Genomic DNA, 288,358 nt, shown 5'->3' with positions numbered 1-288,358 from the left:
GAAACTAAAACCTACATGAGCTGCGACTAAAAAGTAGTAAACAACACAATCTAATAAAAAATAAGAAAGTCGCGCTGAAAAATGTGAAAATGGCAACAAACAGGTGCCTTAAAACCTCATAGTGGGATATGAATATAAGTGGTAATCACTGTGCAATTTAGTTCAGTGATAATCAGTGCATTGCAATAGGCTCATAAAACACAGATATTAATTCTATGTCTGTAAAAAGTGAACAGTAATGTTACATAGTTACATAGTTACATAGTAGGTGAGGTTGAAAAAAGACACAAGTCCATCAAGTCCAACCTATGTGTGTGATTATGTGTCAGTATTACATTGTATATCCCTGTATGTTGCGGTCATTCAGTTGATTAACTAATAGTTTCTTGAAGCTATCAATGCTCCCCGCTGAGACCACCGCCTGTGGAAGGGAATTCCACATCCTTGCCGCTCTTACAGTAAAGAACCCTCTACGTAGTTTAAGGTTAAACCTCTTTTCTTCTAATTGTAATGAGTGGCCACGAGTCTCATTAAACTCTCTTCTGCGAAAAAGTTTTATCCCTATTGTGGGGTCACCAGTACGGTATTTGTAAATTGAAATCATATCCCCTCTCAAGCGTCTCTTCTCCAGAGAGAATAAGTTCAGTGCTTGCAACCTTTCCTCATAACTAAGATCCTCCAGACCCTTTATTAGCTTTGTTGCCCTTCTTTGTACTCGCTCCATTTCTAGTACATCCTTCCTGAGGACTGGTGCCCAGAACTGGACAGCATACTCCAGGTGCGGCCAGACCAGAGCCTTGTAGAGTGGGAAAATTATTGTTTTATCTCTTGCGTTGATCCCCCTTTTAATGCATGCCCGTATTCTGTTTGCTTTGCCATTGCTGAGCCTATCATCTACTAGGACCCACAGGTCCTTTTCCATCCTAGATTCCCCCAGAGGTTCTCCCCCCAGTGTATAGATTGCATTCATATTTTTGCCACCCAAATGCATTATTTTACATTTTTCTACATTGAACCTCATTTGCCATGTGGCCGCCCACCCCATTAATTTGTTCAGGTCTTTTTGCAAGGTTTCCACATCCTGCGGAGAAGTTATTGCCCTGCTTAGCTTAGTATCATCTGCAAATACAGAGATTGAACTGTTTATCCAATCCTCCAGGTCATTTATAAACAAATTAAATAGGATTGGTCCCAGCACAGAACCCTGGGGAACCCCACCCCTGACCATTCTGAGTACTCCCCATTTATCACCACCCTCTGAACTCGCCCTTGTAGCCAGTTTTCAATCCATGTACGAACCCTATGGTCCATGCCAACGGACCTTATTTTGTACAGTAAACGTTTATGGGGAACTGTGTCAAATGCTTTTGCAAAATCCAGATACACCACGTCTACGGCCTTCCTTTATCTAGATGGCAACTCAGCTCCTCATAGAAGGTTAATAGATTGGTTTGGCAAGAACGATTCTTCATGAATCCATGCTGATTACTGCTAATGATATCGTTCTTATTACTAAAATCTTGTATATAGTCCCTTATCATCCCCTCCAAGAGTTTACATACTATTGATGTTAGGCTAACTGGTCTGTAATTCCCAGTGATGTATTTTGGGCCCTTTTTAAATATTGGTGCTACATTGGCTTTTCTCCAATCAGCTGGTACCATTCCAGTCAATAGACTGTCTGTAAAAATTAGGAACAACGGTCTGGCAATCACTTGACTGAGTTCCCTAAGTACCCTCGGATGCAAGCCATCTGGTCCCGGTGATTTATTAATGTTAAGTTTCTCAAGTCTAATTTTAATTCTGTCCTCTGTTAACCATGGAGGTGCTTCCTGTGTTGTGTCATGAGGATAAACACTGCAGTTTTAGTTACTGAAGCCCCCTGATTCACTCGTGAAGACTGAGGAGAAGAATAAATTCAATACCTTCACCATCTCCCCATCCTTTGTAACCAGATGTCCTTCCTCATTCTTTATGGGGCCAATATGGTCTGTCCTCCCTTTTTTACTGTTTACATACTTAAAGAATTTCTTGGGATTTTTTTTGCTCTCCTCCGCTATGTGTCTTTCATGTTCTATCTTAGCCGTCCTAATTGCACCCTTACATTTCTTGTTGCATTCTTTATAAAGTCTGAATGCTGAGGATGATCCCTCAACCTTGTATTTTTTGAAGGCCTTCTCCTTTGCTTTTATATGCATTTTTACATTGGAGTTAAGCCATCCAGGATTTTTGTTCGCTCTTTTAAATTTATTCCCCAATGGGATACATTGGCTAATGCCATTATTTAATATGCTCTTAAAGCAAACCCATCTCTCCTCCGTATTCTTTGTTCCTAATATTTTATCCCAATTTATGCCTTTTAGCAAGGTTTGTAGTTTAGGGAAGTTGGCTCTTTTGAAATTCAGTGTCTTTGTGTTCCCTTTATGTTTCCTATTTGTGTAATTTATACTGAAACTAATTGACCTGTGATCGCTGTTACCTAAATTGCCCCGTATTTCCACATCCGTGATAAGGTCTGTATTGTTGGTAATCAGTAGATCCAGTAATGTTTTATTTCTAGTTGGTGCGTCTACCATCTGACCCATAAAATTGTCCTGCAAGACATTAAGGAACTGGCGAGCCTTAAATGAATGCGTGGTTCCCTCCGCCCAGTCTATGTCTGGATAATTAAAATCCCCCATTATGATAACACTTCCCATCCTTGCTGCTAATCCAATTTGTGATAGGAGATCCGTCTCCACTTCCTCCCTCAGGTTAGGGGGCCTATAGCATACTCCCAGTATTATTTTCCCCTTAGCTTCATCCCTTTGGAGCTCTACCCATAAGGATTCCACCTACTCTCTAGCTCCCTCAGTGATGTCATCTCTCACATTCGCTTGTACATTATTCTTGATATATAGGCATACCCCTCCCCCTTTTTTACCCTCTCTATCCTTGCGGTATAGGGTATACCCTTGAATGTTTGTCAGCCAATCATGAGAGCTGTTGAACCAGGTCTCTGAAATTCCCACAAAATCCAAATCCTCCTTGTACAACAGTATCTCTAGTTCACCCATCTTGTCCGCCATGCTCCTGGCATTGGTGAACATGCCACATAGTTTAGACCGGTCGCATATTGTCCTCGTATTGGGTGTTTCGAGATTGGAGCTAGGACTTGCTACTATACTCACCTTGTGTTTTTGTGCTTTGGTTAACATACCACTAATGCCCCCAATACTACCCTCTGCAATATCTTCAGCGCTGGCTATCTCTGTCTCTGGACCCTCCCCCCCATCACCTAGTTTAAAAACCCCTCTAACTTTTTGGCCATCTTCCTTCCCAGCAGATCTGCACCCTCCTCATTTAGGTGCAGTCCGTCCCTTCTATAGTACTGGTTACCGACTGAGAAGTCGGCCCAGTCCTCCAGGAACCCAAACCCCTCCTTACTACACCAGCTCTTCAGCCACTTGTTTACTTCCCTAATCTCCCTCTGCCTTTCTGGTGTGGCTCGATGTACCGGTAGTATTCCTGAGAATACTACCTTGGAGGTCCTTTTCCTCAATTTAGCTCCTAAGTCCCTAAAATCGTTCTTTAGGACACTCCATCTGCCTCTGACTTTGTCATTGGTGCCAACGTGCACCATGATAGCCGGGTCTTCCCCAGCCCCTCCCAGTAATCTGTCCACAAGATCCGTGATGTGCTGAACCCAAGCGCCCGGTAGACAACATACTGTTCGGTGCTTCAGGTCTTGGTTACAGATTGCCCTCTCTGTCCTTCTAAGAATTGAGTCCCCTACCACCAGAATCTGTCTTTCCTTTCCCTTTGCTGCCCCCCCACTCTCACTGGAGGAGTTCTTCCCCTGGCAGCTAGGAGAGTCCCTCAGCTCTAGCAGTGCTGGTCCCTGACTGGTTTCACCAATGTCACTCAATGGAGCGTACTTGTTGGGATGCTCCATTCCTGGATCAGCCTCCCTGGCACTTCCCCCTCTACCCCTCCTGACTGTCACCCATCTACTCTTTGCTAGTGCCTGCACCTCTTTGTCTCCACCCGCCTCTGTGCTGGCCCCTGCCGGCACCTGCCATGTACGTTCCTGGCTCTCCTTTAGTATGGGGGGACTTCTCAGTGCTGACAGTTGCTTCTCCAGATTCAGAACCTGGGCTTCCAGGGAAACAATGTGCTTACATTTTGCACAGCAGTATTCACCCTCGATCGGATGATCAAGGAACTCATACATGCGGCAAGATGTACAAAGAGTCGCCTCTCCACACCCGCCGGGCATCGTACCTATTAAATTTAGTGAGGATTGGGGATTTTACCCTGTCCATATTACCTAACAGCTAGCTTCCTGGCACTAATACTCAAGACAATACACAGGTACTCAACAAGACAATACCCAGGTACTCACAGACCTACGTGCAATCGCAGAACAGTCGCAGACCTACGTGCACTCGCAATACTCAAGTATACAGTACACAATACACAAGTACTAACGATCCACACACACTACTCAGAAAACACTCAGGTACTCACACTACACAGGTACTATGACCCCTGTTATAACCTCCTGTTTTAAACTCTGGTTTTTAACTCACCACTTATACCAGTTCCACTTACACAGAGTTCCACAGCCTCAGACTGAGCACGCTCAGAATAAGTTCTACACACAGTTATATAGGCACCTGTGAGCAATTAACCACCCCCCTTAATTGATAGCCTGAAGGAACCAGAGAAAAAAAAAAAAGCTATTTAAAAAGTGACAGAAAAAGGTGATTGAAAAACTAAAAGGAAAAGCCCCAAAAATCCAAACCAACAATCAAAAAGCAAGACTTGTTCACTCTCCCTCTGGTTTTTAACTCACCACTTATACCAGTTCCACTTCCACTTAATGTGACGTAATAAAGGCAACAAATGAATGCCTCAAAACACCATGACAAAATATATCAATGTAACAAGTGAATGCCTAAAAAAACCATGACAAAACATAAATCAAGAAATAATATATAATATAAACAGATCTTATGAGGCGCAGATATTGTCCTTGGTCTGTACGCACAGAACAATAGTGGTTATAGTCCATACACCATGTATAGCACAAATAAAAAAATTGAATGAAGAATATCCCCAAGTGCTGAGTGAATATTGATAATCTTGCTGCAGTGAATAGGGTGTGTAGATAAACCTCCACCTTAAAAAACTGCTGCCTCTTACCAAAAAATGTTGGTCTCTTAATTATAGGAGACCTTACTGGGCGGATGGCTGCAACCCCAGCCCGGGATCCAGAACAACCCGTAACTTTCGGGTACTCGGATAGCGATGTCGTTGGGACGTAGCTCCTCCTCCCTATGTCGTTTCGTCACAACAGGACGGGGTCCCGTGACCACGTCCTGTTGTGACGAAATGATGTAGGGAGGAGGAGCTACGTCCCGACGACATCGCTATCCGAGTACCCGGAAATTAAGGGTTGTTCTGGAGCCGGCCGGCTTTCTTTGTACGCCTTTATACAACTGATGTTTGTAAGTGCATTTTCTGGCTTTTTTATTCAATAAATGTTAGATTTTATGCTATCTGGAGCTGTTTATTTCTTTTATGGTGACACATCCAATCCATCTTGGTGTGACCGGCGGAGAGGGTTCCTGCGGACTGGATGACATCTAGTGCCTGTCTCACAGATCCCGGGCTGGGGTTGCAGCCATCCGCCCAGTAAGGTCTCCTGTAATTAAGAGACCAACATTTTTTGGTAAGAGGCAGCAGTTTTTTAAGGTGGAGGTTTATCTACGCACCCTATTCACTGCAGCAAGATTATCAATATTCACTCAGCACTTGGGGATATTCTTCATTCAATTTTTTTATTTGTGCTATACATGGTGTATGGACTATAACCACTATTGTCCTGTGCGTACAGACCAAGGACAATATCTGCGCCTCATAAGATCTGTTTATATTATATATTGATTATTTTTTGATTTATGTTTTGTCATGGTTTTTTGAGGCATTCACTTGTTACATTGATATATTTTGTCATGGTGTTTTGAGGCATTCATTTGTTGCCTTTATTACGTCACATTACTGTTCACTTTTTACAGACATAGAATTAATATCTGTGTTTTATGAACCTATTGTAATACACTGATTATCACTGAACTAAATTGCACAGTGATTACCACTTATATTCATATCCCTCTATGAGGTTTTAAGGCACCTGTTTGTTGCCATTCTCACATTTTTCAGCGCGACTTTCTTATTTTTTTTTACATGGCAGGCTGTGCAGCAGGCATGGGCACTTCAAGCTGGGCAGCAGGCACGGGCACTTCAAGCTGGGCAGCAGGCACATCAGCCTGGGCAGCAGGCATAGGCACTTCAAGTTGGGCAGCAGGCACATCAAGTGGGGTAGCAGGCCCATCAAGCCGGACAGCAGGAACATGCACATCAATCTGGGCAGCAGGCACATCAAGCTGGGCAACAGGCACATCAAGCGGAGCAGCAGGCACAGGCACTTCAAGCTGGGCAGCAGGCACTTCAAGCTGGGCAGCAGGCACAGGCACTTCAAGCTGGGCAGCAGGCACATCAGACTGGGCAGCAGGCACAGGCACTTCAAGCTGGGCAGCGGGCATGGGCACAGGCTGGGCAGCAAGCTCCGGGTCATCAAGCTGGGCAGCAAGCTTCGGGTCATCAGGCTGGGCAGCAAGCTTCGGGTCATCAGGCTGGGCAGCAGACAGTGGCACATCAGGCTGGAAAGCGGGCACATCAGGCTGGAAAGTAGGCACTGGGCCCTCCAGCTGGAACACTGTCCCCTCAGGCTGGAACACTGGCCCCTCAGGCTGGAACACTGGCCCCTCAGGCAGGAACACTGGCACCTCAGGCTGGAACACTGACACCTCAGGCTGGAACACTGGCCCCTCAGGCTGGAGCACTGGCACCTCAGGCTGGAACACTGGCCCCTTCGGCTGGAACACTGGCCCCTCCGGCTGGAACATTGGCACCTCAGGCTGGAACACTGGCACCTCAGGCTGGAAGGCGGGTACCAGGCCATCGAACTGGATAACAGGCACTGGGACGTCAGACTGGATTGGATTAGCTAGTGCGGAGGCAGGTTGGGTTACTGACAGGATCATCTTGGTTGGAAAAAACTTTCGTTTTTTCTTTGGCTTAGCCACTGAAGCTCTGTAGGTGAGGGGTACAGCAGACTGGAAAGGAAGATTGGGATATAGCAGAGAAGAGGCAACAGTAGCTGGGGGAAGTTCCTGTGGGTTAGTAGGCAGCTGAGAAGAGGCAGGTGGGTTGAATGCAGGATAGGTACAGGGAGCAGAGACCGGATATGAGTATTTGGTTGGGAGCAGTGTATACTGAGCTGCAACTGAGGTTGACATGGGTGAAGGGGAAACATACATTTGGGTAGGCTGGTGTTTGGTGGCACAGGTGGTTTGTTTGGCTGGAGCTGATTGCATCATGTCAGACCATGCTGAAGTATAGGTTGTACAAACTGTGCTTTTAAATCTCCCTGTCTAACAAAAGACTAAGCAGACACAATGCACTCAGTAGTGCTCACAAAAATCAGCAGGATCATCTTCAAAAAGCCACACTAGGGATACAACCTGATTCATATTAAAAGGAGGAGTGAAATCATCACGGCCCTCTGGATTACAGGGCAGGGCCAGCTCAGTACATATCTTGATCAAAGGCTGCACCTCCCCAAACAATATATAACCCTGATCAACCAGGGAGTGAGCCAAACGTATACTTGCAAACAACTGGTCACTAGACCATCCTTTCAAAGCCTGGCGGCAATAATCACCACTTTCAGATGCCAGCAGAGAAAAATAAATAACCTCATCGGCATTCATGTTTGCAACCAAAATGAGTCAAAAATGGTTCCCATGTGCAGCCACTTCCGGTCAGGGATGGCCCTGGTATTCTGTCATAAACCAGATGTGACCAGAACTGTGTGACTGTGACAGAGTGAACCAGACATAAATAGGTGAAAGTAAGTTTATTAAGGATAATGCATATGTGAACACACCACCAATACAGAGTGAACAACCAAACAAACAGTGATATTAAACCAACCAGCATATGTAGCAAGAGGGAGTACCAGAATCGTAGTCAAGCCAGGCCGGGGTCATAAACAGGGAATCAGTAGCTTGGAAGGGAGATAAACAGGACAAGAGAGGATGGATGGATCACAGGAGGGACGGGTCAGGTACAATGCTCAGGGTCCAGGGTTCAGGTAACAGACAGGAAATAGGATCAACAGGTTCCAGGAATCAGGCTTCAGATTCAGGCTTCAGGTTCAGGAATCAGGAATCAGGAATCAGAGTAACAGGATGCAGGTCAGGGCTCAAGGACAATACCAGGGCCACATAAGTGTGCAATTGCCGGGTATTTATACTGCAGCTCTGCTAATTAAGGTCAGGTGACACCTGTCTGCAGAGGGGAATACCTGCTCCATACTGCCAGGATTCCTCCGCTGGTGGACGCCAGTACTGCGGCCCAAAGGTGACAGAATACTTGCAGGAAAGAGCTCTTCTGACAGCTCAGAACTGCCAGGAGACACCTGCTGGTGGACCTCAGTACTGCACGCCAAATGATCAATATTACCAGCGGAGGAGACCTTTCCTGACACCGTCGCAGAGGGAGCAGAGGATGAAACATCTTCGGGAGGCCTTGCAGAAAGGTCTGTGCAATGCGTTCCCAGAGACTGGGAGGTTACAAACTCCTGTTACTGGACAACGTGTTGCTGAGGCGTTGGTCAGTCAAAGAAGGAGCGGTGGAGAAGGTGGCTGTCTGACCGATGCGTTCAGACAATTTTTTAATCCGCAGCCCCAAGGTATGATTGATTCCAGCAACCATCGCCAGCGTCTGTTTTACATGGTGCAGGAATACCTAGGGGCAAGATCTGACTTGGACACCTTTCCCAACAAAAATCCTCTGGGTTACTGGGTCTTGAGGATGGATCACTGGCCAGAGCTTGCACAGTATGCAATTGAGCTACTGGCCTGTCCTGCATCCAGCGTTCTTTCGGAATGCACATTCAGTGCTGCTGGAGGCTTTGTAACCGATCACAGGGTGCGCCTGTCCACCGACTCGGTCAATCAACTGACCTTCATAAAAATGAATCAGTCTTGGATCACCACCAGCTACCAAGCACCTGATGCTGATGTAACTAAATCATTTTTTTTGAAATGTCAGATCCCTTCAAGACTGCCTATGCTGATGCTGAGTGACTTTCCTGTTATGCTAAGTGCTAATGCTAATCCTTTTCCTCCTCAATGATCATGCTGATAGCTTGTAAGAATATTTTTGGTTCTGGGCGCCGCCACCAGTGACTAAGGCCTAATTTTTCAGCCCCTGTTTAACAGGGGCGTGTAATTACAATTTTTGATGCAATATTTTGCAAAGAGGGTTCGTTGCTGCGCTCAACTAGAGTATTTGTGAGGGGTTGCAGTGTTGTGGCACCAGCACCAGTGCCTAAGGCCCAATTTTTCAGTCCCTGTTTAACGGAGCGTGTAATTACAATTTTTGATGCAATACTTTGCAGCAGGGCTCGTTCCTGCGCTCCAAATAGAGTATCTGTGAGTGGTTGCAGTGTTGTGCCACCAGCACCCATGCCTAAGGCCCAATTTTTCTGCCCCTGTTCAACAGGTGCATGTAATTACAATTCTTGATTTAATATTTCACAGCAGGGCCCGTTCCAGCTCCCACCAAGAGTTACTGTGAGGACTTACAGTGTTGTGGCACCACCACCACCACCACCAAAGGCCCAATTTTTCTGCCCCTGTTCAACAGGTGCATGTAATTACAATTCTTGATCTAATATTTCACAGCAGGGACAGTTTCTGCACCCACCAAGAGTAACTGTGAGGACTTACAATGTTGTGGCACCAGCACCACCACCAAAGGCCCAATTTTTCTGCCCCTGTTCAACAGGTGCATGTAATCACAATTCTTGATCTAATATTTCACAGCAGGTCCCGTTTCTGCACCCACCAAGAGTAACTGTGAGGACTTACAGTGTTGTGGCAACACCACCACCACCACCACCACCAAAGGCCCAATTTTTCTGCCCCTGTTCAACAGGGGCATTTAATTACAATTCTTGATCTAATATTTCACAGCAGAGCCCGTTCCTGCGCCCACTAAGAGTAACTGTGAGGGCTTACATTGCTGTGGCAACACCAACACCTAAGGCCGCAATTTCTGCAGAGTATATAGGGCAGGCCCCTACTTTCAAACATCCAACTTACAAACGATTCCTACTTGCAAACGGAAGGAGACAACAGGAAGTGAGATGAAATCTACTTCTCTCCTGCAATGCCCCGTACACACGGTCTGATTTTCCGACGGAAAATGTGCGATCGGAGCGTGTTGTTGGAAATTTCGACCGTGTGTGGGCTCCATCGGACTTTTGAGAAAGTTTGAGAGCAGGCTATAAAATTTTCCGACAACAAAATCCGATCGCATCAATTCCGACCGTGTGTGGGCTCCATCGGACTTTTGAGAAAGTTTGAGAGCAGGCTATAAAATTTTCCGACAACAAAATCCGATTGCGTCAATTCCGACCGTGTGTGGCCAATTCCGACGCACAAAGTGCCACGCATGCTCAGAAGAAATTCTAAGACGGAACAGCTCGGTCTAGTAAAATTAGCATTCAAAATGGATATAGCACTTTCGTCAGGCTGCAATGTTTAAAATTGTTTAATACAGCGCACTCTCTTCTTCTTTATAATGCGAGAAGAAAGAAGTATTTTTGCTGCTCATATTCACGCAGACTCCTCACAAACTTCTTTCTTTATTATTTATCGTGATTTCATCAATATATTTAGATTTGTCACGTCGGAAAAAATATATATTATTGTTTTTTTTTGGTTTGTATTGTTTTCAAGCCTGATCTTGTTGTTAATTTTTTTTTTTTTTTAATTTTAGATCCTGAATATTTTTGTGTGTGTTTTGTGTGTCAAGTTACCACAACACCATTATTATCTGGTATTATTTAATCTTTAATCTCAAGGAGGTTGCTTGGTGTTGGTGTCTCTTGTTAATTTCACATTGTATTTTTGAAATGTACCTGCCTCCTCACAAACAAACTGTCCTTTTTGAAGTAAACACACATAGGCGAGTATAATTGAAACAAAAAATCCTTTATTAAGGGCTCATAACCAAACAAAGAGGGAGGCAACACTGGAGAAACAGCAGAAATTGGTGAAGCCTTTGGCCCCCAGGGCACACATCAATTATTTAATGGCAAAATTGGTGGCTTGAGGAGTCCATATCTAAGGGAGTGCAGTCTGGTCCAGAAGTCCCAGAGATCATGAAAGCAGCAGATGACATGTATGTCCCCAGGTTGTGGTCATACAAGAGCCTGCATCTTTTGTCAGACCAGACTGAACCCAGGTCATCACTCTCTGGTCTTCCTTCCACGCTTCCTTCCACGCTGTGGCTCTGATGGTGGAGTTGTGGCAGGAGGAGGAGGAGGAGGATGGTCCAACTCACTCAGGTGGGTTTTGTGTGTGATTTCCCCTCACCCCCTTCATTAAGACTTTATAAATAAGGTCCTCACACAGGAGGCGTTGGCCCTCCTGCATGCCCTGCAGTTTGGTGGCAGCCATGCAGGCAAAGCCCTCTTCAGGAGTGGGGATGGCTCTGAGGGATGCAGAAGCCTCCTGAATCAGCCTGAGCGCTGAATCCTGCACGTGGCTCCCCTTCCTGGGTCTTTTGTTTGGAAGGGGGAGGGGAGGAACCTGTGATTCAGTCAGGCTCCTACTGGGCCAAGGCTTCTCCTGGCTGCCACTTAGCCCTGCCTCCTCCTGGCTACCACTTACCCCTGCCTCCTCCTGGCTGCCACATTCCACAGCCTCCTCCTGTGTGGCACATTCCACAGCCTCGTCCTGGCTGAGGTCTTCCTGTGTGTGAAAAAGGGACATAGTTTTAGTTTTTTATTCATCAATCACACACAATTTTCACCTCATGATTGTTGCAAATTGAATGTTAACAAATATAACAGATGATCATTCTGAGCCCAGCATTTTTCATTCTTGTCCCAATTATTTTTGCCCACTACTGTCTATTGATATGTAAAACACTTTATTAAATCATCAATTAGTGATCAATAATAACATCTAGTAAACATCATTTATTTATTGACCAGAAATCTGTAGAAGAATGCTATACCTGGCTCCAGCTGGGCTCCTTCACTTCTTCCTGGCTGGAAGTCCCAGGTTGGACATCGGAAGCCTCAGCTGGGGTGGAAGGAAGAGTGGAAGGAAGAGTGGAGAGGGATTCCCTGACTCCAGTCTGGTCTGACAGAAATCGCAGTCTCCCATAGTACCACAGCCTGGGGACATAAATGTCATCTGCTGCAGCGCCGGATCTCTGGAAATCCGTGACCTTCTTGCGCTCCCTAAGATAAGTGCTCCTCAGGCCACCAATTTTGGCTTTTAAATAGGGGATGGTTGCCGTGGGGACCACCGGCTTCACCAACTCCAGCAGTTTCTCCAGCGCTGTCTGCCTCTTTTGTTTATGATTATAATGTGGATGTTTCACTTGCCACAGACAGGGCAGCTCCCTGTGTTTATCTATGAAAAAAAAGACAAACCCTAATGTCAGACGAAACTCTCCTAATCTTGTTACAATATAGGCCTCAATCTAGAAGCAGTATAGGCCCAAGTTTAGATCTTACCATCGTTATCACAATGGGCGCCTCCAATACTACTTCCTCCGCTCACAGATCGTACGTACTATGCACGCATGTTACGCTTTATGTACACTGCGCATGCGTGAAACTCCGCCCGCCCCTGACGTTCTTTCTAGTCTATTCCCTGCCCCTTCTCGTTCGGCACAGTGGGGGAAGAGCACATGGCGGAGACACAGCAGGTGCGTGCTAATTACAGCAACGAGGAGGAGGAGGAAAGCCTGGAGCCTGAAACGTCCCGATCCAGAAGGAGACGATTTAAGGCCTCAAATATGTCCTTTGGGGAGTGTTGGAGATGGTCGACATACTGAAGAGGGCCTATGACAGGAAGTATGGACCTTACCCCAACCCCAGTGTCCGAAAGGCCAAGATAATGACGAAAGTAGTCAAGAGTCTGCACCGGAATTTTGGGGTACGACGATCAAAAGATCAACAAAGGAAGCGGTGGTCAGACCTCAAATTAAGGGAGCACGAGCAGTACAGAAGGATCAGGAGAGTGCTGCAAAAAAGTAAGTAGTTGTGCTGTGTTCCTATTCTTTATGTTTATTACATTCGTGCTGCTCCACGTGCTTTTCTTTATTGTTGTACAGTTTAAAATGGCAACTTTCATGTTCATGGGCACATTATTCGTTCGTATGAAACATTGTTCGTTCGGCCTAGAAAACACAATTTTTTTGGCCATATGCATTTGAATAGATTTTTTATGGCCTACTTCTCTTAAAATACTTTGGTTGTGTAGATGTTTGTAACTAGAATAAAATGCAAACTAGATTCTGGGTAAGGAGAGGACACTCAGCAGCTGTTTACACATCTGGACGCTGGAGCACTAGTGTGGGACACAAGAACACCCTTTTTATTAGGGGGTCCCACACAGGTGCTCCAGTGTATACTACAGGGGTGACTCCATCTGTGAAGCTTGTACAAAACAGGTAAGTATTCAAGCTTGACAAAGGACAAAAAAATTTCTTAATCTTGGAACTCTGCCAAAATAGACAATTGTACCCCACTTCCAAGCAATGTTTCATATTCCTATTTCTGCCATCAAATATCTGTGTGCTAAGTATACCTATTTTTTTTTTTACATAGGGGATAAAAGACTCGGAGGACACCCCTCATCCGAGGAGACAACAGACCCCCCACCTCAGGAAGATGTGGAGATCCACCAAACACAACAGGAGGAGGAGGAGGAAGGAGATGTGGTGGAAATAGTCACCACAACAGGTGAGTGTCTGCGACCACATGCTCAGGTAAGAGATGGATGCCGGCATATTTATAATACATGGTGTGTTTCTGTTTCTATCTTTTTAGGTGATCGTGATATTGTGGATCCAGAACATTTCACCTCTGAAAGTGCACAGATCCTGATCGGGGAGATCATGGGGTGTAATAGGGACTTGGAAAACATCCAGAAAAACATCAATGATGTTCAAAAAAAAAAATGAAGAACATCATTGATGTTTTAGGGAGAGTTTAAAACCCCTCCAAATCCCTTCCCTTTTTTGTGCTTTTTGGGCTCTAAAAATTTCAAACATTTTTTGACATATTCTCAAAAAGCCAAATTTTGAAGATGCACACAGTGTGTCAACATGTGCTATCTGCCATCACGGGAGATCAATGGACGCGTTTTGGGGGTGCAACCCCTTGCTCAATAACAAAGTAGATGGGAGGAAGGGTTGCACCCCCAAAACACGTCCCTTGATCGCCCATGATGGCAGCTAGCACATGTTGACTTTCGTCAATTTGTGTGCATCTTCAAAATTTGGCTTTTCCAGGGGTGACTTCACCCCATCTGAACACAATATCAAACACAGTTTAGAAATACTCATGTCTGATATTGCCTTCAATTTCTTGAAAAGTTGAACTTTGTAAGTTCCAGATTTGTGTCTTTCTTGTTGTTTTTAAACATGCCTGTTTTATCTTAAATGGACATTTCTACTTTTAGTAATTGACCCAAAAAATTGTTATACAACAAACATGTTGGTTTGTTTTAAAAACCTTTTAGAAATGCACATGTGATTGTGCTGGTATTAAAAAGTTTGATACTCAAGAATGTGTGGATTATTGTTTGAACGCTCCAAAATTTTTGTTGTGCTCAAACTGGTGTTTTCTGTGACAATGGGGGTTATTTCCTAAGGGCAAATCCACTTTGCACTACAAGTGCAGTTTCAACTGTACTTGTAGTGCAAAGTGTCTTTGCCTTTAGTAAATAACACCCAACAGTGCTTTGTAATGTTACACAATCACGCCATTTTCAGGACTCACCACATTTCTGTCAGGGTCAGCTAAAAGAAACACAAGCAGTAAATGTCACCAAAGATTTTAGTAGTTCAAATGATTATTTTTTTTAATTTTTCAGACATTGTCTGGCATATTGATGGCCCCCCTACCCGCAACGTAATCAAGGTATTTTAGACGGACCTCACAGGCACTCGGGGGGGTAAGCCAGGACGGGCACTTTCAAGCGCTGTCAGGGTTGGTTCATTATGAATTCTGGCCTCGGGCCCAACTGAGCCAGCATAGTTGGCAGGATTTTGCCGTAAATAGTTGTGTAGAACACAGCATGCCAGGATAATATGATTCAGTTTGTACTCCGCCATGTGTATGGGTGTAAGAAATAGGCGGAACCTTCTGGCCATGATTCCAAATGTGTTCTCCACCACTCTTCTGGCTCTGGCCAGCCGGTATTTAAAAACCCTCTGGTCCGGGGTGAGGGTCCTCATCGGGAATGGCCGCATAAGATGGTCCCCCAGCGCAAACGCATCATCAGCAACGAAGACGAATGGGAGTCCTTCCACATTGTCTTCTGGAGGTGGCAAGTCCAAGCTGCCATTCTGGAGACGCTTGTAGAACTCCGTCTGGGCGATGACTCCACCATCGGACATCCGGCCATTCTTCCCCACATCCGCATACAGGAACTCGTAAGTAGCTGACACCACCGCCAACATCACAATACTATTGAACCCCTTATAATTATAATAGTATGACCCCGAGTTGGGTGGTGGGATGATGTGGATGTGTTTCCCATCAATTGCCCCTTCACAGTAAGGAAAGTCCCACCGCTGGGCAAAGTGGGAGGCCACAGTCTGCCATTCCTGTGGGTTGGAAGGAAACTGTGGAGTCAAACAAGAAAAAAAAAATCATTTTGCACCTAAACAGGAAAAGCAGATTAGACACAAACATTCTTGGCCAACATCAGTATAACATTTATTTTAGGGAGTTGGGAAAGACCAAGGTATAAGGTCCACTTATCAGATTCCCCCTCCCCCCAACCCTCTCATCGGCCATTTCTGACATTTTAGGGGGGAGCTCTTGGACAGGTAACCCTCTCCACTTCATTGAGAGATGAATGCCTAAATAATGTGTATTACTTTGGCCAGCCCCACCTTACTTACACTATTGACAGCCCACTGGACAGGTAAGAAGTGTCATAATACAAAGATATAAATACACACTGTACACATTTTAGCACATTTGGACATTCTGCTATTACCTTTCAAGATAATAATAGTATACAAAAACTTGAAACAGTACCATTTGAAAGTATACAGGCAGGCCCTTGCACTACATGCTTTGGGGAATTCATCCATACATCTGACCACAAAAGAGATGGGTATAGTGTGTATGGGTTTGGCAAAGTCAGCAGATAGATGATTGAGGATAGATAGAGAATTGGTATCAGCTGACTTAGCAGTTGGGGGGAGGGAGGGTTCCAAATGATTTTGGGAACCCATACAAAAAGCCTCTGGCACTCTGCCTGAATTTAAAGCACAAGTCACATTTTTAAACATTTTAGAGGGTATTTAGGGTAAAGCACTACTATGGAGCTGATAAAATACATTGTTAAGTGACTACATGAGGTGAATATAGGGCCAGGAGACCATGCTGGAGAGGTTAGTGAAGGCAAATATGTATGAAGGACAAAAAAAATAATTACATAAAAATCCAGCATGCATGAGGACAAAGGAGACATTCACAGCATATTACAATCATGGTAATTAGGGAATGAGGAAAGAAATACAATATATTATCAAACATTAAATACAATAAAATGTGATATTAAAGGATAAAAATCTTAATATACTCCTTCTGCAGGACCTGAATGATGGCAGAACAGGTCTCTGGGATAATGATCCCCAGAGCCTGGGGGGAGATGCCTGTCGAGAACTTCAAGTCCTGCAGGCTTCACCCCGTCGCCAAGTACCACAGGTGGCGACGAGCCTCTGCTCCGGAGTGATGGCTTGCCTCATGCAGGTATCCTGCCTGCTAATATAAGGGGTCAGCAAAGCCAACAAACGGTGAAATACGGGGTCCGTCATCCGGAGAAAGTTCCTGAAATCATCAGGATTATTCTCACGGATCTCACAGAGCAAAGGCACAGAACTGGTCACGCTGAAGCAACAAATTCTTGGCCCATGAACTCCTCCCCACCCTGTTCATGGACTGGGCTTGTGTCAAGGTAAGGACCCCAACACCAAGCCCCCGCACAGCACGAACTCTACGAGGAGTACGTATACGCAACATGGCAAGAAAACGGTTGGCTGCTCAGAACGAAGTAACAGAATGCACTGAAGAACAGCAAGGCCTGTGAAGAGCAACCTGAAAAACAGTAATGAACGAACAAGAACACAATGACAGAGTCACCCGTAACTCGCTGCACGCACTGAAGACCAGATACAAACCCACAAGCACAAACTGAACAGCAGAAAACAATCTGAAGGCCACGAGTCTGAAAAAGCACGAATCATCTCTCACCAAACTTTTATTAACACGAGATTAGCAAAAGGATCCCAAAGGGTGCCGCGCTTGGTTCGGACCTGCCCTTTTATAGTCTCGTCGGAAGTGGTGTACGTGACCGCGTTCTTGGCGATCGGAAATTCCGACAACTTTGTGCGACTGTGTGTGTGCAAAACAACTTTGAGCCAACATCCGTCGGAAAAAATCCATGGATTTTGTTGTCGTAATGTCCGATCAATGTCCGATCGTGTGTACGGGGCATTAGAGTTAATATGGGAAAAATGTGTCTCTTCTCCACTGATGCTTTATCACCAATCCTTGTTTCACTAAAAAAAAACAAATTGTCAAAATAATTTGTCATTGGGACAGAAAGTGAGGTGAAATCTTCTGAAGAGGTGCACAGACAGCAAAACAAATGTCACAAGGGTGATAACCCTTCCCTATGCTTTCCAAAAAGCTTAAAAATAGATTTTTTGGCTGGAGCTACACTTTAAAAATGTACCAGTTCAAAATTACAAACAGATTCTACTTAACAACAAACCTACAGTCCCTGTCTTGTTCACACCGCCTGTATACTGCTGTTCAGATATACTGCCCCACACCTTTCCTTTTTTTTAATTTGGGTGTGGGATTCCCCTTAATATCCATATAAGACCCAAAGGGCCTGGTAATGGACTGGGGGGGTACCCATGCCGTTTGTCTCACTGATTTTCATCCATATTGCCGGGACCCGACATTACATTAAAGCTGCAAGCAGTTTTAAATGACTTTTATTCCTTTAAAAATGTAATTTTGTGCAGGGACTGTTCTAAGCATGAGAAACACGCGCCACATTACAGGCACACTATATACACCCCCCAGGTATGATATTTAAAGGAATATTTCACTTTTTTCTTTCACTTTAAGCATCATTAAAATCACTGCTCCTGAAAAAACATCCGTTTTTAAAACTTTTTTTTGCATTGATACATGTCCCCTGGAGCAGAACCCGGGTCCCCAAACCCTTTTTAGGACAATATCATGCAAATTAGCCTTTAAATTTAGCATAGACTTCAATGGGGTTCTAAAGTTTGCGCAAATTTTCGGTCCGTTCGCAGGTTCTGGTGCGAGCCGAAACGGGGGGTGTTCGGCTCATCCCTAGTCATGGGGTATAGATGTATATAATGAGGCAACATCTAAAGATGCCCACAAATAACCCTCTTGCCAAGAGTACTCTTTTAAAACTTCGATGACATGACTAGAATCCCTGATGTAAGATGAAAGTTGACGCACCAAGGGCTGTAGCAAAAAATCTAAATATACCGATAGGCCGCTGGTGAAGCTATTCGTACAGGCTACAATTGGTCTACCCGGAGGATCCACTAGGGCTTTTGCACCTTGGGAAGGTGATAAAAATAGGGGGTGCTACATACTGCAAGTAACAAATAAAGTTTCTCTTTCTTATTTAGTATCCCCTCTTTCCAGGCCGCTTCAACTAACGTGACAAGTTCCGACTGATAATAAGGACGAGGATCAGAGGGACGTTTCAAATAGGTATTGTTGTCGGCCTAGAGCCGATGGGCCTCCCTGAGGATGTCTGATATATTTTGCACCACTAAACTACCAACCTTTGTCAGCCTGTTTTACAATAATGTCTTTGTTTCGGGTGAGATCTTTAAGGGCTAGATGTTCAGGTGCACTTAGGTTTGGAGAACTCTGTCTAACAGAGGTATCACACAAATGCACAAAGTCCCTATACACTGCCTGATAAAAAGTCTCTATATGTGGACCTTTGGATTGTGTGGGATTAAATGTAGATGGAGGTTTGAACGTAGTGTGTCTAATCTCAAGATCCAAAAAAGGTTCCTGCATTTGACTATGTTACCCTCCACTCACAGATCTTCCAGAATGTACAGAATATCATCCTGGGGTTGGATAGGGGTTAGGTAATTAATACCCTCTGATGGTAAATTACAACTGAACTGACTCGAGTTGTCATTCCTAGCATAATGTTATTTCAATGTAAGGGAACGGATACATTTATTAAGATCTTTGAACAGACCAAATTTATTAGGCCTTGTGGAGGGAGAAAAACTGAGACCCTTTTTCAATAAAAAAAGTTCAGCCGGTGTAAGGATATGTGATGACAGATTATATATCTTAATAGTACTGTCTTCTAGTTGGAGTCCATCCTCTCTTTTTTGTTTAATCGTGGATTGTCTTCCTCCTCGTCTACCTTGTCTAATTTTCTTTTTTCTTTTAATTGTGAGACTCCCTTTGGGGACTGGAATAAAAAATTCCCATCGGCCAATGATATATCGCTGGTCTCATTAGTTACTGTAGATAGAAAAATAGCCACCCCATTGTTCCTAGGTCGAGCTCCCTGTTTGATGTAAACATCCAGATACCTGGATAAAGGGATGTGACTACAGCAAAAGAGGATGATGTAAGAATGCCACTACAACATGGCTCCAGTGGTGCTGTTGGATCCAAGAGTAGAAGATCAGTGCTCAAAGATGAAACAATAGGAGATGTAATCTGAACAGATATGGGTTGTTGTGATTTGTCCAGAACTGAGACAGGACCAGATTCCTGTTCTACTGTCTGTGTCGGACTGGAATTATAATCCTGTGTATGTTTTGGTTTATGTTTATTGTTTTTATGTTTATTTTTGTTATGTTTATTTTTATTCTTATTTGTAGTACTGTTGGTCGTGTTAATCAAAGATTGAACTTGGTGGGTATTGGCATCATGTCTATTGTGTTACCAGGAGGAACTTGTGTGGAGCGTTTACGCTCAAAAACCTGCCCAGTTTTGTAATCTGTAATATCTCTGTCTAGTTTTTTTTTGTTTTTTTGAAGATTAGTTTGTCCTCATCTTTTTTGACATTATTGTCCTGAACTTGCGCCCATTTTGAAAAGAGGCAGAAAGAACTAAAGGCCTGAGCCACCTCGATCGTCTCGAGCACCTGTAACTCCGTGGCCTTTGAATTCCTCTCTCTTTGTTGAACCAATATCTTGATCCATTTCATAGTACAAAACTCAGAAGTCATGTGCCACTCTTTATTGAGGTCCTCGTCCAAAAAGCTACATTGCTTCTTGATACGAAGACTTCTGGGGGTAATACCCAAATTAAGATATTTATGTAAAAATGGGATTAATTCCAGGGACAAAGTGATAAGTCTCCCGCTCTACAAGACTCTGGTCTGGCCTCACCTGGAGTATGCTGTCCAGTTTTGAGCACCAGTCCTCAGGAAGGATATACTGGAAATGGAGGTTTAACCTTAAACTGCATAGGGGGTTCTTTACTATAAGAGCAGCAAGGATGTGGAATTCCCTTAAACAGGCGGTGGTTTCAGCTGTGGGGCATCGATAGTTTCAAAAAACTATTAGATAAGCACCTGAGTAATAGGGATGGGCCAAACACCCCCCCCCCCCCCCGTTCGCACCAGAACATACGAACATGCAAAGAATTTGTTCGAACACGCAAACACCATTAAAGTCTATGTAACACGAACATGAACAATCAAAAGTGCTCATTTTTAAAGCTTATATGCATGGTATTGTCTTAAAAAGTGTTTGGGAACCTGGGCCCTGCCCCAGGGGACATGTATCAATGCAAAAAAAAGTTTTAAAAACTGCCTTTTTTTGGGAGCAGTGATTTTAATAATGCTTAAAGTGAAACAATAAAAATGTAATATTCCTTTAAATTTCATACCTGGGGGTGACTATAGTACGCCTGTAAGGTTGCACATGTTTCCCATGTTTAGAACAGTCTGACAGCAAAACGACATTTCTAAAGGGAAAAAAGTAATTTAAAACTACTTGCGGCTATAATGAATTGTCGGTCCGACAATACACATAAAAGTCCCACAGGGGGAATCCCTAACCAAAATTTAAAAAAAAATGCAAGGGGGTCCCCCCAAATTCCATACCAGGCCCTTCAGGTCTGGTATGGGTATTAAGGGGAACCCCGTGCCAAAATAAAAAAAATGGTGTAGGGTCCCCCTCAAAATTCATACCAGACCCTTCAGGTCTGGTATGAATTTTAAGGGGAACCCCGCGCCAAAATTTAAAAAAAAATGGTGTGGAGTCCCCCCAAAAATCCATACCAGACACTTATCCGAGCACGCAACCTGGCAGGCCGCAGTAGCCCCCCCAAAGCACCTTGTCCCCATGTTAATGGGGAGAAGGGCCTCATCCCCACAACCTTTGCCCGGTGGTTGTGGGGGTCTGCGGGCGGGGGGCTTATCGGATTCTGGAAGCCCCCTTTAACAAGGGGACCCTCAGATCCTGGCCCCCCCTGTTTGAAATTGTAACGGTTACATTGTAAAAAAAAAGGTGTGAAAATGGTAAAAAAAAAACAACACACACCGTGGGAGAAGTCCGTTTTAAAAAAAAATAAAAAATAAAACTGTCCCACGTAGTCCATTCACCTCCACCGACGTGTCCTCGCAGGTGACAGCTCTTTTAAAACTGTGGGCAGGGCCACACGGTGTTGTTGCCGAGTGACCCCGCCCCTTCTGATGCATGGGGACATTCCTATCGCTTCCCCATAGCGTCAGAGGGGGTGGGGCCACCAGGTCTGCCCCCTCTGATGCTACAGGAAAGCCATAGGGATGTCCCCATGCATCAGAGGGGGCAGACCGGGTGGCCCTGCCCCCTCTGACGCTACGGGGGAAGCCATAGGGATGTCCCCGTGCATCAGAGGGGAGCATTGTCAAAACTTTTTTTTGCATTGATACATGTCCCCTGGGGCAGGACCCAGGTCCCTAAACACTTTTTATGACAATAACTTGCATATTACCCTTTAAAATTAGCACTTTTGATTTCTCCCATAGACTTTTAAAGGGTGTTCCGCGGCTTTTGAATTTGCCACGAACACCCCAAATTGTTCGCTATTCAGTGAATGGGCGAACAGTCAATGTTCAAGTCGAACTTGTATTCGACCCGAACATAAAGCCCATCCCTACTGAGCAACATACAGGTATATACAATGTAATACTGACATATAATCACACACATAGGTTGGACTTGATGGTCTTTTTTCAACCTCACCTATTATGTAACTATGAAAACTTCAATGCAGACACAGGCATATTAAATGGTATACAATATAGGATATTTTAATCATCATACCATGTATTTGCATCATCTATCTTACACAAAATAATTTACAAAGCCTCATTTCATAATAATTTATTGTATGATTTATCTTAAAGTGTCTGTAAACCTCTGACATAAAATATGAACAAAGTACGTCTCTCTATAGCATTTACTGTACTTGTCTCAGTTATGAGTACTAAGTGTTATTTCTGTCTACTGCTTCATTCCTCTGCTATCAACATGCATCTCTTCTGAAAAGTTTTCCTGACACCAAGAGAAAAATTTTCACAGGGGAGGGTTCTCCAGCACATCAACAGCCTCAGTCAAGTCTCAGAACTTTCCTCACTGATAAATTCAGCACTTTGAAGGGACGTAGAGAAGAGAATACTGCAGATAAAAAGGAAGGTTTAATCTCTGTGTATCACCAGAGGCCAGTCGCTTCAATAGGTATATGTGAGTGTTTACAACCACTTTAACTATTTATAATATGTATAGTATTAATACTATTAGACCCCTTTCACACTGAGGCACTTTACAGGTATTGCGCTAAAAATAGAGCCTGTAAACTGCCTCTTCTGCAGCCCTAGTGTGAAAGCCTGCATGCTTTCAAACTAGGGTGGTGCGTTTGCAGGACAGGAAAAAAAGTCCTGCAAGCAGCACTTTTTGGGGAGGTGAGGGAGCGGTGTATACACCACCAGGCCCGGATTTACTCCCTTTGCCGCCCCAAGGCGGGGCCCTTCAATGCCGCCCCCCCCCCACCCACACACACACACACACACACACACCACCAGAAAGAGCCCCCAGACATAATACGGTCAAAGACTGCAGACATGATACAAGAGATGGTCAGAGACTGCAATCATAGTACAGGAGATGGTCAGAGACTGCAGACATAGTACAGGAGATGGTCAGAGACGGCAGACATGATACAGGAGATGGTCAGAGACTGCAGTTCCTATGGACATTAGTAGATAATGGCCGATCGGCCCTCTCACCTGACCCAGCGATACAGCAATGGTTCCCCTGATCAGGAGTCAGCTCACTCTGAATTGCCCATGGTGACTCCGCTGGGTAGCACCCAGATCTGTATTTCTGCAATGACTCCATTCCTTTCTCCGCCAGGGATGGCGCCAGGCTGTGTGGCTTTCCCTCTGGTGGTGCAGGGCAGCGGGGTTCTCTCTCTGATGGTGTTCCCTCAGCACTGCCCTCTCCCTCTGGAGCCCTGGGTGTACTTTCCTGGGTGTAGACCCCCCCAGGACAAACCACCCCCTTCCATTAGTACAGACCCTCCCCCCCAGGACAAACCCCCCACCATTAGTACAGACCCCCCCAGGACAACCCCCCCTCCCTTCATTAGTACAGACCCCCCCGGACAAACCCACCCACCTCCCTTAGTACAGCCCCTCCCAGGACAAACCCCCCTCCCTTAGTACAGACCCCCCCAGGACAAACTCACCCCCCTCCCTTAGTACAGACCCCCCCAGGACAAACCCACCTCCCTTCATTAGTACAGACCCCCCAGGACAAACGCCCCTCTATTAGTACAACCCCCCCAGGACAACCCTCCACCATTAGTACAAACCCCCCCAGGACAACCCCCCTCCATTAGTACAAACCCCCCCAGGACAAACCACCCCTCCCTTCATTAGTACAGACCCCCCCAGGACAAACCCCCCTCCATTAGTACAAACCCCCCCAGGACAAACCACCCCCCCAGGACAAACCACCCCTCCCTTCATTAGTACAGACCCCCCCAGGACAAACCCCCCTCCATTAGTACAAACCCCCCCAGGAAAACCCCCTCTCCATTAGTACAAACCCCCCCCAGGTCAACCCCCACCCCCTCCATTAGCACAGACCCCCCAAGGAAAAACTGCCCCTCCCTTCATTAGTACAGACCCCCCCAGGACAAACCACCCCTCCCTTCATTAGTACAGACCCCCCAGGACAAACCCCCCTCCATTAGTACAAACCCCCCCAGAAAAACCCCCTCTCCATTAGTACAAACCCCCCCAGGTCAACCCCCACCCCCTCCATTAGCACAGACCCCCCAAGGACAGACCGCCCCTCCCTTCATTAGTACAAACCCCCCAGGACAACCCCCCTCCATTAGTACAAACCCCCCAGGACAAACCCCCTCCATTAGTACAAATCCCCCCGGACAACCCCCCCTTCACTAGTACAGACATCCCAGGACAACCCCCCCTCCATTAGTACAGACCCCCACCAGGACAACCCCCCCTTCACTAGTACAGACATCCCAGGACAACCCCCCTCCATTAGTACAAACCCCCCAGGACAACCCCCCCATTAGTACAAACCCCCCCGGACAACCCCCCCTTCACTAGTACAGACATCCCAGGACAACCCCCCCTCCATTAGTACAGACCCCCACCAGGACAAACCCCCCCTTCACTAGTACAGACATCCCAGGACAACCCCCCTCAATTAGTACAACCCCCCCAGGACAAACCCCCCCTTCACTAGTACAGACCCCCCAGGACAACCCCCCCTTCACTAGTACAGACCCCCAGGACAACCCCCCCTTCACTAGTACAGACATCCCAGGACAACCCCCCCTCCATTAGTACAACCCCCCTAGGACAAACCCCCCTTCACTAGTACAGACCCCCCAGGACAACCCCCCCTTCACTAGTACAGACCCCCCAGTACAACCCCCCTTCACTAGTACAGACCCCCCAGGACAACCCCCCCTTCACTAGTACAGACCCCCCAGGACAACCCCCCCTTCACTAGTACGGACATCCCAGGACAACCCCCCTCCATTAGTACAACCCCCCAGGACAAACCCCCCTTCACTAGTACAGACCCCCCAGGACAACCCCCCCTTCACTAGTACAGACCCCCCAGGACAACCCCCCCTCCATTAGTACAACCCCCCAGGACAAACCCCCCCCTTCACTAGTACAGACCCCCCAGGACAACCTCCCCTCCAAGTGTGTACAACAGAACAGCGGGAGTGAGAGACAGAGGAGAACACGCCCTCCCCGCCACCGCACAGAGACCAGCCGCTCCAATCTTCGGCGGCTGCTCTCCTTCTCTGACAGGAGGAGGGAGGGGGGACGGGCTTGAGCAGCGAAAAACACAGCGGTGGTGGCAGTGACCTGTGGAGGGAGCCGCCTCAGTCTGGACACAGAGAGGAGGAGGAGGGAGAGGAGCACTCAGCGCCCCCACCTCTCTGGCGCCCGGGTGCACTGCATGCTGATGTTAGTGTGGGGGGGGCGGCGGCGCCGCCCCTGTACCACTGCCGCCCCGAGGCCTGGCCTCGGTGGCCTTGTCGGAAATCCGGCCCTGTACACCACTCCTCCACCACCCCTGCCCATTGAAATGAATGGGCGCCGCTTTCAAAGCACATTAAAAGCGGTTTGAAAGCAGCGCTAAGCGGATACTTTTAACCCCTTTTTAGCCCCTTTTGGGGGTTAAAAGCACCTCGATAACAGTGGTAAGGTGCTGCTAAAACTAGTGGCGCTTTATCGCTAATGCCCGCACCGCCCCAGTGTGAAAGAGGTCTTAAAATTTAGCTGTTGAGTTATGTCAGATGGTCATATCTTATACCATCTGTTCATGCAATAAGTTTATTTTTATTTTTATTTTATTTTTGGGTTTGAACAAAGGTATAGAATGTACCCGGGTTTGGTTTAGCAAATGTTAGATAACAGTAATGGCCATTTTCTAGGTTAATAGGCAAGGGGCTATAAAACAAAGGGCCTGGGGAACTGAGCAGTGGTCTGGGGGACATGTACCAAAATAAAAAAAGTTTATACAATTATTTTTCAGTGGGGAGAGGTTATTTTCAGGTGGCTTTACATTAACTACACAAAAAATCCTTCAAAGTACATGCTTGGGGGATTAAAGCTGTATGTGGTTTTACACAATATTACAATTCTCATGGACAGCACCAGTGGCATCATATTAAGACATCACATAAATTAAATGTGTAATAAGTTGTTTTCTTTAACATTGCTCTTTGATTTACAAACATTATATATTAATAATATATTTAAGGTAGTTTTTGCAAAGACATTAATAGGCCATAATTAAGCGGTGAGAGTAGCAGAGACCACATGCCTAAAATCTTCCTTTTTGTAAAAAAAAGCTAAAGCTATTAATTTCATCCAAATTGGCACACAGTGGCAAAACTTAGCATAGCTTGTGATCTTCTTCCTTAAGTTTCCCGATGTATTGTGTGCAAAAAGTTTAACAAACTGTCAACTAGGGATGAGCTGAACATCGCCCGGTTAGGTTCGCGGCAGAACATGCAAACAGACCAAAAGTTTGTGTTAACATTCGAACACCGTTAAAGATTATGGGACCCGAACTTGAAAATCAAAAGTGCAAATTTTAAAGGCTAATATGTAAGTTATTGTCCTAAAAAGTGTTTGGGGACCCGGGTCCTGCCCCAGGGGACATGTATCAATGCATAAAAAAGTTTTAAAAAAGGCCATTTTTTTGGGAGCAGTGATTTTAATAATGCTTAAAGTGAAAAAAAAGGGAATATTCCTTTAACTATTGTACCTGGGGGGTGTCTATGGTATGCCTGTAAAGTGAAAATGACATTTCTAAAGGAAAAAAAGTCATTTAAAACTGTTTGTGGATGTAATGTAATGTTGGGTCCCGGCAATATGGATGAAAATTATTGAGAAAAACGGCATGGGTACCCCCCCAGCCCATTACCAGGCCCTTTGGGTCTTGTATGGCTATTAAGGGGAACCCCGAACCCAAATTAAAGAAAGAAAAATTGTGGGGCCCCTAGGCCCTATATACTCCGAACAGCATTATACAGGCGGTCAAAACAAGACATGGACTGTAGGTTTGTTCTTAAGTTTAATATGTTTGTAATTTGGAACAGGTACATTTTGTAAGTGTAGCTCCAGCCAAAAAATCAATTTTTAAGCTTTTTGGATAATGTAGGGAAGGGTTATCACCGCTGTAACATTTGTTTTCTTGTCTGTGCCCCTGTTCAGAAGATATCACCTCAGTTTCTGTCCTAATGACATTTAGATTTTGAAAATTTGGGGTTATTAGGGAAACAAGGATTGGTGATAAAGCATCAGTGGAGACACCTTTTTCCCATATTAACTCTTACAGGAGAGAATTTCCCTTCCTAGGGGTAGATTTCCTCTCACTTCCTGTCTCCCTCCATTTGTAAGTAGGAGTCATTTGTAAGTCAGATGTTTGAAATTAGGGGACCGCTTGTATATACTATACAGCCTGCCCTATATACTCTGCAGAAAATTGCGCCTTAGGTGTTGGTGGTACCAGAACACTATAAGCCCTCACAGTTACGCGTGGTGATCGCTGGAACGGGCCCTGCTGTGAAATATTATATCAAGAATTGTAATTACACTCCCCTTTTAAACAGGGGAAGAAAATTGGGTCTTAGGCAGTGATGGTGGTGCTGCAACACTGTAACCCCTCACAGATTCTGTTGTTGAGCGCAGGAACAAGCCCTGCTGTGAAATATTAGCCCAAATATTGCAATTACATGCCCCTGTTAAACAGGGGCAGACAAATTGGGGCTTAGGCGGTGGTGGCACAACATTGTAAAGCCTCACAGATACTCTAGTTGAGCGCAAGAATGAGCCCTGCTGCAAAATATTACATCAAAAATGATAATTGTACACCCCTGTTAAACAGGGGTAGAAAAATTGGGCCTTAGGCAGTGGTGGTGGTGCCACAACACTGCAACCCCTCAAAGATACTCTAGTTGAGCGCAAGAACGAGTCCTGCTGCGAAATATTACAGTAAAAATAGTAATTACACGCCCCTGTTAAACAGGGGCAGAAAAATTGGGCCTTAGGCACTGGTGGTGGTACCACAACACCGCAACCCCTCACAGATACTCTAGTTGAGCTCAGAAACGAGCCCTGCTGCAAAATATTACAGCAAAAATTATAATTATACATCCCTGTTACACAGACATTAGGCACTGGTGGTGGTGCCCTGAAACAAAAATGTTCTTAGAAGCTATTAAAATGAACATTGAGGAGTAATAGGATAGTCACTCAGCATTAGGGATGAGCTTCGAGTTCGAGTCGAACTCATGTTCGACTCCAACATTGGCTGTTCGCAAGTTCGCCGAACAGCGAACAATTTGGGGTGTTCGTGCAAATTCGAATGCCGCGAAACACCCTTTAAAAGTCTATGGGAGAAATCAAAAGTGCTAATTTTAAAGACTTATATGCAAGTTATTGTCATAAAAATTGTTTGGGGACCTGGGTCCTGCCCCAAGGGACATGGATCAATGCAAAAAAAAGTTTTAAAAACGGCCGTTTTTTCAGGAGCAGTGATTTTAATAATGCTTAAAGTCAAACAATAAAAGTGTAATATCCCTTTAAATTTCGTAGCTGGGGGGTATCTATAGTATGCCTGTAAAGGGGTGCATGTTTCCTGTGTTTAGAACAGTCTGACAGCAAAATGACATTTCGAAGGAAAAAAGCCATTTAAAACTACTCGCGGCTATTGCATTGCCGGTCCGACAATACACATAGAAGTTCATTGATAAAAACGGCATGGGAATTCCTAACAGGGGAACCCTGAACCAAAATTTAAAAAAAAATGATGTGGGGGTCCCCCTAAATTCCATACCAGGCCCTTATCCGAGCACGCAACCTGGCCTGGCCTGGTATGGTTCAGGAGGGGGGGGCGCTCTCTCGTCCCCCCCTCTTTTCCTGCGGCCTGCCAGGTTGCTTGCTCGGATAAGGGTCTGGTATGGATTTTTGGGGGGACCCCACACCTTTTTTTTTGGCACGGGGTTCCCCTTAAAATCCGTACCAGACCTGAAGGGTCTGGTATGGAATTTAGGGGGACCCCACATCATTTTTTTTTTAATTTTGGCCGGGGTTCCCCTTAATATCCATACCAGACCTGAAGGGCCTGGTATGGAATTTAGGGGGACCCCCACGTCATTTTTTTTTTTTAATTTTGGTTCGGGGTTTCCCTGTGGGGAATTCTCATGCCGTTTTTATCAATGAACTTCTATGTGTATTGTCGGACCGGCAATGCAATAGCCGCGAGTAGTTTTAAATGGCTTTTTTTCTTCGAAATGTCATTTTGCTGTCAGACTGTTCTAAACACAGTAAACATGCGCCCCTTTACAGGCATGCTATAGACACCCCCCAGCTACGAAATTTAAAGGGATATTACACTTTTATTGTTTGACTTTAAGCATTATTAAAATCACTGCTCCTGAAAAAACGGCCGTTTTTAAAACTTTTTTTGCATTGATCCATGTCCCCTGGGGTAGGACCCAGGTCCCCAAACACTTTTTATGACAATAACTTGCATATAAGCCTTTAAAATTAGCACTTTTGATTATTCATGTTCGTGTCCCATAGACTTTAACGGTGTTCGCGTGTTCGAACGAACTTTTTTCCTGTTCGCATGTTCTGGTGTGAACCGAACAGGGGGGTGTTTGGCTCATTCCTACTCAGCATAACAGGATAGTCACTCAGCATAGGCAGTCTACAAGGGATCTCACATTCATAGAAAAATTAATCGGTTACATCAGCATCAGGTGCTTTAATGAAATAGTTGCCAAGTAATTAATAATAAATAAATATTATTTGGGTACCTTCATCCTTTATAAATATTTGTATAGAGAAAGATGGGGGGAGGAGGAAGAGGGATCCATAGGGACTACTCCAATTAAGTCCCACCCCGCCCCCCATAAACTAATTGGACTATTCCGGTACCACATACAAAGATACAGTTATGGGTAAAATTTTGATTTATTCAAAAAACATCAATTTAAAACATCTATATAGTCAGAATATAGATCTCACACCTAGCTGTTGTTTACAGTACATCAATTACAATAACATTTAAAAATGCCCACAAAGATGGTTGAAGGCTGTTATTTAGAGTACTTGGGAATATGTCCTCAACAGTTTCGCAGATTGACTGCTTCTTTAGGAGGCGTCCAAGTGAATTCTCTAAGGATCAAATAACCACAATTACATGAACAATAACTAATAAAAAATTATTATAAACAATAACATAGCATTGGAGTGGTAATTCATTTCAGATAAGTAAATATACACTCACCAACCACTGCCCAACCTGGGCTGAGACGGTACTGTGAGACGCCTGAAAAACAGGCATTCCCCCGGCGGCAAGCACAGGGGTTTTTTTACGGCAGGGTGCACTAATGTATGAAGAAAATGGGGAACATATTAGATGGTAGAAATGTAGATCAATTGTAGGTGAATTGGGCCACCCAGGTGAACTGAAAATGGAACTGGAGTGAAGGAGGGGAGGAAAGGGACTGAGGGGAAAGGGGGGGGGGGGAGGGGGAAGGGGGATAGGGGGGAAGAAGGGAAGGGGAGAAGCAAGGAAAAGGGGAGGGAGGGCAGAGATAGGGAAGGGAGAAGGGAAGGGAAATGGGAGGGGGGGAAGGGGGGAAAAAAGGGGAAGGAGAAAGATGTGGGGAGGGGGGGGAGGGGAGGGAAAGGAAGTGGAGGGGGGGAGGGGAAGGGAAAGGAAGGGGAGGGGGGGAGGGGAAAGGGGAGAGGGGGGAAGGAAAGGCTGGAGGGGGGAAAAAGAGGGGGGAGGGGAAAGGGGAAGGAACAAGGAGTAAGGAAGAAAGGAGGATTGTGGGAAGAGGGGGGGTTAAAAAGGGGGCAACCCTCCACCTCTGATGCATCTAGTAATTCTAAAAGAGCACCCACCATTGCTGGGGTACCTATAAGGGTCCAATAATTTACTCGTTGGGCAGGATTTATGCTTAGGGATCATATACTGTAATCATTATTATAAGTTGGAGCATTACAGCTTTTCAAGATTTGGGATGTCACAGATGAATGCTGCAGGTATCAATAATATGGTCACAGCTGACTTGTGTGTTCAAGCTGAGAACAGAGAAAGGAAAGAGACAATGCAATCATTTTCATTGAAGTAAAAATGAGTGCTGGTAAAGCAGCAAATACAGATAAGAGGGAAAGAGGTATAATAAAAGCTCCTGAGTAAACTCACTAGATGGTTGATCCATGTGTGAATAGCCTGCCGGGTGTTTCCCTCTGCCATGGATACAAGGCCGCCATACCGGCGGCCTTATATGCCCCCAACCCGGAAGGTGTGCGGCGATAAAGCGTCCGCAACATTGCTTCCGGGTCAGACTTTCTCCTAGGGCGCAGGTGCGTACCTGAATCCGCGCCTGCGCCTAGCCCATTGGATTGGCGGTGAATAACACCGCCAAAGGAGGCAGAGGAGGATGGCCCGATCCAAAGGAAAGCCACTCCTCTGCCTGGAAAGTCACATGCCCGCCACTGGGGGAGAATTAACTCCTCACATCGCACATTGGTGGTGAGCCTATTAAATAGCTGGAACCAGAAATACAAATTGATACAGTAAAAAAGTCAGTGCAATGAATTCGATCGACCAATCCGAACTCATGAACACAGTCAGCTTAAACAATTCATATAATATTGTAATAATTACAGAATATTATTACACAAATTTACAGAAACAAAAACAAAAAATGGAGAAAAATAGCCAGTCACTAGAATATTTTCTTGGCATTGAATAGGACTGCCTATTATGTTCGTATATTGGAAATGAGACAAAGGGGACTTCCAATGATTAAGACAAGAATTTGGGCCACTTAATATTATTGGTAGAAAGAGGGGGGGTGTACCATCAGGGAGGAGTAAGAGCGCTCAATCGTTCTATCCAATAGGATTCCCGTTTTAAAATTTCCCGATCCCAGTCACCCCCTCTGGGGTCCTCAGGGATGACTTCTAATACAGTGAATTTCAAATAATCCGGGGTAAATTTATGGTGAATGCCAATATGGCGCCCCACCGTGGTGAGCTTACCATTTGTTGATGCATACAAGTGATCTCCCAGTCATTGCCTCAGCTCCCTAATGGTCTTCCCTATGTAGAACACTCTGCAGTCACAGGTCATTAAATAAATGATGCCTCTCGTACCTCAATTGGCCGAATGTCTTGGAGATAATAGCTCTCCATTGGGGAGCATCAATTGGTGTCCCTCAAGGATCCAGAGACAATGTGGGCAGTAGCCGCATTTGTACGTGCCACGGGGCTCTTGAGATGTATTCCTAGGGGTTCTATAGTGGCTATGGATAAGTCTATCTCTTAGTGAAGTAGCCCTTCTGAATACTAGTTCAGGGGAAGATTTAATATATTTCTTGACAATGTGATGATCTGTCAATAAATGCCAATGTTTAGAGAGTATATTGCGCAGCTAGTGATGGTGGGTGGAGTATCTGGTAATGATTGCTGCATTAAAGGGTCGTTTAATGCGGGGAGGACTATACAACAATGTCTGGCGGTCTAAAGCAAAGGCTTCGTTAAAGGCTTTTCTCAAATTCGTACGGCTATACCCACGTGCTAATAAACGTATACGTAGTGTGTCAGCCTGTCGGAGGAAGTCCCCGTCCTCAGTGCAGTTCCTCCTCAGTCTCAAATATTGAGCATAAGGGATACTGTGGATAAGAGGACAGGGATGTGAACTAGACGCATGTAGTAGCGTGTTACCCGCCGTGGGTTTACGGAATAAATCCGTAATCAGTTTTCCTGAAGAATTCTTGGTGATCTGTACATCAAGAAACGACACGCTCTGAAGATCATACGTGTATGTAAAGTATAAGTTGCATTGATTGTTATTTAGCCTTTCTATAAAGGTATTAAGAAGTTCTACCGTACCTGTCCAGATGATCAGTAGATCGTCAATGTACCTATACCAACATAACGTATGGTCTAGGAAGGGTTCTAATTGTTCATCCCCAAAGATGGTACGCTCCCAGCCACCAAGATATAAATTTGCATAAGACGGGGCACATGATGTGCCCATTGTGACGCCTTGGGTCTGAAGGTAAAGCTGATCCATAAAGGTGAAATAATTCTTTGTAAGAATAAATTCCAGCAACTTTAAGATGAAATTATTAACCGGCCATGTATTATGATCTTGCTCCATCAGGAAAGATCCAGCCATCTGGACGCCCTGCCTGTGGGGGATGCTCGAGTAAAGAGCCTCGACATCAACAGCCACAAGCAGGGTGTCCGGAGGGACTTGAATCCCCTCAATGTTTTTTAATAAGTCCGTGGTATTACGAATATACGAAGGTAAGCTTTGGCACGTACGTGTGGCATTAAGAATGTATCTACTAGCTTACTCGCATTTTCTGTAAGTGATGCTTTACCCGACACAATCGGGTGGCCTGGTGGTGACGTCAGATTTTTATGCGTCTTAGGAAGCGCATAAAATGTTGGTGTCCGTGGCGTTTGGGTATTGACGAATTTCAAGGTATCCTCGTCGATGAGGCCCTCCCAGAAGGCCCCTACCACGAGGTGCCTGAATTTGTCAATGGTTGATTGAATGAACGAAGTGTCTATGGGGGAATACCAACTGGAATTTGATAGGATCTTTAAACACATAGTCTGGTACTGTTTAGGCATGTGCAATTCGTTTCGTTCCGAATTCGTTTTTTAACGAATTTCGACAAATTCGTTAATTCGGGAATATCCGAATTAACGAAAACCCGTTTAACAAATTTTTTCTGAATATTCGTAAATTCGATAAAGTTGGACATTCGTAAATTCGGGCATTCATACATTCGCAATTTACGAATGTACATTCGTACATTCGTAAATTAGTGAATTCGTAAATTTGTAAATTCGAAAATTCGGAAATCTGAAACAATAGTTAACTAATAATAACTTAACTATTAGTAATTACTAGTAACTTTTAAATTATAGGTATTGTAATTTCCTTTCAAATTTGGCTGTTAGTGAACGTAACACATACAAATTTATCCAAAGTTATGAATGATCCGGAAAAACGGAATGGAACATAATGAATTAATAATAATAAATAACAATAATAATTATAACAACGTTTTATTATTATTATTTATTATTAATTTGTTCCGTTCCATTTATTTAGATGCAGCATTTGTTTTGGATTATTCGCAACTTCGGATAAATTCGTATTTGTTACGTTCACTGACAGTCAAATTTGAAAGGAAATTACAATACTTATAATTTAATAGTTAGTTACTATTTCAGATTTTTGAATTTTCGGGTTTTTGGATTTTCAAACTTAGAATTTACAAATTTCCGAATTTTCAAATTTACAAATGTACGATTTTACAAATTTACGAATGTACAAATGTAAAATGTACAAATGTACGAATGAATGAATGTACGAATGAACGAATGTTTGAATTTACGAATGTACGAACGTACGAATGAACGCATTTATGAATTTACGAATGAACGAATTTACGAATCGTGATCATAACGAATGACCCGAAAAACGAAAAAAATCAATTAAATCAGGATTTTTTTGAAGTTTAGTAATGGCTCTATTTTGTTCAGAGGTTAAATTTGATGGTAGTATTGCCCATTGTTCTTTTTTCAGAGATAGAATACTCTCATGTAGAAAGGCCCAAATGGAAGGGCATGTCATTAAGTCGGGGAAGGCCCGGGATTTGGGTTTAAAACTTTTGGGGGGACCTTTATGGATGAGGTTAGAATTGGTATTACTTAAATTTTTTTCAGAAAGATCATTGTCAGTATCTGCAGCCTGTGAGCCCACTGCTCCCTCGTCATACAGGAGCATTAGGTCTCGTAATGCTCCGAATTCGGCCATGGAAAAGTTTTTTGTTCTTTCAGCCAGTTCTTTCTCCAACCTAAGCTGTTTCCAATCATGGTCGAAAATGTAGCTAAAAGTTAGATTCCTGGCGAACAGATAAAGATCTTTTATGGTCTCATAAATATTAATAGATTACGTAGGACAAAAGCCCATCCCTAGTTGTAGGACTTGTTCAAGCAAGCAAGCAAGGGAATCTGGACGTGCATGCACAAAAGACCCCATACCCAGGCACTTCTCACAATTAGACACAGTCGAGTCAAATGGTAGTGTTCATACATTGAACATGATCAATTTGACTTCTTATTCACTCTCTCCCGAGGAGCCTCGGCTGGTCTCCTTCACTTTGTACATCGGTTCTCGTGCACTGGTGCATGGCTAGTACTAACATCTCTAACATTGTTACTTTATGCCTCTGTAGGTGACGCAGGGGATCCTGTGTTTGACTGCTTCACCATGTCACCCTCTCACTCATCTCACCTTTCTTTTTCACTTCTCTGCTTTCACCTTTCATATTCAGTCTTTCCTCCCCATTTCCTCCCCCTCCCCATTCTTTTTCCCCCCACCTCTCTTTTTTCTTATTTCCCCCTTCCCCTCCCTTTTGTTTCTCTGTCTACCTTTGCTATACCTCTGCTCCCCTACATGCCTTTGCATCCACATTTTAATACCATCAAATTGTTCTGAACTAAGGAAACCATCACCTATTTAGGAAAACTATTTATTTCCTGCTTTTAATCTAATTTTAGCATCACCGTCACTCCATCCTGGGTGCAGTGTATGCCTCCCGCCATTCGCCCTCCTACTCCTCCTCCCCCGCGTGTGTGTGGGGGGTAATATATGTGTGACCCCTCGTAAGGCATGGTTGGTCTACCATCTGCTTCTTGAGGAGCTGACCGCTTACTGGGGAGACAGAAGACACAGGAGTGATTATACCCGTTTTCATCATGAACACTCTGAACTATCGGAAACCTTGTGATTGGTAATTATACAATTTTGATAGATATGCTGTGTTACTTATGTAAGCCGGTCATTGCTGAGTTTTATATTTGGTTTGATACATGCTTATATTCCCACAGTTAACAATCATCTCTGAAGAAGACCCAAACAGGGTCGAAATGCGTCAGGATTTCAAATATCTATGATCTTGTGGTCAATAATACATTGTATTGCACATTGTTCCCAACAACGGGCATTGTACGCTGTGTGTTTTATTCTATTTTCGCTTCTTCAATATTGTAATCCAGTTCATGTCCTGACTCTATAGGTCAGAATCTATTTACTCGTTTTACATAACCTTTTTTATACTAATAAAATTACGTTTTGACCATTTATTTTGTTTTTTTTTGGCTGCTTTAAAGCCCTGTTAGGGGGTCCTCTTTACATATAAGCATTTCTTATAGTAATAAGGATGATACTTGTGATATGCCCAGCCTTGTCGGCTCCTCCCTGATGGTACACCCCCCCCCCTCTTTCTACCAATAATATTAAGTGGCCCAAATTCTTGTCTTAATCATTGGAAGTCCCCTTTGTCTCATTTCCAATATACAAACATAGCAGGCAGTCCTATTCAATGCCAAGAAAATATTCTATCTAGTGACTGGCTATTTTTCTCCATTTTTTGTTTTTGTTTCTGTAAATTTGTGTAATAATATTCTGTAATTATTACAATATTATATGAATTGTTTAAGCTGACTGTGTTCATGAGTTCGGATTGGTCAATCAAATTCATTGCACTGACTTTTTTACTGTATCAATTTGTATTTCTGGTTCCAACTATTTAATAGACTCACCACCAATGTGCGGTGTGAGGAGTTAATTCTCCCCCAGTGGTGGGCATGTGACTTTCCAGGCAGAGGAGTGGCTTTCCTTTGGATCAGGCCATCCTCCTCTGCCTCCTTCAGTGGTGTTATTCACCGCCAATCCAATGGGCTAGGCGCGGATTCAGGTACGCACCTGCGCCCTAGGAGAAAGTCTGACCCGGAAGCAATGTTGCGGACGCTTTATCGCCGCACCCCTTCCGGTTGAGGGCATATAAGGCCGCCGTTATGGTGGCCTTGTATCCACGGCAGAGGGAAACACCCGGCAGGCTATTCACACATGGATCAACAATCTAGTAAGTTTACTCAGGAGCTTTTATTATACCTCTTTCCCTCTTATCTGTATTTTCTGCTTTACCAGCACTCATTTTTACTTCAGTGAGTATGACGGCATTGTCTCTTTCCTTTCTCTGTTCTCAGCTTGAACACACAAGTCAGCTGTGACCATATTATTGATACCTGCAGCATTCATCGGTGACATCCCAAATCCTAAAAAAGCTGTAATGCTCCAACTTAAAATAATGATTATAGTATATGATCCTTAAGCATAAATCCTGCCCAACAAGTAAATTATTGGACCCTTATAGGTACCCCAGCAAAGGTGGGTGCTCTTTTAGAATTACTAGATGCATCAGAGGTGGAGGGTTGCCCCCTTTTTAAACCCCCCTCTTCCCACACTCCTCCTTTCTTCCTTACTCCTTGTTCCTTCCCCTTTCCCCTCCCCCTTTCCCTCCCTTCCCCTCCCCTCCCTCCCCCCTCCCCACATCTTTCTCCTTCCCCTTTTTCCCCCCTTCCCCTTTTCCCTTCCCTTCTCCCTTCCCTAGCCCTGCCCTCCCTCCCCTTTTCCTTGCTTCTCCCCTTCCCTTCTTCCCCCCTATCCCCCCTTTCCCCCCCCAGTCCCTTTCCTTCCCTCCCCTCCTTCACTCCAGTTCCATTTTCAGTTCACCTGGGTGGCCCAATTCACCTACAATTGATCTACATTTCTACCATCTAATATGTTTCCCATTGTCTTCATACATTAGTGCACCCTGCCGTAAAAAATCCCCCGTGCTCGCCCCCGGGGGAACGTCCGTTTTTCGGGCGTCTCACAGTACCGTCTCAGCCCAGGTTGGGCAGTAGTTGGTAAGTGTATATTTACTTATCTGAAATGAATTACCACTCCAATGCTATGTTATTGTTTATAATAATTTTTTATTAGTTATTGTTCATGTAATTGTGGTTATTTGATCCTTAGAGAATTCACTTGGACGCCTCCTGAAGAAGCGGTCAATCCGCGAAACTGTTGAGAACACGTTCCCAAGTACTCTAAATAACAGCCTTCAACCATCTTTGTGGGCATTTTTAAATGTTATTGTAATTTATGTACTGTAAACAACAGCTAGGTGTGAGATCTATATTCTGACTATATAGATGTTTTCAATTGATGTTTTTTGAATAAATCGAAATTTTACCCATAACTGTATCTTTGTATGTGGTACCGGAATAGTCCAATTAGTTTATGGGGGGGCGGGGTGGGACTTAATTGGAGTAGTCCCTATGGATCCCTCTTCCTCCTCCCCCAATCTTTCTCTATACAAGCATCAGGTGCTTGGTAACTGGTAATCCAAGACTGATTCATTTTTATGAAGGTGAGCTGATCAGCTGAGTCTGTGGACAGGTGCACTCTGTGATCAGTTACAAAGCCTCCAGCAGCACTGAATGTACGTTCAGCAAAAAACACTGGATGCAGGACAGGTCAGTAGCTCAATTGCATATTGTGCAAGCTCTGGCCAGTGATCCATCCTCAAGACCCAGTAACCCAGTGGATTTTTGGTTAGAAAGGTCTCCAAGTCTGATCTTGCCCCTAGGTATTCCTTCACCCTGTAAATCAGATGCTGGCGATGGTTGCTGGAACCGATCAAAACCTTGGGGCTGTGGACTAAAGAATTGTCTGAACGCTCCTTCTGTGACTGACCGAAGCCTCAAAAACACGTTGTCCAGGAGGACCAGGAAATGGCCAGGTCCTATATACTCTGAACAGCAGTATATAGGCAGTCCAAACAAGACAGGGACTGTAGGTTTGTTCTTAAGTTTAATCTGTTTGTAATTTGGAACAGGTACATTTTGTAAGTGTAGCTCTAGCCAAAATAATTTTTTAAGCTTTTTGGATAACATAGGGAAGGGTTATCACCCCTGTAACCTTTGTTTTGCTGTCTGTGCCCCTGTTCAGAAGATTTCACCTCACATTCTGTCCCAATGACAATTGGATTTTGAAAATTTGGGGTTATTAGGGAAACAAGGATTGGTGATAAAGCATCAGTGGAGACACCTTTTTCCCATATTAACTCTTACAGGAGAGAATTTCCCTTCCTAGGGTAGATTTCCTCTCACTTCCTGTTGTCTCCCTCCACTTGTAAGTAGGAGTCGTTTGTAAGTTGGATGTTTGAAAGTAGGGGACCGCCTGTATATACTATACGGCCTGCACTATATACTCTGCAGAAAATTGGGCCTTAGGTGTTGGTGGTAAGAGAACACTGAAACCCCTCACAGTTACTCTTGGTGGGCAATGGAACAGGCCCTGCTATGAAATATTAGATCACAAATTGTAATTACACGCCCCTGTTAAACAGGGGCAGAAAAATTGGGTCTTAGGCAGTGGTGGTGGTGCCCCAACACTGTAACCCCTCACAGATTCTGTTGTTGAGCGCAGAAATGAGCCCTGCTGTTACATATTTGTTCAAAAATTGTAATTACACGCCCCTGTTAAACAGGGGCAGAAAAATTGGGCTTTAGGCAGTGGTGTTTGTGCCACAACACTGCAGCCCCTCACAGATACTCTAGTTGAGCACAGTAACAAGTCCTGCTGTGAAATATTACAGCAAAAATTATAATTATACATCCCTGTTAAACAGGGGCAGAAAAATTGGGTCTTAGGTACTTGTGGTGGTGCCCTGAAACAAAAATGTTCTTAGAAGCTATCAACATGAACACTGAGGAGGAATAGGATAGTCACTCAGCATAAAAGGATAGTCACTCAGCATAGGCAGTCTTCAAGGGATCTCACATTCATAGAAAAATTAATCGGTTACATCAGCATCAGGTGCTTGGTAGCTGGTGATCCAAGACTGATTCATTTTCATGAAGGTGAGCCGATCATCTGAGTCTGTGGACAGGTGCAGTCTGTGATCGGTTACAAAGCCTCCAGCAGCATTGAATGTGCGATCAGAAAGAACGCTGGATGCAGGACAGGTCAGTAGCTCAATTGCATGTTGTGCAAGCTCCATCCTCAAGACCCAGTAACCCAATGGATTTTCGGTTGGAAAGGTCTCCAAGTCTGATCTTGCCCCTAGGTATTCCTGCACCATGTAAAACAGATCCTGGCGATGGTTGCTGGAACCAATCAGACCTTGGGGCTGCGGACTAAAGAATTGTCTGAACGCATCAGTCAGATGGCCAACTTCTCCACTGCACCTTCTGTGACTGACCGAAGCCTCAGTAACACATTGTCCAGAAGGACCAGGAAATTGTAACCTCCCAGGCTCTGGAAACACATTGCACATACCTTTCTGCAAGGCCTCCCGAAGATTTTATCCCCTGCTCCCTCTGCGAAGGATGGATAATTTCCGCAACCATACCCTTGTAAAGTGGATCCAATAGGTTTGCCAGCCAGTAATGATCCCTCTCCTTGATACCACGAATCCGAGGGTCCTTTTGCAGGCTTTGCAGGATCAGGGAGGCCATGCATCGAAGGTTTGCTGAGGCATTCACATGATCCACAGCCACCTCCTTCCAGCCATGTACAAGTCCATGGGTTTCTGGGGACTGACAACGATCCCTTGAAGACTGCTGCTGATGCTGATTGCTAGGCTCCCCCTCCATGCTGACACAATCCTCATCCTCCTCCTTTTCCTCCTCCTCCTCTTCTTCCTGTGTGATTGGTGGGCCCGCAGGAATACTGTCTGGATAAAGGGGGCCTTAAGAGGTAAGGAAGTCCTCCTCTTCCTCCCTCTGTTCTGCCTCAAGTGCCCTGTCCATTATTCCGTGTGCTCCAACAGGAAGACAAGAGGGACAGTATCACTGATGCTTGCACTGTCACTGCTCACCATCTTTGTGGCCTCTTCAAATGGTGACAGGAAAGTGCATGCATCCTTGATCAGTAGCCACTGGTGTGGTGAAATATAGCCAAGCTCCCCTGACCCTGTCCTGGTGCCATACTCACACAGGCACTCATTGATGGCCCTCTGCTGTGTGTGCAGCCACTGCAGCATTGCCAACATTGAGTTCCACCTGGTGGACATGTCACAAATGAGGCGGTTCTTGGGCAGGTTGCATTCCTTTTGAAGATCAGCCAGCTGAGCACTGGCCTTATATGACCGGCAGAAATGCCCAAGACTTTTCTAGCCTGCCTCAGGAGATCCTGTAAGCCCGGGTACCTGCACAAGAACCGCTGCACCACCAAATTAAGGATGTGAGCCAAACAGGGAACATGGGTCAAGTGTCCCTGTCAGAGGGCGGTAAGGAGGTTGGTGCCATTGTCGCAAACCACCATTCCTGGCTGGAGCTGGCGTGGCGTCAACCACCTCTGAGCCTGCCCCTGCAGAGCTGACAGAATCTCTGCCCCAGTGTAGCTCCTGTCCCCTAAGCAGACCAACTCAAGGACCGCATGGCATCTTTTTGCCTGAGTGCTTCCATAGCCCCTTGAATGCATACGGAGCACCACTGGTTCTGAGGACAAATCTGCAGAGGAAGAGGCCATAGAGGAAGCAGAAGAGGAGGGGGTGGAGGAGAGAGGTGTGGCAGAATTACCACTACTAGTATTTTGGAGACATGGTGGCAGGACAAGCTCCAACAATACTGCACCCTGTCCTGCATCCTTCCCAGCTGCCAGCAGAGTTATCCGGTGCACAGTGAAAGAAAGGTAATGTCCCTGTCCATGCCTGCTGGACCATGAATCAGCGATAATATGCACCTTACCGCTGACTGCCCTGTCCAACGAGGCCAAGACAATGCCTTCCACATGCCGGTAGAGAGCCAGAATTGCCTTCCATGAAAAGAAATGGCGTTTGGGAACCTTCCACTGAGGTACTGCATATTCCACAAATTCACAAAAGGGGCTGAGTCTACCAGCTGAAAAGGCAGCAGTTGGAGTGCTAGCAATTTAGCCAAGCTAGCATTCAGCCGCTGAGCATGTGAATGGCTGGGACCGAATTTCTTTTAACGGTTTAGCAACCGGGGTAGGGAAAGTTGCCTGCTATAATCGGATGTTGGTGTAGTGATAGCAGATTGCCTGCAAGTACTTGGCACACCTAATTCTACACCTTCATTCCTCTCAGTGCAGGTTTCTGAGAGGATTGAAGGTATAGCGGGGTTGGAGATCCCAGCTGATGAGGAGCAAGGAGAGGTCCACCTTGTTCTTTGGTGTGGGTCTTTTTTAGTACTGTTGCCAACGGACTGCATGGGAGGTCGACATATGTCTGGTCAAGCATGTGATGCCCAAGTGGCTGCTGTTTTGGCCATGCTTGATACGCTTCAGGCATATGTTGCAAACAGCAATGGTGTGATCTGCTGCACACATATCAAAAAAGGCCCACAAAAAAGAACTTTTCAAAATATGCAGGGAGTCAGCAGTGCCCTGCACATGCAGAGCTCGTGATGTGGTGTGATGCACTTAAGCTAGCCCCTGGAAGGCATTCTGCCTCGTTGGAGATGTGCCTCCTCCTCCTCTCTTTAATCAGGCACCCATGTAGAGTCTGTGACCTCATCATCCCCTCCCTCCCCATCACTGGAGCAAACCTGGAAGTATGCTGCAGCTGGGGGAACATGACTGCCGGTTTCTTGTCCTTCCTGGGCACCCCCTCTCTCTGGGCTCACGTTACTGCCTTCCTCAACCTGGGTACCATCATCGGAGCCTTCAAAACACTGTGCATCCTCCTGCAGCATGTACCCGACACTGTGGTCAAATAGTTTGGGGGACTCCTCCGTGCATGATGGTGGGGCTAGGGAAGGAGTGACTGATGACATTGAGCAGATGGAATAGGCCACTTTGGCAGCTGCATTGGCAGGCAAACTACTCTGAGCCGGGGTGACAGAGGATGAGGAGGATGAGGATGGCTTAGTTATCCACTCTACTAACTCTTCTGCATGTTGTGGATCAACACAGCCAGCTGCCGAAAAAAAGGACAAGCGTGCCCCACGGCCACATACTGAGGATGCATCGTGTCCATTCGCACCAGAACATGCGAACAGGAAAAAAGTTCGCTCGAACACGCGAACACCGTTGAAGTCTATGGGACACGAACATGAATAATCAAAATGCTAATTTTAAAGGCTTATATGTGAGTTATTGTCATAAAAAGTGTTTGGGGACCCAGCCCCAGAAAACCAGGGGACATGGATCAATGCAAAAAAAGTTTTAAAAACGGCCGTTTTTTCAAGAGCAGTGATTTTAATAATGCTTAAAGTCAAACAATAAAAGTGTAATATCCCTTTAGATTTCGTAGCTGGGGGGTGTCTATAGTATGCCTGTAAAGGGGCGCATGTTTCCCGTGTTTAGAACAGTCTGACAGCAAAATGACATTTGGAAGGGAAAAACCCATTTAAAACTACCCGCGGCTATTGCATTGCCAACAATACACATAGAAGTTCATTGATAAAAACGGCATGGGAATTCCCCACAGGGAAACCCCGAACCAAAATTATAAAAAAAAAATGACGTGGGAGTCCCCCTAAATTCCATACCAGGCCCTTCAGGTCTGGTATGGATATTAAGGGGAACCCCGGCCAAAATTAAAAAAAAAAATTAAATGGGGTTCCCCCTAAATTCCATACCAGACCCTTCAGGTCTGGTATGGATTTTAAGGGGAACCCCGCGCCAAAAGAAAAAAAAAAAAAAAAACGGCGTGGGGTCCCCCCAAAAATCCATACCAGACCCTTATCCGAGCACGCAACCTGGCAGGCCGCAGGAAAAGAGGGGGGACGAGAGTGCGTCCCCCCTCCTGAACCGTACCAGGCCACATGCCCTCAACATTGGGAGGGTGCTTTGGGGTAGCCCCCCATAACACCTTGTCCCCATGTTGATGAGGACAAGGGCCTCATCGGTGGTTGTGGGGGTCTGTGGGCGGGGGGCTTATCGGAATCTGGAAGCCCCCTTTAACAAGGGGACCCCCAGATCCTGCCCCCCCCTGTGTGAAATGGTAAGGGGGTACTTACCCCTACCATTTCACTAAAAAACTGTCAAAAATGTTAAAAATGACAAGAGACAGTTTTTGACAATTCCTTTATTTAAATGCTTCTTCATTCTTCTATCTTCCTTCATCTTCTCTTCTTCTGGTTCTTCTGGCTCTTCTGGTTCTTCCTCCGGCGTTCTCGTCCAGCATCTCCTCCGCGGCGTCTTCTATCTTCTTCTCCTCGGGCCGCTCCGCACCCATGGCATGGGGGGAGGCTCCCGCTCTTCTCTTCATCTTCTTCTTCATCCTCTTCTCTTCTTCCTTCTTCTCTTCTTCTCTTCTTCATTTTCTTCTAAGGGCCGCACCGCACCCATGCTGGCATGGAGGGAGGCTCCCGCTGTGTGACGGAGTCTCCTTGTCTGACGGTTCTTAAATAACGGGGGGCAGGGCCACCTGGTGACCCCGCCCCCCTCTGACGCACGGTGACTTGACGGGACTTCCCTGTGACATCACAGGGAATGCCACAGGGAAGTCCCGTCATGTCCCGTGCGGCAGAGGGGGGCGGGGTCACCGGGTGGCCCCGCCCCCGTTATTTAAGAACCGTCAGACAAGGAGACTCCGTCACACAGCGGGAGCCTCCCTCCATGCCAGCATGGATGCGGAGCGGCCCGGAGAAGAAAATGAAGAAGAGAAGAAGAGAAGAAGAGAAGAAGGAAGAAGAGGATGAAGAAGAAGATGAAGAGAAGAGCGGGAGCCTCCCCCCATGCCATGGGTGCGGAGCGGCCCGAGGAGAAGAAGATAGAAGACGCCGCGGAGGAGATGCTGGATGAGAACGCCGGAGGAAGAACCAGAAGAGCCAGAAGAACCAGAAGAAGATGAAGGAAGATAGAAGAAAGAAGAAGCATTTAAATTAAATTAAAGGAATTGTCAAAAACTGTCTCTTGTCATTTTTAACATTTTTGACAGTTTTTTAGTGAAATGGTAGGGGTAAGTACCCCCTTACCATTTCACACAGGGGGGGCGGGATCTGGGGGTCCCCTTGTTAAAGGGGGCTTCCAGACTCCGATAAGCCCCTCGCCCGCAGACCCCCACAACCACCGGCCAGGGTTGTGGGGATGAGGCCCTTGTCCTCATCAACATGGGGACAAGGTGTTTTGGGGGGCTACCCCAAAGCACCCTCCCAATGTTGAGGGCATGTGGCCTGGTACGGTTCAGGAGGGGGGGGCCACACTCTCGTCCCCCCCTCTTTTCCTGCGGCCTGCCAGGTTGCGTGCTCGGATAAGGGTCTAGTATGGATTTTTGGGGGGACCCCACGCCGTTTTTTTTTTTTTCTTTTGGCGCGGGGTTCCCCTTAAAATCCATACCAGACCTGAAGGGTCTGGTATGGAATTTAGGGGGAACCCCACGTCATTTTTTTTTTAAATTTTGGCCGGGGTTCCCCTTAAAATCCATACCAGACCTGAAGGGCCTGGTATGGAATTTAGGGGGACTCCCACGTCATTTTTTTTTATAATTTTGGTTCGGGGTTTCCCTGTGGGGAATTCCCATGCCGTTTTTATCAATGAACTTCTATGTGTATTGTCGGCAATGCAATAGCCGCGGGTAGTTTTAAATGGGTTTTTTCCTTCCAAATGTCATTTTGCTGTCAGACTGTTCTAAACACGGGAAACATGCGCCCCTTTACAGGCATACTATAGACACCCCCCAGCTACAAAACTTAAAGGGATATTACACTTTTATTGTTTGACTTTAAGCATTATTAAAATCACTGCTCCTGAAAAAACGGCCGTTTTTAAAACTTTTTTTTGCATTGATCCATGTCCCCTGGGGCAGGACCCGGGTCCCCAAACACTTTTTATGACAATAACTTGCATATAAGCCTTTAAAATTAGCACTTTTGATTTCTCCCATAGACTTTTAAAGGGTGTTCTGCGGCATTCGAATTTGCCGCGAACACCCCAAATTGTTCGCTGTTCGGCGAACTTGCGAACAGCCAATGTTCGAGTCGAACATGAGTTCGACTCGAACTCGAAGCTCATCCCTACTGTAGACACAGAGCCTGCTTGCCCTCTTTCAGTGGCCTTTGAGCGTCTGCCTCTCCTTGGTGGCCTTCCAGACATGCTGTAAAATTTTATTAGCAAAACGCCGCCTGAAGTTTACTAGAAAAAGTACACCAGGAATGGCCTGCAGTCAGATATAGACTTGGCTAGACCGGAATGCAGTGGATATAAATATATATATATATATATATATATATATATATATATATATATATATATATATATGAGACTGTATATAAGTGGGGATGGAAAGTATTCAGACCCCCTTAAATTTTTCACTCTTTGTTATATTGCAGCCATTTGCTAAAATCATTTAAGTTCATTTTTTACCTCATTAATGTACACACAGCATCCCATATTGACAGAAAAACACAGAATTGTTGACATTTTTGCAGATTTCTTAACCACTTAACAACTGGCCCATAGCCGAATGACGGCTGCAGGGCGGTTGCTTAACTCTGGGAGGACGTCATATGACGTCCTCCCGGAATTCCCCTGGGGCGCGCCCCCTGGGGCGCGCACCCGAGCACATCCGTGACCGCTGGGTCCAGAGGACCCGGCGCATCATGGATCCCGGTAAATGGCCGCTGATCGCGGCCGTTTACCATGTGATCGCGCCGTCAAATGACGGCACGATCACATGTAAACAGACCGGCGTCATCTGATGACGCCGGTTCCTCTCCTCCCCTCCTGTGTACCGATCGGTACACTGTGGAGGAGAGGGGGATGTATGGATGGCTACAGCGCTGTGGGCTGGATGTGTAGTGCCCACAGCGCTGCACAGAGACATCCATCCATCCATCCATGCTCAGCCATCCCTTCTGCTGTGCAATACTCTGCAAAGCCCCTATAATACTCTGCAAAGCCCCACATTACTCTGCAATACCCCCCATAATACTCTGCAAAGCCCCACATTACTCTGCAATACCCCCATAATACTCTGCAAAGCCCCACATTACTCTGCAATACCCCCATAATACTCTGCAAAGCCCCACATTACTCTGCAATACCCCCATAATACTCTGCAAAGCCCCACATTACTCTGCAATACCCGCACAATACTCTGCAAAGCCCCGCATTACCCTGCCATACCCCGCATTACCCTGCCATACCCCGCCATTCCCCGCCATACTCCACCATACCCCGCCATACTCCGCCATACCCCGCCATACCCCGCCATACTCCGCCATACCCCGCCATACTCCACCATACTCCACCATACCCTGCCATACCCCGCAATACCCCGCCATACTCCGCCATACCCCGCCATACTCCGCCATACCCCGCCATACTCCGCCATACCCCGCCATACTCCGCCATACCCCGCCATACCCCGCCATACCCCGCCATACCCCGCCATACTCCGCCATACTCCACCATACCCCGCCATACCCCGCCATACTCCGCAATACCCCGCCATACTCCGCAATACCCCGCCATACTCCGCAATACCCCGCCATACCCCGCAATACCCCGCCATACCCCGCAATACCCCGCCATACTCCGCAATACCCCGCCATACTCCACAATACCCCGCCATACTCCGCAATACCCCGCCATACCCAGCCATACCCTGCCATGCTGAGCCATACTCGGCTGTACTCGGCCTCTGTATGTGGCCAAGCTGTGGAAGTCTCACACATGTGGTATCGCCGTACTCAGGAGGAGTAGGAGAATCTATTTCGGGGTGTCATTTTTGGTATGTACATGTAATGTGGTAGAAATATTGTATAAATGGACAACTTTGTGTTAAAAAAAAATGTGTTTTAACCACTTCCCGCCCGCCGGCCGTCATACAACCACCTTGAATTTGTGCGGGCATATCTAAATGATGCCTGCAGCTACAGGCATCATTCAGATATCAGCTTTTTCAGCCGGCGATTCCCTACACCATAAGAATGATCATAGCGGCTGTTCCACTGCTTGATCGTTCTTACGGGAGGCAAGAAGGGATGTCCCCCCCTCCCACGCTTCTACCGACTCACAGCTACGATCGAAGCCAGGATCGTTTTTTTTTTTTTTATTTCAGGCTTCCCAGCCTAGAGGTGAGATGTGGGGTCTTATTGACCCCATATCTCACTGTAAAGAGGACCTGTCATGCCATATTCCTATTACAAGGATGTTTACATTCCTTGTAATAGGAATAAAAGTGGTCAAAATTTTTTTTTTTTGGAAAAAAGCATCAAACTAAAATAAATAAAGTAAAATGAACAATAAAAAAAAATAAAAATCTTAAAGCGCCCCTGTCCCTGTGTGCTCGCATGCAGAAGCGAACGCATACGTAAGTCCCGCCCACATATGAAAACGGTATTCAAACCACACACGTGAGGTATCGCTGCGATTGGTAGAGCGAGAGAAATAATTTTGGCCCTAGACCTCCTCTGTAACTCAAAACATGTAACCAGTAAAAAATTTTAAAGCGTCGCCTATGGGGATTTTTGAGTAGCAAAGTTTGGCGCCATTCCACAAGCGCGTGCAATTTTGAAGGGTGACATGTTGGGTATCTATTTACTCGGCGTAACTTCATCTTTCACATTATGCAAAAACATTGGGCTAACTTTACTGTTTTGGTTTTTGTAAAGCACAAAACAGTTTTTTTTCCAAAAAAAAGCGTTAAAAAAATTGCTGCGCAAATACCGTGCGAGATAAAAAGTTGCAACGACCGCCATTGTATTCTCTAGGGTCTTTGCTAAAAAACATATATAATGTTTTGGGGTTCTAAGTAATTTTCTAGCTAATAAATGATGATTTTTACATGTAGGAGAGAAATGTCAGAATTGGCCTGGGTGCTCCAGAACGCCTGAAGGTGCTCCCCTGCATGTTGGGCATCTGTATGTGGCCACGCTGTGTAAAAGTCTCACACATGTGGTATCGCCAAACTCGGGAGTAATAGCAGAATGTGTTTTGGGGTGTAATTTGTGGTATGCATATGCGGTCTGTGAGAAATACCCTGCTAATATGACAATTTTGTGGAAAAAAAAAAAGTAAAAAAAAAACCTTGATTTTGCAAAGAATTGTGGGAAAAAATGACAACTTCAAAAAACCCACCATGCATCTTTCTAAATACCTTGGAATGTCTTCTTTCCAAAAAGGGGTAATTTGGGGGGTATTTGTACTTTTCTGGCATGTTAGGGTCTCAAGAAATTAGATAGGCCGTCAGTACTTCAGGTGTGATCAATTTTCAGATATTCGCACCATAGCTTTTGGACTCTATAACTTTCAAAAAGACCAAATAATATCCACCGATTTGGGTTATTTTTACCAAAGATATGTAGCGGTATAAATTTTGGCCAAAATATATGAAGAAAAATTACTAATTAGCAAAATATTATAACAGAAATGAAGAAAAATGTATTTTTTTACAGATTTTTCGGTCTTTTTTCTTTTACGGCGCAAAAAATAAAGAACCCAGCGGTGATTAAATACCACCAAAAGAAAGCTCTATTTGTGTGAAAAAAAGGACAAAAAATTCATAAAGATACAGTGTTGCATGACTGAGTAATTGTCATTCAAAATGTGAGAGCACCAAAAGCTGAAAATTGGTCTGGTTAGGAAGGGGGTTTAAGTGCCCAGTTGTCAAAAGAAAAACTGAAATATCACATGGTCCTAAATATTCAGACCCTTTGCTGTGACACTCATATATCAAACTCAGGTACTGTCCATTTCTTCTGATCGTCCTTGAGATGGTTCTACACCTTCATTTGAGTCCAGCTGTGTTTGATTATACTGATTGGACTTGATTAGGAAAGCCACACACCTGTCTTTATAAGACCTTACAGCTCACAGTGCATGTCAGAGCAAATGATAATCATGAGGTCAAAGGAACTGCCTGAAGAGCTCAGAGACAGAATTGTGGCAAGGCACAGATCTGGCCAAGGTTGCAAAAAATTTCTGCTGCACTTAAGGTTCCTAAGAGCACAGTGGCCTCCATAATCCTTAAATGGAAGATGTTTGGGACAGCCAGAACCCTTCCTAGAGCTGGCCGTCCGGCCAAACTGAGCTATCGGGGGGAAAAGAGCCTTGGTGGGAGAGGTAAAGAAGAACCCAAAGATCACTTTGGCTGAGCTCCAGAGATGCAGTCGGGAGATGGCAGAAAGTTGTAGAGAGTCAACCATCACTGCAGCCCTCCACCAGTTGGGGCTTTATGGCAGAGTGGCCCGACGGAAGCTTCTCCTTAGTGCAAGACACATTAAAGCCCACATGGAGTTTGCTAAAAAAAACACCTGAAGGACTCCAAGATGGTGAGAAATAAGAGTCTCTGGTCTGATGAGATCAAGTTAGAACTTTTTGGCCTTAATTCTAAGCGGCATGTGTGGAGAAAACCAGACACTGCTCATCACCTGTCCAATACAGTCCCAGTAGTGAAACATGGTGGTGGTAGCATCATGCTGTGGGGGTGTTTTTCAGCTGCAGGGACGGGATGACTGGTTGCAATCGAGAGAATGATGAATGCGGCCAAGTGCAGGGATATCCTGGACGAAAACCTTCTCCAGAGTGCTCAGGACCTCAGACGGGGCCGAAGGTTTACCTTTCAACAAGACAATGACCCTAAGCACACAGCTAAAATAATGAAGGAGTGGCTTCACAACAACTCCGTGACTGTTTTTGAATGGCCCAGCCAGAGCCCTGACTTAAACCCAATTGAGCATCTCTGGAGACACCTAAAAATGGCTGTCCACCAACGTTTACCATCTAACCTGACAGGACTGGAGAGGATCTGCAAGGAGGATTAGCAGAGGATCCCCAAATCCAGGTGTGAAAAACTTGTTGCATCTTTCCCAAAAAGACTCATGGCTGTATTAGAGCAAAAGGGTGCTTCTACTAAATACTGAGCAAAGGGTCTGAATACTTAGGACCATGTGATATTTCAGTTTTTCTTTAATAAATCTGCAAAAATGTCAACAATTCTGTTTTTTTCTGGTAATATGGGGTGCAATGTGTACATTAATGAGGAAAAAAAATGAACTTAAATGATTTTAGCAAATATATATTTTATGCAATGCAGATCACTGAATCGCCTGCCTGAAAGTATATTTGAAACATACACTAGGAATGGCCTGCAGTCAGATATAGGCTTGGCTAGACTTGAATGCAGTGGATATATATATATGTAGGAGACTGTATATATATTTAATGCACTGCAGATCACTGAATCACCTTCCTGCCTGCCTGAAAGTGTTTTTGAAAACATACACCTAATAAAATGAAAGATTCGCCCTGGGACTTTGAATGAAGTGGGTACCGTTTCCGCCAGTAAACCTAACAGTAGTAAATACAGTATATGATTTATTCAAGTAAAATTGTTTACATGCATAGATAACACCAACAGTTGCCAATCAAAAAAAAATATATAAACAAGAAATATTGGTACATGGATGTAATAGCAGTCATAGTACATGGGCATCATACTACCCGACTAGTTTTGCGAGATCCAGCTCACTCTTCAGGGATGGATGTGTGTAACAATGTACCTAGGATGAAAAAAGTATATATTTGGCAAAATGGCACAGTATTAGTTATAAGGGCAAAAACGTACACCAGGAATGGCCTGCAGTCAGATATAGGCTTTGCTAGACTAGAATGCAGTGGATATATATATGTAGGAGACTGTATATATATTTTATGCACTGCAGCTCACTGAATCACCTGCCTGTCTGACAGTATAATAGAAAAAGTACACCAGGAACAGACTGCAGTCAGATCTAGCTAAACAGGATACAGTGGAGATACATATATATATATATATATATATATATATATATATATATATATATATATATATATATATATATATATATTAAATACACTGCAGCTAACTGCCTGTTCAATCTAAATGAAATGAAATTCTCTCTCGGTCAACGCCAGCAACACACTACACAGGGCCGACATGCAGGCGGCCTTATATAGTGTGGGGCGTGGACTTAACCCCCTGAGCCATAATTGGCCAAAGGCACCCTGCCTTTGCCCAATTATGGCTCTCTTTGCTGACGGCTCTGTAATTGGCCAAAGCTTGGCTAATCATCAGACAGCAATGCACTGCAATGTCACAGTGCATTATGGGGCGTGACGCGCCTCTGGAATTTGGCGCAAACACCCCATAATGTTTGTATTTTGAAGAACGCTCGAACAGCCAATGTTCGGGTTGAACTCATGTTCGACCCAAATATAAAGCACATCCCTACTGTCAACCCAGTGTGCACCATTCATCAAATCCATGTTTCACATATTAGGCAGTTGTCACACCTAACTAAAAAATATCAGTACTCTCCAATGTTTCAAACACAACAACCAAACATATGGTGCAGTGGCTGGAGAGCATGGAAGCAGATTGATTTGGGCTTGGGGCAACAATTAAAGAGACATTTTTGTTCCTGAAATAACAACTAGAGGTTTTTTTCAGACAGCAGCCATAAATATTGCATAAACTCACTGATAGAGAAACAGTGGGGTAGATTTATAAATAGACTGTGTACTTTGCAAGTGCAATTGCTCCAGAGCTTGGTAAATTAGGTAAAGTTTCACTTTACAAGGAACACCCAATCACATGCAAGGACAAAAAAAGAAAAAAAAAACAGCATTTTTGTTTGCACACGATTGGATGATGGAAGTCAGCAGAGCTTCCTCTCATTTACAAAGTACAGGAGAAACTGCACTTGCAAAGTGCACAGTCTATTTGTCTTTAGTAAATCAACCTCTTAGTACATTTGACTACATGTAGTTGTCAGGGATACAATAGAAAACATTCAATTTAGCAAAATGAAAAAAAAAGTCAAATACTAACATGAACTGGAGCATGTAATTTAACCACTTGACCTCCAGAAGGTTTTACCCTCTTAATGATTAGGGCATCTTTTGCTAATCTGCACTGTGCTACTTTAACTGGCAATTTCTTGTTCATGCAACTAATTTTTAATTTTAGTGTTTTTATTGAATTTATCATAATACAGAAAACATACAGTATAAGGAAAAAGATATATAATTATGGTTGTTTCACATCGACATTGCAAGAAAATGTTATACATTAGGAACATAAACATCAGACATGTGTTTGCAGAATATAATGAACCCATGAGCCATAAAATATAAAAAATTGATGCGCTCTAAAAATTGATCAACCAATGTGCAAAAACTGTATCAAATCGCAAATAAATAAAATATCAGAAAAATGCTCAAATGAATAAATAATCAGATACTTATATAGATGAATAAGTACCTATTAAATAGAGGTAAATAAAATACTGGTGCTAATACATATACACATACCCCCCAAACAATGATATGTGACGGTGTGTATAAATAAATAAATAAATAAATAAATAAATAAATAATGCCGATCTGATAAAGAAGCAATCATAAGGTGAAAAGATTCCAGCGGAGATAAGTTAGTCCAAAAAATAAATGAAATTGGAACAGTAGTTCATTCCTTAATCAAATTAATTGATTCACTGTGTTTGATAGTTATTCATGATTTTTGGCTTTTCTTACATCCCACTTCAGCCATGATACTGTTGGTAGTTTGGTTCTCAAGAGAATGATTTTATGAAAAGCAAGCAAAAAGATATATCATTGCGCAGTGAACTAGAAGAAAGTACACAAGCAAACAACTTAAGAGATACACTCACATGCGCCTGGTTAAATAAAGGCATTCAGGTATGCAGATTGCAGTCAGCCCCTGTGGACGAGGCTTCCCATAGAGAAACCGCTGCTGTTCAGCTCGAAGTGTCATGCAGCAGTGAATGTCCTAGGCTCCTCCCACGCGTTGCGTCACTGACACGTGACTTTTTTGGACTAACTTATCTCCGCTGGAATCTTTTCACCTTATGATTGCTTCTTTATCAGATCGGCATTATTTATTTATTTATACACACCATCACATATCATTGTTTGGGGGATATGTGTATATGTATTAGCACCAGGATTTTATTTACCTCTATTTAATAGGTACTTATTCATCTATATGCGTATCTGATTATTTATTCATTTGAGCATTTTTCTAATATTTTATTTATTTGCGATTTGATACAGTTTTTGCACATTGGTTGATCAATTTTTAGAGCGCATCAATTTTTTATATTTTATGTTTTATACTTTATGGGATTCTGATCACCTTGCATTGATAGCAGCTTAATTTTATTAAAAAAAATGAATAAAAACCAAGCGCTGATGTGGATAGATATGTGTGATATAAATAAATTGTGCTTAAAAATATATATATACCAATATAGTTAGTGCTATGATAAAATCAGTAAATTAAAGCTGCTATCAATATAGGGTGATCAGATAACCAAACAAATAGTACTAAGTATAAAATTGATGAGCTTTAAATAAATAGTGCACAATATGCTGCTGCGACTAAGCTTAAATCCAGGAATTTTATTCACATGTATGCATTTTTTATTCCTGGATTTAAGCTTTGTCGCAGCAGCATATTGTGCACTATTTATTTAAAGCGCATCAATTTTATACTTAGAGCTTAATTTTATTGATCAATTCACGGTACTCATTTTATTTTTATTCACGTATATTTATTTGCATTTATTCAGATTTATTTATATCCATCTCAGTGCTTGGTTTTTACTCACGAAATGAACCTATGAGGGATTCATAATACAACAAGGCCAGAAAGGAGAAGAAATGTTACATGCCAACATGAAAAGACTATTGGAACCAAGCCAAGGTGACCAGTTATTGTTTGCAGAAGGCAAACGACCTTTGGACATTGTGAACATTCGTGCATGGGAGCCATGAATGTGCACCGTGTTCACCACTTCATCTTTGGTGATATAATCAGTAGTTTTCCAATGCGAAACAATAGTTAAAGTGATTGTAAAAATATTTTTCTCTTTAAATAACAAGCATGTCTATACTCCTCTTTTTGGGTCCCCCGTCGGCGCTCATGGCCCCTCCCCCTCTGCCCAGTGCCTCCATGGGAAACCACTTTCCATGGAGTCACTCGTACATGCTCCCACCGAGTCCCGCTGCTGTGTATATTGACACATACAGTGGAACTTGGACCAACCCCCTGCTCCCTCATCACTGGCTTTGATTGGCAGTACTGGGAGCCAATGGCTTCCAGTGCCCCAGCAAAGCCAGCGAGACCCAGAAGTGAGGGGAGAGAAGAGCTGCAGACGTGCAGGTGCTGGATTAAATAGAGACTCCGGTAAGTTAAAGGGTAAGGCTGGATGCTGACACCTAAACATTGTTTACCTTAATGCAAATAATGCATTAAGGTAAAAAATGTTTAGGCTTTACAACCAGTTTAATTTTGCCGCTTGGAGATTGTGAATGGGTATGCAGCGAAGATGATGAGGAAAATTGGTAATGCCAATGCTAAGCAAGGCAAATTTTGGAGATGGAGATGTGGGAATTCCAGTGACCTCGGACACTAAATTAAACACTTCCTTCCAAAAGTTGGTGAGTCTGGTGCATTCCCAGAGTTCCTGGAAATCCACAGTTCCTCCAACATGAGGGCTTTATGTATGGGTCATATGTGTGAATCTGGGATGGGGTAATGTACCATCTGAGGTTAAATTTGTAAGTGAGTTCCCATAAATTGGAGGAACATGTTGGTAGATCATTAGCTTAATAATAGCATGCAATGCCAAGCTGCGATTTACAAAGCGAGCAAAGTCCTTTCTTGTATTAAGAGAGGTATGGACTCCAGAGAGAGATATCATTTTGCCCCTGTACAAATCATTAGTAAGACCTCATCTGGAATATGCTGTTCAGTTTTGGGCACCAGTTCTCAAAAAGGATACAGGGGAACTGGAGAAAGTCCAGAGAAGGGCCACCAAACTAATAAGAGGCATGGAGGAGCTCAGCTATGGGGAAAGATTAGAGGAACTTAATCTATTGCCTCTTGAGAAGAAGAGATTAAGGGGGGATATGATCAACATGTACAAATACATAAGTGGTCCATATAGTGAACTTGGTGTTGAGTTATTCACTAGGTCAGGTCATCACAGAGGACAAGGGGGCATTTTTTACGTCCAGAGGAAAAAAGATTTCATCTTCAAATATGGAAAGGTTTCTTCATAGTAAGAGCTGTGAAAATGTGGAATAGACTCCCTCCAGAGGTTCTGGCAAGCTCAGCAGATTGCATTAAAAAAGGCCTGGTTTGTTTCCTACATGTACAAAATATAACTGGGTACTAACATTTATAGGTAAAATCTGATTGTCTCTTGGGGGATCAGGAAGGAATTTTTTCCCCTGCAGTAGCAAATTAGAGCATGCGTTGCTGTTTTGTTTGCCTTTATCTGGATCAACTGTGGGTATGGGTTTGTGTATATGGGATTGTATTATTATTATTATTTTTTTTAGGTTGAACTAGATGGACTTTTTCAACCTGACTAACTATGTAACTATGTAACTCTGTAGCTCTATAGTTGGAAGCCAATGCTTCCTGTCATTGGAGATTATCAAAAGAACAGCCTAAATCCCTTTCCCATTTTGCCATAAGAGGAAGCTTGTTGAAAGAGGTTTTGTCCATTAGTATGTTGTAAAAGAGAGTGATGCCTTTGGAGGGTACCTTGCTATTTGAAAGGTATTGCCACACCTTTTCTGGTATATCTTTGTGTTGGGGATTGAAGCAGGCAATGAGTTACTTGAATATACTTGAAATAGCCCCTGTTGGGGGCAGGAGGCGGAGCCTAGTGGAGCAGACATGCATTGTTAGAGCTCCACACCGCTGAGGAGAGAAGAGAAGGACAAAGCGGAGCCTGCAGGCTCAAAAGGTATCCATTTGAACCTTTTTGCCCCAGGGAACAAACTGTGAAAGTTTGGGCAGGAAATATAGTACTGGGAGGAAACCGTGGCAGAAATAAAAATCACCTCACAAAGAGCTCACAGGCACTCACTGCAGCTACAGCAGCTCCAGTCACCTCACAAGATACAGCACCAGGGCGCTCTCACAGACAGAAAATGTCACAGCAAGACTCTCCATTTGAGTCAGATACAGAACAAATCCTCTCACAAACTTCTCCACAAGCCTCCTCAGTATCCCCAGTAATATTATTACAATTTGAAAAGATGCTTCATAAGGCTTTAAAACAAACCTCAGACCAAATAACAAAAAGCCTAACCAAAGAAATAAGAGAGCTGGGAAACCGCACCGCAGCCTTAGAAATAAAAATGGATGAAATTGAAATTACAACCCAAGAAAATATAACAGAATTGGAACAATTAAAAAAAGAGAATTTAATACTTCAAACTAAGCTCGAAGATTATGAAAATAGAGCCAGACGTTCAAACTTGCGCATGAGGGGAATACCTGAAACTGTGACAGACCTGCAATCTACTATTACTGCTCTATTACAAGAACTAAAGCCAGATATCCCTATTGAACGTTTAGAACTGGACAGAGTACACAGAGCCCTCACAGCCAAAAAGAAAGATGGACCCCCACGTGATATAATCACAAAATTTCATTATTACAGAACGAAAGAACAAATACTAATTGCTGCAAGAGAAAAAAAGGAACTTAATTTTCAAGGACACAATTATCAAATTTTTGCTGACCTATCCCAACTTACTATTACTAAAAGACGATCCATGAAACCCCAACTAATGGAACTGCAACGCCACAACATTATGTATCAATGGGGCTTCCCCTTTTCAGTCAGATTTAACTACCAAGGTACAATTTACAGAAGCAGATCAGCAGATGAACTACAACAAACCCTTTTAAAATTAAATCTCACAGAACCCACAAGCAGCAACACGCAGAAGAATGGCGTCATTTTCACCTTCAGGCAGCACCCAGAAAATTTCAGAACAAAATGGGAATCATCATTCTCACAAAAGAGGCCGTTATGCCACATCATCCATGGACCAAGAAGATTCAATGGACTGACATCCTAATTCCTGATATCTCTTCATTTATTATACTAAGAGATGGTTCTCTATAAAAAACCTGTATTTATAACTGAATGTAACTGCATTCTGATAGTCACACACTGTGTGGGATCATGTTACATTCCAGTTATATTTGTTATTACTTCTGATTCATATAGCCTTAGAATATATAAGTGAAATAAGGAAATTCTTGTTCAGTTATATATTATCAGGTAATAACAATAGATTTATTACTTTTTAGGACAAATATGTTCAATAATCCAGAAGTAATGGAAGCTTTTTCTTTCTTTTCTTAAAACAAATATATTATTACCTAACTAGTTCCTATAATTATGTTTTTGTTTATTCTAATCTGAAGCAATACAACCTCAATTTTATGAGTTAACATATCTAAACAGTTACATATGAATAAAATATGTAATTGTTTACTCTAAAAGGGTTAAAATCCCAAAATAATTCAAACTATCTTCATCAATACCAAAGTTATTAACAGTACCTTTCTAACTGAATTATTTAGCCTAGGGCAAGACTAACCATATACAACCACCCTGGAATAAATAATTTCAACAAAAACTATATTCTGCACTCCAATTAAGGAAACATCATTTTGATGTCTTTTGACATAGCACTTCTCTCCTGTAAGCGGAAGATCCGTGTACCCCCATTAGCCCTCCTCATTCTCCCAACCATATTATGTGGGAGTGTGACGAAGGCACTTATTCCCCTGAGAGAGATATTTATTCTCTTTCACAGGTAAATTGTGATTACTTGCAAAAAATAATTTATACAATGTATCATCTAATCTCATATGTTTTTTGTTTACTCTTTACTCCAGAATTCACTGGTTTCTTTTCTATCTATTCATCTCTTCAGTCCACACAGGTTGATCTGCGCAGTCAGCTCTGCATAACAAAAAGTAAGTCAAAACTATTTGATCTATTGCCATGGCACCACTGAGTATACTTTCCCTGAATGTTCAGGGAATAAATGTCCCTCAAAAAAGGACCAAAGCCTTCCGTACTTTCCATAACAAGAAGGCTCACATAGTATGCCTCCAAGAAACACACTTCACCAAAGATTCTACTCCAAAATATATTTCTCCTTTTTATCAACAAATTTACACGGCTTCTGCCTGTACCAAGCAAAGGGGAACTCTAATTGCATTTCACCGATCCATACCATTCACCTTATCATCAGAAATTAAAGACCCAGAAGGTAGATACCTGATACTCATGGGTTATATAATGGATACAGCAATCACGGTGATTTCCTACTACGCTCCTAACAAACAACCTACACCATTCCTCTCACATATATTACAAGTGATTAATACACACAAAATAGGAACAGTGATAATGTGTGGGGATTCAAACCAGGTCCTCCTCCCATTTCTAGATAAATCACCTTTTACACCATCCAAAATAACCTCTAGATTACCTTTTTCTCAACTTCTTTCCAAATACAATCTGGTAGATTCATGGAGAGAAAGTAACCCAATGAAAAAGAAATTCACTTATTTCTCGCACCCTCATCAAACCTTCACCAGAATAGATCATATTTTTCTAACAATAGGAATGATACCAGAAATTATTGCATCAGATATAATTCCGATTCCGTGGTCTGACCATAATGCAGTATACACTACTATAGCCTCAGCCATACCAAAAGCGCATGACCCAACGTGGTACTTACCGGACATAATGCTCAAACACCCACTACATCAGAAGGCCATTGAACAAGCTTTAAAGGAATACATATCAATTAATAATACAACAGACATCTCCCCAATAACACTGTGGGAAGCTCATAAGCCTGTCTTGCGTGGTACAATACAAAGACAAATGGCACTATTTAAACGGGAACGCAAAAATCTAGCAAAAAAACTAGAACTCAATTTTAATGCAGCCTACATATCATTTCAAGATAATCCATCCCAGAGTACAAAATCTCATCTGGAAAAATCTAGATTGGAATACGATCTATTTCTCACTGAGTCAGTTGATAAATCCCTCAAACGCTCCAAACACAATTTCTACATGAATACAAACAAACCAGGTACATATTTGGCTCGGGCATTAAATTCAACTAACAAATCTTTCAAACCAATACGTTTGAAATTATCAAAAAATGTTTACACTTGTAATCCAGTTAAAATAGTCCATAAATTTCACTCACATCTCACAACTTTATACAAGACAAACAATGAATTTAATCCTACAGAGGCTGAATCCTTCTTCTCAAAAATAACCTTACCTGAGTTATCACAGAATCAAAAAAGCAGTTTGGATGAGCCTATAACTATAGATGAAGTTGCTAACGCCATAAAAGACCTAAAACTTAACAAAAGACAAGGCCCAGACGGCTACTCGGCTTTATACTATAAAACATTCTCAGAAATACTCTCTCCCATTCTCACTGAAACTTTTAACAAACTTCTAGATGGTCATTCTTTTCAGCAAGAAACACTAATGGCAATTGTTTGTATGATCCCAAAACCCCTTTCTGATGATACTTCCTGTGTGAATTATCGGCCTATCTCTCTGTTAAACCTCGATATTAAATTATTAGCAAAAATAATAGCAAAACGCCTCAATAGCATTATAGGAAAATTAATACATAGAGATCAAGTAGGCTTCATGCCAAATAGACAGGCAGGCGATAATATACGCAGGGCAGTGTTATTGGCACATATTGCTAAAAAACGGAAAATCCCTTTATGTTTTCTATCTCTCGATATTAAGAGGGCATTTGACACAGTATCCTGGCAATATATGCAATATTCATTACAAAAATGGGGTTTTGGACCCCACTTTTTAACATGGATCAAAGCATTATATAATAAACCCAAAGCCTATATAAAATATGCTGGATACAAATCTGAAGCCTTTAATATCGAAAGAGGTACCCGACAGGGTTGCCCATTATCTCCCTTATTATTTGCCCTTATACTCGAACCCATGGCCCAATACATCAGAACAAACCAAACTATAACTGGCATTGAAGTAGGAGGTATTACACACAAATTATGTATATTTGCAGACGATATATTACTTTTTCTATCATCACCACAGGTCTCTGGTCCTAACTTAATACCAGCTCTTGATGGATTTGCAGCCCTATCCGGCCTTATGATTAATCCTAAGAAATGCCTAGTGCTTAATATTTCACTCACAAACATGGAATTGATCCCGGCTAGGGCTGCACTCCCATTCACATGGGCAGAAAAATCAATCCCATATCTTGGAATTCATTTAACAGCATCTCATTCTGACTTATTCTCAACCAATTATCCTCCTGTATTAAGACAGATCACAAATCTAATAAAACAATGGTCGCAACTTCCTTTATCCTGGATAGGGAAGATTAATGCAATCAAAATGACTATTCTACCCAAATTGCTTTATCTATTCAGAGTCCTCCCTATTCCAATTCCTTCCTATTTTTTGAGAATAGTACAAAAAAGAGCAACTTCGTTTATATGGGGCTCTTCTAAACCACGTATATCTATACACACACTACATCTTCCCAAAAATAAAGGAGGCCTGGGATACCCTAATTTTACTAACTACTACAGAGCAGCACATTTGGCCAGTCTGTCCAAATACCATGCAAAACAGGAAATCCCATTATGGGTATTTATAGAGGCTTCAGAAAATGACCCTCTATTAATATCAAATTTATTATGGCTTGATCCTAAAGACCGCTTTAAAATTCATAATCCCATAACTAAACACTTCTTATCTCTCTGGGATAAACTAAAAACCAAATATCAGTTACAATCTCCACACAATCCTCTCCTTTCTTTTATCAGAAATCCGGCCTTTTATCCGGCATGGATCTACCCAAATTCTTTTAAAGCTTGGACAACATCAGGCATTCAGACACTAAATGACTTCATAGCATCTAAATCATTCCTTTCATTCCCATCGCTTAGAGAAAAATATGATCTACCAAACTCTGAGATATTTAGATATCTCCAAATCAAAAATTTCTATACACCATTCCTAAAGGGGGATACACCATTATCCCAATTATCCATTTTTGAATCAATCTGTACAAAAGATCCATTTGCTAAAGGTACAATTTCATCACTTTATAATCAATTATATGGAGTAGCAAATCTTAATAGACCCTCTTACGTTCAGAGGTGGGAGGAGGACCTGGGACGAACTTTAGAAGACACGGACTGGTCTAACATATGGCTCACATCTAAGTCATCTTCACCCAACATCTTAGCACTGGAGACAAATTATAAAGTCCTAACTCGCTGGTACCTTGTACCCGCTAGAGTGGCAAAATATTCACCTAATACCTCAGCTCTTTGTTTTCGAGGATGCCCAGAAATAGGCACATATTTACACATATGGTGGACGTGCCCAGTAATCCAAACCTTCTGGAAGGAAGTCTTCGTGATTGCATCTAAAATATTTAAAAAAATAATACAACCAGATCCATATTTAACTTTACTTAATCTAAAACCGGAATGGTTAACACTCTCTCAATTCAAACTTATGATCCAACTAATAACGGCTGCAAAACAAACAGTGGCCAAGGCATGGAAATCTCCTACATTGGTACTAGCAGAAACAATTCACAGAATGAATAATACAATGTCCCATGCTAAGATGGTAGCCATCGATCAAAATCAAATTCCAAAATTTGAAAAACTTTGGCATCCTTGGATAAAACAACAGTTCCTGTCAAACTTCAATGACTCTGTCCTGTTGCCATGGTAACAGATTAAATGACTTACAGTGACACCCATTCTAAGGCTTCAAAGAGAACTAAAAAGAATAATAAACTGACGAGCGGGACAACCTTGTGGACCATACCTCTACCTTTCAACCCTTTTTCTTCTTTCTCTTTCCTTTTCTCCACCTTACGATTAAAGCTCATTATCAGAATTTATTTGACCTATATATACTCTACTTGTAAAAAATATGTATAGTAGGTATAAATCATTTAAATACCTACAAAAGTAACTAAGGAAATGATATATATCTTTAATTTAGGTCTACGTGAACCCAATGTTTAATATTTGAAATTTCATGATATTTACCTATATAAACCCTACTGTAAAACAATTAGCTTACTTTATAGATCCTTGTAAACTTACTTTATGTATCTTTATAACATTGTATACTCAATAAACTTCTTTTGACAAGGAAATAGCCCCTGTTGGAGAGTGTGAATGACTTTTGCAAGGATGTGAATGATTTAAGGAGATTATCTGAGTAGAGATCCGAGACATGCAATATGCACTTTTCCTACCAGGAGGTCAGGTATAAGTTAGGGATCAATAGTGCAATTATGAATATTGGCAGGGGTATTTTACAGGTTTTTGTCCCGTTGGAGACATTGGCAAACAAGTTATTAAAGGCCGCTACAAAGGCAGAAATGGTTGGGGAAATACTCCTATTGCTTGGCTCACTCTAGATGCACTAAGGAGCCAGTTTTTTTAGGTTGTGTCCAGGAATCTGAAGGGCTTCAATGTTACTCCATGGACACTTAGAGCTAGGGTCAAACCAGGTCTAATCTGCACCAGGATAGTAGAATTTTAGTCATCTCTAAAATTAATGTACCCCACTCCTCCTACTGACCTGTGTTTTGTTAAAATGGCCTGGGAGCTTCTAGCTTTTTTTATGCTGACATACAAAGCATCCTAGAAGAGATTGTATAGATGTAAAAAAGAACTGGAATAGAGAGTGCTCTAAAAAGATACAGTAGTTGAGGTAATTTAAGCAATTTAAATGCTGCTAGTCTGCCAGACCAGAAACGTGTAAGTTTGGTGGTAATATCTAATTCCTTTGGGAGATTGTTCAAAAAGGGAGTAAAATTGGCTTGATAGAGAGAGGATGTAGATTTGGTTAGGGTAATCCCTAATACGTAGGGATACTTACTCTTTAGGGAGGTTTGCTGCTCTATTGTAATTCCTATAGGTAGAATAAATGATTTTGGTGAAGTTACCGTATAGTAAGAGACAAAAATATATTTGTCTAGTATTCTTTGTACCGAAGCCAGAGAAGAGGCAAGGTGGGTCAACATGAAGATGACATCTTCTGGGAAAAGGTTGATTTTATGCTCATTGAAGCCAATGAGGAAACCTGAGATATCATTGTGGGTCCTTATTTTTTCAGCCAGGGGTTCCATAATCATATTGAAAATTAGACATGAGAGGGGGCACCCCTTTCTCGTGACTAGGCATGAGCTTCGAGTTCGAGTCGAACTCATGTTCGACTCGAACATCGGCTGTTCGCAAGTTCGCAGAACAGCGAACAATTTGCGGTGTTCGCGGCAAATTCGAATGCCGCAGAACACCTTTTAAAAGTCTATGGGAGAAATCAAAAGTGCCAATTTGAAAGGCTTATATTCATGGTATTGTCATAAAAAGTGTTTGGGGACCTGGGTCCTGCCCCAGGGGACATGGATCAATGCAAAAAAAAGTTTTAAAAACGGCAGTGAGCAGTGATTTTAATAATTGCTTAAAGTGAAACAATAAAAGTGTACTATCCCTTTAAATTTCGTACCTGGGGGTGTCTATTGTATGCCTGTAAAGGGGCGCATGTTTCCCGTGTTTAGAACAGTCTGACAGCAAAATGAAATTTCAAAGGAAAAAAAGTCATTTAAAACTAATTTTAAATTAATTGCCGGTCCGACAATACACATAGAAGTTCATTGATAAAAACGGCATTGGAATTCCCCACAGGGGAACCCCGAACCAAAATAAAAAAAAAAAAATGATGTGGGGGGCCCTTCAGGTCTGGTATGGATATTAAGGGGAACCCCGGGCAAAATTAAAAAAAAAATGGCATGGGATCCCCCTCAAAATCTATACCAGACCCTTCAGGTCTGGTATGGATTTTAAGGGGAACCCCGCGCCAAAATTGAAAAAAAACGGCATGGGATCCCCCCAAAAATCCATACCAGACCCTTATCTGAGCAGGCAACCTAGCATGCCACAGGAAAAGAGGGGGGGATGAGAGAGTGCCCCCCCTCCTGAACCGTACCAGGCCACATGCCCTCAACATTGGGAGGGTGCTTTGGGGTAGCCCCCCAAAACACCTTGTTCCCATGTTGATGGGAATCTGGAAGCCCCCTTTAACAAGGGGACCCCCAGATCCCGGCCCTCCCTCCTGTGTGAAATGGTAAGGGACCCCTACCATGTCACAAAAAAAACTGTCAAAAATGTTAAAAATGACAAGAGACAGTTTTTGACAATTCCTGTTATTTAAGAACCGTCAGAAGAGGAGAAGCGTCACACAGCGGGAGCCTCCCTCCATGCCACCATGGATGCAGAGTGGCCCGGAGAAGAAGATGAAGAGAAGAAGATGAAGGGAAGAAGATGAAGAGAAGAAGATGAAGAGAAGAGCGGGAGCCTCCCTCCATGCCAGCATGGATGCGGAGCGGCCCGAGAAGAAGAAGGGAAGAAGACGCCGATGCCGCGGAGAAGATGCCGGACGAGAACACCGGAGGAAGAACCAGAAGAACCAGTAGAACCAGAAGAAGAAGATGGAGGAAGAAATCGAAGGAAGATAGGAGATAGAAGAAAAAAGAAGCATTTAAATAAAGGAATTGTCAAGAACTGTCTCTTGTCATTTTTAACATTTTTGACAGTTTTTTAGTGAAATGGTAGGGGTACTGTTGTACCCCCTTACCATTTTACACAAGGGGGAGGGCCAGGATCTGGGGGTCCCCTTGTTAAAGGGGGCTTCCAGGTTTCGATAAGCCCCCCGCCCGCAGACCCCCACAACCTCCGGCCAGGGTTGTGGGGATGAGGCCCTTGTCCTCATCAACATGGGGACAAGGTGTTTTGGGGTATACCCCAAAGCACCCTCCAAATGTTGAGGGCATGTGGCCTGGTACGGTTCAGGAGGGGGGGTGCTCTCTCGTCCCCTCCTCTTTTCCTGCGGCCTGCCAGGTTGCGTGCTCAGATAAGGGTCTGGTATGGATTTTTGGGGGGACCCCACGCCGTTTTTATTTTTTAATTTTGGCACAGGGTTCCCCTTAAAATCCATACCAGACCTGAAGGGCCTGGTATGGAATTTAGGGGGACCCCCACGTCATTGTTTTTTTACATTTTGGTTAGGGGTTCCCCTGTGGGGAATTCCCATGCCGTTTTTATCAATGAACTTCTATGTGTATTGTCGGATCGGCAATGCATTAATAGCTGTCAATTTGTTAAATAGCTGTTAATTTGCTGTCAGACTGTTCTAAACACGGGAAACATGCGCCCCTTTACAGGCATACTATAGACACCCCCCAGGTACGAATATTAAAGGGATATTACACTTGTATTGTTTCACTGTAAGCATTATTAAAATCACTGCTCCCGAAAAAACGGCTGTTTTTAAAACTTTTTTTGCATTGATCCATGTCCCCTGGGGCAGGACCCAGGTCCCCAAACACTTTGTATAACAATAACTTGCATATAAGCCTTTAAAATTAGCACTTTTGATTATTCATGTTCGTGTCCCATAGACTTTAATGGTGTTCGCGTGTTCGAACAAATTCAAGGAAGGACTGGATAACAGAAGAGACAGGTTGGTTAGAGGATGCCTCATCTTTTAAGCTGTATAAAGCACTGTAATATGTGCTGAACGTGTCTTCTAATTCTTGTGGGTTGGACTTTTTGGTTTTTGTGATAGGATGATAGAGAAAGGGGATAGGGGTTTTGGTTTGGTAACCCTTGATTTGGTGGGCTTGAAGTTTCCTTGCTTTGTTACTGGAGGCATAAAATTGCATTTTGAGGCATTTTTGAGGTTTATCAAAGTTATCTAAGAGGGGGATCTTAACTCTAGGCGCAGTTTAAGCACTTTGGATTTAAGATCATTGTTTGGTTGTTGTTTGTTAAGAGAGTCAGTGGTCTGAATATCTGCCAGGAGAGTATCAATATTACATATTACATAGTTACATAGTAGGTGAGGTTGAAAAAAGACACAAGTCCATCAAGTCCAACCATTGTGTGTGATTATATGTCAGTATTACATTGTATATCCCTGTATGTTGTGGTCGTTCAGGTGCTTATCTAGTAGTTTTTTGAAACTATCGATGCTCCCCGCTGAGACCACCACCTGTGTTAGGGAATTCCACATCCTTGCAGCTCTTAAAATAAAGAACCCTCTATGTAGTTTAAGGTTAAACCTCTATCTTCTAATTTTAATGAGTGGCCACGTGTCTTGTTAAACTCCCTTCTGCAAAAAAGGTTTTATCCCTATTGTGGGGTCACCAGTACTGTATTTATAAATTGAAATCATATCTCCTCTCAAGCTACTCTTCTCCAGAGACAATAAATTCATTGGTTGCAACCTTTCATCATAACTATTATCCTCCAAACCCTTTATTAACTTTGTTGCCCTTCTTTGTACTCGCTCCATTTCCAGTACATCCTTCCTGAGGACTGGTGCCCAGAACTGGACAGCATACTCTAGGTGCAGCCGGACCAGAGTCTTGTAGAGTGGGAGAATGATCGTTTTATCTCTGGAGTTGATCCCCTTTTTAATACATGCTAATATCCTGTTTGCTTTGTTAGCAGCAGTTTGACATTGCATGTCATTGCTGAGCCTATCATCTACTAGGACCTCCAGGTCCTTTTCCATCCTAGATTCCCAAAGAGGCTCTCCCCCCAGTATATAGATTGCATTCATATTTTTGCCACCCAAATGCATAATTTTACATTTTTCTACATTAAATCTCATTTGCCATGTAGTTGCCCACCCCATTTGTTCAGATCTTTTTTGCAAGCTTTCCACATCCTGTGGAGAAGTTATTGCCCTGCTTAGTTTAGTATTGTCCGCAAATATAGAGATTGAATTGTTTACCCCACCCTCCAGGTCGTTTATGAACAAAATAAATAGGATTGGTCCCAGCACAGAACCCTGGGGGACCTCACTACCCACCCCTGACCAGTCTGAGTACTCCTCTGTCATGTACCTGGGTGTATTTGAACCGGGATGTTCCTGGTCCCACAGCTGCAGTCTTACTTGTGCCACAGAGGAGCTCTGGAGTTATAGCTATGTTCTCTTAGTTTGATGCATTACCTTGGACTCACTAGCCCCACCTGCTGTCAGCTGTGGACAATCTACAATCAAAGCAGCCCATAAATAGCAGCACTTCCTATCTCTCAGTGCCCGTTTGTTTGGACTAGCTTCCTGGGTGTTTTGACTGCTTTTTGACTCTGAATACTGTATTTGAACTTCTGCCTGAATTCCTGACTATTCTCTAGCCTGCTGATTTTGTACTTTACCGCCAGCTCGTGTATGACCTTTGCCTGCCTGACCAATCTCTGGATTTTGATCGTGTACTGCTTTGCCTGATCTGTTGATGTCCTGATCTGCCAGACTAAGTTTTCACCTGAATCCTCAGCACACAAGTTCCACTTCGGACACTACCTATCACAGGTACCTTACATCCCCATTTGTTACCACCCTCTAAACTCGCCCTTGTAGCCAGTTTTCAATCCATGTATTCACTCTATGGTCTATGCCAACGGACCTTATTTTATAAAGTAAACATTTATGGGGAACTGTGTCAAATGCTTTTGCAAAATCCAGATACACCACCTTTACAGGCCTTCCTTTATCTAGATAGAAACTCACCTCCTAATAGAAGGTTAATAGATTGGTTTGGCAAGACTGATTCTTCATGAATTCATGCTGATTACTGATAATGATACCATTCTCATTACTAAAATCTTGTATATAGTCCCTTATCATCCCCTCCAAGAGCTTGGATACTATTGATGTTAGGCTAACTGGTCTGTAATTCCCAGTGATGTATTTTGGGCCATTTTTAAATTTTGGTGCTACATTGGCTTTTCTCCAATCAGCTGGTACCATTCCAGTCAGCAGACTGTCAGTAAAAATTAGGATCAATGGTCTGGGAATTACTTGACTGAGTTCCCTAAGTACCCTCGGATGCAAGCCATCTGGTCCCGGCTATTTTTTAATGTTAACTTTCCCAAGTCTAATTTTAATTCTGTCCTCTGTTAACCATGGAGGTGCTTCCTGTGATGTGTCATAAGGGTAAACACTGCAGTTTTGGTTACTGAAGCCCCCCGATTCACTCGTGAGGACTGAGGAGAAGAATTAATTTAATACCTTCTCCATCTCCCCATCCTTTGTAACCAGATGTCCTTCCTCATTCTTTATGGGGCCAATATGGTCTGTCCTCCCTTTTTTACTGTTTACACACTTAAAGAATTTCTTGGCATTTTTAAAGAAGGGGTTCCAGAGCTCCAGATATTGTGATGCCTTAATAGAATAATGCAATAATAGCACATCTAATATAAATTAGTAAAAAAAGAGAGAGGAGGCAGCCATCCTCAGAGGGTGTCCATAGCCTCTGTAAGCAGGCAATAAGAAGGAGGGGGGGTTTTTGGAGGCGCCAACTCTAATGACACTAATATAATGGTAATGTAGTGCATACACTTACTGGTTCACAGGTTCAAATAGGGTGGTGGTGTCCATCAAGGGTTGAGATGCCCTGGGATGTGCTGGTGCTGAGGTGCAGGCTTCGGTAGCGATCCTTCGGGTCAGGGGATGTTTAGTCCTGGTTAGTAAAGCTCTTCGGCGGTGTCCATTGTGTGGAAGCTCCACGCTAAGCACCCTGGAACGCTGAAGCGGAAGTGACGTCAGCGGTGCACGAAAAGCATCCAAACACAGATAGGGGATTGTACAGGCTACGCGTTCGGGGCTCACAGCTCCTTCTACTGGCCTGTTAGCTCTCAGGAGGAGAGCAGCCTAAATGAAAGTGCGGGACATCTGGCTGAAAAGATGTGGGCGGGAGGTCCGCGGCTGTGGAACCATAACAGCCAGCAGACCCGCATTTGTACAAAAATTGAAAATTGGGATAAAGTTTAAAAATCAATTAGTTAATATAAAAAACAATTATTTAATATAAAATATAGCAATAAATGTAAATTGATAAAAAAACAAAATGTGGTGATAAAATATGCATAAAAAAGTATTAAAAATGCATAAAGATGCACTGTAGGTTGGTGAACAATGGAACACATTATTGGATAAAAAAGGGGCATGGGAGAGGGGAGGGGAAACTTTATCACCCAAGTAACACATTGTCCCGGGGAAACTGAATATTGACCCCGGTAAGAATTATTTCACTGTAGGGCACAAGGATGGGATAGATGGCAAAAAACAGTAGGAATTGAACTACAATAAAGAGTGTGTCTCTATTTCTTCATTGAGTCCTCCCAGCGAGAGAGTATTCAAAGAATATATCCAGTAGGTTTCCTGCTGACATAAGCATTTAAAATATTCTGCATCAGGAAGACCTCTGGGAATGGCCTCTATAACCCAGACTTTGGGGCCTGCTGTAGATTTATGATGTTCCCTCAGAAAGTGAAGAGGGACACTGTGTTTGTCACAGCCTTTCTCTATAAAGCACCTATTTTTGCCAAAACATTGGCGCAAGGTGCATATGGTCCTGTCTACATAAAACAGGCCACATGGGCAGGTCAAGCAGTATAACATGTCCTCACTAGAGCAATTGTGAAATTCTTTTGTCTTTCCTTGGATAGTAAAGTTTTTTTGGCCGTGGTTAACAGAGGAGACATAATTTTTTCTTGCATTGATACATTCCCACTAATGGAATTAGGGGAATATGTAAAACTGGAGTGGATGGAACATTTTTAATTTTGCTAGGTGCTATTTTACTCTTTATATTTTTTGCTTTGTGGTAGGATACCTTAGGTTGTTGGGTGAGGGAAGAACCCAAAAAAATGGTCTCTGAGCAGGCTGCACCAATGTTTGGCTATGATATTCTCCATTGTTTTATGACAGTCATGGAATTGGGTTGTGAATCGTGTTGCTTGTAGGTCATCTAAAGATTTTGCCTTTGGTGGGGTTTTTTTTTGCTTGTTGAAAAAAGGCTTCTTGGACCAGATTTGGTGGGTATCCCTTGTCCTGGAATTTTTCTGAGAGGAGTTTACCCTGTGTATGGTAATCTTCATCTTTGGTACAGTTTTGCCAAATTCTATAGAACTGACTTCTAGGTATATTTTTAATCCACTTTGGATGGTGACAGCTCCGATAGTGGATATAAGAGTTTCCAGCAGTTGGTTTGCCAAAATTTGTGGCATGTATTTGGGATTCACTATGGAAAAGTTCTAAGTCTAGGAAGGATAATTTGTTGGTGTCTTTAACATGAGTGAAGGCTAGCCCTAGGGAATTGTGGTTACAATGCTCAACAAAAGACTCCACACTCTCTTTTGGACCAACCCGGATCATTACGATAGAAACAATGTAGCATCTATAATAAATAATTTGGGCAGCAAAGGGGTTGTTGTGTGAGACATACTGTAGTTCCCAATAGCCCATAGTCAAATTAGCGTAACTTGGGGCAAAATTGGTGCCCATAGTGGTACCCTTGGATTGTAAATAAAAGGTATGATCAAACTCAAAATAATTATGTTCTAAACAGAAATTTGTGGCCTCCAAGATGTACTGTGCCTGTCTGGGGTTGATGAGAGGGTCCTCGGATAGAAAATGTTCCACTGGTATGAGGCCTATGGTGTGAGGAATGGAGGTATATAGGGATGTGACATCCAAGGACACCCACTGATAAGTTGGTTCCCAGGTGTAAAAGGAAAGCATTTCTAATAAATGAGTACTATCTCTGATGTACAATGGTAGGTTTTGGGCAAGAGGTTGGAGGAAATGGTCTATGTACATGGAAAAAATGCTGGTAATGCTTTCCATAGCAGCTACTATGGGACAGCCTGGTGGATTAAGCTAGTCCTTGTGGATTTTTGGCAGATAGTAAAAGTAGGTTTTTTTTTCTGAAACCCTTAACAAGAAATTACAGTTCTGGTTTTGAGATGATATTTTCTTCTAGGGCTCTGTTGGCTAATCTTGTTGCTTCCAGGGTGAATTCAGGTAATGGATCATGAGTACATTTGCAGTAGGTATTGGTATTGCATAACAATCTAAGAGATTCTGCCATACCTAGAAGTCAATATAGAATTTGGCAAAACTGTACCAAAGACAAAGATTACCATACACAGGGTAAACTGTCATAAAAAAATGGAGAATATCATAGCCAAACATTGGTGCATCCTGCTCAGAGACCCTTTTTTGGGTTCTTCCCTCACCCAACAACTTAAGCTATCCTACCGCAAAGCAAAAAATATAAAGAGTAAAATAGCACCTAGCAAAATTAAAAATGTTCCATCCACTCCAGTTTCACATTTTCCCCTAATTCCATTAGTGGGAATGTATCAATGCAAGAAATGTCTCACCTGTAAATTTGTTGACCACGGCCAAAAAAACCTTTACTATCCAAGGAAAAACATATACCATAAAAGAATTTCACAATTGCTCTAGTGAGTACATGGTATACTGCTTGACCTGCCCATGTGGCCTGTTTTATGTGGGCAGGACCATACGCACTTTACACCAACGTTTTGGCGAACATAGGCACTTTATAGAGAAAGGCTGTGACAAACACAGTGTCCCTCTTCACTTTCCGAAGGAACATCATGAATCTATCACAGGCCTCAAAGTCTGGGTTATAGAGGCCATTCCCAGATGTCTTCCTGCTGCAGAACATTTTAAATGCTTATGTCAGCAGGAAACCTACTGGATATATTCTTTGAATACTCTCTCGCCGGGGGGACTCAATGAAGAAATAGAGACACACTCTTTATTGTAGTTCGATTCCTACTGTTTTTTTGCCATTTATCCCATCCTTTTGCCCTACAGTGAAATAATTCTTATCGGGGTCAATCTTCAGTTTCCCTGGGACAATATGTTACTTTGGTGATGAAGTTTCCCCTCCCCCTGTGCCCCTTTTTTTTATCCAATAATGTGTTCCATTGTTCACCAACCTACAGTGCATCTCTATGCATTTTTAATGCTTTTTTATGCATCTTTTATCACCACATTTTCTTTTTTATCAATTCACATTTATTGTTATATTTTATATTAAATAATTGTTTTTTATATTAATGAATTGACTATTAAACTTTATCCCCATTTTCAATTTTTATTTTTGTGCAAATGCGGGTCTGCTGGCTGTTATGGCTCCACAGCCGCGGATCTCCCATCCACATCTTTTCAGCCAGATGTCCTGCACTTTCATTTAAGCTGCAATCCTCCTGAGAGCTAACAGGCCAGTAGAAGGAGCTGTGAGCCCCGAGCGCATAGCTTGTACAATCCCCTATCTGTGTTCGGATGCTTTCTGTGCATCGCTGACATTACTTCCGCTTCCGCGTTCCAGGGTGGTTAGTGTGGAGCTTCCACACAATGGACACCGCTGAACAGCTTTACTAGCCAGTACTAAACATCCCCTGAGCCGAAGGATCACTACCGAAGCTTGCACCTCAGCACCAGCACATCCCAGGACATCTCAACCTTTGATAGACACCGCCATCCTATTTGAACCTGTGAACCAGTAAGTGTATGCACTACACTAACATTATATGACAGTGTCATTAGAGTTAGCGCCTCCAAAACCCCCCCTCCTTCTTAACCATTTCAATACAGGGCACTTATACACCTTCCTGCCCAGACCAATTTTCAGCTTTCAGCGCTGTCGCAGTTTGAATGAAAATTGCGTAGTCATGTTACACTGTACCCAAACTAAATTTTTATCATTTTGTTCCCACCAATAGAGCTTTCTTTTGGTGGTATTTGATCACCTCTATGGTTTTTATTTTTTGCTAAACAAATAAAAAAAACAAAAATTTTGAAAAAAATAAAAGTTTTGCTTTTGTTCCTGTTAAAAATTTTTGTAAATAAGTAAGTTTTCTCTTTCACTGATGGACACTGATAAGGCGGCACTGACATGCACTGATAAGGTGGCACCGATGAGGTGGCACCAATGAACGGGCACTGATGGGCACTGACGATGGGCACTGATATGCGGCACTAATGGGCACTGGTAGGTGGCACTGATGGGCACTCATGGGTGGCACTGGTGGGCACTGATGGGCACTGATAGGCGGCACTGATTGGCACTGATGGGCACTGATAGGCAGCACTTCTGGGCACTGAAAAGTGGCACTGATGGGCACTGATATGCGGCACTGATACACGGCACTGATAAGCATCCCTGGTGGCACTGGCAGTGGTAGGCATTGTGAGTGGGCACTGATTGGCAGCTGCCTGGGCATTGATTGGCAGCTGCCTGGGCACAGATTAGTATTTCCCTGGGGGTCTAGGGGGCATATCTGGTGGTCCAGTGTGGATGGCTTCCCTGGTGGTCCTGGGTGGCTTCCCTGGTGGTCCTGGGTGGGATCCGAGGGGGGGCTGTGCTGATAAACAATCAGTACAGACTCCCCTGTAAGAAGAGCAGCCGATTGGCTCTCCTCTACTTGTGTCTGTCAGACACGAGTGAGGAAAAGCTGATCACTGGCTCTTCCTATTTATATTGTGATCAGCTGTGATTGGACACGGCTGATCACATGGTAAAGAGTCTCCGTCAGAGACTCTTTACCTAGATCGGTGTTGCGGGATGTCAGACTGGGGGCGCACAGCGGCTCAATATCCTGTGGATGTCATATGACGCCCAGTCAGGATATTGAAACCACTTTGCCATGTCATTCTGCTACATGGTGGGCGGCAAGTGGTTAAAGAATTTCTTGGGTTTTTTTTGCTCTCCTCCACTATGTGTCTTTTGTGTTCTATCTTAGCCGCCCTAATTGCACCCTTACATTTCTTGTTGCATTCTTTATAATGTCTGAATGCTGATGATGATCCCTCAACCTGGTATTTTTTTTTTTCAATTGGTTTTTATTGAAAATTTTCAAATTACATTATATAAAGAACAAGTAGTACAACAGTAAAAAGAAATGACAATAAAAAGATATACATTCAGCTGGATGTGTAACCTTGTTTTTCTTGCTTTTATTTGTATTTTTACATTGGCGTTAAGCCATCCAGGACTTTTGTTCGCTCTTTTAAATTTATTACCCAATGGGATGCATTGGCTAATGCCCTTATTTAATATGCTGTTAAAGCAAACCCATCTCTCCTCCGTGTTCTTTGTTTCTAAGATTTTATCCCAATTCATGCCTTCTAGCAAGGTTCGTAGTTTAGGGAAGTTTGCTCTTTTGAAATTCAGTGGGGGTTATTTACAAAAGGCAAATTCACTTTGCACTACAAGTGCACTGAAAGTGCACTTGGAAGTGCAGTCACTGTAGATCCGAGGGGGACATGCAAGGAAGATAAAAAACAGCATTTTAGCTTGCACATGATTGGATGATAAAATCAGCAGAGCTTCACCTCATTTCAGAGCTTCCCCTCAGATCTACAGCGATCTACAGCAACTGCACGTCCAAGTGCACTTGTAGTGCAGAGTAGATTTGCCTTTAGTAAGTCAACCCCAGTGTCTTTGTATTCCTGTTATGTTTCCTATTTGTGTGATTTATACTGAAGCTAATTGACTTGTGATTGCTGTTTCCTAAATTGTCCCGTATTTCCACATCTGTGATCAGGTCTGTATTGTTGGTAATCGGTAGATCCAGTAACGCTTTATTTCTAGTTGGCGCATCTACCATCTGACCCATAAAATGGTCCTGCAAGACATTTAGGAACTGAAGAGCCTTAGATGAATGCGCGGTTCCCTCCGCCCAGTCTATGTCTAGATAGTTAAAATCCCCCATTATGATAACACTTCCCATCCTTGCTGCTAATCCAAATTGTGATAGGAGATCTGTCTACCCTTCCTCCCTCAGGTTAGGGGGCCTATAGCATACTCCCAGCATTATTTTCCCCTTAGCTTCATCCCTTTGGAGCTCTACCCATAAGGATTCCACCTCCTCTCACATTCACTTGTACATTATTCTTGATATATAGGCATGTCCCTCCCCTTTTTTACCCTCTCTATCCCTGCAATAAAGGGAATGCGCTGCTTCCTTTCCTTTTAGGTTTAGCTCCCATTTTGATGAAAAGGCCTTGCATAAAAGCCTTATGTGCAGCCCATACCATGCACGGATCGGAGACGTATGCCCTGTACACACGGTTGGATTTTCCGATGGAAAAAGTGCGATCAGATGGTGTTGTCGGAAATTCCGATCGTGTGTGGGCTCCATTGGACTTTTTCCGTCTGAATTTCCAACACACAAAGTTTGAGAGCAGGCTATAAAATTTTCCAACAACAAAATCCGATCGGTTAAATTCCGATCGTGTGTACACAAATCCGATGCACAAAGTGCCATGAATGCTCAGAATAAATTAAGAGACGAAAGCTATTGGCTACTGCCCTGTTTGTAGTCCCGATGTATGTGTTTTACGTCACCGTGTTCAGAACGATCGGATTTTCCGACAACTTTGTGCGACCGTTTGTATGCAAGACAAGTTTGAGCCAACATCCGTTGGAAAAAAATCCATGGATCTTGTTGTCTGAATGTCCAATCAATGTCCGATCGTGTGTACAGGGCATAAGTTCTTATTTAATGAGAAAAAAGTTCTCTAGGTTGTTGTGTAGAGAATGTACATAAGGTTTGGATTGCAAGATCCTGGTATTCAAACGCTATAGGAATGTTGGAGAAGGTTTTGAGCTGTCTTCTTTGATGATGCACACCAGGGAGTAGTCAGACCATGTAGTGGGGAGAATGGTGGAGGAAGACATTTTTTGAAGGGTCCACTGGTCTAAGAGAAATAAATTGGTCCGGGAATAAGAATTATGGCAAGGAGAGAAGAATATATATTCACATTCATCTACATGCTGGCATCTTCACACATCATACAGGTGGAATGTTGATAGAAGAGGGTTCAACGCAGGTCTATCCCCTTAGGGGAGTGAAGAGGAATCCAGTAGGGGATCAGGAGTGATATTATAGTCCCCACACTTTATTATTATTGGAAAGTGCTGATTTTTTTATGCAGCTTACGTAGAACGCATAATTGATGGACAATCGTGCGACAATGGTGTATAGTAGGGATGGACAAACGGTTTGGCCCGAGCATAAGTGCGGGCCGAACTTTGGTTGTTTGGGATGTTCGGCGAACACCGAACAATATGCGGTGTTCGGGCAAATTCGAAAGCCGCCAGAACACTGTTAAAGTCTATGGGACACTAACATGAAAAATCAAATTTTGAAGGCTTATATGCAAGTTTTTTTCATAAAAAGTGTTTGGGGACCTAGGTCCTGCCCCACTGGACATGTATCAGTGCAAATTTTTTTTTTTTTAAAAATGGCCGTTTTTTCGGGAGCAGTGATTTTTTAATGCTTAAAGTGAAACAATAAAAATGAAATATTCTTTTAATTATCATGCCTGGGGGTGTCTATTGTATGCCTGTAAAGTGGTACATTCATTTTTCCCATATTTAGAACAGTACCACAGCAAAATGACATTCTGAAGGAAAAATTGTCATTCAAAGCTGATCGCGGCTGTAATGAATTGTAGGTTCTTGGCAATATAGATAAAACTCATTGAAAAAAAGGGCATTGGACCAGGCCTTTTGGGTCTGGTATGAATATTAAGGGGAACCCCGAACCAAAAAAAATTAAAAAATTGTGTGGGCCCCCCGCCCCAAATCCTTACCAAACCCTTCAGGTAGTGAAAGAAATGAATGTGAAGGATTATATTCCTTGGTGCAGAGTCAGGCAGGAATTGAGGTTTGGGGAGTCTATGGATTTGGTCAATAACCAATTATATACTCTTCAGATCTGGGAGTAAAGCTTTGATCATGGATCTAACATAAGTTTTTACAGATGCTGCTGCAGCCAGACCTGTCCTCTATGTCTGCTAATTTATCCTTGATCCATTCTTGATCTTCCAGTTGATCATCATGAGCATCAATAAGATCTTTGACCATGGTGGTTACATAGTTACATAGTAGGTGAGGTTGAAAAAAGACACAAGTCCATCAAGTCCAACCTATGTGTGTGATTATGTGTCAGTATTACATTATATATCCCTGTATGTTGCGGTCATTCAGGTGGTTATCTAATAGTTTCTTGAAGCTATCAATGCTCCCCGCTGAGACTACCGCCTGTGGAAGGGAATTCCACATCCTTGCCACTCTTACAGTAAAGAACCCTCTACGTAGTTTAAGGTTAAACCTCTTTTCTAATTTTAATGAGTGGCCACGAGTCTTGTTAAACTCTCTTCTGCGAAAAAGTTTTATTTCTATTGTAGGGTCATCAGTATGGTATTTGTATATTGAAATCATATCCCCTCTCAAGCGTCTCTTCTCCAGAGAGAATAAGTTCAGTGCTCGCAACCTTTCCTCATAACTAAGATCCACCAGACCCTTTATTAGCTTTGTTGCCCTTCTTTGTACTCGCTCCATTTCCAGTACATCCTTCCTGAGGACTGGTGCCCAAAACTGGACAGCATACTCCAGGTGTGGCCGGACCAGAGTCTTGTAGAGTGGGAATATTATCGTTTTATCTCTGGAGTTGATCCCCTTTTTAATGCATGCCAATATTCTGTTTGCTTTGTTAGCAGCAGCTTGGCATTGCATGCCATTGCTGAGCCTATCATCTACTAGGACCCCCAGGTCCTTTTCCATCCTAGATTCTCCCAGAGGTTCTCCCCCTAGTGTATAGATTGCATTCATATTTTTGCCACCCAAATGCATTATTTTACATTTTTCTACATTGAACCTCATTTGCCATGTAGTTGCCCACCCCATTAATTTGTTCAGATCTTTTTGCAAGGTTTCCACGTCCTGCGGAGAAGTTATTGCCCTGCTTAGCTTAGTATCGTCTGCAAATACAGAGATTGAACTGTTTATCCCATCCTCCAGGTCATTTATGAACAAATTAAATAGGATTGGACCCAGCACAAAACCCACCCCTGACCATTCCGAGTACTCCCCATTTATCACCACCCTCTGAACTCGCCCTTGTAGCCAGTTTTCAATCCATGTACTCACCCTATGGTCCATGCCAAGGGACCCAATTTTGTACAGTAAACGTTTATGGGGAACTGTGTCAAATGCTTTTGCAAAATCCAGATACACCACCTCTACGGGCCTTCCTTTATCTAGATGGCAACTCACCTCCTCATAGAAGGTTAATAGATTGGTTTGGCAAGAACGATTTTCATGAATCCATGCTGATTACTGCTAATGATACCGTTCTTATTACTAAAATCTTGTATATAGTCCCTTATCATCCCCTCCAAGAGTTTGCATACTATTGATGTTAGGCTAACTGGTCTGTAATTCCCAGGGATGTATTTTTGGCCCTTTTTAAATATTGGTGCTACATTGGCTTTTCTCCAATCAGCTGGTACCATTCCAGTCAGTAGACTAACTGTAAAAATTAGGAACAACGGTCTGGCAATCACTTGACTGAGTTCCCTAAGTACCCTCGGATGCAAGCCATCTGGTCCCGGTGATTTATTAATGTTAAGTTTCTCAAGTCTAATTTTAATTCTGTCCTCTGTTAACCATGGAGGTGCTTCCTGTGTTGTGTCATGAGGATAAACACTGCAGTTTTGGTTACTGAAGCCCCCCGATTCACTCGTGAAGACTGAGGAGAACAATAAATTCCTTGTCAAAAGAAGTTTATTGAGTATACAATGTTATAAAGATACATAAAGATACATAAAGTAAGTTTACAAGGATCTATAAAGTAAGCTCATTGTTTTACAGTAGGGTTTATATAGGTAAATATCATGAAATTTCAAATATTAAACATTGGGTTCACGTAAACCTAAATTAAAGATATATATCATTTCCTTAGTTACTTTTGTAGGTATTTAAATGATTTATACCTACTATACATATTGTTTACAAGTAGAGTGTATATAGGTCAAATAAATTCTGATAATGAGCTTTAATCGTAAGGTGGAGAAAAGGAAAGAGAAAGAAGAAAAAGGGTTGAAAGGTAGAGGTATGGTCCACAAGGTTGTTCCGCTCGTCAGTTTATTATTCTTTTTAGTTCTCTTTGAAGCCTTAGAATGGGTGTCTCTGTAAGTCATTTAATATGTTACCATGGCAACAGGACAGAGTCATTGAAATTTGACAGGAACTGTTGTTTTATCCAAGGATGCCAAAGTGTTTCAAATTTTGGAATTTGATTTTGATCGATGGCTACCATCTTAGCATGGGACATTGTATTATTCATTCTGTGAATTGTTTCTGCTAGTACCAATGTAGGAGATTTCCATGCCTTGGCCACTGTTTGTTTTGCAGCCGTTATTAGTTGGATCATAAGTTTGAATTGAGAGAGTGTTAACCATTCCGGTTTTAGATTAAGTAAAGTTAAATATGGATCTGGTTGTATTATTTTTTTAAATATTTTAGATGCAATCACGAAGACTTCCTTCCAGAAGGTTTGGATCACTGGGCACGTCCACCATATGTGTAAATATGTGCCTATTTCTGGGCATCCTCGAAAACAAAGAGTTGAGGTATTAGGTGAATATTTTGCCACTCTAGCGGGTACAAGGTACCAGCGAGTTAGGACTTTATAATTTGTCTCCAGTGCCAAGATGTTGGGTGAAGATGACTTAGATGTGAGCCATATATTAGACCAGTCCGTGTCTTCTAAAGTTCGTCCCAGGTCCTCCTCCCACCTCTGAACGTAAGAGGGTCTATTAAGATTTGCTACTCCATATAATTGATTATAAAGTGATGAAATTGTACCTTTAGCAAATGGATCTTTTGTACAGATTGATTCAAAAATGGATAATTGGGATAATGGTGTATCCCCCTTTAGGAATGGTGTATAGAAATTTTTGATTTGGAGATATCTAAATATCTCAGAGTTTGGTAGATCATATTTTTCTCTAAGCGATGGGAATGAAAGGAATGATTTAGATGCTATGAAGTCATTTAGTGTCTGAATGCCTGATGTTGTCCAAGCTTTAAAAGAATTTGGGTAGATCCATGCCGGATAAAAGGCCGGATTTCTGATAAAAGAAAGGAGAGGATTGTGTGGAGATTGTAACTGATATTTGGTTTTTAGTTTATCCCAGAGAGATAAGAAGTGTTTAGTTATGGGATTATGAATTTTAAAGCGGTCTTTAGGATCAAGCCATAATAAATTTGATATTAATAGAGGGTCATTTTCTGAAGCCTCTATAAATACCCATAATGGGATTTCCTGTTTTGCATGGTATTTGGACAGACTGGCCAAATGTGCTGCTCTGTAGTAGTTAGTAAAATTAGGGTATCCCAGGCCTCCTTTATTTTTGGGAAGATGTAGTGTGTGTATAGGTATACGTGGTTTAGAAGAGCCCCATATAAACGAAGTTGCTCTTTTTTGTACTATTCTCAAAAAATAGGAAGGAATTGGAATAGGGAGGACTCTGAATAGATAAAGCAATTTGGGTAGAATAGTCATTTTGATTGCATTAATCTTCCCTATCCAGGATAAAGGAAGTTGCGACCATTGTTTTATTAGATTTGTGATCTGTCTTAATACAGGAGGATAATTGGTTGAGAATAAGTCAGAATGAGATGCTGTTAAATGAATTCCAAGATATGGGATTGATTTTTCTGCCCATGTGAATGGGAGTGCAGCCCTAGCCGGGATCAATTCCATGTTTGTGAGTGAAATATTAAGCACTAGGCATTTCTTAGGATTAATCATAAGGCCGGATAGGGCTGCAAATCCATCAAGAGCTGGTATTAAGTTAGGACCAGAGACCTGTGGTGATGATAGAAAAAGTAATATATCGTCTGCAAATATACATAATTTGTGTGTAATACCTCCTACTTCAATGCCAGTTATAGTTTGGTTTGTTCTGATGTATTGGGCCATGGGTTCGAGTATAAGGGCAAATAATAAGGGAGATAATGGGCAACCCTGTCGGGTACCTCTTTCGATATTAAAGGCTTCAGATTTGTATCCAGCATATTTTATATAGGCTTCGGGTTTATTATATAATGCTTTGATCCATGTTAAAAAGTGGGGTCCAAAACCCCATTTTTGTAATGAATATTGCATATATTGCCAGGATACTGTGTCAAATGCCCTCTTAATATCGAGAGATAGAAAACATAAAGGGATTTTCCGTTTTTTAGCAATATGTGCCAATAACACTGCCCTGCGTATATTATCGCCTGCCTGTCTATTTGGCATGAAGCCTACTTGATCTCTATGTATTAATTTTCCTATAATGCTATTGAGGCGTTTTGCTATTATTTTTGCTAATAATTTAATATCGAGGTTTAACAGAGAGATAGGCCGATAATTCACACAGGAAGTATCATCAGAAAGGGGTTTTGGGATCATACAAACAATTGCCATTAGTGTTTCTTGCCGAAAAGAATGTCCATCTAGAAGTTTGTTAAAAGTTTCAGTGAGAATGGGAGAGAGTATTTCTGAGAATGTTTTATAGTATAAAGCCGAGTAGCCATCTGGGCCTGGTCTTTTGTTAAGTTTTAGGTCTTTTATGGCGTTAGCAACTTCATCTATAGTTATAGGCTCATCCAAACTGCTTTTTTGATTCTGAGATAACTCAGGTAAGGTTATTTTTGAGAAGAAGGATTCAGCTTCTGTAGGATTAAATTCATTGTTTGTCTTGTATATTCAGTGAGAAATAGATCGTATTCCAATCTAGATTTTTCCAGATGAGATTTTGTACTCTGAGATGGATTATCTTGAAATGATATGTAGGCTGCATTAAAATTGAGTTCTAGTTTTTTTGCTAGATTTTTGTGTTCCCGTTTAAATAGTGCCATTTGTCTTTATATTGTACCACGCAAGACAGGCTTATGAGCTTCCCACAGTGTTATTGGGGAGATGTCTGTTGTATTATTAATTGATATATATTCCTTTAAAGCTTGTTCAATGGCCATCTGATGTAGTGGGTGTTTGAGCATTATGTCCGGTAAGTACCACGTTGGGTCATGCGCTTTTGGTATGGCTGAGGCTATAGTAGTGTATACTGCATTATGGTCAGACCACGGAATCGGAATTATATCTGATGCAATCATTTCTGGTATCATTCCTATTGTTAGAAAAATATGATCTATTCTGGTGAAGGTTTGATGAGGGCGCGAGAAATAAGTGAATTTCTTTTTCATTGGGTTACTTTCTCTCTATGAATCTACCAGATTGTATTTGGAAAGAAGTTGAGAAAAAGGTAATCTAGAGGTTATTTTGGATGGTGTAAAAGGTGATTTATCTAGAAATGGGAGGAGGACCTGGTTCGAATCCCCACACATTATCACTGTTCCTATTTTGTGTGTATTAATCACTTGTAATATATGTGAGAGGAATGGTGTAGGTTGTTTGTTAGGAGCGTAGTAGGAAATCACCGTGATTGCTGTATCCATTATATAACCCATGAGTATCAGGTATCTACCTTCTGGGTCTTTAATTTCTGATGATAAGGTGAATGGTGTGGATCGATGAAATGCAATTAGAGTTCCCCTTTGCTTGGTACAGGCAGAAGCCGTGTAAATTTGTTGATAAAAAGGAGAAATATATTTTGGAGTAGAATCTTTGGTGAAGTGTGTTTCTTGGAGGCATACTATGTGAGCCTTCTTGTTATGGAAAGTACGGAAGGCTTTGGTCCTTTTTTGAGGGACATTTATTCCCTGAACATTCAGGGAAAGTATATTCAGTGGTGCCATGGCAATAGATCAAATAGTTTTGACTTACTTTTTGTTATGCAGAGCTGACTGCGCAGATCAACCTGTGTGGACTGAAGAGATGAATAGATAGAAAAGAAACCAGTGAATTCTGGAGTAAAGAGTAAACAAAAAACATATGAGATTAGATGATACATTGTATAAATTATTTTTTGCAAGTAATCACAATTTACCCGTGAAAGAGAATAAATATCTCTCTCAGGGGAATAAGTGCCTTCGTCACACTCCCACATAATATGGTTGGGAGAATGAGGAGGGCTAATGGGGGTACACGGATCTTCCGCTTACAGGAGAGAAGTGCTATGTCAAAAGACATCAAAATGATGTTTCATTAATTGGAGTGCAGAATATAGTTTTTGTTGAAATTATTTATTCCAGGGTGGTTGTATATGGTTAGTCTTGCCCTAGGCTAAATAATTCAGTTAGAAAGGTACTGTTAATAACTTTGGTATTGATGAAGATAGTTTGAATTATTTTGGGATTTTAACCCTTTTAGAGTAAACAATTACATATTTTATTCATATGTAACTGTTTAGATATGTTAACTCATAAAATTGAGGTTGTATTGCTTCAGATTAGAACAAAAACATAATTCTAGGAACTAGTTAGGTAATAATATATTTGTTTTAAGAAAAGAAAGAAAAAGCTTCCATTACTTCTGGATTATTGAACACATTTGTCCTAAAAAGTAATAAATCTATTGTTATTACCTGATAATATATAACTGAACAAGAATTTCCTAATTTCACTTATATATTCTAAGGCTATATGAATCAGAAGTAATAAGAAATATAACTGGAATGTAACATGATCCCACACAGTGTGTGACTATCAGAATGCAGTTACATTCAGTTATAAATATAGGTTTTTTATAGAGAACCATCTCTTAGTATAATAAATGAAGAGATATCAGGAATTAGGATGTCAGTCCATTGAATCTTCTTGGTCCATGGATGATGTGGCATAACGGCCTCTTTTGTGAGAATGATGATTCCCATTTTGTTCTGAAATTTTCTGGGTGCTGCCTGAAGGTGAAGATGACGCCATTCTTCTGCGTGTGGGAGTGTTGCTGCTTGTGGGTTCTGTCAGATTTAATTTTAAAAGGGTTTGTTGTAGTTCATCTGCTGATCTGCTTCTATAAATTGTACCTTGGTAGTTAAATCTGACTGAAAAGGGGAAGCCCCATTGATACATAATGTTGTGGCGTTGCAGTTCCATTAGTTGGGGTTTCATGGATCGTCTTTTAGTAATAGTAAGTTGGGATAGGTCAGCAAAAATTTGATAATTGTGTCCTTGAAAATTAAGTTCCTTTCTTTCTCTTGCAGCAATTAGTATTTGTTCTTTCGTTCTGTAATAATGAAATTTTGTGATTATATCACGTGGGGGTCCATCTTTCTTTTTGGCTGTGAGGGCTCTGTGTACTCTGTCCAGTTCTAAACGTTCAATAGGGATATCTGGCTTTAGTTCTTGTAATAGAGCAGTAATAGTAGATTGCAGGTCTGTCACAGTTTCAGGTATTCCCCTTATGCGCAAGTTTGAACGTCTGGCTCTATTTTCGGAATCTTCGAGCTTAGTTTGAAGTATTAAATTCTCTTTTTTTAATTGTTCCAATTCTGTTATATTTTCTTGGGTTGTAATTTCAATTTCATCCATTTTTATTTCTAAGGCTGCGGTGCGGTTTCCCAGCTCTCTTATTTCTTTGGTTAGGCTTTTTGTTATTTGGTCTGAGGTTTGTTTTAAAGCCTTATGAAGCATCTTTTCAAATTGTAATAATATTACTGGGGATACTGAGGAGGCTTGTGGAGAAGTTTGTGAAAGGATTTGTTCTGTATCTGACTCAAATGGAGAGTCTTGCTGTGACATTTTCTGTCTGTGAGAGCGCCCTGATGCTGTATCTTGTGAGGTGACTGGAGCTGCTTCAGCTGCAGTGAGTGCCTGTGAGCTCTTTGTGAGGTGATTTTTATTTCTGCCACGGTTTCCCCCAGTACCATATTTCCTGCCCAAACTTTCACAGTTTGTTCCCTGGGGCAAAAAGGTTCAAATGGATACCTTTTGAGCCTGCAGGCTCCGCTTTGTCCTTCTCTTCTCTCCTCAGCAGTGTGGAGCTCTAACAATGCATGTCTGCTCTGCTAGGCTCCGCCTCCTGCCCTCCGAGAACAATAAATTCAATACCTTCGCCATCTCCCCATCCTTTGTAACCAGATGTCCTTCCTCATTCTTTATGGGGCCAATATGGTCTGTCCTCCCTTTTATGTTTTATGTTATGTCCCTTAAGTCAGCTTCGATATGCAATACTCTGTCCTCCAATACATTTATATTATGCCAAAATGTATTCATGAGGGAGAGCATGTCTGTTTGGAGTAAGCTTAGCAGAGTGCATTTCCTTTAATGTGGTGTCCATTACTGGTTGCCTCATAGTAGGGTAAGAGGTTATGGGGTCTGGATGAGCCCCTGGGAGGAATTGCTGTCTGCTCTCATGGCTGTCTGAGGCTTGGGAATCCAGCCTCAATCTTCTACTTCATTTGGCAAGACTGCTGGTGACAGATGTCCCTGGAGGCGATGCTGGTAGTCCAGACCTGGCCTGTGGTAGAGCGACTGATCCATGCGGGGAAGTTTCCCCAGAATTCAGCTTAAGGAGTGGGAGAGCCGCCCCTGTTTCTGCAGCTGAGTTGGCCTCTGCACCATGTTGGCTGGCCAAAACATGCAGGCTGTTAGATTTCGAGGATGGTGTTCATCCTTCCTCTTTGTCAGGAGAGGGTGTGCGGGCTGTTTTCAGAGGCACTGATCGGGTCTCGGGAGAGCAGAGAAACAGGGGAATTAGGATTCCAGTGAAAGGAGCCTGTGAATTACATGGCCATCTTGTCCACATGCCAGCCACACCCCTTTAGTTCATTTTTAGTATTCAAAGCAAACTCGCCTATCCATTCTTGTCTACCATACTTTATTTTGTGTAGAAATCACTTTGAAAAACACCCCCTAGCATTTTTGGCCATGGCCTTCTTGAGTAATGGAAAAGGATTTATGTAGCATTTATCTCATCAGAATCCATCTTAGCTCAAGCATGGATGCAGAAGAGTGTGCTTAACTGAGAAAACCCCTGCTCCTCTCCCCCCCTCCTAGAGACTTCTGGGAAGTATGACATAATTTGCCTAGGCATAAAACCAGGAAGTAACTGAAGAAATGTAAAAAAAAAAAAGTTTAAAACAAGTAAATATGATATACTTTCCTATTTTCCTATATTTCCTTATTTCTATTTACTAATGCTAGCAGAATGAGGATTAAAAATAATCAATGTTGATTGGAAGAGTAAAGTTATACTTTAAACAAAAAGATACTGAAAATTTTGAAAAAAAAAAAGTGTCTGTTATAAAATTATGCAAACAAATAATTTTCTTCATAAATTTAGGCCAAAATGTAGTCTGCAACATTTCTTTGGTAAAAATAACCCAAAACAGTGTATTTTTTTGTCTGTGTGAAAGTCATAGAATTTCCAAACTGTAGTATATACAGTATATTTGAAAATTGATCAGTACTGATGTACTGACTGCCTAGTAGGGATGGGCGAACGGTTCGGCCCGAGCATAAGTTTGGGGCGAACTTTGGTTGTTTGGATGTTCGGCGAACAACAAACATTATGTGGTGTTCGCTGCAAATTTGAAAGTCGCGGAACCCTGTTAAAGTCTATGGGACACTAACATGAAAAACCAAAAGTGCTCATTTTAAAGGCTTTTATGCAAGTTATTGTCATAAAAAGTGTTTGGGAACCTGGGTCCTGCTCCAGCGGACATGTATCTGTAGCAGGGACACATTTTTGATCTAACTTAATGTTATGTTATATCTTATCCTCTGGCACCATCTAGCGGCCAAAGCGCAAAAGGACTGAATCTTTATTTTATTTCACTATTCAAGTTGACCTGGAAGTCTTTTGTTTGTTTACATCTGGACATTAACTTAACCCACCCACAATGCACAGTGACTCCCACAATCCACGGGGAACAGAACTACATTGTGGGAAGACTATAAAAATACTGGATGCGGCCATTTTAGGTCTCTTGTTTCTGGGACGCGTGGCCTGCCAGCAGGGCTCTGTGGGTGTGTGTGTTCCACAGAGTTGCGGCTGCTGTGGAGCGGAACAGCAGCCAGCGATCCTGCCTTACATCACAGCGTGCTGGAGCAGCAGTGTGATCATTCCAGAGACCCTTGAAGGAGATAACCGAGGACTCCTGGTCATCTGTGAGGTGGTACAGCGTGACGGCGTGGCCACAGCGAACGAACTGAGATACTGTGGAAACAGAACCCTGTACATCAGAAAGGAGTTTTCTGACATCACTGTCCTGGTTGAGTGAGAGGGCTGTTGCCCACAAGTTCCTTGATGCGCTTTTATACACACGTGTACACAAGACAGAATTGCTGGGACTCATAGTCCCACAAGCAGATTCAAGAGGAATTAGTATTGCGTCCCTGGCATCAAAGTTAGTTAAAGTGCCATGGCACCAGAGCCTAGCTTTCATCTTTTCTGCATACTTTGATAAGGAATCATTAACCCTTGGATTACAAAATTACCTTGTATGCTAGCAGAAGAAAAGAAGATAAAGAAGGACTGTTCAGTAACATACAAGGCCTTGGGTTATTTTACTATATCAGGGTGTTATATTACAGGAGGAAGCTCCCTAGTGTTGTATTATACTTAATCAAGTCAGCATTTGATTTAGTATAGCCTAAAGCGCGCAGGAAATAGGATAGTGGTCAGAGTGAGATAAACTCACTCTGACGGTTATCTTGTTTGCTTTGATATACCACTCATATATTATTCCAGACATTTTGTACCTGTATTGTACCTTTGTAATATAAAGTTTAGTTGTCTGTCAGACTATGTTGGTCTGACAGTACAACCATTGTACTTTAACCCTTCTAATACAACTACAGTAAATACGGTTATTATTCAAGTACAACTGTGTGAGTGTTGTTTTCCTCTTCATCACCAGCCAAGAGGAGGGTAAGGTAACTACAGACAGATATATAATATTGAGTATTGTGAACTTGCCTTTGTGATTTTGTTCTAACTGCACACTATTACACCACAGCTGTGTCAGGGGGACTGAGATATTCAAGGGGGTATAAAACAGAGTATAGGCCCAAATAAATCAGCAGCTCCTTTGGGGGACAGTGCTACATATCAATGCAAAAAAAAGTTTTTAAAACTGATGTTTTTTTTGGGAGCAGTGATTTTAATATTGCTTAAAGTGAAACAATAAAAATGGAATATTCCTTTAAATATCATGCCTGGGGGTGTCTATAGTATGCCTGTAAAGTGGCGCAGTTTTCCCATGTTTACAACAATACCACAACAAAATGATATTTCTAAAGGATAAAAGTAATTTAAAACTGATCGCGGCTGTAATGAATTTTTGGTCTCGGCAATGTAAATAAAACTCATTGAAAAAAATGGCATGGGTTCCCCCCAGTCCATTACCAGGCCCTTTGGGTCTGGTATGAATATTAAGGGGAACCCCAAACCAAAAATTTTTTTAAAAATTGCGTGGGGGTCCCCCCAAAATCCATACCAGGCCCTCCAGGTCTGGTATGGAAATTAAGGGGAACCCTGCACCAAATTGTAAAAAAATGGCTTAGGGGACCCCCAAAATCCATACCAGACATCAAGGGTCTGGTATAGATTTTAAGGGGAACCCTGCACCAAAATAAAAAAAATGGCATAGGAGTCCCCCCCAAAATCCATACCAGACCCTAATCCGAGCATGCAACCTGACAGGCCGCAGGAAAAGAGGGGGATGAGAGAATGCCCCCCCTCCTGAACCATACCAGGCCACATGCCCTCAACATTGGGAGGGTGCTTTGGAGTAGCCCCCAAAGCACGTTGTCCCCATGTTGATGGGGACAAGGGCCTCATACCCACAACCCTGTGGTTGTGAGGGTATGTGGGCAGAGGGCTTATCGGAATCTGGAAGTCCCCTTTAACAAGGAGACCCCCAGATCCCAGCCTCTCCCCCTATGTGATTTGGTAACGGGTACATTGTACTGCTACCATTTCACAAAAAAGTGTCAAAAATAGTAAAAAAGACAGGAGACACTTTAGGACAAGTCCTTCATTAAAAAATGAAAAAAATTTAAATGTCCCACGATGTCCCACAATGTAAGTCCATCTCATGCCACCCGACGAGCTGAAAAATTAAAAATAAAAAGCCGCAACAGCTCCGCCTCCATAGGAGGCTCCCGCCGAGTGACGCTTCTTCTTGATGACAGCTGTTATATAGCTGAGGGCAGGCCATTTGGTGATGTAAATGGGCGACCCCACCTTCCTCTGACATCAAAGCACTCCAAAGCACCCTCCCCATGTTGAGGGCATGTGGCCTGGTATAGTTCAGGAGGGGGGGCACTCTCTTGTCCCCCCTCTTTTCCTGTGGCCTGTCAGGTTGCGTGCTCGGATAAGGGTCTAATATGGATTTTGGGGGGACCACCATGCATTTTTTTTTAATTTTTGGTTCAGGGTTCCCCTTAATGTTTATACCAGACCCAAAAGGCCTGGTAATGGACTGGGGGGGGACCCATGCCGTTTTTTTCCACGAGTTTTATCTATATTGCCGAGACCCGACAATTGATTACACTTGCAATCAGTTTTAAATTACTTTTTTCCTTTAGAAATGTCATTTTGCTGTGGTACTGTTCTAAACACAGGAAAACTGTGCCACTTTATAGGCATACTATAGACACTCCCCAGGCACAATATTTAAATGAATATTTCATTTTTATTGTTTCACTTTAAGCATTATTAAAATCACTGCTCTCGAAAACTTTTTTTTCATTGATACATGTACATTGATACATGTCCTCTGGGGCAGGACCCAGGTCCCCAAACACTTTTTATGACAATAACTTGCATATAAGCCTTTAAAATTAGCAGTTTTGATATTTCTTGTTCGTGTCCTATAGACTTTAATGGTGTTCGCATGTTCGACCGAATTTTTGGATTGTTTGCATGTTCTGGTGTGAACAGTGGGGGTGTTCGGCTCATCCTTATTGCCTAGCTCATTTCTAAAGCCCTAAAATGCCAGGCAACATAAATACCCTCTAAATGACTTTTTATAAAATAGATAGTCCATGGTATTTAGTAAGAGGCATGACATGTATTTTTAAGTTGTAACTTTTTGTCACAATTTTTTGGAAGAAATTAAAGTGGTTGTTAAGCCACTTTCACATCTTCATACCATCCCCTCTGTGCTCTAATCCTGTGTGCCTGTGTGTGAGCAATTTATAAAAAAAAACCTGCTATATCTCATTTCAGAGCTCTTCTTAGTGATCACATGATTGGCTGGCTTTCTTCACTCCCCATCTGACAGATGCAGCGGGCAGGGGTGAGATTCTCCCCGCTGACATCACTCGGGAGAGGAGAGAGAGAGAGCCATCCAATCATGTGATCGCTGAGAAGAGCTGTGAAATGAGGTACAGCAGACCTTTTTTTTTATAAGTCACTCACACACACAGGGGCACACAGGATTAGAACACAGAGGGGATGGTATGAAGTTGTGAAAGTTATTTGAGCAGCAGGAGTTGAGAGGATGGGCACTGTCACAAGCTGACAGGCAGAGAGGGGAGGGTAGAGAGCACAGAGGAGACAGATATAGCAGGCTACAGATGATGGAGGGATGTACAGATGACTCCAGTGTCAGGGCTCAGCAGCCCTGATATATCAGAGTCAGTGTACAGGGAGGAAGGTATAGCCAGGCAGGATCAGCCAGGTATTACGGATGTTACAAAGGACACAGCACAAGTTCTGTGCTGAATAAAATACTTTAAAGGAATGGGATTTTTTTTTACTTTTTGGGTTAACAAACGCTTTAAATAAAATGTGGGGTTTTCTTCAAATCTTTTTACATAATGTGACCAGTGCAGTACAGTGTCATAATATGACTGGTGTGGTGGTATTCAGGGATAGTACCTGGTGACAATTATGTAAAAAAAATAATAATAATGTTTTATTAATTTGTTTCTTTTTTTTAAACTTTTTTTTCTAGGCTCAGGCATTTTGGAATGAGCAGCCCATGACATGTTTACTGGACCCTTCCCCACTCTCCACACTGACGGCTCTCCCAGGAGAGGGGAGGGGGAACCTGGCATAGGTGCACGGGGCAAGGGGTAGTGGGAAACATCACAGGGGGCAGAGAGCACAGTGAAAAACCTTGGGAACATGGGGTGGGGCGAGAGCACATGGGGGCTGGAGAGCATGGGGGGTGCCAGAAAGCACAGGGGAGAGGCAGAGAACACTGGGAGGAAGAGGAGAGCACAAGGGGGCCGGAGAGCATGGGGGTTGGAGAGCACAGGGGGTGAGGGTTGGAGAGCATAGAGTGAAGCAAAAACATGGGGTACGGCAGAGAGCACAGGGAGGGCAGGAGAGCACTGGGGGGGCAGAGAGCACAGGGCGGAGAGCACGGGGGAGGCAGAGATCACTGGGGAGGCTGGAGAGCACTGGGGGAGAGGCGAAGGGCACAGGGGGCAGCAGAGAGCATGGGGGGAGGTGGAGAGTACAAGGGGAGACAGAGATCACTGGGAGGCTGGAGAGCTCTGGGGGGCTGCGGAGAACACTGGAGGAGAGGCGGAGGGCACAGGGGGGCAGTGGAAAGCATTAGGGGAGGTGGAAAGCACAGGGGGAGGTGGAGAGCACAGGAGGGCTGGAGAACACAAGGGGGCTGGAGAGCATGGAGGGCACGGGGGGCAGCGGAGAGCACAGGAGGGAGGCAGAGAGCACTGGGGGGCTGGAGAGCATTAGGGTGGCTGGAGAGCATGGGGGAAGGAGGAGAGCACAGGGGAGGCTAGAGAGCACTGGTGGGGCAGCAGGATAGGAGGAGCGGTGGGGTGGCTGCATATAGAAGAATCATTCTCTCCATCTTCCTCCCGCAGTCTGTGAAAGCCTGCAAGAGGGAGAGGAGCAGAAGCAGGCATTCAGAGACTGTGGGAGGAAGATGGAGAGAATTATTCTTCTACAGTATATGCAACCACCCCCACCGCTCCTCCCATACATGTTACGGAGGGGCATACTCACGTTATCTCTGATCTGGCTCCATGGTGTCTGCAGCAGGTGTCTCCTCTAGATCCTCCCCCTTCGGGGTCATGCCCCCTGGCACAGATGGCTAAACTACACTGGTGGCCATGGAGAGACCAAAGGTGTCTTCTTCTATCTCCTCCCCCTTCAAGTTTGCGTCTCCCCGGTGCCGATGGCTGAGCTGAACTGGCAGTCGGGTGGCTGCGAATAGGCCAGGTGAGTGGTGTGAGCTCAAAGAGCAGCCCAGCTGCCTTGGGCCCCACAATGACATGTGAACCAGCGGCCCCGGCGGGCAAGTACCCGGCTTGCCCTATGGCCAATCTGGGCCTGTTTATGCATATAATCCAAATACTCTTGTCCGGTAGGCGGTCAACACGTTTTGCTAGACAGTAGCTTCTTCAGGACCATTTAATTGTGAGGGTACAGGCAGAACTAATATTGTACAGATTATTTCACACAATAACATCTTAAAAATCATGTAGCATAAATATATGGCTTTCATTTGGCAGTACTTTACTGATCTCTTTTATACCAGTCTGGGGGGCGGACACAGGGGACCCAGGTGAGCCAACCCAGGCACAAGTGCATGAAGGCAGAAAGGAGTCCTAAGTATAGAATATGTTGGCGTTAATATGTGTCACATTCTAACAAAAGGGCACGGGCGCACTAATAAGTACTCAAAAGGGAGCTTACTAGGGTTGCACCGATACCACTTTTCTAAGACTGAGTACAAGTACCGATACTTTTTTCAAGTACTTGCCGAAACTGATTACCAATACTTTTTTTGATGTCATGTGACAGTGGCACTAATATGCAGCACTGATGGGCACTGATAGGTGGCACTGATGAGGCATGGACTGTGTCAGTAGTTTTTTATTTTTATTTTAACCACTTGCTGACCACTGCACGCCGATATACATTGGCACAATGGCAGCGGTGAGCAAATGGGCGTACCTGTACGTCCCCTTTAATTTGCGGGGCTAGTGGGCATGCACACCGCTTACTGCATGACCGTGGCCACAGGTCCCACAAACTCAATGTCCGCCGGTGTCCCGCGATCATGTCACGGAGTGGCAGAATGGGGAGATGCCTATGTAAACAAGGCATTTCCCTGTTTTGCCTAGCAACATGACAGAGATCTACTGCTTCCTGTCATCTGGAGCAGTGATTTCTGTCATGTTGTAGTGAGCCCATCCCCCTCACAGTTAGAATCACTCCCTATGACACACTTAACCCCTTGATCGCCCCCTAGTGCTTTTATAATCTCTCCTCCAGCATGGGTCCACCCCAGCTCCTATCAGAGAACTCTATATTAACCTCTGCACTGCAGGCCAGCCCTGCTCATCATCCATTTTTGTGTGTTTTGGCTTCCTGTTTCCTGCCTGCCATGTGCTCTACGTTTGTTTCTGTTACCGACCTTGGCATGTTCTCAACTATTCCTGTCTGCTCGTGACCCTGACCTTTGGTGTGTCCCCGACTATCCCTGTTTGCCTGTGACCCTGAACCTTGGTGTAAACTCTGTTGTCCTTGTCTGCTTGTGGCCCCGACCTTGGGTTATTCCCTTACTATCCCTATCCTCCTGTTGCCTACTGTGGGTGTGAGCTGGGGGACTCTGGTGGTCACGACCTGGAGCCAGTTGCAGCCCAGTCCATCCTCACCACTAGAGGCTCTGGTGAACACCTGCTGGCTCTTAAACTCCGCGACCCAGGGAATCTTACGATCTAACCTCGGTGGGATCCGTGTTGGTGTTCCAGCAGCCCTGCCTTCCTTACCACCCTGACTCCCATCCGCAGCAGTCAGCCATAGGGTCCACTACCTTGCGGTGCACTCCTGATCCCAACGGTGTGCATCTGTCACCTAGCCTCAAGGTGACCTGACACCCTACCGGTGTCATTTACACAATAATCTGCATTTTTATAGCACTGTATAAATGACAATGGTCCCAAAATAGTGTCAAAAGTGTCTGATGTGTTCGCTGCATTGTCGCAGTCATGATAAAAATTGCAGATCGCCACCATTACTAATAAAAAAAGATTAATAATAAAAATGCCATAAATCTATCCCCTATTTTGTAGACACTATAACCTTTGCGCAAACCAATTAATATACGCTTATTGCAATTTTTTCTTACCAAAAATATGTAGAAGAATACATATCGGCCTAAACTGAGGAAAAAAATTGTTTTTTTAGATATTTTTGAGGGATATTTATTATAGCAAAAAGTAAAAAATATGATATATTTTTATATATAATATTATTATATTAATATTTTTCAAAATTGTTGTGCTTTTTTTGTTTGTAACGCAAAAAATAAAAAACATAGAGGTGATCAAATACCACCAAAAGAAAGCTCTATTTGTAGGAAAAAAGGACGTCAATTTTGTTTTGGTGTATCGTTGCACGACCATGCAATTGTCAGTTAAAGCGTCGCAGTGCCGAATTGCAAAAAGTGCTCTGGTCAGGAAGGGGGTAAATCCTTCCGGGGCGAAGTGGTTAAAAAAAATTACAATTGTATTATTTTACAATTTTATTTTTTACAACTCATTTTTTTTTCTTTTTTTTTACAATTTACTTTTTTTTGTTTTTGTTTTTTTACATTGCTCTTTTTTACAATTTTTTTTGACAAGTTTATTTTTAAATATTTATTTTTTAAATCAACCCTATTGGGGGGGCGCTTTGGTGAGATGTCAGGGGGAATCAGCTGGGATTCAGCATCAGGCTATTCTCGTATGATGAAAGATATCCAAGGCAAAATAGTAAAGCCAGGTAAGCTGATATCATGAACAGTCCACCTAAGGAAAAACAATCCCCCCATGGCCAGGTATTAATACATGCACAACCTCATATACAGTATATGTGCAGCATCCCTTAGCCACCTACTGTAGGTAGTACTTACTATAGCTTATAGTAATATTCTGTAAGCTATATTACCAATACCCACAGTTATAGTTCTTTTTTGTGGCATCTCCATCTAAGGAGGAGAATCCTAGCTGATTTGTTAACAAACAGTAGCTGGGAAATGTCTTTTGGAACTTGGCAATCTAAAGAGTATTTATGTATCTCTTTAAATGTCACTTTTGCTTGTGTACATCCTATACGAGCCAATTCACAGACAGGTTTAAGGCATCCCTCAAGCATGTTTAAATAAATTATGTAATTTTTAATCCAACACTACTTCCCACAGCGCCTTGGAAAATGTTCGGACCCTAGCCGTGAAGTCAATTAAAGTCTATAGGACCCGAGCATGAAAAATCAAAAGTCCCCATTTTCAAAACCTTATACAGTCAGGTCCACAAATATTGAGACATCAACACAATTCTAATCTTTTTGGCTCTATACACCACCACAATGGATTTGAAATGAAACAAACAAGATGTGCTTTAACTGCAGCCTTTCAGCTTTAATTTGAGGGTATTTACATCCAAATAAGGTGAACGGTGCCTCCCACTTTTTAAGGGACCAAAAGTAATCAGACAGATTAACAATCATCCATCAAACTTTCACTTTTTAATACTTGGTTGCAAATCCTTTGCAGTCAATTACAGCCTGAAGTCTGGAACACATAGACATTACCAGACGCTAGGTTTCATCCCTGGTGATGCTCTGCCAGGTTGAACATGAATGAATTCTGGACAGCCGCACTCATAGATGGCCTTGTTTATTTAGAAGGTGCACATCAAATGCAAAAATCACAGCAGACAGGGAAGAGTTGACATTTTGCACTAGCGTGCTTACTCATAGCTCATGCGAAACGTCAGCTCTTCCCTGTCTGCTGTGATTTTTGCATTTGATGTGCACCTTCTAAATAAACAAGGCTATCTATGAGTGCGGCTGTCCAGAATTCATTCATGTTCAACGTTATCAGCATTAGCCAGAAACCTACGACCTCCGAACCAAGATCAACTTACTTTTGGTCTGCTAAACGCTCCTGGAGCAGTGATAGTTTTCTCCTATACTCTGATGCTCTGCCAGGCCTCTACTGCAACTGTCTTCAGTTCCTGCTTGTACTTGGGGCATTTTCCCTTCAGTTTTGTCTTCAGCAAGTGAAATGCATGCTCAATCAGATTCAGGTCAGGTGATTGACTTGGCCATTGCACAACATTCCACTTCTTTCCCTTAAAAAAGTCTTTGGTTGCTTTCGCAGTATGCTTTGGGTCATTGTTCATCTGCACTGTGAAGCACCGTCCAATGAGTTCTGAAGCATTTTGCTGAATATGAGCAGATAATATTGCCCAAAACAATTCATAATTCATCCTGCTGCTTTTGTCAGCAGTCACATCATCAATAAATACAAGAGAACCAGTTCCATTGGCAGCCATACATGCCCACGCCATGACACTACCACCACCATGCTTCACTGATGAGGTGGTATGCTTTGGATCATGAGCAGTTCCTCTCCTTCTCCATACTCTTCTCTTCCCATCACACTTCTCATCAGTTGATCTTGGTCTCATCTGTCCATATGATGTTGTTCCAGAACTGTGAAGGCTTTTTTAGATGTTGTTTGCCAAACTCTAATCTGGCCTTCCTGTTTTTGAGGCTCACCAATGGTTTACATCTTGTGGTGAACCGTCTGTATTCACTCTGGGGAAGTCTTCTCTTGATTGTTGACTTTGACACACATACACCTACCTCCTGGAGAGTGTTCTTGATTTGGCCAATTGTTGTGAAGGGTGTTTTCTTCACCAGGGAAAGAATTCTTTGGTCATTCACCACAGTTGTTTTCTGTGGTCTTCTGGGTCTTTTGGTGTTGCTGAGCTCACCGATGCGTTCTTTCTTTTTAAGGATGTTCCAAACAGTTGATTTGGCCTCCTAATGCTTTTACTATCTCTCTGATGGGTTTCTTTTGTTTTTTCAGCCTAATGATGGCTTGCTTCACTGATAGTGACAGCTCTTTGGATCTCATATTGAGAGTTGACAGCAACAGATTCTAAATGCAAATAGCACACTTGAAATGAACTCTGGACCTTTTATCTGCTCCTTGTAAATGGGATAATGAGGGAATAACACACACCTGGCCATGGAACAGCTGAGCAGCCATTTGTCCCATTACTTTTGGTCCCTTAAAAAGTGGGAGGCACATATACAAACTGTTGTAATTCCTACACCGTTCACCTGATTTGGATGTAGATACCCTCAAATTAAAGCTGAAAGTCTGCAGTTAAAGCACATCTTGTTTGTTTCATTTCAAATCCATTGTGGTGGTGTATAGAGCCAAAAAGATTAGAATTGTGCTGATATCCCAATATTTATGGACCTGATTGTATATTAAACAGCAACAGAAACAAAAAACTCCTATACAAAGACGTTCTTATATATAACATAAATATAAACCCGTGCTAATAAAGAAAAAGTGTGCAAAGTCTTATAAAGCAATATAGAGTGCTTAAAAAGAAAAAGTCCCAACAGCCAGTCAGATTTTAAATTGTAGGATTCATTCTGAATAAAATCATAATCATCACCACAATGTGCTCCACTGCAAGCAATAAAGAAAGACAGACCAGGTCAGAAAAAGCCTTTGAGCAAACAAACCCCCTCGGGCGTAGAATGACACTTCTTGATATATCCAGGCACTCTATATGAATAGTCTCACTACCTCTCTTCAGCCAGCACCGTGTATTTACTCCTCAGCCCAGTCCATGAAGTATATGGCACATGAAAAAAGTAGACATCTCATTGCGCATCACTCATGAAAAATAGTTTTATTAAAAAAAAGAAACATATTTACAAGGAGGAAGATAAAAACAGACATATCAAACTATACAGTGTCTGGCATCCACGCAGACATTTTGACGTCACCGCTAATCCTACCGCCCGATGTATGTTTCGTTCTAATGAATGTCATCACTGGGGCACGTTAATTTGAACGAAATGTACGTAGGGAGGTAGGAATAGCGGTGATGTCAACACGTCCGCGGGGGTACAAGAATAAAAAAAAATTAGCTGGCAGGGAAATGTCATGCAGTGTCATTTTTTTTTCTTTGTACTCATCAATTTGGAATGAATATATCCCACAAGTGCACCACCTCACAGGCAGGTATAAAGTATCCCCAAGCACTGTATTTAAAGGAATTGTGCTGCTCTTTATACAGCTACTGTGACCAGGGAGGAAGCTAACAGAGCATGATCAGTACTTCACTGGCTTCAATGGAGAGCAGGTGAGACATTAGGGGTCAAACAAAGTCCTGATGTCTCACTAAAGATAACCTGTCACAATCATATACTATGACATAGGGGAATTTTGCTGCCTGGAACCAAGAATAAAATGCTGCCCCCCCCAAAAAAAATTTAAAAAATCACCAAAAGGCCCCCATATCCATTATTTTATATCATGACAATTAAAGCTAAAATTAAATGTATCAGGAAGTCAGATTTACATGCAACAGTGGTAGTGGTGGGGGGTTCTCTCCAATGCAGCTGTAGTGGTGATGGGGTTCAGACAGGGGCAGATGTGGTGGTGGTGGGTTCATTCAGAGGCAGTGGTGGTGGGGGGTTTACTCAGAGGCAGCGGTGGTGGGGGGGGTTCAGACAGAGGCAGATGTGGTGGTGGGGATGCAATCAATGGCGCTGGCACTTACTTGCTTACAGTGTCAGTCATGCCTCCAGCGATGCTTTTTCCAACATGGGGTCTCCGCTCACAGCAAAAAGCTCCTCTCCTTCAAACTGTTGGCTGTCAGCTCGACAGCTGACTTTCTCCTGCAGTTTCTGCCTCTTGTCCAGACGTGGCATTTGTCTGCAGCAATGGGGGGAGCCACGGAGAGGATGGGCAGCAAGTCCACTGTGTGGGTATGGCAGTGAGTGCTCTACCCAGGGCTGGACTGGGACAAAAATATGACCCTGGACTTCATCCAGACAGGCCCACTTTAGTCCAAACACCTGGTGTTAGTGCTTCAATCACCCCGGCACCATGGTTGTTATGGTGTCAGGATGATTGAAGTGCATTATTTCTATTATTACATTGTAATATAAAATTAAATTGTTCACCATAATGCAGAATCAGTGGCAGCCCTTAGCGTGTCACTTGCCACTGTCGCCTGCCACTAGATGCAGTGTGTCACTTGCCACGTCACTTGTCAGCAGTAGGGATGAGCTTCGAATTCGAGTCAAACTCATGTTCGACTCGAACATCGGCTGTTCGCAAGTTCGCCGAACAGCCAACAATTTGGGGTGTTCACGGCAAATTCGAATGCCGCGGAACACCCTTTAAAAGTCTATGGGAGAAATCAAAAGTGATAATTTTAAAGGCTTATATTCATGGTATTGTCATAAAAAGTGTTTGAGGACCTGGGTCCTGCCCCTGGGGACATGGATCAATGCAAAAAAAAGTTTTAAAAACGGCCGTTTTTTCGGGAGCAGTGATTTTAATAATGCTTAAAGTGAAACAATAAAAATATAATATTCCTTTAAATTTCGTAGCTGGGGGGTGTCTATAGTATGCCTGTAAAGGGGCGCATGTTTCTCGTGTTTAGAACAGTCTGACAGCAAAATGACATTCCCACCCGGTGACCCCGCCCCCTCTGATGCACAGAACATGACGGGACTTCCTTTTGGCATTCCCCGTGACGTCACAGGGAAGTACCGTCAAGTCACCATGCGTCAGAGAGGGGCGGGGTCACCGGGTGGTCCCGCCCCCCCATTATTTAAGAACCGTCAGAAGAGGAGAAGCGTCACACAGCGGGAGCCTCCCTCCATGCCATGGATGCGGAGCGGCCTGGAGAAGAAGATGAAGAAGAGAAGAAGATGAAGAAGAGAAGAAGATGAAGAGAAGAGCGGGAGCCTCCCTCCATGCCATGGATGCGGAGCGGCCCGAGGAGAAGAAGGGAAGAAGATGCCATGGAGGAGATGCTGGACGAGAACACCGGAGGAAGAACCAGAAGAGCCAGAGGAACCAGAAGTAGAAGAAGAAGATGAAGGAAGATAGAAGAAAGAAGAAAGAAGAAGCATTTAAATAAAGGAATTGTCAAAAACTGTCTCTTGTCATTTTTAACATTTTTGACAGTTTTTTAGTGAAATGGTAGGTACCCCCTTACCATTTCACACAGGGGGGAGGGCCGTTATCTGGGGGTCCCCTTGTTAAAGGGGGCTTCCAGATTCCGATAAGCCCCCCACCCGCAGACCCCCACAACCACCGGCCAGGGTTGTGGGGATGAGGGCCTTGTCCTCATCAACATGGGGACAAGGTGTTTTGGGGGGCTACCCAAAAGCACCCTCCCAATGTTGAGGGCATGTGGCCTGGTACGGTTCAGGAGGGGGGGCACTCTCTCGTACACCCTCTTTTCCTGCGGCCTGCCAGGTTGCGTGCTTGGATAAGGGTCCGGTATGGATTTTTGGGGGGGACCCCACGCTGTTTTTTTTTGTTTTTGGCGCGGGGTTCCCCTTAAAATCCATACCAGACCTGAAGGGTCTGGTATGGAATTTAGGGGGACCCCCACGTCATTTTTTTTTTAAATTTTGGCCGGGGTTCCCCTTAATATCCATACCAGACCTGAAGGGCCTGGTATGGAATGTAGGGGGACCCCCACGTCATTTTTTTTTTAAATTTTGGTTCGGGGTTCCCCTGTGGGGAATTCCCATGCTGTTTTTATCAATGAACTTCTATGTGTATTGTCGGCCCGGCAATGCATTAATAGCTGCGAGTAGTTTTAAATGACTTTTTTTCCTTTGAAATGTCATTTTGCTGTCAGACTGTTCTAAACACGGGAAACATGTGCCCCTTTACAGGCATACTATAGACACCCTCCAGGTATGAAATTTAAAGGGATATTACACTTTTATTTTTTCACTTTAAGCATTATTAAAATCACTGCTCCCGAAAAAACGGCCGTTTTTAAAACTTTTTTTTGCATTGATCCATGTCCCCTGGGGCAGGACCCAGGTCTCCAAACACTTTTTATGACAATAACTTGCGAATAAGCCTTTACAATTAGCACTTTTGATTATTCATGTTCCTGTCCCATAGACTTTAACTGTGCTTGCGTGTTCAAACAAACTTTTTTCCTGTTCGCATGTTCTGGTGCGAACCGAACAGGGGGGTATTCGGCTCATCCCTAGTCAGCAGATGAGTGTCACTTGCCACATCACTTGTCAGCAGATGCAGCTTGTCACTTGCCATGTCACTTGTCAACAGATGCATTTCACTTGCCATGTCACTTGTCAGCAGCTGCAGCTTGTCACTTGCCATGTCACTTGTCAGCAGATGCAGCTTGTAACTTGCAACATCACTTGTCAGCAGATACAGTGTGTCATCTGCCACGTTACTTATTTGCAGCTGCAGCGTGTCACTTGCTACTGTCTCCTGCCATCAGATGCAACTTGTCACATCACTTGCCAGCAGATGCAGTGTGTCACTTGCCATGTCACTTGTCAGCAGATGCAGCGTGTCACTTGCCACTTCACTTGTCAGCAGATGCAGCTTGTCACTTGCCACGTCACTTGTCAGTGGATGCAGCTTGTCACTTGCCATGTCACTTGTCAGCAGGTGCAGTGTGTCACTTGCCACTGTCTCCTGCCACCAGATGCAGCTTGTTACTTGCCACGTCACTTGTCAGCAAATGCGTGTCACTTGCCATGTCACTTGTCAGCAAATGTGTGTTACTTGCCACTTCACTTGTCAGCAGATGCAGTGTGTCATTTGCCACGTCACTTGTCTGCAGCTGCAGCGTGTCACTTGCCACTGTCTCCTGCCATCAGATGAAACTTGTCACATCACTTGTCAGTGGATACAGTGTTTCACTTGCCACATCACTTTTCAGCAGATGCAGTGTATCACTTGCCACATCACTTGTCAGTAGGTGCAGTGTGTCACTTGCCACGGTCTCCTGCTACCAGATGCAGCTTGTCACTTGCCACGTCACTTGTCAGCAGATGTGTGTCACTTGCTGCGTCACTTGTCAGCAGATGCGTGTCACTTGCCACGTCACTTGTCAGCAGCTGCAGCTTGTCACTTGCCACGTTACTTTTCAACAGATGCAGCTTGTCACTTGTCACATCACTTGTTAGCAGATGCAGTGTGTCATTTGCCATGTCACTTGTCTGCAGCATGTCACTTGCCACTGTCTCCTGCCACCAGCTGCAACTTGTCATGTCACTTGTCAGTGAGTGCAGTGTGTTACTTGCCACGTCACTTGTCAGCAGATGCAATTTATCACTTGCCATGTCACTTGTCATCAGATGCAGCATGTCACTTGTCACGTCACTTGTCAGCGGATGCAGTGTGTCACTTGCCACGTCACTTGTCAGCAGCTGCGGCTTGTCACTTGCCACATTACTTTTCAACAGATGCAGCTTGTCACTTGCCACATTACTTGTTAGCAGATGCAGTGTGTCATTTGCCATGTCACTTGTCTGCAGCTGCAGCATGTCTCCTGCCACCAGATGTAACTTGTCACATCACTTGTCAGTGGATGCAGTGTGTTACTTGCCACGTTACTTGTCAGCAGATGCAACTTGTCACTTGCCATGTCACTTGTCAGCAGATGCAGCATTTCACTTGTCACATCACTTGTCAGCGGATGCAGTGTGTCACATGCCACGTGACTTGTCAGCAGATGCAGCATGTCACTTACCATGTCACTTGTCAGCGGATGCAGTGTGTCACTTGCCATGTCACTTGTCAGCGGATGCAGTGTGTCACTTGCCACGTCACTTGTCAGCAGATGCATGTCACTTGTCAGCAGATGCAGCTTGTCACTTGCCACATCTCCTGCCACCAGATCGAAGGGGGCCCCATCAGGTAGGATGTACGGGGCCCTATGATTTCTAACAACTCCCCTGATGCCCACTGTAGTGGCTGTTGTGTCCGGACCAAGAAGGGACTCTGTGGACAGGGGAGGAGAGAGAGATACACTGCGCAGGCTCCGCTGCTTATTTCAAGGGGACCGATCGGCTTGTGTACTCCAACTTCCTGGTAGTGGTGGAATGCACGATGGGGCAGACGTGATGTCATCAGCCAGAAATGATGCAAGACATGGGAGGTGATGTGGCCATCATTTCTGGCTGGTGACATCACGTCCGCCCCATCGCGCGTTCCAGTCACCACAAAGCGGGAGTACACAAGCCCGATCAGTCGCCGTGAAATAAGCAGCAAAGTGGGTGGAACGAGCTGGCTGGCGGGTGGGAGTTTGCCACCCCTCTAAATGTGCCGCCCGGGACTCATGGTCCCACCGGGTCCCATGGTAGGACCGGCCCTGGACCTATGTGATAAAAAAAAAGTTTAGTTAAAAAAAATGTACACACAGGCACTTCAAAAAAATAGTAAATGCACATTTGTTTTCTGCAAAAATATCTACATTTATGATTTTTTTCCATAAAGGTGAACTTATCCTTTAAAAATATGATTATAATAAGGTGTCTGCAAAAAATAAAAGTCTCATTGATTCTTAGTGCTTCTGAAGTATCCTTCTATTATACTGTAAATATGTGATTACTTGTGTAAAATCAGTTTTTTTTATATGATGTAGCACCCTCCTAGTTTAGAGTAAGCTACTAGGTAAATTTAGCTTAGCTCCATTGCAAACAGTGGAGCAGATGTTTATTACACAATACGTGTTTCACAGACTGCTGTTCTGCTACCTCCCCCTGTCTTATAGAGCCTTCTAAAAGCATAATGGGAGGGATAGCAGAACATGCTGGCTGAATATTTATGGGACTCCTGCCAATTCCTGGGGAGGTATGCCTAGAAGGTGGAGGGAGAGACCATAAGTAGTCTGGGGCAGGGCAGTGTTCCTTGGTCCAGTCCTGCGGGAGAAGACCCCTGTGCAGGGACTCGGCCCCTGGAGCAGGAGAGCTAGAGCTACCATATTGAAGACATTGAGGTCTCAGCTAGGCTTAGCTAGGGGCCCTATACGAAGAACCATTGCCCTGAGATTGAGCTGAGTGAGGAGGAAGCTCACTGACGAGAAAGCCAGGAGGAAGTTGGAGTCGGCAGCTGTTGCTAAGCAACACAACTCATCAGGTTCTCCTGATGATGTCTTCTTCGACAGAACTAGTAGGTCAGGATGGAACGCACACCACTACGCATATGCGATCCCGCTGCGGCCATCTTGGATTGTGGAATATGAGTTGTTTATATGATATGAAGTGACCGATTGTAATCTCTTCATTGTAAGTGTATTTACCACATTACATTGGTGTTTTAATCAGGATTACACAATTTAGAGTGTTTTTCTCTTTTTCATGATACTATGTCCAACTAAATATATATGCACAGTGATCTATTACAACACAGCAGTACCATCATTTAAAATGTGGTTTTGAGGAAAGCTGGATGACTTGGATTGATACACAAGCGCTGGTTGACCATGCTTAATTGTGGGTCATATGATTCTGGTAAACCTCCCTCCGTTGCACACTGAGGTGCTGTGTGGTTTGTCATTAAGAAGTTTGGTGGCGTTTGGTATCCACATCTGTCATTTCCCTCATAATCTGGGAATTACCGATTTCACAGTTTTTGGCTTCAAATTTGGATTTCTTATTTTTTCAACTTGTGGTGACAGAAAATAGTTTGATGTATTTGCATTGCACTATGAAATTGCACTTACCTAATAAATGCATATTGTTTTTAATCTACTAAATTCAGTGGAACTTTGATCAGAAAATAAAGTCCTTCTACAGCACTTCAGGTTGGCCCCTTTTGTAGGTATAGCTATTTATTTATTTTTTTTTTTTTTTAATTTTTTATTTATATTAGAAAACCGGTTCACCGGGACATACAGTAGAAGCATAACTGTAATCAACAGCAATACATACATCAGTATAGGAACCATATGTGTCGTATATTGACAAAAAACAAAATTGAAAAACATGACATTTCTGTTTCTGTAGTTTTTAGAGGCAGTGAGAATCTTACAGTGTCGATGGTTCATAGATTTTACAGCAGCATAGTTTCTGATCACAATTCCAGCTGTTAGCATCAGCTACTGAAACCAACTGTCTCGTGATTTCTGTTCGTCGTCTATCTGTCAGGGTATCATGTATGTGTTGTTAGTATTTAAGTGTATCTTAGTCCTTGGGTTAGCGGCTCTCCAGTTATTTTATTATTTCGAGAGAAGAAAAAAGGAAAGAAATAGTTTGTGAGGGAAAGAACAGGTTTAGTAAGATAGAGTGGGAGAAGACAGAGTTAGAGAGGGAGGGGGGGTGGGGAATGAGGTAGGTGAGGGTTCGGGGTGGGGGGGTTTCGGGAGTTTAAGTGGTAGTGCAGGAGTCCTTGTATACGCCTAAGTCTATAGGATCTTGTTCCTATCTACAGAGTGCAGTTTAATCCCATCAGCCACGAAGTGCCTGACCCTCCTCGGAATACTTGAACATATTCCATAATTGCCAGGTTTTGGTGTACATTTCCTGTCTGTTTTGGCTCGTGAGGATTAGGTCCTCCATTTGGTTTATTTCCTCAACTCTTTGGAGCCACAGGGCAATGGTTGGTGATTGAGTGGATTTCCATAAGGTTGGGATGCATGATTTTGCCGCGTCTAGCAGGTGTCGTATCACTGACTTCTTGTAAGCCCGTGCGGGGGTGTCAGTAGCGTGTAAGAGGAAATATGCTGGGTCATCTGGCACAACGCGGTCTGTGAATTTTTGTGTTATTTGGCGGACTTCTCTCCAGAAGCTCTGGATTCCAGGGCAGGACCAGAAAATATGGAGGAGTGTGCCTTTCTCTTTTTGGCATCTCCAACAGATGTCAGATGCCGCGGGGTATATTGTGTTAAGAAATGCCGGGGTTCTGTACCAATGGCTAAGGATTTTATAATTCGTTTCTTGGATCTTGGTACATAAGGAGGATTTGTGGGTGAACTGTAGGATATGTTGTTTTTTGCAGGTGGAGAACTGACATTTTAGTTCTTTTTCCCATACGCTGAGGCCTCTAAATTCGTAATCTTCTATTGGAGTGATTAACATGTTGTAGGTTAGGGAGAGTGAGTGTGGTAAGGGCCCTGTTCCCGAACACAGATCCTCCATTGGTGCAAGGGATTGATTGAAATCAGTAGGTGGCGACAAGCTGCTTAGAAAATGATGGAGCTGAGAAGCTCTAAAAAAGTCTAGTCGAAACTGTCCCTCTGGGTCGGTCAACTCTGAGATAGTCTTCCACCTGCCGCTAATGCTAAAATGTGAGGCTTGGTATAATCCCCTCTCTCTGAGTTCTCGAAACCTCCTATCACTCATTCCTGGTTCAAACAAGGGGTTGCCTATGATGGGTTTTAGTGGTGAATTGCGAGAGAACAGGGGGGACGAGTCAATCAGATGAGCGCAGACTCGTGCTGTGTTACCTATTAACGGGTGGCGTTTGAGGTCTGTTGGGAGTGCAGTGTAACACCAAGGGATCCTATGTATAGGGGTAGTACTTTGTGCTTGTTCGAGTTGTGTCCATAGTTTGGTGGGTGTATGTCGGCACCAGTCAATGAGCCTTCCCAAGTGTGTTGCTCTATAGTAGGTCTGGAGTTCAGGCATTGCCAATCCTCCGTATCGTTTGGGTAACGAAAGAGTTTTTCTGTGTATTCGTGATTTTTTCCCTGCCCAGAGGAATTTGGTAAATATTGAACGTATTTGGGTGAAGTAGCTTGCAGGTATGTGTATTGGGATAGTCTGCAGCAAATATAAGAATTTGGGTAAAATTGACATCTTAAGGATGCTGCAACGTCCGAACCAGGAATGGAGACCGCCATTCCATTTATCTAGCAATTGCTGTACTTTTTTAAGCAGAGGTGGGAAGTTATGTTTAAACAATTGGGAAAAGGATGTAGGTATGTATGTACCCAAGTATTTCAAGGCTGTAGTGGTCCATTTCAGATGGAAACTATTTTGTAGTTGTATAAGTTGTGGTTGTGCAATACCCAATCCCATCGCTTCGGACTTACTAAAGTTAATTTTCAGATTGGCTAATTGCCCGTATATGCTGAATTCTTTCATGAGGTTGGGGAGGGAGATGGTTGGGTTCGTGAGGGAAAACATCATATCGTCTGCGTATGCAGAGACTTTAAATTGTTTTTTATTTACTTCTACGCCTGTGATGTCTGGGTTCAGTCTAATGTGGCATAGGAAAGGTTCCAGGGATAATGCAAAGAGCAGTGGTGAGAGGGGGCAGCCCTGACGGGTTCCGTTGGTAATTGGGAAAGCTTCCGAGATTACTCCGTTCGCCCTTACTCTGGCTGTGGGGTCTGAGTAGATTGCGGAGATCCAGTGCATCATTTTCTCACCTAGTCCTATGTGCCTTAGTGTCTCAAACATGAACCTCCAGCTGACCCGATCGAACGCTTTTTCGGCGTCAGTTCCTAGTAGGATACATGGTGATTTAGTACTATTGGCTATATGAAGTAAGTTAAGAACTTTGATTGTGTTGTCCCTAGCCTCCCTAGTAGGGACAAAGCCTACTTGGTCTAGGTGGATTAGTGAGGTGAGGTGTTGCTGTAGTCTAGTGGAAATGATTTTTGTAAAGAGTTTTAGGTCTGTGTTTAAAAGAGAAATCGGGCGATAGGAGCCGCATTGGCTTGGGTCTTTGCCTTCTTTCGGTATAACGGAGATTTGTGCTTGCAAGGTGGATTTAAAAAATTTTTCTCCTGTGCCTAGGTTGTTATAAAGTCTGATCAGGTGTTGTCCAAGTGAGGGGAGAAGGATCTTATAATAGGGGATAGTGAGTCCGTCCGGACCTGGTGCTTTACCCGATTTAGTATTTTTTACAGCGGTTTGCAGTTCATTTAATGTGATTGGTTCTTCTAGTAAGGATTGAGCGTCGTCAGGGAGGGTCGGCATAAGGGAGGATGAGATGTATTCTGTCATCTTGTCAGGGGAAGTTTGTGTCTCTTTTAGATTGTAAAGAGATGTATAAAAGGAACTGAACTCCTGCACAATATGCTGGGGTATGGAGATTTTCTGGCCTTTGGGGGACATAATGTGGGGTATGTATGAGGTCAGTTTCTGTTCTCGTAACGATTGGGCTAGTAGTCTTCCGCATTTGTTCCCGGATTCGTAGTGTTTCCTTTTACATATTTGTATTGCTGCTTTGGCTTTATACCGTAAGAGGTCGGTGATCTGTGTACGAACCGTATCCAATTCTACTTCTAATTGTTTGGTGGGTCCTTGTTTATGACTTGTCTCTAATGTTTCTAGTTTTTTAAGTAGAGTGTTCAATTGTGCAATCCTTTGCTTTTTGAGTCGTGAACCATGTTTGATGAGTATCCCCTAATGACAGTTTTATGCGCCTCCCAAACTAGGCCCGTGTCACTGTCAGAGGTGGTATTTGTTGAAAAGTAGTGTCCTATTTCTTTAGTCACCTCAGCTAAAACTTCTGGGTCCTTCAGAAGTCCCTCGTTTAGTCGCCACAGTGGTTTCTGTGTCGACCTCAGGTCTGGGAGAGTGTACTGCAGTGTAATCGGAGCATGGTCCGACCATGTAATAGAACCTATAGAGGTCTCTTTAACCGCTTGTAAATCCCTGTGGGGGATCAGGAAGAAATCAATTCTGGAGTACGTCTGGTGTGGTTTAGAAAAAAAGGTGTAGTCTTTTTCCCCGGGATGGAATAGGCGCCATGCGTCAATCAGTTGTGAATTATGTAGTGTCATGCCGATGCGCTTACGTAGGTCTCGCGAGGTAGAGGATGTTCCAGTGGAAGTATCCTCAGAAGGGATAAGAGGGACATTAAAGTCTCCCCCTAGTATCAGATGGCCGTCTGAGAATTGCGATAGTAGGTCTAGGTGACGTTTGAGAAATCGGTCTTGCTGTGTATTGGGAACATATAGATTAGCTAAGGTCACTTTTGAGTCTCCTATCTTTCCCTTTATGAAGAGAAATCTGCCTTCTTTATCATACTTTACTTCCGTGAGTGACCATGGTATTTTGGATGAAATTAAAATGGAGACCCCTCTAGTTTTAGCCTCTGTGTACCTTGAGTGATATATTACTGGGAAAAATCTGTTTTGAAGTGTCGGTAAGGAGCCTTCTTTGAAGTGGGTTTCCTGCAAAAAAACAACATCAGCCTTTAGGCGTCTCATGTCATTAACTAGCATGCGTCTTTTTTCAGGCGTATTTAGGCCCTTTACGTTGAGAGAGACTATGTTTATGGGGGCCATGTTCGTGGGTAGTAGGTAAAATACTATATCAGGTCTAGGTGTGTGGGAGGGGAGGGGAGGGGATTTATAAGGAGGGGGGTAGGGTGTGAGTGGGTAGGGTATAGGGCGGGTGCAGTAAGAGAGATTGAATAAGTTCAGAAAAGAGAAGAGGAGAGAGTGTAAAGAGCTGTCACTAAAGAGTGCAGCCTAGTGCAAATACTAAATTAGCCACGTAGGCTAGTACGCTCCCCAGTCACCAAACTGGGAATGGAGCGTTGTCCTATGTGGGACGGTGGAAAGACAGGGCCGGGAAGTGAGCTCCCGAGCCTCCCCCTCCAACCCCGGCCATCAGTGGTTTTTATTTATGTGTGTGAGGTGCCATTAGCAATCGCCCAAGAGCTCAGTGAGTTGTGACAGTACTGGCATATTAACTGTTCAAATGTAACTATCAGGAGAGGCATGGTGTGGCATAAAAATGAAATAGAATGAAACAGGGCTCTTCTGTTTAGAGCCCTAGGAACACAATTGTAAACCAAGAAGCATGAAACATAACAAAAAAGAAAGAAAAATTTTTTTTTTTTTTTTTTTAGGTAACTCAACAAGTGCAAAAAAGCAGAACATGTATCCCTCCCCGTCCAGCTGCATGTAAGGTGGCCGAGCCAGGAAGGGTGAGCTGGAACTGAACTGCACCGACATGTGTATAACCGGTCCAGGCTCAACCCTATCACACGCAGTGCAGGACATTGGGGTTGTGAGTAAACAGTCCCGCACAGGGACGTACCAGATGATCTGGTTCTCCCATGGCCATTAATCCACAACAGGTGAGTATGTGTGTGATTCCCCCCTCCCTCCCCCCCGCCCACCAACACGCGAGAAACCTGTAGCTGCACCGCTGGATCTGGTCCTTTTGCCATGCAAGGTCTCTGTTGCATCAATGGTCCATGTCATGCCGATCTCTGAGTGCAAAGTGCCGAAGAGAGACGGTGGTCGTCATTGGAGTCACGTCTCTGGTCATTTATATGACTCTCAACTATCGGCGTCTGCTTGGCCCGCCCGGTTCCCACCAGCCGGAGAGGTAGTGTCTTTGAATCTCCCGAGGGAGCTTGTGTAGGTGGATGGGAGAGGGTCCGGTGTAATGGATAGGAGAAGGCATGTTAGATCCGAAAGGTTCAGCTGTGAGTCGTGTCCAGGGGAGAAGCGGACATCAATGGTTACTAGATGAACATCAGGCGTGCTGTACACACTGAGGGAGGGAGGAGGGGGGAGGCCCAGGAAGAGGGGACCAGGATCGAAGTTTGTCCAGCCTCCCCTCTCCCTTTGAGCGATAGTGGAGGCTAGGTTATAGATCCCCGTGTGTAAGGGCAAAGTGCCTGGCGATCTGGCCTGGGTGAGTCAAGCTGGATTGGGGAGGGATGGCCACAGGCCTACTCACGCTGTTCTCCAGAAGCCGTTCTGCGTCTTCTTCTGTCTCTCTGGCGGCGGGGAGGGAGAGGTCCGTGCAGTCTTAGGGGGCCCGATCGGCCTTGTGGACGTGGTAGGAATTGGAGCCAGTCAGGGACTTGTATCGGTTCTGTCTCCATGAACCGGAAGAGCGCCGGGAGATCCTCCATTCTTTGCAGGGAGAAAGAGCCAGATTCGTTGCGAAACATTACAGACAGTGGATATCCCCATCTGTATGTCAGGCCCTTTTGTTTAGCAAGTTCCAGGAGAGGACGGAGGAGGGCTCTACGTTTCAGCGTAGCCCGCGAAAGATCGGGCAGTATCCTGGTCTGTTTGCCTCCTACCTCTACCTCTCCAAATTCCCAGGCCCGGCGCAGGATGGCTTCTTTTTGTGTATAGCGGTGCAGTCTGCATACCACATCTCGTGGTCTGTTCGGGTCTTCGGATCTGGGGCCTAGAGCTCTATGGACTCTGTCCAGCTCTATGGTGAGATCTGGGTCGTCAAGTACGGTGCGGAATATTCCTCTGACCGTCTCCCCTAGGTTTTCCGCTGTTGTTTCCTCCGGGATTCCCCGGAGCCGCAGATTGTTCCTGCGACTCCGGTCCTCGATGTCCTCCAGGTGCAACTGTAGAGCCACAGCGGAGTCCCGCTGCGAGTCCCTCGCTTGTTCAAGTGCCGCCACTCTTTCCTCCAGAGCGAACACCGAGGCTTCGCCTGTGTCCATGCGGTCCGCCAGTGTAGCCACCTCTCCCCGCACTTCCTGCATGTCTCGTCGGTGTGTCTCCTCCAGTTTAAGGATGAGCGCCTCAATGTCCGAACGAGTGGGGAGGGCCTGCAACAGGGCCCGAATGTCCTGGTCCAGCCTGATGGGTTCCGGGGATTGTGGGGATGCCATCATGTCCCTCTCAGAGTCTCTGTAAGTAGCCGGGGAGTTATTAATGTCGTCCTGGGAGCGTGATGGGGCTGTGTGTACGCTCTGTCTGGAGGCTTTCTGTGTCTCGTCGCGTGGTAGGCCTCGCGGCGCTGTTGCTGTGGCTCCCGGAGATCTGCTCTGCACTTGCCGAAAATAGTGTCGGATTTCTCCTGGGCTCCTACCAACGGGTGTCCCCCGTGTAGTTGCTCTTGTCCTGTGCCGTTTGCTCGGTATCATGCCTTTGGCAAAGTGAGAATAGCCGGGGTTTTTGGGAACGGGCCGGCAGCTCCGAGACAAAGCTTCTTCACTCAGCCATGTCCAGGCCACGCCCCCAGGTATAGCTATTTAAAACATTAACAAATACATGCCTACACTTTTTAACCACTTTTGGACTGCCTGCAGGCAATGTACCCCCCCAAGACACCCGCTGTGATTGTATACAGTGGGAGTTAGTCAGCAGGTCCAATGAGTCATGGCCAGGACCTGTTGATTGGCTCAATTGTCCAATCACAGCCCAGAGCCCTGTGTTGACAATTAACAGGGCTCTGTACAGAGGGAACAATTTCTCTGTTTCTTCTCCCCGCAAAGGGAGAAGAAACAAAGAGATCTTTAATAGAAAGCAGCACACATTACACAAACAAATACTTGTTCAGGACACAATTAACCCCCTTGATTACCAAAATGCCAACTATTTCTCAACCAGTGTCATTAGTACAGTGAAAATGTATAGTATTATCACTGATCACTGTATTAATGTCACTGGTGATGTCAGTGGCAGTTACTCAGTTCCCACTCAGTGTCAGTTAGTGTCAGATTGTCCGCACCACTTTTGCAGTTCAACCTTCTTGATCCACTTCAGTCTGGATTTTGCCCTCAACACTCCACAGAAACTGCTCTTCTAAAACTCACAAATGACTTACTAAAAGCAAAAACCAATGGACACAGCTCTTTACTCCTACTTATGGACCTTTCGGCTGCCTTTTGCATGGTTGGCCACCCCCTCCTCCTCAAAAAACTTCACTCCCTCGGTCTCCTTGACTGTGCTCTTTGCTGGCTCTCATCCTACTTTTTCCACCGCACCTTCAGTGTCACCTACCGTTATACTTTCTCCTCTTCCTTTCTCCATCGGGGTCCCCCAAGGTTCTGTTCTTGGACCTCTCCTATTTTCAATCTACACCTCCTCTCTTGGTCAGCTGATAGCCTCCCATGGCTTTCAAAATAATTTCTACACTGATGACACCCAAATTTATCTCTCCACCCCCAGCTCACTCCATAGTTCTCTTCACACATCACTAACTTACTAACAGACATATCTGTCTTGATGTCACACCACTTTCTTAAACTTAACTTGTCCAAAACCAAGCTTATAATATTTTCGACCCCTAGTGCCTCTTTCACTAACTTCCCTGTCAAGAGCAATGGCACAACCATCCACCCATCCCACATGTTAGGTTCTAGGTGTTATCCTGGACTCTGAACTTTCCTTTTGGACCCACATCCATCCAAAGCTTGCCACCTAACCTCCACAACATCTCCAAACTATGTCCCTTCCTAACCAATGAAAAAAAAAGCTCCTGATTCACTCCCTGGTTATCTCTCGCCTCGACTACTGCAACTCCCTTCTTATTGTATTACCTTCAAATAGGCTATCCCCCCTTCTCTCCCATGTTCTGGAATTCCCTACTCCTATCTGTCAGACTATCTCAAAATCTATCCACTTTTAGGCGATCCCTGAAAACTTTTTACTTCAGAGAAGCCTATCCTACCTCCACCTAACAACTTATATAGTTACATAATAGGTGAGGTTGAAAAAAGACACAAGTTCATCAAGTCCAACCTATGTGTGTGATTATATGTCAGTATTACCTTGTATATCCCTGTAGGTTGTGGTCATTCAGGTGCTTATCTAATAGTTTCTTGAAACTATCGATGCTCCCCGCTAAGACCACCACCTGAGGAAGGGAATTCCACATCCTTGCCACTCTTACAGTAAAGAACCCTCTACATAGTTTAAGGTTAAACCTCTTTTCTTCTAATTTTAATGAGTGGCCATGAGTCTTGTTAAACTCCCTTCTGTGAAAAAGTTTTATCCCTATTGTGGGGTCACTGGTACGGTATTTGTAGATTGAAATCATATCCCCTCTCAAGCGTCTCTTCTCCAGAGAGAATAAGTTCAGTGCTCGCAACCTTTCCTCATAACTAATATCCTCCAGACCCTTTATTAGCTTTGTTGCCCTTCTTTGTACTCGCTCCATTTCCAGTACATCCTTCCTGAGGACTGGTGCCCAGAACTGGACAGCATACTCTAGGTGCGGCCAGACCAGAGTCTTGTAGAGAGGGAGAATTATTGTTTTATCTTTGGAATTAATCCCCTTTTTAGTGCATGCCAATATTCTGTTTGCTTTATTAGCAGTAGGGATGAGCCGAACACCCCCCTGTTCGGTTCGCACCAGAACATATACGAACAGGCAAAAAATTCATTCGAACACGCAAACACCATTAAAGTCTATGGGACTCGAATATGAATAATCAAAAGTGCTAATTTTAAAGGCTTATATTCAAGTTATTGTCATAAAAAGTGTTTAGGGACCTGGGTCCTGCCCCAGGGGACATGGATCAATGCAAAAAAAAGTTTTAAAAACGGCAGTGATTTTAATAATGCTTAAAATTAAACAATAGACGTGTAATATTCCTTTAAATTTCGTACCTGGGGGGGTGTCTATAGTATGCCTGTAAAGGGTGCATGTTTCCCGTGTTTAGAACAGTCTGACAGCAAAATGACATTTCAAAGGAAAAAAAGTCATTTAAAACTACTCACGGCTATTAATGAATTGTCGGTCTGACAATACACATAAAAGTTCATTCATAAAAACGGCATGGGAATTCTCCACAGGGGAACCCCGAACCAAAATTAAAGAAAACAATGGTGTGGGGGGTCCCCCTAAATTCTATACCAGGCCCTTCAGGTCTGGTATGGATATTAAGGGGAACCCCGGCCAAAATAAAAAAAAATGGCATGGGGGTCCCCCTCAAAATCTATACCAGACCCTTCAGGTCTGGTATGGATTTTAAGGGGAACCCCGTGCCAAAATTAAAAATAAAATGGCATGGGGTCCCCCAAAAATCCATACCAGGCCCTTATCTGAGCACGCAACCTGGCAGGCCACAGGAAAAGAGGGGGGACGAGAGAGCACCCCCCTCCTGAACCGTACCAGGCTACATGCCCTCAACATTGGGAGGGTGCTTTGGGGTACCCCCCCAAAGCACCTTGTCTCCATGTTGATGGGGACAAGGGCCTCATCCCCACAACCCTTGCCTGGTGGTTGTGAGGTCTGTGGGTGGGGGGCTTATCGGAATCTGGAAGCCCCCTTTAACAAGGGGATCCCCAGATCCCATTACATAACGGGTTACCCTGCCCCCCTCTGACGTCACGGGAATGCCACAGGGAAGTCCCCATCAAGTCCACATGCATCAGAGGGGGTGGGGTCACTGGGTGGCCCAGCCCTCCGTCATTTAAAAACCATCAGAAGACGAGAAGCATCACATAGCAGGAGCCTCCCATCATGGATGCAGAGCGGCCCGAGAAGAAGAAGGGAAGAAGACGTCGCAGAGGAAGATGCCGGATGTGAACACCGGAGGAAGAACCAGAAGGACCAGAAGAAGAAGAAGATGGAGGAATAAACCGAAGGAAGATAGAAGAAAGAAGATATAAGAAAAAAGATGGAAAAAAGAAGACTTTAAATAAAGGAATAGTCAAAAACTGTCTCTTGTCATTTTTAACATTTTTGACAGTTTTTTTGTGAAATGGTAGGGGTTCCCCCTTACCATTTCACACAGGGGGGGGGCTGGGATCTGGGGGTCCCCTTGTTAAAGGGGGCTTCCAGATTCTGATAAGCCCCCGCAGACCCCCACAACCACCGGGCAAGGGTTGTGGGGATGAGGCCCTTGTCCCCATCAACATGGGGACAAGGTACTTTGGGGGACCCCAAAGCACCCTCCCAATGTTGAGGGCATGTGGCCTGGTATGGTTCAGGAGAGGGGGGTGCTCTCTCGTCCCCCCTCTTTTCCTGTGGCCTGCCAGGTTGCGTGCTCAGGAAAGGGTCTGGTATGGATTTTTGGGGGACCCCACGCCATTTTTTTTTATTTTGGTGTGGGGTTCCCCTTAAAATCCATACCAGACCTGAAGGGTCTGGTATAGATCTTGAGGGGGACCCCCACACCATTTTTTTTATATTAGCCGGGGTTCCCCTTAATATTCATACCAGACCTGAAGGGCCTGGTATGGAATTTAGGGGGACCCCCACGCCATTTTTTAAAAAATTTTGGTTGGGGGTTCCCCTGTGGGGAAATATCATGCCGTTTTTATCAATGAACTTTTATGTGTATTGTCGGACCGACAATTCATTAATAGCCGCGAGTAGTTTTAAATTACTTTTTTTCCTTTGAAATGTCATTTTACTGTCAGACTGTTCTAAACACGGGAAACATGCGCCCCTTTACAGGCATACTATACACACCCCCAGGTATGAAATTTAAAGGAATATTACACTTTTATTGTTTCACTTTATGCATTATTAAAATCACTGCTCCTGAAAAAACGGCAGTTTTTAGAATTTTTTTGCATTGATCCATGTCCCCTGGGGCAGGACCCAGGTCCCCAAACACTTTTTATGACAATGCCGTGCATATAAGCCTTTAAAATGAGCACTTTGCAACGAATACCCCAAATTGTTCGCTGTTCGGCGAACTGGCGAACAGCCGATGTTTGAGTCGAACATGAGTTTGACTCGAACTCATGTTTGAGTCGAACATGAGTTTGACTCGAACTCAAAGCTCATCCCTAGTTAGCAGCAGCTTGGCATTGCATGCCATTGCTGAGCCTGTCATCTACTAGGACCCCCAGGTCCTTTTCCATCCTAGATTCCTCCAGAGGTTCTCCTACCAGTGTATATTGCATTCATATTTTTGCCACCCAAATGCATTATTTTACATTTTTCTACATTGAACCTCATTTGCCATGTAGTTGCCCACCCCATTCATTTGTTCAAATCTTTTAGCAAGGTTTCCACATCCTGCAGAGAAGTTATTGCCCTGCTTAGTTTAGTACCGTCCGCAAATACAGAGATTGAACTGTTTACCCCATCCTCCGGGTCGTTTAAACAGGATTGGTCCCAGCACAGAACCCTGTGGGACCCCACTACCCACCCCTGACCATTCCGAGTACTCCACATTTATCACCACCATCTGAACTCACCCTTGAAGCCAGTTTTCAATCCATGTACTCACCCTATGGTCCATGCCAACAGACCTTATTTTGTACAGTAAACGATTATGGGGACTGTGTCTAATGCTTTTGCAAAATCCAGATACACCATGTCTACGGGCCTTCCTCTATCTAGATGGCAACTCAGCTCTTCATAGAAGGTTAGTAGATTGGTATGGCAAGAATGATTCTTCATGAATCCATGCTGATTACTGTTAATGATACCATTCTCATTACTAAAATCTTGTATATAGTCCCGTATCACCCCCTCCAAGAGTTTACATACTATTGATGTTAGACTAACAGGTCTGTAATTCCCAGGGATGTATTTTTGGCACTTTTTAAATATTGCTGCTACATTGGCTTTTCTCTAATCAGCTGGTACCATTCCAGTCAGTAGTTAGGAACAATGTTCTGGCAATTACTTGATAGAGTTCCCTAAGTACTCTCAGGTACAAGCCATCTGGTCCCGGTGATTTATTAATGTTAAGATTCCCAAGTTTAATTTTAATTCTGTCCTCTGGAGGTGCTTCCTGTGATGTGTCATTAGGATAAACACTGCAGTTTTGGTTACTGAAGCCCCCCGATTCCCTTGGGAAGACTGAGGAGAAGAATGAATTCAATACCTTCGCCATCTCCCCATCCTTTGTAACCAGATGTCCTTCCTCATTCTTTATGGGGCCAATATGGTCTGTCCTCACCTTTTCACTGTTTACATACATAAATAATTTTTGGAGATTTTGTTTGCTCTCCTCTGCTATGTGTTTTTCATGTTCTATCTTAGCTGTTCTTATTGCACCCTTACATTTCTTGTTACATTCTTTATAAAGTCTGAATGCTGAGGATGATCCCTCAATCTCGTATTTTTTTAAGGCCTTCTCCTTTGCTTTTATATGCATTTTTACATTGGAGTTAAGCCATCCAGGACTTTTGTTCACTCTTTTAACTGTATTACCCAATGGGATGCATTGGCTAATGCCCTTATTTAATATGCTCTTAAAACAAACCCATCTCTCCTCCATATTCTTTGTTCCTAAGATGTTATCCCAATTTATGCCTTCTAGCAAGGTTCGTAGTTTAGGGAAGTTGGCTCTTTTGAAACTCAGTGTCTTTGTATTTCCCTTATGTTTCCTATTTGTGTGATTTATACTGAAGCCAATTGACCTGTGATTGCTGTTACCTAAATTGCCCCATATATCCACATCCGTGATCAGGTCTGTATTGTTGGTAATCAGTAGATCCAGTAACGCTTTATTTCTAGTTGGTGCGTCTACCATCTGACCCATGAATGCATGGTTCCCTTCGCCCAAAATTAAACTGTACTTTAATTTTCTTCATCAGTTCATCCCCCACATTTATTACCCTTTTGTATCACTTGACCCTCCCTCCTAGATTATAAGCTCTAATGAACAGAGCCCTCTGATTCCTCCTGTATTGAATTGTATTTAAATTGTACTGTCTGCCCTAAAGCGCTGCCCAAACTGTTGGCGCTATATAAATCCTGTAAAATAAATAATAATAATACACTTATTTTTAACAAAGATGTGTAGCAGAATTCATTTTGGCTAAAATTTATGAAGACATTTTATTTTTGTATTGGATTTCTTTTGTAAACAAAAAGTGAAAGTTTTTTTTGTTTATGTAATAAAAATTAAAAAAAAAAACAGTGGTAATCAAATACCATTAAAAGAAAGCTCTATTTGTGTGAAAAAAAATTATATAAATTTTGTTTGGGTACCTAGCATTGCATGAACGTGCAATTACCACTTAAAATGGCACAATGCTAAATAGCAAAACATACCCGATCATGAAGGGGTTAAAACCTTCTGGAGCTGAGTTGGTTAAAATCCAGTAATACACTGTCTCACTCTCCTCTGCACATACTTAGTTGCTCTCTATTTTTAGACACTGTTGTTCAGGGGCTGGGCTTCAGCAAAATGGCAGCCTCCAGCAGGTAGAAGCAGTAACAATGCTGGAGGCAATTTACAGCACATAATAATTTTGGTAGCATATTTATTTATGTGGAATGTATTTTTCTTACTAAAGAATTTTTTTTTATCAAGTTGTTTAGGTTAAAGTTCCATTTTAAATATCAAGTTCAAATTCAGCTAAAATAAGTCACGCAGCAATTGAATTTAAAGCATGAAATTCATCATGAATTTGTTAAATAATGCAGGCAATAATGAGCCCACTATTCGGAAATTATCACATAATATTATTTGTTGTTTTATTGCATTTGCACTGTAGAAGGTCATGTCTAGTGGGTGGACCCAGACGTTATCTCACTTCTGCTGGACAGTTGGCACAAATGGAGAGACAGATTTCACCAGAGGAGTAGCCCAATCTGCTGAACTTGGTGGAGGTAATGAGTTATGTTGTGCACACAATCTGCTGGCTAACTTTGCATATTGGGCATTACTCAAGGTAACATGGAGCATGCACGTGATTGCTGGCAAACTCTGCATGTCACATCTCTATGGACTGCAATTCAAAGAGGGCACGTCTGTATGTGTGTATGTTTTCCCAAAAAGGCAGTGCATTATTGCTATTCATATGCAAAGCAGCCATGTGCACAGTGATCATGTGCATTGAAAAACAAACAGATGTCATGTATTTTCTTTTTGTGCACATGGCTGCTTTGAATATGAACAGTGACAGTGTACTGCCTTATAGCAACATATGCAAATACATGCCCTATGAATCAAGCTTGTAAAGCTCTGTAAAACTGTTGATTTTTAACTAATAGTAATTTATGGTTGATCATTACAAACTAATGCACAAGTGTGTGCGATGCCGTGATTCAAAAACTGTTTCCCAACTGTAACTGTTCCCTAACTGATTAAACGTGCCATGATAAAGGTACCATCGTAAATGTTAATACACATTAAAATTATTATTGTTTTAGGTATGTTGTAGCAACAAAGGATCCTTTTCTCTTTCTGGGGTCAATCATTGATTGAATTTGAGAAGAGTGGCACATGTATCAAGGTACATGTGTCCATTACTAATATTCTTTGTGATTCTTTCATTCTTTTTTTCTACATTTTTTTCCTCTTTCCACATACTGTACCCCTCTGTCCCTCTCTCTCATTATCTTGTTTTCCCCCATCTTAGTTCTGACTTGGACATTTTGTAGATAGGCAACTCCTATCCTCATATTGATTAGTGGTTCCAAATTAATAACTACTGCAGTAGGGATCAGACAAATAACTATTCTGTTTATTATGACGCAGTTGAAGGTTTTTATACACATGATTACGTAGGTATCACATTAATATTACTATTGCACGTTTATGGTAACAAGGGGCATTACATAGGCAGGCTAATTCTAATCAGGACTCAAAAGAATGTAAACATGTACCAAAAACATTATTAGTGCTGTGTGCACAGTGAGAGAAGTGTGCAATACATACAAAATAGAATACAATTATATACAGAACTAAATTTCCATTACAGTCTCCTCTCTTTTGATCAATATTTTGATCACTAACCATACCTGCTATCACCTTTAACCTGGAACGTCCACACTCTTAGGTGGAGGTAGTCCTGGCCAAAGAGGCAAAAACTCCATTGTGGAGAAAATAATAGCTGAGCAGTTTTTTCATTACAAAATGACTTTCATTGTGAAAAACAAATGATTCATAAGAAATATTTACAGAGTACTGGCTGTACACTCCTGAGGCCAGAATGGCCTTCTAGCTTAATTGTTAGCATGCTGACTTATCAGCATATGTAAACACAGACAATTCTACATAACATGGAAGATGTACAAAAGACAAATATGACTTCAACATGGCTAAATTACTTTTCCTATATATATATATATATATATATATATATATATATATATATATATATATATATATATCCCTTACAATTAAAGTAATTGAATCAAAAAGTACCCTAGACTGTGATCACAAGAGGGAAACAAATCAAACACAGAGATTTCTTTAATTTAGTCATTTTTGCAGTGTCTGGTGTGGATCCAGGTGATTTTTCCTTTAAGTTTTGCAAAACTGTATATGAAATAGATGCCGTATTGAGTCTCCAAACATTTCCTTATATATAAATGTCTCTTAACAATTCACAAGTCACCTGGCTTTAGTTTTAGATCCTTCCAAACTTTTAGGATCTGGAATTGGGGAGAAAACACATAAATGAGTTTGTCAAAAACCTTAAAAGGTCAGCAACATTCTCTGTGAGATCTGAATGGAGGACTTCAACTGCTGAGACAAAATATAAGCAAGTGAGTAACACACTCTCAAACCAAATCCCATAGGGAGAGAGTCAAACATCCCCTTAGGAGCTTGATAAAGTATAAGAAAACACTCAGGCAAAAGTTTTCTAGTTTCTTACTCTACTTTGTCTGCTACATTGTAGACAGTAGGGGGTGTAAAAATAAAACCTTAAAACTTCTAGTAAGGACTCTCCTATAAAAATGATTTCCTCTGCTACTCTCTGTACTTATAAGCTACTTCTGATAACGCTTTTTACCGTGGCCTTTGCAGTAGCATTTGCCACTGGACATCCAGAAAACATGTCAATACAGGCACAATGCATACTTGTAAGATCCTGACTTGGATATCTGGATATATCTTTTTGTAATCTCTGGAAGGGATGTTCAGCTTTTGGTAACACCTTTGGTAACAGGTAAAGCAAGAAGTGGTATGCTATAAAAACAACTGTGGTGAACCCTGGCTCTTTCCCATGCTCATTTACTAAGGCAGCCATAACTGTTTGTGACTGATGACACGGTCCATGTGTCAAGCTGGAGGGAAAAGAGTGGCTGGCAGACATAAATGATCACCTTTTTCCAAAGTCCTGTTTTATAAGAAGTTGCCCCCTGTGGACCACTTGTTCTTCTCGTTCTGGGGTCCTTAAAGTTGAATTATTAATCCCAGCTATACTGGGCCAGAACTAGGGTGGAATCTGTGAGTTGCACAGACCCAACAAGTGTCTGGGGCTGTAATGCAGCATCCTTAGTTATCTGGTCTGCTTCCATGTGGGAGTTTTAATGTTAGTATGGCTACCTCAGCAAGAACCTGGAAGGCTGAAAACAGCCAATCAAATTAACTTAGCCTGCTTGATTGGTTTACCTACCGAAGTAAAAACAAACTTCTGGCCCTTCAAATGGTACCAAAAGCTCTCTATATCTCGACTAGCTATATAAATATATACTTTTTTTATAGCTCACAGGCTTTGCTAAAACATGGAGCTCTGCTTCTTGAGCGGGGGGAAAGCAACCAATGACTCTAAATACAGAGTATCCTTCTGGGTGATAAACTGCATCATCAGTATAAAACTGGGAATAACTCTACAAAAAATTAAATATCTACGTCTTCAGGGAGTGTGTCCTGCACTGGGCTCACAGCAGCTGATTCCTACGTCATCAATTTTACACATGTAGTTTTTCTTTGTCTCCAGCCGCCTCCAATAGAGGCAATAAGGTGGCTGGATTCAAATGTATGCATTTTTCATTGTTAGACTTGTACGTAAACAAACTCATATTTTTAACCTTTCATTAGACAAACATTTAGTTAGCTGTATATTTGCTGCGCAGAATGTCGGACCATTAAAAATTAAATGTTTGACCAAAATAATATCTAACTTTGTCTAATAGCACCTTTGCATAAAAGCTACAGCTCTGATATGTCGGGATAAACCCTTCATTACTGGGTCCAGCTTTCATAAATATATTACAATGGCTTGTTTTCTATCATGCTGTTTGTGTAAGAACTGCAGTTTCATGTTTCAAAAAGACAACTTTGTCCTGGCAATATTATAATAAAAGATAACAATACCCTGCGGTCATGCAAAGATGTCCATAAATCCAAAATATTCTTCTGCTTATACCACTGCACTTACAAGGAAAAATGGGCACATCATTTCACAATCCACACATTCTGCTTTGGATTTCAAAAATAAAAATAAAAACAAAAGGACCAACAATCTGTATGATGGACCAGAAAGCACCAAAACTATAAAACAACTGACTGCAGGTGGGATCTATCCTAATAGGGTGTGTGGACTTGATGTGATGGGTCTGTTATATTTACATTTTATTTATTATTACTCTCACATCATGGACCGCACATCAAGTTATTATCAGCCCTTAAGATTTCATTTTTGTAGAAAAACTTCTTATGTATCCCATCCGTCTTGGCTTTGTTAAACATTAAGGCAGCTGTATTCCAATTAACAACCTCATCTTAATCTTTTTTCCACTCAATAAATGTAAAATTACAAAATTGTTATCTTAATCTAAACTAATCAAATTTTTACAAATTTCCCCATTAACCTGGACTTCATTTCCAACCAAAGGTTGTCTAAACCAGTTTCAATATATCTATATTATTAATAAAATTGTTAAACTCATATTAGAAATTAATACTTAAATGATAATTTCAATATCACACACTGATATATATCCACAGATAAATTTCCTTAAAGGGGGACGTATTACCTTATTTTACTTGATTTCCCTTTTTTAAATGCACCGTTTCCACTATGAAAGAATATTCAATTTGTGTAATACACGGTTAAATGTAACTTTCATTTTACCATGTTTGGAAAACAGATTCAAAAATAATTGTGATCACATTGTTTATCAATAGATTCGTTAACCCGGCACATTTTGTTATAAATGTTTTGTCTAAAAAACTGAAATTGGCATGGAGTCCTTCCAGCTTATCACTGATCTCTCATCCCAGCCACATTCTTTCATAAGAGCACAAAGGAGGGGGTCACATCTGCGTACATGACACACACAAGAGATAGAACTAAAGGTTCCAGCATTCACACACGAACACAAATATCTCTCTAAAATCGATTACATTTTTCCCATTTGCACACAACACATGCATATCATTCTCTCAATTTCTTTTGACTCTTTTTTCCTTGCTTAACTCCTGCTTTCCTTATTTTGTTCTGATATCCTTTGCATCCAATGTATTGTAATACCATACTTCACATACTGTACCTTCTATGATGCTATGATCAGACGTTCATAGATTATCAGATTCAGCGCTCATCCCATCTTCCCTCTCTGACCACATATAAAGTATTCTGTTTTAATTCTCATTTCTCTGTTTCTGACTTTACTAGTTATAGTGCCTGACCCAAAATTCACCCCACAACTTAAAATGAAAATGTCCCTTTCTGTCTAGTGTTAATTGTCACCCTTGATCCATCCTGCTCACATAGATAGCTGTTTCTCTAGCTGTTTACTCTGCATGATTCTTAGTCCCACTCCCTGTGGACTTTGGTAACCCATTTACCCATTGTGGATCCCTGTCCACTTTAACCATTAATCTAGGGGCTCAGTATAGGCGGAACTGCACCTTCGGTTCATTAATTGCACTCCTCTTGCGCTGGGCATTTTTGAGGGTCTCTTACCCTTCATTCCCTAACTTAATTTAATGCCCATAATGACTGGCCAGTCTTCTCTATGTGTGCCTATACCCTCTTGCCTCTAAACTACTTCATCTAGCAGATGTGCTACATATACCTGTGAACAGCACTATTCTTCCCTTTCTTATCTATAACACTCTGATGGACAGTAGACAGTGACAACATAACATATAACCACCAATCAATACAGTTCGATTAAGGGGAGTAAAATAGGTACTCTTTGCCCTGAAATGCTTTACCGATCATCGAAGTCTGATAACTCAAATGTATGCAAAAAGCTTACCTCAGCCGGCTGATTATAAGAAATTCCCGGATCGTCTCAAGCTCCTTGTTTCGGATTCTCAGGGTCTCCTGTAAAGCCCCTCCTAGACAAAGCTTGCCACCTGACTCGAACATTTTGTAGATAGGCAACTCCTATCCTCATATTGATTGGTGGTTCTAAATTAATAACTACTGCAGTAGAGAACAGACACAAAAGATATGCTCAGCATCTTTCCAAATAACTGTTCTGTTTATTATGATGCAGTTGAAGGTTTTTATACACATGATTACGTAGGTATCACATTAATATTACAATTGTACGTTTATGCTAACAAGGGGCATTACATAGGCAGGCTAATTCTAATCAGGACTCGAAAGAATGTAAACATGTACTGAAAACATTATTAGTGCCATGTGCACAGCGAGAAGAGTGTGCAATACATACAAAATAAAATACAATTATATACAGAATTTACAAATTTAGATCACAGTTCCCTATTATCTTTCTGTCTAATTGCTTTTTTTCTTCATCTTTCTTGTCCTCCATCATTTATATTACTCTTTCTTTGTCTCTTTCTTTCTCTCTCCAGTTCTCTCCCTCCTCCTCTTTTCCTCTTTCTCTCTCTCTCTCTCTCTCTCTCTCTTCTCTCCATATGTCTCTCTCTCTAATCTGCTCTTTAATCCTGTTATTCTCTCTTAAACCTAACATCCATCTATGTTTTTTGAATCTAGTGATTACTGTTTCATAGATATCAACATTTAGCTTCAATGTTCAGCAGAGAATCCTCCAGAATCCTCCACATCTCAAAGACAAATGGATAATGACAGCAGAAAAGGTCAAGATATGAGCCATAGATATTCACAAACAGATGTGTGCTAATAAAAAAATATATGTCCAGGGCATGGCCTAGCATCGGACTGTAATGGCAGCTTAGTTTGAGCGCTCCGATGGCCAAGACTGCAATCTAAGCTTCCATTAGTGGGCCGGCTTCCCTGACAGAGGAGAGAGATGGCAGGCAGAAGCTCCTCACTCACCCGCTCACAGGCGGACCCGACCATGCAGCTCAGCCGCACTATCCCAGCCATATTCCGAACCCAGCAAGCTGACTCGCAGGCCTCCAGACCATGTGTCAGCGGAGCCACTGGGAATCAAGCTGATGCACTGGACCCGGCAGGACAGCAGAATGCAGCTATGCCTGGATCTCAGCCTCCTCCATTTCTTAACTTGGCGGACCTACAGCGGCGATAGCAGATCTTAAAACAGATCTCAGAGCGATGGCCTCTCTCCTTGATCATGTGGAAGCAGCTGCCATGACACATGGTGCTGCTATAGAAAAAGTGCAGCAAGTGACTAGCGCCCATGCTCAGCATCTGATTGATATGCATAGTGCAACAAGTGACTAGTGCCCATGCTCAGCATCTGATTGATATGCATTGACACATCGAAGACCTCGATAACAGAGGCCGGAGACGGAATCTACAGTTCAGGGGGTTCTAAGAGTCGGTAGAAGGACCTCAACTGCAGCAGGTAATATGGGCACTTTGCAACACACTGTTGGGTAGGCCTCCAGATGCCCCTGTAGAAATGGAGCGCTGCCACAGGGCACTGAGACCTAGGGGCCGTGATAATGAGCCACCTAGGGATGTCGTTTGCTGCCTTATTAGCTTCACTCAGAAGGAGGATATTTTGCACCAGGCACGCAACCACGGGCAGCTACAACATGATGGCCACCCCATTCAGATCTTTCAAGACCTTTCCACCATCACACTGCAACACAGAAGAGCTCTGCGCCCGCTGCTCAACGCTTTAAGGGACAGACACATTATATACAGGTGGAAATTTACCTTTTGCCTGACAGCCACAGTGGGCAATCGTACAGCCTCCCTGCGCGTACCATCCGAGCTTCAAGAGTTCTGTGAGACCTTAGGCATCCCAGTAGTACCTGTTCCAGACTGGTTTAGCTCATTCATACAGCCAGACCCATGGATCCCTCTCCAGCAGGAAATGACTCAGTGTGCGAGGCGCCACAGACAGAGACGTCGCACGTATTCCTCAGACTCATCTCAGTGAGGTCCTGATGCCATGATCACTGAAAGAGGCCCGAGAGCTTCGCCAACTTCCTCCTGGTGGAAAACTGACTGTTAATTTTGATTCAGAATGCTGTAAACATCTCCCACCTAAGTAGCCTTTTTACATGCCTATCCATAACTTCGCTGCTCCCACTTGTTCCTGCATGGTTCGATACAGTTTCAGCCCAAGCTCAGATGTTCTCAACATCCCCACTTTATTTCGCTTCATACTGGTGACGGCATAAGATTCTACAAAATGTATCCCCTAAGCACCCAATCACAAAATTGCTTCTCTAATAAGTGAGGACATAAACTCTATGCACCTCTCATGGACGTTGTCTCCCTATGAGGGCTACGCACCCTCAGGCTTATGTGCAAGACAGACCTCTCTACCACCTTTCAACTGATGAGCAGTCTGCTACAACGCCTTGACCCTGGTGGCCATTAGGGGGCTCCCTAAGGCTAGCGGGGTTATACAGGACGGTCAGATCTGGGAGCCCTTTCTCCCCCCCCTTTTTTCTTTTTCTTTTTTTTTTATGCTTCAAGATGGATGTTCATGGTAGTTCTGGATTTGTATACGGAACTGAACATAGGATCGCATGGACTCTCAGGGATAATGATACCTATTCGTTTTTTCCATTTGTTACTCCCATGAAGTTAAAGTGACAAAGTACTCTGTTTATGTTAGACTTTCACAGGGTTAATAATGTCTGGTAGCATGTACTTAGTCGGGATACAAGTTAATTCGTTTCTTTGCTAAAATCAGAATTCTTACGGATAAGGTGGTTATTTTTGATAGCTGTGTGGTGTCCCGTATGGACACTGGGTCAGACACCCGGACCTTGCCTGAGATCTCAGTATCCTTAACTCCTGCTCTTTGCAGTCCTAGTTGGATAGAGGGGAGTGATGCGCTGGAGGTCCGGTGGTCTGACCTGGAGACTGCCCCATGAGCCTATGCTCCTCACTGTATTTCTTCTGGTTGGTAATGGGAATATGAGTGTGATTTTGTTGATGATTTAATTTAAATCTATGGAGCGACAGTCTACACTGTCGGTTCCTACATCTGAGTGTATTATTCTGGGTTATGTGGTACATGCTCCCTGCTTGTGCAAGGTCATTCAGTATGCCTAGCAGTGCAAACATTTTGACAACCTGTACTCTTAAGAGAGTTTCCTGCAAATCTCCCCCTTATGACATTACAGCAGAGATGGGAAACCGGAAATGGTGCCCCCTCTCCTGAGGGGTGGCCCCCTCCGGTCCCTCTCTATATCAGAATTGCTGAAGCCTTTCCAGCAAAGGCTCACCTATATGCTTGCAGTCCTGGTTGGTCTATGATAGTAGAAGTCCAATTGTTAGACCTCTCTCCCACCTCAGAGTGGCAGGTTCCCCTTTGAACAGTTCCGGCACTCCTGACCCCCCTCCCTTTAGAATCCTTTAGAATCCCCCTTATCCTTCATTAGGTGGGCCAGCAGGTCTACGTCCACCTCCAGTAGTCATCTCAATTAAAACTCGTATATCTATCCTTCCCTTCTCTCCGTAGCAGAGGTAGACTTCAGGTTAAGTTCTTGAGCCCAAGCTTGTAAATCCCCCCCCCCCCTTTTTTTTTTCTTTCTCTCCCTCTCTCCTCCTTTACCTACACTTTCCCAACTGCCCTCTTCAGACGTAAAACAAACTAGTAGCACGCATAATACGCTTCTGACTCTAGACACTAAAGTCATAGCGATGGCACATACTTTGCCCCGATCAGTTCCTCTATCTCTCAAAGTGTATTCGCTTAATGTGAAGGGACTAAATGTCCCAGAAAAACTCAGCAGTGTCCTTGCAGAAGCTCATAGACAAAAAGCGCAGGTCCTTTTCTTTCAAGAAACACATTTTAAATCCGGGTCGGTTCCACGCTTCCATGATGGCCGTTTCCCCATAGCTTTTCATGCTTCATGTCCAGACTCTAAATCTAAAGGAGTCTCAATCCTGCTCGCCAAAACCTTTTGTCTTGAAGTCACTTATCAGATGCTGGACCCAGCAGGGAGATTTTTGTTTTTGAAGGGCAAGTGGAATGACAAGTCAATCACACTAGCTAATGTGTACTGTCCCAACACTAAACAGGTCCCCTTTATACAAGAGGTAGTAACCAAACTCACTCTGTTTAAGTCAGGACTTTTTATTCTAGGAGGGGATTTCAATCTCCCTCTGGACCCACTCCTGGACACCTCTACAAAAACTTCCTCTCTCCCCTTCTCAGCATTACACCAAATTAAACTCCAGCTAGCCTCCTTGACCTTGCATGATACATGGAGAACCCTTCACCCCCAAGATAGGGATTATACATTCTATTCTCCCCCACATAAGCGTTATGCGAGGATAGATTACCTATTTATCTCACAAGCAGATTTGTCCTATCTCCATAATGCCTCCATCGAGGGCATGGTTCTCTTGGATCACCACCCCATAACAATCACTTTATTGTTTCCAACTCAGATCTCCTCCACCAAGATCTGGAGGTTGGACACGTCCCTTCTTATGGATCCTGAGAATTCTATAAGCCTGAGTCAAGAGCTCAGAGATTACTTCCATCGCAACGATACCCCAGAGGTTTCCCCCATGATGCAATGGGAAGCCCACAAGTGCTTCATTAGGGGACAGCTATCTCCTCTAGGAGGAAAGGAGAACAACAGGAGTAGATCCTTTATCTCTCTTCTAAGATTCGTGCTCTGGAAGCGCAACATAAAAGATCGCTAGCAATTAAGATTTCACAGGACTTGCAGGAGCTGCGAACACAGTTGACAGATGAGTTATTTAAAAAAATGTGCCGTCGTAAAATCTTGCCCCAAAGATTATTCTATGAACAGGGGAACAAGCCGGGTAGACTACTTGCCAGAGTTACTCAGCAGCACACCTTGAACTCCACAATCCACCACATTACAGGTCCTACGGGCCAAATTTGCTCTAAGAATGAAGAAATTGCCAAACAATTTCATGCTTTCTATGACCAACTATATAATCTTAAGCCCGGGAACTCGAACCAAACTAGGCCTAACACGCGAATTGCCCTGATACGGGAGTTTCTGAGCTCACATAGCACCTCAGCATTGTCAGATGATGATGCCCAAGCCTTAGAGGCCCCGCTGTTATTAGAGGAATTCCTGGCAGCGTTGAAGGCCACAAAACCAGGTAAGAACCCGGGCCCTGATGGCTTCACAGCCCAGTACTATAAAAGCTTCTCGGACTTTCTAGCACCAAGATTACTTAAGGCATTTAACTCGCTCACTACTACTCCCTGCAGATCGGAGTGATTGCTGGAAGCTTACATTTCAGTGATCCCTAAAGAAGGGAAGGATCCCTCGAATGTTGCCAGCTATCGCCCGATCTCGCTCCTCATTGTGGATGTTAAGCTTTTTGCTAAAATTCTAGCCACACGCCTATCTTTACATCTACCCTCCTGGGTTGGTCTAGATCAAGTGGGGTTTGTCCCTGGTCGTGAGGCCAGGGACAATACAATTAAAGCATTGAACCTGCATGACTGGCTTACGGCTACCCGGTGGAAAGGCTTCTTCCTGACAATGGATGCAGAGAAGGTGTTCGGCAGGGTAGCATGGGATAATATGGAGGCAGTCCTGGGCTCCTTGGGGCTCTGGCCTCGTATGCAAACTTCCATCATGTCCCTTTATGCTAGACCTAAGGCCAGAGTTAGAGTAAATGGTTACCTGTCGGACGCCTTCTCCATCCACAATGGGACAAGACAGGGCTGCCCCCTATCCCCCTTATTGTATATTCTCACACTTGAACCGCTTCTACGGTGCATTCGAACGCATCCTGATATTAGAGGTATTCAGGTGTGGGAACGAGAGTATAAAATTGTGGCATTTGCCGACGATGTCCTCCTCTTTCTTTTGTCACCACTGACGACTCTGCCCAGTCTCCTACAAGTCCTTGAACAATTCAAAATCTTATCCAACTTACAAATGAACTACTCTAAGTCTTTTGCTATGAATATTTCCCTATCCGCAGAACTGGTACAACAATGCCAACAGCACTTTCCTTTTAAGTGGAAAATGGATGCTATTACATACTTGGGTATCCAACTCCCCGTCAAACTCTCAGAACTTTACAGTAGAAACTTCTTGGTTGAAATACAAAACATACGCCAGGATCTCCAGATATGGGATAAACCTACCATCTCTTGGTTCGGACGCGCATCCATCATTAAAATGATAATTCTCCCGCGCCTACTGTACAAAATCCAAACACTCCCGATCCATCTACCACCTGCATTCTTTACACTGTACAAGTCTGTTTGCCGAACATTTCTTTGGGGCAGCAAACCAGCTCGGATACGGTGGGCAAAGCTAGTCCTGCCGAAAGCGAGCTGCGGTATTGGCTTGCCTGACATACAGTGCTATTATTGGGCAACCCACCTTGCTCGAATCATGGATTGGAATGTGCATAGCCAACACAAAGGGTGGGTGGTCCTTGAGAACCTGATCTCGAACTCTAATCTGAGTCATGCCCTGTGGATAACCAGAAATAATATACCTGCTCAGGCCTTGGCCCATCCCCTCGTTAGTGCCACTCTTCTAGCATTTGATAGAGCTTGTGCTATCCACTCAGTATCAGACAAGCTGTGCTCCATCACACCAATTAAAGGCAACCCTGACTTTCCGCCATGTATACCTGGAGCTTTTGTGCGAGCGGAGTGGCCGTAATAAAAGATGATGGCCAAACACTTTTTCTGCAGAGGTCGCTTTATGCGACATTCGGAACTCACAGAGATTTCCAAAACTGGAGCATTTCCATTTTGGTCCTATATGCAACTTAAGCATTTCCTCAATGCCCCAGCTAGTAGAGAGAAGTTCATCAAACCCACTACAATCCTGGAATCACTCTGCTCCTGCAGGAAGCCCCAATGTCACGTCATCTCGTGTATCTATGCCACTCTGTTCGGGAACCCCTCGACACTTTTACACACGGATCGCACCTTTTGGGAACCTGCCTTGGGAACGGAGATAGACGAAGATGATTGGGACCGTATAAATCTCTATATTCATAAGGGATCTTTAAATGTCTCTATACAAGAGAATGGGTACAAAATATGCTCACGCTGGTACAGAACCCCAGATTTGCTGCATAAATACTACCCCTCAGTCTCTGATCAGTGCTGGCGCTGTGGGAAGGAAAGGGGCACGCTCCTTCATGTTTGGTGGAACTGCTCGGTACTTCAGCCATTCTGGCTTAAAGTACATGACGTTATAGTGACAGTATCATCTCTTCAGTTAGATTTTTCGCCTGCACAATATCTTCTACACCTATCCAAACTATCCAAAAAACGCTATTACAAATCGATCACAATGCATATGGTTAAGGCTGCCAGGATGTGTGTTCCAGTGCATTGGCGATCGACATCCCCACCTTATGTTATGGAATGGATCCAGCGAATCAATCACATAACGGAGATGGAGGAACTGATCTACATTACCTTAGATAAGGCTGAGAAATTCACTGCCACCTGGGATCCTTAGATATCATTTAAAAGCTCTCAATCATTCAAGGATCTCTTGAGTGAGGTAGCATCACTTACCAATTAACCATTTAACTTCCTTTCCACGTAGCTACCCCTGTGTTACAGGAAGAATGCTATACTTCTTATTTGACTCCCAGATAATGGAGAGGGCAGTTGGTGATATCCTCACCCCCTCTTCCCACCTACTCTAGACCTAATCTACCCTCAGCATACTCAATTTTTCTTTCTTCTTTATCCCCCCCTTTTTTTTTTTCTTTTTCTTTTTTATTGCTTTGCCCCCTTTTGCTCGTCCAGAATAGCTCTCAAGACACAAGTGGGTTGTATATAACGGGCCGCATCATACGGAGAAGTTATGTTATCACGACATAGAAGTGATGCACTCTTGTACACAAAATAGACGTTACTTTACCTGTTAAATTTTTGTTGTTATTGTAATCTCTTGATTCTTTCTTTTTCGTGTTTTACATGGGGTTTACGAGTTCCCGGGGATAGCTCAACTAGAAAATTTGCAGAAGTTCATGTGCTAAGAATGCTGTAACCAAAGTATAACTTTTAAGCCCTATACCTTCATTCTTTTTTTCTTTCTGTAACCCCATGGGAATCTCAATAAAATGTTTATGCAAAAAAAAAATATATATATGTCCAATTATAGCTATTCCTGAAAGTATTGTATGTTATACTAACATGTGATTATTCTCCTATCAAGTAAACAATCTCTGGATATTTGAAAAAAGAAATAAAGGATAACTGACAAAGAAAGTAATCTCAGGTAGTTGTAAATATTTTATAGCAAAGCATAGGTAGATTAAATTGTCATATAAGAAACTTAACATCTTTTTTTCTTAACATAGGTTCCAAAGTTTACAAATCCCACAATGAGAAATAAACACTGGACACTGGACAACAGCACTGAAACTGGTAAAGAACATGTGGATAAGACATGCAGTGCCTTGAAAAAGTATTCATACCCTTTGGAATTTTCCACATTTTGTCATGTTACACCCAAAAAAGTAAACATGTTTTATTTTCAAGAGGAAACTGGTTCTGGGTTAGTGCCCAAGCTGCGCAGACTTCAAGGAAATGCTGATACCGCACATCGATCAGGAGACTGATTTGTCTCTGGAATTGAGAAAGGATTTGATACCTCAAGTCAATACAAAAGTGAATAATTAATCACATGATATAAAATGTATTTTTTTTATCTTCTCATGTTTAAAAAAAGAATACAAAAAAACTTTAGTCTCATACCTTTATGGAAGGACAAATGATGTCCCTTACTGGTTAAATACTGTTGGTGAGTTGGTTAAAGGATATTTTTTTGTTTTAAAGCTCTCCAATAATGTTATATTATTGGTCTGTTTTGAACAAAATTTTCCTTTTTTTCTAACAGCTGCTATGTATAATGGCACTTATATAAAGCTGCATTGAGCTATAAATAATAATAACTTTATTTGCACTTATTGTATTGTTTTATTTTACATTTTTTTTATAATTGCACTTTTACCATGGGTTTAGCCAATGAATATACTGTATGTGTCATTTCTAAGATATTTTATTTGTGGAACCTTGTACATCCTACCTTATGTGTAATCCATTTTCCCATTCTAAAAAGTTTGGTTTTGAAAAACTCTAGTCTGCTGTTTAGGTATATGTATTTTGTTCAAGAAATATTTTGCAGCATGTGAACATAACTTTTAAGAATAGTGTGCAGAAAAGTGCCTTTTGGTACTATTTCATTATGACAATGCTTCATCATCTTTCTCATCCAAATTTAGAACCTTTGTAGCTCTCAGTTAACTGAGTTAGAGCAATGTGAGCCACATGTATCTGAACACCACCGTTCACATTTGCTTATGTTTGCAGCGAGGAGGTGTAATGGGCTTTGTTCAAATGCCTGTCTTTATTAACCAAATATTATTATCCTCTCTTAACTATTAGACATAGAATATCATATAAAAACATCTGGTGATATAGGGAAGGGGTAGGATGAGAAAGATTTTAAAACATGAAAAACTGCACATTTTATTTATTTATTTATTTATTTTCTTAATTAGTTTTTTTAAATTAAGTGCATTGATTATTCCTTGGAGACAATAGTAATAGCAGTATAGAAGAGACTATAGTGTAATTGGAAAGAGACTGTAGTGTAATGGTCTTTGATGTCATTGCTACAAAATTATAGCACTCTATTGCGGTTGACTAAAACAATAAAAAATAAATAAAACAGGTTGAAATCTATCTTTTTGTGTTTTTTTTAATGGCTTGTAGGAATATTTTACAATGTGGGTGTAATTAGTCTATACTTACCTGCTGTAACAAATTAACACATATTTTGAATTCAAAAGCCTTATATATGTTATGATGTCTTCCAATGTTAATTGTGAAATTGACAACAGAGGAGGACAGTTTTCATATCATTCATCCAGCTCTTATCTTTAACCCCTCCATGGCAGCATTAGACACTTAAGTCTCCACTATCACCTCTTTTTTTTCCACCTTGAAAAACAGCAGGTTTGACTCAAGATGCACCCTCCCCCCCAATTGTATGGAAATGAAATGACCACTGCCATCACCATGTCCAATCATAATTATTATGATTAATACATTCATCTTAGCCCATAAGCCAGTGATGGCAAACCTTGCCACCACATTTTCCTGGAATTACATTTTCCATGATGCTCAATTACACTGCAGAGTGCATGAGCATCATGGGAAATGTAGTTCCAAAAAATCTGGGGTGCCAAGGTTCGCCATCACTGCCATAAACTGTCATTCTCTGTTTAATTTTAATTGTGATTTTTTTATAGCTTTAAAATGTACAGTCATTTTTTGGAATTACTATAATTTTCATAAGTTTTATGTATATTTATGGGTAAACTTACAACATTATTATTTTATATTATTATTTTGATTTACATTATTGTATTTTTCACATCATTATCCTTTACATGCATCATACAATCCCCCCATTGCCCACTCACCAGCTCCTAAGCTGCATAAGAGAGCAGCAAACAATGCATATCAGATGTTGAATAGGCAAGTTTCCACTGCCTAGGTGAAGTTGTTTTGGACCGAACCAGAACCATTTGGTACTTTTGTTTCTGTCCCCCTGGCCAAATTAACCTTCAATGTAAAAGTGTGCACACTTGAAGTAAATTACTGAGACATACACGAGTCCAGTAGTTTGATACTTCTGCTTTTATTACTTCCTGGACTCTGGCTAAAATACCGTGAGCCGGATATTTTGTTATCAAATCAAATATCAAATAAGACAAGCATATGCGGACCACAAGATATACATATTCATTATTGTGACAAAGTTTAAGCTTTTAGCTGGGTTATATCTATATAAGGGAATAGCAAACTATCATAGCTAAATAGGGTGTCTTGTTTACAGTTCTTAAAAAAACAGGCGCAATCTTCTTTAACTTGTTCTTATCTATTGCAGTTCTGTTCTACATGGAGGGAGGGTAAGCTGGCAGACATCTAATTGAATATGGTTAAGGCTGATAGCAGAGGCTGAAGTAAGTTCTGGGCACCTTGTGGCATAACAGTCCAGGTGTAGCTGGCAGGAGACACAGGCTTGCCTGAATCCTTGTGGAGAAGGTCCATGTGATCCGGAGTGGGGTGGGGTGGTCATGTCCCTGGTACTGGGCACTTTCATGTGGACTATGGTTGGCGCTTGGTTGACTGTGGGTGAATTTCCGGGGGCTTCGGTATTCCCTTCTGGAGTGGCTGGGTCTTCCGCAGTTGTAGCAGACACGTGGAGTTGGTACTGGTGGGCGCAGATAGGGTGTGTCAGAGGCCATAATGAGAGGAGCTACTCTCTACTGCTCTGTGAGGATTCTGGACCTAATAACTACTAATAACAACGTCTCAAGCTTCAAGGTTGTGGGTTCTCTATACTCAGACCCTTTCGGATTGACTCTTTAAGACCTGAAATAAACAGCTAACATGTGTCTATGCGCTCTGTTCAGCATGCTAAAACCCAAACCAGTAAACTTCTTGTACACGTATTGGCTTCAGGCGTTTTAGAGTGGAGATGTGAACCATCTCCATATAGAATAATTTTTAATTTTTTTTTTTTTTTTTTTTTCAGACTACAAAACGCTCAGATGTGAATGGGGCCTAAATCTAGCACATAGATTTAAGCAAGCAAAGCACTTCCTCTTTCTTTCTTCTGGCATAACACCCAGAATATATAAACTTCCTCTTTATTTATAATACTGTTAAATATTGAAATTGAACATTTTAAACTCCCCAATTATTGCTAATTCAGCTTAAAGACAATTAAAACCACTTGCATAAATATAGCACATTTGCTACATTTACTGTTATTAGAAAAGAAACATCTTTTAGCTTCAATAATGCAAGGGTAATCAATTACAACTAAATTCAGACTCTGACTGAAGTATTCAGAAATATTCAAGACATCCTATACATAAATTATTTATTTAATTAAAATGCTACATTGATTGCTACTATGTTCCATCACTGGAAACATGTGGGTGGGTTTCTGTGTGGGCAGTTCAGGGGGTGGTGGCATAGGGTGTGTTGCCACAAGGGAGGTGTCACTTAGAACAGAGGGGCGGTAGACGAAGGGCGGTGTCTACTTCCTGGGGACCAGACGCCATTATAGGGCGGTGGCTGACTACTTGGCTTCCTCTTTTCTAGTTTCTTGTACACGTACACAATTCAACCATTTTGATTTGTTTCCTGTTCAATCCACCCTCTTCTTCATGAATAGCGTTTGCAACTTTAAACCAAGCACCTGCTGCTCGTAGCAACCCATAATCTGACAACAGACCTTATTAACGTTTCAAAAAACAGTACGCCATTCATCTACTTGTAATCTCCCACCCAAATGCATATCAATCCCACACACTTTTGTTAATTTCTTTCCCTTTTTTGCAGCATCCTCTCCCTCCCATTCTAATACCAAATCACAGGCCAAACTGCCCTCTGCAGGCTTAGCCAACTTGTTTCCCATGTCACAGTTCTTAGTATATGAACAGAAGATGAGACACAGGAGAAAGGAGAGAGAGAGAGACAGCTGAGTAGAAATACGCAGTAGTTAGATTTGGAGATGAGGAACTGAGAAGATCTCTAAGACACTGGAGAGAGAGAGAGAGAGAGAGAGAGAGAGAGAGAGAGAGAGAGAGAGAGAGAGAGAGAGAAAAAGAGAATGGAATATAAATACACAGTAGTGATGTGGAGATGAGGAACTGAGAAAATCTCTAATAAAACACTTAATGAGCAGACATGAAACACCAGCAGCTGATATTTAACAAACCACTTTAAACATCATTTACATGTCCCAACACTAAGCCAAAATTTCTCACTCTAGTTTTCTCTATCTCCTCATACTGCTCTGGCTGCTGAGGTTGTAAGGGATACCTGTTGGTTCCATGGTTACTTATACTAGCCTCAGCCTCAATAACTTCCAATGACTTGCCAAGAGAGAATTTCACAGGGTAATGTACATTCAATCTTAACACCAATAAATGCGCAGTATGTGGCAGTAGGGGTTTGTAACCAAGAATGGATCTCTTATAACCTGGTTCTACTATTTTGACCAGACCCCAAGTCTCCTCATTAATGCCAAATAACAGTCCACAGACACACCTAGGACATGACATTACCAAAAGCAATTTATGCGATGACCGGAATGAAATTTGGGATTGTTCAGATCCTCACGGGATCCCCACGCCACCGCTGGGCGTATTCCTGACGCCCCGTCCTGATTATCCGTGCTTTGCCGCACAATTATTTATTTTCCCTCAGGAGGAGTTTGACCACGTCCTGACGCCCTCTCCTGATCCAGATCCTCAGAAGTTTAACCACGTCAACTAATTTCATCCTTGACTATATAATCAATCCCTTTTTCCCAACAGTCGTCACAAGACAGACTCCAACAAAACAAAACACTCCAAATACAGGTGGGTCAGAAACAATTGCAGGTTCGTACTATATAAATAGGCTCGAGACAAGATATATACCTGTCTTTGTGGACCACGGGAAGCCAATGCGGAGACAGAAATTTATCAAATACGGATGCGGATCAAACAGCAGACAAATTATTAAGGAAAATATCTTACCGTTTTCTCCAGAGTTAATCAGGCTCTGGTCCGCCTGTATATTGGTCCTTTTTCAGTGTCCTCTAGTAGTTCGGCTGTCCTTTTGGGCCAATCTCGAGCCCCACGTTGGGCGCCAAATGTTTTGGACTGAACCAGAACCGTTCGGTACTTTTGTTTCTGTCCCCTTTGGCCAAATTAACCTTCAATGTAAAAATGTGCACACTTGAAGTATCAAACTACTGAACTCGTGTATGTCTCAGTAATTTACTTCAAGTGTGCACACTTTTACATTGAAAGTTAATTTGGCCAGGGGACAGAAACAAAAGTACCAAACGGTTCTGGTTCGGTCCAAAACAAAGTGTCATAACAAAGGACCATAACCCAGGCAGTGGAGACTTTTGCCTGCATGAGATATTCCACAAGAATACAGTGCTTTGAAAAAATATTCATACCCCATGAAATTGTTCACATTTTGTCATGTTACAACCAAAAACTTATTTTTTTTGGGGGGGGGGGGATTTTATGTGATGGACCAACACAAAGTGACACGTAATTGTGAAGTGGAAGGAAAATGATAAATGTTTTTCAAAATTGTATAAAAATAAATATGTGAAAAGTGTGGCGTGCATTTGAATTCAGTCAATACTTTGTAGAACTACCTTTTGCTGCAATTACAGCTGCAAGTCTTTTTGAGGATGTCTCTACCAGATTTGTCTCTACCAGCTTTGCACATCTTGGAGTGACATTTTTTCCCATTCTTCTTTGCAAAATAGCTCAAGCTCTGTCAGATTGGATGGAGAGTGTCTGTGAACAGCAATTTTCAAATCTTGCCACAGATTCTCAATTGGATTTAAGTCTGGACTTTGACTGGGCCATTCTAACACATGAATATTCTTTGATCTAAACAATTTCATTGTAGCTCTGGCTGTATGTAAAGGGTCGTTGTCCTGCTGAAAGGGGAACTTCCACCCCAGTCTCAAATCTTTTGCAGACTCTAACAGGTTTTCTGCTAAGATTGCCCTTATTTGACTCCATCAATCTTCCCATGAACTCTGACCAGCTTCCCTGTCCTTTCTGAAGAAGAGAATCCCCACAACATTATGCTGCCACCACCATGTTTCACAGTGGGGATGGTGTGTTCAGGGTGATATGTAGGGATGAGCTTGATGTTCGGGTCGAACATACGATCGACTTGAACATTGGGTGTTCGCCCATTAGCCGAAGAGCGAACCCTCGGCAAATTTAAGCACCGTGGAATGCCCCATAATGCACTGTGAGTTCACAGTGCATTGCTGTATAATGATTGGCCAAAGCATGCACCTGACCTGCATGCTTTGGCCAATTGCAGTGCTTCCTCTACTAAGAGAGCCATAATTGGCCAAAGGCAGGGTGCCTTTGGGCCAATCATGGCTCAGAGAGACTAAGTCCATGCCCCACACTATATGGCTGCCTACACAGCAGCCCTCTGTAGTGTTGTTGGTGTGAATGAAGATATAGCTTGATTTAAATTAAGCAGGCAGGTTATTCAGTTAGTGGCAGTGTATTTGATATATATACAGTCAGTCTAGTAAATATATATATATATATATATATATATATATATATATATATATATACATATATATATATATACTCTGCATTTAGCATAGAATATAAATTCAGTGTTTACTCTATATTCAGTCAGTGTAGGCAGTGTATTAATATATATATATATATATATATATATATATATATATATATATATATATATACTCGGAATCCAGTGTAGCCTATATCTACAGTGCATTCCATGGTATACTGTTTCTAATACAGTGTGTACAGTTTCTACTACACTTCTGGTGGTGTATACAGTACACAATACAGTGCAGCCATAGCACAGTTGTTAATACAGTGCAGGCGGTGTACACAGTATCTAATACAGTGTGTACAGTTTCTACTACACTTCTGGTGATGTACACAGTACATAATACAGTGCAGCCATAGTACAGTTTCTATTACTTTTCTGGTGGTGTACACAGTATCTAATACAGTGTGTACAGTTTCTACTACACTTCTGGTGGTGTACACAGTACACAATACAGTGCAGCCATAGTACAGTTTCTACTACTTTTCTGATGGTGTACACAGTATCTATTATAGTGTGTACAGTTTCTACTACACTTCTTTTGGTGTATACAGTACACAATACAGTGCAGCCAGAGTACAGTTGTTAATAAAGTGCAGGCGGTGTACAAAGTTTCTAATACAGTGTGTACAGTGTCTACTACACTTCTGGTGGTGTACACAGTGTAAAATACAGTGCATCCGTAGTACAGTTTCTACTAGTTTTCTGGTGGTGTAGACAGTATCTAATACAGTGTGTACAGTGTCTACTACACTTCTGGTGGTGTACACAGTATAAAATGCAGTGCAGACATAGTACAGTTGCTAATACAGTGCAGGCGGTGTACACAGTATCTAATACAGTGTGTAGAGTTTCTACTACACTTCTGGTTGTGTACACAGTATCTAATACAATGTAGTGTGGTGTTGCAAAACAAAATATACATCATATACGGAAGGCCATCCAGGAGAGGCAGATGCTCACAGGCCACTAAAAGAGGGCATGCAGCCTCTGTGTCTACAGTCAACAGTGCTGATCATGGACATGGTGCATCCTCTGCAGGTGGCCATGGGGCATGCTTGTCCTTTTTTCTTCTGCTGGCCGTGTTATTGAGACAGAACATGCAGAAGAGTTGGTGGAGTGGATAACAAAGCTGTCCTCATCCTCCTCATCCTCTGTCACCCATGCTCAGAGTAGTTCGCCTTCCAATGCAGCTGCCAAAGCAGCCTATTCCACCAGCTCCTTGTCCACAGTCACTCCTTCCGTAGCCCCACCATCATGCATGGAGGAGTCCCCAGAACTATAGAACTATTCGACCACAGTGTTGGGTACATGCTGCTGGAGAATGCACAGCAATTTGAAGGCTTCAATGTTGGTTCCCAGGTTGAAGTAGGGAGTAACGTGGGCCTAGAGAGAGGGGGTGCCCAAGAAGGACAAGAAACTGTCAGTCATGTTCCCCCAGGTGCAGCATACTGCCAAGTTTGCTCCAGTGACGAGGAGGGAGGAGATGATGAGGTCACTGACTCTACTTGGGTGCCTGAGGGAAGAGAGGAGGAGGCACAACTTCAATGAGGCAGGATGTCCTCTAGGGGGTGGCTTAAGGGCAGCCACCCTATTGCATCAAACCGCAGAGCTCCACAGGTGCAGGGCGCTGCTAGCTCCCTGCTGACTTTTAAAAGTTCATTGGTGTGGGCCTTTTTCGACACATGTGCAGCAGATCGCACCATTGCTGTTTGAAACCTATGTCTGAAGCGGATCAAGCATGGCCAGAACAGCAGCTGCTTGGGCACCACATGCTTGACCAGACATATGACGACCTGTCATGCAGTCAGTTGACAACAGCACTTGAAAGACCCACATCAAAGAAAAAGGCAGACTTCTCCTTGCTCCTCATTTGGGATCTCCAACCCCACTATACCTTCAGTCCTCTCAAAAACCTGCACTGAGAGGAATGAAGGTATAGCAATAGGTGTCCCAAGTACTTGCAGCCAATCTGCTAGCAGTACACCACCATCTGATTTTAGCAGGCAAATTTCCCTACCCCAGTTGCTGAACCATAAAAAGAAATTCGGTCCCAGCCATCCACATGTTCAGCGTCTGATAGACTCTGCCCCCTTTCATGAATTTGTGGAATGTGCTGTATCTTAGTGGCAGGTTACAATATGGAAATAAGTGCAGCGCTGCACCAAATAATATTAAAAAAAAAGGAAAAAAATATAATGTACAATAAGCAGCTAACACACCTCTAGACACAGGCAAAAGCAAAAAGTAATACAAAATATAGTGTAGCGCTATGTGCACATATAAACAGTGTATCAGTTATACCTAAACAAACAAAAAATGTTGTAACACTAGGCGTGAATCAAAAAATATGTAATTAGACAATGAGTCTAAAAAACATACATGTGTGGTAAGTCAAATAATATAGTCCATAAAAAATTGACAATTATATTGATGATAAAATAGTGGAATAGAAAACCACCACCAAAAAGTCCATAAGTATTAAAGTGCTAAAAAGTAGAGAAGCACTTTAATACTTATGGACTTTTTGGTGGTGGTTTTCTATTCCACTATTTTATCATCAATATAATTGTCAATTTTTTATGGACTATATTATTTGACTTACCACACATGTATGTTTTTTAGACTCATTGTCTAATTTCATATTTTTTGATTCACGCTATTTATTCACCGTAGTCACTTTTTACGTCTATTTGTATCACCTAGTGTTACAACATTTTTTGTTTGTTTAGGTATAACTGATACACTGTTTATATGTGCACATAGCGCTACACTATATTTTGTATTACTCTTAGTGGCAGGTTCCAAAACGCCATTTCTTTTCACGGAAGGCCATTCAGGCTCTCTACCGGCACGTGGAAGGCAATGTTTTGGCCTTGTTGAACAGGGTGGTCAGCAGTAAGGTGCATATTACCGCTGACTTATGGTTCTGCAGGCATGAGCAGGGACATTACCTTCCTTTACGGTGCACTGGGTAACTCTGCTAGCAGCTGGGAGCTTGTTCCACCACCACGCCTTCAGAATGCTAGTGGTGATTCTGCCCCAGCTCTCTCCTCCACCCTCTCCTCTTCTTCTTCCTCTATGGCCCCTTCTGCAGATTTGTCCTCTGAACCAGCGGTGCTCCGTAAGCATTTAAGGGGCTATGCAAGCAGTCAGGTAAAAAGATGCCATGCGGTGCTTGAATTGGTCTGCTTAGGGGACAGGAGCCACACTGGGGCAGAGATTCTGTCAGCTCTGCAGGGGCAGACTCAGAGGTGATTGATGCCATGCTAGCTTCAGCCAGGAATGGTTGTATGCAACAATGGCACCAGCCTTCTCTCCACCCTCCGACAGGGACACTTGACCCATGTTCCATGTTTGGCACACTTCCTGAATTTGGTGGTGCAGCTGGTTCTTGAGCAGGTACCCAGGCTTACAGGATCTCCTGAGGCAGGCCAGAAAAGTCTGTGATCATTTCCTTTGGTCATACAATACCAGTGCTCAGCTGGCTGACATTCAAAGGGAATACCTGACCACCAACCGCCTCATTTGTGACGTGCCCACCAGGTGGAACTCAACGTTGGCAATGCTGCAGCGGCTGCCACACAGCAGAGGGCCATCAATGAGTACCTGTGCAAGTATGCCACCAGTACAGGGTCAGGGGAGCTTGGCTTCTTTTTGCCACGCCAGTGGCTACTGATCAAGGATGCATGCGCTGTCCTGTCACCATTTGAGGAGGCCATGAGGATGGTGAGCAGCGACAATGCATGCATCAGTGACACTGTCCCTCTTGTCTTCCTGTTGGAGCACACGCTTTGTGGAATAATTGACAGGGCACTTGAAGCAGAACAGCGGGAGGAAGAGGAGGACTTCCTTACCTCTCAAGGCCCCCTTTATCCAGATAGTATTCCTGTGGGCCCACGAAAACACACAGGAAGAAGAGGAGGATTGTGTCAGCATGGACATGGAGAATAACACTCAGCAGCAGTCTTCAAGGGATGGTTTTCAGTCCCCAGAAACCCAAGGAGTTGTACATGGTTGGGAGGAGGTTGTTCCGGATCATGTGATCCTTAGTGACCCAGAGGACTCGAATGCCTCTGCAAACTTAGGCTGCATGGCCTCCCTGATTTTGCAAAGCCTGTGAAATGACCCTAGGATTTATGGTATCAAGGAGAGGGATCATTATTGGCTGGCAACCCTTCTTGATCCATGTTACAAGGGTAAGGTTGCAGAATTCATCCTCCCTTCACAGAGGGAGCAGAGGAGGAAACGTCTTCAGGAGGCCTTGAAGAAAGGTTTGTGCAATGCATTTCCAGACCCTGGGAGGTTACAATTTCCTGGTGCTGGACAACATGTTACTGATGCTTTGTTCAGTCAGAGGAAGAGTGTTGGAGAAGGTAGCCGGCTTTGAACAATTTTTCAGTCCTCGGCGCCAAGGTCTGATCATTTCAAGCAACCATCGCCAGTGTCTGCATTACATGGTGCAGGAATATCTAGGGGCAAGAGCAGACTTGGAGACCTTTCCAACAGAGCATCCACTGGGTTACTGGGTCTTGAGGATGGACCAATGAGGCAGAACTTGCTCAATATGCAATTGAGCTACTGACCTGTCCTGCATCCAGCGTTCTTTCTGAACGCACATTCAGTGCTGCTGGAGGGTTTGTAATGGATCATAGTATGTGCCTGTCCACAGACTCCGTTGATAGGCTCACATTCATAAAAATGAATCAGTCTTGGATCAGCAGCTGTCAAGCACCTGATGCTGATGTAACTGATTGAATTGTCTATGGATGTAGGATCCCTTGAAGACTGCCTATGCTGACGGATCAGCAGCTATTAAGCACCTGATGCTGATGTAACTGATTGAATTTTCTATGGATGTGGGATCCCTTGAAGACTGCCTATGCTGACTATCTTTTTCCTCCTCAATCTTGATGATGCTAGCTTCCAACTATATTTTTGGTTTAGGGCACCACCACCCAATGCCCAATTTTTCTGCCCCTGTTTAACAGGGGCATGTAATTACAATTAATGATATAATATTTCATAGCAGGGCCTGTTCTTGCGCCCAACAAGCGTAACTATGAAGGCTTACAATGTTGTGGCGCCACCAGCACCAAAGGCCCAATTTTTCTGCCCTTGTTTAACAGGGGCATGTCATTCCAAATCTTGATTAAATATTTCACAGCAGGGCCGTTCCTGTGCTCACCAAGAGTAAATGTGAGGGCTTAGAGTGTCCTGGTACAACCAACACCTAAGGCCCAATTTTCTGCAGAGTATATAGGGCAGGCCATATAGTATAAGCCTTTAAAATTTGCACTTCTGATTTTTCACATTCGTGCCCTATAGACTTTAATGGTGTTCATGTGTTCGAACACATTTTTTGCCATGTTCTGCTGTGACCCGACCCAGGGGGTGTTCGGCTCATCCCTAGTGATGAGCAATGTTAGTCTTCTTTCTGCCACACATAGCATTTTGCTTTTAGGCCAAAACGTTTCATTTTGGTCTCATCTGACCAGAGCACCTTCTTCCACATGTTTGCTGTGTCCCCCACATGGCTTGTTGCAAACTGCAAACTGAACTTTTTATGGCTTTCTTTCAATAATGGTTTTCTTCTTGTCACTCTTACATAAAGGCCAGATTTGTGGAGTGCACGACTAATCGTTGTCCTGTGGACAGTTTCTCCCACCTGAGCCGTGGATCTCTGCAGCTCCTCCAGAGTTACCATGGGCCTCTTGGTTGCTGCTTTGATTAATGCTCTCCTTTCCCGGCCTGTCAGTTTAGGTGGATGGCCATGTCTTGGTAGGTTTGTAATTGTGCCATACTCTTTTGATCTTCAGATGATGGATTGAACAGTGGCTCCATGAGATGTTCAAAGCTTGAGATATTTTTTTTATAACCTAACCCTGCTTTAAACTTCTCCACAACTTTAACCCTGACCTGTCTGGTGTGTTCCTTGGCCTTCATGATGATGTTTGTTCACTAAGGTTCTCTAACAAACCTCTGAGGGCTTCACAGAACAGCTGTATTTATACTGAGATTAAATTACACACATTACTCTGTACTCTGTTTACTAATTAGGTGACTTCTGAATGCAATTGGTTCCACTAGATTTTAGTTAGGGGTATTAGAGTAAAGGGGGCTGAATACAAATGCATGCCACACTTTTCAGATATTTATTTGTAAACAATTTTGAAAACCATTTATCATTTTCCTTCCACTTCACAATTATGTGCCACCTTGTTTTGGTCTATCACATAAAATCCCAATAAAATATATTTACATTTTTGGTTGTAATATGACAAAATGTTGAAAATTTCAAGGGATATGAATACTTTTTCAAGGCACTGTAGTTGGTTAGGATGAAACCAAACGCATTTTTAATCCTTTACAGTATAAGCACAATCAGTCTGGTTAGAGTTGTGTTGCTTAGCAACCACTGCTGACTACAAATCATGGTCACTTGTACCATAGGGTAGGCTGAAGAAACAACATTTCTCAGAAATGTGTTCCACCCTCAGCACACATCTTTTGATAATGCCATACAGGATGGGCTCCTACAGAAGCAGTGTTTCCTGCAGTTCAGCTTGGCGCTTCCAGTTCCAGCAGTACATGTCTCCCCTATAGCCAGGCCTGGCTTCCATCGGACCAGCTGCCCACACAGCAGCCTGAGCGGTTCTCCTGCTTCCCTGTACACGCACTTCCTCTTAACATGTTTGAGAGTGCATCTTGTTCATTTATTTAATAAATGTATATTGTTTTTAAACTACTACACTATGGGGTCAATTCACGACCAGGAGTTTACCAGTTCCCGTCATGCCAATAGCAGACTGATGGCGATCGGTAACCGGTCATGTCCACAGAACACAGCCGATGACTGATCAGTACCATGTGAACGCTGTGATCAATCACAACAGGTCACATGACAGTTGTACACAATGGATGGCTTTCTTTCATGGCATCCTTTATGTACAATTGTGTTGTTAACTGTGATTGGTTAATTTGAATACAGACAGGGCCAATCCCAGCCCATCTGTACCATGTGATTAGCTTCAACTAATCACAGCTAATCACAATAAAACAGACTGAATGACTCAGTTCCATTTACTAAAATGCTTGCTTATAGCAATATAATGCACTACAATAAGCAAACATAATGTGTAGAAAAAAAAAATCCTGATCACTTCCACAGAGTAGTACAATGTTACTATGGTAACATTTTATTGCTCTGGTCACAGTGTGTTAAACAAAATGTACAAAAAAAATTATAAAAAAAAATAAAAAATGAAAAAGAAATTATAATTTTGTTTGTGTTGTCACCAGTTAGTGTCCATGATCACCACCACACCAGTTATATGATTATGCTGTACTGCACTGGTGACAGTATATTAAAAAAAATGTGAATTTTTTTTTTTAATTTCTATATTTTCCAAAAAATTATTCCCAAAAATTACAACTTCAAAAAATCTGCCCTGCCTCCTACTAAAAACCTTGTATTTTCTACTTTCTAAAAAGGGTAATTTGGGTGGTATTTCTGCTGTCCCGGGCCTCAAGAAATTAGATGAGATGAGTTCATCAGTACATCAGGATTAATCAATTTTCAGATATGTATACCATAGTTTGTTGACTCTATAACTTTCCTACAGACTAAATAATATACACTGATTTGGGTTTTTTACCCAAAGAAATGTAGCAGAATACATTCTGGGGTAAATTTATGAAGAACAATAATTTATTTGCAAATTTTTTTTTAGCACAAACTAAAAAAGACATGTTTTTTTCAAAATGTCCAGTATTTTTCGTTTATTTAGCAAAAAATAAAAAACCCAGTGGTGATCAAATACCACCAAAAGAAATCTATTTTTGTATGAACAAAATGATAAAAAAATGTTGTTTGGGTACAGTGTTGCATGACCACGCAATTGTCATTCAAAATGCATCATCGCCGAAAAATTTAAATTGGCCTGGGAAGAAGGGGCAAAAAAGTGCCCTGTATTCAAGTGGTTATGGGATGCCTATGCCCCTGATGATGTCATATATGACAAAATGCGTAGAGCAGAGCTAGGACCTAGGTTGCACTACGCATGCACAATACAGTCACGGCCATTTTGGAACTGGGTGCCTGTTTTTACTGGAACATTGCAATGGCAATATGTTAAATAATAATAATAATAATAATAATAATAATAATAATAACTCTATTATTGTGCCAAACTGGACTTCACTGTGGGAATTGCTCTGTTTGTTTTTATGTCAGATGTTGTATTAGACTCCCTAATTTGGCCACGGACCTCTGCTCCTGTGGGACTAACAGGGATCCAAGATATGTATATTCAGGCTCTAGGACTGGAGTGGTCATATTATTCTGGTAAGCCCCCAACTGCTGCACAAGGGTGGCGTGCTTTCCTATCTGGGATCTTTGGATGGGCTTGAACTATTTCTGCTGACACTTCTATATCAAGAGTTGCAAATACTTTTTTCTCCTATTAACTACCATCTAATTATATTGGCTTTGGGGACTTCTAAACATTTTTTGAATAAATGTTCAGCTAATCTCTGATTTTGCCTTATTCCATTCACACACATATTTTATTTGTCACATTTTATGGTTGGTTTGGAGAAGACCAATTTGCTGGACTTGGTGTAGATGATGATAAGAGTTATGTTGTGCACGTTATCTGCTGATTATCTGCTGGCTAACTCTGCATATTTGGAATTACTCAAGTCAATCCTGAGTATGCATGTGATTGCTGGCTAACTCTGCATATGGCGCATCTGTAGCAGCAGAAATTGAGAGAGGGCATGTCTGTGCATATTTTCCTAGAAAGGCAGCCATGTGTTTAGAGATCCTGTGCATTGAAAAACAGATGTCATGTATCTGCTCTTTGTGCACCTGGCTGCTTTGCATATGAACAATGACAGTGTACCTCCTTTATAGTAACATATGCAAAACCATGCCCTCTATCTCAAGCTTGTAAATCTCTGTAAAAGTGTCTGTAAAATTGTCCATTTTTAAAGAAAAGGGTTCACAAATTTGACTGATAGTAATGATACTGTAACTACAATGACATTTTTAGTTAATAAATATAATTTTAAAAAATTGTAATTTATAGTTATAATTATTAATCAGATCATTTCAACCTAATGTACAAGTGTGTGTGAAGCTGTAATTCAAAAAATTGTTCCCCATTGGATTAAAAATTATAATTTATAATGATATTGCAGATGCAGTTTTCTACAATTGAGCAGAAGAGTTAAAGCACCATAATAAACAGAGCATCCTAAATGGTAACACACATTAACAATAGTAATATTTTAGGTATGTTATAGCAACAAATTTTCCATTTCTCTTTTCAAGGTCAATCATTGACTGATTGTTGTGAGAAGAGTGGCACATACATCAAGGTACATGTGTCCAAATCTAATATTCTTTGCTATGTTCATTTTGCATTACATGCCTCACAAATTTTAAACTGTACTCACTCTCCAATATCTATTTTTTCTTTTCCTTTATTTTTTCTAAATTCTTTTCCTCTCTTTCCCTTTTTCTCGTTATCTTATTCTCCTCCAATCTTAGTTCACCTGTTATCTTTCTTCCTAACCGCCTTTTTGTTCTTTTCTTCACCTATCTGTCTCTTGTCCTCAGCCTCTTATATTACTCTATTTCTCTTTCTCTCTCTCTCTTTCTCTGTATAATTCTCTCTCTCTCTCTCTCTCTCTCTCTCTCTCTCTCTCTCTCTCTCTCCCTCTCTTCCTCTCTCTCCCTGTCTATTTTCCCCAACTCTCTCTCTCTCTCTCTAATCTTCTCTTTAATTCTGTTATTAGCCTGTCCTCTTTTTTTTCTTGTTATTAGTCTGCCCCTATCCCATCTCTGTCTTTTTTAAATCTAGCAATTACTAATTCATTGATATATACATTTTGCTCCAATGTTCACCAAATAATGCCCCAAAAGATAGTGACAGCAGAAAAGGTAAAGATATGTCCACAAACAGAGGTAAACTAATAATAAAATAATAGTAAAATACATATCCAATAATAGCTATTCTAGAAGGTATTGAATGTATGTGTTGTATGTTATACTAACACGTAAATATTCTCCTATCAATTATACAACCTCTGGATAGTTGAAAAAAGAAAGAAAGTATTACTCACAATGAAAGTCACCTGAAGTAGCTGTAAATATTTTATAGCAAAGCATAGCTAGAATACATTGTCACAGAAGAAACGTAACAATTTTTTGAAGCAATTTTTTACATAAGTTCCAACATATACAAATTCCTTGATGTGGTAAACAGAGAAAACACTGAAGAAGTTTAAACAGAAAACATAACAGGTAAATATAATACAAAAGGTGTGAAGAAAAATGCTAATATTTGTGCGGAATAATCAAACATTTGCAGTTCTTCCTCTGTTTCCAGTGTATCAGTAAGATAGATATACCATCTCCAAAAATGTCAGTGCAGTGTTGCATAAACAGGATAATCTTTCCAAAAAAATAAAGAAGTTAGTTAAATTCACAGAAGGATTGTACATATTAAACGATGATATAAATAATCCAAACCAAAGTATTTTTTCTAGGTTTGTGAAAAAAATTAACCGTAGGCAGTAGTAGTGATTGGAAGTTGCAAAAAACAAACATCAATGCAAAGAGAATTTAGCATCCACATATATCGCAGTACCGTAGAACTGGACAATAGCACTGAAACTGTTGACGAACTTATGAATTTTTGGATAAGACATATAAACCATATGAATATGACAGCAACAACAGTAGTGAAGGCAAAGTCAAAGTAATTTCATCAAAAAAGTAAAAAAAAAAAAAAAAAAAAGATGGGGAATAACAGCAGCAACAGTGGAAGCTTGTATAGCATCACAAAAAAGGAAACAGAAAACAGATAATGGTTGTCAAAGATTCTTAAATTCATACATGCACATCTAGCCCTCATAGAGCATATGGTCCCTGTGTTTGATAAATTATTTGGCCCACAAATGTCCAAATCAGAATCTGCATGCAAAGATAAAGCTGAATAAAAGCCTCTCAAATGCTGCAGGTTCTTCAAATGAGCTTTGTCATAGACTTCTATGAAGGCTTCTGAGGCACTTTGAAGCACCGAGAAAGCAACACGGGTATAATTTTTAAAGAAAAGCAAAAGCAATGGGTACATAGGACTGTAGGCTAACCATTTTACTTAGTGACAGGGGCTTTGATTGGTATTCAGAGCACTTTAAAAAAGCATGTCCTAAGCCACATTTTGAAGCACGTGTAAACAAGCCCTTTAGAATAAAGGTTTTACATAAATTAATAGAAGCTGACCATTGTAAGCACAGAAGTATCTCCACCTCCACACCAGTATACACACAAGAGATGTCAGCCTCAACAGCTCATGTTTCTGTACACCTCAAAAACATGAGTTTGAAGAGAGAGCTGGAATCTAATAACAGTCCTTCACATGACTTAATTTGGTAAACAATAAATCTAGAACATCCAAACAAGCTCGGCCATCATGAACAGGTGTAACCAGAACAGTGTGGACTCCAACAGAGGGAACCAACTCATGTAAAGTGAAATAATGTAGTTTATTAGTGAATTAGTGAATATAGATATAAAAACACCTTCAATACCAAACAGTGTACAACAACCAGACAGTGACCCACAAATAACAGACAAAACAGGTATGTACAATAGATGGGGAATACCAGAATCGTAAATGTAGCCAGGCAGGGTCATAAACGGGAGATCAGAAAATGGGGGCAAGGAGCAGGACAGGACAGGGAAAAGGTGGAAGGGATATGGCTGCATGGCAGTGGTACAGGAACACAGGATCACAGGATGGACAGGAACAGGTACAAATACAGGTTCAGATTTGGGTTCTCAGGATCACAGGATACAGGTTTCAAGGACAATACCAAGGCAAGTGTGTGAGTGCTTGCTGGGTATAAGTACAAATCTCCTGCAATTAGCCTCAGGTGACGCCAGATCGCAGGAGATACCCGCTGGTGGACACCAGTACTGTGGCCAAAAGATCAGACAGTGCCACCAGCAGGTGAAACCTTTTCTGACAGTTCCAGACTGCTAGGAGACACCCGCTTGTGGACATTAGTACTGCGGGCCAAAGGTTTGACAGTGCCACCAGCACGTGAAACCTTTCCTGATATCAGCAGAATGTTAACATGTTTCAGTTGAAATCAATTCGGTAGACTAATTGTTCAATTTTCATATGGTTAGTGTGCTTACTGCAATAGACAATTTCCGATGTTGGAATTTTTTTTTTTCATCAAATGATTTTCTAATTATTTGTAGATCAATCGTCTGAAAAAAAATAGAGATGAGCCGAACACCCCCTTGTTCGGTTCGCACCAGAACATGCGAACAGGAAAAAAGTTCGCTCGAACACGCGAACACCGTTAAAGTCTATGGGACACGAACATGAATAATCAAAAGTGCTAATTTTAAAGGCTTATATGCAAGTTATTGTCATAAAAAGTGTTTGGGGACCCGAGTCCTGCCCCAGGGGACATGGATCAATGCAAAAAAAAGTTTTAAAAACGGACGTTTTTTCAGGAGCAGTGATTTTAATAATGCTTAAAGTCAAACAATAAAAGTGTAATATCCCTTTAAATTTCGTACCTGGGGGGTGTCTATAGTATGCCTGTAAAGGGGCGCATGTTTCCCGTGTTTAGAACAGTCTGACAGCAAAATGACATTTCGAAGGAAAAATTCAATTCAAAACTACCCGCGGCTATTGCATTGCTGACAATACACATAGAAGTTCATTGATAAAAATGGCATGGGAATTCAACACAGGGAAACCCCGAACCAAAATGAAAAAAAAAAAAAATGACGTGGGAGTCCACCTAAATTCCATACCAGGCCCTTCAGGTCTGGTATGGATATTAAGGGGAACCCCGGCCAAAATTTAAAAAAAAAATGACGTGGGGTTCCCCCTAAATTCCATACCAGACCCTTCAGGTCTGGTATGGATTTTAAGGGGAACCCCGCGCCAAAAAAAAAAAAAAAACGGCGTGGGGTCCCCCCAAAAATCCATACCAGACCCTTATCCGAGCACGCAACCTGGCAGGCCGCAGGAAAAGAGGGGGGGACGAGAGTGCGCCCCCCCTCCTGAACCGTACCAGGCCACATGCCCTCAACATTGGGAGGGTGCTTTGGGGTAGCCCCCCAAAACACCTTGTCCCCATGTTGATGAGGACAAGGGCCTCATCCCCACAACCCTGGCCAGTGGTTGTGGGGGTCTGCGGGCGGGGGGCTTATCGGAATCTGGAAGCCCCCTTTAACAAGGGGACCCCCAGATCCCGGCCCCCCCCTGTGTGAAATGGTAAGGGGGTACTTACCCCTACCATTTCACTAAAAAACTGTCAAAAATGTTAAAAATGACAAGAGACAGTTTTTGACAATTCCTTTATTTAAATGCTTCTTCTTTCTTCTATCTTTCTTCATCTTCTTCTGGTTCTTCTGGCTCTTCTGGTTCTTCCTCCAGCGTTCTCGTCCAGCATCTCCTCCGTGGCCTCTTCTATCTTCTTCTCCTCGGGCCGCTCCGCACCCATGGCATGGGGGGAGGCTCCCGCTCTTCTCTTCATCTTCTTCTTCATCCTCTTCTCTTCTTCCTTCTTCTCTTCTTCATTTTCTTCTCCGGGCTGCTCCGCACCCATGCTGGCATGGAGGGAGGCTCCCGCTGTGTGACGGATTCTCCTCGTCTGACAGTTCTTAAAAAAACGGGGGGCGACTCGAACTCGAAGCTCATCCCTAAAAAAAAACATTTAAGTGAAATGAGCATTAGTAGTAGGAGTAGTAATAATAATTGATCACAAATGTTGACATCAATTGGATAAAATTTCAAATTTTCAGGAAAATTTCCAATACATTGATTAGGCCTTTAAATATTCGATTTAAAGAAAGTTTTGTTTTATACAAAAAATTGTGTTTGTTTTTCTATCCATGTATGGCCAGCTTTAGTACCAGCTAATCTATTGTATACTGTCCTCCCTTCTTAAACATAGCTGCACACACAGGGAGTCAGCAATAAAGCTGCATCTAATTCCAAACCCAATTGCTAGATCCAAACTCATTGAGGAGTGTGCTTATTTGAACAACACACCCCTGGCTGTGTTGCACTCACTTTTGTACCAATATAATGCTGCGCTATCCAAATGTAATCATACGGTAACCGTACTAAATCATAATATTACTGCAGTTAAATAGTGGTGGTGAGATATTCTATTCCTATATAAAAAATCTAGTGAATATAATAATGCAATCTTATGTGATTATAAGTTGCGATCATGAACAATAAAAATTGCAATCCTATGCGATCCTCCCAATGACAACCTGTGCAGCATACACACCTCTATATACACATGTAGCATTCATATGCAATAGAGAAATTTGCAGTTGGGTTGCACTCACTGTTCACAGTGCCAATCACTGTAGGGGTCACTATAGTCTGTTTTTATAGACTTATTCTTTACCATACACTGTTTTTTTTTTTAGTTCATGCTATGTTTTACATTTTGCTTGTTCCTTCCAGGATGCAGACCTGATGGCTAAACCTTTTTATTTCCGTACAGAAGCATGCATGTAAAGCTGACCTGTTTGCTGCCTATGTATGGCTAATTTAAAGGTAGTGTCCTAAAATGTAAATGATCTATGCAGTCTCTAGGTTTTGGTTGCCTATGGAATAATTTATTAAAGGATGGAAAGTATCTCACACTCCCTGGATGCCAAGTCATCTTAGGGGTCCAACAGATGGAACTTTGCCTTTAACAAACCATACCTTATGATAATGAGATAGGATAAACTGATAGAGTTCATTGGCACTATCAATATCTTCTTTGTCCCCTGAGTGAGGACTCCCATGGTTTACTCCTGGTGAATGCCTCTTCCATTTTAGAGGTCACAGATGGGGAAGTATGTTGTGGTAAATTCCTCCTATCCTATATGATAGATCTTTAGAAACTTTAAGAGAGAGGCATAGAAAATTCCCCATGGATTAATGGAATTACATGTAGTTGCAACATATCTACACAAATATCTAATTAGCCCATTGTCCATCCTCAAAACATTTGAATGGCCTTGTGTTGCCAAGGCCTCCATGGCAATACATTCTTTGCTGTATAAGATGCTCATGCCAAGTGCCTCTCAGGGGAAGCTACCACATAGCCTAAAGTGGAAAAGGAATCTAGGATGTGATCTCTCAGATTCGCAAATACAAGAGAAGTCTCAAATGACACATACATCTTCCACAGAATCCAAAACACAGTAGAATAGCTATAAAATACTCATCTGGTACAGCGTGCCATTTAAGTTTCCTAATCATTTACCCTTCCACCTCCCCACTTTGCTGGGGGGGGGGATGCAGACTAAAAGGAACCTTCTTGCATATCTTGTGAGAGTGTCCCAACATAAAATATGTGTGGGGGGAACCCTATGATGAACATTATGGTAAAAAAAAATATTTATTTATTTTTATTAAATGTTTTGCTATGGACAACCAAAATGTTTTTGTTGCTATGAGCAAACATAATGTTTATTTGTTTCCCTTTTTTTGTTGCTATGTGTAACCATAGTGCTTTTTTGCTGCTATGAGCAGTTAAAATGTTTATTATTTTTGTTGTGGGAAACCATATTTTTTCGTTCTTTTTTTTTTCTTTTACAATGCAAACCATTGTGTTTCTCTTGCTTATAGATAATGTATGTTTTTTTTAACCACTTAAGGACCGGGAGATTTTCCCCTTTAATCACCAGGCCATTTATTGAGATACGGCACTGAGTCGCTTTAACTGAAAATTGCGTGGTCATGCAACACTGTACCCAAACAAAATCAATGTCCTTTTTTTCCCACAAATAGAGCTTTCTTTTGGTGGTATTTGATAACCTCTGCGGTTTTTATTTTTTGCGCTATAAACAAAAAAAGCGACAATTTAAAAAAATATATATTTTTTTACTTTTTGCTATAATAAATATCCCAAAAAAATACATTTCTTCATCAGTTTAGGCCAATATGTATTCTTCTACATATTTTTGGTAAAGTAAAACACAATCAGTGTATATTGATTGGTTTGCACAAAAGTTATAGCATCTACAAAATGATCTGTCTGTTTACATTGACAGATTCTCGTTCTGGCTCTCTAAGGAGCGATCTCGGGTTGCTGACAGACATCGCGGCCACGCGCATCGGTTCCAGTGTCGCTCCCCCTGTAGCCCTTAAAGCGGCCGCTATACAGCTATGGTGTTTCATGCAGGAGAGCCAACCTGTCGCCGTATGGTTAAAAATGGCAGTGATTTTCTAAATATAAAAAGAACCTACATACCATATTTGTTAGAACAAGATTCCAACAATATTTCATTCTAATCATATCCTCATTTTTATCAATTAAGTAATTCTTGGTGTGGCTTGGTGTACCCAATGTAAATGTCATCTAAGAGATCAGACCCTGTCAACAATAACAGTATTGTTGGGTTTACATATCCTATAAGTTATTGCTATTTCTGATAACTATAATTTTATTTCAATAGTTTTTATTGAGTTTTCATAGAGAAGGGTAAAAACAGATAAAAATGTGATACACTCTGTATAGTACATCTTTTGTGAAAAGATCACACATAGTATACCATGCCAAATAAAGTAACATAAACTTGAACTGTGGAGGTAACAACAATACTTATCTTACAGTTGAAGTACTGCCACCTATCCCGGGCACCCCATCTGGGAACAAACTGTGTCCAGGTTAGAGTGGAAGCACAGTCAACTATGATCAGTGTCACATCGATATTGAAGTAACTTGGGGTGGTACAGGATCAAGACTGGAAACAGGGTAGTTAGATACATTGGTTGGTACACAATCCACATACTGGTGTAATCTGTAATGGGAGACATCATTTTTCCTGTACAGAGGGTGAATGACTTATAATTTGATGTGAGTAGGCAAGGTAAGCTTGCCAAGGTGATAAAGGAAAGGGTAATGAAAAAGGGTGAAGGGGGTTAGGGATGGGGTGAGCCAGTCACCATAACAGAAGGACTTTCAAATTTTGACTGTGCATCTAGGGTTTGATAACCAGGGTTCCCATTTATCTCTAAATACTGTGAGACTGAGGCTTGTGATTGCCAGTCATTTCTCCATCTCGCATTGGCGGTTGAGGGTGAGAATGGCATCACTAGGATTAGGTGGATCAATAGTATTCCACTTCCTTGTAATAGTGATTTTTGCTGCTAAGAAAAATTGTATGATCACTACTCTGAACTTGGGAAGAAATTTGTGAATGTTCAGGTGCAAGATGGCTAGTTCCGGATGAGGTGCAATGTGTCGGCTACAAATATCAGACATTATGGAAAAAATCTTGTTCCAGAATGACCTTAGTGATATACAAGACCATAAAATGGGGTATAGAGTTCCAGATTCTCCACATTTTCTCCAGCACAAGGCCGATTGGGATGGGTAAAATTTAGAAAGTTTATACGGGGTAAGGTACCAAGAATGTATTACCTTTTGGTAATGTTCCCAGTGGTTAATGCACTTGGATGAGGTATAAGTGGTAGATAAAGCTTTCACCCAATAGGTGTCTGTGAAGGTTTTTCCCAAAGCCTCTTCTCATTTTAGCATGGTAGTGGTCTTTGAGAAGGGATCTTGGGTGTTGTAGATATTATAAAACAGAGAAATACCCCTTAGAGGGGATGTTGGTTCAAGGAAGAAGGTATACATGGAGACTGGAATTTCTAAGTGTAGAGGTAGAGGATGTTTATGGAGGAAGGAGCGTACTTGTAAATAGGTAAATTGTGCGGGCGGCGGAAGGTCAAATCGGGTAGATAGGGTTTCATATGTGTGGAGAGATGCATCCTGGTATAGGTCTCTCAAGAGAAGAAGGCCTTTATTTTTCCATCATTTAAGGTCAATGCAGGGTATAAAGTGTTGGAGTACTGACAGTGGGGTAGGGATTTTAAAAAGTAATCCCTTGGGTGAAGATAAGAGGGGAATTTCTGACCATAATTTGATGGAGATTTGTACAGTTGGGATATTAGAGATGGGTGGTGGAGCTCCCATTCTACTAGCGATAAGAGTCGATTGGTAATTTTTATGTGGAAGCGCGTTGGATTTCATAAATGCCCACATTGTATGTTTAGGGGGGTTCCACCAGTATCTAAGCTGATCTAATACGCATGCTTTATAATATGCCATAATATTGGGTACTCCCATTCCACCATTCCTTCGATGCCTTAACATAATATTGAGGGAGCATCTTAGGGGTTTGTGGTTCCAAATAAATTGAGCGAAGAGTTTTTGGGTGGCGGAAAGGAAGGTTTGTGGTAAGGGGATTATTAAGGTGCAAAAGAGATAAAGGAATTTTGGTAAGAGCAGCATTTTTAAGGTCGCTATTCTTCTAGCTGTTAAAAGTTCCTGAGTCCTCAGAAGGGACAGTTGTCGAGGCAGTGATTCCAAGAAGGGCTTAAAGTTATGTTCATATAGCTGTGAGGTGTGTGCAGTTAGTTGAATTCCTAAGAATGTCAAAAAGTGGGGGGACCACTCAAAGGGGAATCTATTAGGTAAATTTGCATGGAGGGTGGAACATTAAAACCTAAAATTTAGGACTTTGTGGCGTTTAATTTATAGTAGGATACGGCACTAAATTCTTCCAGCAATTTCTGTGTCTCATGTAGTGATGTTTTGGGGTTAGAGAGCATGAGCATGACATCATCTGCAAATAGGCTAATTTTATGTTCAGTATCACCAATAGTGATGCCTGTAATGTTGGGATGAGATCGGAAACTTTCCGCCAATGGTTCCATAAGGAGCGTAAAAATAATGGGCGATAGGGGACATCCTTGTCTAGTTCCGTTAGTTATTCGTATCGGTTTGGAGATAAGTCCTGAGGTGAGTACAGTAGCCGATGGAGTGGAATAAAGGGATAGAATGGCTGTCTGTATCTGTCAGAGAGTTCACCTTGCTGGTCGCGGTGCTGGTGCGCAACGGGGCACGCCGGTGCGCATGGCGCGCGCGTTCCTGTGCGTGATGCTGTGCATGTCCCTGCAGGCGCTGGTCGGTGTACTGGCATGCGGGAGCGTGCGTGTGCGTGAGCGGGTGTGCGCACACACCTGTGAGCGTCCGCGTGCACATGCACGTGCTGTTTGGCGCCAATCGGCCTATTTAGGTTTGCCATGCACTCTGCTCGGTGCTGCCTGATCAACAGCTTCCGGTTCCTTAGTTCCCACTACCTGTTCCAGTGTTCCTGTATTCCTGATATCCTGAGGACCCGGCCTGCCTCTGACTCTCCGCTGATTGCTGCTTGTACCTGACCTTGGCTTGTTTGACCCTTCTTCTGCCTGCTCCCTTGTACCGTGCTGCCTGTCTGTTGCCGAACTTTGCCTGTGTCCTGACCTGCCTGCTTGCTCCTGTTCAGCACCTGTTTGCCTGTTTTCCAGTTCTCCATCTGCTGCTTGAAGATCCACTTCCACCCAGCACCTGGATCTCCCATCAGGCTCTCTTACCATTCCTTACTCCCGTGCTTCCTGTCCATTCTACCAGGGGCCGCGAGTGGGATACGTACGGGAGACCTCCCTCTGCCCAAGCAGACTCACCGGTCTGGTAAGTAAAGTCTGACAGTATCATGCAGCCATGACGAGTCTGGGCAGGGGGCCTCCCCCATGGATGAACTTTGCAGACATCTGGAGGGTCTTACCCAAGCCATGAAGAGCCTTCAGGAAGGCTATGCAAGATTGGAGGAGCGAGTTTCAGTTCTATCCTCTCCCTCCAATCCCCAGGGAGCATCTTCTGCTGGACTTTCATCTGCACCCTCCATGGTAATGCTTCCTCCTGAGCCCAGAGTACCCACTCTTGAAAGATTTGCCGGAGAACGCAGCAAGTACCGTGCATTTCGCAATGCCTGCGAGCTCTATTTTGCTCTGCAACCACGCTCCTTTTCGTTAGAAGCAACAAAAGTGGGTTTTGTCATTTCATTGCTGTCCAGTGAACCCCAAACCCGGGCCCACCGCCTGCTGGAACAAAAATCAGTATCCTTGGATAGCTTAGAGGCTTTCTTCCTGGCCATGTCCTAACTGTATGAGGATCCACAGTGGACTGCGACTGCGGAAGCCGCTCTGCACTCTCTACAGCAGGGTCGCAGGGCAGCAGAAGATTATGCGGTGGAGTTCAGATGCTGGAGCTCTGACACCAACTGGAACGACGCCGCCTTGCGTCACCAGTTTAGAATGGGACTTTCGGATCCCCTAAAAGACAAGCTGGCACGCGTTGGAATACCCCCCTCCTTGGATGAACTCATCAACCTGTCCATCCAGATTGACCGTTGGTTGTGGGAACGCCGGTCAGAGAGGTCTTCTCACCAGTTCCGCCCTACTTGGGTGCTACCCAAGGTTCCCAGTTTGATCAGTCATCTTCCTCCCATCTCTACCGCACCTGCTCTAGACGCCCCAGAGCCTATGGAGCTTGGCCTGCTCTGCCCCACACTGACTCCTGAGGAAAAGTTGCGTAGATGAGCCTGCAACCTTTGTCTGTATTGCGGTGAACCCGGGCACTACGTGAGGGCCTGCCCCAACAAGATGCGTAAGTGCCTTCCTGCTTCTTCATTTTGTGCATCTATTGTACCTAAGACTGGTTCTCACCTTGCTCTCCCCATCACTTTGCAGCTTCCAGGAGGGACTACCCCAGTGACGGCCATCATTGATTCCGGTGCCTGTAGTTGCTTCGTCGACCTGACTTTCGCTGCTAATCTCCGCATCCCGCTTCAACCTAAGACCCAAGGACTTACAATTCACCTGGCAGATGGCTCCACCCTTCGTTCTGGTCTGGTCACCCAAGAGACTGTCCCTTTACTGGCCATCATTGGCACCCATCACCAGGAACTCCTTCATCTGGATGCCATCTCCTCTCCCCTCTTCTCCATCATCTTGGGAATACCTTGGCTGCAAGCCCATAATCCCAGCATTAACTGGACCACAGGGGAAGTTACTTTTCCTTCCGAGTACTGCCAACAGCACTGCCTGTACAGGTCCTCTACTGAAACCTCTCCACTCCTTTGTATGGACTCAGATCAGGAACTATGACAGTCCATCCCTGAACCCTACCAAGACTTTGTGGACGTATTTAGTAAGAAAGGAGCAGAAACATTGCCTGTGCACAGGCCTTATGATTGTCCTATAGAACTCCTACCGGGAATTGAGGTTCCGTTCGGGAGAATCTTTCCGCTAACTGAGCAGAAGTTAAGCACACTAAAAACCTACATCGACGAAAATCTGGAAAAAGCATTTATCCGCCCTCCCACCTCTTCAGCCAGTGCGGGCATCTTTTTCGTCGAAAAGAAAGACCAGTCCCTACGTCCCTGCATAGATTATTGGGAATTGAATAGGATAACTATCAAGGACCGTTATCCCTTGCCCTTAGTACCAGAACTTTTTCAAAGGTTGGGAACCGCAGTCGTGTTCACGAAGCTTGACCTTCGTGGAGCTTATAATTTAATTCGAATCCGGGAAGGGGACGAGTGGAAAACGGCATTCCGCACTCGATTTGGGCACTTCGAGTACCTTGTCATGCCCTTTGGCCTCTGCAACGCCCCTGCAACATTCCAGCACTTTGTCAATGACATTTTTCGTGACTACCTGGATTTATACGTAATAGTGTATCTTGACGATATCCTGATTTTCTCCTCCTCACTGGCCGATCACTGCAAACATGTCCGGAATGTCCTAACCCGGCTCAGACTACACGATCTCTATGCAAAATTAGAGAAATGTGACTTCGAACTCCAGAGCATCCAATTCCTAGGTCTAATCATCTCGGTGGATGGCATCAAGATGGACCCTCAAAAGGTGTCCGCCATCCTGGATTGGCCTGCGCCTGTGGATAAAAAAGGTGTGCAACGCTTCATTGGCTTTTCAAATTTTTATCGGAAGTTCATTAAGGGGTTTTCAGCAATAATCGCCCCAATAACCGAACTAACCAGGCAGGGAACTTGATTTTCTTGGACTCCTCAGGCCCAGGCAGCTTTTGAGAAACTTAAAGAGCTCTTCACATCGGCTACCATCCTGAAACACCCTAATCCTGCTTTACCATTTGTCCTGGAAGTTGATGCCTCAGAAATAACAGTTGGAGCGGTTCTTTCTCAGCGGCAAGGTGCCAAAGCTCTTTTGTACCCAGTGGCATTCTTCTCATGCAAGCTCTCTATATCGGAAAGGAACTATGATGTGGGAGATTGGGAACTTCTTGCTATCAAATCGGCTCTGGAGGAGTGGCGTTACCTTCTGGAGGGTGCTGCTCATCCTATCTTGGTGTATACAGATCACAAGAATTTGGAATATTTGAGGACAGCCAAAAGATTGAGACCACGACAGGCCAGATGGGCACTTTTCTTTTCCCGATTCCAATTCCATATCACCTATAGACCAGGTTCTAAGAACATTAAGCCAGATGCGCTTTCACGCATGTTTTTGGATTCCGAAAAGACTCTGCCTCCTGACACGATCCTTTCCTCTGGGAACTTTTTGCTCCTTCAAGTGGACCTTTTAACCCGGATAAAACAGGCCTCTGTGGGAATGTCCCCATACCCTGAAACCAATCTGAGTGAGCGTCTGTTTTGGCATGAAGATAAGATCGTAGTCCCTGCACCTTTACGGGTGGCGGTGATGGAACTTTGCCACGACCATAAATTAGCCGGACATTTTGGTGTGTTGAAAACTACGGAGTTGGTGCAGCGCACCTTCTGGTAGCCCCGACTGTCTAACGAATGCAAAAGTTATGTGGATTCATGCACCACTTGTGCCCAAAGCAAGAACAGCCAGACAAAGGCTTGGGGCCTACTAAAACCTTTACCCATTCCAGAGAAACCATGGAAAATTATATCAATGGACTTTATCGTAGAACTCCCTCCGTCGGAGGGATTTTCCACCATTTTGGTTGGTACATTTCTTGCCCATGAAGGGCACACCCTCAGCCATGGACACTGCAAAGATTTTTGTTAAAGAAGTGGTAAGGCTGCATGGAGTCTCGGCAAGTATTGTGTCCGATCGCGGTGTCCAATTTACCTCGAGGTTCTGGAAGGCTCTCTGTGGTTCCCTGGAAATTGAGTTGGCATTCTCATCAGCCTACCAACCCCAGACAAATGGGCAAACAGAGAGAACCAGTCAAACCCTAGAGCAATACCTCCGCTGCTTCTTTGTGTTCTCTCAAAACGACTGGGTCTCTCTACTACCTGTTGCAGAGTTTAGTTACAACAACTCATTGCATTCTGCTATCAACCAAACGCCATTCTTTGCTAACTACGGTTTTCATCCTTCCTTCTTGCCTAGCACATTACCCGAGTGTTCCGTTCCTGCAGTTGCTGAAACCATGACAATAAACTTTTACAGGAAACTATGGCCAAGTCTCAGGAGTACAGCAAAAGGATGTATGATAGGAAAAGGCGTGGAGAACTGATCCTGGAAACCGGCAACCAAGTGTGGTTGTCCACCATTAACCTAAAAATGGCCTGTCCCTCAAGGAAATTGGGCCCCAAATTTATGGGTCCCTTCGCTGTAAAGAGGAAGATAAATTATGTTGCATATGAGCTTGATCTGCCTGATTCTCTAAAAATACACCCGGTATTTCATGTGTCTCTTTTAAAGCCTGCTATTCCGAATCCCTTTACTGGCCGTAGGACCGGCCCACCTAAACCTGTCATAATTAATGATGAAGAGGAGTTTGAGGTTGAAGCAATCTTGGAGTGTAGAAAGAGGAACAACATAATTCAATATCTCATTAAGTAAAAGAATAGTGTAGCGCTATGTGTATATACAAATTCTGAGTATAAAATACATAAATAGTGAATCGATATGTCCTTTACAGAAAAAACAGGTATTGAAACAACACTAGGTGATACAAATTATCACTTAAAAGTGGTTACAGTAAGGAGTATAAATTCGTGGTGTAAAAATAGATAATGGGTCTAGAAAACCATACAATAGTGACAAATCAAATAATATAGTCCATAAAAGATTGATAATTATAATGGTAGTGACTAATGAAAAAAAGGACCACCACCAAAAGTCTGTAAGGGTTATATGCTAAAAAAACTGAGAAAATTAATAAAAATAAAAATTCCCGGGGCTTCTTCAAGAACGTAATTGTTCACTTCTGGCAAACGGATACATAGGTCACAGATGGGTGGGAGGTCTAAATAGGTGGCAAAACCATCACCAAAGCTTCAAAGGAGGCTTACCAGAATCAGGTGACTTGAAAAAGACATACGTCTTACAAGTCAAAGAAAGCTGTTTTTTCCGTAAAGGACATATCGATTCACTATTTATGTATGTTATACTCAGAATTTGTATATACACATAGCGCTACACTATTCTTTTACTGTTTTTACTTTTGCCTTTGTCTAGAGGTGTGTCAGCTGCTAATTGTATATTATAATTTTTCCCTTTCAACATTGTTTGGCACAGTGCTGTACTTATTCCCATATTGTGTTTACCTCTTACTAGACATCCAGTATAGCTGCAGTGCCTTCTTCCATCTATTATGGATGTATTTGACTATCGGGCATCCAGAGTGGTCAACACCGAGGGTGTATTTGTAGCCACTTCCAATGATTCAGAAATTGGGTTATTATTCTTGAGGCTAAAGAACGTCATGGTCTCTGAACTCCACCTCCAATGGGATCTTGCCTTTTTGGAACTATAAAGGGGCAGAAGGCATGATCCCACGGAGCCTTAGGTGGGATGTTCACCCTCAACAGGGTGAGTCGGAACTTGATTCCTGGTTCACATATTTTAATGACGCTGGTATTAAGTTCCTTGTTTTTCTCATCGTGAGGAAACGTATTCGTCTTTCGACTCTAGATCAGGAGATCAAGGAGCTGAAAGACAAACTACTCACTTTCAAAAATTCGGGGGAATATAATACTCTGTCCTCCAACTTGCAAGCATACCTTATAAAAGAGGATAAAGAACAGAGAAGCAAGAAACATAAGAAATATTCCCGAGACATTTGGGATTACAAGGTGGGAAGGGTGTTTGGGTGGCAAAAATCCATTGCGGCACCCGCCTTGGAGTCCGCAACGGAAACCAATGTTTTGAATACTAGCACTGTAGCTCCTTCTAGGGAACCCTCTGTTCGCCCTAAACTTCCTGCTGATAAGGGGCGAGTCCAGGATAGAGGCCCCCCTCATATAGGGGCCGATACCCTAGTACTCATACCCCTAGGAATCAACGAAGGGGTAGAGGTCATTACTCTAGAAGTAGGGGCAGAGGTGGAAATAGGGGAGATTATCGTAGTTACGATGAATATCACCATTACGATCGGGATAACTCCCATTATAGGAGTTCCCCGGTTCGTAACCGTGACTCCTCTCATTATCCTTACCATCAAAATCCACCTTATTATAGACACCCTCCAGTCTCTACATACAATCGATATTCCCCCCTGCGTGATCACTATAACGAAAATGTCTACCCTTTTCCAGACAGACCACTCGGGGTTTTCACGAGGACCCCCAAAACAAAAAAAGAGGTCCAGAAACAAGAGACGGTCCAGAGGAGGGAGGAGGATCCAGAGACAAAAAAAGGAAACGGGTTTAACCTGTCAGGGGGTATTTAACCTGAGTGATACTATTCTCACTCAGGAAGAGAAAACCATTTTAAATAAGGGTCTCAAGTTCGCTCCCCCGCGTAAGCTTAATAAGTTCGATACATTTATCGATATTCAGAAATTTATCAGGAAAATTAACGTCCAGAGGTATATTATCTCAAATCCCTCTAGGAATACCCGCCTTGGAGTCCGCAACGGAAACCAATGTTTTGAATACTAGCACTGTAGCTCCTTCTAGGGAACCCTCTGTTCGCCCTAAACTTCCTGCTGATAAGGGGCGAGTCCAGGATGGAGGCCCCCCCTCATATAGGGGCCGATACCCTAGTACTCATACCCCTAGGAATCAACAAAGGGGTAGAGGTCACTACTCTAGAAGTAGGGGCAGAGGTGGAAATAGGGGAGATTATCGTAGTTACGATGAATATCACCATTACGATCGGGATAACTCCCATTATAGGAGTTCCCCGGTTCGTAACCGTGACTCCTCTCATTATCCTTACCATAAAAATCCACCTTATTATAGACACCCTCCAGTCTCTACATACAATCGATATTCCCCCCCTGCGTGATCACTATAACGAAAATATCTACCCTTTTCCCAATGCTGGGTATGGTCCATCTCCCTATAAACCACCCTACTCCGGGCCACAGACCACTCGGGGTTTTCACGAGGACCCCCAAAACAAAAAAAGAGGTCCAGAAACAAGAGAGGGTCCAGAGGAGGGAGGAGGATCCAGAGACGAAAAAAGGAAACGGGCTTAACCTGTCAGGGGGTATTTAACCTGAGTGATACTATTCTCACTCAGGAAGAGAAAACCATTTTAAATAAGGGTCTCAAGTTCGCTCCCCCGCGTAAGCTTAATAAGTTCGATACATTTATCGATATTCAGAAATTTATCAGGAAAATTAACGTCCAGAGGTATATTATCTCAAATCCCTCTAGGAATATAGCCAGGGCAGCAACGTCCGGGACAGTTCATTCAGGTTTATCCAACCCTTCCCTGTTCAGTCCCCCAACACAACTCCCACCAGCTATCAACCTGTTTAAAGAGTTAGTGTTGAGAGATTTAACTAACATTCCACTAAAACGCAGATTTCACAACCCCTTACCTTCAACAGGCCTTAAGACTTTATGCGATAATAAAAATGTGGTCATTCGCCCCGCCGACAAAGGCGGTGGCATTGTTTTATTAAATAAATCAGATTATATCAACAAAATGCATCGTATTTTGGGAGATCAAGAAACTTATACTGAATTATCTAGCAATCCCACACAGAAATATAAGAAGGATTTACACAGACTAGTTTCAAAAGGTTTTAATTCTTATATTTTAAATAAGAAGGAGAGATCATTTTTAGTTCCCCTTGCCCCACGCATACCTGTTATGTACTACCTGCCTAAAGTCCATAAGGACCCTTTACACCCTCCAGGTCGGCCAATAATTAGTGGTATCGACTCAGTCACTTCAAAAATTGGAAAATACATAGATTTCTTCCTCCAGCCATCCGTATCAAAGATGCCGTCTTATCTAAAAGATACCAGAGATGTCATTAAAACACTTTCTAATATTTGCTATTCTGGTGATCTCATTATGGCAACTGCGGATGTTACATCCCTCTACACCTGTATCCCACACCCTCAGGGCATAGATGCGGTCAAATGTTTTCTCAACAGGGATGCCTCCCTCGCTTCACCCCAGGTGGACTATATTATCGAACTAATTGAGTTTGCAACGCAGCACAATTACTTCTGGTTCGATGGTAGATTCTACCGTCAACTTAAGGGGGTCGCGATGGGAGCTAAGTTCGCTCCTAGTCTGGCCAATTTATTTATGGCCAAGTGGGAGGAGGATGTCGTCTATGCCATGAGTAACCCACACCTCCTGTTGTGGGCTCGGTACATAGACGACATCCTCCTCCTATGGACTGGTAGTCCAGATGATTTGGTCGATTTTATGGCGACCCTTAATAATAACAACAGGAATATTGTTTTGTCATTTGAATCAAGTACTACCTCTGTCCACTTTTTGGACTTGGTGATTGAAAGAAAAGATAACCAATTTACATTCAGTACCTACTTTAAATCTACCAATCGGAACGGGTATATACCCCCCGATAGTTGCCATTACGCGCCTTGGATCAGGTCAATTCCTAAAAGCCAGTTCCTGCGATTACGTAGGAACTGTACTGACCTTAACACCTTTAAGATCCAAGCTGCGACTCTTAAGGATAGGTTTCTGGAGAAGGGTTACAACCCCTCCGATTTAGATAAGGAGATTAATAATGCTTGCCTTATTGATCGCCAATCATTACTAGAGGATAAACCTCGACAAACAAATGAGGACTTCAAATGGTCTTTTCTGACATCCTTTTCCACCCAACATAAACACGTCAAAAGAATTTTCGAACACCATTGGGATGTCCTTAAAACTGATAAGGTTTTGGGCCCTTTGTTACCCAGAACCCCCAAGGTGGTTTTTAAAGGCGTTCCATCTCTCCGAAACAAGTTGGCTCCTAATGTCATCAACCCCCCGAGTAAACCTTCCTTTTTCCATAATTTAATTGGGTTCTACCCCTGTAAAAAATGCTTGGTTTGCCAGTACAACACCAGTGGCAGGAGAGCTAGCCACAGTTTCTCCTCTACTGCGACTGGCCGTTCCTACAAGATTAAACAATTTTGTACTTGCGCAACTACAGGAGTAGTTTATCTCCTGACTTGCCCTTGTGGTAAGCAGTACGTGGGGTGGACTATCAGATCTTTCACAACACGAGTATCCGAACACATTAACCTTATTAAAGCAGGTAGCACCAAACATACCGTGCCTCGACACTATAGGGAATTCCATGACCGAAATCCCGAGGGCACGCAATTTCTTATTATCGACAAGTATGTTGCCCCCTGGCGGGGTGCTTCGACCCTCAGGGGCGTCTCCCGTCTGGAGACTTATTGGATTTACGAATTGGGGTCCCATTTTCCGCAGGGCATCAATGTGGAGTGGGACATCAATTCTTTCATCAACCAAGCATAGTCATCCATCTTATGGTCTCTTCTTCTTTTGAGAAAATGTTTTTTCAAAAAATAATTTTTTTTGAAGAAATATTTTTTTAATAAATTATTTTTCAATTTTATTTCTTATCTTTATTATTAGTACCAATACTAAATTTGGACCCTCATATAAACATAAATTTAGTTTAGAACTCTGTGTTTATTATGTAATCATGTATTATTATCATTCTAGTACATACATAGTTTGTGTATTGAACATTATAAAAGGTTGTCCTCTCATGTTGTGATCCTGTCATGTCTGCTTTAATGTTCAATATGGTATGTGATGCCCCTCACTGGCAGTGTCAGTTTAACTTTTATATAACATCTCTAATTATTGTTCGGCCAAGAATAATGCTCTGATTGCTATAAGTAGTCTTTCTACCCATTTCATGTTGTTTTGACAACATCCAAATACTATCTTCATTGAAGTCCACTCCTGCTGACACTTTTAATGTGGTGTCAGAATATCACGCCCTTTCCCGGCCCCCTCCAACCTATCACCGCTCTGCTCTCCAGACCGGAAGTGTTAGGGTCGCCGCTGTGGGATAGAGGCTTGGCTTTCCGAGTGTAGCGCACTGGTGCCGCATCAGTATGGCGGATGACGTCATTGCCGGACCCATTGGGCGGAGCGGGACGGTTCTCCGACCAATGGGACCTGGCTGTATTGAAAGAGAGGCTTGGTGCGCACTCGGTTTAGTTCCGAACTAGCCGACCAAGCGGCCATTCTAATTTTTAGTAGTTTATATAAACTTTATATTTGCTAGTGATAGCGGTTTAACACCGCTCATTGCCCCTTATATATTTTGTATATTTTTACAGTTTAACACCATATTTCAACAACCAGGAAGTGACACCAATTGCGCCACTTCCGGTATTGTGACACTCCCAGTGGGGGTCATCTTCTGTTTAAATATCAGTGAGGTGGGGGGTTCCACACCCCAGATGAAGGCTTAGTAGCTGAAACATGTCGGGTGGACCCCTCACGATTACCAAGGAAAAAATTAGATGACTCGCACTGTGTAGATTGGTGAATGTGTGACCAGATTCACTGCACAAAAACACTAAATACAACCAGTATCAGTGAATGCCTAAACCGTCTGTGTGGCAATGTATACGATCAGTGCAAATAAATAACAAAAAATATAAATCGTCTGTGCAATAATATATCGCAATCAGTGCACACAAATCACAAAAATAAAGTCCAAACAAAATAAATATATTGAAGAAACTATTATAAAGGGTAAAAAATGTCCAAAAAAGAAGAAACCCGAGAAAAAGTGAATTAGCAATCACGGGTCCTTCAACCGTATGGAACCTCAAATGTGCAGGACCACCACCAACAGTAAGAGCCTGGCCGCTTACCATAACCCCATGACCCCCCATTACAGAGGGTCTAAAAGGGCTTTTTAAGATCCTAGTAGTCCGGACTTCCCAGGAGCAGTGATGGAGCAGAGATGGAAATGGAAACTGGAAAGGGCGTCATGTACTTGGATGGAGATGGATGGATCGACAGGAGGGGGGCTCAGCCCTCAGCATAGTGGTGTCATCATAGGAGAAAAGAAAGGGAGGGCTCCCATAGTGTAAAATCAGATGGCAATTTATTATAGAAAAAAGCGTAAACCCTCACATATAAGTAAGACAATCAGCATCATCAAATAGAAGAACAGACTGTGGAACCGGCCGGATGACCACAGATAGCTCGTCCTGTTAGATATACAGCAAGAGTGGGAGGTGGCGCGATGATACCGCTCAGCCCTACGCTGTGTTTCGCAAAAAAATGCGTCTTCCAGGGGCCCCTGGAAGACGCATTTTTTTGCGAAACGCAGCGAGAGTGGGAGGTGGCGCGATGATACCGCTCAGCCCTACGCTGCGTTTCGCAAAAAAATGCGTCTTCCAGGGGCCCCTGGAAGACGCTTTTTTTGCGAAACGCAGCGTAGGGCTGAGCGGTATCATCGCGCCACCTCCCACTCTTGCTGTATATCTAACAGGACGAGCTATCTGTGGTCATCTGGCCGGTGCCACAGTCTGTTCTTCTATTTGATGATGCTGATTGTCTTACTTATATGTGAGTGTTTACGCTTTTTTCTACAATAAATTGCCATCTGATTTTACACTATGGGAGCCCTCCCTTTCTTTTCTCCTATGATGACACCACTATGCTGAGGGCTGAGCCCCCCTCCTGTGGATCCATCCATCTCCATCCAAGTACCTGACGCCCTTTCCAGTTTCCATTTCCATCTCTGCTCCATCACTGCTCCTGGGAAGTCCGGACTACTAGGATCTTAAAAAGCCCTTTTAGACCCTCTGTAACGGGGGGTCATGGGGTTCTGGTAAGCGGCCAGGCTCTTACTGTTGGTGGTGGTCCTGCACATTTAAGATTCCATACGGTTGAAGGACCCGTGATTGCTAATTCACTTTTTCTCGGGTTTCTTCTTTTTTGGACATTTTTTACCCTTTATAATAGTTTCTTCAACATATTTATTTTGTTTGGACTTTATTTTTGTGATTTGTGTGCACTGATTGCGATATATTATTGCACAGACGATTTATATTTTTTGTTATTTATTTGCACTGATCGTACACATTGCCCCACAGACGGTTTATGCATTCACTGATACTGGTTGTATTTAGTGTTTTTGTGCAGTGAATCTGGTCACACATTCACCAATCTACACAGCGCGAGTCATCTAATTTTTTCCTTGTTCATGTTATGTGTTTGTGTCACATTTAGACATCGCTGCTTTCTTTATCATAATTTAGACACTTTGAAGCGCAATTATTTTTTTATTTTTTTCCCTCACGATTACCGCAATTGATTCTATATGAGCTGGTTTTGATCTCCTACCATGTGAGTTTTTTTACTATTTTAATAAATTGATGTTTTTTAAACGTTATCATGCCATGTGAGCTTTTTTTTCTCGCATGATATTTGAAACATCTATTGGGCCTGTTGGACTGTCTTTGGGACGTTTGAAGCTGTGGTGAGACCCCTCCCCCCGTTTTGGAAGCCGAGGATAATCTGACGATTCATCTCGCCAGACCTGGTGGTCATCAAGCTTTCTTTGACTTGTAAGACGTATGTCTTTTTCAAGTCACCTGATTCTGGTAAGCCTCCTTTGAAGCTTTGGTGATGGTTTTGCCACCTATTTAGACCTCCCACCCATCTGTGACCTATTTATCCGTTTGCCAGAAGTGAACAATTTCGTTCTTGAAGAAGCCCTGGGAATTTTTATTTTTATTCATTTTCTCAGTTTTTTTAGCATATAACCCTTACAGACTTTTGGTGGTGGTCCTTTTTTTCATTAGTCATTACCATTATAATTATCAATCTTTTATGGACTATATTATTTGATTTGTCACTATTGTATGGTTTTCTAGACCCATTATCTATTTTTACACCACAAATTTATACTCCTTACTGTAACCACTTTTAAGTGATAATTTGTATCACCTAGTTTTGTTTCAATACCTGTTTTTTCCGTAAAGGACATATCGATTCACTATTTATGTATGTTATACTCAGAATTTGTATATACACATAGCGCTACACTATTCTTTTACTGTTTTTACTTTTGCCTTTGTCTAGAGGTGTGTCAGCTGCTAATTGTATATTATAATTTTTCCCTTTCAACATTGTTTGGCACAGCGCTGTTCTTATTCCCATATTGTGAATATCTCATTAAGTGGAAGGGGTATGGGCCGGAAGACAACTCCTGGGAGCCAGAGAGCAATTTGCATGCCCCAGTACTTTTACGGTCTTTCAAGAACGTTCATGCCTCCAAGCTGGCTCAACTGGGCATCCAGAGGCTGCTCTTTAGGAGGGGGCACTGTCATAGAGCTCACCTTGCTGGTCGCGGTGCTGGTGCGCGCCAGGGCAGGCCGGTGCGCGTTGGCGCACGCGTTCCTGTGCGCTACTGCTGTACATGTCCCTGCAGGTGCTGGTCGGTGTACTGGTGTGCAGGCACGTGCGTGTGCCTATGAGCGTCGGCGTGCATGTAAGCGCGCTGTTTGGCACCAATCGGCCTATTTAGGTTTGCCATGCACTCTGCTCGGTGCTGCCTGATCAACAGCTTCCGGTTCCTTAGTTCCCACTACCTGTTCCAGTGTTCCTGTACTCCTGATCTCCTGAGGACCCGGCCTGCCTCTGACTCTCCGCTGATTGCTACCCATACCCGACCTTGGCTTGTTTGACCCTTCTTCTGCCTGCTCCCTTGTACCGTGCTGCCTGTCTGTTGCCAAACTTTGCCTGTGTCCTGACCTGCCTGCTTGCTCCTGCTCAGCACCTGTTTGCCTGTGTTCCAGTTCTCCATCTGCTGCTTGAAGATCCACTTCCACCCAGCACCTGGATCTCCCATCAGTGCCCCCCATCAGTGGTACCTATCTGTGCCCATCCATGCCACCTATCCGTGCCACCCATCCGTGCCACCCTTCCGTGCCACCCATCAGCGCCCATCAGTGGCCATCAGTGCCGCCTTATCTGTGCCCATCAGTACCGCCTTATCTGTCCCCATCAGTGCGTTCTTAACTGTGCCTATCAGTGCCGCCTTAACTGTGCCTATCCATGCCCATCAGTGCAGCCTATCAGTGCCCACCAGTGCCGCCTCATCAGCGCATATCAATGAAGGAGAAAAATTACCTGTTTGCAAAATTTTATAACAAACTATTAAACATGATTTTTTTTTTCAAAAATTTCCATCTTTTTTTGTTTGTTTAGCAAAAAATAAAAACCCCAGCTGTAATTAAATACCACCAAAAGAAAGCTCTATTTGTGGGAAAAAAATGATAAAAATTTCATTTGGGTACAGTGTTGTATGACCGCGCAATTGTCATTCAAAGTGCAACAGCGCTGAAAGCTCAAAATTGGTCTGGGCAGGAGGGGGGTTTAAGTGCCCAGTAAGCAAGTGGTTAAACAGAGTGCTTCTGAGGGAGAGAAGCATGTTTTTCATGGTATCCTCAGAGATGGATTGTTCTGTGGCTGGGAACATTTCAATTGACATTCCTGGGTGCATGTTCTGCAGAGATACCTGAGGGGGAATGCTCTGCAGTGCAGGGGAGAACGCATCTTCCTCCCTGCGCTGTTTAGTTTTCACTGGGCTGCGAGTGCAGGGAGCACATGGGGAGAGCGTTCTTCCAGCTCCTCGGGCTGGGTGGTAATATGCCTCCCTGCAGCTTGATGGCCGTGTTGGGATCGGGCCATTCCTGTGGAGCTAGGGCCGGCGCCATTTTGCCCACCTCCCTGAGGTACCGCAGGATAGAAATCCGTGAGGTGCTGCGGCTGCCTATTCGTCTTCCGCCGCTTAGTCATCGCTCCTGCGGGTGACAGGCACTTCGGTGAGAGTGTGTGGAGCCGGAGGAGACCTCACCCCGTTGTCGCTGATTGTCGTTCAGAGCGTGAGGCTGCCGGAGCTCTGAATTATGCGGCCATCTTCTCCGCCGGCCGGACATGCCCCCTTCTGATAACTATAATGTAAACCCAAAAATACTACCTGGTCTGCCAAATATACCATTTGAAAGCATTTTGTTATATATGCTGAATAAGTAAAAAAAATCTTGTGAGCTGATAACAAGGGAGGAAGGTGGTGGTGGGGTGGCAGATAAAAAGATTGTTGTGTCCTAATGTTCCATGAGATATTAAAGTGGTTGTAATTACTTACATATACCCACTGAAGTGACAAACCTCAGGTGATATACAGAGAAATCCTTGTTCATAAGCTGTATACGTTTATCTGAAGCTCTCTCTTCCCTGCAGCCTTCTAAAACACATCAAATGCTATTTCTAAACTTCTACAGGCAAGGGGCAGGAATCTGACAACACACACTGTATAGTGTACAGCAAGGAGCTTAGTGTAGTCTGGGACTTGAGTGAAAGGAAAGGATACCCCCTCTACGCACGCTCTTAGGGAAACATGCACAGCTGAGGCTATCAATCACCTTTTCACCTGCATAAATTAATGGAGTGGGCTAATGCATAGCCAAGTGAAGTTTAACATTGAAAAATGTAAGGTAATGCACTTGAGGGGTAAAAATATAAATGCAAGTTACTCATTAGGGGGAGAACTCCTAGGGGATTCCAGGATGGAGAAGGATCTAGGGGTCCTAGTAGAAGACAGACTGAGCAATAGCATGCAGTGTCAAACTGTGGCTACCAAAGCCAGCAGAATATTAGCATGCATTAAAAAGGGAATTTACCCCAGAGATAAAACAATTATTCTGCCACTTTATAAGACTCTGGTTCAGCCGCATCTGGAGTATTCTGTCCAGTTCTGGCCACCAATCCACAGAAGGTATGAGGTAGAGCTGGAGAGAGTTTAGAGAAGGGCAACTAAATGAATATGGGGACTGGAGGACCTCAATTATGAGGAACGTCTACAAGCACTAAATGTATTTATCCCTGCAGAAGAGACACTTGAGGGGAGATATGTTAGTGTTATACCAATATCTCAACGGTGATCCCAGGGTAAGTATGAAACTTTTCGGTCACAGTGAGTGTAAGAGGACACGGGGCCACACGATGAGACAGCAGTTTAACATTAAGCTGCGTAGGGGTTTTTTCCCAGTCAGGAGGTAAGGATGTGGAACTCCCTTCCACAATCGGTGGTGTTGGCAGGAAGTATGGATAGTTTTAAAATACTCTTGGATGGGCATCTTAGTGAAAACAATATATGAGGGTATGGGTATTGATTTTTATACACACACACACCTACATATGTTGAACTGGATGGATTGTTGTCATTATTTAACCTTACCAACATGTAACTATGTAACTATGTATTGGAGGGAGAGTGGGACCAGCTCCCTAGATTCTGTAAAACCAAAACACAATTAGTCCAGAGCTCTGGATATGAACAAATCAGACTGCAACATCCAGACATGTAAACTGAATAATGTGAATAATTTGATAAGATAATTTAATAAAAACAGTTCATAGAAAAAAAAAAACAGTTCATGAAAACAGTCATATAGATCCACAATGCTTGGAAGAAAATTTTGGAAACATATTGCAAAATGACAAGCTGTCCAGGGAGCAACAGGGATCAAACCAGGAAAGCCATCCGATAGAACCATCACAAGCTGTAACGGGATGGAGGGAAAAGGAGGGGGTTGGTGATGGAACCCAAGTGTAATAGATACTCAGGCGACCTGCAGAACCCCCGCTGGATGTGAGGTGCGTACCCTGATGGGATGACTCACCGGCTCCGGGTGCCGCTCCACAGGTCCGGTGTAGAGAGACACAGTTGCTTGGCCGCAAAGGGGGAGAGAGCCGAGACTCTGTCTGGCAGTGGGCGGTGACGACAGCCCCGCTGAGATGCCGTTCAGAGGAGGAAGGGCTCGGCTTCACTGGTGAGAGCCGCTAGTGTGTCAGCTGATCAGACATTTTACCACTCACATGCGGGTGTGTGTCCCCTCAGAGCTGGATCGCCTGTTTCCTGGATGGTGTCACTCAAAGGATACAGCTGTGCAGTGTTTGATGCAAAATAGGGAATTAAAATCAGAAAAAAGGGTGGTAAATGTCACCAATGTTGGGCAGTGTGCGGGTCCCAGAGATGAATGGATGGTCGCAAAGACCCATAACAAGACCAAACCACTGTAGAAGAGTTGCCTTGATGACACGTTTCGCACCTCAGCACTTTATCAAAGTCAAGGATGGAGGCAATTAAAAAGGTTTAAATAAAAGATAAAAATTGAAGGGGAGGGGAAATCAGAAATTAGGGCGGGAGCAATTAACCTATTGTGATAGTGGGAAAGGTTATACCTCCAATATTAACCCCTTGTTGCTCGGAGGACTCACAATAAAAACCATTACCAGACCAGAGATCATTCTATAAAATACATTAACGGCTAAAAATAAAGACAAAATAAATTTTGATAAAAAATATATATAATGATAAACTTTAAAAAAAACAAAAAAAAAGAGAGAAACCAACAGGCTCTACACAAAACTACATGTCTCTAGTTCCTCATTTAACCCCTTAGGAGCAAGAGAGTCAAACATATACATCCAGAAGATTTCTCGCTTACACAACAATGAGAATCTCCCATTACTGGTTAACGTCCCCTTGGGGATGGTTTCTATCACAAGGACTTCTAGATGTTTAATATCCTTGTTATGGAAACGAAGAAAATTGCCGGGGAACACTGTGTTCATCGCTCCCCTTGGAAATAAGTCTACGGTGGTCGCCCACTCCTACGTAGAGGAGGCCACATGGACACCGTAAAACATAGATTATGAAATCTGTAGAGCAGGTGATGAATTGCCTGATCTCATAATTTTTTTCTAAGTTGGTTGTATTAGTCTTAGTGCCATGGGCAATAAATTGACATGTAAGACAACCTCTTTTTTTACACTGAAAAATGCTCTTCCTGTCATCAAAATAAGACCTAATGTCAAGAGGGGAATTGGTGGACTTATTTGATATTTTACTAGGTGCTAATAGATTTTTTATAGTATGAGCTTTACGAAAGGTAACCTGTGGAACCTCTGGTAGTACCGGAGCTAAGCGTTGATCCAATAATAGAATATTTTAATGTTTTTTTATGATTTTGAATACAGACTTGAAGCTATCATTGAAAGTGGAAACAAATCTGACTGTATGATTTTTTCTTGATTCCTCTCTCTGGGCTTTGGTCTTAGAGGGAGGATTCATATTGGACAAAAAGGCATCAATGATAAGTTCATATGGATAACCCTTCTCTTCAAACTTTTTAATCATCGTGGCCCCTTGTTCAACATAATCCTCCATTGTGGAACAGTTACCTCTCCGTCTGTTGAATTATTTTGCTTAAACACATTGGATTATTTAATTATATATATTTTAATATCCAAGTTTACCTTAACATTAAAACATTTTTTAGTAACAGTTTTTTAGCTCTTATACATAATCCCAAATAGCGGAAGTAGCCATCTATCTATAGGAAGGAGTCACACGATGCTGGTAAATGAAACTCGGCTCTAATCTTTAGCTTGTATCAGTATGGAATACCCTGTGTTTAGAATTGTCACCAGAGAAGGTCTTTTTCTTTTGCCACTAAGAAAATGGCCACTGTTAATATATAGCAAAGGCTATAGGAAGATGGCCGCGGTAGTTTAACACAGCAGACCACAAGAAAATGGCCGCGATTCTATTTCCGGTTGTACTAGTTATAAACAAAGCTTCCACAGCCAATCAGGATCCCCTGATGAAGTCACATGATGATGTAACGCGTAGGGAGTGGCCCAAGGCTGACTACGATACCGGAAGTGATGTGAGAACGGCGCTCAGATGCCACAAGATTTGATTTTATTGCTTGTCTTTGTTTAATCGAATGTAAGAGTCCAGTTTATTGATTTAATAAAAGCACTTTATATTTAACAATACTACACTATTGGAATACTCTTTTTCCTCCATCCCTTCCTTGTTTCCCCCCCGCCCCCCGTGGAGTACGAGAACATTATAAGGATGTGTATTTAAAGCTTCCATTCAAGTTTCCTGCTGGCTGGAGCGGAGGACCCACTGGTAGTTGATGCTGGAATAGCGGAATATATATTTTTTACACAATTCTATGCTGTTGATTAAAGATATTGAGTACAAGAACATTATAAAGATGTGGATTTAAAGCTTCCATTCAAGTTTCCTGCTGGCTGGAGCGGAGGACCCCCTGGTGGTTGATGCTGGAATAGCGGAATATATATTCTTTTACACAACTCTATGCTGTTGATTAAAGATATTGAGGTGAGAGTTTTGTGAGCCTACCTCTCACATGCGAGATGTGGCAATCTGTCTAATCCTATTTTTAAAGGGACATTTCGGACGTCAATTTGAAAAACATCTGATTAGAAGATTATTACCATACTAATGTTTATATAATTTAATTTATTTATGTATGCCCCCGGACTGATTTATTACTTTATTTATATATTAGGCACTGTCTGCACTTTGTATTGCTGGAGCGCGGGATCATTAATTTATTATTTTGCTTTTATGAGTGTGATGTGAACACTGTTAGATCTTGCTGCAAACGGCATTTAATATATCTATTTGGTTACACTTTAATTGCACTTATGCACTTTGATTCTTCACAAATTTATGATAGTTGTTTTTATTTATTATTATTATACACCTTTTACCACTTGAACACATCTTAGTAGCGCAAAGGCCTTTTACATTTAGTCTGTTGAATTGGCCACTCGGGATGTTGCTTTTCCATGAAGGGTGATAGCAACTTCTAAAATGAAGATGAGAATTGCCACTAGTTGGCTTCACATGGTTCTTTGTAATAACCTTAACATAAGGCAATAAAAATTGTTTTTCCTTGTTGGTGAGCACTCCGTTTCGCCATGCCTCCTGTACCAACAGCTTAAGTTCCAACTGAAAAACTGGTAGAGGATCAGACTGTAATTTCAAATACGTATTTGTGTCAGCCAACAGCCGACTTGCCTCTTTAATGTAATCCGCCCGATTTTGTACCACTAGGCTTCCCCCCAATCTGCCTGCCTAATGGTAATGTTAGTGTTAGCCATTAGATCATTTAGAGCCAAACTCTCTACTTTATTTAAGTTCAGATGTTTTTGAGTTTTGGATCTATCACAAAGTAGCAGAAGATCTTTATACATGGCTTGATAGTAAGTTCTATAAGGGGGCCTTTTGAATTAGTTGGAAAAAAGGTGGATTTAAGTCTAAAGGGGGTGTGCATCACCGATGGTTCTAATCCAGCAGTAGGAACATACCCCTCTATATGGCCCTCCGCCCATAGGTCCTCAAGGGCCTGTAATGCCTCTTCATCAAGCTCCGTGGGAGGTTTGATCTCAGGTATAGGGGCCAATATAGGGTTGTTCTCGTTCCTACTTTTTTTATGAATAGCCAATGAATTGGGAGCATAATGGCGTTTTAACATTAAAGAGAGTATGAAACGATGTAGATCTTTAAATAGGCTGAATTTGTTAGGGCCTATGGAGGGAGAAAAACCTAAGCCTTTCTGAAGCAAAAGTTCTTCAGAGGCAGTAAGAGTATGGGAGGACAGATTATATATTTTTATTGTACTTTCCCCTATATTGGTTCTGACCTCTCTTTTTTGTTTATTCTTCCTAATGGTTCCTCATCTTCGTCCTCTTCTAGTTTTCTTTTTTCTTTGTCGGCTCCCTTTGGAGGGAATGTCTGAAAATTTTGGCTGTTAGGGGACAATGTTTGGCGATTGGTATCCTGTAAGTCATAGACGCCAGCATTGTCCTTGGGCCTGGCTCCCAATAGAATATAGTCCTCCAAATCGTGAGACAGAGGACTGTAGCTATTGTGGATGGGTATAATATAGGCCAGTTGGGATTGGGTGATGGGTGGTGATGTCACAACAGCCTCATACCCTATTGTAGAAGGGATGAGTGGTACTGTCAGAGAGGAGGAGGACACAGGAGGGGAAGGGTTACGGTCAAAAATAATAGTGGTCGTAGTTTCCCTCTGGCTCACTGCCTTCAAAACTGAAGCGCTGGAACTGATCGGTCTCAGACTTGGCCTATCTGACAGATGTTGATTCATTTTAGAGATTGATGATGGATATTTAGGTCTTTTGGAATTGTGTTTATTTGACTTAGTATTCTTAAATGTAGATTTGTTTCTGGCTTTTATTTGAGTTGTATGTATTACTGTTTCATTACCCTCTTGTTTAGGGCGTCGCCAGTCAAATACTTGGCCATTTCCATAATCAAAGAGGTCATGTTCTAACCTATTCGTTTTTTTATAAACCAAAGAGTCTTCATCCTTTTCCACATTTCTATTTAAAACTAGAAGCCACTTGGAAAACAAACAGGAGGTACTGAATTCCTGAATAACTTCCTCTTTCTCATTGGCTTGCTGTTGTGCTATTTCCAATTTACTCTCTCTTTGAGTAATGAGAATCTTAATCCATTTGATCGTACAGAACTCTGCCAATGACCTCCACTCTTTATGGAGGTCTTCGTCCAAGAAGCTACATTGCTTCTTGATGCGGAGTCCTCTAGGGGTAATTCCTAATTCTATATACTTTTTGAGAAATGCTAAATCCCACCATTGGGTCTGCTCATACTGTTTAGCATCCTGCAACTGTAGAAACGCTTTCCTCATACAGATTTCAAAGACCTCCGTATGTGGCAAGTGTTTAGAAGCATCATTGGTTACTTCAGCATGCAGTGATGAGTTATTTTTACTGGTGCCAATATTCTCAAAAATGGCTTGTAGCTGATGAGTTCTGTCGACACTCATAATGAATAAAAAAAAAAAAAAATTCAAATAATCTCCCGCCCTAGGGAAATGAACCAAAAATAAAAAAATTATACTAAAATAAATAATAAGATGCTGTGAAACAACAATTGTAATATACACCTCCATGTAAAAGGTGTCCCCCTCTAGGACAACCCCAGGTGACTAACTAAAGGCTGCTAATAAAGACCAGAGAAAAACACACACAAAACAATAGCAATTTCCCAGCGCCAATATATATAGACACCGGGGAGCTAATATATAATATATGGTGGCTAGGAGGGGGAATAAGATACCAGTGCAGCTGGAATGACCTTAGCTGATAGATATGGATAAACAACAAAACCAAAACACAATTAGCCCAGCGCTCTGGATATCAACAAATCAGACTGCAACATCCAGACATGTAAACTGAATAATGTGAATAATTTGATAAAATAATTTAATAAAAACCTTACCAACCATGTAACTATGTAACTATGTATTGGAGGGAGAGTGGGACCAGCTTCTTAGATTCTGTGGTGTTGAGATAACCAGTCAGACGTGACACATGCAGAAGAAGAGAGAAGAGAATGGAGAGAGAAATCGCACTTCGTGCTTTGGAATAAGATTAGCATACACTATAGTGGGATATGCTGTGTTCATTTTTTTAATTTCAGAGGCTCACAACCACTTTAAAGCAGCCCATAGATTACTCTATTTTCTTTCTCCTTTCCTTGCTTTTTGGGTGTCATTTCCTGTCATTGTTGATGGGGGGATGCCTCCTGCAGCCACAGTACTATTGTGTTCTGCCATTGGGGGGGTTGGGGAGCACTTTCCCGGCTGGCAGAACTAATTGATTACTGATAGTGGCTATAGCTGCCCGCAGTAAACAAATTTAAAAAATCCAACAGGCTGGTTGTACCCAACTTGATCATTGGATCGACTTGGGTACAATCAGCCTGCCCACACATGGATCGAATCTCAGCCGGTCTTTGCTGAATCAGCTGAATTTAATTTCATGTATGGGCGGTTTAAATAGGCAGGGATAACACCATATTATTAGAATTTGAGAGCTCGGAAGACTGAGTTGTCAGATCAAACAGAAAAGGTAGAAGTACACTATATTTTTTATCAAATACATTTTTATTGAACATTTTTCCAAAAATACAGCACACAATGGTACAGAGTACATAGTATAAGGTATTTAACGTGTTTGTCAAAAAAAAGCATGTAGTGTACATATTGCAGACAGAAAATAACTTTTTATTTATTTGTGCCATTGGAGTTCAGTGGACAGTAAGGCACTTAGTGTCCCGTTGTTTTAACCTTGTCCGAGGACTTAGAGGTGTGGATTCAACTTTAATATAAAAAAACAATAACAAGTAACAAATAACATTTCCAGAGGTCTCTAGCTCACTATCGGGTGGGTCTGTTCCATTCAGATTGTCAAGATTTTTATATTCATTTGATTTGTCTGAGAAGAATCCAAAGGTCCCACTGTTTGTGGAAGCAAGGGATATTTCCTTCTTTGTGGGCCATAATTTGTTCTTATTTAAAGGCTTCATCAACTTTTTTGATAACTTCACTAATGTTTGGGGATAAGTTAGATTTCAACTTTCTAGTAATTGTCAGTCTAGATGCCATTAGATTTGTATCACGTGTTGGTGGGTATTGGTCTAAGTGTATACTTAAAATGGCCATTTCTGCACTGCCTGAGTAGACAATGCCTGTGGTTTTGGATATTAGGCGAAAAACTGCTCTCCAAAAGCTCCTAAGATTAGGGCATTCCCATAGCATATGTAGTAGGGTGCCCACTTTACCACAGCCTCGCCAGCATTTATTAGAGTGAGAGTTGGAAAATTTAGCAGTAATGAAAGGGGTATAGTACCATCTGAGTAGTATTTTTTGTGCCATCTCCCAGTATGTAGTGGATCTTGTGTAGCATTGGTTATAGTTAACTGCCTTTTTTCACTGTTACATAGTTACATAGTTACATAGTAGGTGAGGTTGAAAAAAGACACAAGTCCATCAAGTCCAACCTATGTGTGTGATTATGTGTCAGTATTACATTATATATCCCTGTATGTTGCGGTCATTCAGGTGCTTATCTAATAGTTTCTTGAAGCTATCAATGCTCCCCGCTGAGACCACTCAGGTCTTTCACATCCTTGCCGCTCTTACAGTAAAGAACCCTCTACTTAGTTTAAGGTTAAACCTCTTTTCTTCTAATTTTAATGAGTGGCCACGAGTCTTGTTAAACTCTCTTCTGCGAAAAAGTTTTATCCCTATTGTGGGGTCACCAGTACGGTATTTGTATATTGAAATCATATCCCCTCTCAAGCGTCTCTTCTCCAGAGAGAATAAGTTCAGTGCTCGCGACCTTTCCTCATAACTAAGATCCTCCAGACCCTTTATTAGCTTTGTTGCCCTTCTTTGTACTTGCTCCATTTCCAGTACATCCTTCCTGAGGACTGGTGCCCAGAACTGGGCAGCATACTCCAGGTGCGGCCAGACCAGAGCCTTGTAGAGTGGGAGAATTATCGTTTTATCCCTGGAGTTGATCCCTTTTTAATGCATGCCAATATTCTGTTTGCTTTGTTAGCAGCAGCTTGGCATTGCATGCCATTGCTGAGCCTATCATCTACTAGGACCCCCAGGTCCTTTTCCATCCTAGATTCCCCCATAGGGTTCTCCCCCCAGTGTATAGATTGAATTCATATTTTTGCCACCCAAATGCATTATTTTACATTTTTCTACATTGAACCTCATTTGCCATGTAGTCGCCAACCCCATTAATTTGTTCAGGTCTTTTTGCAAGTTTTCCACATCCTGGGAAGAAGTTATTGCCCTGCTTAGCTTAGTATCGTCTGCAAATACAGAAATTGAACTGTTTATCCCATCCTCCAGATCGTTTATGAACAAATTAAATAGGATTGGTCCCAGCACAGAACCCTGGGGAACCCCACTACCCACCCCTGACCATTCTGAGTACTCCCCATTTATCACCACCCTCTGAACTCACCCTTGTAGCCAGTTTTCAATCCATGTACTCACCCTATGGTCCATGCCAACGGACTTTATTTTGTACAGTAAACGTTTATGGGGAACTGTGTCAAATGCTTTTGCAAAATCCAGATACACCACGTCTACAGGCCTTCCTTTATCTAGATGGCAACTCACCTCTCCATAGAAGGTTAATAGATTGGTTTGGCAAGAACGATTCTTCATGAATCCATGCTGATTACTGCTAATGATACCATTCTTATTACTAAAATCTTGTATATAGTCCCTTATCATCCCCTCCAAGAGTTTACATACTATTGATGTTAGGCTAACTGGTCTGTAATTCCCAGGGATGTATTTTGGGCCCTTTTTAAATATTGGTGCTACATTGGCTTTTCTCCAATCAGCTGGTACCATTCCAGTCAGTAGACTAACTGTAAAAATTAGGAACAACGGTCTGGCAATCACTTGACTGAGTTCCCTAAGTACCCTCGGATGCAAGCCATCTGGTCCCGGTGATTTATTAATGTTAAGTTTCTCAAGTCTAATTTCAATTCTGTCCTCTGTTAACCATGGAGGTGTTTCCTGTGTTGTGTCATGAGGATAAACACTGCAGTTTTGGTTACTGAAGCCCCCCGATTCACTCGTGAAGACTGAGGAGAAGAATAAATTCAATACCTTCGCCATCTCCCCATCCTTTGTAACCAGATGTCCTTCCTCATTCTTTATGGGGCCAATATGGTCTGTCCTCCCTTTTTTACTGTTTACATACTTAAAGAATTTCTTGGGATTTTTTTTGCTCTCCTTCGCTATGTGTCTTTCATGTTCTATCTTAGCTGTCCTAATTGCACCCTTACATTTCTTGTTGCATTCTTTATAAAGTCTGAATGCTGAGGATGATCCCTCAACCTTGTATTTTTTGAAGGCCTTCTCCTTTGCTTTTATTTGCATTTTTACATTGGAGTTAAGCCATCCAGGACTTTTGTTCGCCCTTTTAAATTTATTCCCCAATGGGATACATTTGCTAATGCCATTATTTAATATGCTCTTAAAGCAAACCCATCTCTCCTCCGTATTCTTTGTTCCTAATATTTTATCCCAATTTATGCCTTTTAGCAAGGTTTGTAGTTTAGGGAAGTTGGCTCTTTTGAAATTCAGTGTCTTTGTATTCCCTTTATGTTTCCTATTTGTGTGATTTATACTGAAACTAATTGACCTGTGATCGCTGTTACCTAAATTGTCCCGTATTTACACAGCCGTGATCAGGTCTGTATTGTTGGTAATCAGTAGATCCAGTAATGTTTTATTTCTACCATCTGACCCATAAAATTGTCCTGCAAGACATTAAGGAACTGGCGAGCTTTAAATGAATTATAATTTAAATGAATGCGCGGTTCCCTCCGCCCAGTCTATGTCTGGATAATTAAAATCCCCCATTATGATAACACTTCCCATCCTTGCTGCTAATCCAAATTGTGATAGGAGATCTGTCTCCACTTCCTCCCTCAGGTTAGGGGGCCTATAGCATACTCCCAGTATTATTTTCCCCTTAGCTTCATCCCTTTGGAGCTCTACCCATAAGGATTCCACCTCCTCTCTAGCTCCCTCAGTGATGTCATCTCTCACATTCACTTGTACATTATTCTTGATATATAGGCATACCCCTCCCCCATTTTTACCCTCTCTATCCTTGTGGTATAGGGTATACCCTTGAATGTTTGCCAGCCAATCATGAGAGCTATTGAACCAGGTCTCTGAAATTCCCACAAAATCCAAATCCTCCTCGTACAACAGTATCTCTAGTTCTCCCATCTTGTCCGCCATGCTCCTGGCATTGGTGAACATGCCACATAGTTTAGACCGGTCGCATATTGTCCTCGTATTGGGTGTTTCGAGATTGCAACTAGGACTTGCTACTATACTCACATTGTGTTTTTGTGCTTTGGTTAACCTACCACTAATGCCCCAATACTACCCTCTGGAATATCTTCAGTGCTGGCTATCTCTGCCTCTGGACCCTCCCCCATTGCCTAGTTTAAAAACCCCTCTAACTTTTTGGCCATCTTCATTCCCAGCAGATCTGCACCCTCCTCATTTAGGTGCAGTCCGTCCCTTCTATAGTAGCCGTTACCGACTGAGAAGTCGGCCCAGTCCTCCAGGAACCCAAACCCTTCCTTACTACACCAGCTCTTCAGCCACTTGTTTACTTCCCTAATCTCCCTCTGCCTTTCTGGTGTGGCTCGATGTACCGGTAGTATTCCTGAGAATACTACCTTGAAGGTCCTTTTTTCCTCAATTTAGCTCCTAAGTCCCTAAAATCGTTCTTTAGGACACTCCATCTGCCTCTGACTTTGTCATTGGTGCCAACGTGCACCATGACAGCCGGGTCTTCCCCAGCCCCTCCCAGTAATCTGTCCACAAGATCCGTGATGTGCCGAACACGAGCGCCCGGTAGACAACATACTGTTCGGCGCTTCAGGTCTTGGTTACAGATTGCCCTCTCTGTCCTTCTAAGAATTGAGTCCCCTACCACCAGAATCTGTCTTTCCTTTCCCTTTGCTGCCCCCCCACTCTCACTGGAGGAGTTCTTCCCCCGGCAGCTAGGAGAGTCCCTCAGCTCCAGCAGTGCTGGTCCCTGACTGGTTTCACCAATGTCACTCAATGGAGCATACTTATTGGGATGCTCCAGTCCTGGATTGGCCTCCCTGGCACTTCCCCCTCTATCCCTCCTGACTGTCACCCATCTACTCTTTGCTAGTGCCTGCACCTCTTTGTCTCCACCCGCCTCTGTGCTGGCCCCTGCCGGCACCTGCCGTGTACGTTCCTGGCTCTCCTTTAGTATGGAGGGACTTCTCAGTGCTGACAGTTGCTTTCCCAGATTCAGAACCTGGGCTTCCAGGGAAACAATGTGTTTACATTTTGCACAGCAGTATTCGCCCTCAATCGGATGATCAAGGAACGCATACTGTTCTACTGAGAACGATGTTGCAAGGTCTTTTTCCCACTTCTGAAGAGGTGAGGACTTAGTGAAAGTTTTTTACTTTTGTAGTAAATTGTAAAATAAGGAAACCCCTTTTGTAGTTTTATGTATGTTGTTCCAAAAATACCATGCTTTGTGTGGTATTCTAGTTGGTATCAAAGGATGTGCTTTTAGGAATGTGACTATCCTTGTGTAAGTGTAATGATCCAATGATAACAGTGATTGCTTCTGTTTTAGCAATTGGAATGGAATTATTGTTCCCTTGTGCAGAAGGTCTGTGATTAGTGTGTTCCCTTATTGTTCCCAGGTAGAAATCGGTAAATCTGCTATATGGGTTTGAATAGATGATAAGGAAATTGGGGTATCTGTTAGGTATGTTGTAGACCACATAGAGGAGCAGAATTGTTTCCATGTGTCCATCATCAGTTGTATAATAGGGTGATTGGATTTGAAAGGTGTGTTTGAGAAGGAGTTAGCTAGTAGTGTGGAGATTAAAGAATTTGGGGAGATCTAGTCCCTCTCTATAGATGTCCAATGTTTCAGTGAGTGTGAATGAAACCAGTATTTAGTTTGGTCTAGAAGGCTTGCTGTGATGTAGTCCCTCAGAATAGGAAGCCCCATGCCACCTGCTGTTTTGTGTTTTAGTAAGGAGGACTGGGAGCATCTCTGTTTTTTGTCGGTCCATACAAATTTATATATTTGTGTTTTCATACACTTAATGAATGATGCTGGTATTGAGATTGGGAGAACTCAAAAGTAGTATAACATTTTCGGTAGGATAAGCATTTTGTATGCTGCCAGTCTTCCTGACCATGATAGGTAGAAGGGTTTTAGCCTATTTAGTTTAGACTGAGTGGACGATATGCGAGGTAAGAAATGAATTTAAAATAGGTTGGAACTTGGAGTTGTCAGATAGACTCCTAGGTATTAAATGGGTTTACTAGACCAAGGGTATGGAAATCTTGATGACAGATTTTGTTTAAGGTCTCCGTCTATGTTTATTGCTAGTATGTTAGATTTGGATGTGTTTATTTTATAGTAGGAAATTTTATTAAATTGGTTCAATATCTTGTGTACTGCCGGAAGAGAGGTGTTTGGTTTGGACAAGGATAGGATCACATCATCTGCAAACAGTGAGATAGAGTGTGATTTTTGTGAGACGAGAATGCCATTTAAGTCTGGGTGGGATCTTATTTTTTCAGCTAAGGGTTCCATTAAAAGCACAAATATCAAGGGGGATAATGGGCATCCTGTCCTTGTCCCATTGGTGATATTAAAGCTGTCCGAGAACATACCTTCTGGAAAAACCATAGCTGAAGGATTGGTGTAGAGTGCTAATATAGCTGAACCTATTGTACCTATTATACCAAATTTAGACATGTTTCAGATATCCCCAATGAATCCTGTCAAAGATCTTCTCCGTGTCTAAAGACAGGAGCAAAGAGGAGACCTTTGACGACTCTGCTATATGAATGAGATTTAGAATTTTTCGTGTAGTGTTAGGTGCTTGTCTGCCTGGGATAAAGCCGACTTGATCTAGTTTTACCAGACTAGGCAGAAACTGAGCTAGTCTGTAAGCAATAATTTTGGCATATATCTTCAAATCTACATTCAGTAGTGAGATGGGTCAGAAATTTTGTGGAGAATCAGGTGTCTTGCCTGGTTTGGGGAGTGTCACCATTATGGCGTTTAGCATTTCTGGAGGAAGCAAAGCTTTGGGAACAGCAGTCTCATATACTTTTAATAAGAACAGGCTTAATATGGAATAGTATGTGCAGTAGTATTTGGAGGAAAAGCCATCCGGTCCTGGAAATTTATTCTTAGGCAGGGACATGATTATTTTTTGGATTTCTTCTAGGGATATTGAGTCATTAAGTAATTTTTGTTGTCCTCCTGTTAGTTTAGACATAGAGATGGAGTCCAGAAATTCCTGGATCATCTCAGGGGAGGGTTGTGTAGTTGATTTGTCATATTTTAAGTTATAGAGATTACTGTAGTAATCCCGAAATGCATTAGCAATTTCTTTTGGGTTTGACATTCTGGTTCCTGTGGTTGGATGGAAAATAAAAGTTATTTTTTGCTTTACCGATTTTTCTTTTACCTGATTAGCTAACAGCTTACCCGCTTTGTTTCCTTGGCAGTAGAAATTTGCTTTAGAATGTTGTAGTGTATGTTTGTGTTGGGAGATCATGTCGAATTTTATCGAGCTGTGAACTAATTGTCAGGTGATTTTTTATATTTCAATCTGGGATAATAAGTAATTGAGTTGCTGTTTCTGCTGCTTCTTAGTAACATTACTGAGTTTCATGAGGACCCCTCTTATGTAAGTCTTGTGGCTATTCCATATAGTGAAGGGATCCATAACAGATGGGGCATTAATGTGGAAAAATTCTTGGAGGTCATTAGCTATTTTAAGTTTATGGTCTGGGTGTTGAAACAAAAAGACTTCATTCTTCCATCTGTTTGCCCGAGTTTCTGTGCGTGAACCCTCCACTACAATGGGAAATGGGGTGTGGTCAGACCACGTAATGTTGTGTATAGTGGAGCACCTTGTCCCCATGTTGATGAGGACAAGGGCCTCTTCCCGACAACCCTGGCCATTGTTAGCAATCCGTCCCAAAACGGGACGGATTGCTGACACCACTGACACTGCCATATTACTCAAGTACTCAGCGCTAGGGATGAGCCGAACACCCCCCTGTTCGGTTCGCACCAGAACATGCGAACAGGAAAAAAGTTCGTTCGAACACGCGAACACCGTTAAAGTCTATGGGACACGAACATGAATAATCAAAAGTGCTAATTTTAAAGGCTAATATGCAAGTTATTGTCATAAAAAGTGTTTGGGGATCCGGGTCCTGCCCCAGGGGACATGGATCAATGCAAAAAAAAGTTTTAAAAACGGCCGTTTTTTCAGGAGCAGTGATTTTAATAATGCTTAAAGTCAAACAATAAAAGTGTAATATCCCTTTAAATTTCGTACCTGGGGGGTGTCTATAGTATGCCTGTAAAGGGGCGCATGTTTCCTGTGTTTAGAACAGTCTGACAGCAAAATGACATTTTGAAGGAAAAAACTCATTTAAAACTACCCGCGGCTATTGCATTGCCGACAATACACATAGAAGTTCATTGATAAAAACGGCATGGGAATTCCCCAAAGGGGAACCCCGAACCAAAATTTAAAAAAAAAAATGACGTGGGAGTCCCCCTAAATTCCATACCAGGCCCTTCAGGTCTGGTATGGATATTAAGGGGAACCCCGGCCAAAATTAAAAAAAAAAAATGACGTGGGGTTCCCCCTAAATTCCATATCAGACCCTTCAGGTCTGGTATGGATTTTAAGGGGAACCCCACGCCAAAAAAAAAAACGGCGTGGGGTCCCCCCAAAAATCCATACCAGACCCTAATCCGAGCACGCAACCTGGCAGGCCGCAGGAAAAGAGGGGGGGACGAGAGTGCAGCCCCCCCTCCCTCCTGAACCGTACCAGGCCACATGCCCTCAACATTGGGAGGGTGCTTTGGGGTAGCCCCCCAAAACACCTTGTCCCCATGTTGATGAGGACAAGGGCCTCATCCCCACAACCCTGGCCGGTGGTTGTGGGGGTCTGCGGGCGGGGGGCTTATCGGAATCTGGAAGCCCCCTTTAACAAGGTGACCCCCAGATCCCGGCCCCCCCCGTGTGAAATGGTAAGGGGGTACATAAGTACCCCTACCATTTCACGAAAAAAGTGTCAAAAATGTTAAAAATGACAAGAGACAGTTTTTGACAATTCCTTTATTTAAATGCTTCTTCTTTCTTCTATCTTCCTTCATCTTCTGGTTCTTCTGGCTCTTCTGGTTCTTCCTCCGGCGTTCTCGTCCAGCATCTCCTCCGCGGCGTCTTCTATCTTCTTCTCCTCTAGCCGCTCCGCACCCATGGCATGGGGGGGAGGCTCCCGCTCTTCTCTTCTTCTTTTCTTCTCTTCTTCTCTTCTTCATTTTCTTCTCCGGGCCGCTCCGCAATCCATGCTGGCATGGAGGGAGGCTCCCGCTGTGTGACGGCGCTCCTCGTCTGACAGTTCTTAAATAACGGGGGGGCGGGGCCACCCGGTGACCCCGCCCCCCTCTGACGCACGGGACATGATGGGACTTCCCTGTGGCATTCCCGTGACGTCACAGGGAAGTCCCGTCAAGTCACCGTGCGTCAGAGGGGGGCGGGGTCACCGGGTGGTCCCGCCTCCCCCGTTATTTAAGAACTGTCAGACGAGGAGCGCCGTCACACAGCGGGAGCCTCCCTTCATGCCAGCATGGATTGCGGAGCGGCCTGGAGAAGAAAATGAAGAAGAGAAGAAGAGAAGAAGAGAAGAAGGAAGAAGAGAAAAAGAGAAGAGCGGGAGCCTCCCCCCAATGCCATGGGTGCGGAGCGGCCCGAGGAGAAGAAGATAGAAGACGCCGCAGAGGAGATGCTGGACGAGAACGCCGGAGGAAGAACCAGAAGAGCCAGAAGAACCAGAAGATGAAGGAAGATAGAAGAAAGAAGAAGCATTTAAATAAAGGAATTGTCAAAAACTGTCTCTTGTCATTTTTAACATTTTTGACAGTTTTTTAGTGAAATGGTAGGGGTAAGAACCCCCTTACCATTTCACACAGGGGGGGGGCCGAGATCTGGGGGTCCCCTTGTTAAAGGGGGCTTCCAGATTCCGATAAGCCCCCCGCCCGCAGACCCCCACAACCACCGGCCAGGGTTGTGGGGATGAGGCCCTTGTCCTCATCAACATGGGGACAAGGTGTTTTGGGGGGCTACCCCAAAGCACCCTCCCAATGTTGAGGGCATGTGGCCTGGTACGGTTCAGGAGGGGGGGGGCCGCACTCTCGTCCCCCCCTCTTTTCCTGCGGCCTGCCAGGTTGCGTGCTCGGATAAGGGTCTGGTATGGATTTTTGGGGGGACCCCACGCTGTTTTTTTTTTTTTTTTTGGCGCAGGGTTCCCCTTAAAATCCATACCAGACCTGAAGGGTCTGGTATGGAATTTAGGGGGAACCCCACGTCATTTTTTTTTTTTAATTTTGGCCGGGGTTCCCCTTAATATCCATATCAGACCTGAAGGGCCTGGTATGGAATTTAGGGGGACTCCCACGTCATTTTTTTTTTAAATTTTGGTTCGGGGTTCCCCTTTGGGGAATTCCCATGCCGTTTTTATCAATGAACTTCTATGTGTATTGTCGGCAATGCAATAGCCGCGGGTAGTTTTAAATGGGTTTTTTCCTTCCAAATGTCATTTTGCTGTCAGACTGTTCTAAACACGGGAAACATGCGCCCCTTTACAGGCATACTATAGACACCCCCCAGGTACAAAATTTAAAGGGATATTACACTTTTATTGATTGACTTTACGCATTATTAAAATCACTGCTCCTGAAAAAACGGCCGTTTTTAAAACTTTTTTTTGCATTGATCCATGTCCCCTGGGGCAGGACCCAGGTCCCCAAACACTTTTTATGACAATAACTTGCATATTAGCCTTTAAAATTAGCACTTTTGATTTCTCCCATAGACTTTTAAAGGGTGTTCCGCGGCATTCGAATTTGCCGCGAACACCCCAAATTGTTCGCTGTTCGGCGAACTTGCGAACAGCCAATGTTCGAGTCGAACATGAGTTCGACTCGAACTCGAAGCTCATCCCTACTCAGCGCTGTTTTTAATCTTCACAAATGTGAGTTTTTTACCTTCAATAAATATGCTTTAAAGCCTTTTATGCAGTATTGCACTATGTGTTCTCACATTTTTTCCACATATTCTTTGGATATCTGATTGGATTTTTGCCATATACATTTCCTACAAGTATCCTGGTCACCTTGATAAGTTCCTTCAAACATCTTCAAGGATCCTCACCTTAACAAGCCTGATTGACACAGTGGGTGTATACCCATCTGTGTTCAATAGTTCCGGTAAGCCCCCCTTTATAAAAACGGTGGTGGACCTTCTATCAACACTATATTGCCTTTCCACACTTCTTGGTGTCAGATATATACATATCTTTAAGGATTTTTTCACGGACTCATTTTTAATAGTGTGTCACATATATTATTTGAGAATTATGATCACAATGAATACCTACCAATTATGTTAATGTATACCTTTTGGATTTATGTACTCACATTGTACGATATGAATCAATGTCATTTATCACTCAATTTGTAGCGCTGCACTTCTTTTTACACTATATTATTTACAGGTTTAGATCACTTGCTTGTGCTAGCTGCTCACATTTTTCATGACAGCGTGATATTCACATTTTTTTTTTTTTACCCCTTAAAATCCATACCAGACCTAAGGGCCTGGTATGCCCCGCGATGGGGCTCGCAAGGTGTCAATCTCGCCGAGAGCGGCGAGATTGACTTCCTTTTCTAGTCCCATCGTATCCGAGTCACGTTCAAAATGAACAAACTTGTTCATGTGTGGGCAAGTCCGTTCATTCAGAAAGTCCGTCGTAACTCAGTCGGGAAGACCGACAGACATAGTCTGCCAAAAAGTCGTGTGTAGGCAAGTCCGTCCGTAGTCCGGTCGTGTGTAGGCAAGTCCATTCATAAAAAAAGTCCTGCAGAAGTCTGTCAAAAGTCCGTCGGAAAGTCCGTCAGACCAGTCCGGTCGGAAAGTCCGCCCGTGTGTACACCCCATTAAAAGAGATCAATTTTCGAGTATGTGTGATGCACAATCGAGAAGTAAGAACAGTCTCTCTCAGTTGAATGTTGTCATCACCAAACATCGTATAGATCTTCTGAAGACAGAAAGTAGGAGAGGGTAACTCTGCCATATCGATTACAAACCTCATCTGAGACATCTAGTGATCTATTAGGGATGGCATTAAAATCTCAGCATACTACGGTTTGACCCTGCTGCACTTTGTGTACTATTTTCCAAACCTTTTTTAGAAATTATAATTTTTTCACATTTGGTAGATATACATTCACTATGGTGTAAATTGCATTATTCACGTCACATACAAGTACATATCTACCTATCTCGTCAATCTCCGTATGGATGTGTTTAAAAGAAACAGTGTCTTTGATGATAATAGTGACTCTTCATTTCTTCTTGGGAGCATTCGAGCAATACATCACTGAGAAGCGTTGATGCTGGAATTTCGGATGGTTTTGTGCAGTGAAATTAGTCCCTTGAAGGCATAGAAGATCGCAGTGTAGATGTTGTGCTTCCTTCCATAGCATGCTCCTTTTAAATGGGCTGTTCAGTCCCCGAGTGTTAAAAAAAGAAATTTTGAATCCCATTATGTGGGCTGTATGGATCAAGGGTCCTGAGAACAGCCAAGTTACCTATACGTTTCAGTGGATTGAAGGTTTTTAAGTGAGATGAGCCTCTAGAGAGCACAATCCTGACCATGAGCTAGAGTGGCGGATGGGAAAGCTTAAAGTTAAACTTAGGACAGTAGTCTGAAATACACCAGAGATAAAAATAAACTTAGAATTTCTGGTGTGAGCACAATTCAGAGAAAAAAAAGAACGATTCAAACCGAATTTTTATATCCTGCAGGATCTCAAAGGGACGAAAATAGAACTAGGTAGAGTTCCCTGGGTCTACCAAAGCATAGTTGTATAGTAGGGAAGATGATTAGCCTGAGCCTTCACCCGTTTGTCGATTCGGGAGTGTCACGGAACGTCCCACACTCCGCTTGAGTGCTTCCGTCAGTATACCGCTTCCTAAGTTCTGGAACACGAGTCGAATGGATCTGGCTATAGGAACCCCAAGAACTAGACAACACCAGTCTTGGAGTACATCAGAACTAACTTTATTTTGAGATCTCACAGACCTTTATACAGCAGGGATGACTCAAAGCTAACCTAATTAACATGACCTAATTTACTACAAAATGTACCCAGACCAGATGACAGTCTTGTGGGCACCGAGCTTCACACATTAATACAATTAACAATACAAACAACAATCTCCCCCCTCCTCAGCCTAGACCATTCGTCTATTAGCCAGGGCTGGTGGCTAATGTGATCAGCTCTCTCAATTAACATAAACACATGTTGATAACACCAGCATCTCCTCACAGGATGTGTCCCAACAGAATGAATCAGTCTTATCAGCAGGGGGCTGCTGGAGGAATCCCCCCTCCCTCTTCAGGGACACAAATATACAGTAAGGAGTCCCCATACAATATATACATGACTGAGTCCGATTAATACAGTTCAGACTGGATTTCTCATTCACCTCAAATGCTAGGGCCCATAATCGGTGGGCAACAGGCTTGCACACAGTCCTCTCCAACAGCCTCCGCTCTGGCCATGTCCGTGACATTTCTCCCCTTTCGGCAGGAGACTAACACAGGAGGAGACCCCAGACGGGTTGACTCCGAAGTTAGTCCACAGCTCCAGTCCTCTACTGCCTGTACCCACACAGTACCCCAAACAAATTATTCCAAACAGTGCATTACTCACCCAGCCATCCTCTGCCTCTTTTAGAGAACATATCTGCCGCTGGGGAGAGGCCCGGACTGGCCCTTCTCCCTGGAATCCTTTCTGCCGCTGGAGAGAAGACAGGGGGACTGGGCTCACTCCATCCTGCTGTTGGGGATCTGGGCCGACTGCCCAGCATCCCTGGGGTATACAGGTGGGGACTGAAGCCCCATCAACCGACACCAGATCAAGCTGCAGTTGTGAGGTGATGACTGCATTCTCTCCTTGGACCTCCACAATTGCTGCAGGTGTGGGGCAGAGGTCTTGGACCCTCTGTCCGGTTGCCAGCACTTCTGCTGGGGGTTTGCCAGGTGGTTCCTCCTCTACAGAAACGTCTATTAAATCCCCAGTCTCTGGAATTGGTAAAAGTGTGGGACAGAGGTCTTGGACCCTCTGTTCAGTTACCAGATCTTCAGCTGGAGAAGTTTGTTTTAACTCCATAGATGCTGCTGGCAGAAAATCACATGTCCCTGTCAGTGTTGTGGGAGAAAGGCCGACTACCTCTTCTCTCAGGAAGGCCGAAGCCACTGTTGGTGCTGGGCAGAACACAGTGAACTTTGGCCCTGATAGCAGCTCTTCTGCTGGAGGCTCATCAGGTTGTTCTTCCTCAGCAGAAAAGTCTATCAAATCCCATGTCTCTGCAACTGATGTCGGGGAATAGGGGTTCACCATCTCCTGTCCATGGAACCCAGAAGATGTTATCATTTCTGGACAGAGGTTAGCAGAGCTCTGCCCTGTTGTCAGCACTTCAGGTTTGGGGACGGCAATCTCCGGATTTTCCACTGCCGATTCTCTGGCATGCTGCTGAACTTGTTCTAGCAGTTTCCTGTATGCCCTTTCCAGATGCTGTTCCTTCCTTAGCAAATGGTCCAGATCAGGTTTGAGCTCTGAGACCCCTGCAAGACCGAGCATAGACTCTCTATAGTCTCTCATGTCCTCAAGGTCAGGTTCCCCTTCATCGCCAAACATAAAAAGATCTGTAAGGTTCTCCCACAGCAATCCAGGGCCGCCAAAGTCATATCCCTCTGGAGAGCATTCTGTTGTCTCCCCTAAATATCCCTCCTCTGCGTGCCATTGCAGAGCCCGATATCGATTGTCCAGCTCTATCTCCTGCTGGACCAACCTGTCCAACTCAGTCACCCATTGCTCCTGGGGCTGCTCTCCCAGGAATGCCATCCGCAATGCCCGTTGGTCACTGGCCCGTTGCTCTTGGGTTGGAAAGCACTTGCCCTGTTTTATACCAGCGAGACGGAGGGCTGCAATCCAGAGCTCCACCCGAATCAGCTGCCTGAGCTCCAGGTATTCATCCTCAGACACAGTCCTGGTGTACGTTGAAAGGATGATCCGCAGCAGCCCCGGGAATTCTGATGCCAGGTCCATATCTCCGCTGGGGTGACTGAAGTCTGCTATGCTGATCTTGGATCCAGTTGGAGGTTTGGATGTCCCAGACTTCAGACTTCAGGAAGCTTTCCCGCTGCTTGCCACCAATGTCACGGAACGTCCCACACTCCGCTTGAGTGCTTCCGTCAGTATACCGCTTCCTAAGTTCTGGAACACGAGTCGAATGGATCTGGCTATAGGAACCCCAAGAACTAGACAACACCAGTCTTGGAGTACATCAGAACTAACTTTATTTTGAGATCTCACAGACCTTTATACAGCAGGGATGACTCAAAGCTAACCTAATTAACATGACCTAATTTACTACAAAATGTACCCAGACCAGATGACAGTCTTGTGGGCACCGAGCTTCACACATTAATACAATTAACAATACAAACAACAATCTCCCCCCTCCTCAGCCTAGACCATTCGTCTATTAGCCAGGGCTGGTGGCTAATGTGATCAGCTCTCTCAATTAACATAAACACATGTTGATAACACCAGCATCTCCTCACAGGATGTGTCCCAACAGAATGAATCAGTCTTATCAGCAGGGGGCTGCTGGAGGAATCCCCCCTCCCTCTTCAGGGACACAAATATACAGTAAGGAGTCCCCATACAATATATACATGACTGAGTCCGATTAATACAGTTCAGACTGGATTTCTCATTCACCTCAAATGCTAGGGCCCATAATCGGTGGGCAACAGGCTTGCACACAGTCCTCTCCAACAGCCTCCGCTCTGGCCATGTCCGTGACAGGGAGAATGAGGACGTGGAGAGGAAGTTGTTGACTGGGCTTCTTCATCACATTCCAGGATGCTACATTCTCTAAGGAGATGTATACCATCCTCCACGGAGTTGATAGTGAATTGTTTTCCATTTTTTGTGATAAGCAGTTTGGCCGGATATGCCCATCTATAAGTAATTTAATGGTTCCTCAATGGTTCTGTAATAGTTGCCATATTCCTTCTTCTTTGCAATGTGTATGCAGATAGATCTGGGTAGAAAGAAAGGCCTCAAATGCATGGCGGTACAGTTTCCAGGTTTCTCATGACCATAAGGAATTTGTCCTTGGTCTGGAAAAAGTGTTTCCTGGCGATTGTGTCTCTTGGTAGATGTTCTGGAAAGTGTCTAGGTTTGGGTATTCTGTGGATCTTGTCAATAGACATGTCAGTCAGGGATTCAGCAGGGAGCATTTTTGGAAGTAGGCGTGTAATTCGAGTGGTTTTACTGATTCTGGTATCCCGCGGATTTAATATTATTTCTTCTTGTCCGATCTTTGAGATCAGCCAATTTGGCTTTAATTTGTTGTAGTTCGTCATCTCTTGCATTGTGGGCATCAATCACTTAATTTACTGTGTCAGCAATATGGGTGACTCTGCCATCAACTGCTTTAATTTCTTTTTTTTTTCTTTTTATATTAAATATTTTTTATCTATTTATTATATTGTTATTACACAGTTAGCAAAAAAGGAAAAAAAAGTTGAGAAATACGGCTTTTTAAAATATTGTGTAATGTTTTACAGTGCATAATACTATTACTGGTATACCTACCCACTCCCCCCCTTCTAAACCCTCACCCACCCCCCCTTACACTCACACCACCTAGTCCTTAGTTATATATACATTCTAATGATTACTCTCAAGAATCGATAAACAGAGACGCTTCAGAGGGTCAGGAAAAAATACCAGAGCGAGGGGCCTTCAAACTCCTCAAAAGAGGAGGGCTGGGAATGATAAAGATAAGAAAAAAGGAAAAGAAAAAAGTCTCAATACATTCACTACCCTCCCCCTATGGGGGATGCCCATACGCACGGACGCACGGATGCACGGGCGCATGGGGACTTCCCTGTGGCATTCCCCGTGACGTCAGAGGGGGGCGGGGTCACCGGGTGGCCCCGCCCTCCGTTATTTAAGAACCATCAGAAGAGAAGCGTCACACAGCAGGAGCCTCCCATCATGGATGCGGAGCAGCCCGAGGAGAAGGGAAGAAGACGCAGCGGAGGAAGATGCCAGACGAGAACACCGGAGGAAGAACCAGAAGAACCAGAAGAACCAGAAGAAGAAGAAGATGGAGGAAGAAACCGAAGGAAGATAGAAGATAGAAGAAAGAAGATAGCAGATAGAAGAAAGAAGAAGCATTTAAATAAAGGAATTGTCAAAAACTGTCTCTTGTCATTTTTAACATTTTTGACACTTTTTTGTGAAATGGTAGGGGTACTTTTGTACCCCCTTACCAATTTACACAGGGGGGGAGGGCCGGGGATCTGGGGGTCCAGTTTCCGATAAGCCCCCCACCCACAGACCCCCACAACCACCGGGCAAGGGTTGTGGGGATGAGGCCCTTGTCCCCATCAACATGGGGATAAGGTGTTTTGGGGGCTACCCCAAAGCACCCTCCCAATGTTGAGGGCATGTGGCCTGGTACGGTTCGGGGGGGGTGCTCTCTCGTCCCCCCTCTTTTCCTGCAGCCTGCCAGGTTGTGTGCTCGGATACGGGTCTGGTATAGATTTTTTGGGGGACCCCACGCCATTTTTTTTAAAATTTTGGCGCGGGGTACCCCTTAAAATCCATACCAGACCTGAAGGGTCTGGTATAGATTTTGAGGGGGACCCCACGCCATTTTTTTTTTTTACTTTTGGCCGGGGTTCCCCTTAATATCCATACCGGACCTGAAGGGCAATCTCCACAAACCAAGAACCACCATTTCCTCCCTTACAAAAACCACCCCCACCACCTTCCTCAGGAAGCTCTTCAACTTTCCCAGCACTTCTTTAGCGAAGATACAGTTCCAAAACACGTGGAACACGTCCTCCACTCCCCCACAGCCCTCCCTTGGACACAACTCCGATCTTACCAAATCCCTACTTTTCAGAAAACTCATGGTCGTCAGACACCCCATAAAGGTCATCCAGGATATGTCCCATTGGCAGTTAGTCACTCCTCTTGTGATCATACTCTTCCAGATTTGCACACTTTTCTTCTCTCTTAAGTACTGTATCCCATTAGGAAAAATCTCCCCAGCAATCCAAGCTTTAAGTTTCTTTTTATCACCAACCTCCCTTCCCAGACCCCCCAACCTCCATCCTTCCCAGATCTTGGTTAGGACCAAAAAATACTGAGGAAGGACCCATGCCTGTGGCTTTGCCAGGGCCCGCCTGTAGAGTCCCCATCTTGTAAACAATCTTCCTCCAAGGTACTGCATCATCTACTTGCCGATTACGTTACCTCTTAGGGTCCTTATCAACATCACCCAGTAATGCAACATCAAAAAGTCCACGATCTTTGGAAGTCCAAAGCCACCTTTGGCCTTTGGTTTAGTAATCTTCTCCCTTGCACACTTCTCCATCCTCCCCAAAAGAACAAGAACAGTAGCCTCGTCATCTTCCTCACCCAACCATCAGGAGGCGGGAATATAACAGAGACATACAACATAATTGGAAGGATCACTGACTTGATGATGAGAACTTTCCCAGTGCAGGACAATTCACGCATCTGCCACATAGACAACTTTTCCTCCACTCACTCAGTCACCTTCTGAAAACTGCGACTTCCCCTCAACTCCCTGTCAATACACACACCGAGCACCTGCATCCTCTCCACCTTCTGACTCCCTCCCTCATTCACCTCCAGCTCACGGCCCACACTACACACCTGAAACTTACTCCAGTTCACACTCATCCCAGACACACTGCAGAACAGACTCACCTGCAATCTTCCACGCCGCACATCAGCCATTCCACCCACCACCAACACAACATCATCCATGTACCCCAACACTTTCACACTCCTTCCACCACTGCCAGGCACAAACACACCCTTGAATTCCTTGTCCTTCTTCACTGCACTCAGTAATGGCTCCATCACGCAGATGAACATCAAAGGCCATAGGGGGCACCCCTGCCTAACCCCAGACATCACAGGGATACTCCCCCCTAGGGTACCGTTGACCAAAACCTGACTTGAGACACATTTGTATAGTCCTCTGATAATCTTCATCAGCTGGTCGGGAAACCCTAGGACCTCCAGAATCTGAAACAGAAACTGATGGGAGACTTTGTCGTAGGCCTTTTCAAGGTCAATCGACTCTAGCAGGCATGGCAAGTTGTTAGATTGCGCGTAGTATACGACATCCCTCAGTAACAATAGATTGTCGGAAATCCATCGACCAGGGACAGCAGACACCTGCTGCTCCCCAATCACTTCACCAATCACAAGCTTGACTCGATCAGCAATCAACCTTCCCACAATCTTGTAGTCAACGTTCAACAGTGTAATTGGCCACCAATTCCGAATGTCTCTCTTGTCGCCCTTTTTATAGATGAGGGTAATCACCCCCTCCCTTAAGGACTTTGGCATCTCCCCCACTTCAAACCCCAGCCTCACCAACTCACACACCTCATTCTTCATCACCTCCCACGCTTTACAAAAGAACTCAACAGTCAACCCATCCTTCCCAGGTGTCTTATTCCGGTTCATCCCATCTCTCGCCTCAGTTCCTCCTCAGACACAACCACACACATACCAAACCTATCCTCCTCAGACAATCTTGCATCCACTTTATTACAATACTCCTGCATCTCCTCAGCACTTACTCCACGTCTGCCTGCAAACAAATCCGTATAAAACTCACTCACCGCCTCCATCACCTTCTCCCCATTCACCTCCTGTCCCTGCACCATCACCGATTTCAACACATTGCGTCCCCTCGAGAGCTTCTTGAAGAAGAACCCTTCCTCCATGTCCTTCACTTTAGCTTGGAAGATTAGCTTCTTCCCTCTCATCACCCAAGCTTTCTTTATCTCCTCCCGAAGCTTTCCAATCTCCTCTTTTAACTCCCAGCCTCCCTGCCTTAATTTAAGCAGGAGTATCAACCTATGCTGGAGAGCCCTCCCTTCTTGTTTCTCTTTCCTTGCTTTCTTTACACCTGCTTGAAGAAATAAGAGCTTGATTTGCTCCTTCAGCCAGTCCCACCACTTGAAAAAGGATTCAAAATCCCCCTTCCTTCCCAACCACACTTTATATTGCAGAGCAAACTTATCAAAAATCCCTTGGTCTTCCAATAACAGATTACTTAATTTCCAGATTTGTCTCCCAGTCTTGACATCTTGATCAAAAATAAACTTTCCCACCAAAACCTGATGGTCGGAGAAAGACATCTCCCATTGCTTCCACTCTGCGACCTTCAGTGCCCTGGAACCTAAAATAAAGTCAATTCGGGATTTCATGCTTCCCTTATCTGAAAAAAAGGTTGCTGGGGCTTTACCATTTCCATAGTAGCAAACCGCTCCATCCTGTAAACAAAAATCCTGCAAAATTGCATTAAAAGCTGTGCTGGTGACATCGGTCTGGCTTTCACCTTGGCCTACTCTATCTTCAGCAGTCCTAATAAGATTAAAGTCTCCAGCAACAATGGTCTTTCCTCTCCCCACAAGGTGGAGCCTCAAAATTTCCAACAAATCCATCCTGGCATTTTTTCGCACTGGTGCATAAACACATACCAACTTAAAGGATTCTTCCAGGTAGGTAAACATTACACTCAGAACTCTTCCTATCCCCACTTCCTCCCATGATTCAACTTTAATTTCTGGGTTTTTAATGAGCCCCCCCATCCCTTCACTTCTATTTTCCGCAGCACAAGACCAAACCGCTGGTCCTGCAGACCAGTCCCCATGGCCTGGAGCATACCACAAACCACACTCTTGCAAACACAAGACATCACACTCAATCTTAGCCAACTCAGACAAAACAGCTGCACGACGATAGACAGATCCAATCGAATGCACATTCACACTACATATAGACAAAGCCATGAGAAGGATCAAAAAAATCCTACAGAACACACTAAACCCCTCCATCAGGAAGCTCTTTTCCACTTCTGTTCCCTGTGCCTTTTACAAGAGGATCAACTGATTCACTCACCAAATATTGCATGGCAGGAGAACCTACCAAGCCCAATGGTGATGTTGCTCCACTTGAATCATCTGACATTTAGTCCCATTTAGGCTTCTTTCTCTGTGCCTTACTCTCCTGCTGCACCTCAGGCCCTGGTCTTTGAGTAGCAATTAAAAGGTCTTTTGATTCTGACCCCTCCTTCCTCCTCACCTCCATATCCTCAGCCCACTCACTAAGCTCCTCATCTACAAATTGACTCTCCTGTTCTACCTCCACCTGTTTTATCAAAGCGATCAACTCTTCACACACTCCACCCACCTCCCTCCCTCCCTCCATGCCTTCATCTGCCACAACTTCTTCCACCTCACCAACCTGCATCTCATTATCCCCCTCCTCTGTCAGATTAATATTCACTCCAATTTTACCCATACTCCCTTGCAGTTCTTGTCTGACACCTTCTTTGGAGCTACTACCGGGGTTTTCAGCATCTGGGGGGGTCGGCGCCTTTCCACCTTCCGTGCCGGCCACCTGCTCACCCCCCTCATCCACCCGCTCAGTCTCCTGCTCCTCCAGTTCTCGGCTCACATTCTGCCCTGTAAACTGCCATCTCTGCACAGCCTCCGCATATGAGAACACCTTCCTCCCCACTATTTTTAGACAGTTTCTGACCATATGCTCCCCTGAACCACACAGGTCACATTTTTTTTCCTTGCACTCCGCTGCATTGTGTCCCGGCTTCAAGCACACTCTACAGCAATGCTTAGAAGGTCAGTCCTCACGAATATGTCCATACTGAAAGCACCCCCTGCAGTAACGGGGTTGCCCAGAATAGAAAACAGTACACCGCTCCCCAGCAATGGTAAATGCCGGGGGAGGGTGACACACGCCACAAAAACCTGATGTGTCCCTCTTCATGCGTACTTTAAAATGCAGTTTACCTCTATACATGCCATACTGGTTATAAAGCTTCTCTCCTCAGTCAGCCCCCACACAATACCGCAACAAAAATTGTCTCACCAATTCCAGCTCCAAAAAAGGATTATAACAATGTACAGTCATGGTCTTCAATCCAGGATCAAACAATAAACTGACATCCATCTTCTTAGTTAGCAAATTTCCTCCCAGATCCACCTTCACCCAATTCTCATATGCAGCTTGGCAGGTATCCTCAGTATGAAAAGAAACATCGTATTGACCACTGACCACAAAATCTTGGAGAGCAAATATATCACTGTCCTGTAAATTCAGCAACTTCTGTAAAACATCCACAGCGATCGTCTTCAGACTCACTTTACCACGATATTCAGGCTTTACCTGGATTCTCATAGAATTTCTCAAACGCATCAGACCTCGCAACATGGCAACATCCTTTTTTGGTTCCGCCTTTATTTGGCCTCTCGTTTATCCGGGGGTCCCCCCAGAAGAGGGGCCCCTAGAACACCCCAACTCAAAACCTAGACAAATATGACACCCGATCGTAAGTCAGGAGGCCGAGCAGCACTCTGTAAGGAAGATTCTGGCCTGTTCTTAGGCCCTGCTTTTCCCCCACAAATCACAAGCAAAGAACCTGGCCTTCTCAGGCCAAAGGAACCCCCCTACTGCAGGTCTTTATATAAGAGAGGTTGTATTGTTAGCACACTGACACACCCAAAAGAAGTACACGCCCACCTGTATCTTTCAATCTGTCTCTTCATGTATGTCTAAAGTGATTGCACCTGATGAGCAGGAACACATAATAGTATTCGCAACTGTGTTAGCCCTTGGCTATGTGCATCAAGTCTCTAACTACAGGACAAAGATCAAAGTCCATTTGCATCCACATAAACAAAGCAACAGTTTTCTAAGCATATGTACCCGTGCAGTGTAAACCCTAAAATTTGAAATGTCCAAGTCCCTGGGCATGATTAGTGCTAATAAACATTAACATCAGTCCCTGGCTGCAATGAGCTTCCAATCTAAAGTCCAAAATTAACTTTCTTACATTAGAACCTATTTCGACAGGAGACAAATAAGATGCCAGCATGTCTTTGGATTGTGGTGAGAAACCCACACTGGGAGAACATATAAACTTCAACACAAACATTAGCATGTTGGGGAATTGAACCAACATCCCAGGTGCTGATAGACAGAACTGCTACCCACTTAGCCACCAGGCAGCCCCACACATGTTCTCTGCATCTCTGTGGTGTGAACCAGCCCTAAGTCCATAGCCATGCTCAGTGTCACAAGCAATATACAATATATTGGCCTAAGTATTGGGATGCCTGCCTTTAAACGCACATGAACTGTAATGGCATCCCAGTATTAGTATTGGGTTCAAAACTCATTTGGCCCACTCTTTGCAGCTATAACAGCTTCAACTCTTCTTGTCCACAAGGTTTAGGAGTGTGTCTATGGGAATGTTTGACCATTCTTCCAAGTGCATGTGTGAGGTCAGGCACTGATGTTGGACGAGAAGGCCTGACCTACAGTCTCCTCTCTAATTCATTCCCAAGGTGTTCTGTTGTGTTGAGGTCAGGACTCTGTCCAGGCCAGCCAAGTTCCTCCACCCCAAACTCCCTCATCCATGTCTTTATGGACCTTGCTTTGTGCACTGGTCCAAATGATTTGGTGGAGGGGGGATTATGATGTGGGGTTGTTTTTCAGGGGTTGGGCTTGGCCTCTTAGTTCCAGTTAAGGGAAATCTTAAGGCGTTAGCATACCAAGACAGTTTGGACAATTTCATGCTTCCAACTTTGTGGGAACAGTTTGGGGAAAGCCCCTTGCTGTTCCAACATGACTGCACACCAGTGCACAAAGCAAGGTCCATAAAGACATGGATGAGGAAGTTTGGGGTGGAGAAACTTAACTCGCCTGCACAGAGTCCTGGCCTCAACCCGATAGAACACCCTTTGGCTGAATTAGAGTAGAGACTGCGAGCCAGGCCTTCTCATCCAACATCAGTGCCTGGCCTCACAAATGCACTTCTGGAAGAATGATCAAACATTCCCATAGGCACACTAATTCTTGTGGACAGCCTTCCCAGAAGCTGTTCTAGCTACAAAGAGTGGGCCAAATCAAATTTTAACCCTACGGACTAAGACTGGGCTGCCATTAAAGTTCATGTGTGTGTAAAGGCAGGCGTCCCAACACTTTTGGCTAAATAGTGTATATGGAAAAGACTTAAAATGGTGGTGGAACCCTCCTACACATAAATACTACATTTAGACATAGTTATAGGACATTTCTTTGGGCATACAGGTGATGGAATTACATTACTCAAGAGTTATTCTTCTTGATTTATTCTGTGATATTTGGTGTTTTTTTGTGGGTGAGAGTAGAATATTACCCTCAAATTTTTGGGAATTACATTTTGATTTCTGATGTTGGTACACATATCACATTTTTTGGGCTCAAATTATGAATATTTGGAAATAATAAAAAGCACAAAAAATTGTGATTCATTTTAAATTTGCATCAGCAATGGTATTGTTTGCGGATTATAAAGACACCTTGTGTGAGTTTGGGTAAAGATTGTTGTGAGATTGAGAGTAATAAGTGAAAGTGACAGAGAAAAATATATTTTACCAAAACTTTAAAACAGTCCACATTCTAGTATTCTTAAAATCAAAATATTTTAAGTAGAAGCAACAATATTGTAAAGGAAAATTTATTTCACAAAAAGATACATTTCATCTCAACATTAAAAGGTTTTTTTGTGAAAGTTAGAATTGTTCCATTAGAATGGCTGAAACTTGATTTTGACTAAAATAGAGCAGATTTTCACATAAAAAAAATGCTCTCTAATTAGCTCTCATTTTGGTATTTACTATAGCGCCGGCTAAAAAAGACACTTGAGTTAAAATGAGAGTTATTTTTAGGTCTGAGCATGCTCAGTTGTGTTGGCCCCTAGTTGTCCAAAACGGGGAATTTTTCACTTCTCAGACTTTTAAAGATATTTCAGTGTAGAAATCCCTTTTCCACACAATTTAAAAGCAGATTATCTTTAAATAATATACCGCATATTTCAGTACCATTTAGGCAAATATATCATGCTCTAAACATTATTTCTATGTGCACTACTCCAGGTTTTAGCAGAGTAAGGGTTTGGGCGCTATTTGGTTTCAGGGAACTATAGTAAATTCGATTTTGGGAGTATTTTCTCACCAGCGCTATAGTGAATACCGTTTTAGTGCTAATTAGCGCTAATTACCGCAAATTAGCGCTAATTAACGGTAATTAGCACTAATTAGCGCCGCAGCTCTATAGTAAATGACCCCCATAGTATTTGAGGTAACCATACTACAGATAATGGTAGTCGGTGCCAAATATCTCCTTTTTGCTTTAATTTAAAAAGTAGTAGTGGGGCTAGGTCATCATAAGTTTATGTCGCTAGCGATCCAAACACCGAGATATTTCAATTTTCCAACTACTTTCAGTTTGGGGGTTCCACATGGTATCTGGTTGCCAAGTGGGTCAACCGGTAACAAAGCAGATTTGTCCCAGTTGATAACCAGACCAGAAAATCGTCCGAACTCTCCAACCATTTGTATCACCACTTTTAACGAAGTTTTACATCTCTGAGAAAAAACAGAACGTCGTCCGCAAACAGTGCTATGCTATCTTCTTCTGTCCACCTCCGAAATCCCTGAATACCCGGCACTGATTTAGTCATTATTGCTAGTGGTTCCATCACAAGGGCGATTAATAAGGGGGAGAGGGGACAGCCCCGTCTCGTCCCTCTCTCCAACTGGAAAAGATTAGAATATTCATTGTTAATTTTTATTTTTTCTCTTGGTTTGGTATAGAATATTTTCACCCACCTAATAAAGGAGGGGCCAAACCCAAAATCTCTCTAGCACTCTCCATAGGTAGTTCCATTCCAGGCTATCGAAGGCCTTGGCTGCGTCCAGGGCCAATATGGCCCTAGAGCCTCCGTTATCTGTTGGAATCTGCATATTTAAGAGGACTCTTCTAATGTTGATACTAGTTGACCTATTCGGAATAAACCCTGACTGGTCAGGATGTATAAGGTTTTGAATACATCCATTTAGTCGGGTTGCTAGCACTCTGGCCAAGATTTTTACATCCATGCATAGTAAAGAGATTGGGTGATAAGAGGAGGCTTCCAGTTGGTCTTTCCCCTCCTTGTGTATTACAACAATAGTGGCTTCCGACATTGAAGTGGGCAGTCTTCCACTGGTAAATGCCCATTCTGTCTTCAGCAACTCCAGGAGCAATATCTCTCCATATCATTTATAAATTTCTATTGGGAGCCCATCCGGGCCTGACGACTTTTGATTGGGCATCCCGGCTACTGCTCGCCGCACTTCATCCAAGGTCACTGGTGCATCTATCTCCATTTCATCTTTTTCTGTTGGGATTATTATTCCCTGTAATAAGTCTTCCATTTTTTCCCTCCCAATTCCCCTATTGGACTTGTAGAGGGACCTGTAATATTCACTAAATGCATGTATTATCTCTGTTGCGTCGGTAGAGATCTCTCCACTTGTAGTCCTGACTGCCGAGACAGCAGAGGGAGGAGTATTGGATCTAATCAATAGGGACAATATATGGCCAACTCTCTCCCCTTCTCCAAATTTGCACTGTCTCTGAAATATTTGTCTGTTCTCTATCTTTCTCATAGTAGTCATTTTGTAAGCTTGTTGCTTATCTAGCCATTCCCTCTTTCTATCTGGGGTTGGGTCTTCTATGTACCGCCTCTCTGACAATATTACCTCATTTCTGATTTCCCTTTCCCACTCACTAGATTTCCCCTTAACTCTTGCCACTTGTTGGATCAAGAGACCTATAAGATAGGCCTTCAGGGAGTCCCAGACCACTCCCGCTGATGCCGTATCTGTATTTATTTGAATAAATTCATTTAATTTGGCCACCACTTCTTCAGAGTTGCCAATCAATTCCAACCAACAAGGGTTCATTTTCCATTCTCTTGGATGGGCTTTACCCCCTATATTTATTGTCAACGCAAGTGGGGAATGGTCGGAGATTCCTCTTGGGCCATACTTTATGTTCCTTACCAACACTGATGCTTCTCTATTGACTAAGGCCATGTCAATTCGAGATAGGGTGAGGTAGGAACTTGAAAAGCAGGTGTATTGTCATTCCTGCGGGTACTGAGTTCACCATATATCACTCAGCCCTGTTTCGTGTAAGAATCGGGATAGCCGGCCCTCCCCTATTCCACTAGGACTATTACCTGGTGGGAATCTATCTAAGCCCTTATCTAGGACTTTGTTGAAATCCCCCACTATAATGATTGGGGTTCCAACTTTGTCCAGTGTAAATTTCAACAATTCTTATAGAACCTTAAATTTAAATGGGGGGAATGTAGATGTTGGCTAACACATATAATTTATTCTCAATCAAGCAGAGCAAGAAAATATACCGGTCCTGTGTATCAATACAGCTCTACCAGCAGGAGAACACTATTTCTCTCCCAACCATTATGCTCACCCCCCTTGAATATGAGGAGTGGACAGAATGGTATTGGGTTTGAAATTTCTGGTTAAGAAGTTGTGGAATAGTATCTTTAGTTAAGTGCATCTCCTGGAGGCAGAGCAGTCCGGGCCCCCTTCCCTCTAGTGCAGACAGAACCGTAGTTCTCTTTATTGGGTCCCCTAAACCTCGGACGTTCCAAGAGATTATACTAAATGCCTTGTCTTGCATGGAAACGTATAAAAGTATGGAAAAAAAAGGAGCAAATAAATTGATAGATAGACAGGAACTTGATCCATCCAATAACCCATTTCTCTCCCCTCCACCTTAAATACTTTCTCTTATCGATACATTTTTCCCTTTCCTCATAACCCATCCCTTTGTGTCTTGAACCGTATTAATATTTGTGGTGTGTATCCTTTATCACCTACCCTACCCACTCTACCCTTATTCCCCGCTCCTCTCACCACCCACTCTCCAACATCTCCCCACCCCTGCCCAACTGGGCTTTCCGTAAGGGGTTCACCCGTGACCATTCCATACCTTCCCCACCTCACAAACCAAATCGATAATCTTAAAAATTTTAGTGCAAAGTATAACCGATATGGGAGCCTCAATTGCTCCTTTGCTCTCATTCTTGTGTACAGCTAAACATTCAAATCAAAGTGCATTCTCTCTCCTCCACTCCTAATATTCTAATCAACCATTATTATTAATGTGATATTATTGCAATATTAAAGTGACAACAAAGTAATAATCAAAATTGTGATGGGAAGAAGAAAGAAGAGAAACCCAAAAGACTTCTCTCCTCTCTCCTCCTGCGGACCTATATATGTGAAATACATATATATACATATATATATGGGGGGTGGGAGAAACAAAAGAGAAGGGGGCAGCAATCAAATAAGAGAAAAAAAGCAAAGAAGAAAAAAAGAAGAAGAAAAGAGTAAAAAGCTCTCCACCCTCCTGTCACCCCCCCCCCCACAATGCAAAAACAAATCAGGTGAAAACAGTGAAGGTTCCATGCCCTTCAAGGCTGTAAGTCCTTTTTGTTTACCTCTAAACACTGTTCCACGTCGGCTGGAGAGTTAAAAAACAAAGTTCCTAATGCTGTCACCCGCAGGCAAGCCGGGTAGAGCAATGCATATGGAATCTTGTATTTCATTAGGCTACGCTTGATGGATGTAAATTCAGCTCTACGCTTTTGAAGATCTGGCGAGAACTCAGGATAGAATGAGACCTTGACCCCATTGTACTTAGTATCCCCCATCTCTCTAGGCTTCTGTAACAGGGCCACCTTATCGTTATAGTTAAGAAATTTCAGGAGTAGTGGTCTAGGGTAAACGCCCACCTGGTAGGTTTTAAGGGGGACTTGGTGTGCTCTTTCAATCCCAAATAATGGTGTAAAAGTAGTGGGCCCAAAAGTCTCCCTAAACCACCCCCCAGAAATACTATGGGGTTGGGGCCCTCGCTTCGCTCTGGGAGGCCTATCACTCGCACGTTACTTCTGCGGCTTCTATTCTCCATTTCATCGAGTTTAGTCACCTGTATGTCCATTTGTTCCTTAAGCCCTTTAATTTCCCGTCTCAATGGGTACAAACCATCCTCAACTGTGCTGACTCTTTCTTCCAAAGCAGCAATCCTTTCCACAATCTTACAAAGTTCTTGCCCAGTGGTAAGTATTTCCTCCTTGATGCTTTTTAGCTGAGCATCAAGGCTAGTAATTGAATATTTACAGTCATTAACTACATTGAATACATCTCTCAATGAGGGCTCCTCCTTCACTAATATGGAGTCAACCGCAGGGGTCATCTCAGGTACTACCGCAGATGTTGGGAATACAATTCCTGATTTTCCTCCCCCTGGCCCTTTAGTACTCACTGTTTTTCTGGTTGCAGGGGTAGATGGATTTGAGGATACCTGTCCTTGACTCTTCCTGTCTGTTGAAGAGCCCATCTGTACTTTGGCTTGCGTTGTTGCCTGTTGACAGCCCCCTTCAGCAGGTGACAGAGAGGCTGTATGGGCGTATCGCTCTAGTTTGGCTGCTGCAGCAGCTGCCGCCTGGTTCCCCTTCTCATTTGCAATGTGTGTTGGTTGAGATCACTCATGGGGTGGCTGTTCCTCCTGGACATGTTGACTGTGAACAGATTCTTCAAGGAGTCAAAAGTTATTATTAATAATTATAATTATTAATAATGTTAACACTGTTGGTTTATTGTGAAGGGGGGGGGGAATTAGAGCCTCACTCCCTCCTCATGAATAATATAAAATTTAAACTTGCACTGAATGGTGAAAAAAAGAGTGAAAAAGAAAACTAATGCAGCTGCCACACACAAAGTGCTTCTCACTAGAAATGTAAAATTATGGAAATGTGGTGCTCGCAAATGTTATTAAACATGTGTGACCAAGTGTAGATGAGTGCAGATGTGAATATACAAAGCAAAACACATATATAAATAAAGTCCAAATAAATGTGCTGAATGTTTTGATCTGCAATGGAAAAAAACTTTTGAAGTGCAATGGACCACAGACGCTCCAGGACTTTTCAGGTGCAGAAACGCCACCCCCACATGTGTCCCCATTCACCAAATGGCGATGACCCCCAGCTTTGCAGTCTGGGGGTCACTTCAGGCTTATGTGATGGTATCCAGAGAAGCTCAGGAGTAGTGTTGTGCACATCAGATCAAAGGATTTCTTGTTGGAATTTCTCAGCAGAATCACCAGGCACCAAAAAAGGATAAAAAAAATGGAACTAATAGTGAAAAGTACCGTTTGAAAAGGGAATTATTCGGGGGGGCAGGAGGTGGAGCCTAGCGGAGCAGACATGCATTGTTAGAGCTCCACACCGCTGAGGAGAGAAGAGAAGGACAAAGCGGAGCCTGCAGACTCAAAAGGTATCCATTTGAACCTTTTTGCCCCTGGGAACAAACTGTGAAAGTTTGGGCAGGAAATATGGTACTGGGAGGAAACCGTGGCAGAAATAAAAATCACCTCACAAAGAGCTCACAGGCACTCACTGCAGCTGAAGCAGCTCCAGTCACCTCACAAGATACAGCATCAGGGCGCTCTCACAGACAGAAAATGTCACAGCAAGACTCTCCATTTGAGTCAGATACAGAACAAATCCTCTCACAAACTTCTCCACAAGCCTCCTCAGTATCCCCAGTAATATTATTACAATTTGAAAAGATGCTTCATAAGGCTTTAAAACAAACCTCAGACCAAATAACAAAAAGCCTAACCAAAGAAATAAGAGAGCTGGGAAACCGCACCGCAGCCTTAGAAATAAAAATGGATGAAATTGAAATTACAACCCAAGAAAATATAACAGAATTGGAACAATTAAAAAAAGAGAATTTAATACTTCAAACTAAGCTCGAAGATTACGAAAATAGAGCCAGACGTTCAAACTTGCGCATAAGGGGAATACCTGAAACTGTGACAGACCTGCAATCTACTATTACTGCTCTATTACAAGAACTAAAGCCAGATATCCCTATTGAACGTTTAGAACTGGACAGAGTACACAGAGCCCTCACAGCCAAAAAGAAAGATGGACCCCCACGTGATATAATCACAAAATTTCATTATTACAGAACGAAAGAACAAATACTAATTGCTGCAAGAGAAAAAAAGGAACTTAATTTTCATGGACACAATTATCAAATTTTTGCTGACCTATCCCAACTTACTATTACTAAAAGACGATCCATGAAACCCCAACTAATGGAACTGCAACGCCACAACATTATGTATCAATGGGGCTTCCCCTTTTCAGTCAGATTTAACTACCAAGGTACAATTTACAGAAGCAGATCAGCAGATGAACTACAACAAACCCTTTTAAAATTAAATCTGACAGAACCCACAAGCAGCAACACTCCCACACGCAGAAAAATGGCATCATCTTCACCTTCAGGCAGCACTCAGAAAATTTCAGAACAAAATGGGAATCATCATTCTCACAAAAGAGGCCGTTATGCCACATCATCAATGGACCAAGAAGATTCAATGGACTGACATCCTAATTCCTGATATCTCTTCATTTATTATACTAAGAGATGGTTCTCTATTAAAAAACTGTATTTATAACTGAATGTAACTGCATTCTGATAGTCACACACTGTGTGGGATCATGTTACATTCCAGTTATATTTCTTATTACTTCTGATTCATATAGCCTTTGAATATATAAGTGAAATAAGGAAATTCTTGTTCAGTTATATATTATCAGGTAATAATAATAGATTTATTACTTTTTAGGACAAATATGTTCAATAATCCAGAAGTAATGGAAGCTTTTTCTTTCTTTTCTTAAAACAAATATATTATTACCTAACTAGTTCCTAGAATTATGTTTTTGTTTATTCTAATCTGAAGCAATACAACCTCAATTTTATGAGTTAACATATCTAAACAGTTACATATGAATAAAATATGTAATTATTTACTCTAAAAGGGTTAAAATCCCCAAATAATTCAAACTATCTTCATCAATACCAAAGTTATTAACAGTACCTTTCTAACTGAATTATTTAGCCTAGGGCAAGACTAACCATATACAACCACCCTGGAATAAATAATTTCAACAAAAACTATATTCTGCACTCCAATTAATGAAACATCATTTTGATGTCTTTTGACATAGCACTTTTCTCCTGTAAGCGGAAGATCCGTGTACCCCCATTAGCCCTCCTCATTCTCCCAACCATATTATGTGGGAGTGTGACGAAGGCACTTATTCCCCTGAGAGAGATATTTATTCTCTTTCACGGGTAAATTGTGATTACTTGCAAAAAATAATTTATACAATGTATCATCTAATCTCATATGTTTTTTGTTTACTCTTTACTCCAGAATTCACTGGTTTCTTTTCTATCTATTCATCTCTTCAGTCCACACAGGTTGATCTGCGCAGTCAGCTCTGCATAACAAAAAGTAAGTCAAAACTATTTGATCTATTGCCATGGCACCACTGAATATACTTTCCCTGAATGTTCAGGGAATAAATGTCCCTCAAAAAAGGACCAAAGCCTTCCGTACTTTCCATAACAAGAAGGCTCACATAGTATGCCTCCAAGAAACACACTTCACCAAAGATTCTACTCCAAAATATATTTCTCCTTTTTATCAACAAATTTACACGGCTTCTGCATGTACCAAGCAAAGGGGAACTCTAATTGCATTTCACCGATCCACACCATTCACCTTATCATCAGAAATTAAAGACCCAGAAGGTAGATACCTGATACTCATGGGTTATATAATGGATACAGCAATCACGGTGATTTCCTACTACGCTCCTAACAAACAACCTACACCATTCCTCTCACATATATTACAAGTGATTAATACACACAAAATAGGAACAGTGATAATGTGTGGGGATTCGAACCAGGTCCTCCTCCCATTTCTAGATAAATCACCTTTTACACCATCCAAAATAACCTCTAGATTACCTTTTTCTCAACTTCTTTCCAAATACAATCTGGTAGATTCATGGAGAGAAAGTAACCCAATGAAAAAGAAATTCACTTATTTCTCGCACCCTCATCAAACCTTCACCAGAATAGATCATATTTTTCTAACAATAGGAATGATACCAGAAATTATTGCATCAGATATAATTCCGATTCCGTGGTCTGACCATAATGCAGTATACACTACTATAGCCTCAGCCATACCAAAAGCGCATGACCCAACGTGGTACTTACCGGACATAATGCTCAAACACCCACTACATCAGATGGCCATTGAACAAGCTTTAAAGGAATACATATCAATTAATAATACAACAGACATCTCCCCAATAACACTGTGGGAAGCTCATAAGCCTGTCTTGCGTGGTACAATACAAAGACAAATGGCACTATTTAAACGGGAACGCAAAAATTTAGCAAAAAAACTAGAACTCAATTTTAATGCAGCCTACATATCATTTCAAGATAATCCATCTCAGAGTACAAAATCTCATCTGGAAAAATCTAGATTGGAATACGATCTATTTCTCACTGAGTCAGTTGATAAATCCCTCAAACGCTCCAAACACAATTTCTACATGAATACAAACAAACCAGGTACATATTTGGCTCGGGCATTAAATTCAACTAACAAATCTTTCAAACCAATACGTTTGAAATTATCAAAAAATGTTTACACTTGTAATCCAGTTAAAATAGTCCATAAATTTCACTCACATCTCGCAACTTTATACAAGACAAACAATGAATTTAATCCTACAGAGGCTGAATCCTTCTTCTCAAAAATAACCTTACCTGAGTTATCTCAGAATCAAAAAAGCAGTTTGGATGAGCCTATAACTATAGATGAAGTTGCTAACGCCATAAAAGACCTAAAACTTAACAAAAGACCAGGCCCAGACGGCTACTCGGCTTTATACTATAAAACATTCTCAGAAATACTCTCTCCCATTCTCACTAAAACTTTTAACAAACTTCTAGATGGACATTCTTTTCGGCAAGAAACACTAATGGCAATTGTTTGTATGATCCCAAAACCCCTTTCTGATGATACTTCCTGTGTGAATTATCGGCCTATCTCTCTGTTAAACCTCGATATTAAATTATTAGCAAAAATAATAGCAAAACGCCTCAATAGCATTATAGGAAAATGAATACATAGAGATCAAGTAGGCTTCATGCCAAATAGACAGGCAGGCGATAATATACGCAGGGCAGTGTTATTGGCACATATTGCTAAAAAACGGAAAATCCCTTTATGTTTTCTATCTCTCGATATTAAGAGGGCATTTGACACAGTATCCTGGCAATATATGCAATATTCATTACAAAAATGGGGTTTTGGACCCCACTTTTTAACATGGATCAAAGCATTATATAATAAACCCAAAGCCTATATAAAATATGCTGGATACAAATCTGAAGCCTTTAATATCGAAAGAGGTACCCGACAGGGTTGCCCATTATCTCCCTTATTATTTGCCCTTATACTCGAACCCATGGCCCAATACATCAGAACAAACCAAACTATAACTGGCATTGAAGTAGGAGGTATTACACACAAATTATGTATATTTGCAGACGATATATTACTTTTTCTATCATCACCACAGGTCTCTGGTCCTAACTTAATACCAGCTCTTGATGGATTTGCAGCCCTATCCGGCCTTATGATTAATCCTAAGAAATGCCTAGTGCTTAATATTTCACTCACAAACATGGAATTGATCCCGGCTAGGGCTGCACTCCCATTCACATGGGCAGAAAAATCAATCCCATATCTTGGAATTCATTTAACAGCATCTCATTCTGACTTATTCTCAACCAATTATCCTCCTGTATTAAGACAGATCACAAATCTAATAAAACAATGGTCGCAACTTCCTTTATCCTGGATGGGGAAGATTAATGCAATTAAAATGACTATTCTACCCAAATTGCTTTATCTATTCAGAGTCCTCCCTATTCCAATTCCTTCCTATTTTTTGAGAATAGTACAAAAAAGAGCAACTTCGTTTATATGGGGCTCTTCTAAACCACGTATACCTATACACACACTACATCTTCCCAAAAATAAAGGAGGCCTGGGATACCCTAATTTTACTAACTATTACAGAGCAGCACATTTGGCCAGTCTGTCCAAATACCATGCAAAACAGGAAATCCCATTATGGGTATTTATAGAGGCTTCAGAAAATGACCCTCTATTAATATCAAATTTATTATGGCTTGATCCTAAAGACCGCTTTAAAATTCATAATCCCATAACTAAACACTTCTTATCTCTCTGGGATAAACTAAAAACCAAATATCAGTTACAATCTCCACACAATCCTCTCCTTTCTTTTATCAGAAATCCGGCCTTTTATCCGGCATGGATCTACCCAAATTCTTTTAAAGCTTGGACAACATCAGGCATTCAGACACTAAATGACTTCATAGCATCTAAATCATTCCTTTCATTCCCATCGCTTAGAGAAAAATATGATCTACCAAACTCTGAGATATTTAGATATCTCCAAATCAAAAATTTCTATACACCATTCCTAAAGGGGGATACACCATTATCCCAATTATCCATTTTTGAATCAATCTGTACAAAAGATCCATTTGCTAAAGGTACAATTTCATCACTTTATAATCAATTATATGGAGTAGCAAATCTTAATAGACCCTCTTACGTTCAGAGGTGGGAGGAGGACCTGGGACGAACTTTAGAAGACATGGACTGGTCTAACATATGGCTCACATCTAAGTCATCTTCACCCAACATCTTAGCACTGGAGACAAATTATAAAGTCCTAACTCGCTGGTACCTTGTACCAGCTAGAGTGGCAAAATATTCACCTAATACCTCAGCTCTTTGTTTTCGAGGATGCCCAGAAATAGGCACATATTTACACATATGGTGGACGTGCCCAGTAATCCAAACCTTCTGGAAGGAAGTCTTCGTGATTGCGTCTAAAATATTTAAAAAAATAATACAACCAGATCCATATTTAACTTTACTTAATCTAAAACCGGAATGGTTAACACTCTCTCAATTCAAACTAATGATCCAACTAATAACGGCTGCAAAACAAACAGTGGCCAAGGCATGGAAATCTCCTACATTGGTACTAGCAGAAACAATTCACAGAATGAATAATACAATGTCCCATGCTAAGATGGTAGCCATCGATCAAAATCAAATTCCAAAATTTGAAAAACTTTGGCATCCTTGGATAAAACAACAGTTCCTGTCAAACTTCAATGACTCTGTCATGTTGCCATGGTAACAGATTAAATGACTTACAGAGACACCCATTCTAAGGCTTCAAAGAGAACTAAAAAGAATAATAAACTGACGAGCGGGACAACCTTGTGGACCATACCTCTACCTTTCAACCCTTTTTCTTCTTTCTCTTTCCTTTTCTCCACCTTACGATTAAAGCTCATTATCAGAATTTATTTGACCTATATACACTCTACTTGTAAACAATATGTATAGTAGGTATAAATCATTTAAATACCTACAAAAGTAACTAAGGAAATTATATATATCTTTCATTTAGGTTTACGTGAACCCAATGTTTAATATTTGAAATTTCATGATATTTACCTATATAAACCCTACTGTAAAACAATGAGCTTACTTTATAGATCCTTGTAAACTTACTTTATGTATCTTTATAACATTGTATACTCAATAAACTTCTTTTGACAAGGAAAAGGGAATTATTCCACATACAAATGGGTACTTACAAAATAGTTGATAAAAACAGGCATGTAAAGGGATTAGAGATGGATCTGGATGCTGCTCATGGTGTGCGTTCCAGAAACCAGGAAGTGCGTTCCAAGGAGCAGGAAATGACGTCAGTGCCACCGGAAATACATCAACATGTTTCGCCAACCTACAGGGCGTTATCAAAAACCTCTCACTCCCTCCTCCTTTCCCTGGCCGTGCACACTCGCTCGCGGGTCTCAGTCTCTCAGTATCCCTCTGTATCAGCTCACTTCACGTCACTCCATGTCAGCTGGGTTGAGCAAGCAGGTTCCACAATGAGGTCTCTATCGTTCTATCGATCGAGTTCCCGCAAGATCACAAGTGTCCTCAGCCTCAGCGTCCCCGCTTTCAATTCTCCACCCCTGAACTCAAAGTTCTCCACACTGGACTGTAAGGGAAGCTGGGGGGGGGGGGGGTCAGGCATCTCTCCCGAGCTGAGAACACTCTCAATCCTGAACGGCAGAGATGAAAAGCAGCGGAGTGTAGGAGAAGCACCGCTCGCTCTCACTCACTCGCTTTCACACTCTCCTGCATCCGGTCACGCCCCCAACTGCTTTAATTTCAGATTTGAAGTGGTTTGTGAGGGATAAAATATCAGCATGGATTGTGCTGTGTAATGAAACAAGCATGCCTTTTAAAGTTGTGTCAATCACAAGTTGGTTCTTAGTAGGGAACGCTAAGATGGAGTCCTGTAGTTCCCTGGTATCATTGCGAGAGATGTCTGTTTCTCCTTCATTTCCCTCTGTGTCAGCCTTTTGTAGGTTCTGCTGTTTTTCCTTAACCCGAAGGTCTGGTATGGATTTGGGGGGGGCCCATGCCATTTTTTTCTTAATTCAGTAACAGGGTTTCCCTTAACCACTTCAATGCACTATTACATAGTCTGCACTGACTGCACTGTATATATACAGTTCTGTGAAAAAGTATTTGCCCCCTTCCTGATTTTTTATTTATTTTTTTGCATATTTCTCACACTTAAATGATTCACATCAGCAAACAGATTTTTTATATTACACAAAGATAACCTGAGTAAGTCCAAGTTACAGTTTTTAAATTATTATTTCATTTATTAAGGGAAAAAAGCTGTTCAAACCTGACTGGTCCTGTGTGAAAAAGTAATTGCCCCCTCCCATGCTGAATCATGAATGAACTGGGATTAGCCATAATTTTTTGGTAAGCTGAGTTAAATTTCACTTGCCACACCCAGACCTGATTACTGCCAGACCTGTTGAATCAAAAAATCACTTAAATAGAAGCTGTCTGACAAAGTGAAGCAGGCTAAAAGATCTTAAAAAGCAACACTTCCTTCCGTGATCTAAAGAAATTCAAGAACAGATGAGAAACAGTCATTGACATGTATCAGTCTGGAAAGGATTACAAAAGCCATTTATATGGCTTTGGGATGCTAGTGAACCACGGTGAGAGCCATTATCCACAAATGGCTAAAATTTGGAACAGTGGTGAACCTTACCAGGAGTGGCCGGCCAACCAAAATTACTCCAAGAGCACAACGACAACTCATCCAGGAGGTCATAAAAGAACCCAGAATAACATCTAAAGAACTGCAGGCCTCACTTGCCTCAGGTAAGTTCGTGAATCAACAATAAGAAAGAGACTGGGCAAAAATGGCATCCATGGGAGAGTTCCAAGGCCAAAGCCACTGCTGACCAAAAAGAATACAAAGGCTCATCTCACATTTACCAAAAAACATATTGATTATCCCCAAGACTTTTAGGCAAATATTCTGTGGACTGATGAGACAAAAATGTAACTTTTTGGAAGGTGTGCGTCCTGTTACATCTGGCATAAAACTAATGCACCATTTTATAAAAAGAACATAATACCAACAGTCAGACAGTCAGGTGGTGGTAGCATGATGGTCTGGGGCTGCTTTGCAGCTTCAGGACCTGGACGACTTACCATAATTGATGGAACCATGAATTCTGAGCTCTACCAGAAATTCACACAAAACACAACAGCAAGTCCACCTACAAATGGTTGAAATAAAGCAAAATTTAGGTTTTGCAGTGGCCTAGTCAAAGCCCGGACTTAAATCCAATTGAGATGCTGTATCATGACCTTACACAGGCCATTCATGCTAGGAAAACCCTCCAATATGGCTGAATTAAAACAATTCTGCAAAGAAGACTGGGCCAAAATTGCTCCACAGCAATGTGAAAGACTCATTGCCAGTTATCACAAAACGTTTGATTGCAGTTGTTGCTGCCAAGGGTGGCACAACCAGGTTAGGGGGCAATTAATTTTTCACATAAAGCCAGGCAGGTTTGAACAGCTTTTTTCCCTAATAAATGAAACCATTATTTAAAAACTGCATTTTGTATTTACTCGGGTTATCTTTGTGTAATAATAAAATTTGTTTGATAATTTGACTCATTTAAGTGTGACAAATATGCAAAAAAATAAAAAAAATCTGAATGGGGCAAAATACTTTTTCACAGCATTGTGTGTCTATATATATATATATATATATATATATATATATATATATATATATATATATATATATATATATATTAAACTGCCTGCATGCCACTAACTAACCTGCCTAATCTAGCTCAAGTTCTCTGTCTCCTCCATGTTATCACACTACATACGGCCACCGTGTAAGTAGCCTTATATAGTGTGGGACATGGACTTAGCCCCCTGAGCCATGGTTGGCCAAAGGGACACTGCCTTTGGCTAATCATGGCTCTCACAGCAGATCGTGCTGTGACTGGCCAAAGCATGCAGGTCCGGTACATGTTTTGGCCAATCAGCAGCCTTCAATGCACTGCGAATTAGTGCATTATGGGGCACTCCGCGGTGCTCGAATTTGCCATGAACTCCCCATATGTTTGGTTAGTTTGCGAACAAACGAACACCCAATGTTCAAGTCAAACTTACGTTTAATTCGAACATCGGGACCATTCCTAAGCAGCAGTTGTTTTCCTGTACTTTCAGCATATTTAAAGAGATACAACATAGGGAAATGGGCATGGTTTATAGAGATTTAGTAAATGTGTATTCATTTTTTGCCTTGCATTTCCACACTTTTTTATTGGAGCCCTTAATTTGCAATTTAACTGGTAGCTCAGACATTAGGATAAGAAAGCAAGTACAATAACAAATTATCTAAGGATTTATCTTTTGCATCAGAAAGAAATAAACAGTTCTAAGTTTATCCAGAAAGATCACAGAGGTCATTCTCAGAGAGATACATGGTTCTGAACAACTTAAAAACAGACCTCATTAAATAGTCTAATTACTGAAAAAAATATTTTGTTTATAGTCAAATCTATTTTTCTATTTTAAAAATATTATTCATTTAACTTACATGCTTTAAGCACATAAATTGCAAATGAGTATTGAAACAGGTACAAAAAATAGTGCACCATATCATTTATTATTTTTTATTACCTTTTTGACAACCATATACGTAGATGAACATAAGAGAATGTATCTTAGGCCCCTTTCACACGGGGTGGGCTCCGTTGCAGTCCACCTGCCCAGTGGGGAATCTGTCCGCTGATCCACGGTAAGAAAGTGAATGGCTGGTCTGTGTCCATGCTTCTTAGCATAGAGGACACAGCCCGCTCTCCTCTATGAGTGGTCGGATGTAAACAGACTGCCTATCCATTTACACTCAACTGCCATCCTATCCGATCCACCAGACTCATGGGGAACATCCCTTTGTTTTTGCAGACAGGATCAGATCGGATGTCGGCGGGTGTCAACAGACACATGTCGTGGACACCTGCCACTCCATAGAGGGCAATGGATGGTCTAATTGGGTCCACCTAAAAAAACGCTAGGTGGAACTTATCGGTCCACCCATGTGAAAGGGCCCTTACAAAGATAGCACAGAGCATGAACTGCAGTTCATCATTACACTGACAGTAACGAACAGTAGACACTGTCCAACAAACTTTCAGCCCAGGTAATTGGTTCTGCATGTGTGATGCAAAAGTGGCCTACACATCATCTAAATGGAATTTAAAAGTAAGACTTTACTTATACAATTATAGTGATCTTAATTTGTAAGCAGAATAACCCCCCTCAACCACACTTAACGAGACACATGAATACTAGGGATGCACCGATACCATTTTTTTTACAATGAGTACAAGTACTGATACTTTTTTTTAGTACTTGCTGATACGCATTACCGATACCTACCGCAACTGTTTTGTTTTAACTTCAGCTGTCAGCAATGGTACAAATGTTTCTTTTTATTTTAGTGTTTCAGGGCTGAGCAATGTTGTTAATAAATATTGCTGGCTTTTTTTTACAGCTCCAATTACCGGACTTCTTTAACACTGGGGAGACCCACTGACAGCTCAAAGAACCAAGACTGAAAATATCGGTTTCAGGTATTGGTGCATTTGCACAAGTACCAATACTTGTGCAAAAATACTCGGTATCGGCACAGATACCGATACCGATACTAGCATCGGTGCAACCCTAATGAATACCATTTGCTGTTACATTAACTACACCCAAATTGCAGCCTTTTTTCACTATTTTACTGCTAATATCTTCAATAAATCTAACTTTGCATCCTTGAACCCACTCGAAAAACAAAAAAACACCCCCCTCCTCCTTTTTTTAGGGTGTCGCCCATTCTATTATTTTTTTTTCTCTCTAACTCTTCTATTCCCACCTAACCCAATCTGCACCCAAGTCTGAGTAGACCTAATTAAGTCTCCGGACCTGTCAATAATTAAGAAGACTTCATTGGCCTGAGTACCTACTTATATAACCAGTGCACCTTATACCCTACACCCTCACAAGCCAAAAAGTTTCAGCCGTCTACTCCCTGGGGACAAAGTTGGGTCTGTTAGATAATAAGCCCATAGAATATATGCTCTGGCAACTAGCCATACTCCAAAAGCAACATACTGATGCAATTTTTCTTACTAATCCGATGTTACCAATTTCAAGGAAATTATATGCTGGTACAGGAAACACACTGCTTACTCTGTATTAATACACACATGATTCTATCATTGGTATATATGATAACCCTTGCTTACGTTCTTGAACTTTTCATATGCTCCACTGTCTTGCTACTAATACTGTTGGATACTGTTACAATATACTTCAGCTCAGTTGTTGTACTGCTGTAATCCATCCCTTTTATTCTTTTCAATAAAAATCTGTTTGGATTATAGTGATCTCAATTTATATGGCTTACTACACGAATGCAAAACAATTATAAGGTAATCTGTACTCCAGCTGTGCATGCTTAGTATTAGAAGGAGGGTTCAGAAAACAGAATTAATGCAGACAACTTTTGGTTGTGAAATATAGCCTAATGCTATAGGAATGATCACCTTTGTATCTCAGAGGCACACAAGATTTGAACCTAATATTGTGGAATTCCAGGATCCACCTTTGCAATCATTTACAAAGGGTTGATCTCTCTGTGACATGTTGGTCAGGGCTTATTATAAAGGTGAAAGAATTGATAGACCTATTTCATTTCTCAAGCCGCACAAGTAACACAGATAGTAAGCTGTGTGACTGTGTGTAACAAAGAGTAATTGGGAGTACCTTTAGTACCTGGGAGTACCTTTAGTACATGGGAGCACCTTTTAGTTTCTGGGAGTAACTTTGGTACCTGGGAGTACCTTTAGTATCTGGGAGTACCTTTTAGGTCCTGATAGTAACTTTAGTAACAAAGTACTGGGGAGTACCTTTAGTACCTGGGAGCAACAGAGTAACTGGGAGTGCCCTTAATATCTGGGAGGGACTGGGAGTACCCTTAATACCTGGAGTACCCTTAGTAACTGGGAGTGCTGAGTGTCACGGGCTGCTGAGAGTGACACAGGGTACTGTGAAGTGACATGGGGTGCTGTGAAGTGACGTGGGGTGCTGAGTGTGAGCAGGGTGCTGAGGGTAAGCGGGGTGCTGTGAAATGTTGCAGGGTGCTGTGAAGTGTCAAGGAGTTCTGAGAGTGACACTGGGTGCTGTGAAGTGACACAGGGTGCTGTGAAGTGATGCAAAGTGCTGTGAGTGGCACGGGGTGCTGAGAGTGAGGCGAGGTGCTGATAGTGGTATGTAGTCCTGAGATTGGCACGAGGATCTGAGAGTGGCATGGAGTTCTGAGAGTGGCGCGGGGTGCTGAGAAGTGGTGCGAGGTGCTGAGAAGTAACACGAGGCACTGAGAGTGACGCAAGGTGCTGAGAGTGATGCAGGGTGCTGAAAGGAGCTGGGAGGTAATTGTAGTAGCTGTAGCGCCAGGGGAGAGTAGAGTAGAGTACCAATAGCAAGTCCTTAATTATTATCCTCATCAGAATAGAGGGTAAAAATGTCCAGCCGGATTTATGATGCCACTCAGTGCACATCCTGCTCCATGTATGTGTTTCTTGATGCACCAATCAAGGCTGTGTGAGATGTCAGCTTGTTGTTTCTCTGAAAGCCCAGATCCTAGATCTAGAAAACAAGATGGCAACACTGCGCAGCATCAGCAACCTGGAAAGGAGTTTGGACATTACCCAGCAGGTGCTGGCGGGGGCCAGTGTAGAGGAGGTTGGAGACATGGAGGCACAGGAGCCAGAGGTGGGTAGCTGGGTAACATCTAGGAGGAGGGGTAGAGGGAAAAGCACTAGGGAGGCTAGTCCTGAGTTGGTACACCCCAACAAATATGCCAAGTTGCATAATGCTGGGGATATAAGCTCAGGGGTGGCAATCCTGGAGCAGATGCTCTCCCCTCGCTGCCAGGGGAGTGGCAGCTCCAGTAAGGAGGGGACAGAGATGCAGGAAGGGTTGGACAGGTACTGGTAGTAGGAGACTCAATTATTAGGAGGACAGAGAGGATCATCTGTCATAAAGACCGTGGTCGCTGAACAGTATGTTGTTTACCAGACACTTGGGTTTAGCACATCGCGGATCGGGTGGACAGATTATTGGGTGGGGCTGGGGAGGACCATGACAGGTACCTGTTGGAACCAATTACAAAGTGAGAGGAAGGTGGAGAGTCCTAAAAAATGATTTTAGCAACTTAGGGAATAGATTGAAGAAAAGGACCTCCAAGGTGGCCTCAAGCCACACCAGAGAGGCAGCAGGAGCTTAGGGAACTGAACAAGTGGCTGAGGAACTGGTGTAGGAAGAAAGGGTTTGGGTTCCAGGAGAACTGGGCCAACCTCTCAGTCGGTTACCAGTTCTTTAGTAAGGAAGGGCTGCACCTTAATGGGGATGTGCAGTTCTATTGGGAAGAAAGATGGCCACAAAGTTGGAGGAGCTTTTAAACTAGGCATTGGGGAGGAGGGTTCAGAGGAAGTGACAGCAGGCAGTGATCAAAGGACAGAGGGTAATAGTAGAGACAGTAGTGATAATATAGCCATGAAGGCTAATCCTGGGGTGAATGAGTGGACAAACCAAGAACAAAGTCTTAGAAAACATAAGGAGAAATATTATGCACTCATACAACACTGAGAGGCATATGCACAAATGCCAGGAGCCTAGCTAACAAAATGGAGGAACTGGAGCTACTATTATACCAGGAGGACATGGACTTTGTGGGAATAACAGAAACTTGGTTAGACAGCTCACACGACTGGCTGGCAAGCATACAGGGGTATTCCTTGTATTGTAAGGACAGGGAGGGAAGAAGAGGGGTGTGTCTATATATCAAAAACAATGTAAGGGTGGTAGAGAGGAGTGACATTGTGAATGGGACGAGGGGGGAGGTGAAATACGTATGGGTAGAAGTCCAAAGAGAAGAAGTGGTAAATTAATAGTGGGGGTTTGTTACAGGCCCCTCAACCTGAAGGAGGAGGACCTGGACCTCCTAACACAGTTAGAAATGGCAGCGAGGCAGGGAAATGTCATCATAATGGGTGACTTAAACTATCCCAATATTGACTGGGCAAAGGGGACAGCTCACTCATTAAAGGCCCATCATTTCATGAATGTCTTACAGGACAACTTCATGTCCCAATTTGTAGATTCCCTGACTAGAAAGAATGCATTGCTAGATTTATTAATTATGAACGATCCAAGTCTGCTCTCAGATGTGGCAATACGGGACAACTTGGGATCTAGCGATCACAGGATGATCACATTTAGCGTAAATCATAGGAAAAGGAGGTATGAGGGTAGAACAAGAACTCTAAATTTCAAACGGGCAAATTTTCTTAATGTTTATTGGAGTTTTCAGTTGGGATATATTGATGGTGAGAACTAGGGATGAGCCGAACACCCCCCTGTTCGGTTCGCACCAGAACATGCGAACAGGAAAAAAGTTTGCTCTAACACGCGAACACCGTTAAAGTCTATGGGACACAAACATGAATAATCAAAAGTGCTAATTTTAAAGGCTTATATGCAAGTTATTGTCATAAAAAGTGTTTGGGGACCCGGGTCCTGCCCCAGGGGACATGGATCAATGCAAAAAAAAGTTTTAAAAACGGCCGTTTTTTCAGGAGCAGTGATTTTAATAATGCTTAAAGTCAAACAATAAAAGTGTAATATCCCTTTAAATTTCATAGCTGGAGGGTGTCTATAGTATGCCTGTAAAAGGGCGCATGTTTCCCGTGTTTAGAACAGTCTGACAGCAAAATGACATTTGGAAGGAAAAAACCCATTTAAAACTACCCGCGGCTATTGCATTGCCGACAATACACATAGAAGTTCATTGATAAAAACGGCATGGGAATTCCCCACAGGGAAACTCCGAACCAAAATAAAAAAAAAAAAATGACGTGGGCGTCCCCCTAAATTCCATACCAGGCCCTACAGGTCTGGTATGGATATTAAGGGGAACCCCGGCCAAAATTAAAAAAAAAAAATGACGTGGGGTTCCCCCTAAATTCCATACCAGACCCTTCAGGTCTGGAATGGATTTTAAGGGGAACCCCGCCCCCAAAAAAAACAAAAAAAGGCGTGGGGTCCCCCCAAAAATCCATACCAGACCCTTATCCGAGCACGCAACCTGGCAGGCCGCAGGAAAAGAGGGGGGGACGAGAGTGCGGCCCCCCCTGAACCGTACCAGGCCACATGCCCTCAACATTGGGAGGGTGCTTTGGGGTAGCCCCCCAAAACACCTTGTCCCCATGTTGATGAGGACAAGGGCCTCATCTCCACAACCCTGGCCGGTGGTTGTGGGGGTCTGCGGGTGGGGGGCTTATTGGAATCTGGAAGCCCCCTTTAACAAGGGGACCCCCAGATCCCGGCCCCCCCGTGTGAAATGGTAAGGGGATACTTACCCCTACCATTTCACTAAAAAACTGTCAAAAATGTTAAAAATGACAAGAGACAGTTTTTGACAATTCCTTTATTTAAATGTTTCTTCTTTCTTCTATCTTCCTTCATCTTCTTCTTCTGGTTCTTCTGGCTCTTCTGGTTCTTCCTCCGGCGTTCTTGTCCAGCATCTCCTCCGCGGCGTCTTCTATCTTCTTCTCCTCGGGCCGCTCCGCACCCATGGCATGGGGGGAGGCTCCCGCTCTTCTCTTCATCTTCTTCTTCATCCTCTTCTCTTCTTCCTTCTTCTCTTCTTCTCTTCTTCATTTTCTTCTCCAGGCCGCTCCACACCCATGCTGGCATGGAGGGAGGCTCCCGCTGTGTGATGGCGTCTCCTCGTCTGACGGTTCTTAAATAACGGGGGCGGGGCCACCCAGTGACCCCGCCCCCCTCTGACGCACGGTGACTTGACGGGACTTCCCTGTGACGTCACGGGGAATGCCACAGGGAAGTCCCGTCATGTCCCGTGCGTCAGAGGGGACGGGGTCACCGGGTGGCCCCGCCCCCCGTTATTTAAGAACCGTCAGACAAGGAGATGCCGTCACACAGCCAGCATGGATGCGGAGTGGCCCGGAGAAGAAAATGAAGAAGAGAAGAAGAGAAGAAGGAAGAAGAGAAGAGGATGAAGAAGAAGATGAAGAGAAGAGCGGGAACCTCCCCTCATGCCATGGGTGCGGAGCGGCTCGAGGAGAAGAAGATAGAAGACGCCGCGGAGGAGATGCTGGACGAGAACGCCGGAGGAAGAACCAGAAGAGCCAGAAGAACCAGAAGAAGATGAAGGAAGATAGAAGAAAGAAGAAGCATTTAAATAAAGGAATTGTCAAATACTGTCTCTTGTCATTTTTAACATTTTTGACAGTTTTTTAGTGAAATGGTAGGGGTAAGTACCCCCTTACCATTTCACACGGGGGGGCCGGGATCTGGGGGTCCCCTTGTTAAAAGGGGGCTTCCAGATTCCGATAAGCCCCCCGCCCGCAGACCCCCACAACCACCGGCCAGGGTTGTGGGGATGAGGCCCTTGTCCTCATCAACATGGGGACAAGGTGTTTTGGGGGGCTACCCCAAAGCACCCTCCCAATGTTGAGGGCATGTGGTCTGGTACGGTTCAGGAGGGGGGGGCCGCACTCTCATCCCCCCCTCTTTTCCTGAGGCCTGCCAGGTTGCGTGCTCGGATAAGGGTCTGGTATGGATTTTTGGGGGCACCCCACGCCGGTTTTTTGGGGTTTTTTGGCGCGGGGTTCCCCTTAAAATCCATTCCAGACCTGAAGGGTCTGGTATGGAATTTAGGGGGAACCCCACGTCATTTTTTTTTTATTTTGGCCGGGGTTCCCCTTAATATCCATACCAGACCTGAAGGGCCTGGTATGGAATTTAGGGGGACTCCCACGTCATTTTTTTTTTTAAATTTTGGTTCGGGGTTTCCCTGTGGGGAATTCCCATGCCATTTTTAACAATGAACTTCTATGTGTATTGTCGGCAATGCAATAGCCGCGGGTAGTTTTAAATGGGTTTTTTCCTTCCAAATGTCATTTTGCTGTCAGACTGTTCTAAACACGGGAAACATGCGCCCCTTTACAGGCATACTATAGACACCCCCAGGTACGAAATTTAAAGGGATATTACACTTTTATTGTTTGACTTTAAGCATTATTAAAATCACTGCTCCTGAAAAAATGGCCGTTTTTAAAACTTATTTTTGCATTGATCCATGTCCCCTGGGACAGGACCCGGGTCCCCAAACACTTTTTATGACAATAGCTTGCATATAAACCTTTAAAATTAGCACTTTTGATTTCTCCCATAGACTTTTAAAGGGTGTTCTGCAGCATTCGAATTTGCCGCGAACACCCCAAATTGTTAGCTGTTCGGTGAACTTGCGAACAGCTAATGTTCGAGTCGAACATGAGTTCGACTCGAACTCGAAGCTCATCCCTAGTGAGAACATGCAAAAAAGGTTGAACTTGAACAATGCAATCGTTAAAGAGTATATATAACCTGACCACGGAAATAATGGATCAGTGTATAACTGGTAGTCTGTGAGAGATGCCGGCTATGCCTCAAGTCCACCCGATCACCTCTAATGGGAACAAACTGTGAATGGGTGGGGGCATATCCATCCAGCCTCCATTTTGCCTCATCAATAGATTTTATTGAGTTTCAAAAGTCAAGTGGGTACAGAAATAAGTGAGAACCATCATAAATCGAAAACAAAGGATAATAAACGTATGAGCAATCTCACCCTCATCAGGGATGAATCTAGGAATATGGGTTCACAAGGGTATGAAATGTGTTCCCTTACCTATGATTATGTAGGGTATAAAAAAAAATTCAGGTTTCAATCAAAAATCACAGGTTAATTAGGATAGATATTAAACCCATTACTAGGTAGTAACTAAAAAAGAAAAGATATCCCATATATATGTTTCATATGGGTGAGGATGACATAGAAAAATAAGGGGGGTGAAAGAATGAGGGTGGGTGCGAGCTAGTTTAGAGTTCTGCGAGAGTGTGTAGTCAGTGGGTGTCTCAGTGCCCACACTGAGAGGGTCAGACAGAGAGAGAAAGAGGGGGGATAGATTCAGAATGGGGGAAATCTCCCAGGAATGGGCAAACTTTTCTGAACTGCATTCAATACTACAAGACATCAATTGAGACCAAATCCTAGAAACATTGAACACGGAAGCAAAATGGGAATGCTTTAGGAACATATTAAAACAAAGGTATCGCACAGTGCATTCCAAAGGGCAATAAATATAGAAGAGCGAAGGTGAAACCTGGGTGGCTAAATTGTAATGTAAAAAGTATTTTTAAAGAGAAAAAATGGTCTTTAAAAAATATAAAGCAGAGGGGGCATTGTCAGCATTCCAACACTACAAGGAGTGCAATAAGAAGTGTAAGAACGCAATCAGGGTGGCAAAAAGAGACTACGAGAGACACAGCAGAGGAGAGTAAAAAAAATCCCAAGGAATTTTTTAGCTATATTAACAGTAAAAAAGTGAGATCAGAGCACATTACCCACATAAAAGATGATTGTTGGAGGATGGTTACAGACGACACAGAGAAGGCAACTGTACTAAATACTTTCTTCTCCTCAGCTTTTACAAAGGTAAAAGAGGGGTATACCAACCACGACTGGTATTGTGAATAACACATCACAGGATGTACTCTTGTGGCTAACATGGTCAGAGTCAAGGAAAGACTAGATAAGCTTAACAAAAATAAATCACGGGGGCTCATGCGTGGCAGCTCCTGACATGGTCGTCTAGTCAGAGAGCTCCATCCCACTCCAGCCAACTGAGTCCGCCAGCGCTTCGAGCACCCCACCTCTCTCCACACATCGCCCCCCCCGGGGAAGCAGACACCCCGCTGACCCCCCGATGCACTCAGGGACAGCGAGGAGAAGCCTCAAACACTCTTTTGAGACTGAGAACGAGCGGGCTGCAAGTCCCAAAATGGTGGCCGCTCCACCTCACACAGCCCTGGATTGCCTGACCGGCACTCAGGACGCAGCTCCATTACACCCACAGTTACTCGGCTTCACAGTGAGTACAGCTGCCCTGGGCTCTATCTCCCCTGCATCCACAGAATCCCTGCTGGATCAGACCCTGGAAAAACTGGGGATTCAGGCCTAGTTCTGCCTGTGTCCATGGCAGATATGTTCTCAAAATTTGCTGAGCTCCTGGACAGGGGCCTTCAAAATACAGCCACTAAGATCACAAATGACATTAAAGCGGACCTCCACACCATAGGATCCCGCATCGAGATAATTGAAAACCATTTGGAAACTACCATTGCAAGAACAAATCAAAATACTAGCTGTATCCAGACCCTTCAAGATCAACTCGAGACAGCACATGCTAAAATCGACAACCTCGAGAACAGAAACAGGCGCTACAACTTTAGGGTCAGAGGCCTCCCAGAATCCTAAAGATGTCCCTGACGCCATTTGCTCCTTCATTAAGGAACTTATTCCTGAGATCCCTCTCCACAGGTTGGAGCTTGACCGAGCTCATAGAGCCCTGCGCCCGCCAAGGTCTGATGGTCTCCCAAGGGACATTGTGGTGAAGCCACATTTTTATGCTGTCAAAGAAGAGGTGATGCGCAAATCCCAAGCCCTAAGCTATCATTTCAGGGCCATGAGCTCCAAATCTTCGCCGACTTGTCTCCATCCACCATTCAAAAGAGAAGATCCCTCAAACCACTGCTCAACATTTCGATAGAAAAAGAAATTAAATATTGGTGGCTCTTCCCATTCCAACTCAAGCTCATCTACAAGGGCAAACCCTACACGTTTGCCTCCATACAGGAGGGAGAAAATCTTCTACTGAAACTAGGCCTCCTCAGACAAGACCCGAATCTCCAGCCTTCTGTACAGGCTCCCAACTCATCGAAAAGACAGCTACCTACTAGCCCTCTACAGCCGGTCTGGGAAACCACTAGATCCAAGAAGTCCAAGGAAACACCTCCACCCTGAGATGCTCGGATATCCTGGACCTCCTTTTATTTATATCCTGGACCTCCTTTTTATTTTTCTCTAAATACAGGGACAGCTCAGTCTCGTTTTTGATCTCACTGAGCTACATTGAACCCGTGTCTCCCCCCCTTTTTTTTTTGCCTCAGTTCAGACGGACCCAGGCGAATCTCGCCCCTAAGGGCACTTTATTTTGGTTTTCACCCGTTCCACCGAACTTGACACTTTGCCTGGGTTGGGGGTAAAGGGAGAGGATTGGTTCCATTTCAAGCTCTGCTTTCCACTGATCACCTAGTTGGAGTATACTGACTTCAACGCCCTCTCTACCTCCCTCCCCTCTCCACCTTCCTTCCCCCGATCCTCCCTTCCCTATCCCTGTCCTTTCCCCACCTCCCTCCCCTGCCTATTCCCCTCCCCCACCCCATTGTGGCTGGAGTGGTGCTCATGCACCCCACCCTGTCTTGTGGAACAGGTACTACACCCTTCTCTTGACAGGATTGCTCCCCTCTTCACAGAGGGGATCATCTCTTTGGTTCCCCTTAAGGATGGAGGACCCTATATCCTCCACTCCCCAGGAAACTCTCTTGTTTCCCGGCTCTCTCCTCTCTCTCTTTTCTTCCTTCCACCTGTATCTTTCTAACTATTGTTTTTTTGCAGTGATCGACTCAGGAAGAGCTCCTCGACTCACACCAGAAAAGTTGGAGGCCGTCATCTTGCAAGATGAACGCTTCGTAGCTAGTGGAAAGGAAAAGGTAGGTGCCCTTTTTATGCTAATATGGTTCCCCCCTCTGCTCCATGGCTGATATCCCCCCAGAGTTGCACCCCCTGAAGGTGGTGACCCACAATGTTCAGGGCCTAAACTCCCTGGTCAAAAGGCGAATAGTCCTGCAATTTCTTCACTCCCAAAAAATTGACTTAGCCCTTCTACAAGAAACACACTTTCCTAAACGCTATTGCCCGACATTTCTACACTCCAAATTCCCCACTTTTTTCCTGGCCAATGCAGATGACAAAACAAAAGGGGTGGGCATTCTCTTCTCCCACAAATGCAAATTTTCCCTTAAATCGGAACATAAGGACCCAGAGGGCAGGTACATTATTGGGGAGCTGGATAACCATACCTATTCTTTCCTTTCATACTATGCCCCTAACAAGGGCCAACTCCCCTTTTTTCAATCTATGCTGAAGACCCTAACACCCTTATTGGAAGGTACGGTAATACTTGGAGGCGACTCCAATACTGCTTTTGATCAGGGCCTAGACAAATCCCGCCCTCCAGGCAGACGCCTCACCAGACCCACTAAACAAAGTTTACGTATTGCTAAACTCATTTTTCATCATGGCCTTGTTGACATCTGGAGGGAAGTCAACCCGTCAATGTGAGATTACACTCATTGCTCTAGTCCTCACAGCTCCTTTGCTCGGATTGACCACATATTCATTCCCACAGCTATGGTTCCTCTGGCCTCCAAGTCATACATTAGAGACTCGGTCTGGTTGGATCATTCCATGGTCTTCCTAACTTTGCAGCGCCCCTCGGGCTGACGGTCACCCGGTCGCTGGAGACTAAATGAATCCATCTTGAGTGACCCGATCAGAGCGAAAGAAATTGAAAGCGCAATTGAAAATTACTTTCTCACAAATTATGTCCCTGACGCTACACCTTCCTGCCTCTGGGCGGCTCATTTAAACAGCCCCCAAATACACAGGGCTAGGAGAAGCAAAATAACAAAATTAGAACAAGACTTTCCTACTCTAGCAGGAAAACACAAAGCAAACCCCAGATCTGTCCCTATAGAACATCTTGACTCGGCCCGCACGGCCCTGAATTTGGCCTTAACTACAAAAGCTGAGAAATGGTTGCGTTGGAATAGAGCCCGATTCTACTGCCAAGGAGATAGGATAGGTTCTATGCTTGCGGGTAGGCTCACACAGAAAGTTTGTTCCTTTGCTCTCCCCAAAATTAAAATTAAGGGAGCACTCTATCCCAGAACCCACAACGTATTATGGAGGAATTCCAATCCTTCTACAAAGAGCTGTATTGCAGAGGTGAGCAACCTTCCCAAAACGCAGTGGACCAGTTTCTGGACAATATCCAGATTCCCAGATTAGAAGACAGACATCGCTTGAAATTAGAAGCCCCTATCTCAACGGAAGAGGTATGCGCGGTTATCAAAAACCTAAAGTCACAATTTTCTCCTGGCCCGGACGGATGCTCCATCCCTTATTACAAAACGTTCTTCATGACACTTGCTCCCTATCTGTCACGCTTCTTTAATACACTGCGACGAGGACACCCGCTAGACAATTCCAGTAACTCAGCGTATATTACTGTTCTCCCCAAACAAGGGAAAGACCCTAGTTCAGTATGTAACTACAGACCGAATTCGCTCATAAATAATGACCTGAAGATTCTGACTAAGATCCTTGCAGACCGCTTGTCCTCTTTCATCAGCCTATACGTCCATAAGGACCAAGTTGGCTTCATCCCTGGGAGACAGGGCCCAGACCAAATCCGCCGAGCGATTGACATAGTATCCCTTCTCAACTCAAACTGGGACAATGGCTCTCCACGGCAGGGATGTCTCCTATCCCTAGACCTTCAAAAGGCCTTTGACTCTGTCCATTGGTTCTATATATTTTTGCTACCCTGAAACTCTGGGGATTCGGAGAAACCTTCACCAATACCCTACATGCCCTATATTTATCCCCAGAAGCCCAGGTGCATCTGCAGGGATTTTACTCGGAATCTTTCCAAATATCTAGAGGCACCAGACAGGGATGTCCGCTCTCACCCCTAATTTTCGCCATAGCAATTGAGACCCTATTGATAGCTTTTAGAAATAATCCGAATATCCATGGCATTATAAGTGGTTCTCGGTCACACAATTGTGCGCTATTTGCCGATGATATTCTCCTCTTTGTCTCTTCTCCCCTGATACCCCTCCCTAACATATGCCGACTTTTAGATGACTTCGGGAAATCTCTGGACTTTTAGTCAACTACAGTAAATCCCAGGCACTCAACATTAATCTTCCAGATTCTCTGCTCACCAGGATTAGGGAGGGCTTCCGATTCACATGGAGCGACAAGTGCATCACTTCCAAGATGGAACTCCTTTATCAAGCTAACTACCCCCTGCTATTCCAAAAGCTAGAGGCCGATCTCTCCAGGTGGTCACAATTATCTCTTTCCTGGCTGGGCAGAATCAATGTGATTAAAATGACACTACTACCAAGCATTTTATACTACTTTAGAGCACTTCCTATCACCCTGGTTAAGGCTCATCTAAAACAATTCCAAAACAAAATTTTTAAATTCGTTTGGGGAGGAGGGGGCCACAGGCTTTCAAAATCGGTCCTATTCTGGCCAAGGGAGGAGGGTGGCCTGGGCCTCCCAAACTTATTTCTGTATTTCCAGGCGGCTCAATTAGCTCAGATCTCAGCAGTTTACTCCCGCTGGGAATTACCTGATTGGATACACATTGAATGCCAGGCGGTCCCACTCCACACCCTAGACTATCTATTGTGGTGCCATAAAAAATTGAGACCCGCTATATTGTCCCCAACACTTTCCCACTCTTTTTCCCTCTGAGATGAGCTTAAAATCAATGCTCAGCTGCAATCACCCATTGCCCCACTAAAACACTTATTCCAAAACCCAGCATTCCCACCAGGGCTAAATGTAAAAGCTTTCAGATGGTGGATTGATAAGGGAATGTATAGAATAGGACCCATGGGCCCTCACCCTAAAGCATATTATATTGATGAACTGGACATGCCTCAGTCAGAAATCTCTTTCGCTATGCACAGATCTCGAACTTCCTACACAAACAATGGAAGGCACACACAGATAGTCCCCGGATTACACCATACGAACAATGGTGCGGCCAGGCTGATGAGCAGAGGGGAGGAATCACAGTAATATACAGGGCACTTTCTACCACTCACTCCAAGACTTCCTTCATGTTGGCATGGGAGGAGGATTTCTCCCAACAATGGGAATTGGAAACTTGGAATAAAAACTTTTTTCAATCCTACAAGGGCGTTATTAACTCCACCCTTGTGGAAGCTAGCATAAAGGTCCTCTCTAGGTGGTATCTTGTTCCCACAAGATTAGCCAAGATGTATCCCAAATCTTCCCCCTGTGCTTTCGGGAGTGTGACCTTCGAGGTGATATGTTACATGTGTGGTGAGGATGCCCCAGAATAAGGAGTTTCTGGAACAAAGTCTTCTCCTGGATACGTAAGATTACCAAAGCCCCCATCCCAACATCTCCCCTAATTGCTCTTCTTAACTTTCCAGTCAGGGCAGTGTCCAGAAGTACGCAACGCTTGATTTTCTTCATCCTCTTAGGTGAAAACTATCACTGGCCAAAAGTATGGAAAATACCAACTGTATCTGCGCTATCGGCAAAGAGGAACATTTCCTGGATTATGACACAAGAGAAAGTAGCAAGCGTACTCCTGGACCGCACAGAGAAATTCGAACGGGTTTGGGATCCATGGGCCACCTTCATTAAGGTTAAGTTACTTTCCGACTCCAACTCTACCTCTCTCCCACCAGCGCTTCCCTAGTCAGTTTCTCTCTTCTCTTTCTCCTTTTCTTCTTTTTTCTACTTTTCTTCTTTGCTCTCCTTTTGCTCTCATCTCTCTGTGGAGGGCGGGCTTAGGCTTACACCTTTGCGAACCCATTCATCTCTGAGGATGGGATGCGTAATAATAATTGCCATGTCCTGTCCACACAGGTGGGATTGTTGTTAGTGAACACAAGATGTTCTGCTTACCACTTATTCATATACTGTGTGATTTATGCCTTGGCATAGCCTATGAGAGTGTATAAGGGTTTAATTTGGCCTCGAGCAAGGAGGGTTGGAGCTTCAGCCACAGTGTGATCCCATGAGGGGTGGCTGGAATGCTCCCCAAGACTCTCAGGCCAGATTCTTTCTATGTAATCTCAAAGGATAAATGGCCATAAGCAATTGTATTTCATGCTAATTGAGAAGGAACATTAATGTGTCTTCTTTATGTGATTGAATTGAATCTCACCTTTTTCTACAATTGTTAGATTACTGATTTTTGGCCATGTTGGCCTTGGCAGGACAATTGGTCCTACACTTGTTTCTGTTCTGTGTATTCTATTTCTGAAACAAGAAAAATTTATTGAAAGAAAAAAACAAAAATAAATCACCAGGACCAGATGGCTTACACCCGAGAGTCCTCAGAGAACTCAGTCAGGTTATAGCTAGCCCATTATTCCTAATCCTTGTGGACAGCATACTGACAGGATTGGTACTAGCTGATTGGAGAAAAGCCAATGTGGTACCAATATTCAAAAAAGGGCAGAGATATATCCCTGGAAACTACAGGCCAGTCAGCCTAACATCAATAGAAGGTAAATTATGGGATGATAAGGGACTATATCCAAGAATTTGCTGAAGATAACAGTATTATTAGTAATAACCATCATGGGTTTACAAAGGGTTGTTCTTGCCAGACCAATCTGTTAACATTCTACAAGGAAGTGAGCTGCCATCTAGATAGGGGGAGGCCTGTTGTTGTGCTGTATCTGGATTTTGCAAATCATTCGATACAGTTCCCCATAGACACTATTTACAAGCTGAGGTCTGTTCGCATGGACCATAAGGTTTGTTCTTAGATAGAAAACTGGTTACAGGGGTGTGTCCAAAGGAAGGTAATAAATAACGTGTACTCTGCATGGTCTGGAGTGGTAAGTGAGGTACCCCAAGGCTCTTGGGACCAATTCTGTTTAATCTATTCATAAATGATATAGAGAATGGGATAAGAAGCTCAACCTCAGTTTTTGCGGACAACACAAAAAAAAGCAGGGAAATAACTTCACAGCAGGATAAATTCATTTTACAGAAAGAACAAACAAAACAATGGCGTGGGCAACTAGATGGCAAATGAGGTTTAATGTGGAGAAATGTAAATGCACTTGGGGGCTAAAAACACAAACACAAACCACTCACTAGGGGGAGAACCTCTGGGGAAATCAAGGATGGAGAAAGATCTGGGGGTCCTAGTAGATGACAGACTGAGAAATGTCATGCAATGTCAAGCTGCAGCTACCAAAGCCGGCAGAATATTAGCATGCATAAAAAAAGGGTAAGTACTCCAGAGATAAAACTATAATCCTGCCACTTTATAAAACTATGGTTAGGCCAAATCTGGAGTATTCCATCTAGTTTTGGTCACTAGTCCTCAGAAGGGATGTGCTGGAGCTGGAGAGAGTCCAAAGAAGGGCAATGAAATTACAGTTTTTCTCCATTGTTTTGGCTCATTTCTTGAAACAGAAATGACATTCTCAAAACAACATGGAAAAATCTCCAAACCACTCGGCAATTGTTCACAACTGAATTGAATTTTTCATTCATTTCATCAAAATTGCAAATGTCTCAGTACATGTCTCAATGTCTCAGTATATCTTTCAAATGATTAAGTACAAGTAGCCTACATTTAGCACAATTTCCAAGTGAATAGATCTTGTTGATCTAAACTGATTGTCAATTCTCAGTCTAATGGTTGTTCTCTCCAAAACGTGTTAGTGTCATTTCATTGTTTAAGTCATCACATGCACAATAGTCTGTTCAATTGTCAAAATTATTCAGGAACATAATACCATGAATACCATATATGAATCTCTTGGAACATTTGATAAAATGATTACAGCAATTGACAGTCAGGTGCAACTAGAACTTGACTAACAAAGGAGGAGTTGGAGTTGGTCTCAGATGACCAATCAAACAGTATGTTTAGTTACCTGACAGGTGTTGTCCATGATTGTAAATGCTGCCAAACATGTATATATAGAGCTTGACCATGCAGGACCAGTACAATTTCTGAACATGGAGGCACCTGGCCAAGTAAATGAACAAGGGAAACTGCCTGCTCGAGGAAGAGGAAGAAGAAGAGGAAGAGGAGTAAGGGTGAGTGGTGGTGGAATAGGGGGAAGAGGCAGAGGAGCACGAAGACACTATGCTGTCCCTGATGAAATTCGGGCCACAATTATAGATCATGTCATCAACCATGGCCTCACAATGGCGGAGGAAGGTCGCCGAGTGCAGCCTAATGTGCCTCGCTCTACAGTCTTCTCTATCATCCAAACCTTTCACAGGGAAAACAGGTATGTAGTCAGTCAATGATGGAATTATATAATGTATAGGACAGGACACTGTGCATAGAGCAACAAATATGTTTATTTACTCATTTACGTATTCATTTAGTGTGTGTGTGTGTGATAGGCCTACAGAATTACAGTATCTTACCTCAGTGGGATGTTACATATGATGCTAACAATGACAAGAAAAATATTGTAGAAAATAAACTATGGAATAGTATGGAATAGTATGGAATAGTTTATTTTCTACAATATTGATGATACAGTTTACAGTAGTATTCCAGTCACTGTGCAGTGATGCATTGGAATTGTGGTAAAGTTACTGTAAGTAAAACAACAATACGCTTACATTGGTAACTCATTCTGTACGGAATACATAAGGTATAAATTACGAATGGAGTGTTGTCCTTTGAATTCTATGTCTAGGATTGGACGACAACCTGGCACGGGTGGCCGAGGAAAACTTCTCAATGAACAACAAGAACAAGAGATCTGTAACATGGTGTTTGCAAATAATGCCATCACATTGAGACAGATCCGCACTGCAAGACAATGCCATATTCCAAAATGTCAACTCTATAAGCATCTCCACAATAGCCTGCATATTGAAGAAGCAACAGATGACAATGAAGCAAATTTACAGGGTACCATTTGAGAGGAAATCTGACAGAGTGAAAGAGCTGCGGTACAAGTATGTACATGTAAGTCAGTCACTGGTTGTCCATCAAGATAACCTTTTTACAATTACCTTAACCAGTGGTTCCCGAAATGTATTGGTTTCAGTACCCACTTTACCTGATTTCTGAATCTAGGTAATCCAGGTATGAAAGTATTTGATTTATGTATCTGATTTATAAACATTTTGTCTAATAACTGCAGCTTACTGTATGATGCAATTATCATTATAATCCTTATTTTCTTATTTTGAAGAATATAACATATAATACAGTAAGAAAGAGGGTCAAAGAGCTGCAATTACAGTAGTGCCTCCCATGTAAATCTATCTAATACTGTGGGTTTTACTGTAACATTTCAGTAAGTCTACTCATTGATAATTTTTCCCCTCCCCTTTCTGTCAAATGCCCCCTGTAGTACCTCTGCAAAGGGTACATGTACCCCAGGTTTGGAACCACTGGAATACTGGCCAGTAGTATATTGAACTTGTGTAGAACATAGAACATTCCTATGTAACTGTCTGTAACTGTAGTGTATGACTCTTCTGTATGACTGATTTGATGTTTTCTTTTTTTACTCTATTGAGAATAATGGCATTGCAAGGAAACGAGACCTCTCACATACTCGTGTATGTGGATGAGGCTGGCTTCAACCTGGCCAAGGGCCGAAGACATGGCCATAATTTTATTGGCCACCGGGCCACGGTGGATGTCCCAGGCCAGCGAGGGGGCAATATAACTATGTGTGCTGCCATTTCTGAGAATGGTGTGGCCACTCACATCCCCAGTCTTGGCCCATAGAATACACAGAAGCTCCTCATCTTCTTGGACCGCCTTCATTTGGATTTGATCCCTGAAAATAAGAGAGGTCTCATAGGGCCTCACCTACCACAATATATAATTGTATGGGACTATGTGAATTTCCACAGTGGCCTGCTTATCAGGGCCTGGTTCACTGCTCATCCAAGGATGGATATGGTGTTCCTACCACCTTACTCTCCTTTCCTCAACCCTATTGAGGAGTTTTTCTCTGCTTGGAGGTGGAGAGTGTATGAGCATCGGGCTCAAGATCAGAGGTCCCTGCTCCATGCAATGGATGCTGCCTGTGAGGATATTACAGGAGATCAGTGTAGGGGATAGTTGCGACATGCACACCGTTTCTTCCCTCGTTGCATCGCAAGGGAGGATATACGCTGTGATGTTGATGAGAATCTGTGGCCAGACAGACAGCAGCGTGTGGATGGGCAGGAGGGTGAGGACGGTGGCCAGTGAAGAGATGTTACAGTAGTTTGTGAAACTTCAGCTTTATTTACAGCATTGTAGGCTAAATGTAATTTTCCTTGTTTTATGTTTGTGTGTTTATATTTCCGTATATTATGCTGTATACATTTTCTTTTTACTCTGATGTATGGAAGTTACTTTGTGTGTGAATGATAATGGTTACAATACTGTAAAGTAATTTTTCCTTGGCAGTATGAGTGCAATGTGTGATGTCAAACCTTGGAGGCTACTCTTACCCTAAAATCTTTTCTGTTTTTTCAGTTTTATACACAATTGTATTCAGTTAGCTAGACAAAAACTGTACAGTAACAACTGTCAAAGAAGGACTGGGCTAAGACTGAAAGGTGGACATGAGGGATATTTCAATGGTCCTCTGCCTTAGAGACAAAACATCTAAACATTTTGACTTGCAGTGCTTACACAATGCCAAAGGGACGAAGCATTTTGGGGGCACTGACTATTTGAATGAGAAAGAAATTTATTTTTGACATATGAGTGAACTGTTTTGGGAAAGATATGAGCTTTTGAAGGTGAACCATGGTGTTGTGCTGAACCATCCAGGTTATTTTGGCAAAAGCACCAAGAGAGTTGAGAACGTCTGGTCTGTTTCAAGAAATGAGCCAAAGCAATTGAGAAGAATCTTTGCCATTTAGGTAGTACTGACTCTTTATATGGGAAAGGAATATGGTTTTGAAGCATGAGTGAACAGTTTTGGGAGAGATGTGAGCTTTTGCAAGTGAGTTATAGTGTTGTGCTGAACTGTAAGACTGTTTTGCCAACTTAGAGTTTTGAGAATGTCATTTCTGTTTCAAGAAATGAGCCAAAACAATAGAGAAAAACTGTAATACAGAGGAGCTCAATTATGAGGAAAGACTTCAAGCACTAAATTTATTCTTGCTGGAGAAGAGACGCTTGAGAGGGGATATGATAGCGATTTACAACCACCTTAATGGTGATCCCAGCATAGGCAAAAAATCTATTCAGGCTCAGGGATTGTAATGCCGCGTACACATGATCGGAATTTTGGCCCGCAAAAGATAATATATATCTGAGCAATAACGCAATGAATGTCCGCCAACTACACTGCATGTCACAGCACCGGGAGATCAGGTGCATGAGGCTGCAGATGGGCACAGTGACTCGAGTATAAGCCGAGGGGGGTTTTTCAGCACAAAAAAATGTGCTGAAAAACTCGGCTTATACTCAAGTATATACGGTAAATGCACATTTGTACCTTGCTGTTTTATGTTTCTTCTATGTTATAAAGCATCCTTGTGGGGTCCAAAACTGTCATACTGATGAATGCATTATGAAGATTGAAAATAAAGGGTAAAGTGCTGCAGATTGGACTTTGTTTTCCTATATACAAGCGAGCCTGGTCTGGCTCTATATCAGCTGTGCACCTACATTATCTGCATCTACTGAGTAAGTGCTGATCTATCTATAGATATATATCTAGATATATATCTATATATATATCTATATCTATATGTATATAGATATAGATATATATATAGATATAGAGATATATCTATATATATATATATCTATATATATATATATATATATAAAAATATATAGATATAGATATAGATATATCTATATCTATATATAGATATAGATATATCTATATATCTATATAGATATATATATATCTATATATCTATAGATATATATCTATAGATATATATATAAAGAGAGAGAGAGAGAGATATATATATATATATATATATATATATATATGTGTAGATAGGTAGATAGATAGATAGATAGATAGATAGATAGATAGATAGATAGATAGATAGATAGATAGATAGATAGATAGATAGATAGATAGATATCTGGAGGAGGGCCTACAGGCACATCATCAGTATGCAAACCTGTGACCCAGACTTCCCTCTTGGACGTCATGTCACTATTGTGCATGGGGGAACATTTCCCAAGATTAAATTTTTAATACTCGACAGCATACACCCCAATCCAAGGGGGGGGGGTCTGGAACTAGACCCTCCTCCAGACGGAAGTTTAATGGATCTTTTCCCTTAAAGCCACCTCACCCCCAGGCCTGAATGACACCCTATCCTTTAAACCATACCTTGAGGGGTTTTCATCTAGGGGAATGGAAAGATAAACACCCCCTCCTCTCTTTTTCTCTCTTGCCCCCCAAAACCCCCCCTTTTTTATTTGCGACATGCCACGCAATAGGCGGTCCCTATCGCCAACAGAGGGCAAACCCTCTATAAACAATAAAAACGCAATTTATTTTGATGTACATTTGGTGGATAAAGTAATAAACGCATATATATATATATATATATATATATATATAAAAGTTTGTCTGCTTTAACCCAATTGCAATAATTTGCTACATATGTAACAATATTATGTTGTGATTTTAACACAGATGAAAAAAACTGTATTGCTTAATCATGTATCTTTAATACGAATTGTGATGAACGTCTGTATTTTTCTCTTGTACAGGACGTGCAATTGGATTGGACTCACTGGGACGATGTATAATCTCTTGATTAATTTCTATTTCCATTACATGAGCGATTTATGCATATTCTTTGTTTCCTTATCCTCTGTCCTCTCTTCACCCCCCTTCTCTGTTCTCCTTCCTTCGTTCCCCTTTCTCTCCTTTCTTTTCCCTTTTCCCACTCTTCTTCCCCTGTGTCTCCCCTGTTGGTGGCCAGCCATGAGAGTTACCCGGCACGGAAAGCTGCCCAGCCTCTGTGCTGGGCGGCTTCCTTTTGGAGGATGATGGACGTACTCCATCTCCGCCCACATCCTCCATCTTGCCACTCCGGCGGACATGCGCAGTCCGCCGGAGTGACTTTCCGTGCCTGTGGACTAGGTGTGCGGGACGTCGCTCGAATGTGCTGGCGTTCGCGCACGCGCGGTGGGGGCGGCGCCGCGAACATCAAGCCCAGGGGGCAAATCATTGAGGTCTCCTTGACAACCTGTCCTGGTTATCAGCTGTGAGCTATTACAGCTCCAGCTGACCAGGATTAAACACTATATATAAGCCTCCATTATACCGCTCCCAACCCAGGCATTACTGCGCTTGACTTGGACTGAGCGGTTGATGTTTCCTTTGAGGCTCTTCATTCATCACAGGTACTGACCTTTTATACAACTTAATCTAAAACTTTTTCATTATGTTTAATAAAATCCCCCTCTCCATTAATGAATATCCTTTCAGTAGTATTATTCATCTATACAATTTAATTAAAAAAAAAAACTTTTGCACAATGTTTAATAGAGTACTCTTTTCTATTAATGAATATATCTTCAGCAACATTATTTAATTCACTTTTACTGCTTATATTTTTATATACTCCTTCCTTAGTACTTACTCCTTAATTGGAATTACTAGCCTGGTCTGCATACATGACAGACATGAAATTCTTTGGCCCTTAGATAACAATTCATTTTTTTCTTTTCATGCAAAACATGGAAGTACCGTATTTATCGGCATATAACACGCACTTTTTTCCCCTTAAAATCAGGGGAAAGTCGTGGGTGAGTGTTATATGCCGATCCCCGCTATTGCTATGTGAATGTCGACGATCGCCGCCGACATTCACATAGCGAGTAGTTTCAAATATGGCGCTGCGGAGTTCGGAGGGGCTCGGCGGTGCTGAACGAGCGCCGCCGAAATCACAGAGCCGAGATACACATAGTCGGGTGTATTCGGCTCTTTCCGGTGCCGCTCACAGTCACGCCCAGTCCTGCCATTGGACCTGTGTTATGTCCATCATAGGGTGGGACTGGGCGGGACTGTGAGCGGCGCCGGAAAGAGCCGAGAACCCTCGGCTATGTGTATCTCGGCAGCATTCGTTCACTTCCGCCGGCGCCGAGTCCCTCCAAACTCCGCGGCGCCATATTTAAAACTACTACCATGTGTATGGCAGCGGCAGGAGGCATGGACACTGGGGACAAGGCTGCACTGGGGACAAGGCTGCACTGACAAGGCTGCACTGACATTGAAAAGGCTGCAATGACACTAACAAGGCTGCAGATGAACACTGATGAGGCTGCATTGATGGGCATTTTAATGTAAGTTTCTTTTCCTTAAACTTCCCTCCAAAAAGTTTTTTTCCTTAAAATTCTCTCCTAAACTTGGGGTGCGTGTTATATGCCGGCGCGTGTTATACGCCGATAAATATGGTAGTTTATATGAATAAAGTTTATTACCCGCTTTTATATATATATATATATATATATATATATATATATATATATATATATATATATATAGATAAACTCTCCATCTCATTTAACTAATCAATTATATATCATCTCCTCAATTGGTCTGATATATAATTCTTCCTCCTCTCCTTTTGATTACATCTAGCAACTGCGTACTATCCTTTGTAGCACATCATTAATACTACCAGATATAAACTAATTAACCATCTAGTATATCATTATGAATCAACCTTCTATTTTCTTTATACTACCTATTATTTATACATTCATATTTCTTCCTTACCTTCAAGGATTCCTCTCCATTTTTGCCTCAGTATACTCCCCTGGTTTGGCCATCCTCGGTTGGAGTACACGAGGGATTCCCCTCTTCTCACCTTTTTATTGGAAATTCCCTTTTATATGAAACATTGATACATATGCTCGTTTTGATTGATCCATTACTAGTCCAGTATCCTGATGCCACTCCAATTGCAAGGTCCTATGATAACCAACGAACCATTATCCAAATAGCTCTACTAACCAGCTATATGTAAGTGTCAAAATATTTAACTGAAACCTAATGTCTATCCTCGAACTTTGTGTTGTGGATTTTTTTAAACTGATTCTTTGTATATTTAATTTTATTTTTAGAAAAGGTCCTCTTAAATCTTCACACCCTTGAAGAAGATTTTGACATGTATATCGAAACGCGTTGGGTGTAAAGAGCACCTTTAGCTTGTTTCTCATATTATTATGTATGTGATGTACAAATAACCTATGCCTTGCTTCATTTGTTTTAAAGTCTTTTCAATAAAATTTATATTTTTATAGACATGTTTATAGACATAGGCATAAATGGAGATTTTACAAAAAAAAAAAACCCAATAATAATTGTGTCAACAATCATTTATCTAACCATCATAATGTGCAGCAAAAGTTACTTTTGCTGCACATTATGATGGTTAGATAAATGTTTGTTGACACAATTATTATTGATTTTTTTTTTTTTTTTTGTAAAATCTCCATTTATGCGGTTGTTTCACATTATTTATTTATTTATTTATTTATTTATTACTTTGTTATTATTTTTTTCACATTGCTGGATTATTTTGGGTTTAGCGCCACATTTCCTTACTATTATTTTAGCTTTTGAATTCATGGTATGGGAACACCTGTAGGGTGGCAGCTTTATCACTGTTATTTTGATTTTAATTATTCTTTTAGTTTAATTGGTGGTTTGCGCACCAGTACACATTATTATTTTCAAGAGCGAGAGAGGGCAGCCTTGGCACATTCTGTTCTTAATAGGAAAGGAATCTGACAGGTGACATTGGCTCTTACTCTGGCAGAGGGAGCAGAGTACAGTTTACAGTGCCAAAATACTAGCACACATATGTGGGCCCAGGCCTATTACCCAAAGCCCGCTGCCATGTAATCCCAGGCCACCCTGTCAAACGCCTTTTCAGCATCAAGTGAGAGGAAAACGCACTGGTGGGCACCAGATGAGAGCCAGTGATGCAGATTGAGGGCTTTGATCATATTATCTCTGGCCTCCCTGCCAGGCATGAAGCCCACTTGATCCAAAGATATGAGGGGAGGAAGAATAGATGGTACCCTATTGGTCAACATTTTAGCATAGATTTTAACGTCAACATTCAACAGGGATACTGGCCTGTAGCTGGAGTCTTTGTCTTCTTTTGATAAGACTGTAATGTGAGCTTCAAAGAAAGCGGTCTAAGTGATTTTGAGAGTCAGGCAATGAGTTGAAGGTTCCACGAACCTGAGGGAGTAGAAATTGCTTAAAGCATTTATAATATTGAACAGTGAATTCATCAGGACCCGGGCTCTTACCTGGTTTCATTTGTTTCAGGGCAACCTCTAGCTTCTTTAAGGTAAATTGTCATTCTAGTTACTGCGCTTTCTGTGTCGAGATGGAAGTCGGGCAGTATGTAGATAAAGATTCCTTAGTTTATTTACTCCTACATAGTTACATAGTAGGTGAGGTTGAAAAAAAAGGCACAAGTCCATCAATTCCAACCTATGTGTGTGATTATATGTCAGTATTACCTTGTATATCTCTGTATGTTGTGGTCGTTCAGGTGCTTATCTAATAGTTTTTGGAAACTATCGATACCCTCCGCTGAGATCACCGCCTGTGGAAGGGAATTCCACTTCCTTGCCGCTCTTACAGTAAATAACCCTCTACGTAGTTTAAGCTTAAACCTCTCTTTAATTTTAATGAGTGTCCACGTGTCCTGTTAAACTCCCTTCCGAGAAAAAGTTTTATCCCTATTGTGGGGTCACCAGTAAAGATGAGCTCCGACGTTCTCGCACACTTTACGTGCAGAGCCTGCCAGGAAGCAGGCATGGCGATGCGCTAATCACAGGCAGTGAGACATTTTCCGAACTCTGCAGCCACACATCGGGAGAATGTCTCTCTGCCTGTGATTAGCACAGTGCCGTGCCGACTTCCTGGCGGGCTCTGCACGTGGAGTGTGCAAACGAGCCAGAGCTCATCCTTAGTCACCAGTAGGGTGTTTGTAAAGTGAAATCATATCCCCTCTCAAGCATCTCTTCTCCAGAGAGAATAAGTTCAGTGCTTGCAATCTTTCTTCATAACTAATATCCTCCAGACTCTTTATTTGCTTTGTTGCTCTTCTTTTTACTCGCTCAATTTTCAGTACATCCTTCTCGAGGACTGGTGCCCAGAACTGGACAGCATACTCTAGGTGCAGCCGGACCAGAGTCTTATAGAGTGGGAGAATTATTGCTTTATCCCTGGAGTTAATCCCTTTTTAACCACTTCAGCCCCGGAAGATTTTCCCCCTTAATGACCAGGCCATTTTTTGCAATACGGCACTGCGTCGCTTTAACTGACAATTGCTCAGTCGTGCGAAGTTGTACACAAAAACAAAATGTATGTCCCTTTTTCCCCACAAATAGAGCTTTCTTTTGGTGGTATTTGATCACCTCTGCAGTTTTTATTTTTTGTGCTATAAACAAAAAAAGAGCGACAATTTTGGAAAAAAAAAACACAATATTTTGTACTTTTTGCTATAATACATAAAAACATTTTTCATCAGTTTAGACCGATGATATATATTTTTCTACATACTTTTGATTAAAAAAAATCGCAAAAAGCGTATGTTGATTGGTCTGCGAAAAAGTTATAGTGTCTACAAAATAGGGGATAGATTTATGGCATATTTATTATTATTTTTTTTTAATAGTAATGGCAGCGATCTGAGATTTTTATCGGAAATGAGACACTTTTGACACTTTTTTGGGACCATTGACATTTATACAGCGATCAGTGCTATAAATAGCCACTGATTTTGTATAAATGTCACTGGCAGGAAAGGGGTTAATACTAGGGGGCGATCAAGGGGTTAACTACTTACTTAGTAGGAACACATGATCTGTCTCCTCTCCCCTGGCATAACCGGATCCCGGTTCTTGCTCTGTCACAAACAATTGCGGGTGCCCGGTGGTCATCGTGCCCACCGGGCTTCAGCTCCGGGGACATGCTGCGGGCATGCGCAGGTGCCTCCGGTGATGTGCGGGCGCCTGCTACAGCGTCTTAAAGAGCCGACGTACAACCACGATGGCTCACGCAGTACAACTGTGGTGGCTGGTCGGGAAGAGGTTAATGCATGCCAATATTCTGTTTGCTTTGTTAGCAGCAGCTTAGCATTACATGCCATTGCTGAGCCTATCATCTATAAGTACCACCAGGTCCTTTTCCATCCTAGATTCTTCCAGAGGTTCTCTCCCTAATGTATAGATTGCATTCATATTTTTGCTACCCAAATGCATTATTTTACATTTTCTACATTAAACCTCATTTGCCATGTAGTTGCCCACCCCATTAATTTATTCAGATTTTCTTGCAAGATTTGCAAGATCCTGCAGAGAAGTTATTGCCCTGCTTAGCTTAGTATCGCCCGCAAATAGAGAGATTGAACTGTTTACCCCATCCTCCAGATCATTTATGAACAAATTAAATAGGATTGGTCCCAGCACAGAATCAAGTGGGACCCCATTACCCACCCCTGTCCATTCAGAGTATTCCCCATTTATCACCACCCTCTGAACTCGCCCTTGTAGCCAGGTTTCAATCCATGTACTCACACTATGGCCTACGCCAATGGACCTTATTTATGTACAGTAAACGTTTCTGGGGATCTGTACCAAATGCTTTTGCAAAATCCAGATAAACCACATCTATGGGCCTTCCTTTATCTAGATGGCAACTCATCTCTTCATAGAAGGTTAATAGATTGGTTTGGCAATAACAATTCTTCATGATTCCATGCTGATTACTGCTAATGATATCGTTTTCGTTACTAAAATCTTGTATATAGTCCCTTATCATCCCCTCCAAGAGCTTTCATACTGTTGATGTTAGGCTAACTGGTCTGTAATTCCCAGGGATGTATTTTGGGCCCTTTTTAAATATTGGTGCTATATTGGTTTTTCTGCAATCCACTGGTACCATTCCAGTCAGTAGACTGTCAGTAAAAAATAGGAAAAATGGTCTGGCAATTACTGGACTGAGTTCCCTAAGTACCCTCGGGTGCAAGTCATCCGGTCCCAGGGATTTATTAATGTTAAGTTCCCCAAGTCTAATTCTAATTCTGTCCTCTGTTAGCCATGAGGGTGCTTCCTGTGATGTGTCACGAAAATAAACACTGCAGTTTTGATTACTAAAGCCCCGTGATTCCCTCGTGAAGACTGAGGAGAAGAATAAATTCAATACCTTCTCCATCTCCCCATCCTTTGTAACCAGATGTCCTTCCTCATTCTTTATGGGGCCAATATGGTCTGTCCTTTCTTTTTTACTGTTTACATACTTTCTTGGGATTTTTTTTTTGCTCTCCTCCGCTGTGTCTTTCATGTTCTATCTTAGCCACCCTAATTGCACCCTTACATTTCTTGTTGCATTCTTTATAAAGTGATGATCCCTCAACCTTGTATTTTTTAAAGGTCTTCTCCTTTGCTTTTGTATGCATTATATATGCATTTTTACATTGGAGCTAAGCCATCCAGGACTTTTGTTCGCTCTTTTAAATTTATTACCCAATGCAATGCACTGGCTAATGCCATTATTTTATATGCTCTTAAAGCAAACCCGTCTCTCCTCCGTGTTCTTTGTTCCTAAGATTTTATCCCAATTTATGCCTTCTAGCAAGGTTTGTAGTTTAGAGAAGTTGGCTCTTTTGAAATTCAGTGTCTTTGTATTCCCCATATGTTTCCTATTTGTGTGATTTATACTGAAGCCAATTGACCTGTGATCACTGTTTTCTAAATTGCCCCGTATTTCCACATCCGTGATCAGGTTTGTATTGTTGGTAATCAGTAGATCTAGTAACACTTTATTTTTAGTTGGTGCATCTACCATCTGACCTATGAAATTGTCCTGCAAGACATTTAGGAACTGGCGAGCCTTAGACGAATGCATGGTTCCCTCCACCCAGTCTATGTCTGGGTAATTAAAAACCCCCATTATAATAACACATCCCATCCTTGCTGCTAATCCAAATTGTGATAGGAGTTCAGCCTCCTCCTCCCTCAGGTTAAGGGGCCTATAGCATACTCCCTAACTCTTATCAACATGTTACTATTTTCAATACTTTTTTATACTATATGCAATACTTGTATATTTGTATTCTTAAAGCTTATTCAACAAAAATATATTGTGAAAAAAAAAAGAATTTGGTCAGGGTTGACAGGGACAAATTTTTCTGTTCAAGCAAGCAATGGGCTCAATGGGTCCAGAACTGGGCCCAGAACTGGGGGTTTACTTCACAGTAGGGAAATACCCCATGCCCCACCTTGGTGACAAGGTTCAGGGCTGTAATGCAAAGTACAGTTCACAGGCATTACAAAAAGATCTGAATTTACTGTGATCACCCGAAAATCTTTCTGGAGTTGGGACTCTGGGTTCTGGCGGTAACATCACCACAGCAGGTGCAGAAGGTGATTTTCCAGATGCAGTTGATGAAGGAGAAGCACTGGGAGTAGACGTGGGTGTGGATAATGCTTGGACACGCTCTTCAAGCCAGTTGTAACCCTCCTGCAGACTTTTAACTGCTTGCGTAAGTGCTGCAAGGTGATGACACAGTTCATTCATGGGAGAGGCTCCCCGTTCAGGCTTGGGCTTCTTTGTACTATCACGTACCTGGTAACAGAGCCTCTTACAATGAGAAAGGCCTCTCTTACACCTCTGACTCAGTGCCCCTGATAGTGTAGACAGGAGGCGCAGAAGTGCAGAGTGGCACAAGTGCCTGTAAGTCTTGCTAGCAGCAGGGCAGGAGAAGTTGTAAGATGGCTCCAACAAGTTGGTGAGCAGGCAGGCAGCTGGAGGATGGCAGACTGAAGCAGGCTGGTACTGGCGACAGCGAAGAAGTTGAGGCATGCACTGGTAGCAAACTGAAGAACAACAGGCAGAGCAGGATGTGTCAGGAAGCAGAGTCAGGCAAGCTGGGTCATACACTGGCAGGACAGATCAGGTACAGAGGAGCAAGCAGTAGCATGGTCTGGGTACAAATCGGGTCAGGAGGTTATCGTGCAATAGTAGCCAATGGAGCAGACGGAAGCGGAGGTCAAGGACAAGCCGGGGTCGGTGCAGATGGAGTTCAGAGAGTGGTCAGACAAGCCGGGTCAGTAATTGGAATCAGGATACAAGATAACAGGAACACAGGCTACACAGGAGGATGAAAGACAAAGCAGTACTGAACCTGAGCACTGACTGAGTTTAACCACTTCCCTACTGGTGTATAGTAAAATGACACTGGCAGGAACCTTTTATCCCTCTGGGCGGGTGCCATATGACATCCGCCCGTTCTCGCTACTCCTGCGCACCCCTGGGGGTGTGCAGCGTGGCGATCGGGGATGAAGCATGTCCCCCGGACACAGAAATTGTCTCTTTACCACATGACTGGCTGTGTCCAATCACAACCAATCACAGATGTCAACAAACAAGTTACAACTGTTACTAGGTTCTCCTTCTCAGACACCGATCCAGTGTAAGGAGGAGATTGTGGTAACAGAGTACAGTACAGTACAGTAGTAAAACACAGTGCCCATATTGCCCCTAAAATAAAGACCTGTCTATAAGCCCATCAGAGTACTTGTCTGTAAGCCCATCAGAGTACCTGTCTCCAACCCATCAGAGTACCCGAGTACCTGCCTCCAGCCCATCAAGGTACCTGAGTACCTGCCGCCAATCCATCGGAGTACCGAGGTACCTATCTCCAGTCCATCACAGTACCCAAGTACCTATCTGCAGCCCAGAGTACCTGAGTACCTGTCTCCAGCCCAGAGTATTCAAGTACCTATCTGCAGCCCAGAGTACCCAAGTAACTGTCTCCAGCCCAGGGTACCCGAGTACCTATCTGCAGCTCAGAGAATACGAGTACCTGTCTCCAGCAGATCAAAGTACCCGAGTATATGTCTCCAGCCCAGAGTACCCAAGTACCTATCTGCAGCCCATCAGAGTACCTGAGTACCTGTCTGCAGCCCATCAGAGTACCTGAGTACCTAACTGCAGCCTAGAGTACCTGAGTACCTGTCTCCAGTCATGAGTACCTGAGTACCTGTCTCCAGCCCATCAGAGTACCCGAGTACCTATCTGCATCCCAGAGTACCTGAGTACCTATCTGCAGCCCATAAGAGTACCTGATACCTGTCTCCAGCCCATCAGAGTACCCAAGTACCTATCTGCATCCCATTAGAGTACCTGAGTACCTGTCTCCAGTCTATCAGAGTACCCGAGTACCTGTCTCCAGCGCATCAGAATAACCAAGTACCTGTCTCCAGCCCATTAGAGTAACCAAGTACCTGTCATCAGCCCATCAGAGTACCCGAGTACCTGTCTGCAGCCCATCAGAGTACCCGAGTACCTTTATCGTGGGGTCATTTTGTGGGCATTTCAATTGTCCTGGTGCTCCAGGGCCTTCACAGGTGTGATAGGTAGTCATGAAACTGGATGTTTAATTTATGCTCCTAGAACGCCTGGAGGTGCTACTTGCATGTTGGACCTCTATATGTGGCCAGGCTGTGTAACAGCCTCACACATGTGGTATCACAGGGAGGAGTAGCAGAATGTGTTTTGGGGTGCCATTGCAAGTATGCCTATTCCGTGAGAAATAACTTGTTAATATGACAATACATTTATTTATTCATTTTTCTAAGAATTGTAGGACAAATTACAACTTAAAAAAAATCACAATGCCTCTTACTAAATACCTTGGACTGTCTACTTTCCAAAAAGGGGTCATTTGGGGGATATTTGTACTGTCATGTCATGGCCTCAAGAAATGAGGTAGGCCATTTGTACATCAGATGTGATCAGGTGTGATCAATTTTTAATGATTGGTACCATAGCTTGTAGACTATTTGGCCCAAATTTATTAACAAAAATTACTATTACTTTTTTGCAAAACTGTATAATAGAAACAAAAAAAAAGTTTTTTTTTTTTTAATTTCACTCTTTTTTTTTTTACTAATATCACAAAAAATAAAAAATCCAGTAGTGATGAAAAAGAAAGCTCTTTTTGTGTGAAAATTATAAAAATGTTGTTTGGGTACAGTGTTGCATGACTGAGTAATTGCCATTTAAAGTGTGAGAGCACTGAAAGCTGAAAATTAGTCTGGGCTCGAAGGGGGTGAAAGTGCAATGTAAGGAAGTGGTTAAATAGCCTGGTTGGTGCCAACATCTGTCACAGGTGCACGTGTGTGCCATCGCGCATGAGAATGCGCGGCGGCTCATATGCGGTCAAGAGTCCACGCATGCGCATATGCATTAGCCAATGCCTAATTCCTGGGAGCACTAAAAGGAACCTGTTTTAGCCTGTGCACAGAAGGCCTTTCCTTACACAGCAGTTCTGGAATGGGCAGATACCATCAGACGTCAGCATGGGAGTGGCTATGCGGTTCAGGGCATACACGCCCCTTTCTCAAGTCTGAGGCTCTTACCATCACCAACCATGGGAGGGAGATTCACCCAAAACCTACCTTGTTGGACATACAGATGAAAGTCTCACATTCAGTCTGGTGTACACACACACACCAGACACACAGATCCATGTCTAGCAATGAGGTCTGTCCCTGTCTATGACAGATACAGTATGATAAATTATGTGATCAAATTGGCCATCTCATTATTGGTCAGCCAGCCACTGGAATACAGAGAACATGAGGGCACAGTAACATGATGTACAATTTAGATTAGCAGAGACTTCCAACATAACTTATAGGCACTGATGATACAGTACAACTACACACTACACACAACTACACACTACACACAACAGTTTCTGCATTCCTTAGAACAATAAAAAAGGCATTTTATATTTAATATCCCTAGGTGGGCAGTTACACAAATAAGACATACATACTCAAACAGTATTAGAAATAAGTGTGGGTCAAACATACAGAAAATGTACTTCTACTGATACTGAGTTTGATGAAACACATGGACCATATCCCCACATAGACTGAACCTGCAGATATGAATATTAACTTGTTTGTAGATATTAGACATGTGCGATTCGGTTCGTAATGAATAGATTTCCGTACGAATTTGTTAATATTCGTACATTCAGATCAATTCAAACATCCGTATAGCTGAAAGAACCAAAATACAAAAAATCTAAAATTATAAATAAGCAAAATAACGAACACGTGAAAATATGAACTTACGAACGGACAAACTTACGAAAATACGAAACTCCGAAACAGTAGAAGAAAGAAAATAACATCTTTAATGAATGATTTACATTTCGTATTTTCAATCCTTTTGTCTGTTCATAATTGCGTATGTTCGTATTTTCATTTGTGTGTTCGTAATTTTGTTTCCTCGTCTGTTCGTAATTTTGTTTGTTCATGTTCTCGAATTGTTCTTTTGAATAGACAGTGTAAGTGTATCTTAATATGTATGTTCGTAATTTTGTGTTCTCAAATCGTTCTTTTGAATGTACAGTGTATTAGTGAGTGATGTATCTTACTTAATATCTTTAGCCAATCAGCTTATCCCTTTTGTGTCTGAGTCACACTACATTCCTGAATCTTTTTAGATTCAGTTGAGGAGGAGACTGAGTCAAGTCTCGTGACTGAGGAAGTGGACTGGGGTAAGCACGGGACTTATTAGAAAAGCAAGCATAGGATTATTATTCTTTATTTCCTATGAATGTACGAATCAACAAAAAAAGGCAATCTCACAAAAGTAACAATTACTAAATTACAAGTAGTGTACCGAATAAACGAAAATGATTATCTAAAAAAATTACGAATCATTTTGTATCAAAGAAAATAGAACTGTTATGAAAATACGAACGAGTCCAAATATGAAACATTGCATCTTACGAAATTATGAATCGTTAGACTAACGGAATTACGAATCATTTTGTATCAACGAAAATATATCTGTTACGAAAATACGAACTAGTCCGAATATAAAAACTTGCGAAATTACCAAACTTTACCAATCAACGGAAACGTAAAGAAACAAAACAAAACAAATTTTTTTGTTGTGCACATGTCTAGTAGATATCAATTATTATACATTAGAGATGACAATCTGTTGCTGCCCCTTCAGCATTCAGACTATCCAAATGGATGGAAGGGGCTAGCCTCTGTATGTTACTTAATATCACCTCTCCATATTACCTAATTGGAACAGATAGGATTTTGGTGGTAACAATCCTCAAAAACTCATAAATGTCTCCAGTTTCAATCATGAATTGGAAAATAAAGCTGGCCTTATAATGTAAGTCTAACAAATTCTGACGTCCACATTATACAGTGGAGGCATTCGATTGGGTACGCCACTGTTTGGACAAAAATATTTTATACAATTTTTTAATTGAAGGAAGTCAGGCAGTAGGGGGCTGTCCGGGACACAGTACATTTTGGCTGCTGCTCAGCAACCTCCAAAATTAGCATAGTGTATGGCCAGCTTAAGACTAACAGTTCCAGTTGTTTTTCTTCTATGTATAGACACCAAACATATGCACAGAATCATAAGAGGTAATTAGAAACAGGTAGCAGGAAAGGGTGTGTAGGATCAAAAAAACAGGATGTGGATAAAGAGTGAGAGGATGCTAGCAACATATACAAAAGCACTCTGGAAAACACACTGGTTCTGAAGAACAGGTACTCAGGACACGCAGAACACACTAGAAGCATGCAGGAAATAAATTAATTCCTTACAATGCTGGGGCACTGGATACACAAGGTAGGCATGCACAGGGACATGCAGAGGCATGGAGAGGAAACACATGCTTGGATTGCACAGATGCTGATAATGAGAGGCTGCTCAGAACTCACATGGAAACACAGAGAAACAGGTAACAGACTGAATTTCAGATTGAGACACAGTGGTTAGGGAAAAATATGCTGGCAGTCGAGCATGAGGTCACAACAGCAGGACATAGACTTGAAGTAAACAAGGCTTGATGCAGGGTAGAATCATTTAAAGACACTGTTGAACTTTGGGTTCACTGAGAGACACAGGAGCTGGGTACAGACTGGACAAACTAGACATACTGAGAACATAAAAGGTTATGGAAAAGTGCCTCCCAGAAAACACTGGGAGGCACTGTGAAACACTAGAAAATACAATGGGAATGGACTGGCCAAGCATGTGTCAGGTACTCACCAAGGCCGAGTTGCTGAGAGAGGCTCCCCTTGCAGCTGGGCGCACGATACCCTCTGGGAGTGGCACAGCGGGTATTGGGCACAAAGGAGCACGGGTCGCCAGCAGGTAGTAGATTAGCTGGCGGTTCTTCAGGTAGGGAAGAGATCCGTGCAGGGTGGCTGACACCTCACCGAAGCCGACTGAGCAGGAATCTGGAGATGAAGGCTGAAGCCGGATACAGAGGGTCAAACACAAGGCAGAAGTCCAGGAATGGGCCAGGGGTCAAACACGGGTAGTCAAACAGGCAGGTAATCCAACACTGGGGTGAAGCAGAGACAAAGTCCAAGAGCAGGCCGGGGGTCAAGCACAGGTAGTCAAGCAGGCAGATGATCCACACTAGGACAAGGCAGAGGCAAGTCCAGGAGTAGGCCGAGGGTCAAACACAGGTAGTCAAGCAGGTAGGGAAGTCTAGAAGGCAGCCGAGGGTCAAGCACAAGAGAAGTTCAAGCAAGGTCAAGGTCGATCCGGGTCACAACGGGCAGGCACAGGTACACAGGTTCAGGAACAGATCACAGGAGCTGAAAAGACAAACCAGCAACAAACACAGGACATAGCTGTCTTTATATAGGCCCGCCAGGGGAACGTCCCAATGTGCGTGCACGCAATCGTACTGATGTGCTGCGTCGTGCACCCACGTGAGCTGATCCGTTCGGGACACGTGCTCGTACTCGCTAATTGTGAAATGGTACGCGCCGATGTGCAATTCTACCACGCAGGCGCATGGGGAAATGCCTATACTGACAGGCTCTGATTCTGACATTCCCCTGACAGCATGTCACCAGACCTAAACCCTATTGAGCATCTGTGGGGCATATTCAAACGGGAGGTGGAGGAGCGCAAGGTCTCTAACATCCACCAGCTCTGTGATGTCGCCATGGAGGAGTGTAAGATGATGATGTTAGAATTATTGTAGAGTTTCTTAGGAGCTGTTTTCTCATTGGCGGTGAGGTTAGAGCGTAAGGGAAGATTATGAGTGGTAGACTTGCACATACATAGGATATGCAAGTAGAGGACTTGGTAGAAGCTTAGGATTAGGGATGGGCAAATGGTTTGGCCCAAACATAAGTTCAGGCTGAACTATGGTTGTTCGGCCATTCGGCGAACAACGAACATTATGCGGTGTTCATTCGAAAGCCGCAGAACACTGTTAAAGTCTATGGGACACTAATATGAAAAAGCAAAAGTGCTAATTTTAAAGGCTTATATACAAGTTATTGTCATAAAAAGTGTTTGGGGACCTGGGTCTTGCCCCAGGGAACATGTATCAATGGAAATTGTTTTTTTACAAACGTCTATTTTTTCGGGAGCACTGATTTTTTTTTAATGCCTAATGTGAAACAATAAAAATGGAATATTCCTTTAAATATCATGCCGGGGGGGGGTGTCTATAGTATGCCTGTAAAGTGGCGCATTATTCCCGTTTTTAGAACAGTACTGCAGAAAAATACATTTATAAATGAAGAAAAATTGTCATTCAAAACTGATCGCGGCTGTAATAAATTGTCGGGTTTCGGCAATATAGATAAAAAAAAGGCATGGGATTCCCCCCAGTCCATTACCAGGCCCTTCAGGTCTGGTATGAATATTAAGGGGAACCCTGCACCAAATTTTAAAAAATGGCGTAGGGGTCCCCCCAATATCCATACCAGACCCTTATCCAACCTGGAAGGTTGAGGGGGGAAAAGAGGGGGGACGAGAGAGTGTCACCCCTCCTGAACTGTACTGGGCCACATGCCCTCAACATGGAGAGGGTGCTTTGGGGTCAGACCCCAAAGCACCCTCCCCATGTTGAGGGCATGTGGCCTGGTACGGTTCAGGAGGGGGGACACTCTCTCATGTTGAAGGGGACTAGGGCCTCATCCCCACAACCCTTGCCCAGTGGTTGTGAATGTATGCGGGCGGGGGGCTTACAGACAAGGTGACCCCCAGATACCGCCCCCCCATGTGAATTGGTAACGGGGAACCCCCTACCATTTCACCCAAAAAAGTTTCAAAAATGGTAAAAAAGACAAGAGACAGCTTGGGACAAGTCCTTTATTAAAAAAAAAAAAAAAATGTCCAGTGATGTAAATTCACACCACTCGATGGACCGAAAGGGGAAAAAAAATCTGCAACAGCTCCACCTCCATGGGAGGCTCCCGCCGAGTAATGATTCTTCTTGGTGACAGCTGTTATATAGCTAAAGATGGGGCCAGCCACCCGGTGACGTAAACAAGTGATCCTGCCCCCCTCTGATGCCATGGGGCCTTTAAAAAAATCACTGAAAGAAACGTCTGTTTAAAAAAAAAATTAGCATTGTTTGTTTGAAGAATGATTTGGGTCTGAAGCTGGTGTGTTGGATAGGATGAAGGTGGGTAAATGTTGTGTCAATATATTAGCATATGCGTCTTCATCCTCTATGTATAGCCCTTCCAAATTGGCGAGGATTTCAAGGTCTTTTGAACAATCACTGGTGGTGGAAGTGTTCATAGCAAGAGTATCAGTTTTCTCTTGGGTTTCTGGGTGATGGGATAACTTTTGTTTAGCCTCCTTTATGTTGTAGTATCGCTTAACTGTTTGTTGAGGTCCACGAAGAGAGTGAAGAGGTTCGGGCCAGCTGAGGGAACAAAGTTGAGGCCTTTGAGTACTGGTGAGTCTTCTAGTGCTAAGTTGTAGGTGGAGAGTTTACATTTTTTACCATCTCTGTAGTTTGCCCTTTTTCTTTGTTGCTCTTTCATCCCCCTCTTCTGCCTCTTCTTCTAATTTTCTTTTTAGGGCAGGTGAAGGGGCACTGAAAAAAGTCTCTGAGAGTTGTACATTGGGCTGGCGGGATGTGGAAGATGGAACTGGTTCCATGGTAGGTGTCGTTTCTGAAGTAGAGGGCTTGTGGGTGGTGGACACGGTGGAACCGAAGGCCGTTATGGTATTCTCAGATGAGGTTGTTGAAGTTTCAACATCAGTGGGTAAAAGAGGATGGTTTGGTGCTGGGTTAGTACTGGGTGGTATTGTTGTACCTTTATAGAGGAGTTGTGGATGAGAGATGCGAGAGTCAAGGGGATCAGGGCATGACGATTGGGTAGTATTCTTTTGGTTGACAGAATCTTACAGCGTTGTAGCCTTTGAAATCTTGCTGTGCTTATTGTTGCCTGGGACCTGTTCAGGGGGTTGAAGGTGTCCTTTCTTCCTTCTATTGGATCCTGGATTAGTGTTGGCATGGCATTCATGGGTAGTGGGGCCGGGGGTTGGGGGAGTATTTTGCTCCCTCTGATTGTCTCTGAGGGCTGGATAGAGGGAAGTCTATGGGTAACAGAGTTGGGAGTGGGTACCCTGGGGGTGATGGTGCCTCACAGGGTGGTCAAATTATTTTCCAGTCAAAGACTCTATGATTGTTATAGTCATCCACATCTCTACGTTTCTTGCTTTGTTTGGTTTTGATTAGGTTGTCCTCTTTCCTTTTGGCTTTCCTCTTGAATAGATGTAGCCATTTTAATGGTAAATGATTGGTGTGTTTGCTAATGGTCTCAATAAGGGAAATGGCCCTTTTAGTCAATTTGTAGATTCTGAGTTCCCTCTGTTCAATGATAATGTCCATCCATTTTAAGGAGCATACTTCAGAAATGTGCTCCTATTGCTTTTGTAGTTTGGGGGACAAGAATGAAAATCTGTGTTTAGTTCTTAGACCTCTAGGGATAATTTTGGCCAGTATGTATTGGGATAGAAAGAACTTATCTGGGGGGCATGGCAACCGAGCTCCAACATGGACGTCTGATCCACGAGCTCTGCTCAGCCACTGGGGAAATCCACAGATATCCAAGCTTACCACTACCCTAACAGCCCCTAAATACCTTTGTCTGCCTCAGAAAAGCTGGCACGATGACCCGATGCAGAAAGGAGCCGCAGCAGATGCACAAGCTGGTGGGCTTCTTCCTCACAATCTCCAAAGGGCTCCAACAAAATGGCGGAGGCGGCCACTCCTCACAGCAGAATGAACGGGCCAAACAAACAGGCCGCGGCCAGCACAGAGGCAGCGGCGCACAGGCAGGGGGGCACAGTGGCTCTTCTTCCACCAAACTCCAGCACGACCACCAGGAGCCCAGTAAAATACAAAAGCCTGCAGACACACTCTTCACAGAGAACTGAAAGTCCCAGAAATGGAGGTGAGAGGGCTCCAGACCTCTAAAACTGGAAATACCCCAGGAGTGATAGACCCTATAGCTGCCTTCCCCAACACAGGACAGCCTGTATCAGGTATTATGTTAAAGGAAATTATTTTATCACTCAGAGCATCCTTACAAGCTGATCTGGTATCAGGCGTTAAAAGTTGCCAGGTGGAGGTGCGAGCATTGGGGGACAGAGTATACCACGTTGAACACGCTATGGGGGGTTACTCTGTGTCCTTCAACACTTTAGTTGAATCCCACAATATGCACAATGAGGAAATATCTTGGGTAAAAGACAAAATTGCTGATCTAGAAAATAGGTCCAGGAGGAACAACCTCAAAATCAGAGGTATCCCTGAATCTGTGCCTCCTCAACAACTACAGAAATCTGTACAGGAGCCTAGTCTCCTCCCTTGCAACGCCACTGTTGGCACACAATCCAACAGTTTCACAATCCAAAAATGAAAAAAGTCTGTTTTTTTTCAATAAAAAAGATTTCCCTTTAAGGCCTGTGGGCGGCAGTGACGTTTGACGTTGTTTCCGTCATCCAATGGCACAGAGTGAAGTGGGGGCCATCATTCCCTCACTCGACTTCCTATTCATCAAGGTAAAGGATTCGATCATCTCTGCTGCTACCGACGGCTCCAGTAAGCGTCGGAGATGACCGGGACGCAGCAGGAGGGGGCACCTCTTGCGCCTCCAATAAAAGTGATCTTTCGGCGAATCCGCCGCGGAAACCACTTTTATCTCAAAGCGGAACACCCACCGTGAATAAAAATACGGGGATTATGGCAGCTATCGTAAAAGTAGCGACGTAAATCTATGATGGGTGGAAGTGGATTTTCTACAAAGACTGAACCTCCCCACCCTCTCAGAGTCGCATCTACTTAAGCTGAATGCCCCATTTCCAACACATAAAATTGAACATACTATAACATCCCTTCCTAATGGAAAATTTCCAGGCCCAGGTGGCTTTTCCAATGAATACTTCAAATCCTTTAGCAATATTTTATCCCCTTATCCCCACTTACAAAAAGTCTATACAAAAGTAGGGATGAGCCGAGCACCCCCTCCCTTCGGTTCGCAGCAGAACATGTGAACAGGCAAAAATTTGTGTGAACAGGCAAACACCGTTAAAGTCTATGGGACGCAAACGTGAAAAATCAAAAGTGCCCATTTTAAAGGCTTATATGCAAGGTTTTGCCATCAGCAGTGTTTGGGGACCCGGGTCCTGCCCCAGGGGATATGTATCAATGCATAAAAAAGTTGTAAAAATGGGCGTTTTTTCGGGAGCAGTAATTTTAATAATGTTTAAAGTGAAACACTAAAAATGAAATATTCCTTTAAATATTGTGCCCTGGGGGTCTCCTTAGTCTGCCTGTAAAGTAGTGCATCTTTCCTATGTTTATAACAGTACCACAGCAAAATTTCTAAAAGGAAACATGTCATTTAAAACTGATTGCGGCTGTAATGTATTGTTGGATCCTGGCAATATAGATAAAAATCATTGAAAAAAATGGCATGAGTCCCCCCCCCAGTCCATTACCAGGCCCTTTGGGTCAGTTATGAATATTAAGGGGAACCCCGTGCCAAAAATACCAAAAAAAATGACGTGGATGTCCCCCCAAAATTAATACCAGGCCTTTCAGATCTGGTATGGATATTAAGGGGAACCCCACACAAATGTAAAAAAATTGGCATGGGGGTCCCCCAGGCAATATATACTCTGAACAGCAGTATATATATATTATACAGACTGCCCTTTATACTCTGCAGAAAAATTGGGCCTTAGGTGTTGGTGGTGCCAGAACACTGTAACCTCTCACAGTTACTCTTGCTGGGCACAGGAATGGGCCCTGCTGTTAAATATTATATCAAAAATTGTAATTATATGGCCCTAGTAAACAGGGACAGAAAAATTAGGCCTGTTGATTTTGTGGCACCAGAACACTGTAACCCCTCACAGTTACTCTTGTTGGGCGCAGGAACGGCCCCTCCTTAACTATTATTTCAAAACTTGTAATTACATGCCCCTGTTAAACAGGGGAAAAAAAATGGGCCTTTGGATTTGGTGGCACCAGAGCACTGTAAGCCCTCAGTTACTCTTGTTGGGTCCAGGAACGGGCCCTGCTGTAAAATATAATATTATAAATTGTAATTACATGCCCCGGGTAAACAGGGGCAGAAAAATTGGGCCTTTGGTTTTTGTGGTGCCAGAACACTGTAAGATCGCACAGTTACTCTTGTTGGCCGCAGGAACGGGCCCTGCTGTGAAATATTATATCAAAAATTGTAATTACATGCCCCTGTTAAACAGAGGCAGAAAAATTAGGCCTTGGGTGGTGGTGCCCTAAACCAAAACTATTGTTGGAAACTAGCATCATCAGGATTGAGGAGGAATAGGATAATCAGCATAGGCATTCTTCAAGCGATCCCAGATCCATAGCAAATTCAATCAGTTACATCAGCATCAGGTGCTTGATAGCTGCTGATCCAAGACAAATTCATTTTTATAAATGTGAGCCTATCAATGGAGTCTGTGGATGGGCGCACTCTTTGATCCGTTACAAACCCTCCATCAGCACTGAATGTGTTCAGAAAGCACGCTGGATGCAGGACAGGCCAGTAGCTCAATTGCATATTGAGCAAGTTCTGGTCAGTGGTCCATCCTCAAGACCCAGTAACCCAGTGTATGCTCTGTTGGAAAGGTCTCCAAGCCTGCTCTTGCCCCTAGATATTCCTGCACCATGTAATGTAGATGCTGGCGATGGTTGCTTGAACCAATCAGACCTTGGTGCTGAGGACTGAAAAATTGTTTAAAGGCATCGGTTAGCTGGCCACCTTCTCCATCGCTCTTCCTCTGACTGAAGGAAGCCTCAGCAACACGTTGTCTAGCACCAGGAAATGGTAACCTCTCAGGGTCTGGAAATGCAGAACACAAACCTTTCTTCAAGGCCTCTTGAGGACCTCTGAGCCTGCCCCTGCAGAGCTGACAGAATCTCTGCCCCAGTGTGGCTCCTGTCCCCTGGGCAGACCAACTCAAGCACCACATGGCATCTTTTAGCCTGACTGCTTGCTTAGCCCCTCAAACGCTTACAGAGCACTGCTGGTTCAGAGGACAAATCCGCAGAAGGGGCCATAGAGGAAGAAGAAGAGGATGGGATAGAGATGAGAGATGTGGCAGAATCACCACTAGCATTTTGGAGGCATGGTGGTGGAACAAGCTTCAACAACACTGAACCCTGTCCTGCATCATTCCCAGCTGCCAGCAGAGTTACCCAATGCGCCGTGAAGGAAAGGTAATGTCCCTGCCCATGCCTGCTGGACCATGAGTCAGCAGTAATATAAACCTTACTGCTTACCGCCCTGTCCAATGAGGCCAAAACATTGCCTTCCAATTGCATGTAAAGAGCCGGAATGGCCTTCCATGAAAAGAAATGGTGTTTTGGAACCTGCCACTGAGGTACAGCACATTCTACAAATTCTCGAAAGAATGCAGAGTCTACCAGCTGAAAAGGCAGAAGTTGCAGTGCTAGCAACTTGGCCAAGCTAGCATTTAGAAGCTGAGCATGTGGATGGCTGGGACTGATTTTTTTTTTTTTTTTTTTTTTTTAAATCTAATAAATTTTATTACGTTTCCATAAAAAAGAAGAATGAAAAATAGGAACAGGAAAAATTCCAATTATGCATTATAACATATAATATAAAGTTGTTTGAGTGATTACAATGAAACAACAGAAGTCACACTTTAAACTTGAACAGTAAGTATAGTACTATTCGTACTCGATCGTTAGGGGTATTGACTCCTCACCCAGACACCCCATCTGGGAGCAAGCTGTGTCTTAGGATGGGAGGCAACATGGCCAACCTTTACTTTATTCATTTGTTTAAACGCTAGTCTATTATTGATTTTTGCAGTTATGAAAAACATGAGGTTCGATCAAACAGTGCAATTAATGGAAACTTTAAACAATGTGTGTCGCTTGTCGCTATTAACCAGTGTTAACATGTATCATCTATAGAGTTAAACTGGTAACTCCTAAGGAGTAACATTATAACATTCCTTGAGCCTTCTATGGCAGTTTAATCTACCAGATCCTGAAATAGAGTAATGCTTAATGTGTAGTGACTGTCTTTCTGTGCATCACAACTAGGAGCACTCTGTGTCCCGGAGGAAGGTCTGCCTGCTAATTTCTCATCTTTGTAGGGTGAACTACAGACAAATTATTGTAGGACCACAAGAGATTGACTGCAATTGCATGGTATACCTATTGTGCTCTCTAGAAGAGAGGGACCTATGGTACTCCTAGGTCATATCATTGAAAGTATTGTAGTCAAGTTTAATATCCACTTTCTGGATATGTTAGCTATTCTTAAGCCAGTTTACCCATGGTTGCCATAGAGCTAACATCTTGGTGTGTATGCCTCTGCTAAAGTCAGAATTTTGGGGTCCAAATGTGGCTGACTTGTCGGGAGTCAGGTAGCATCTTAATGAGATTTTATGATACATCTCCCATAGAGTAGTGCAGTGAGTGTATTTGAATATTGACCCAATTGCTTCTGTCCATTGTTGGTCTGAATAGGTTTTGCCCAGGTGGTATGGGGTTTAAGTTTAGTAAATTCTGTTTTTTTTTTTTTTGGCGTGTATTGCAGAACAGGGATATGCACTTTTGTTTAGGTATTGAATCGGTAAGGTAGCACCAGGCTTTAGTGGGAATGTGATATTTTTGATCAGCTCTATATCTTAAGCAGTGCGATATGTGGATGTGGTTAAGGTGTTCCGAGGCTGGGAGATAATATTCTTGGCACAGTTGTTTAAAAGGTTTCAGTTTCTTTCCCAGGAAAATATATTGTATGTGTTTAATGCCCTTTTTGCCAGTGTGATATTCCAAGATCTGGTGTTAGTGTGTTTATGATCTCTATTGGGATAGGCGGGGAAATAGAATCTCCTGTGGGTTTTGTAGACTTGGCTAATCTAAGCCATGTGTTGGCTGATGCTCTCATTGTTGGAGGGTATGCTGCGGGGATCAGGGATCCCAGTGGTACTCCTAGTATCCATGGTGAAAGATCGTATTGGGATACTATTGAGGATTCAATGCAACCCCAAAGAGTTTTAGGGATAGGTTAGAACCAGTCGCATATTTGGGCTAGATTCGAGGCGGTGTACTAGTCCTCAAAGTCAATATACCCTGTACCTCCAGCTAGCTTATTTTTTGTGAGGTATGGGTGTGCGCAACAAGGTTTTTTCCCTTGCCTGTCACGTACCTGGTGGAGATCGAGCTGGAGAGGGGGCTTCTCTTGCACCTCCTGTCCAACACCCCTGGTAGTGATGACAAGGAGTGAAGGACACAGAGTGGCACGAGGGCCAATGTAGTGGATGGCGCTGGCTGGACCTTGGCAGGAACCAGGTGACTGAAGAGTGCTGGGCAGGCTCTGAGAACTGGAGCTCTGTATCGCTGGGTCAACAGATGGAGGCGTAGCCGGGACGTAAGCCAGGAGGTCATCAACAGCCGGACAGAGCATGTACCTAGACGAGAGGCAGAGATGGGACACAGGCTGGGTTCGGTACACAGATGGGCAGCAAGGTACAGGAACATCAGTCAGAAGCAGAGTCAAACACAAGCCGAGATCAGGTAGGCAGGCGGAGGTCAAGGAGAAGGTTCAGGTGAAGCCGGGTCAAGACACAGGAAGCTGGAAAAGAGCAGGTAAACTGCACTAGCTGAAAGACCACTCAGCAATGTTCATGTGTCAGTGTTCAGTTTAAATAGACTTACTTGGCGCCCATACGTGCACGTGCATGCACGCTCGCACATGCGCCAATATAAGTCCCTCTTTGTACACACACTGGTGTGCTTGTGCGCAGATGCGTGTCTGTTAGCCGGCCGTCTCTTACACTGCCACATAAGAATTTGTTCAGTGTGGTCTGGAGATCTTTGAAATACTGTTTAGGGATAACTATGGGGATGGTTCTGAACAGGTAGAGCAGTTGGGGCAAGTGGAGCATTTTAAATGCAGCCAATCTTCCTGACTATGATTGTGTTTGGATAAGGATTATGGACCTTTCGGCGAATGGTTTGAAGTTAGCCGTAAAAAGATTTTTCACTGATTTGGTAAGTTGAGTACCTAAGCAAGATATACTACTATCTGCCCATATATACGGAAATTGATCATTTAGCAAAAGTTTGGTTGTGGCATCTAGACCTAAATCTAATACAAAAGACTTAGTTTCATTTACTTTATAATATGACATTTTGCTGAACCAATTCAAAGTTTTTTTGTATTTCCACCAGGGAAGAAGCAGGATTGGTGATCATGAGAATTACGTAGTCCGCAAATAAGTTAATTTTGTGGGACTTTTGGTCTAGTTGGAAACCAGAGATTAGAGGGTTGGCTCTGATATGGGCTGCTAGGGGTTCCATAGGTAGGTTAAAAATCAAAGGTGAAAGTGGGCTTCCCTGTCTGGTTCCATTGCTAATTTTAAATGGTTGCGAGAGTATGTCAGAAGACTATACTCTCACTGAAGCTTGGTATAAAGGGCTAGTATCGCCGTTAATATTTTGCCTTGGAATCCAAATTTATGAAGGACCTGGTGTAGGTATGATCAGTGAATCCTGTCAAACGTCTTCTCTGCGTCCAGCGATAGGAGAAGAGAAGGTGTTCCAGTGGATTCCCCATGGTGGATAATATTAATGAGTCTTCTAGTGGCATCTGATGCCTGGCATCCTTTTGTGAATCCTGTTTGATCATTGTGGATGAGGAATGGTAGTATATCATGTAGTCTGTTGCTTTAATTTTTGCATACATTTTTATTTCTAGATTGAGAAGGGAAATTGGCCTAAAATTTTGGGGGGTGGTCGGCTCCTTCCCTGGTTTTGGGAGTGTCATTATTGTTGCTTGGAGCATTTTGGATGAGAAAGAGGAGGAGGAAGCAGCGTTGTTGAAAATTGTGCTCATATGCGGGGCTAAGATATGTGAAAATTTCTTGTAGTATTCTCCTGTCAAGCCATCAGGGCCAAGAGATTTGCCTGCAGGGAGTTGTTATACTAGATTGTGTTTCTTGTGTCGTGAAGGGTGTATTTAAGTATATTTCCTGTTCAGTAGTTATCTTAGGAAGGTTAACATGGTTGAGAAAGGTATTGATATCTTCTAGGGAATGTTGATGTGTGGATTGGTCTTGACTGAGATTGTATAGATCGCTGTAGTATGCACTGAATGTTTCTGCTATGTGTTGTGGGTCTATTACTGTGTCTTTTGTGTGGGGGTGATAAAGGTAAGCAATTCTGGTCTTAGTGTGGTAACCTTTAATGCTGCGTGCTAGTGCTTTCCCTGCTTTGTTGAATGTAGCATATGATACTGCTTTTATTTTACGTTGCAATTTGTCAAATGATTCTAGGAGAAGTAATCATAGTTCCTGTCTAAGGTTCAAGATCTTTATCGAGTGGGTGTCTTGGGTTTTAATTTTGTTCTGTTTTTCTAGATCAGTGATCTGGGACATAAGTGAGTCAATACGCTGTGTCCTCTCCCTCTTTTTACGTGCTCCCAACTGTATCAGAACCCCTCTGATATATGCCTTGTGTGCATTCCACACTGTGACGGGATCGGACACAGATCCCATGTTGTGTGAGAAAAAATCTGTTGTTTTGCAAGATCTGTGGCGTGAGACAGTTGTTGCAGGAGGTAATTATTTACTCGCCACATGAATGTTGGGGGATTTAATATGCAATAGAGATGCTGATAGGTGCGTGGTCCAACCAAGTCATGGTGGATATCAGATGATTGGGTTTTTTGTAAGAGACATTTGTCAACCAGGAAGAGATCTATGCAAGAGTATGATTTATGCACAGGTGAGAAATACATAAAGTCCCTTTCAGGACCATGGTGACACCTCCAGACATCATAGAGTTCTTGTGTGAAGAAAAATTTTTGCAGGGGAGATTCCTTCCTTTCGGTTGTTGATATGAAATCTAGGTGCGTATCGGGTACCACTCTCTGCAAACAATGAGGTGGCCTTGTTGAATATGACTTTGTATAAAAACCCATCTGGTGGTTGTTAGGGGTATATATATTTAGTAAGGTGTACTTTATGTTGTTGAGAGAGAAGATTATGTATCGACCGAGGTGTTGGAGTCTCTAATGGCAATCAATACTCCACATTGTTTTGAGGAGAAGGAGGCTTGGTAAATTTGCGGAAAGCTCTTGTTTGAGCATTTAGGTGGGGCTGTGGAGGAGAAATGTGTCTCCTGTACACATAGTATATTGCATTTGTGGTCTTGGGCAGTTTTCCAAAGAGAGTGACGTTTGGCGGGGTGGTTTGGCTGTGTGTGTTGATAGACAATAAATTAAGTGGCATGTTCATTGTGTTTGGTGGTATGTGTGTTGGGTTTAGACACTCACGGTTTGGCAACGAATCTGTAGGAAGTCCAGTTGTGGAAAGGAGTTTGTCTTTTGAGATGAGGAGGATTAGCTTTATGCTTCTGTGGTTTCGGCCATCTTAGCTGAAATGTTGTATCTAAGAAAAAAACTGCGTAACAAGTAAAAAATGAAAGAAAAAAAAATAAAGAACAAGTTGCCGGGCGATGATTCATAAACATAGTGTGGTAATCAACAAAAAAAATAGGCTGAAATCAGCAAATGCTCTGTTGGGGTAAACAGTCAAGTGCAACAATGGGTTGTGTGAGCCTGAGGCCGAAGAGAACATTTCTGTCAAGATTACAAGCCCTTTGGGCATTAATGTCAGCCATGTTTACCTTGTTGTTTATCAGAGTACCTTTCCCTTTGCTGTAGCGAGTGCTTTGTAGCTGAGAATGGGTTGTTGTCTTGTGGAGGACCTATTATAATTCCCCACGCAAGGAGTAGTTTCATCCCTCCGGTTAGGGTGGAAATAGTGTGAGAGTTTCCATTCCTGGTGACTAGTATGGTCGCATGCTACCTCCACTTGTATTGTATCCTGTGGTTATTCATGGCTTTCGTAACTGGGTTCAGGTGACGTCACAATTGGAGGGTGTATTTGGAGAGGTCAGGGAAAAGTTGGATCCCTTCAAATGGAGCTGGAAGAGCGTGTTTGAGTCTGGCTGTTGTTAGGAGTTTTTCCTTAGCGTGGAAAAAGTGCACTCTCATGAGCACATCCCTGGATACAGACGCAGCCAGATGGGGTGGTTTGGCAATCCTGTGGATCCTGTCTATAGTGATTTTAAGTGGGGTAGCATCAGGCATATTAACACACATGAGGTCTTGGGCGAATTTGTGGAGAGATGTTGGTGGAACAGATTCGGGGACCCCCTAAATTTCACATTGGCTTGGTAACTCAACTGAATTTCTGGTCAATATGGTACTTTTTTGATCCAGTGTTGCTCATCCTTTACATCTTCATATGCGTCTACAAGATCATTGATAGTGGTAGTGCTGTCCTCCATTTTGGACTCAATGTATGTAATTCTGTCTCCCATGGTATGCATGTCTGAGGAGAATTTTGAGATTAAGGAGGAGAGATCTGTTACCAGGGAGGATTGAAGAGATAGGAGCATATCTTTTAATGTTGTGTCTAACACAGGCTGTCCTGTGGTAGGAAATGCTGCTATAGATGATTGAAGGGCCTGATTAGCCTGGAGGGGGTTAAGTAGCTGGGCCGCAGCCTGTTTGGAGGATGGAGGGGTATCCATCCTCATCCTGGCCTTTGCAGATCTGCTTGAAGTTGGACTACCTTCTGCCTGGTCCGAGGGGGATAGCAGGGGCTGGATGCAGTCAGTATTGTCAGGGATGGCATCCGGGAGGTCTGTGTATGCATTGCTCGTGGCGTCCGCACCAGGGCCATTTTGACTTCCACTAATCTGCGGTGCTGGCTTCAGGAAGAAAGGCCGTGAGCTTTTTTGGCCTGTATTCACCTTTCCGCTTGCCGGAAATCACTCACTGATTCTCCAGCATTGTGTGGGATGTGGATGGCTGTGTTCAGGCTATTCATGATCGCCGTCAAGCCATCCCTCCCCCCCGAATTTATTTTTATGGTTCAACAACTGGGGTAGGGAAATTTGCCTGCTAAAATCAATTGGTGGTGTACTGCATAGCAGATTGGCTGCCCATACTCGGGACACCTATTGCTATACCTTCATTCCAGGTTTTTGAGAGGACTGGAGGTAAAGTAGGGTTCAAGATCCCAGATGAGGAGCAAAAATAAGTCTGCCTTTTTTCTATGATGTGGGTCTTTCAAGTGCTGTTGCCAACGGACTGCATGGCAGGTCGTCATATGTCTGGTCAAGCATGTGGTGCCCAAGTGGCTGCTGTTCTGGCCAGGCTTGATCCGCTTCAGACATAGGTTGCAAACAGCAATGGTGTGATCTGCTACACATGTATTGAAAAAGGCCCACACCAAGGAACTTTTAAAAGTCAGCGGGGAGTCAGCAGTGCTCTGCACCTGCAGAGCTCTGTGGTGTGATGCAATAGGGTGGCTGCCCTTACGCTTCCCCCTAGAGGACATCCAGTTTCATTGGAGTTGTGCCTCCTCCTCTCTTCTCTCAGGCACCCAAGTACGGTCAGTGACCTCATCATCCCCTCCCTACACATCACTGGAGCAAACTTGGCAGTATGCTGGAGGAACATGACTGTCAGTTTCTTGTCCATCTGTGGCACCCCCTCTCTCTAGGCTCACATTACTTCCCTTCCTCAACCTGTAAACCAACATCGGAGCCTTCAAATCGCTACGCATCCTCCAGCAGCATATAACCGACACTATGGATGAATAATTCTGGGGACTCCTCTGTGCATGATGGTGGGGCTACGGAAGGAGTGACTGTGGACAAGGAGCCAATGAAATATGCCACTTTGGCAGCTGCGTTGGAAGGAAAACTACTCTGAACCTGGGTGATAGAGGATGAGGAGGATGAGGAGAGCTTCGTTATCCACTCCACCAACTTTTCTGCATGTTGTGGCTTAATAACACGAACAGCAGCAGAAAAAAAAGACAAGCGTGCCCCATGGCCACCTGCAGAGGATGCACCATGTCCATGACCAGCACTGTTGACTGTAGATACAGAGGCTGCTTGCCCTCTTTTAGTGTCTGCCTCTCCTCGTTGGCCTTCCAGACATGATGCATTTTTTGTTTTGCAACATCACACTACACTGTATTATATTGTGTACACCGCCTGAAGTATATTAGAAGTGCACTGTATATAAAGGCTACACTGAATGCAGAGTATATAGATAGATATCGATAGAGAGATAGATAGATAGATAGATAGATAGATAGATAGATAGATAGATAGATAGATAGATAGATAGATAGATAGATAGATAGATAGATAGATAGATAGATAGATAGCCATTTGCTAAAAATGTCAATGTTCAATCATTTAAGTTCATTTTTTTTCCTCATTAATATACACACAGCACCCCATATACAGAAAAACACAGAATTATTGACTTTTTTGCAGATTTATTAAAAAATAAAGACTGAAATATCACATGGTCCTAAGTATTCAGACCCTTTGCTGTGACACTCATATATTTAACTCAGGTGCTGTCCATTTCTTCTGATTAGGGATGAGCCAAACACCCCCCTGTTCAGTTCGCACCAGAACATGCAAACAGGAAAAAAGTTTGTTCGAACACGCGAACACCGTTAAAGACTATGGGACACGAACATGAATAATCAAAAGTGCTAATTTTAAAGGCTTATATGCAAGTTATTGTCATAAAAAGTGTTTGGGGACCTGGGTCCTACCCCAGGGGACATGGATCAATGCAAAAAAATTTTTTAAAAATGGCCGTTTTTTCGGGAGCAGTGATTTTAATAATGCTTAAAGTCAAACAATAAAAGTGTAATATCCCTTTAAATTTCATACCTGGGGGGTGTCTATAGTATGCCTGTAAAGGGGCGCATGTTTCCCGTGTTTAGAACAGTCTGACAGCAAAATGACATTTCAAAGGAAAAAAGCCATTTAAAACTACTCGCGGCTATTGCATTGCCGGTCTGACAATACACATAGAAGTTCATTGATAAAAACGGCATGGGAATTCCCCACAGGGGAACCCCGAACCAAAATAAAAAAAAAAAAATGACGTGGGGGTCCCCCCAAATTCCATACCAGACCCTTATCCGAGCACGCAACCTGGCAGGCCGCAGGAAAAGAGGGGGGGACGAGAGAGCACCCCCCTTCTGAACTGTACCAGGCCACATGCCCTCAACATTGGGAGGGTGCTTTTGGGGTAGCCCCCCAAAACACCTTGTCCCCATGTTGATGAGGACAAGGGCCTCATCCCCACAACCCTGGCCGGTGGTTGTGGGGGTCTGCGGGGGGCTTATCGGAATCTGGAAGCCCCCTTTAACAAGGGGACCCCCAGATCCCGGCCCTCCCCCCTGTGTGAAATGGTAAGGGGGTACTGTACCCCTACCATTTCACTAAAAAACTGTCAAAAATGTTAAAAATGACAAGAGACAGTTTTTGACAATTCCTTTATTTAAATGCTTCTTCTTTCTTCTTTCTTCTATCTTCCTTCATCTTCTTCTTCTGGTTCTTCTGGCTCTTCTGGTTCTTCCTCCAGCGTTCTCATCCAGCATCTCCTCCGGGGCGTCTTCTATCTTCTTCTCCTCGGGCCGCTCCGCACCCATGGCATGGGGGGAGGCTCCCACTCTTCTCTTCATCTTCTTCTCTTCTTCATCTTCTTCTCTTCTTCTCTTCTTCATTTTCTTCTCCGGGCCACTCCGCATCCATGCTGGCATGGAGGGAGGCTCCCGCTGTGTGACGGCGTCTCCTCGTCTGACAGTTCTTAAATAACGGGGGCGGGGCCACCCGGTGACCGCGCCCCCTCTGATGCATGGTGACTTGACGGGACTTCCCTGTGATGTCATGGGGAATGCCACAGGGAAGTCCCATTATGTCCTGTGCGTCAGAGGGGGGCGGGGTCACCGGGTGGCCCCGCCCCCCGTTATTTAAAAACCGTCAGAAGAGGAGACGCCGTCACACAGCGGGAGCCTCCCTCCATGCCAGCATGGATGCGGAGCGGCCCGGAGAAGAAAATGAAGAAGAGAAGAAGAGAAGAAGATGAAGAAGAAGATGAAGAGAAGAGCGGGAGCCTCCCCCCATGTCATGGGTGCGGAGCGGCCCGAGGAGAAGAAGATAGAAGATCCCGCGGAGGAGATGCTAGACGAGAATGCCGGAGGAAGAACCAGAAGAGCCAGAAGGGCCAGAAGAAGAAGAAGATGAAGGAAGATAGAAGAAAGAAGAAGCATTTAAATAAAGGAATTGTCAAACTGTCTCTTGTCATTTTTAACATTTTTGACAGTTTTTTAGTGAAATGGTAGGGGTACAGTACCCCCTTACCATTTCACACAGGGGGGAGGGCCGGGATCTGGGGGGTCCCCTTGTTAAAGGGGGCTTCCAGATTCCGATAAGCCCCCCGCCCGCAGACCCCCACAACCACCGGCCAGGGTTGTGGGGATGAGGCCCTTATCCTCATCAACATGGGGACAAGGTGTTTTGGGGGGCTACCCCAAAGCACCCTCCCAATGTTGAGGGCATGTGGCCTGGTACAGTTCAGAAGGGGGGGTGCTCTCTCGTCCCCCCCTCTTTTCCTGCGGCCTGCCAGGTTGCGTGCTCGGATAAGGGTCTGGTATGAATTTTTGGGGGGACCCCACGCCGTTTTTTTTTTTTTTGGTGCGGGGTTCCCCTTAAAATCCATACCAGACCTGAAGGGTCTGGTATGGAAGTTAGGGGGACCCCATGTCATTTTTTTTTTAATTTTGGCCAGGGTTCCCCTTAATATCCATACCAGACCTGAAGGCCCCTGGTATGGAATTTAGGGGGACCCCCACGTCTTTTTTTTTTTTTAATCTTGGTTCGGGGTTCCCCTGTGGGGAATTCCCAGGCCGTTTTTATCAATGAACTTCTATGTGTATTGTCGGACTGGCAATGCAATAGCCGCGAGTAGTTTTAAATGGCTTTTTTCCTTTGAAATGTCATTTTGCTGTCAGACTGTTCTAAACACGGGAAACATGCGCCCCTTTACAGGCATACTATAGACACCCCCCAGCTACGAAATTTAAAGGGATATTACACTTTTATTGTTCGACTTTAAGCATTATTAAAATCACTGCTCCTGAAAAAACGGCCGTATTTATAACTTTTTTTGCATTGATCCATGTCCCCTGGGGCAGGACCCAGGTCCCCACACACTTTTTATGACAATAACTTGCATATAAGCCTTTAAAATTAGCACTTTTGATTTCTCCCATAGACTTTTAAAGAGTGTTCTGCGGCATTCAAATTTGCCGCGAACACCCCAAATTGTTCGCTGTTCGGCGAACTTGTGATCAGCCAATGTTCGAGTCCAACATGAGTTCGACACGAACTCGAAGCTCATCCCTACTTCTGATCATCCTTGAGATGGTTCTACACCTTCACTTGAGTCCAGCTGTGTTTGATTATACTGATTGGACTTGATTAGGAAAGCCACACACCTGTCTATATAACACCTTACAGCTCACTGTGCATGTCAGAGCAAATGAGAATCATGAGTTCAAAGGAACTACCTGAAGAGCTCAGAGACAGAATTTTGGCAAGGCAGAGATCTGGCCAAGGTTACAAAAAAAATTCTGCTGCACTTAAGGTTCCTAAGAGCACAGTGGCCTCCATAATCCTTAAATTGAAGATGTTTGGGATGACCAGAACCCTTCCTAGAGCTGGCCGTCCGGCCAAACTGAGCTATTGGGGGAGAAGAGCCTTGGTGAGAGAGGTAAAGAAGAATCCAAAGATCACTGTGGCTGAGCTCCAGAGATGCAGTCGGGAGATGGGAGAAAGTTGTAGAAAGTCAACCATCACTGCAGCCCTCCACCAGTCGGGGCCTTATGGCACAGTGGCCCGACGGAAGCCTCTCCTCAGTGCAAGACACATGAAAGCCCGCATGGAGTTTGCTAAAAAACACCTGAAGGACTCCAAGATGGTGAGAAATAAGATTCTTTGGTCTGAGACCAAGATAGAACTTTTTGGCCTCAATTCTAAGCGGTATGTGTGGAGAAAACCAGGCACTGCTCATCACCTGTCCAATATAGTCCCAACAGTGAAGCATGGTGGTGGCAGCACCATGGTGGGGTGTTTTTCAGCTGCATTGACAGGACGACTGGTTGCAATCGAGGGAAAGATGAATGCGGCCAAGTACAGGGATATCCTGGACGAAAACCTTCTCCAGAGTGCTCAGGACCTCAGACTGGGCCAAAGGTTTACCTTCCAACAAGACAATGACCCTAAGCACACAGCTAAAATAATGGAGTGGCTTCACAACAACTCCATGACTGTTCTTGAATGGCCCAGCCAGAGCCCTGACTTAAACCCAATTGAGCATCTCTGGAGAAACCTAAAAATGGCTGTCCACCAACATTTACCATCCAATCTGACAGAGCTGGAGAGGATCTGCAAGGAGGAATGGCAGAGGATCCCCAAATCCTGGTGTGAAAAACTTGTTGCATCTTTCCCAACAAGACTCATGGCTGTATTAGATCAAAAGGGTGCTTCTACTAAATACTGAACAAAGGGTCTGAATACTTAGGACCATGTGATATTTCAGTTTTTCTTTTTTAATAAATCTGCAAAAATGTCAACAATTCTGTGTTTTTCTGTCAATATGGGGTACTGTGTGTACATTAATGCGATAGCTCACAAGATGGCCACCGGCTTCTAGAGCTCTGCTCCACCACAGCCCACAATTAGCTACCAGAGCGCCCCACAGCACCTATTACTGGGACCATTAGGCAGGGGAGACACCCGGGAACCCCCCGATGATGGCAGCACAGGCAAGGAGAAACCTCACAAGCCAGATGTCAGCGGTGGCTGTTTCAGTCAGCTATGCCAAGATGGCAGCGTCCCCACGTGGCACACACAGCACAGAGGTGTCAGACAAATCCATCGCTGATCAGGACTTACTCCATCCACATTCTCCAGGTACAGCCTTTCCTCCGCTACCCCTGGTTCATCCCCTGCTTCCACAGAGTCCCTGCTGGGCAGGATGAGCGCCGGTCTCCCATCCACCCCATGATAGATCCACACTCAGGCCTGCTCCTCTCTGTGAGTGAAGCAAATGCAGTAGCTCCTAACCCCACTGACTTCCTGTCATGTACCAGATAAGACCAGAACTGTGTGGACTGTAACAGAGGAAACCCAGACGTGTATAAGTGAAAATATAAATGATTTATTAAAGATAAATGAATAAATATAACACAACCACCCCCAATATCACTCAGTGCACCACAGCCAATACAAAACAGAACCCCAAAAATAATAATAACAGAACAAGTATATACAAGTAAGGGAAATACCAAGATCGTAAACAGAGCAAGTCCAAGGTCGTCAACAGGAGGTCAGCAGCTGGGGAAGGGAAACAAACAGGACAAAGAGAGGATGGATGGATCACAGGAGGGACGGGTAAGATACAAGGCTCAGAGTCCAGAGTTCAGGTAACAGACAGGGAACAGGATCCACAGGTTCTAGGAATCAGGTTTCAGGAATCAGGTAATCAGGATGCAGGCTGCGGGTCAGGGCTTAAGGAAAATACCAGGGCAAGATGAGCGTGCACTTGCCGGGTATTTATACTGCAGCTGCTAATTAAGGTCAGGTGACACCTGTCTGCAGAGGGGAATACCTGCTCCACACTGCCAGTATTCCTCCGCTGGTGGACGCCAGTACTGCGGCCCAAAGGTGACCGAATACCAGCAGGGAAAAGCTCTTCTGACAGCTCCAAACTGCCAGGAGACACCTGCTGTGGACCTCAGTACTGCACGCCAAAGAATCGATATTACCAGCAGAGTGGACCTTTCCTGACAGTACCCCCTCTCGAAGGAGCGACCTCTGGATGCTCCAACTAGCCGTTGCTGGGGAAAGTCCATGGTGTCCAGCCGGGCAGTGGGCACCTCAAGCTGGGCAGCGAGCATTTCAAGCTGGGCAGCGGGCACTTCAAGCTGGGCAGCGGGCAGTGGCACATCAGGCTGGGTAGCAGACAGGAACACATCAGGCTGGGCAGTGGACAGGAACACATCAGGCTGGGCAGTGGGCAGGAACACACAAGGCTGGGTAGCAGGCAGGAACACACACCAGGCTGGGCAGCGGACAGGAACATACTAGGCTGGGCAGCGGACAAGAACACACTAGGCTGGGCAGCAGGCAGGAAAACACCAGGCTGGGTAGCTGGCAGGAACACACCAGGCTGGGCAGCAGACAGGAAAACACCAGGCTGGGCAGCGGACAGGAACACTTCAAGCTGGGCAGCAGGCATGGGCACTTCAAGTTGGGCAGCAGGCACATCAAGCCGGGCAGCAGGCATGGGCACTTCAAGCTGGGCAGCAGGCACATGAAGCTGGGCAGCAGGCATGAGCGCTTCAAGTTGGGCAGCAGGCACTGGCACTTCAAGCTGGGCAGCAGGCACATCAAGTGGGTCAGCAGGCACATCAGGCTGGGCAGCAGACATCAGGACATTGGATTGGATAACAGGCACTGGGACGTCAGACTGGGTTGCAAGCACTGGGACGTCAGACTGGGTTGCAAGCACTGGGACGTCAGACTGGGTTGCAAGCACTGGGACGTCAGACTGGGTTGCAAGCACTGGGACATCAGACTGGGTTGCAAGCACTGGGACGTCAGACTGGATTGGATTAGCTGGTGCGGAGACAGGTTGGGTTACTGGCAGGATCGTCTTGGTTGGAAAAAACTTTTGTTTTTTCTTGGGTTTAGTCACTGAGGCTCTGTAGGTGGGGGGCGCAGCAGACTGGAAAGGAGGATTGGGATATGGTGGAGAAGAGATAACAGTAGCTGGGGGAAGTTTTTGTGGATTAGTAGGCAGCTGAGAAGAGGCAGGTGGGTTGAATGCAGGATAGGTACAGGGAGCAGAGACTGGATATGAGTATCTGGTTGGGAGCAATGTATACTGAGTTGCAACTGAGTTTGGCGTGGGTGATGGGGAGACAGACTTGTGGGCAGGTAGGTGTCTGATGGCAGAGGTGGTTTGTTGTGGATTGGTTGGGGCTGGTTGTAACATATCAGACCATGCTGAGAGTATGGGTTGGACAAAGGACGGATCACATGCTGCCTGTCTAACAAGGGTCTGTACTGAGTGAATACACTCCAAAAGCTTCTGCTGAGAACAGATGGAATAGTGCTCAAAAAAGCATGCGGACTAATCCTCTAACAGCCACACCAGAGACTCCACCTGATCAGCACTGAAAGGGGGAGAAAAATCATCACTGGTCTTAGGAACACAGGACAGGGCTAGCTCAGCACATATTTGGATCAAAGGCTGCACATTCCCAAACAACATACAGCCCTGGTCAACCAGGGAGTGAGCCAAACGGATGAGTTCAAGTAGCTGGTCATTGGTCCACTCTTTTAGTGACTGGTGGAGATACTCGCCACTTTCTGACGCCAGCAGAGCATAATATGGGATCACATTGTGATTCATTCCAGCAAAGCCAGCAGAGCCAAGATGGTTCCTCTGTGCAGCCACTTCTGGTCAGGGATAGCCCTGGTATTCTGTCATGTACCAGATAAGACCAGAACTGTGTGGACTGCAACAGATGAAACCCAGACGTGTATAAGTGAAAATATAAATGATTTATTAAAGATAAATGAATAAATATAACACAACCACCTCCAATATCACTCAGTGCACCACAACCAATACATAACAGAACCCCACAAATAATAATAATAACAGAACAAGTATATACAAGTAAGGGCAATACCGAGATCGTAAACAGGGCCAGACCATGGTCATCAACAGGAGGTCAGCAGCTGGGGAAGGTAAACAAACAAGACAAAGAGAGGATGGATGGATCACAGGAGGGACGGGTAAGATACAAGGCTCAGGGTCCAGGGTTCAGGTAACAGACAGGGAACAGGATCCACAGGTTCTAGGAATCAAGTTTCAATTTTCAGGAATCAGGTAATCAGGTAATCAGCATGCAGGCTGCGGGTCAGGGCTCAAGGAAAATACCAGGGCAAGATGAGTGTGCACTTGCCGGGTATTTATACTGCAGCTGCTAATTAAGGTCAGGTGACACCTGTCTGCAGAGGGGAATACCTGCTCCATACTGCCAGGATTCCTCCGCTGGTGGACACCAGTACTGTGGCCCAAAGGTGACAGAACACCAGCAGGAAAAAGCTCTTCTGACAGCTCCAAACTGCCAGGAGACACCTGCTGGTGGACCTCAGTACTGCACGCCAAATGATCGATATTACCAGCGGAGGGGACCTTTCCTGACACTTCCCATCCATGATGGAGGCTTTCTCACAGCTACTATCAAAAAGCCTGGCCCTAAATGCAGCTCGAATTACCTCGTCCATCCACGCTGACCTGCAGCAATTAGGGATGAGAATGGACACTATTGAAAAGAAAGCCGATCAATCTGTGGCACATATTAACCAGAACTCAACCAGGATCCAAGACCTGCAGGATCAATTCGAAACAGCCTGTGCAAAGATCGACGACCTTGAGAACAGGTCAAGACATTACAACTTCAGAATCAGGGAGCTCTCTGAATTTGAAAAGGATGTGCATGCGGCGGTGAAATCGCTGATTAAGGGCCTTATCCCAGATATTGCTGATCACCGTATGGAGCTGGATAGAGCTCACAGAGCCCTGAAACCCTCTGCTCAGATGGCCTCCCTAGAGACATAATTGTGAAGCCCCATTTTTACTCAGTTAAAGAGGAGGTAATGAAGAAATCCAGGCTCTCTGACAATCTCACGTTATTGGGACACAAAATACAGATTTTTGCGGACCTATCGCCATATACGGTACAGAAAAGACGCTCCCTCAAACCGTTACTCCAACTCTTGATCGACAAAGACATTTCATACAGATGGTCAGTCCCTCTCCGCCTTAACTTCTCCTACAGAAATAAAAGCCATAGCTTCTCCTCATTTGCAGAGGGTGAACGTCTTATGCTACAGTTGGGCCTGCTCAATCAGGATCCACACTCCACAAAGATTATGAGGGGAACCCTTCATCATCAAAGAGATCCCCACCAGCAAGTCCGCTGCAACCTTCCTGGCTTACACAGAATTCCAAGTGATCCAAGGAAAACCTCCCGCCATGATGCACAAGCTCCTTCTGAAGATCAGCGCTCTGATCTGGTACTTTCCCCTGTTTCACTTTGGGCCGCCATTAGCTGCCTGGGATTTCCCAGTAACTCTTTCCCTGGTTTTCTCCAACTGAACACTGATCCCTCACCTGAACGGAATCATCTGTAGACTAGCTCCACACCTTCATAGGACTGGCATTAGTCATATGACTGGGTCGTATGTTTTGGGTGGTGGTGGGGGTGGGGGGGTAGGGTCCCATTAGCTCCTTCGGGGGCACTAAAGGAGGGGAGACTGTACTAGTCATGCACTGTTTCTCGCTCATTATTAATTCTTGGGTGGGAATTGATGCCCAATCCCTGAGGGAAGGCTAAGGCATACTTATTTGCAAATGTTGACTAGGTATACAGCCTCTCCCAACTCCTGCTCCTTTGCGCGATCGGCACGGCCCCCGGTGTCTGTGGTGCATGGGAGCAATCAGTTACAGGTAAGGGGGTTGTTCCCTGCATTGTAATAATGACACTTCATCTCTCCCTGGACAGGGCCAGCTCGTCCCCCGGGTCCCCCAGCATGGGTGGCTGGGGGCCTGGGGAGGAGTGGCGGAACTGGAAGGGGATCCCGGTAATGTCATCAGTTGTCAGTTAAGGTTTTATTGTTGGACGTTCTGCTTATTTGATCTCATAGGCTCCTCCACAGCCTTTAGTAGTTTTGTTCTTAAGGTGACGGGGCTGTGGTGGACCCAGTGCACCTCCAACAGGAACCAGAGGCACTGATAGTGCTCTTGGTTGCTTAACCGGTTTCCTTACATTTAGGGCATTCCGGTCCTCTTAGGTCAAGGGGTGAGAAATGGCTAGTCCATTCCACCCCGGGGATGGGCGGGTGTCGGGGGGACCCCCTAGTTTCAAGGTTTCAATTTTTGTTCTTCACTGTGCATACATTAACTCAGGTTTCGGTAACGTGTCTGTTTTCCCTCCTTTCTCCTTTCACCCCTTTCTTCTTCCTCTTTTCTACTGCTCGTCTGAGCATTCCCAGGCTCCATGAATGTCCGTGGTCTCTCCTCTCAGGTCCCAGAACAGTGGCTTTTACACCCTTTGGGCTTATTGAGATGAACACCCCACAAAGTAAAGGTTTGATTCAGGTTTCAAGACTGGCTACACCCCTGCTGACTCATGGCTAGTACTCAAAAACTCCAATCCCGCCCTCAAAATTATATCTCACAATACTCAGGGACTCAACTCCCCTGTCAAACGTAGAAAGCTGTTCCAGCAATACCATTCCATGCATGCAGACATTCTCCTGCTCCAAGAAACTCACTTTTCATCCTTGTAAAAACCTAATTTCCTCCATCAATGCTTCCCCAATTTTTTCTTATCCTTGGCAGCCAATAAAACGAAAGGGGTGGCCATTTGCATGGCTAAACATATTAATCTCTCTCAACCAGAGACTATGGCCGATCCTCTAGGACAATACATCTTAGTATCAGGCAATATAGATGGGGAATTATACACCTTTGTCTCCTACTACACCCCTAATAAGGGGCAGAAAACCTTCTTTGACTCCTTACTACAAAAATTACAACCATACCTCAAAGGCACAATTTTTATTGGTGGGGACTCGAACACCGCCTTCAATTTCTCTCTTGACAAATCGGGTGGGGGAAAACAAAATCCAGACGTCCTTCTAGACAGAGCGTTAAGATTGCGAAGCTGCTTCATGAAGCGGGACTGATCGGCGTCTGAAGAAAGACTAATCCTCACTGTAAAGATTACACTTACTTTTCAGCACCTCACAACTCCTTTGCCTGGATAGACCACATCTTCACGCGCCCCATTATGATTCCTCTCATCAGAGGCTCCAAGATTGTAGACACCCCTTTATCTGATCATTCGATGGTCACTCTGATCACACAAAGACCCATGGGTTCCGGGTCACCCCCTCGCTGGCGCTTAAAGGAATCTCTTTTAAGTGACCCAATACAATGTACATTGCTGGAGGAAGCCATAAAGGAATACTTCCGTATTAACACGACGAGTGACGTCACACCTATGACCGTTTGGGCTGCACATAAAGCAGTTATTAGGGGGAAAATTATCCAGCTGACAGCCAAACTCAGGGCAGAGCATAGAGCTGACACACTGAAATTGACGGAGGAATTCTGATCCCTAGCTAAGGTACACAAACAACACCCTACGTCGGACTTTCTAGCTAAGTTAGACAAAGCCCGGATCCTCCTGAATCTGAACCTGACGGCAGAAAGGCACCTCAGGTGGACCGGGGTGAAATTCTACTCCCAAAAGGATAGAATTGGTTCCAGACTAGCGGTTAAGCTTAGTCCCAAACCCCGCTCCCTAGCTTTCCCTAGAATTAGGCTGCCCTCGGGAGACTTGTCGCAGAACCCAGTCAAGATCATGGAAGCCTTTCTTCAGTTCTACTCCAAACTCTATAAACCAAACCTCCCTCCCCCTAGACCGATACAGAACACTTTTCTAGTAGGTATGAGCCGAACACCCCCCGGTTCGGTTTGCACCAGAACTTGCGAGCAGACCAAAACTTTGCACGAACGATAGAACCCCATTGAATTCTATGGGACTCGAACGTTCAAAATCAAAAGTGCTAATTTTAAAGGCTAATTTGCATGGTATTGTCCTAAAAAGTGTTTGGGGACCCGGGTCCTGCCCCAGGGGACATGTATCAAAACAAAAACAAGTTTTAAAAACGTCCGTTTTTCGGAAGCAGTGATTTTAATAATGCTTAAAGTGAAACAATAAAAGTGTAATATTCCTTTAAATTTCAGCAAAATGACATTTCAAAGGAAAAAAAGTCATTTAAAACAAGGGATGAGCCGAACACCCCCTGGTTCGGTTCGCACCAGAACCTGCGAACTGACCGAAAATTTGCACGAACGTTAGAACCCCATTGACGTCTATGGGACTCGAACGTTCAAAATCAAAAGTGCTCATTTTATTAAGGAAACAAAGTTTATTAAAAATTAAAATCAATACAAATCAGGAAAGCAACATTTGTGACAGTAATCCAAACATGGTATATGTCACGGGCATGGCCAGAGCGGAGGCTGTTGGAGAGGACTGTGTGCAAGCCTGTTGCCCACCGATTATGGGCCCTAGCATTTGAGGTGAATGAGAAATCCAGTCTGAACTGTATTAATCGGACTCAGTCATGTATATATTGTATGGGGACTCCTTACTGTATATTTGTGTCCCTGAAGAGGGAGGGGGGATTCCTCCAGCAGCCCCCTGCTGATAAGACTGATTCATTCTGCTGGGACACATCCTGTGAGGAGATGCTGGTGTTATCAACCTGTGTTTATGTTAATTGAGAGAGCTGATCACATTAGCCACCAGCCCTGGCTAATAGACGAATGGTCTAGGCTGAGGAGGGGGGAGATTGTTGTTTGTATTGTTAATTGTATTAATGTGTGAAGCTCGGTGCCCACAAGACTGTCATCTGGTCTGGGTACATTTTGTAGTAAATTAGGTCATGTTAATTAGGTTAGCTTTGAGTCATCCCTGCTGTATAAAGGTCTGTGAGATCTCAAAATAAAAACAGTTCTGATGTACTCCAAGACTGGTGTTGTCTAGTTCTTGGGGTTCCTATGGCCAGATCCATTGGACTCCTGTTATAGAACTTAGGAAGCGGTATATGACGGAAGCACTCAAGCGGAGTGTGGGGCGTTCCGTGACATTGGTGGCAAGCAGCGGGAAAGCTTCCTGAAGTCTGAAGTCTGGGACATCCAAACCTTCAACTGGATCCAAGATCAGCATAGCAGACTTCAGTCACCCCAGCGGAGATATGGACCTGGCATCAGAATTCCCGGGGCTGCTGCGGATCATCCTTTCAACGTACACCAGGACTGTGTCTGAGGATGAATACCTGGAGCTCAGGCAGCTGATTCGGGTGGAGCTCTGGATTGCAGCCCTCCGTCTCGCTGGTATAAAACAGGGCAAGTGCTTTCCAACCCAAGAGCAACGGGCCAGTGACCAACGGGCATTGCGGATGGCATTCCTGGGAGAGCAGCCCCAGGAGCAATGGGTGATTGAGTTGGACAGGTTGGTCCAGCAGGAGATAGAGCTGGACAATCGTTATCGGGCTCTGCAATGGCACGCAGAGGAGGGATATTTAGGGGAGACAACAGAATGCTCTCCGGAGGGATATGACTTTGGCGGCCCTGGATTGCTGTGGGAGAACCTTACAGATCTTTTTATGTTTGGCGATGAGGGGGAACCTGACCTTGAGGACATGAGGGACTATAGAGAGTCTATGCTCGGTCTTGCAGGGGTCTCAGAGCTCAAACCTGATCTGGACCATTTGCTAAGGAAGGAACAGCATCTGGAAAGGGCATACAGGAAACTGCTAGAACAAGTTCAGCAGCATGCCAGAGAATCGGCAGTGGAAAATCCGGAGATTGCCGTCCCCAAACCGGAAGTGCTGACAACAGGGCAGAGCTCTGCTAACCTCTGTCCAGAAATGATAACATCTTCTGGGTTCCATGGACAGGAGATGGTGAACCTCTATTCCCAGACATCAGTTGCAGAGACATGGGATTTGATAGACTTTTCTGCTGAGGAAGAACAACCTGATGAGCCTCCAGCAGAAGAGCTGCTATCATTGCCAAAGTTCACTGTGTTCTGCCCAGCACCAACAGTGGCTTCGGCCTTCCTGAGAGAAGAGGTAGTCGGCCTTTCTCCCACAACAATGACAGGGACATGTGATTTTCTGCCAGCAGCATCTATGGAGTTAAAACAAACTTCTCCAGCTGAAGATCTGGTAACTGAACAGAGGGTCCAAGACCTCTGTCCCACACTTTTACCACTTCCAGAGACTGGGGATTTAATAGACATTTCTGTAGAGGAGGAACCACCTAGCAAACCCCCAGCAGAAGTGCTGGCAACCGGACAGAGGGTCCAAGACCTCTGCCCCACACCTGCAGCAATTGTGGAGGCTCAGGGTGAGAAGATGGCAATCACTTCCCAGCAGCAGATACAGGGGGAGAAGGGAGAGGAGGTGTGTGTTGTCCCTCCCCAACAGTTGGCCAGGGTGGAGGAAGTGGGCTTTCCTCCCCAGCAAAGATCCGTGTACCTGGGAGACAGTACCATCGACATGTCGTCCCAGCAGCCAGATGAGGGAATGGAAAAGGAAGCAGCCGGCTCACCTCCCCAATGGCAGCTACACAGTTTGGGAGTGGAGGAAGCCAGCTGCCTGCCCCAACAGTTAGCCGGAACAGATGGTGTGGGGTTTCCAGCAGAAGGGCTGGCAACAGGGCCGAGGACTGCTGGCCCTCAACTAACAGAGGATGGATTTCCTGTGAAGGTGGATGGGACTTCAGTCTCCACCTGTATACCCCAGGGATGCTGGGCAGTCGGCCCAGATCCCCAACAGCAGGATGGAGTGAGCCCAGTCCCCCTGTCTTCTCTCCAGCGGCAGAAAGGATTCCAGGGAGAAGGGCCAGTCCGGGCCTCTCCCCAGCGGCAGATATGTTCTCTGAGAGAGGCAGAGGATGGCTGGGTGAGTAATGCACTGTTTGGGATGATTTGTTTGGGGTACTGTGTGGGTACAGGCAGTAGAGGACTGGAGCTGTGGACTAACTTCGGAGTCAACCCGTCTGGGGTCTCCTCCTGTGTTAGTCTCCTGCCGAAAGGGGAGAAATGTCACGGGCATGGCCAGAGCGGAGGCTGTTGGAGAGGACTGTGTGCAAGCCTGTTGCCCACCGATTATGGGCCCTAGCATTTGAGGTGAATGAGAAATCCAGTCTGAACTGTATTAATCGGACTCAGTCATGTATATATTGTATGGGGACTCCTTACTGTATATTTGTGTCCCTGAAGAGGGAGGGGGGATTCCTCCAGCAGCCCCCTGCTGAGAAGACTGATTCATTCTGCTGGGACACATCCTGTGAGGAGATGCTGGTGTTATCAACCTGTGTTTATGTTAATTGAGAGAGCTGATCACATTAGCCACCAGCCCTGGCTAATAGACGAATGGTCTAGGCTGAGGAGGGGGGAGATTGTTGTTTGTATTGTTAATTGTATTAATGCGTGAAGCTCGGTGCCCACAAGACTGTCATCTGGTCTGGGTACATTTTGTAGTAAATTAGGTCATGTTAATTAGGTTAGCTTTGAGTCATCCCTGCTGTATAAAGGTCTGTGAGATCTCAAAATAAAAACAGTTCTGATGTACTCCAAGACTGGTGTTGTCTAGTTCTTGGGGTTCCTATGGCCAGATCCATTGGACTCCTGTTATAGAACTTAGGAAGCGGTATATGACGGAAGCACTCAAGCGGAGTGTGGGGCGTTCCGTGACAGTATACTTAATAAATCTTGAGGTAAGTATTCTCACCCTTAAGTTAGTTCTAACATGGAAAAGTGCAAATACTATTGCTGGAAGGATAATCAAAATTTTTCCAATAGAGCTGTTAAACACAAACAATCTTGTCTCAGTGCTTTGCGCCAGGTAGCATCCTACGAAAATGGTATGTGATGATCCCTGACTTGACTATCTATCGCTTAAGGGAAAGAGAATAAAAAAAAAAAATAAAAAAAAAGAAGAAGCAGATATATAAGTAAAAGAAAATTAAAAGATTGGGGGCGGGGAGCCCCAGCCACATCGCCCTTCAATTGTGTGTCATACTATGACCTAATAACACTGGTATGTCATCCAGCGAGTGCCCAGACCTACTATTTGTTGTTTATAATGTCTGCAAAGGCCCTTGAATATTTGAAAACATTCCATGGTTGCCAAGTCACATGAGACCTCTCAACCTGTTCACTGGATTGGGCTAGGGTGTCCTCCATTTCATAGATTTCCGTGACTCTGTGCAGCCACTCAACTACGTTTGAAACCCGGGTGGATTTCCAATGAATTGGAATTAGGGATTTTGCTGCGTTAAGAAGGTGTTTTGTGAGGGAATTTTTGTATTTCTTCAATGGGCATTTTGTTATATGCAACAGACAACATGCGGCGTCCAGTGGTAAAGAGGTTTCCATGATTAGAATGGTCAGGTCAATAACTTTGTTCCAATATGTAGCGATTTTAGGGCACTGCCACCAAATGTGGAACAAAGATCCAG

Source organism: Aquarana catesbeiana, linkage group LG03, assembly GCF_042186555.1.
Source record: "Aquarana catesbeiana isolate 2022-GZ linkage group LG03, ASM4218655v1, whole genome shotgun sequence".
Lineage (NCBI taxonomy): Eukaryota > Metazoa > Chordata > Amphibia > Anura > Ranidae > Aquarana > Aquarana catesbeiana.
This window is presented reverse-complemented; position numbering follows the sequence as displayed.